At 37.0% G+C, this 209,534-nt stretch overlaps 9 protein-coding genes, 1 long non-coding RNA gene and 1 pseudogene across 23 annotated transcripts; 8 read left to right on the top strand and 3 right to left on the bottom strand.

The window, feature by feature from the left end:
• Positions 1–2,358: 2,358 nt before the first annotated feature.
• Positions 2,359–10,456, top strand: flot1a (flotillin 1a). Its single transcript, XM_028035265.1, has 13 exons — positions 2,359–2,542; positions 3,001–3,064; positions 3,329–3,404; positions 3,821–3,911; positions 4,810–4,953; positions 5,072–5,191; positions 5,280–5,375; positions 6,024–6,176; positions 6,262–6,443; positions 6,607–6,652; positions 7,052–7,189; positions 7,556–7,720; positions 7,812–10,456. The coding sequence occupies exons 2-13, from the start codon at positions 3,022–3,024 to the stop codon at positions 7,830–7,832; spliced, it is 1,275 nt and encodes a 424-aa protein (XP_027891066.1). The 5' UTR covers positions 2,359–2,542; positions 3,001–3,021; the 3' UTR covers positions 7,833–10,456.
• A 1,583-nt stretch (positions 10,457–12,039) lies between these two features.
• znf384a (zinc finger protein 384 a) lies at positions 12,040–25,363 on the top strand. Of its 7 annotated transcripts, XM_028035793.1 has the most exons (12): positions 12,040–12,193; positions 12,914–12,971; positions 13,753–13,820; positions 14,390–14,708; positions 16,901–17,023; positions 17,178–17,332; positions 17,413–17,489; positions 17,567–17,791; positions 19,984–20,151; positions 21,288–21,366; positions 21,467–21,625; positions 22,533–22,934. In XM_028035793.1, exons 2-12 carry the CDS (start codon positions 12,965–12,967, stop codon positions 22,932–22,934), a joined length of 1,782 nt encoding a protein of 593 aa, XP_027891594.1. In that variant the 5' UTR covers positions 12,040–12,193; positions 12,914–12,964. The 7 variants fall into 7 exon arrangements, with proteins under 7 accessions (XP_027891594.1, XP_027891595.1, XP_027891598.1 ...); XM_028035794.1 differs by lacking the exon at positions 12,914–12,971; XM_028035792.1 differs by lacking the exon at positions 12,040–12,193 and having other exon boundaries at positions 12,203–12,971; positions 22,533–25,363.
• Positions 25,364–25,900: 537 nt separating this feature from the next.
• kifc1 (kinesin family member C1) lies at positions 25,901–35,053 on the top strand. 2 transcript variants are annotated; one of them, XM_028035790.1, is made up of 17 exons: positions 25,901–26,032; positions 27,225–27,314; positions 27,484–27,583; positions 27,686–27,739; positions 27,841–27,915; positions 28,300–28,498; positions 28,592–28,757; positions 29,372–29,539; positions 29,678–29,791; positions 29,885–29,971; positions 30,071–30,268; positions 32,565–32,729; positions 32,820–32,958; positions 33,859–33,998; positions 34,076–34,149; positions 34,304–34,379; positions 34,641–35,053. In XM_028035790.1, the coding sequence occupies exons 2-17, from the start codon at positions 27,231–27,233 to the stop codon at positions 34,683–34,685; spliced, it is 1,884 nt and encodes a 627-aa protein (XP_027891591.1). In that variant the 5' UTR covers positions 25,901–26,032; positions 27,225–27,230; the 3' UTR covers positions 34,686–35,053. The 2 variants fall into 2 exon arrangements, with proteins under 2 accessions (XP_027891591.1, XP_027891592.1); XM_028035791.1 differs by lacking the exon at positions 25,901–26,032 and adding an exon at positions 26,082–26,233.
• LOC114155747 (uncharacterized) lies at positions 33,762–34,228 on the bottom strand. Its single transcript, XR_003597822.1, has 2 exons — positions 34,115–34,228; positions 33,762–34,009 (listed from the first exon to the last, which is right to left on the bottom strand). It is a non-coding gene; the product is annotated as an uncharacterized LOC114155747 (long non-coding RNA).
• An 836-nt stretch (positions 35,054–35,889) lies between the features above and the next one.
• zbtb22b (zinc finger and BTB domain containing 22b) lies at positions 35,890–42,333 on the top strand. Its single transcript, XM_028036755.1, has 5 exons — positions 35,890–36,176; positions 37,282–37,497; positions 38,639–39,340; positions 39,991–40,263; positions 41,187–42,333. Exons 2-5 carry the CDS (start codon positions 37,282–37,284, stop codon positions 42,195–42,197), a joined length of 2,202 nt encoding a protein of 733 aa, XP_027892556.1. The 5' UTR covers positions 35,890–36,176; the 3' UTR covers positions 42,198–42,333.
• A 5,215-nt stretch (positions 42,334–47,548) lies between these two features.
• Positions 47,549–59,423, bottom strand: daxx (death-domain associated protein). 2 transcript variants are annotated; one of them, XM_028036756.1, is made up of 11 exons: positions 59,113–59,423; positions 57,673–57,923; positions 55,679–56,122; positions 55,447–55,578; positions 54,628–54,744; positions 54,288–54,519; positions 53,337–53,485; positions 52,964–53,114; positions 51,189–51,693; positions 50,897–51,032; positions 47,549–48,321 (listed from the first exon to the last, which is right to left on the bottom strand). In XM_028036756.1, exons 2-11 carry the CDS (start codon positions 57,904–57,906, stop codon positions 48,262–48,264), a joined length of 2,160 nt encoding a protein of 719 aa, XP_027892557.1. In that variant the 5' UTR covers positions 57,907–57,923; positions 59,113–59,423; the 3' UTR covers positions 47,549–48,261. The 2 variants fall into 2 exon arrangements, with proteins under 2 accessions (XP_027892557.1, XP_027892558.1); XM_028036757.1 differs by having other exon boundaries at positions 57,763–57,923.
• Positions 59,424–60,139: 716 nt separating this feature from the next.
• Positions 60,140–67,049, bottom strand: tapbp.1 (TAP binding protein (tapasin), tandem duplicate 1). The gene is made up of 8 exons (XM_028036995.1): positions 66,839–67,049; positions 65,314–65,505; positions 64,370–64,618; positions 63,549–63,908; positions 62,592–62,915; positions 60,947–61,048; positions 60,797–60,825; positions 60,140–60,692 (listed from the first exon to the last, which is right to left on the bottom strand). Exons 1-8 carry the CDS (start codon positions 66,897–66,899, stop codon positions 60,681–60,683), a joined length of 1,329 nt encoding a protein of 442 aa, XP_027892796.1. The 5' UTR covers positions 66,900–67,049; the 3' UTR covers positions 60,140–60,680.
• Positions 67,050–69,119: 2,070 nt separating this feature from the next.
• On the top strand, positions 69,120–140,809 carry LOC114156476 (putative HLA class I histocompatibility antigen, alpha chain H). 5 transcript variants are annotated; one of them, XM_028036933.1, is made up of 11 exons: positions 69,120–69,255; positions 87,526–87,792; positions 96,406–96,684; positions 96,963–97,265; positions 122,315–122,578; positions 134,731–135,009; positions 135,347–135,649; positions 135,925–136,020; positions 137,061–137,078; positions 137,234–137,312; positions 140,612–140,809. In XM_028036933.1, exons 1-10 carry the CDS (start codon positions 69,195–69,197, stop codon positions 137,284–137,286), a joined length of 1,923 nt encoding a protein of 640 aa, XP_027892734.1. In that variant the 5' UTR covers positions 69,120–69,194; the 3' UTR covers positions 137,287–137,312; positions 140,612–140,809. The 5 variants fall into 5 exon arrangements, with proteins under 5 accessions (XP_027892734.1, XP_027892733.1, XP_027892735.1 ...); XM_028036932.1 differs by having other exon boundaries at positions 135,922–136,020; XM_028036934.1 differs by lacking the exons at positions 134,731–135,009; positions 135,347–135,649 and adding exons at positions 125,074–125,352; positions 125,601–125,903.
• A 2,178-nt stretch (positions 140,810–142,987) lies between these two features.
• LOC114156481 (class I histocompatibility antigen, F10 alpha chain-like) lies at positions 142,988–150,242 on the top strand. Its single transcript, XM_028036946.1, has 7 exons — positions 142,988–143,126; positions 144,633–144,893; positions 145,835–146,113; positions 146,425–146,724; positions 147,168–147,281; positions 149,936–150,032; positions 150,154–150,242. Exons 2-6 carry the CDS (start codon positions 144,776–144,778, stop codon positions 150,028–150,030), a joined length of 906 nt encoding a protein of 301 aa, XP_027892747.1. The 5' UTR covers positions 142,988–143,126; positions 144,633–144,775; the 3' UTR covers positions 150,031–150,032; positions 150,154–150,242.
• Positions 150,243–155,494: 5,252 nt separating this feature from the next.
• LOC114156279 (H-2 class I histocompatibility antigen, Q9 alpha chain-like) lies at positions 155,495–163,912 on the top strand (annotated as a pseudogene).
• Positions 163,913–176,376: 12,464 nt separating this feature from the next.
• Positions 176,377–194,951, top strand: LOC114156480 (class I histocompatibility antigen, F10 alpha chain). 2 transcript variants are annotated; one of them, XM_028036945.1, is made up of 8 exons: positions 176,377–176,519; positions 177,613–177,873; positions 190,145–190,423; positions 190,666–190,968; positions 191,469–191,564; positions 193,068–193,085; positions 193,246–193,324; positions 194,754–194,951. In XM_028036945.1, the coding sequence occupies exons 1-7, from the start codon at positions 176,459–176,461 to the stop codon at positions 193,296–193,298; spliced, it is 1,071 nt and encodes a 356-aa protein (XP_027892746.1). In that variant the 5' UTR covers positions 176,377–176,458; the 3' UTR covers positions 193,299–193,324; positions 194,754–194,951. The 2 variants fall into 2 exon arrangements, with proteins under 2 accessions (XP_027892746.1, XP_027892745.1); XM_028036944.1 differs by having other exon boundaries at positions 191,466–191,564.
• The last annotated feature ends 14,583 nt before the right edge of the window (positions 194,952–209,534 follow it).

Below are 209,534 nucleotides of genomic sequence, written 5' to 3'. Positions count from 1 at the left end.
TTCATACAGATTCTATTTTCAAACAGGCATCTGAAGGGCACTCATTCCAAATTTAACTCATTTTTAATCGCTAAGCTGAAATAATTAATATTTACTAATGTTTTCATTTAAACAGTAATAATCAAGTTTCCAGAGACTATTAATTAAATTTATTGACATAACAACTCACAACTCTTATCGCTATAAGAAAATTTTAAAATGAATACCAATCTCTACTTGACCATCCACTTTTTTAACTATGTAACCTGTGGATCAGGGGCGATTCTAGGATCTGACCTTTGGGGGGGCTGAGCCCCCAGCAGGTCTAAGACCCATGAGAAGATCTTCGTTGGTGCCGTTTTCTAAATCTGTTTATTTACATACATTCACAAACAAAATTAAGAGACATGTCAGTAATTCATAGAATAAAACAATGTTCATTTTACTCAAACATATACCTATAAAGAATAAAAAAACATTTTTAAAAATTCCAGAGGTGTATAAACTCAGTTTGAAACAGAATCTCAGGACTACATCATACCTGCCAACATCTGCTAACATTAATGAGAGACAAGCAGCTGTGGAGTGACACAGCGTGGTCTGTTCCCCCGGAAATTAAAATAAAATCTACTCAAAACGATGCATTTCTAGTCATTTGAACATTTTACTAAAACCAGTTTATTATCAAGGTAGAAGTTCTGGTAAATGACTCGTGAAAATGAATCTTTAACCTAACCTTTATTTGAAAATCATTTTTACCTGAACGTTATGCGGCTGTTGGCATTTTTCTTAAAATAAGAATGTTTGTCTATCTATGGAAAAGTGGACATTATCAGTCAGGGTTTTACTATTTCAGTTCACAGTTCATGAAGTGAGTCTATCATAGTTTCACCTTTCATTTCAGACACAGAAACAGCTTTCAGGTTGCAGATCTCTGATCTAGTAGGTGGAAATTGTGATCCTATCTCGATACAGCAGCTAGAAGTGCAGCACTATAACTTTTAATTCATTGTTAAAATAAAATTGTGAAGGTTTAAAAAAAATATCTACCACTGAATATTTAAAACAGACATTTATTTAGTATAATTTCTTTAGAATCGCCACTGATTTACACCCAGAGGTGGGTAAGGTACCAAAGAATTTTACTCCAGTAAAAAGTAAACATTGAAGAAATGACTCAAGTAAGAGTAAAATAGTATTTGGTTATAAGTCTACTCAATTACTGAATCAACAGTGGAAATTTTTTCAGTCATATTTTATAGATTTCAGCTCTCCTGTGCCACCTGGTGGTTAAACCAGTCACTGTAGGTTAACGTTTCTTCAAACATTAGCACAGCAGGACTCCCTTTATACATCTTTTATTTTAATTTTATTGTCTTAAACTTTCAAAATGTCTTCTTTGTTTTGAATGGTTGATATCTTGAGCCTTTTTTGTGCTTTTTCAAATATTGAATTTAACATATTTGAAATTCAATATTTCAAATTTTCAATTCAAATTTACCTAATTTTTAAGCTTCAAATTCAAGTTAAATTTGATGCTAAATTTCAAATTTAGTTTTGAATTTTCAAGCTAATCAAAATTCAAAATATTAAATTTGAAAGCTAAATAAAGATAGATAAATATTTATCTGGTGAATTAAATGTTTAGTTTGGAAATCTTACCTTTATAAATTTGTGATAGGTATGATGGGCCAAATTAAATCAAATTATTGCTATTTTTTGTACTGTGTAACTTTACAAATGGCACCTCCAGTATACGATAAAGACGGCTTTGATTTGATTGATAAAACAGTATTTGAACACAAAAGTTACTTTACAAGTTCTACTAATGTGGCCTTTTGTCTAGAAGGCGACAAAAATAGTTATGGTTAATAATGTATAAACACTTTTCCACTGAGGAACTTTAAAGGTATTTGCGGTTTTAAATTGACATTTGTAATCATTGTGACTGTATAAAATAGAAATTGCTCATTTATTGCAAGGGAAGGCAAAAGCAGAGAGAAAAATAACCTCTCTGTCCACTAGGGGGGTTTACAACAATTTTGTCTAATTTGAAGAAGGTGGGGGGGCCAACTTCACTCAGGTTTACTCGTTTGCTCAAACAGGCTGAGGAGGATCTTTGGTTTAAAATTGGGTTGCGGTTCCGCCTCCTTTTAATTACAGATATGTGCCAATTATACTAGAAAAACAATCATTATAGTTTATATCCGCTCCTACCGCACAATTAGGAAATTATCTGCTAAAAAAAGAAAGGCACACCTTAATTATTAGAAAAACAAACAAATAAATGTATGTGATGTAAAATTGTTTAAGAAAACTCCGTCTTGTATATGGCAGGTAGTTCCCCACCAGGCCACTAGATGGCGGACGCGCGCAGTCGGACAGCTGGGTGTGCTAAAGACGCTGAGCTGCAGTCATCACTGACTCGCTCCATCATCATCGGCTTTAACTGGAGTAAACATTTACTGCGATTAAAATACATCGATTCTTACCAGATTAAAGTAACATTTACTGACCGGTTTAACTCTTCTGCACCTGAATAACAGCGTTTTTTCACCAAGCGGTAGGTCTTTGCTCAGACTTGAATCATTTATTAGTTATAAACATACAAATGGAGGAAAAAATAGAAGGAGTTAGCGGATAAACAGCGTGTTACCTGCATGTTACGTTTAGAAATGGATCGAAATGGTAACATTTTTGCTCTTTATTAGTCTGCGGATGTAATGTTAGGAGCATCTTATTTTTCTTTTGCGCTTCTTTCTGCTTTTACTGCGCAACATTTGCGTAAATTAGATTTGCCCCCCGTTGGTCTGTTCTGCCTCCCGCCACAGCTCCTCCCTGCAGGATGCTTCTCAGACGGCGTGATCTAGAAATCATTTCTGAAGCCTTTATTGCATAAATATATAAGCACAAACTGACGTTATAATATTAATAATATTAGCTTTTGCTTTGACACATTTAAAGAAAGATGTTCATTTTGATGCTTTTTAATTCAGTTTGTTTTATTGCATTTGTTTTTAGTCAGAAAAAGGATCAACAAACATGTTCTACACCTGTGGTCCCAACGAAGCCATGGTGGTGTCAGGTAACAAGCCCATCTGTTTCTGCATGGATATGCTCTACATCTACTGGAAATTCAGTTGTTTATGGGTATTGTCAGGAAAATGTTTTATTGTTTATTTGATGTAATTGTATAAAAAGCTTTGTGAAGCCACTTCTTTGTTAAAGTACAAATATCAGAGAACCTGATAAGTGATCAAATGTGTGGAAGAAATAGACCTGTAGTTGAATTACATATATGTCCATATCTGATCTGTAATTATTCCTCTGTCTGGTCTTTTCCTCTCAGGTTTCTGTCGTTCTCCTCCGGTGATGATCGCTGGAGGCCGAGTGTTTGTCTTCCCTTGCATTCAGCAGATACAGAGGTAAAGAAACAGCTAAACATTATTACTGCAGCTTTAATTTTTGTAAAAAAAAAATCATTTATTTTTACTAAGCAAAATAAACAAAATCAAAAATACAAATTCTTTATTGTAAGTTGTACTTTATTTAGTTCATGGTTTATTTTTACCATTATAAATAGAATATTCTCTATTTTAACTGTTATTGTCAATGCTTTTTAAATTGGGATGTAAACAGACACCACTTGTATCTACCATTCGGCTCCTGTAATCATAAAAATCAATTTTAATTTTTAGGATAGCAGCTGGTTTTCACTTCCTGCTGCTCAGTGTAGCATCATCTGACAGAAACAAACCGGAAATAAACCCCATTAATGGGCTCCATTAGAACCACTTCCAGCCCAGCAGGGTTCTCCTCTACGTCTCTGTCTGCTCTGCAGGATTTCTCTGAACACTCTGACTCTGAATGTGAAGAGCGATAAGGTTTACACGCGCCATGGGGTTCCCGTCTCTGTTACTGGCATCGCTCAGGTCAGACTGCTTGATTCAAACAGCACCATGTTATTTTACTCTGGTTACCAAAAATCTTACTGTGTAATTTAGACACTTTAAATAGTTTCATGTATTTATATCTAGTAGAAGGGTTTGTATTATGACACCTATGTCAAAGTATTTTAATATATATTTGATGTTGTTTATTTATAACAGTGATAATGGTGTCTTAGTATGGATTGTTGCCATCTGAATGTTACAGCCAACAACTTTTTCTGAGGCCACTTGTGCCTAAAAAATCTTTAAAAATTAGATTGGAAATTGGAAGTAGTGTTTGACCTAACCCTGTTTTTCTTGAAATCTATTGTAATCTCCTTTATTTAGTTCACGTATAAGATTATTGTCCCCCCCATAACACAAAGTGGTCCACCAACTCAACTTAATCTGAAGTTTTAGGTGTTCAGAGTGAAAATGAATGGTGAGAGAAACGTCCCCTGTGGTGCTCCTTTACTGTTGACCACCTGGTCAGTCACAAGACCCTTCAGTTTCACAAACTGTGGTCTATTTGTCAGGCAGTCATTGATCCAGGTGATTGTTTAGGCCTCCACCAAGTAAAACTGACTGAATTGTGTTAAACATTCTGGAAACAACATCAATTCATCATCAACACTTAGTAAAGTTTATATTTATTCTGCAAATTATGATATAATGTCTACAACCAGTAATCAGTGAGTCAATCAGTCTGACAGGGAATTACTGTAGATGTCCATCATAGTGACACTTGGTTAATAAAAGACGAGGTAGTAGTATAATTACAGCATGTCTGCATCAAGGAGTGAAATCTGTGTCTTTAAGTTGATGAATCTCACTGTGATAATTCAGTTTATATTTAAAGATTCTCCTCCTGCAGTGATGAACATGCTTCTGTTTCCTGCAGATGAAGATCCAGGGCCAGAACAAGCAGATGCTGGCTGCAGCCTGTCAGATGTTCATGGGGAAGTCTGAGGCTGAAATCGCTCACATCGCCCTGGAGACGCTGGAGGGACACCAGCGGGCCATCATCGCCCACCTGACTGTAGAGGTACGGAAACCCACACCCCGTCTTAAGAGATTCTGTTTGGTTTTTTTGGCTTGTCTGCTATTGATATCATTCTGCAAAGAATGCTTCTATGATCTGCAGTAACATCTGTTGCTTTTAGGAGATCTACAAGGACAGGAAGAAGTTCTCAGAGCAGGTTTTTAAGGTGGCCTCCTCCGATCTGGTCAACATGGGGATCAGCGTGGTCAGCTACACTCTCAAGGATGTCCACGATGATCAGGTTTCTAACTTCAGTTCCATGCAGAAAAAGATGAATCAGAGGAAGTCCAGATGTAATCAGTGTTTTCTCCGCTGCTGTTGGTCCTCAGGATTATCTGCACTCGCTGGGAAAAGCTCGGACCGCCCAGGTCCAGAAGGACGCTCGCATTGGAGAGGCTCTGAACAAGAGAGACGCAGTGATCAGGGTCAGACGTGTCGTACATCTGCAATACCTCCTCCATCATCCTTGCTGCTTCATTTCCTTCTTCAAATAAGAAAATATATATTTTATTGCATCTAGTGCAATATCATCGTTCCTTTAGTGAACACTTGGTTATTTGTAGCAAAGAATGCATCTGCAGCTAAAAATACTTTTTAACATAAACATGTGAAAAGCTCAGCTCTTTCTGCTTCACTTATCATCAATACAGTGTAGAACTGATCTGGTGATTATTCTTTGGATTAACCAGTTAATAACTAGATGGTGAAAGGTGCTTAGTAGGAGAATTATTTAAATAGAATATCAGCCAGGTGAAGCTGACTTGAAGGGTTCTTGGTAGAACATATTTACAGGCAAAGTTTTCTACCTTTTATGCAAAATGTTTATATATTTTTTGTACAGTCTTGGCTTAATTGCTACTCTGAGTAGGTTTTCCTTCAGCTAATGGCCTTTTTTATGAGCCTTTATACTCCAGTTAACATTTAATCGATTACTAAACTAGCTGACAATTATCTCAATAATCGATTCATCATGCTTAATCCAATTAATCGCTTCAGCCCTAATTCTGACTCCATTTTTCATTGTGAACTCTCTGATCCTCCTCATTTCTGCGCCTCTCCTTGACTCGCTGCAGGAAGCCCACGCTATGCAGGAGAAAATCTCGGCTCAGTACAGGAACGAGATCGACATGGCGAAGGCCCAACGAGACTACGAGCTGAAGAAGGCGGCCTACGACATCGAAGTGAACACCAAAAAGGCGGAGTCAGAGATGGCTTTTCAGCTGCAGGTACGCAGCTGATCTGTGTCGCATTGAAACCGGTGGCACGGTTTACTGCGTACGGACGGACTGATGTCGTTTTTCTGGTTCCCAGGTTGCGAAGACGAAACAGCGCATTGAGGAGGAGAAGATGCAGGTCCAGGTGGTGGAGCGCACGCAGCAGATCATGCTGCAGGAGCAGGAGATCACCCGCAGGGAGAAGGAGCTGGAGGCCAAGGTGAAGAAACCTGCCGAGGCCGAGCGGTACCGCCTGGAGAAACTGGCTGAGGCGCAGCGGTAGGATGGAGTTTTACTCTGACACTCTAATTATTCATTATCACCATAAATCTAAATTCTTATCATTATATTAAATTTATCACAATAAATGATAAACCATATGGTAAATGTCCATCCCTAGTCTGAACTGGCCTCTCTGACCGTTTCTTCACTGTCTCTGCAGATTGAAGATGATCATGGAGGCAGAGGCTGAAGCTGAGTCTATTAGAGTAAGTAATCGATCACTAGACGGGAACAGTGGCACTGAACTGTGAAGGTGCAGATTCTCATCAGATAAATATCCACTGCCTTTTCCTGTTTTTTCCAACTAATCTTATAAAACCTGAGGCTCCACCTGAAAAACCAAATCCCAGTTTTAGAGCCTTTGTTTGATTTGTCTAATAAAAGATATTTCTGAAATCTGCAAAGTGTCTTTCAGCTTTCACAAATAGATTAAGATGCGTTGGTCTGCATTAGGAGAAGCACAGCAATGAAAATGTTTTCTACAAATCAATTGCTTGACAAGTGGACTGACTCGACTATCGACCGGTTCTCCTTCCTGATCTATAATTTAATCGTGATTTCTGTTAACTTCTGTACCAGTAAGCCTTTCATGTTGACCTGTCCAGGTTAAAGGTGAGGCTGAGGCGTTTGCGGTCGAGGCGAAAGGTCGTGCCGAGGCGGAGCAGATGGCGAAGAAGGCCGAAGCCTTCAGGGAGTATAAGGATGGAGCCATGGTGGACATGCTGCTGGAGAAACTGCCTCTGGTGAGAGACATGTTTACACTCCTTCTGTTATTTTTTATCTAAATATATGAGAGATGGCTGATGTGTTAATATGCAGATATTTTCTCTTTGTGTTTTTTTTTTTTTTTGAGCCAATGATTGCTAAATTTAATTGTAGTTCAGGCCACACGTGAATTAGTGTGGTACTTTTCAGATGCTCTTTTTATCATTTAAATAAGAAAATAACTATGGAAAATCATATTCAGAGAGATAAAAAAACTACTTCTAAACTGATATTCAGGGTCAATAATTTCTTCCCATTTTTATTTTGCATGTTGGAAGTTTGACAAGTTTAGAAACTGCTTGAGCGTTTTGTTTTAAGATGTCGTGACATCTATTCTCCACCAGATGGCAGAAGAGATCAGCAAGCCTCTGTGTGAAGCCAACAAAGTGACCATGGTGTCCAGTGGAGGAGGAGAAGTGGGGGCAGCCAAGCTGTCAGGGGAGGTTCTGGAAATCATGACCCGCCTCCCCAAAGCCGTGGAGAAGCTGACCGGAGTCAACATCTCTCAGGTAACTCACTCACCTGGGAGCTTCTTCTTCTTCTGTGTTACTGTAGCTCCATGGAGGTCTCACAGGCTTTTAACCGGTTATTTTCTTCCAGGTGTCTTCTCGAACAGGCTGAAGGGAATCAGATCAATGAGCTTCTTGGTAGATCTGTTCTCCGTCTGTCTTGATTCCCTCCATCGTAACGTCTGCTTCCTCACCTCTGACCTTCTGTGTTGCTGTTTCCCTCTGCTGGTTTGTTATTGATGTTGTTTGTTAACTGAGTTAAATATTTAAACTCCTGGTATCACAGTTTTAGCAAAAGTCTTAAAGTACCTTTCACTTCTTCATATCTTGCTTCCATATCTTGGAAGCAAGCACAAATTAAACAAAACTAATTTGTTTAATTTTCAAGCATGATTTGTTAGGAGAGATGTTTTTAAAGTGAACCAGTAATTGCACTAAAAACGTGTATCAATTAAACGGGTTGATTTTTTTACTTGACAATCTCATTTTTTGTGGTCTTTTAAGCTGTTTCTAGCAGCATAATTAGCTTTATTTTGTGGGTTTTTTTTTAATTTTCATAAGTTTAAAGCTGTCAAATTGTTTCACATATGCACTAAACAAAATTTAAAAAACGTTTTATGTGTTTTGCAAAATGGTGCAATGTTCAAAATGACTAAAACAAATTATTTGTTAGTTTATCCCATCAGCTTTAATCCCAGGATGATTTCTTGTTCAGAATTAAGTGATCTAGAAAAGGAAAAACTTTCATCTGAAAATGTTTAGATATTGGACTGAGAGTCTGTTTGCCTGAAAATAAAACCCACAGAAATGGAAGGTGACTCAAACTTTTGCGCAGAATAGTTTTACCTCTTTAATTTCACATGAATCATTTTATTGTTTCTTACTATATATATATTTCCCATCCAAATATTCTGGCTTTATTGTCTTCAGTCTCACTACTTACTGTAATAGTAATAGATTTAATGCATCTTATTAATTTTAGAAATGTCCTCCCTAATAGATTAAAACATACTCACTGTGTAGCTAATAATTTTTGCACATCTTCTGCCTGCTGTACGTGTTTTCATGCCAGGCCTCCCGCTGTGTTTACCTCCAACATGTCTGACACTGCCAGTGTCCTCTGCCTTACTGCCAAACCTCAAGTGCATCTTAGCATGGCCGTCTAAAACTAACAGGAAACATCATTACATTAATATTTTTCATAACCTGTTTCTGACAGTCTGACAATGATTTTTTTAAACACATTTTAGTTTTTTAAACAGCATAAACTATTTAAAAATGACAATTAAAACTATAAACTAAGATAAAGTTTGTTATGTTTATATGTGAAATTAGTTTTTTGTGTTTTCTGCACTTGATTTGTTTAATTTTCAAGCATGGTTTGTTAGGAGAGATGTTTTTAAAGTGAACCAGTAATTGCACTGAAAACGTGTATCAGTTAAACAGGTTGATTTTTTTGCTTGACAATCTCAAGCTTTCAGCAAGACAGAGTTAGCCTAAAAATGGTAAATCTAAGCCTAATGGTGTCCCAGGTTCCTACTGGGATTTTTTGGTAAAGTTCTAAAACAGCTTTCAAACAGATGGATGCTAGAGAAAAATATAACATTATAAAATGAACTGTATTTTAAATTGGCAGAGATCTGAATCCCAGACTCTGAACAACAGGAGGAAAAAACTGAAAAATCTGGTCCAGATGTGATGCAGTGTAATGAGAATTGGTAGTCCTGATTGGTTCCTTTAATGATTCTGTAACGTACACTATGTTTAATAGTTTTCTCAGGATGGTTGCATGCATATTTTTAAAAATACCTTCAAATTCAAAAATTCCCAAAGGGAGAATTAAATCTTATTATTTTAATGCATCTATATCTTGAAAACACAGATTTTCACTTTGAATAATCACATTAATCACAAAAAATATTCTAGCATGCCTTAAATCATAAACCTGTCACTCTGTCAGCCTCTACCTCAAATGTTGGACCGGTTGCATGAAACACTTTATTGGTTTATGATTTCAATGCTTCATAGGTGAGCGTAACCTGTTACGTTTCTTCTAGCACTACTTATTGTACAGTAATTATATGTATTTGTTTAATTTATGTATCATTTATGGAGCTGTAGGTAAAATGTATTCCAAGTGTTGCCGCCTCTTCTCTGTCCCCTCTGATCCTGCTGCTTCTTTAGTTGTGTATAAACTCTGCACTGCTGGTTACACTGCAGCCATGTGTCCTGAAATGGTTTTTAAGTGGTATAATTTATGTATCTGAAGACAACCACTGCTGTTTTTATGCATGCATCACCACCTATTACACTTGAATTGTATTGTATTGTTAGAGACAGTGTATGTTTGTCGCTGGGACACAGCCGGCGACCGTCACCGTGGAAATCTTCCTCTGCTGTGTTCACAATTGAGTCATATAGAAGAGACACTACATGTGGATTATATGTAATTTATGCAGAATATATTTGATAAAACAGTGTCCATGTAGAATTGTCTGTTTCACAGGTTAACTGTAGATTACTCTACTAACCTTAACAAAGATAAGCTCTATTATTATAAATGTATTAAATCTATAGTGAGTTTATTAAAGTTCTCTTGTATATGAAGCTCTGGCAATGTTGATATTAGCACCTTGGTGAATATTATCACTGTCAGGGCATTGTTTGTGTTTTGTGCTTTAATAAATTATACTGTTCTGTATCCAATATGCTTAATAAATTTCCAAAGGAAATCAATCAAGTCTCTGCAGTTTCTTCAAGCAGTTAAAGCTTTTGTTTTATTTTGAAGGTTTTATTTTCATTAACTTTTCTATATTTGAATATTCTACTTTCCACTTTTTTCAGCTCAGTTCCATAACTCTGTATTCAAATATTATTATTTATCATTAATGTTTTCATGGTTTATAATTTAATTAAAGGTTGCACAATCCATCCATCCATCCATCCATCTTCTTCCGCTTATCCGAGGTCGGGTCGCGGGGGTAGCAGCTTCAGAAGGGAGGCCCAGACTTCCCTCTCCCCGGCCACTTCTTCTAGCTCTTCCGGGGGAATCCCGAGGCGTTCCCAGGCCAGCCGAGAGACATAGTCTCTCCAGCGTGTCCTGGGTCTTCCCCGGGGCCTCCTCCCGGTGGGACGTGCCCGGAACACCTCACCAGGGAGGCGTCCAGGAGGCATCCTGACCAGATGCCCAAGCCACCTCAACTGGCTCCTCTCGATGTGAAGGAGCAGCGGCTCTACTCTGAGTCCCTCCCGGATGACTGAGCTTCTCACCCTATCTCTAAGGGAGAGCCCAGCCCGGTATCAAAGGGCCCGGTACCCCATACTCCCGGAGAACCCCCCACAGGGCTCCCCGAGGGACACGGTCGAACGCCTTCTCCAAGTCCACAAAACACATGTAGACTGGTTGGGCGAACTCCCATGCACCCTCCAGGATCCTGCCGAGGGTGTAGAGCTGGTCCAGTGTTCCACGACCAGGACGAAAACCACACTGCTCTTCCTGAATCCGAGGTTCGACTATCCGACGGACCCTCCTCTCCAGGACCCCTGAATAGACCTTGCCAGGGAGGCTTAAGAGTGTGACCCCTCTATAATTGGAGCACACCCTCCGGTCCCCCTTTTTGAACAGGGGGACCACCACCCCAGTCTGCCAGTCCAGGGGAACTGCCCCCGATGTCCATGCGAGGTTGCACAATAAAAACACAAATAATTTTTCTGATTCTGACATCACTGTTGGCTAATTAAATTAAAAGAACAAAAAATCTGATCAGAATTATATTCTATCTGATGCATACTAGATCAGTCTTTTGTGAGTTAAACAAGGATTACAGTGTATCAGCTTTGCATAGATAGATAGATAGATAAATAGATAGGAGTGGTGCAATATTTTTATAACACTGAACGCTAAACGATATATTAGGTTATATATTTCAACATTACTCTGGTTATATTACAATATTACACAAAGTCCTGCAAAAAAACGGAATAAAGACAGACCGGAAACACTGTGTAAACAGTTATCAGTTTTTGTCAAAATAACAAGCTAGAATCAGTTTAATACCGGAAGTGACAGTTTTGTTTTGAAACTGTCAAAACTGTTTTGAGCAAGTGACCTTGTTCAAAACAGTTTTGTATTGAACAAGGTCACTTGTTCAAATTGTTTGTTCATAAACACGAATGATTTAAGATGATAACAAATAAACCCTGACCATATGGGGTAAGGACCATTTAGATGGAATATATGAATCGTATGTAGATTATGGCTGTGGATTTTATTTTGAAAGCGGTGACCGGAAGCGACACCGTTGAATTGTGCGGCTTTGCGAATGAGAAAAGAACTGGAGGGAAAAAAAGAGAAAAAAACGAAGGAAAAAAAAGGCATATCTGGGAGCTTTGAGGGGCGGATTTGGACAAAGTTTCTCAACTGTCCCGTCCCGAGGAAGCTTCGGGGGGGTTGAAAGGGAGTCCAGTTCACCGGTAATTAACTCCGGGGTTATAATTCGGTTGTAAATGCTTTGTTATTTTCAGTGTGTCTGAGAGCACCGTCGTCCCCGTCGCCGGAAGTCTGCATGAAGCTGCGTCTCCAACAGAGGCTACGGCGTCGACGTTTTTTTTTTCTGTCTTGTTTTTTTTTTTTTTTTTTTTTTTATTCGACACTTTTTTTTTTCTTTTTTTATTTTCTGTGAGCGAGATGAGCAGGGAGTGAGGAATGGAGGCGTAGGGACCGAGGATGTTTGTGTTCGCAGTTTAAGCGTTTGAACACACGCAGGCCTCCAGTTGTAGCTTGAGTGAACAAGCCAACGAACAAAAGGAGAAAATTAATGGAGGCAAGTTAGCGTTAGCCATGTTTGTGTGGCGCTCAGACAACAGCCTCAGCAGCCCGCGTAGCTCGCAGCAAAACACACCCGAGCCTCCCGACATGCCATCCGATTTTATGACAGTTTATAACCGATTTTATTTCTGCAAGCTTTCCTCAGTCACTGCTAACGTTAGCCGCCGCTAGCTGCACCACAGTTTTAGAGCCAGCCTGTGCCCTGTCGTTAAAAATGGCTCTCAGAGCACTGAAACATTGACTTTAATGCACCGATGCGACCCATCTGTTTTTAAAGCGGAGGTGTGGGTTGAATAGAGCATGTGAGGGATGAATTAACTTGACTTTGTGGATTTTTTTTCCCCCTCATTATTCATTGGCTGCAGCAGAGATTGGAGGAGTCACATGAAAGACAAACATACCCTGAGCTGTGCTGCATGAAAGGTGCCAGGGTTTGTTTTGGTGGGGTCTGTTTTTCATGGGCTTCCGAAGTGTACTTCAAAGTTATTTATTTTATAATCAACAAGTTAAGCTTTACTACCATGTAACTGCTTGCATGCCTTTTTGTGAGGTGCGAATGGAGGCAATAAATTACTATGCATGGCATTCAATTCTAAAACTAACTTCTCTGCAGCAATTATGTGCAAAATAACATGCAAATGAATAGCGACTCTGGGCAGTGACGTGACATGTTGCAAAAAAAAAAATTATGGATGAGATGACATTGATTTTACCAATGAAAAAAAAAAAGTGCGCTTTTACAAACATGCAAATTTAATTTCCATCACAACTTGTTCAAGCTTGTATTTTTGGTCACAGCAACACATTTGGTGAAAGAGATGAAAGTGCATGGGCTGTGCTGGTAAACATGACAACAGGCTAATTTTCATGCTTGCTTTTCTGTCTCCATCCCTGCCTGGGATGAACATCTCTGCCTGATTCCTTTCACATCCTCAGTTTAAAACATAACGGTTTGATAAAAAAAAAAGAAGACGCGGATCGTTTTCATTTTCTTTCTTCAAGACACACGTTAAATTCAAGAGTTTCTGCAAACCTGGAGTGTTGCGTGTGTCAGGCTTTAGAGAAGAGGATGCATTGAAAGGAAACAAGCTGAGATGACAAAACACAGCCATGCATGGTCTCGTTTATGTAACACAGACAGAAAAGTCATCAGTGAAGAGGGGAAGGACAGGTGTTTTCTAAGTGTGTTGCTTTTTAATTACAGAAATAATGGACGATTCCCATTTCAACTCATCATACTTTTGGTCTCCCGTCCCCACTGTACAAGGACAGGTAGAGACAACCTTATTGTTGGAAATGTCTTGAAATGAACATGGCTTTAATGGGATTATCACTGACTGTTTATAGAGCTGCTTTAAGGATTCTGTTGATGAATTTAAGCGCACAGTGAAGTTTTTTTTGTAATGTCTGGTGATACATTCACTTGATCACATGATCACTCCTGTCCCTCTCCTCTTTTATCTCTTTGTTTCTGTTTTTCTTTAACTTTTTGCATCTCACCATACCTTCGTATTCTCTGTTCTCCCATCCTTTGGTTCTCTTCTTTCTCTTCACTAATCCCACCGGTCACTCATTCATTTCACTCCCTTCTTGTTCTCCTCATCCATTCTCTTTTTTTCTACTCAAACATTCTTCTCATCCTTATACTTAACATATTTTTCTTTTACTATAATTTTCTGCCTTTTTCAAATATTTTTTACCCCAATATTTTGTCATTGTTCATCCTTCTTTATTCTTCTTCTTCCTTCACTATTCTCCCACTCTGTCTCCCTCATGCACCATTTTACCTTCAACATCCCATCTTTTTTTCTCCACCCTTTACACTTTACACCGCTGTCTAGATTGAGAACGCCATGTTCCTCAACAAGGCAAAGGAGCAGCTGGGTCCAGACAAGGCCAACGCCTTCCCTCACTCTTCTGCGTCTTCCACCTCGTCCCCTCACTACCCCACAGCTGTGCTCGCCATCCCGGGTTCGGTGGATCCAGGGGCGGGGGTGCGGGTGGTCCCCAAACAGGAAGGAGGTGGGAATGGATCCGGCGGAGGAGGGGGAAACAGCGGGAACGCAACCTTGAGTGGAGTAGGGGGACATCTACACCAGTCGCACACCTCCCAGAACGTCACGGTCGTTCCTGTTCCCTCCACTGGGATCATGACTGCAGGTGAGAAAAATAATGAATGAAATTAATGATAATGAAAATTTATCGTGATCTTAAAAGGCGGAATAATATTAGAAAATTAGTTATATTACGCTATGTTATTATTAGGATTAGGTGATATGACCTTAAAGTTTTATCACGATATTTTGTGGTACTATTACCATAATAAAAGGGATAATAACTATTTATAAATACTTTTTCAGGTAATTGTATGTGTGTGTGTGACTGCATTTTATCACCAAACTGCACACATATTTTCATATTTATAGATATTTTCATTAAAAAACAGTAGAAAATGTAAAACTAAAAATTCTAACAATACAGATAATTTTGAGAGGTTTTAAATATCATTAATTGTAATTTATTGTAAAAACAATAAATCAGATTTTTTATCATATAAGACATTTATCACAGTAAATGTTAAATGATAAGATAAATGCCCATCCATAATTATTATTATTAAATAATCCAGTGATCCCAACTTGTTTTCTGACCTTTAGTATCTGGAGACGGTGTGGCTACATTCAGTCCAACAGGCTGAATATATACATGGCCTGATACGTGAATATTACAGGCAGCAAATTGAGTGAAACCTATCAATAGAAATTTAGTTAATTTGAACAGGCAGTTTGGCTCCTGGAAACTCAAATTTACAGTCATTCTGTGTATAATCATCATTAATTCTGGATTATAACATTGATAGGTTCCTTGTACAATGAAATAATGGTGAGACCATGAATGATAATGACATCAAGAACATTTTATCTGGGAAGTTACCTTTTTGACATGATGGAGATGAGTAAGAGCAAGGTTTTTATCTTTTATTGATTTAAGTTTTTGTAGTTTTTAAGATTATTTGTGAAATCACTTCCAGGATGAGTTGAGGGGAAATATAGTGGTGAGTTTTTATCCTAGTTGGGGCCACAACCACAAATTCCAACATTAGTAGCATCAGATAAAACTGCTTAGAAACTGAAGTGTTTCTACCTCCAAGCTTGCACTTAAAAAAATAAATGCAGAGTGAAACTAGAAGCAGAAATTTCTCTGATTCACCAGCAGCTCATGGAGCGAATGCTGTCCTGCTGTCTCCTTATTTGGAAAAGTTCATATTCAAAGTGCAAAATGGACCCACTGCATTCCAAACAGTTCTTTCTGCTATTAGTATTACACATATTGATCTTGCTGTGACTATATATTTTTAATATATTGTTTAGGCCCGATCAAAATTCACAACATCTAAATAACAAAGGACTGAAACAGTTTTAGGAGAATATTTCAGAGAAGGAGCAGCTTACAGTCACATTTATGTTCAGAGGCAAGGCAAGTTTATTTTTATAGCTTATTGTTTGGTGACTCAAAGTGCTTCATGTGATGAAATCAATAAACAAAATAACTATCATACTCACAGTAAGAAATTAATCAATTCATCTCAAAATAAAATGAGCTCAATTATTTCCATTTTGATGATTGATATTTTTTGAAGCACAGTTTTGTTTTTATAGAGACTCTAGAATCTATTTCATTTATGGTTTCGCTTTATGGTTTCCTTTGTGTGGGGTTTTTATTTCCATTCTATTGTTTTTAGATGTTATGTTTTATTTTGGATATTTAAATTATCTTCCACTTCCTGACTGTTATTAATATTTTTACTTGAAAATGATGTCAAAATAATGTTATTATCATTTACTGCATTTTTCTTCTGGGACAATTTATCGTCCAGTAAAATTTGATATTGATAGGCTTAAACATAAGTTATATATAAAAACTGAAAATTAACAACAAAAATAAAATGGCGGCTCATTTCTTTAAATTCTAGACTCACAGTTGCAATGTTTTGAAACATTCAAAGAAGGGTAATTTGACTTACAAGAATCATCCTTTTTGTGCTGCATTAAATGCCATGCACTGATGTAAATTAAATATTTACCAATCAGAAGGATCATCACTGTCTGAGAATTTCTTCACAATTTAATCTGAGATCTGGAACAGATTTATGTGAAGGAATCTTTAATCATCTTGTCACTTCAATAATCTGGTATCATGTATTGTTTTCCTTGGAGCGAACCGCCTGTCTCAGCTTTGGACACCTGCAGTGTAGAAAAAGACATTTTCTGTCTCTTCTCCACATGTGAGAAATGTTCAGCTGTGGTGAAACATGTTAGACTGCCGGTTTCACAGTTTGTTTCTCCTCTCAGCGGGGTTAGTGATCACCACCCCACAAGGCACACTGGTTCCAACTGCCTCCACACAGTCGTTTGTAACTGGACCCCCCACCACCACCACCATGATAGTGTCTGCAGTGCATCCCTCAAACACAGGTAAAACCCAGCAGTTCACCACATAATCAGTCATTTAGCAGTTTCTGTTTTTTATAGTTTAACTCATTTTTGTTCTTTCATTTTGTAATTAAACATTTAGATGATTTACATGCAAATATAGAGTGAATGAAACCTCCAGTTTCTTTTTTTTCAGATAAAAAGGAGGATGGTGCTATGGCTCCAGCCGTTGTCATGCCGACACCATCAAAGCGAGGCAGGAAGAGCAAACAGATGATGGGCAGAGTTGGTGGGATTCTCCCTCCAGGAAGTGATGCTTTAATTTTAGCCCATCTTGCTGCAGGTGGACAGGTGAGCTGTTTAGTTTGTCATGTAAATATTTTTTTATAATATGCCTTTAACCCTCATATTTTACTCTTTATGTGTCACAGCATCACTCTGCTGACCCATATGATCTGTCAAATGATGAGGATGATCATACCAGTAAAGATGGACCCAAGTCCTACAGGTACTGAGGTGTTTAGATTGGAGAAGCCTAATCAGTTTGCAGCTCATTTAAAATATTTTTAACCTTTTTTTCCACAGATGTCGGATGTGTGCAGTGACGTTCTTCAGCAAGTCAGACATGCAGATTCACGCTAAGTCCCACACTGAGGCCAAGCCCCACAAGTGCCCCCACTGCTCCAAGTCATTTGCCAATTCCAGCTACCTGTCCCAGCACATCCGCATCCACAGCGGGGCCAAGCCCTACTCCTGCACCTACTGCCAGAAAACATTCAGGCAGCTCAGTCACCTCCAGCAGCACACACGGTACTGGGCCGGCCGGCTGGCTCTGCAGCTTCTGACTGTTTGTGCTCATTATCTCTGCTTTTTCAGTTTGAACATGAACCTCTGTTCACAGAGTAATAGGGTAGTCAGTCAGCTGGGGGTCTTAGGGGGAGTGTTGACAGTGTTAAGCTCTTTATGCACAGTCAAATCATATTCAAAACATAATAAATCTAATTATGACTGGATTGATGCAACAGTTTATGTTATGGAGGTTAGAACTGTGCCGTCATGCAGCAGTCGTATGTTCCTGCTTTGCATGCCTTGGTCTGTCCCCGATCAGGTCTGTTTCCCAATAAGAAATCTCAGTCTGCTCCTTTCATTTCCTCACCAACAGCACCCTGTACATGCATCAAAGATATATATAAAATCAGACATTTTGTGATGCTGGACTGGAGGAAGTGTGTTTGAATTCTCATTTCATCCATGCATTCTGTCACATTTCTTGCATGATTGTCCAGAGAAAACAGCAGTGCTTCTTTTCCTCTGCATTTAGTGGAATGAACATTAACTCAGTGACTACCATACATGCTCTAATGTATCGGATCAGCTGAAATGACTTGCATGCAAAATTCAACAGCGTTTCCACCAAATAAATGACATTGTTGCTGGTCAGGGATTTTTTCAGCTCAGGTCATGTAGAGACCAACAAAAGACCATAATGGTCAGCAGAAACATCTCCTACCTTTGATAGTCGTCTCTAGTGCATATTGTTATAAGAAAATGTAATTTAGTTAATATATTGAAGCAAATAATACTCAGATCTTTGGGCGTCTTACTAAACATTTTATTAAATTGTGGAAGTAAAAGAAGCTCTTTTTCATTTCTCTCAAACCTGATTCTATAATTTTATCATTTTTTTCTTTAGCACAGTTACATTAGAGAGCAGAAACAAAACAACAAATATCAAAGCTGACACTGAACCCATTGGCCTTAATCCTGTCCTCTTAAAAATACCAAGAATATTTAAGACTTTAATCTTAAACCTGATTGGGTCGTCCCTTAAAATCCCTTTCTTTGCACAACTCCCTCAAACATCACCAATTTTTCACTAAGATTCACTCTCAGTTATGAGACATCAAATTGATGTTCATATGAGAAAAACATCTGCAAAAGTAAATATTTGACCTTGTTGGGAATATACTGGATAGCTATAAAGTTAGTTTCTTAAATTTTTTATTTCCATAAATCAGAGATAAACAGGACAACTGGATTTTTTTTTTACCAAACTTCATTTGATACTGATTGTTGTTGCCACCGCTTTAATATGAATAAAACTGAAACTTTATGTAATAACTTCTGCAGAAAGTGCTGCCTTCAACATTGCAAGATCAGAAACATCCGATTGTTCTTAATATTCATTAACGTAAAAACTAGAACAACAAGCAGACTTAAAATGATATTTATGGCTCAGAAAATGAAATTGTTCATTTCTTTACCCCAAAATATTCTTTATTCTACATGTTTAGTAGGTTTATTTCATTTTCATATAAAAAGAATATTAAATATTTTATTCTTGTGTGCTCTAAACAGTGACTGTGTATGAGATATAGTGCATGACTAATATAGCAAAACTAGAAGGTACTAATTACTAATCCCAACTAATTGTTATTTTACTAACCATACATGAGGTTACAAGTAATAAAATCACATTTCACTCATTCATGCTGCCATCATTCAACAGATGGTTTAATTTTCTGTTTGAGCTCGTCACCTTTCTTATTCATGTTTTAATTTCACTCACTGCTTTGCTCTGGGTTTCCCATATCATCTGTAGTCCGTTCGTTTTAATCAGAATGACGTTCTCCACCTGCCTGCCACCCGTCTTTACGTTCACAGAGACACACCCCACTCACTGCAGGACACACCAAATGGAGAGAGAGCGAGAGAGAGAGAGAGAGAAAGGAAAGTGTGACTGTGCTTGCTGTATGTTTGTTCTGTGTTTTCACAACTCAGACGCAGCACAAAGAGCACACTGTCAAACGTATCGATCTGCGATCAGAAGAATTGGTCGCAGATCCTTTTAAACTTTTAACGCATGATTTGATCTTCGGTTCGTCGGGACGTTTGGTCATGCTATAGCTTAAAAATCTCTCGCTGTTTCTCTCTCTCTCTCTGTGTTTCTCTCTCTCCATCCCTTCCCCTTCATCCCCTCCGATCCCGGCTTTCCGTGTTAGAAACCACACTGAGGCCAAGCCCCACAAGTGCCCCCACTGCTCCAAGTCGTTTGCCAACTCCAGCTACCTGTCCCAGCACATCCGCATCCACACGGGGGCCAAGCCCTACACCTGCTCCTACTGCCAGAAAACATTCAGGCAGCTCAGTCACCTACAGCAGCACACACGGTACTGGGCCGGCCGGGCGGGGCGGGGCGGGGCCGGGCGGGGTTTACTCCGGCTAAAATCCTTGAAAATGCTTGAATTTCATTGAGTGTTTTCAAGGTTTGGAAAGTGCTTGATTTCTGTGTAAAGTCCTTGAAAGTGTTAGATGTTCAAAGTGACAGTTTTGGTACTAAAGTGCAAACTAACGTTTGAGTAAAAGCCTAATTTTGAAAAACGTTAACAGTTGAAACCAGATATTCTCATACACCTAATAAAAAGATGTACTTTTTTTTCTCATTGTCTAAAGTTAAATCAAGATAAACTTCTCTTGTTTGTACCAAAATTATTCCTAATTGTGAAATGCCAGAAAACTTAACAGAAGCATTTTTTAGATGCTTTTTCTGTAACTTGGTTCATATATTGTTTTTAAGCATTAATTTGAGCAGGAAGGTCATTTAATTCACATGATTTGATTAGATTGTTCCAATATAATGAATATTTATTATTCCTAATGGTTCAATGACTTATTGATCAGTGTGATTGAAATAAAGGTCTGCGTATATTTTATATGTTAAACAAAGTTATTGAAATTGGGAGATTTTTTGTGTTAAATTAGTGTTTTGGGTGAAAGACATTTCAAAACATCAAATTTAGATATATTTTAGTCTGCCACGTCACAAGACATTATTAATAACCATAATAAATGTTATCATAGTGAGGTGAAACAATCTATTAGTTCACCTGTATTGTTTTTATCTATAAAGTGCGGTGAAAAGTTAGAAAACGTACATTGAAAATGCTTGAATTTTACTGTGGACCCTGTGTGCATGTTTGGAGCAGATCTGTGGAGATTTGTTGTTTATTTAATCATTATGAGAGTTAAATATTTACAGAAAATTTAGAAGGAATTCAGCTTCATGCTAATCCCAAGAGATTTAATTTGACTTTAAGTGATTAGAAATGATCTATTAGAAATAGTTTTGTGGAAGAGAAAGTAGAAAAAACAAGAGAAAGAAAGTGATATATTGCATGAGGAATGTTTTCATTTAGTCATCAGAGGTATGCAGGACTACTTCATGGAAACTGCTCTTAAATTTTACTTTTGTGCAAAATAAATATATTAAAGTTAAATGGATTAATTTGATGTTTTCTTTCCTCAGAATTCACACTGGTGACCGACCATACAAGTGTAACCATCCTGGCTGTGAAAAGGCTTTCACTCAGTTGTCCAACTTGCAGGTCTGGAATCATTTTCCTGACATCCTGTCACATTGATAAAATCCTTTCTTACAGAGTTTTTTTTTTATCTTTACCCCTTTTGTGTGTATTTTTTCCCCAGTCTCACCGTCGACAACACAACAAAGACAAGCCCTTCAAGTGTCACAACTGTAACCGTGGTTACACAGACGCTGCCAGTCTGGAGGTTCACCTGTCGACGCACACCGTCAAACACGCCAAGCTGTTCTCCTGCGGCCTCTGCAATAGATCTTACACATCGGTACGCTTTCAGATGGGAGGGTTATACAATGATTTAAAAATTAGATTAATCTGGCTTTATATTTCCAGATATTTTCTGGAAATCCTGTATGGAGATTTGTCAGTGTGAGCTATGAGCCAAGGAGGATTTTCTTCTTTTCTAGAGCTGCACAATATTTCAAATTGCAATCATAAAGGAGTATTTGGATCCAGTATACATTATTCCATGTCATTATGTAAAAGTTCATCTATTGATCTTTTATCATCTGTCATTTGTTCATCCATCATTTATCAACCCATTTCACCTGATGAATTCCTTCCATCTGTCTTCCAGTTTGTGGTTTTTTGGGTTTCCATATTTGAAACCTGATAACATTAGACAAATTTGCCATAAATTCACTGCAGAAACACAAAATCTTACCAAGCAGTTTTTTCAAGTTTCTAGTGCAAATAACTTGAAATAAGACAAAACTAACATACAGGTAACTTTTCTTTTTAATTCTTGAATATTGATAAAAAGTAATATCTCCATTGGCAGATTTTTTCACTTGTAATATGAAAAAAACTTGTTTTCTATATTTTTTAACATGTTTTGAGAAGGAAAAGGGTATTTTGCATTGTTTATGTAAAATACTGACTTTAAAAATGGACAATAAAGTACAGAAAAGTCTGTAAATGTAATTCTGGGAAAATTGACAATTTGAGATGAAAGATGTGCAGAAAATTCAAATCAAAGCAATATTCAGCAAACCTTTGTCTTTATCATGGAAAACTTATTTATAAGTAACTAAAAATAAATTGTAGTAATAATTAATAAATACTGTAATTCTGTTCTAAACCTTACCGTATCAGGTCAAAACTTAGCTAAACTAATGAACACATTTTGTCCAAATAACAACAAATGATGTTTCTTTTTTGTCTTTTTCTAGGAGACTTATTTAATGAAACACATGAGGAAGCACAACCCCGACCCGTTAACGGTGGCAGCGACGGTAGCCGCCCAGCAGGCCCAGGGCCTGACGCCAGGAGGAGGGGGCCGGGGCCGGGGCCGCGGGCGAGGCAGAGGCAGAGGAAGTCAACTCCAAAGCCAGAACAACCCAAACAACACCAACCAGAACCAGAACCCTGGGCAACCGGGCAGCTACCAGCCCACCCAGCAACCCTCTGAGGGCGTCATTCCGTGCCCCTTCGATCTGCACCAGTACAAGACAGTGTCGGCCAGTGAGATCCAGTATAAACCCGTCAGCGTTGGCGACCTGCCGGTGACCCATAAAGACCTCTGTCTAACCGTCTCCACGTCAGCCATCCAGGTGGAGCACATGAACTCGTAGGCGGCGTCCGGCGCTCTGGTTGGGACAGGACTAATAATCTGCAGTGTAAAAAGCTCCATTTGATTCACCGTCTTTCATCTTCACAGTCTTCTAAAAGCAAAACTAGAAACATGGCTAAGAAAGGAGAAACTGTTACCATCCTCATCAGCCATCCGCCTCCGACTCCAGCTGCGTTTTTATTTTCACCATCAAGTAGCTCTGAAGGACGAATCGAAAGGGATCGAGGTGATATTGGGTTACAATCAGGAGATGGACGTTCAGTTTGGTTCACCTGATTCTGAAGCGTTAAAGCTGGGAAGAACTTTAGGCTCCATGTTGGATCAGAGACAGTCTACAGTGTTGAGTTCAGGTACCTCCGAGACGAGTGGGAAAGCAGGTTCCAACTGGTGGAAATGGGTTTGCACATTTAATATCTGGAAAAATCCCTTTTAACTTTGAAGTTATAAATTTAGGTAAAAATAAATCTGCACCTGAAGTTTCACCTTTATTACTTTGGTTGAGCTGTAAAACACACACACCAGGAATTAAACCAACCGTTGAGATAATATTGGGAGATGAAGACTGTAAATTATCTGTGAAATTAAAAATAATAATATTCTCTTTAAATTTAGGAGTAACTTTGCAGATTTAATTCTTCTTGAAATACTCCAACAAGCCAAAAAAAAAGAAGAAGAGTAAAAACAAATAATAATTTATTAATGGTAAAAATTCCAGCACGGAAATGGAAGCACTTAATCATAACACTGAAGATGGAAGTTATGTATTTTCATCTAAATTCCAATAGATTCATTTTACAAATCACAATTTAACATCAGAAGATCAAAGAACGAAGGAGCCATTTTGTTTTCAGAGCCTAAAGTCAAAAACGAACCGAGTTCAACAAGAATGTACTAAACCTGAGGAATCTGAGCAGAGCGAACGGAGGAAAGCGGGACGGAGGAGTCCTACAGAAAGCACTTGATGAAGCTCGTACTTCACGCCTATGTTTGTCATTTTTTGTCTTTTTTTATATATATATATATATATATATATAAATCATGTTTGTATTTTTCTACCGACAGAGGAACATAGAGAGAAAACAGAGTGATTGCATGAACGTGATGGAAAGAAAACATTTAGTCGTTTGTTTTCTGATTCTAAGAGGAGCGGTTAATCTTCCTCCTGTGGGCGACGAGAGCCCGCCCCGCTCTTACCAGGGGGGTTGATGGGAAATAATGATTGTGTGATAAACACGGCTGACAGGTACTGTTATCAATCTTTTCTTTTTTTAAGAACTTTTCATACATATTATTATTACTTTCATTATAACTGTAGTGCAAATGTTATCCACAGTATATCCACTCTGAGGCATTATGGTATTGCAGTATGCTGTACATAAAATAGATAGAAAAGACTTTTTCATCTGTAAAAGGGAAGTATGTCTTGTGTACAGAATATATGAAAACGCACCCAAACCACAGACTGTCCCAGGTCCGGTACTGTACCCAACTGGTTCTGCTGAAAAATAATTAGGAGTTACAATGAGAGTTACGGCTTTTCTTTAAACACAACCATTTATGATTTAACTTTGAATAATTGAGTCTCTTTAGTTATTAAAAGTCTTTTGACTAATTATCACTAATGCTTTTCTAGGCTAATGTAGGTATAGTCGTTTTCAGTAATGTAGAAAATAAGTGAAAATTGTTTCACCAATCATAAAAAAAATACATGTTTTTATTTAAAGAAAAACAAAAACAATTAACGGTGCTGTGTAAAATAAAGCCACTGCATTCAGACTCCCGACTGACCTGCTAATATGTTTAAACAGCATTAGATTAAATGGTGACCTGGGACACTGGAAACCGTTAATCCAATCAAAATGTTCAAGCAGCCTGTTCAACAGGCCAACGGTCTTCATGTATACTCAACTTTGTTTGTCTCTGTGTCTTTTTATGAAAAAAATGACCTAGCAATGCTCCTGGTAAACAGTTATTAACTGTACTATGTTACATACTGTATGCACAGCTAAAGCTCCTACTCATCTGAACAGACTGTTTCTTCTTCCCTTATGGAGAATAAAATTCAAAAACTGTTTATGACTAAAGGCCAGGATTGATTTATTAAACTGAAATCCAATCTGCAGGGCTTATTACTGATGTAGATGAATTTCAGAGTTGGGTTGTGCTTGATTTTTGTTAGTTTCAGATGATAAATTGTCAAATGATGTATTTGCATAAGATGTGTCATACTGAATGCAATAATATGAAATATTTTCTTCAGGTTTTTGTGTGGAAGAGCATTGAAAGTATCTTGGGATATTTTCATTCATTCCATAACTAGCAATATGTATGGATGTCAGCAAAAGTCAAAATGCCACGTTTGTCAAAGAAGTGTCCAATTTAAGCTGAGAATTGTGTTTAGTGGATGAAAATTTAAATTATATTAAAACACATCAGACTTAGAATTTTATTTCAAAATATTTACAAATGTCAATATTTAACATTTATTGCCTAAATGTTCAACTTTATAATTAGCCAATATTTTATAATAAATGCAATGTTAAAAGTTGGTAATGAAGTTACCAACCTTTAACAAACAATGGATAACATGTTTGCTACATTTTTAGCATATTTTGCAAACACTTGTTAGGTTTTTGATTCTATGGTTTTAATGAAATACAACCAAATTGGTGCACAAGATTTTATTTACGTTTTTTTCTCTGCCCAAAAAAGGTACACAATCAATAAACATATTGGTCATGTTTAACAAAGGTGCTTTTAAAAACATTTTTAAAGTCATTTTATCTTTGTTTATTCAAGTAATCCACGTATTCGGACTAGGAAAACTATTTTCTAAAAAATAATTTTGAGGAATGTACCTGTGCCCGGGTTTTACCTTTTGCACGGAGTTTACCGTACAAACAGCGTGTATCCCGCCCCATCAGGACATGCGGTTAGACATAGCAAACGTACACATGAGAGGAGGCGGAGTTTACGCTGTGTCAGCCAATCACGGCAGAGAATCCGAAGCGCTCACCAAAACAGTTGCATTTCAAATTCAAACGGACGGAAACATCGGATCAAAAGGGACACTGGGTGAAGATACAGATTTGTTTTCAGGTACTTTGTTCTCAATAGATCATTTTTTGACTATCTTAACTGTTGGATAGTGGTTTAGAAGTACAGACGCTTAGACGAGAACTGCGTACTGTACTTTCATAAGTTAGAGTTAGTTCAGTGTTAAGATTAAGCTAAAAGAAGCCCACGTCAGTAACAACGCGGACGTTGGTTATTGGTGTCAGATGGATTAGTCGGGACGAGGTAATCCGTTTGCACTAAATTTAAATTATTTTTCTGCGAGTTGACCGATGTACCAGAACTTGTCCTGCCTCTGTTAGCAACACACCCTAAAAGCTCTCCTTGCACTGGACACATTTATCGCGATTAAACCTGATTTTCTCGTTTTGTTTATGCTAATTTAGCTTTCGAGACCTCTGTGTTAAGTTACACTGGATGAATTTACGCATGATACGTAAAGTCTCAAACTGTGTTTTGAGGAATTTAAGTGAGTTGAATATCTGTGTGAGATATAAACATCAATGCATTCATGTTGAATTCTGTATTATCACAAAATATTTATACTTCTGATGCTATAAATGGATCCAATATTTTATTATATATTTTAATTGTTAAAGATTTTATGCATAACTAATTGAGTTGGGGTTTTATGTCAGAAACTCTAGAAACTCAGCATGTTTGGATTGACAAGAACTTTGTGCTAATCTGTGCTAAATATATAATATTTAGATGATTAACGTTATGTTTTTGACTATTTATTTACTGATATTTGGATTTTAATGAATAGATTTGAGCAAAAATCTAAAAGCAGTATTTGTTTTGCAGATTTTCTTTTTGATACTGTACAATATTTCTTCAAACAATTCATTTTCATTCAAAACGTTAATTCATGTCAACATGTGTCATGTTTATTTTAAACTATAGATGAATGAAATAAACAAATATCAGAGAATAACAAAATTATAAGAAGTTAATATTGAAAAGTTGGATTATCTTCTCAGGTAGCCTGTGTGCTGAGTACTGCTTAGATTTCCTAACAGTTTTCACTCAGCTGATGTGTGGCTCTCCTTTAGCTTCTGCACCTTGACTACTTTTGTTTTTGTGTCTGTCTTGTAAGATTTTAGTCGCCTTTCTTCAGCCAGCTAACCAGCACTAGACTCCTGCTAGGTTGTGACCTTTCTTTTCTCTTTTGTGATTTTTCTATTTTGACCATTTCATTGTCCTCTGTCCTCAGCTGAGTATGTCCCGACTGCCAGTCATGTCATTGAAGAGAGTTCTCACCAGCAGCAGCTCTGAGAACTCCCAGGACATGGCTCCTCTGCAGGTTTGTGATAAAAATACTTCCTGCATCTCAGTTTGATTCTGTCAGAAGCTGTAGAGAAAATACTTTTGCAGTGTTTCCATTTTCATGCATAAGTTTGTGTGCAGTTTGTTTATAAACCAGGATATGTGTCAGTGATGGTTCTTTGTGTTGTCTTGTTGTGTTTTTGCAGAAGAGGATGCGTAAAGACCAGGAGCCCCGCAAACCTCAGGCAGCTGCAACCATCATAGGAGACAAGCGGCCTGCTGCTGCTGCAGCCAGAGCACCGCCCTGTACGTTACTGAAGAACTTCTCCATGTTCAGAACCTGATCACCACCAACAGCAGTGAACAGATCATATTGTCTTGCTTTAATCGTTTGGTATTTATCAACAGATAGACCAATTAGAGGTGCAGGAGCTGCCACTGTGGCTGCTGGCCCTTCCAGAGGTCAGATGTCCTGTTATTTTTGCACAATAACCCGGTGTTTGTAGCAGATGGTGGTTCTGATGGAGATGCCTGAGTATAATGTTGTGGTTCTGTTCTGTCAGGGTTCGTGAGGCCGGTTGCAGCTTCCACTGCTCCCAAAGCTGCCAACAGTAAACAACCTGCAGGAGCAAAACCTGGTGAGAAACTGTTGACTGTCGTCCACTTTACCGGGGAAAACGTCTTTTTGTTCAGTAGTACTGAACAAAATACTTCAATATATAAAATATTTGCTATTCTAGAACTTCGTTCTGTTTGGAGATGCTGATTCTGGATTATCAAAGTTATCTTTTTACTGTACATGCCATAGAAAAAAGCTGAAACATATTTTTATGGCTATACATATGTTTGAACAAGATGAGTATCATCTCATCTTGTTCAGATGACTTTAAGAATCAATACCATCTTTTTATGCTTCACTGATTGATGGATTTTATAAATGTAAAGCTGAAGCTGCTAAATTCAATCAATCAAATTTAATTTTGACTGAAAAAGTTTTAAAAACGTATGAAATTCTTGTGCAGGTGTGACTGGAGCCACTCGCCGCAAACCATGGGACCTGAAGGGTAAAGTCAATGACATGGAGGGTAAGATCCGCACCTACCAGACCAAGTACAGGTCTGTAAACGAGGAGAACGAGGCGCTGAAGGACTCCGTGACTCAAGGTCAAACCAAAGTGTCTGAGCTGGAGCAAGAAGTCAAGGGACAGAAGAGGAAAATCAGGTATGAGCAGATTATCTGGGAGAAAATGAGTTCAGTGTAGATTTTTTATTTTTATATGATGTGATGCTAACTTTGGATTCCTTGCTGGTTTAGTGAGTACGAGGCGGAGCTGCAGATGTTGTCTGGAGTTCAGAATCAGCTTGAAGAAGTGCAGAGAGAGAAGAACGTCCTCCAGAAGGAGATGTCCAATTTAGAGCAGAAATATAAGGTCATGGAGACGCTGCGGGACAGTCAGGAGACGGAGCTGCAGACTCTGAAGGTAAAGCAGAATCCTGCTCCAACCTGCTGGTTCTGGATCGGTCCAGACACCTGAAAAATATGTTACTATAACAACCACGCCTGGTTTAAAGGGTCTAACTTGTAGAGAACTGAGAAGATCTGATTTTTGTTTATGATGGGTGCTTTGAAAATATACAGAAATTAATTTTTCTTTGTTTAAGCCTGTCACAATCGCATAATAGATTAAAATAAGATTGATAATTTTCATGTGGACAACCGCTGTTGGACATGCTACCCTTTAATGTTTTTTAAATAAAAGTCCTAACTGGCACTTTTGCTTGTTTTCCCAGTCAAAACTGAATTATATTTTTTGAAAAACAAGTTTGGTTACAGACTTCATAACTTATTCATATCATTGTATTTTAATTAATTTTGGTTATATAAAATATTTTCTAGTGTTAAATGTTCTTTAGAAGTTAAAGCTTTTTTCAGTCTTGAAGAATGTAGCAGCTTCAATATGCCATTTTCACTACAACACTTGAAAAATGGTTTCAAACTGACAATATTATTGTTTACTGCAATAATTTTGAGACAATTAATCGTCCAGTGAAGTTTATTGTGACGTGCCTACTTTGTGTTTTGTTTCCTCTGCAGATGAAGCTGTCTGTGCAGGAATCAACGATGACCCGACTGCAGGCCACCCTGAGAGACAGAGAGGAAGAAGTCAGCTCCCTGAAGGAAACGGTGGCGGAGCAGAGAGACGAGCTTCACGCCGGGGAGATGGAGCGCCGGCGGCTCCACAACACCATCCAGGAGCTGAAGGTGGGTTGCTGCTCACCCTTAACGGCCCAAAAGATCCGGCTCAAATCTGTTTTATTTAACTAAGTTGAGCTGTTTGCACCAGTTAATTTAATATCTAATGTTGAATGAAGCTGAAAAGAAAATCGTTTTGTGTTTCAGGGCAACATCAGGGTGTTTTGTAGAATTCGTCCTCTAGAAGATGGAGGCCTGAGTAAACACATCCAGCTGGCAGCCAGCGACAACAAGTCCATCATGCTGGCCAAAACTGAGGAGGTGGGAATATTGTAGCAAAGATCTGCTGCTTATCGCCATGCCAACACAAAAATATCAGACTATTTAAATAGAACTTTTTTTTCTGCCCTTTAGTCTCATACGGGTAAAACGGCCGACACACAGAAGAATTATCACTTCAGTTTCGACCGGGTGTTCGGGCCTCTGGCTTCACAGCAGGAGGTGAGCAACATGCGGATGACATCAGCTCCTCGTTAACAACACCTGCTGTGATTCTGAGCGCTGCAGAAGAAAGGCCTCATGGGAAAGTTTTGTTTTCAGATCTTTGATGAGATCTCCCTGCTGGTGCAGTCGGCTCTGGATGGGTACAACGTCTGCTGCTTTGCCTACGGTCAGACAGGAAGTGGGAAAACCTACACCATGGAGGGAGAGGAAGTGGACGACACGAGGGGCGTCATTCCCAGAGCCGTGCAGCAGATCTTTAGAGCCGGAGACAAGCTGAGCTCTCAAGGCTGGGAGGTTAGCTTAGCTTCACCTGATTCAGTTGTTTTTAACGTTAACTAATGAAGTCTGCTTAGATCGTCTTTTAGTGTTGTAGTTTGGCCACCATCCTGCAGAGGGCGCCACTGGTCAACCTTGAGCAGAGCCAGTTGATACAGAAATAAAGATGGTGGGACCATAGCATAGCGGGAAAGAGAAACGGTTCAGAGTCTGGTTTGGGATGCAAAATGTACTTTATGCAGTTTTGTTTAGAAATATAAACACTCAAAAACCTCCTTAAGTTTCACGTTAATAGCGCTCAATAATGTGAATGCACTGCCTAATGATTTTTACTTTTGCAAAAGTAAAAATCAGATGTTTTGTGGCACTTGGTTACCAGAAAATACACTCATCTCTTAGCAACAGATTAACAACAAATATTGTTATTGTTCAAAAAATATAAGATTTCCTTGCAGAAAAGTGAAAATGTTTTTCTTTTTTTGTCATTGCTGGTAAATATATTATGAAACAAACATTCAATGCAAAAGTGAAAATCTAATTTATTCTTCGTGGCAATTCGTTACCAGAAAAGTTGCTCATCTCTTAACACCAAATTAATAACAAGTAATATTGTTTATAAAACATAAGCATTTTTGAAATACTGCTTATCTGCTTAGGCAAAACAAATTTACAGTTGGTGAATTTTGCAAAAGTAAAAATCAGATGTTTACTTTGTGGCACTTGGTTACCAGAAAATGCGCTCATCTCTTAGCAACCACTTAACAACAATTATTGTTTTTAAAAAAACAACATAAGATTTTCTCTGCTCATTTGAAATGCTACTTATCTTATACTACTTAAGAATTGTGCAGTTGGTGAATTTTACAGAAAAGTGAAAATGTTTGGTTTTTTTTGTCATTGGTTGTAAATATATTATAAAACAGACATTCAAAACAAAAGTAAAAATCTGATTTTTACTTCGTGGCAGTTCCTTATCAGAAAAAGTCTTTAATTTCTTAACACCAAATTAATAACAATGACTATTATTGTTTATAAAACATGAGCTCTTTTGAAAACTGCTTATCTTCTTAGACACAACAAAGGTGCAGTTGGTGAATTTTGCTAAAGTAAAAATCAAATGTTTACTTTGTGGCACTTGGTTGCCAGAAAATGCGCTCATCTCTTAGCAACAGATTAACAACAAATATTGTTATTGTTCAAAAAACGTAAGATGTGATGCTCTTATTTTGACAGCCCAAACTTATTGTCTGTTCAGGAGCATCAAGTTTCATGAGTCATATGGCACTTACTGTTTTTACTCTTATGTATATTAAGTTTTCCGTCAAGGTGGCGTCACTGCAGTTCTAAAATTCTGCTCAGCCCTTTTCTGTACTTACTGTTTTCCGCCATCTCTGTAGTTCTCTACATCTCTGTAGTTCTCTACATCTCTGCTCTCCTCAGTGTTTCTTATGGTAATTAATCTTCTCTGAAAACTGTCATGTGAGACACAAAGCGCCAGACAAAATTCTCTGTTTTTGAGTCTGACACAAAACAGTGACAGTTAGAATTTGTTTTGATTTGAATTTGGCCCGTTTTTCGCTACTTATGTCGCCATGGTTACTCGAAATGCCAACAAAAGTAATAGCGCCCCTCACGGGATCGAGCCGTACATTTTCAAATATACATTGTGAAGGACAGGCAGCGGAACGAGCCGCATGAACAGTGAAAGGAAGCGAGGGGTTCTGGTCCGATTCTTCTTACGTTACCAGAAAACACAATCAAGAGCAGAAGTCAGAACCAGGGTACATTATGCAGCACAACAGTATTTTCATATGATGGACATATTTACTCCTGGTTTTACATAGTTTGTCCATTTAGACCAGATCCTGAAAAATGATTTTCTTCAACCTTGAACAGAACAATAACTTATTGAGAAACCGCAATTTAAAATTTCTTTTTGCTCAGTATATAGTACAGCTGACAAAATAATGTTAAAATGTAAAGATTTTTTTTATTCAGCATATTATGAAAAAATTAACTCTTTATGTTATGGAAAGACTGTTGACCCTCTTGATACAAGGGAACCCTCAGGTTTTTGAGAAAGTTGCCACATGTGAGTCATTAGTCAATCAATCAGCTTGAGATTAACTCATTAATCAATAACTTGCATCCCTATCAGAAATGTCAAGTCACTTTTTTCTTTTTTTATAGTTTCTGATGTCTATTAATTCACTGAAACTGTTTTCAAACTCTAAATAAATGTTGAAACCTGTTTGTGTTTTCATGTCTAATGAAAACTTCCTGCTCTCTAACTTTTAATCCGTTTCGTTCTCAGTTCACCTTCACTGCGAGTTTTGTTGAAATCTACAACGAGACCCTGCGGGACCTCCTGTACACCGGCAAGGCCAGCAAGAGGCCCGAACACGAGATCCGAAAGACGGCCAGCAGCGACGTGACCGTCACCAACCTGACCTACCAGAAGGTCCACACCGAGGATCAGGCACGGCTCCGTCTGAGGATCCTGGTTCTGCAACACCGTCAGAGACCAAAATGTAAAGACTTACAGAAAATCTTCTGCTTTTTCCTTCAGGTTCTTGGTTTGATCGCTTTGGCCAAAGAGAACCGCTCCACGGCCCAGACGGCCGTGAACGATCGCTCCTCCCGCTCACACTCGGTGTTCCAGCTGCAGATTGAGGGAGCGAACGCTGGCAGGGACATCAAATGCAAGTGTGAGTGTTTTTATCTCCAAATGATGGAGTTGAGTTCACCTTTTATACTTAAAATATTACTTTTGATTGGTTGGAACAATCTGCTCTTTCTGATTATTTCAAGCAGAACTGTAGATTTTCAGACTCACCAAGAAAGCTGCTGGAGTGGGCTGACATTTCAGTTTGATTAGATATGAAACACTCAAATTTAATCTCTTTCCTGTCATTGAATGCATCATATATAAATGTTACCAGGTTGTAGCAACAACACTCTTTAGTGGGGAAGAGGATAAGTTTTTCATTGAGGATCTAAAATTAGGTCAGTGGAAGCAGAGATGTAAGAAGTTGTTTCAAATGAGAATATTTTCTACCACATCTCAGAACGTTTCTTCCATTCATTTAGACTGAAAAGAGCCAGAAGTTTTGTAGATGAAGGATCAATAAGGATATAAATAGTTCCTCTGTTTTATCATTTTACACCTTCAGTCTTTTTCATCAAACATCTTTCATTTAGAAAAGCTGGAATGCTTTTGGAGATGTTGGAGTTTAGACATTTTAAATGTTTTTGTTTTCTACTTGGACCAGAAAATGTATCCATACTCAATAAATCTAAGGAAAGATTGTTTTAGTAATACTAGTCATGCCAATTTCAATTATTGCTACTAAACGATTATTAAAGCTGGTTAACTTTCTATCTTTTCTTTCCTTTGTGATTTCTGCTCCTGATATAAATACCATAAAAAGAAAAATATAAAAAGTTGTACTGTAATGTTAACATAAGTGTCTGTGTTATTCCTAAAGACAAATCAAAACTTTACAAAAACTGAGGTTATAAATCGGCTCCAGAATTTAATTGCTGCACCTGTTCAGGTGTTATGAACTGAATGGTTTCCTGACTGATCCTGGTTTCCACGGTTACAGCCACTCTTTGCCTGGTGGACCTGGCCGGCAGCGAGCGAATGATGAAGAGTCAGTCTCAGGGAGAGCGCTTCAAGGAGATGACGTCCATCAACAGCTCCCTGTCCAACCTGGGCATCGTCATCATGTCTCTGGCCAACAAGGTGAGTCTGACCTGAAGTGATTTATTCACAAGATGAGCCACTTTTCATTCTGCTTCTAAAACAAAACAATGTTTCAGGAGAGCCACATCCCATACAGGAACTCCAAGCTGACCTACCTGCTGCAGAACTGCCTCGGAGGAAACAGCAAAACGTGAGTTCTTCATCGTCTACCCTGCAAAAGTCACTCGTCTGTTTAAAAGATGCTTTATTTGAAAGATATTAATCAAATTATCTGAAGAAGCATCAGCCGTGTTGCTGTGACTTTTAAAGCATGGTTTCTGATGGTTTTATTGTTTCGACTCCAGGTTGATGTTCGTGAACATTTCTCCAGAGTCGGACAGCTTTGGAGAAACACTCAACTCTCTGAGGTTTGCCAGCAAGGTCAGTCAATTTGGTCTGAATTATTTACCATGAAATAAAAAATGTTTTTCTAATCCGCAGAGACATGATTTCACTAAAACATTGTTTAGTCAGTTTGTGGAAACATGGCTGATATTGAGGCTTTTATTATCCAGTGATTCATAGTTGGATGAATCATTCATGTTTATCACCGTCCTGATGAGTTGCTGTATAAATACAGCTGAATGTTCAGTTCTACCATAAAAAGCTTTTAAAATTATTTTTGTTTTGCTGTTTCTCCAGGTGAACGATTGCGTCATCGGCACAGCGAGTTCCAACAAGAAGTAGATCCAAGTTTTTACATAAACGTCTTTTTTTTTCTACTTTATTGCTATAATCAGTCTGTAAGATGTTTGTACTCGATTTCTCTCTTTGCTGTTCGGAGTTTAATCTGGTGCCAGATTCATATGAAATGAAAGCTTTGGTAAATTCTCAGGGCCTCTTGGTAATCACTAACAGGTTTTAATGTTTGTTTCTCTCACCAGTCTGTGTAAATTGGGCCATATGTACATATTTGTCTGTTTTTAACCTCTTCAGTTTTAACTCAGACATTAAATATCCATCACTGGTGTTTTTAGGAAAAAAGGTCCTTTTTATTCAGTAATTTCTGATTTTTTTTAAAAAGTATGAATAAATGAAGAACATCTGCAAATAAATGTATTGATGTCTTTATTCTTGTAATTAAATTTCTATAACTAATAGTGTTTGGTTCAACCTGCAGCAGTGATAGATATTTACTACTAAACTAGATTTAAACTGTTACACTGTTCTAAGCTTTTACTATTATTTTGTGTTTTTCCTTTTACAATATGTTTAATTAGTATTATAAATGCATTTATTTTGTTTTCTTATGTGCATCCAAAGATCTGATCATATTAAAAATATTCCACTTTGACTGATTTTGAGTAATACTTTATTTATTTTTAAATTTAAACATATAATACCAATAACTGCTGTATAATAGCAGGATTTTGCTCCGTTGTGGTTTGAACTGGAGCCAATTTTGGATGAAATATAAGATTTACATCAACTCTAAAGAATTTTTAAATATAAATTTAATTTCCCTTTGAGATAAATAAACTATTTTTGAATTTCAATAATAAGTTGACTTTAATGGGTTTCAAAACAAAAGTAAATGGAGGACTTATGTCGGATGTAGAAAATATTTCACAACATAAAATTAACTCAGTGGTGCAGATAAATGGCTGCAATATTTGATTGTTTACATGTACAAAATGGAAAGAAACGTATTAATAAACCCAGAGCAGTTAAGATGCTTCTTGTGATGTCATCACAGCAGCATTAGGTGGTTTATTTCTTTTTCTTCAGTTCGCTTTTGAAAACGTATTTTTTGTTCAATTCTGCAGCGGAAATTCGTGCTTCTTTACTCAGCTGTAATTTTACTCCGGACATTTGTTAGTGGAGGATGAAAAACCGACTGGAAGCTTTAAAAATATGTGAAAATATATATATATATATTTTTGTGGTAGTTTCAAGATTTTATATATATTTATTAAATCTCCATATCCTTTCTGCCATTATCAGCGTCTTTATTAAAGCTTTGCTTTACATATGTGATTTTCTGTCGGCCAAAGTCTGGCCCGCCTGTCTGGAATGGCCTTAAAGGCGCAGAGTCGCTGTCTGCAGCCGCAGGGATCCGACGGGCAGCGGGTTCGGTGAAAATGCGCCAGGAAGTTCTGGTTCTGGGTGACCTGGCAGCGGTTCCTGCCCTCGGCTCCCCCACACACCGGACCTCTGAGGGCAGCAGGGACTGAAACGGTGAGCCGAACCTGCTGCTTTTACCTCAGCCTGGCGAGCTAACTGCGGCTAGCAGGCTAACCTCACAGCTGTAGTGATGGAGTCTGACGCTGTTCCAGATGTTTGACAGATGTTTCTGTCAGACTGGAGCTGGCAGTCTCACTCAGGACATGATAACAGATCAGTCTGGGATGTGCAGCTCTGTAAGTGTCACCTGACTCTGGTTTTAGGCTGGTTTTCTCCTTCACTCTGCAGTAAAGTGTTGTTATCAGTGAAGAACCTGCAGAGATGTGCAGCTTTCTGTGAAGTCAACCTGTTAAACTACAACAACAGTCAGTAAATATGATCTGCTGCTTTGTGTCTGATGGGGGATGCATGACATGCAATAGAAAGAAATGTAGAAACACCTGGTTATAAAGGAATGAGTCTGTTGCTGAGTGATCATCTGCAGAATATTTTAGTTAAATGTTGAAAATATTTAATATTAAAGAACATATTTGCATGTTTGCATGCAAATCTCAGCTTGATTCTGTATAGTTTGGTTAATTTATGTAAACTGAGAATGCATGCACTGGTTTGCATAATAAATTTTTCTTCTCTTCAGCTGAACTGAAGTAAACAATACTTTAGCTTCAAAGCAGTAATTATTTGTTTTTAAATTACATTTTCTAGTTAAAGAGACTGGTAGCTGAATATGGATGGGACTAACTGAACAAAATTCTGCATGAAAATTGCATGTTCTCCTAGTGCATGCATGGGTTCTCTCTGGGTACTCTAACTTCCTCTGACGTCCAAAAACACGTCTGTTTGGTTAACTGGTTTCTTAAAATTAGTCTGAAAGGTGAGTGTGTCTCTGTGATGGAGTGGTGACCACTGCAACGTGTAGCCTGTGTTTTGAATGATGACAGGATCTCTTCTGATGAGATTGAGATGCAAACACAGGGGAAAAAACAAAGTGGCACAAGGTAGGAAAAAAAGGGTATCAGAATTAAGCCTTGTGGTACGACCCCAGGAGAGGTTAGGAGAAGTGAAAATAAAGTCATTAATACTGGCATAAAAACTTCAACAAAGAGTCTGAAATTTGATGGTTTCAGACTCCAGGATCCTGACAGTTTTCCTCCTGCAGATGCAGTCGGTTCCCATGGAGGTGGGGAGCAGCAGCGGCTCAGGCGGGTCGGCGGTGGAGGTCAGCTTCCCCGGCGCTCAGACCTCGGTGCTGGACAGCCTCAACCGGCAGAGAGAGGACGGCAGTCTGTGCGATCTGTCCATCCACGTTCAGGGACACGTCTTCAAGGCGCACCGCTGCGTCCTGGCCGCGTCCTCGCCCTACTTCCATGACCAGGTGGGGGAGTTTGACCCAAATGGTTCTGAGGCAATCAAATAATTAATTAAAAGTCTTTATAGGAAGATTTGAATGCTAGAAAATAAGCTAAATGGTTGTTTTTCTATTAATTCTGAATAAATTATGTCATGTTTTCATTCTTCAGGTGATTATAAATCACCCACTGTCTTATTTTTCAATTATATTTACTTAAAATGAATATTCTTGAAGTTGGGGTGGAAGATATGGACTTAATTCTTTATCACAATATTTTATGGTAATATTGTGATAATAAAAATTTCAATAACTATTTATTACTTGTTTTATGTAACTATAGTTGTGACTGCATGGAATAGCGTTCATAGCCTCACAATTACAAAGTATTTAAGACACCAGACACATTAAGAAATCTGATTTGTTTCACTAAAATGCACAAATTTAATCATATTTTCATATTTATTGAAACAACATTATTCAACAAACACTGGAGAAAAATAGTAAACTTACAATCTGGATTTTAAACACCATGTATTGGAATTTATTGTGACAAAGATCAATCAAAATCTTAAATAAAATTTATTATGATAAACGATAAATGTCCATCCCTAACAGCCACTGTCACGTTTTAGCGCAGTGACGGCATATTAAGATTTTGTGAAAAGAATATTTAGCTAAATTTCTAACCTTTAAAATGGGGAATCATTTTTTTAAAATGTTTTTATTTACAATCTTTCACTTTAATATTAATGTTTCACACAATTGGCGCCCCCTGGTGGTGATAAAAATACATCATCTTTCACATCAAGTGATTTTGAGGGAATTTTAAACATCATTAATTGGAATTTATCATGACAACGATGTATCAAAATGTTATAATGATAAGAAATTTATCACAATAAATGATACAATAACCTTTAAAATGAGAAATCTATATTTGCTTTTTTTTAGAAAGTTTTCTTCTACAGTCTTTGTTTTATAAATGTTTTACAAATTTGGCGCCCTCTAGTGATGATAAAAACACAGAACCTTCCACGTAAAGTGGTTTTAAACATTAGTTGGAATTTATCGTGAATCAATGATGAATCAAAATCAAAATATTATCATAATAAATGCCCACTTCTGTCTGGAAGCAGCTTAACCCTGACCTTTTGACCTTTTCCAGGTGCTGCTGAAGAACATGTCGACGGTCTCCATCCCCGCGGTGATGGACCCGCTGGCGTTCGAGAGCGTCCTGAGCTGCGCCTACACCGGCCAGCTGCGGATGCTGCGTGACGACATCGTTAACTACCTCACGGTGGGCAGCGTGCTGCAGATGTGGCACATCGTGGACAAATGCACCGAGCTGCTGAAGGAGGGCCGCGCCGCAGCGGCAGGAGGAGGAGGAGGAGCAGCGCAGGACGCAGCAGGTGGAGGCGGAAGTTCGGCCAATCCCGGCTGCAGCAGCAGCAACAGTGAAGCTGGTGGAACTGGGACCACAGGTGGTGTCCTGGTTGTAGAGCCCAACGACCCCCAGAGGGTCCCCCAACCCTCCAGCCGTCCCTCGGTGAGCGAGAGCCAGTCGCCCAGCAGCACCAACTACTTCAGCCCCCGAGACGGGAGCAGCTTCCTGGGGGGAGGCGCAGCGGCAGGGGGGGCCTCTCTGGATGGAGGCAGGGCCAGTAACACCCCCAGCTACTGCACCCCATCAGGGGGAGAGGAGGCCCTGCTCATAGAGGAGGAGGAGGGGGAGGAAGAGGAGGAGGAGGTCATGTACCACCACAGGAAGAGAGGAAGAGGAGGAGGCAGCGGGAGGAGGAAGAAAGTCAGCTCGGTGTTGGAGCAGGAGGTCGGAGTCAGCGACAGCTTCGGCGTTTCCTCCTATCAGGTCAGATTTCAACTTTGAGGGAGATGCAGGAATTATGATTAATAAAATAATTGTTAACTAGTCAGGGCAATAATTAAGAAATATACAAAAAAATTAATTTAATCTTACATTTTTTTCTTTCTTTTAATCTTAAATTTTGCATTTAAGATGAAAAAAACACACCTGTCTGTAAATCTGTTCTACCCAGAATTACTATCAGTTTTAACTTCATCTGGTTCAAATTCTGTAACTGAAACAAAAAAATTTCTCCCATTAAGCATCTTTTCCTGTCCAGTTATTAATTGGTTAGTTAAAAAATAATCACCAGATCATTTCTACACTGTATTGATGTTAAGTCAAGCAGAAAACTTGAGCTTACATGTTTTTGTGCTGCAGTTGCAGCATCTACTGCAACAAATGATGAAGGTTACACTAAAATCCCGCGACTGCATTTATAACATGTTTATTTTTCTGATTTAAAAAGGGAATTATTTGTTTATTGGAATCTTTTAATGTACTTTTAATATTGCGTAAAAAGGCTTGAAAGATTTGTAGAATGTGGTAATTTATTTTGTCCCACTAATCATCAGAATAATCGATTACTAAAATAATCTTTAGTTTACTTTAGTAATAAATATCAGGCCGTATTTTACATCTGTGTCCCTCTGCAGGACGGCGAGGATTCTGAGGCGGCGCTGCAGAAACGTCCCACCTACAGCCAGCCCAGCATCATGCCGCGCAAGCAGTGGGTGGTGGTGAAGACGGAGCGGACGGAGGACGACGACCTGATCGTCGTGTCCGGAGAGGAGGGCGGTGAGGATGAGGAGGACGAAGACGAGAGGGAGATGGAGCTGGTTAGGGAGCGAGGGAACTTCAACATCTCCAACATCAGGAGCCTTTCAGCGGAGCTGGCGGGCCGAGCCGAGAGCGACATGGACTCACAGGTCAGCCGGTACCAGAGTCCGGTTCCTGCAGCTTTAATCCGAAACTATTCACAACAATTTACATTCAGGCAGATTACAAACAGGATTAGGATTTTATTGGACAGATCAACATAAAGTGGTGATAACTATATAATTTTGTTTTTACAATAAACTATCTGAAAAGTGTGGCTTTTTTTTAATTCAGCCCCCTTTATTATGATACCCCAAAAGTAAACTGAGACCTTCTTTCTTTCTACTTACAAATTGAACACGAGTTTTTTTATTTTAGTTTGTGTAAGATATTAAAAAACTGGGAATTTAGTTAAATATTCTGTGGAACCTAAAGTTGTAATATTTTACTTTTATAATAAAAAAAGATTTTTACATATTTGTTAAAATTGTCTCCATGTCGTTACAGTTTATTATGAGACAGATAATCTGTGGCAGATCGATCTCCTCCCTGAGCTACTATTGCTGTCTGAAGCAACGCACAGCTCCCGGCCAAAAACAACCAATCAGAGCCAAGCGGAGGATCTCATCGCTGTCAATCAACCTCATGTACTCTCTGCTCGAGGTTGATGGCCATGGTTGGTGGCCATGCTAACTAGTCTGAGCATTCACAGTAGGCTATGCTAGCAGTGCCAAAGGGAGGGTGATTGACAGCAGTAAGACCCACCTCCTGGCTCTGATTGGTTGGTTCTAGTCGGTGCTGGAAGAGTTAATCTGTTTTTACAGATTATCTGTCTCATGAAAAACTGTCACAGCAAGATGACAGTTTAAATAAATATGTAAAAAAAAAGTCTTTTATAAAAGTTACAGATCACAGCTTTAACATGCCATCACTATGGTGAAGCATGGTAGTGGCAGCATCATGCTGTGGGTTTTCTAGAATCAGTTCTATGATTTAGTCAATAACAGATCTGACCTCTGACCTTTTCCTGCAGGTGGATTACTGCCAGTCATCAGAGGACTACCTGAAGTTTGAGGGCAGCCTGATCGAGCAGACGTTAGCCCAGCACCTTCATGACGGCGCCGCGGGTCAGAACCAGAGCGCCAACCGGGCCGTGTCGGCCCTGCTGGGTCAGGTCCAGTCCGCCGCCTCGGCCCGGGCGCAGCTCTTCCCTCTGGACATGCAGGGGAACCAGATCCTGCTGTACAGCCAGGCGTCCGGCCTCGCCCTGGACCCGGCCGCACCGCCGCTGGGCGTGGCCGCCGGCATGATGGGCGGAGCCTCTTTCAAAACGCCCGGCCTGGAGCACGGCGCCGTCCAGCTGCAGACCGGATTGGGTCCGGACTGTTCTGACGGTGGCGGGGTCGGAGGCGGAGCCGGCGGCTCCGGAGGAACCGCCAAGGTGTTCATGTGTCACTGTGGGAAAACCTTCACCCACAAGAGCATGCGGGACCGGCACATCAACATGCACCTGGACCTGCGGCCGTTCCACTGCCCCGTCTGCGCCAAGAAGTTCAAGATGAAGCACCACCTGACGGAGCACATGAAGACCCACACCGGCCTCAAGCCCTACGACTGCCTGGGCTGCGGCAAGAAGTTCATGTGGCGCGACAGCTTCATGAGGCACCGCTCGCACTGCGAGAGGCGCGGCGCCGACGGCGACACGGCGGGGGGCGGCGAGGGAGGGAGGCGAGGAGGAGGAGGGGGAGAGGAAGGCCCGGACTTCAACGCCTCCACCCACCTGCTGCTGTCTGCCGCTGACGGAGGTCAGGGAGGAGCAGCCAGAGGAGGAGGAGCGTCTGCAGCTGCTGCTGGACAACATGGCGGAGGAAGCAGTCACCATGGCAACACCATGGCCGCTGCCACAGGGACGATGCTGGGGGCCGTCTCCCAGAGTCCAGGTCTGGATCACGGATCGGGAATGTTCGGAGGGCTGGGATTGGCTAGAGGTGTGTGTGAGGAAGACGTGTGTGAGGTCAGCGCAGACGGAAGCAGCGTGACTTAAACCGGAGCTGAGGGAACCAATGGGAGCCCGGGTCTGATGGTTCTGATGGTTCTAATGGTTCTGAAGGTTCTGAAGGTTCTAATGGTTCTGAAGGTTCTGAAGGTTCTAATGGTTCTGAAGGTTCTGGTGTTTCTGATGGTTCTGGTGTTTCTGATGGTTCTGGTGGTTCTGATGGTTCTGAAGGTTCTGGTGGTTCTGATGGTTCCTGCTGCTGTTTTATCCTGGAAAAAGAGAAGAAGAAGAAAATGCACTTTGTTGAAACTCCTGTTGGAGAAATAATCTGAAGAACCTGGAGATTCGGATCGGCCTTCCTGGTGGTTCGGTTTCAGTTACTTTTGACTTAAATGACCCGGTTCTTTTGCACAAACAGAATTGAAAAGTGGCCTCATCAGAACGGACCGTCGCCTCAGAATAAGCTGTTAGCTTCTAATATTCTAAGATGATCTGAAAGTTTATTTTTCTCTGGGTTTGTTGGGGGGAAACCAGAAGGCTGCTGGTTTCTGTGGGAAAACGTTCCAGTTTGCTGTGATTCCTCTGCAGCTTCGTATCGTGACCCTGTTGCTGTGCTCAGATAAAAACCTGCAAGACTAATTAGAAATAGAAACATTTATATTACATTCATGTAATATTTTTCCTCTGCTCTCTGCAGCAGATTAAACTGATACTCATAATTCATCCAGATTCATCTCAGTCAGGCATTTTAATGGATTATTCTAAGATATTTTCCACACAAGTTTGTGATTTTGTGAAGCTTAAATTTGGATGATAAAATTGGAACAAAAAATCAAACTTACATTAATATAAATTGCTGCAACTTTGACCTTTAGGGGGCGACAAAGCATCATTTTTAACTTTCTTACTTTGTTCTTTCTGCTTTAGCACTTTGAAAATTATAATAGTATTATTTCTATACATATTTAAATATATGTACTATAAGCAGCTCATAGTTCAGTTTTATTCTGGTGTTGCCTGTTTTGAACAAATGAAGCGATTCTTTAATGTCAGCTGGATGTTCAGGAATGTTCAATAAAGGAAAAAAAGAACTGGTCATTTAGAAGCATAATTTATTATTATTATTATTTTTTTACATCATGTTTCATAGTTTTTCTTAACATGTTCTAGTCCAGAGGTTTTTTACATCCCAGTTGATTTTCAGGTCCTGCTTTATGTGAGCATATTTTAAAATATGATATATATTCATTACAAGTATATGGAAAACATAAGATGAATAAATTTGGGGTTTTTTACACTCATAAACCTGCTTGTTTAAAAATAAATTTCATAAACTAGAACGATTACAATTACAAAGCAGCCTACAGTATTTATATTTTACAGGCTGTTTGTTTTGATATTTGGCCAATTAGAGAAAATCTAAGTAAATTCTTGTACCTTGTTTCAAGTACATATTATAGATATTTATAATATAAACTAGATTTTATACATTCTTTTGTGTTTTAGTGCTCTTGTTTTGAACATAATGAATATTTGTTGATCTAAGTGCATTTTGATGGAAAAAGCTGTGATTTGGTTCCTTTTTAGTTGAAGTACTGATTCTGTTATGAAGAGATAATCAGTTTAAACTTTAAAAGGTCTTTAAACTTAAATTTGAAAGATTTAATTAGAGAAAATAAATGTTTAAGCTCTTAGGAAAGGTTTCAAAGTAAGATATTATCTTTATATTTTGAGTTTAGACACAAAGATAAAAACAAATCTGTTGTTTTTTAACACGTATTGAAACTAATCTGATTAAAATGTGAGCTTATCGTGAGCTAATATGTTTGGTGACAGACATTATTATAGTTATTCTGAGTTTTTTGTACCTGTTTCTATTACAAAATCTGTTTTTCATTATCTTTATCTCATTAATTAATCAGACACCGTAACAGAATCATTAATTTTATTGATACATTTAATAAGACACATTCCAGTGAATACCTTAAGCACTGTCATATTTTAATAATTAGCATGCTAACCACGTCAACAGGAATGAATCTTTTCAACAGATTTATTTTGTACTTGTAGAGCCAAAATCGTCCACCAGCGGGCGCTGTATAGTTATATTCAGACCGATTCTCTCAGTCTGAGGAAGCCGCTACATATAAAGACACGCTAATATAGTAGAACATATCACACACATATTAACACTAATAGCATATTTAAAGTTTTTCCTTTTTGTGTTTTATATTTGTCTTTGCAGAAGTCTGCCCCTTGTGGCCGTCGCTGGTACTGTTACTACCTGGAAATAGAAATGTGAAGATCAACTTTTCAAAATGTGATTTTTATTTTTACTAACACTAAACAGAAACCTATTTCATGTGTGAATGAACTATTATTTTTATTTTATAAATGACTTCTGAAGCCTTTGAAGATGCTCTAAGTTTGCGTTTTACCTTCTGTGAAGGTTCGGTTTGGTTTCCACGGTTTGGTCTGAGTGTTGGTGGGATGTGCAGTGGTTCCTCCGTGGTGTTCATCAGAGAGGAAGATGAATGTCTGAAATGTTTCTCATGAGTGCAGTGAACCCGTCATGTTGCACCAACACTGTTAACATTTGCATAAAGAGATTAATGTGAGTCATGATGCAAGCACAACACAATTTGTATATCTGGGTGAGAAGTGGAGGAAATTTACTTTGTGTTTGATAAAAATGTCTGCAGCAAAGTCAGATTAAAGTAAAAACTGATATCTCTGCAACACATGGAGTGTTCTAAATGCAGTAACAAAAATATTTATTTAAGATCATAAAGATGATAAAACACCCTGAACCAAAGATAATTTGATCAGTTTAAGGTTAAACAAACAGTCTGAGAATATTTGTGCAGCTTGTTGTCTCTCAGATGTTCTCTTGCAGACAGAGCGCTCACTTCATAAAGCTGAAATCTGCCACTTAAAATCCTAATAAATCATTTCATGTTTTTGTAAATTAAATCCTCCTATTGACCAGCTGATTGTTGTACAGAAAATCACAGAGTAGAACTAATCATGTAAAATATTCCAGTGCATCAATATTAACCTCTTCCATGTACTGATATTATGGACTAATAAATTATTTAAAAAATAGATATATATCTTTGGTCTGGATTGATTTAATCTTTTTTTTCTATTAAACCTGGTCAAATCTACTTTCTACCAGAAAATCCTACAGGAACATTTCTAAAAATCATAAAGCCCAGTTGAGTTACGGTGCAAAATAATCATCAAAGTTTGTCTCTAAACGGCTCAAAATATCCAAAATAAAGGTTTTGGAGTCTAACTGAGTTCTGTTATGATATTAAACCTGTTGCTTTTGCTTGAAAACTGTAAAATATCACTGAATTAAAGCAATTCTTCAAAGCAGAGCAGGTCAATTTTCTTCAGACATATTTTGAATTAATATGAGTTATAACAATTAATTTCTCGTTTTGCATAAAGTATTTTTTCAATTTGAATAAAAAACTCATTGCCAGATATCACAACTGCATGACAGCAGCTGTTGCTGCAACTGCCACCACTTTTCACACAGAGCCGGATTGTTTTGGAAAAGATAAATCAATAAACTATTTTTTACTCAGACTATGTAGTCTGATATAATCTTTAGTTTTAAGAGTAGAAACATTGAAATGGGACAAAAAAAGGGGGAAAACAGCAGAAATCCACCAGAGGGGTGAAAACTTTCTCACATTACCATCTATTTAAGATTCTCTAGCACTATAATTTACCAATCAATTTTTACATTTTCTTCAAACAACTCCATTGATTAATAAAATATGCCACACATTATTTAAGAATGAAAGACACAAAAACTGTTTTATAGCTATTTTTATTATTTATCTTCATATCAAAGTAAAAAAAGAAAAATATTTCACAGTGAATGAAAGGAAATTTGTCTGGACAGAGGAGGAGAGTCTGTAGCAGAAACACAACGATTCACATCCTTAAACTCTGAAAAGAGTTTTTACCCCCAGAAAGAGAAATTCACCTGCAAGGTAAAATCTAATCAATAAGTTTTTAATCCTGGGATAGAAAACCTGAAGACATTCAAACCCACCAGCAGGCGCACAACAGCAGATTTAAAAATGACATTTTATTCATCGGGTTCTGAAAATGCAAAACTCTTTCAAAAATATTCCAGAGGTAAAAAAACCACACAAACCAGAAAGTTCAGTTCTTTCAGCAGGACAGAATAAAAACACTGAATTATAAACAATAAAGCGATTTCTGATGATAGGGGGAAAATGTTTAACGTTTGGTAAAAATAACAGGTACTGATGAATATTTTTATACCATCTGTGATCTTTAACTGAGTTTTAATAATGATTTAGGCTTCATTTAGATAAATAAACCATCATTTAGCTTAAGTTAATTAAGTCTAAAATGTGATTTCTGCTGCTTTCATTCAACTAGTGAATGTTTTCAGTTTCTCTGTTTTTACTGGACAAAAAAATCCTGCAATTTTTATTAATGAGGCTGAAGAAGGTTTTAATTTTAACTCCCCAAAAAAGAAACTAAATCTCTGGAGATTTAATGTCTAATTTGCATAGAGCTAAAGGATCATGTGGGATCAACAGGAAATGTAAATTGTTACTTTCCATCTGTTAACCAGATTTTTAGCAATATTTTATGCAAAGCATCCAGGAATAATTAATTTAATTAACTAAATTTTTTAAATTAATTAAAAATAAATTTTTTACATGTTGGTGTAAAAACATTCAGCTGCAAACTTCCGTCAGCAGGTGGCAGTGTTGGCTACTTTAATGCTCTGAGTGTTGGCTGCAGAAGGGAAAAGTACCACTGGGTATTTGGGTCATTGCTGACAGAAACAAAAGTGTACATTTCCAGGAAAAAAATTAAGGAATTTTGAGATTAAACCCAGAAATTTTCTTGAAAAAAAGTGGAAATTTCTGAGTTTGAAAGGTTGAAAATTTACAAGAAAAAAAAAGTCAGATTAATCTGAAATGTTCAAGTTTATTTCTAGAAAATTTCTGGGTTTCAAAAGTCAAAAATTTGCAAGAAAAATTCAGGAATTCTGAGATGAATCTCAGAAATGTTCTAGGAAAAAGACATGGGAAAATGTTCCTAGAAAAATTCCCAGGTCTAAAATTTGGACTTTCGAAACTCCAAAAGTCCATTTCCAAGATTTTTCTAGAATTTAGAGATTCGACTCAAGATTCCAGATTCTTTTCTAGAAAATTTTCACCTTTTCAAACTCAGAAGTGTCCTTGTTTTTCTTAGAAAATGTCTGAGATTAATCTAAAACTTTTTGAATATATTCCTTTTTCTCTACTGTAGAGAACCGTAGAGGCCCTAACAGGCCATCGTAGGCAAGACATAAAAACAAGCTGGAAAAAAATAATTTGAGAATATCCCTTCATCCCTTCATGTTAGTAAATATAATTTTTATTAAACAATCAGTTGCTTCCATAGATTGTGTTACATCTTTAAACTTGATTTTTTTTATGTGCTTTTACGCATTTTTAAAGGGAGAACCAATAGAGGGAGAACAGAGTCTGAAATCTACAGCAATTTAAAAATGTAATTGAAATATTTGATGGAAAAAAAGGAAATTTTATTGTTTTGGTCTTTTAGGGCGAGCTTTCAGGAAGCTGTTTGTAGACTGTGTGGTAAAATCTGCTTTTAAGGGCCGAGAGGAAAAGGAAAAATGAGACTGTTACGTATTTCTGCTGCTGCGTCAAACATCTGACCAATCAGTTTGTCGCCTCAGCAGCACAAACAGGAAATCAGGAAAATATCAGAAATCCTTTTTATACAAACCCAAACCCGCCTGTTGTCTGTGGAGATAACGTAGAAAATGTAAACAGACGAGCTGCTCCCTGAACTGAGCTCCTTCAAGGAGGAAAACTCAACATGTCCGACCGTTCAGCTCATCATCCTGAAACTCGCGTCATGAAAACGTCTTCACCACCACAGCGTCATCTGGAGGTCTGCGGTGAAAACCCACCAGAGAGCGCCCCCTGCAGGCAGAAAACAGAAACTGCACCCTGATCATCGTCTTGTTCCAGTTCTCCAGGGTCAGCAGAGGTCATCCCATTTTCAGGAAGGCTGTTGGAAAATCAACTTGTTCCTGTTTTCAGTCCGAGTCCGACAGGACGATGATCTCGTCTGGGTCGCACTGAGTCGCAACATTAACCTGAAAACAGAGACAGAAAAAAAGATTTATAATAAACAGATGAAAGATGAAAACATGCAAAGTTTTTAAATATAAAATCTGGAATTATTTCCATCTGTTAGACTTTCTGTTGAACATGAACATGAAGTTTCTCCACTCTGTAACGACTTGATGCAGAGTGAAGTTAATCTGGATTAATCCACAACTAAATTATTTCATTGAGGATTTTTACGTCCAGACTGAGAGAACAAGAGATTAATTCTTTAAATTGTGACTGTTTTTAATAACTATTCAATTCTGTAACTACTTGTAGTTGTTGTGTAACCCTTTCTCTTTTCAATCTCATGGGATTTTCCTGGTTAAATAGAAGGTAAAATAAAATAAATATAAATATAATGAGCTAGATGATACAGACTCAAAAAAGGTAATTTGCTGAAAAAACATGTCAGAGCAGATATTAAACCAAAACTGTCCAAAAATATCTACATTTTGCATTGAAATTAAAATAGCCTTTATCTAAACTTTTAGCTTCACCTGATTAAAATTCTGCTAAAAAAACCCGACTTTTCAGACACTCCAACAAATAGCCAACCGATCAGGGAAAAAAGGAACTGAATTGTATTTCTAATGTACAAAATAGTTTAAATAGATTTAGAAAAAAATCAGCAGAATGTGATTTCATGAATCAATTATAAAATAATAATTAGTTGGGTTTTTTTTTTTTTACCCCTCCAGGTTTTTTTTTTGTGGGCTCTAGTGTCCCTTATATGACAGCAGGCTGACAGGAAACGGGGAAGACATGCGGCAAATATAATCGGGTCCGGGAGTCGAACCCGCGACGGCGACTCCAGGCCTCCAAATATGGGTCGCGCTATCCACTACGCCACCACGGCACGCCCCAAATAATAATTAGTTGCTGCTTTGCTGAGTGTTGCTGTTAGAGCTGTGAGGTGTTCACTGACTTCGAAAAAATGTGTTTTTCCAGCTCCTTGCCATTTGATCCCAGACTGCATGTTTACAAACTGATTATTCTCTAATTTTGTCTCTTTTTGGTCACTTTAAATTGTAGAAACTGAAACACTAAGGAATGAATCTATAAAATCAAAGCTACAACCCACATTTCTATGAAAGAGGAATTTTAAATAAAAGCAGGAATCTATAAACCTTGTAGTAAAATACAGTCATCGGCTGCTTGTCTGCTGGTTTCTCTCTCATAACAGTGACAAGAACATTTGAGAATGGGAACAAATTTATCTGAATTGAGTCAAACGAAGAATTAGAGCAGAAATGGAGATAAACAAACAGATCTAAAGCTGTAAAAATGTGATAAAATATGATTTGATTGAATGTTTTAATCTGAGAAACTCCAGCATCTGTCAGTGAAATGTGACAAAGATGCAGCTCTGTCTGATCCCTGTCTAGAGATAGAGAAAACTATCAGCTGTAATTTAGGGGTAAATGGGTAATTTGGCAGCTATTGCCTCCTTCAATGACTCTGCAGAATCAGCAGCTGTTTATCAGCAGCAACACAAACTCAGTCTGGGTCGATAAGATGATTCTGGGAGGTTCTGGACTCAGAGATGGTAGTTTCTCTTTTATCAACAGAACCAAACATGAAGGCTGTGAAGCTGGCAGACCGACTGTGTGAAAAGAAGCAAAACCACTGGAGAAACTGTAGATGTGAAAACTGTCCAAGACTCAGAGAAAACTCCAAGTGAACCAGAACCGATCTAGTCTGTTTCCTGGTCCAGAAGAACCAGATTAAATATAAACACAGATGCTGTGATCTAAGCTAATAAAACACAGAGAATGTAATCCTGTTACTATTTCAGGCACTAAAAGTTGCATGGAAGGATCCATGCAACCGTCAAGATGTTTTAAAGGTTCCTGTAGCTTTAAAAAAAAGACGTGCAGCCTCTACCCACAATGCAACCCGGCTACAGGAAGGCGTTTGACTCGAGCTGGGAGGAAACACCTCTTAGCTGAGTCGAATCGAGGTTTGATCACATTCAAACGTAAACAAACCGCTCTAGAGTTCGACTGGTACCACAAAGAGACGACCTCCTCTAAACGGTCCAGACTAGAGCTGGACAATATGGCTGAAAAACGTATCACCATGTAATCATTTTATATCAGTCAATATCAATAATTACTGATCAGTTTTTTGTTTTAAATACTGTGAAACTGGCGGCGTGACCTTTCCTGGTTGGTCCACAGTTTTCAGGCTTTGTTGTTTATTTCTAAGGAGTTTTGAGGCGAAACATTAAACTGCTGCTGTCCAAGTTACTCAGCCTGTTACTCACTAAAAGATAGAAAAATGTACTGCAGTGCTGCTGTGTGATGGCGTCTGTCTGCTGCATATCAGCTCAAATCAATACCACTAATAATATGATTAATACAATTATTTTGACTGATTCTTCCTAACAAATATATTCTATTTTGTTATTAAAAGTAATAAATAAAACTGATCTCCTGACTCAGTGAGTTACTGTGTAAATTAATCATGATTTCTACATTGACCAGGCTGTATGTGAAGTTATGAGTCTTTGTTTTTTTATTTTCCTGCGTTTTTTCGTTACATCGTCTGTTTCTGCACCTTGTTCTTCTTGGGCGGCGGCGTCGACTGAACGCTGACGGTCGGGTTCTTAGTGAGAGTGTCGAGTACAGACGATTCCTCCTTCTGTGGAGAACCGCAGCAAATAACGCCCATGTCCAGAGGGATGTCTGCGTTGCTGAGGAGGAAGAGGAGGGATGAAGAACAAAACGTAGAGAATCAGAAGTGAGTAAAACAAAGTGTTGCTCAAGTTAAAAACATTTTCCTGACAGATTACTCTCAATGATTCCTAAGATTTAAATACTTCTGGTCCATCTTCATCCTGCGGTTCTACCTGTCATAACTTATCTTCTGCTTTGTGCTTCTGGAGTTTGATGACATCACTTCCTCCCTCTTCCTCTTCAGGCTCCTCGTGGTTCTCGGACTGGGAACCGGAGTCGTCTGCATGTTGCTTTGTTCCACTGAGACGGTTTTTTGTTCCGGCGAAGGATTCCCATTGGTTACTGCTGCTGCAGGGGATGATGGGAGATCTGTGGGCTCATCGGCTACAGCAACGCCTAACACCTGATTGGACGAGTCCTCGGATTGCCGCAGAGCCGCTGGGCTCCCATTGGACGACGGCAGCTGTTCGTCGGTCTGCATGGACTCTGATTGGCTGGGGCTGTCTCTGGGCGACCGGATGTCGGACATCGGGGAGATCTGAGTTTCATCGGACGCCGGATCGTCTTCATCCTTTGTGCTTCCTGTCTCCTCCAACATTTGATCCTCTTTGTTGTCAGCGTCGTCGCCGGCTTCGTCTGCCTCGTTATTGTTGTCTTCCTCATTATCATCATCGTCATCTACAGACAGAAATGTTTTAAAGTGACTGAAGGGAATCTCACCAAATCATTATAAAAGCGTATTTTGAACACCTTTCACAATTAATTGTTTTTCAATCCAACGGCTGCAAACAGATTCACAATTATACAGCAGTACCTCTTTGAAAAGCATTAGTAGAACCTCCTGTGCAACCAACAAAGAAGCAGCAAGTGGTTTCTGGATGGTAAGTCTTTTCCAGCAGCCATTGTACAACACATGCAGCCATAAAAACAAAGGGCCAAACCTGCTGGAGATCCACTGCAGTTGCTCGGTAACGGCACAGCATCCATCAAACATGAATTAACAATAGGGAGATTTTTGCTCGTTTTCCAGACACCAAAAACATTAACTAACTGCTAAAAACAGCCGGACTGATTTTAGAAGCAGTAGAAAAACAACTGGAAGTACAAAAATGTGCAAAATGTGAATTTTGCATAACAGGTCCCCTTTAATTAACATCTTTCTTCCACCAAACTTTAAATACATTAATTTTTGTGAATAAAATGTATGAAAACTTCACAGTTTTGATTACCTTTGTCAAACAATAAAATGCAATTATACTTCAGGAAAACAGTAATTTTCCTGTTCTTTACTCTTTCATACAGACCAAAAAAAACAAAAATATAATTTCAGAGTTCTGCTGATGTCCTGCAGGTAAAGCAGATTTACTGAGCAAATATTTGTCTTCTACATGGATCTATGATCTCATGTTTTAGAAACCACCTAAAATAGCAAAGATTCCCCTTTATATGTGTTACAGTAAAAAATGGGGAAGTGTAACAACAATGCTGCCTCTAACGGGTCGATTAGAGAAAAAGTTTAATCAGAAAAAAGGGAAGAAGTGGAAACTGAAAATGAAAACAAAGATAAAACCTCACTGTGAAAATACGAATCAATTTGCCTAAAGAAACAATTTGTTCCTAAAGTTGACAGAATTAATAACTGATCTAGAACCTTCATGCAGATTCCTGCAGGATGAAACTACAACCTTTATGGTTACAGAAGTTTAAATAATCATATCAATCTTTCAAGCTGCCAAAGTTTGATTCAGTGCAAAATGATTCATTTTAAGTTAAAATTATGCACTGAAAAGAATTAATTAAAAACTGCCCATGACATCATGCATTTACCGATACTGAATATGACTTATTGTCTCTTCATGCAGGAAAATGTGCATCAGATCATTTCTCTGATCAGTCCAGATCTAATCTAAAGCTCCAGTAGAAATCAGAATAAAGTCTCGACTCTGACCTGCGCCGTGCTGCTGAGTGCTGGCCTTGATCTCGTCCTCTATGTCCGGGTCTGACGATTCATCCTCATCCTCATCCTCTTCCTCATCCTCCTCATCCTGAGTCACTCCGTTTGTCTGCTTGGTCTTTGATTTCTCTCCTACTTTTTGATTCTGGAAATAGAGTAAATTCAATTATCTCCTGGATTTAAATTTAAATTAGTTTTTGAACTAGTTCATACTTTTCCATCTTTATGTATCTAATCAATTATCAGACAAAAACACACATTATGCTTGATCTTAGAGTTATTACAGCATCTTTGTCATAAATCCAAACGTTTTTTCTGATGAAAAAGTTCCAAACTAATTTGGAAATGTTCATGTTTCCTCCTTCACCTCCTTGTCTATCCGGAGCTTCTCCTTGTCCACCATGTCCTGCTCCACAGCGTATTTATCGATGACTTCCTCCAGACGGGACAAAGCAACTACCCTGTTGGAGCGCAGCTTCTTCAACAGAGCCGGGTCCATCAGAGCCGGGTCCGTCGCTGCGGAAGGAAAGAGAGGAAAGAAAAAGAGGATGAAAGGAAAAGGACACGCTTTAAAAAACCCCCAGCAACAATAATACAAATGCTTTTCAAATGCTTTCATTTGAAGTAGTGGTCATTTTTAATATTACACTTAGAGACACTGGATTTCATATATTGTGCAATCAGTTCAAGAGTATGGTGACATTAAAAAGTGTCAGCATGACCTTTACTGCTGTCACTCTGCTTCCTTGTTGCAACATAAGTCTGAGATAGAATCATTTGGGTTGATCAAGTCAGATAAAGATTCAATTTCCTCTGCAGAAATTGCATTTTACCAAAAATATTTATAAATAGAATGAGTAGAAAATCATCTGAAAATATAAGAAAAATTTAATCTTTGAGGGATTAACTTGCTTTGAATCAAAACTGTTCAATCAGAGAATAACTTTTCCTTTTATTGGGATTTTATTATTTGCTGGTGCAGATTATTTTCCAAATGATTTAGATGCATCTAGACATTCACTGAACTACTGCTGAAAGGGTTAACAATTATATCAGATCTTCTTATCAGGGATATAAATACTCAAAGTGATTCCTCAGACAAATAGTTTGCTCTGACAACACACTAATAACACAACCCTAATTCTTAAACACTTACTGTTGCTAATAAAGGCATTTCTGGCCATAACTATAACTAATTTCTTTATGGAAATCGTGATTTAAACTCAGTTTCTCTCCGTTGTGCTGATATAAAAAAGAAACACCCAATGTTGCTTCTTCTTCTGCTCTATCAGACATAAGGATTAACTCCGGGTCTCACAAGGTTTGTAAGTGTCTGTGAGGCGCGAGCCGAAGTTGTAGACCAGGTCCAGGTGGCGCCGCTCCTGCACGCGTTTTCCCGTCTCAGTGAACGCCTCCCGGGCGACCTCTTCCCGCTGCTCTGCGTTCAGACAAAGGCCGTGGCGCTTGTTTGCTCGCACCACCTGATGCAGGATGTCTGAGTAATTTGGAGGTTTGTTGTGCGTCCCTGGGCTGTTGATGAAGCGCTCAATCTGTGCAGCACAAACTGGACCGTTACTAATGGAACTGGGATTATAATCCAGGTTATCAGTGACGGTTTGTAGCATTTCTACTGGATGAAGTCATTTAAATCAGCTCACCCTCTTGTTGATTTCTGGGTAGCGGGTTCCGGCGTATCTGATCCTCTGTTCAATCACTCGGCCTGTTAGTGAGCCGCAGCCTTTCAGTTCACACAGCTTTTCATAAATCTTCATCATCTACAGTAAAAAAAAAGATGTTAGTTTATTTAAAACATCGGTTTAAGGTTCAGACTGCAGGCAAAGGCAAACCAAACCCTGTTTGGTTTGCAGATGCAACCAACATCCGACTTGTCATGGCAGTCTGACCCAATTATAAACTTTTCAACCCCCAAAGAAAATCCTGTTTCTGCCACTTCTGATTATTTTTATGTCACTGATGTGAGACAAACTTCTGCACCAGAAGGAGCCAGACAATCTGGACGTAAACAATGGCTGAAAATTATGATTATGAACTTATGAAAGAAGTTTGTTTTACTAACAATCAGACCACTCTTGGTTCTTCTGACTATACATTCAAACAGATTTCCCTGTAGAAGTTACAGTCGATGCTCCACAAAAAGCTGCTGCTATTAGTTGTGCTTCATGTTTATTAGATTCTTACGTCTTGTTATGATCTTGTGACGATACTGTTGGCTCCCATTGCTCAACAACTTTCGAATCAATCCATAAACAGCTCCATACATTATTGATTCCATAAACAATGCGCTGGTGTGTGATGTAAACAATTTTCTTCTGCTCATGCTGGTCACTTTGAACGTAAATCGTTCACACAGAAGCCAGATTATGGTTAGATTTAATTAGTAGTATGACCGACCATACAAAAAATCTGATTTTAGCAAAACAAAATCTGTGAGTGAATCTGTTGAAATGTCTGCAGACCTTCCGTTTGAGTTTGTGCTCCTGGATGTAGGTGGAGTTCTCCGTCTCCATGTCGTCTAAGCTGAGCTCCACCTGCTGCAGCCGGTAGATCTCATCGTTGTAGAGCTTCAACAGGTTCTCCAGGTACGCAATCTGAAATTCAGACATACACAAAAACAATCCATTTCTTTTTTGTTGTTTTTATTCACTGAAATAAAAAGGTACTTCATGCAGCCATGTTGACAGATCTGACCTGTTTCCTTAGCGCTCTCCTGGCTTTCCTGTCAGCTTCTGGATTTTCCTCTCTGGTTTCCCCTGGATCTCCTGAGGTGGTAGGCTGCTCCTTTTCCTCTGACTGAACACCATCTTCCTCCTCCCCTGTCCCACTTTTCCTCTTATCTTTGCTTTTGAGCGATGCGGAGGTAGACTGATGACTTCCTGATTCAGAAGCAGAGGGCTCCACCTTGCTGAGGGTCTGCCTCTTCTTCACGGAGTGCTGCTTCAACATGGTGCACAGTTCGTTAATGTAGACGAATGTTTTGCCGACGTTGCCCTGAGCTCGAGTCAGACATTGACCCAGAGAGTTCCTGAACTCCACGGAGCAGAGGTAGTCCGGACAGGCCTTGCTGTGTTTGGTTTGGAGGAAGGTCAGGACCTCTGGGCACTCGTTGGTGAGAGGAGTGCAGTGCTGCACAAACTGGAGCAAACAGGAAGGAAAGAACATGAGAACTTTAATTAAACAAAATAAAAAAATAAAAAACCCTCCAGGGGTTCCAGTGTCCCTTATATGAAAGTAGGCTGACAGGAAAGGGGGAAGGAGAGGGAGGAAGACATGCTGTAAATGTCGCCGGGTCCGGGAATCGAACCCGCAACGGCCGCGTAGAGGACTCAAGGCCTCCAAAAGTGGGTCACGCTAACCACTACGCCACCACAGCACGCCCAATTAAACAGATTTTTTAAATTCAATTATTCAAACTCATTTTCACTTTGGGCCACTTCAAGATCATGAATTTCCTTAAAGGGGACAGCGGTGGGAGAATATATTAATAAAACAATTAAAACAGTTAAAATATTTTAGTATTCTCTTTATTCAATGAGTATTTCTTAAACTGAATAATATTTAAAATCCTTTTACATTGATGCAATTTGACACTATGCAAATAAAAACTCATTTGATTTGACTGATAAAATAATACCTAAGAACCCAACTGTTATCTTAAATTTCTAGAAACAATGGCCACATAAATAGCTGCGGTGAGCCGGACTAAATGATGTAAAATGGAGCACAGCAGTTTAAAAAGTTTGGATTTCCTCCTGTGTTTAAGAACTCTGTCAACGTCCTGATCAGAACATGGATTTTCCTCAGAGAGCTGCATTTAAATATGTTAGAATGACAAATATATATTGAAATTATGCAAAAGGTTAGCTATGGAATAAAGCTGCATGATATTGGCCATGTTAATAAAAAACATAACTGAGAACTACCAAACTACAATAAAAGTTTTTAGATACCACATGTTCCTGTTCTCCAGTAATATTGTTGGTGATTCTTTTTGTTTAATGCAGCAGAAACTGTCGTCAAGACGTTCTGGTAAAATCATTAAAGAAACTACAAGTAATGTTTTTCTTTTCTAATATATCAGATGTAGCAGGAAGCAGCTTTTTCAATCAATCGTGTTGTTGAGATGGAAGTAATAAGTTTGTCTGCAATTAACCAAAAGCTGAATTCACAAAGAAATCGTCACCGCAACAATTTTTACATTGGATATTGTCCTAATATCCTGCAGGCCAAATATGGAAAACACTGTTTCATTTACAGGAAGTAAAAAAAGACAGATGAGGTGAGATGAAGGTGGTTTGTAGTTTGTATTCACAGTGAAAAGGATCTCTAAGTAGCATGCACATATCACTGTTAATAAAGCTCAAACAGCTTTACAAATAATGAAACTCTTTACACACACATTTATATATTAACATGTTACACAGTGATGTTTTATTAAAGAGCTGGCTGGAAAAACAAACAGCTTTTAGACTTTTGCTCTAAACTGCTGGCCCACCAGAACCTCTTATTAAAAACATAATCTCATAATATAAATTCTAATAAATTCTTTTATTCTTTTTTACTATTTACAAGGAGTGTTCAGTGGCAGCTGTTCTACTTTCGTTATGTCGGTATGATGACGATAAAGAAAAAAATTAAACCTCCATGGTGAACAAAAACGAAAGTATTTCTAACATTTTTCTCACCTCGTCAAACAGCTTCTGGTTCAGGACCTGCAGAGCTTTTGTATTCTTCTTCGCTGAGCTAAAAGGTGACTGTGTGATGTGGGTTTGTACCAGATGCTGATTTTTAGGTGGTGACACATTTTTGGCCCGAAGCTCAGATGATGAAGGTTGAGGTCGCTGCTCTATGTCGGTATCATCATCGTCATCGTCGAGGACTATGATCTTATCGGCCATCGAGGCGGGAGCCACCGCCATCTAAGTACTGAATGGTTCTGCATCCAGGAAAGGAAAGAGTCAGAAAATTATCAACACAACAGTAAATGCAAGATGCCAAATAAGCATCATATTATTGAATTCAATAACAGTAACTGAAAATAGGTTTATTTAGAAAAAGACAACAATGATGGCACACTTTGTCCATCCTACAGTGTATTTATTGTAATTACTAAACAAAACAGACTGCCAATAGAGTTCATATTGTCAATTTTTAGACAAAACCTTTAAGAACTAACATTACTAAATAACTCAATAAGAGGAAAAAAACCTAAAAGCTTAAAGTTTTTTAGTTTAAAGGCAGACTATTCTGTGCTGCTTTATTGTACAGTAGCTTTTAACTAACTTACATAGCTGTTATAGGTAATTTAAATCACATCTAAACTGACCATAAAAAAGGCAGAACATTCATGGAAGATAACTTGTTAAACATTATAAGGCAACATCTAAGAGCTTTATGAGACAAATCTAAATTTGTGCCATATTTTTTTAGTTTTCAGTGCAGACTGAGAGACATAATCCCGAGCATTTGAGCTCTTAAAACAAAAATAAAATGTGATTTTATTACTGAATTTCTTAATTTGGACATAAACAGACACAATAAATATGCATGCTTTGTAATTCCTTATTTCCAACTGGATTCAAACTACCAACTCTATGAAGGAACCTGCAACCTGATTGGTGCATCTTCTAAAATATGTATTCTATCAAGACAGCAGCAAAAATAATTTAAACTGAAATGTACACCTTATCTTAGCTCAAATAACTACAGGAAGTTAAAAAGAGTAAATATAATAGATTGATGTAAAACAAGATGCAACTTGTATGAATCTCTATGCAGTTAATTACTCAATTTCAACAATGTTCAAACTCGGTATGCTGCAGAAACATTTTCTTTGCTTTTATAGAGACATCAAAAGTTAATTTGGTTATGGAAATGTAAAATGGTTTATAAGCTGTTTACTCTGGAAGCTATAACTAATTAAATATTTCTGTCAGAACGACAGTGAAGTCAATAATAACACCAGAGACAGTTACAGTTATATTAAACAGTCCGATCCTGTTGAAGAACAATAAGAAACAGAAACTTTACTAAAAAGTGAAACTGGTAGAAGACTTAAAGAAAACCATTAACTAGATAAATGGCCGCTGATAAAGCTCGTTTAGGACATATTATAATACACTCACCTGCTATTTGGGAGCTGCTTGAGATGACAATAAACGCAGAAACCGCTTCCCAGCACAAAATAAGAAAGCTCCTAGTTAGCTCATATTAGCATTAGCAGCTAGTTAGTATTTTAACATACTCTGGCAGAGAGCCGGTACTAAACTACAAAAATCCTGTTGATATTTGTGTATTGTAGAGTTAACTAATAAAATAAATACACAATATAATATTTAAATCCCATCAGAATTGCTACACTTTCACACACTGCTTGTAAACTTGGCTATGTTGTCAAGTCGAGACCCGCTAAACTACGGCAAACATCCAAGGCTCTGATTGGTGGACAGATCAAACACGATGAGTAAAGTGGCCCGTTATTGGACGGATGAGTAGAAGGGGCTGTTATTCTGCGAGTTCTATTTGGGGTTTCATTTTGTTGTAAACGTGCTTTACTGACACCTGCTGGAGAATGCAAGGAACAGCACAACACCAGCTGGTAAATGTAAATATAATATATTTCGGCTAAATAAAGTTTTAATTCAGAACAAAAAATATCCAATTAACTTTTTAGCGTTGCATCTAAGCTGAAAATACGTTAAAAAAATTCACACATTATTCTTTACCTTAATATATCAGACAGAATGGCAGATAATTTTACTTTTTTGTAAAATCTTAAAGGATTTTTCTGTTCTGATTAGAAGTCAAATGAGTCACTTAAGCTTGTCACTTTAACACGCAAAGACCTGCAGCGTTTGAGTTAGAAGTTTTAGATTTTTATTTTCTCTGAACATTGCTGTCTTAAATGTCTCCCATTTTACCACTTTTTCTATGTAGAATGATGGACCTGTAATATACATCTATACCTCATTCTAATATATTATTCACAGTAGTATTTCACTTTATTTTTTAAAATGTTGTCTTTGTTTAAAACATGACTGTCATTGTGTCTTAAATGAAACTTTGCAAATTCATGACAGCAACATCACAATACACTTTATGCTGCATTTAATCTTTAAAGGCTCAAACATGAAAGACTGGAAATTAGACAAGTGGTTGTTTCAAAAAACTTTTATTTCAGAGAAAATGCAGAATTCAACAACAGCAAAAGTTTCCCTGAATTAAAATGATGGACTCTGTTTGTATTCTTCACATTTCTTCATGATGCTGCACTCAGCCGGTCGGAGCGTCAGACAGAACCAACAAAATCAACATCATGTTATAAACTGAAGACAACCTTCAGCTGGTGACTTTATTCACCAAATGAAGCTGAAAGCATCGATCTAAATTACATTTTCCTTTGTGGCCAATTTCCAGTGTTTGTAACAAACTCAAAAAATAAAGGAGATTTTTTGTCAAGTATATACATACAAATGTTCCAACCATGAAGAGGTTTTTTTCCCCCAAACAGGAAATTCATGCCACAAAACGTTAGAAATATACAAGCATTAAATTCTGCACAGATGTACCACCAGGCTGCAGGATGTGAAAAAGAGAAAGAGTAATCTGCATGAAGCTGCTGCTAAAATCTCATCGAAGGTTTTAAAAGTTTCATCGGTTCAACAAATTTCTAATCAGTCGATTTCTGTCATCTTTACTTTTCTTTCTGTAAGAAGCAGAAAAACTTGGTCACACCATGTAGCATAAAACAGCTGCTGAGGCATGTGGAAAAATATACATTTAATAAAAACATGTTCTAAATTTTATTACCTTGTCTTCTCCATCAGCTTTATTTGACCCTAAAAGCAGAAAATAAAAATATTAAAATCACCAAAGGATTCTGAAAATTTGAATTAGCTGCAAATAAAAAAGTAAAACTGCTTTTTATTTTATTCAAGTAGCAGAAAACCGTTTTTCTACCTGATCCAGTAAAACTCCAAGAGACAAACTTGATGAGTCCGTAGAGAACCAGCGCCACACCGACCATCGCCATGGAGTCCTCGATGGAGGGGCTGCTGAACCCTGAGGAGAAGAAAAAACACAAAATATATTTAAATCCAAACTGATTTTCTATCTGCAAGATGGCGCAGCTCTGCTGTGACAGGAAGAGGGAATCCTCATGCTTTTGTATTGATGTTACTTTTATGTATTTATGGTTTTTATCGTTTTTGAAGTATTGTTCTAATTGTTGTACTGCAACCTCGTTCCTGCTTCCTAGATAAGTTTCTGCTTTGGGAAACTAATAAATTATCTTATCATGTTAATTAAGTCTTTAAACAGTTTAATTTATCTTTAATTGCCTAAATGTTGGTGGATGTTAGTAATTAGCAGTAATAAATTGTTTTCTGTTCTGAAAACCAAACAACAGACCTCACACCTACGTATATTATGAAGCCAAACAGAGAAACTGTGTGTGAACCAGGAGATCATCAGCTTGTGGCCTTTAGCAACATTAACTCTGAATAGTTTGATTCTGTCAGTTTCTAAAGGGATTTTCAGACATTTTTCTTTAAAATATGTTTTTAGTTTATTGATATTTGCAGCCATATTTCTGAACAGCTCTCTTCAGTTCGCAACACAACATTTCAATAAAACTGAGATCTGGACTTTGACTAGGCACCTTCGTTCTTTTCATTGTCAGCTGTTCTTTGTTCCTGTTTTTTGGACCATTGTCCATCTGATGGCTCAGTTTGGCCCAATCTTCAGCTTCACCAGTCCTCTGGCTGAACAATAAGCACTAATCATTACCCCTCCACCACCGTGCTTCACAGCTGATATGAGATATTAGTGCTGATATTCTCTGTTCTTAGATCAAATCTTTCCATGTTGGTCTCATCTGTCTAAAGGACATTGATGTAAAAATGTTTTGGTTCAACCAGATGCAGCTTTGCTAACCTAATTGTGCGGCCAAATTGTTTTTAAAGAGGAACTTTCTCCTCCAATCCTTCCAAACCCTCCATACTTATTCAGCCTTTTTCTAATTGTTTTGTAATTACCTTTAAAATTGAACATTATAAATCTAGTTGATTGAAAATTGCAACTATGGCTGAATTCACAGGAATATCTACTTCATTTAGGAAAATGTTTTTTAATGGTCTTATTAACCTTCCCTGATTGATGAACAGCAACAGTTGCTTTTCTGATTCTCCTACAGAGGTAATAACGCTGCAGATGACCAGTCAATCAACGCATTTGATATTTTTCTTGTGTTAAGTGTTAATAAAGAGCAGAAGAATCATTTTTATTTGATCAAATAGCTCAGCACACTCAAAATCTTACCATGTACGTTTGGTCTAATTTCTAGTGGAAATATTTTAGCACAGTTGAAATGAGACAAACTAACTTACATGGAAAAATGTGTTGTTATAAGTGAAATAATCTGCTAATGAAGCTTTTATATCAATACTAAGAAATGATTGTCATAAAACAAGCTCATATATCTGGTTGAAAAGTTCCGTGTAAGTTAGTTTCATCTGAAGTGTGCTAAAATATTTGCACTAGAAGTTGGACAAAAATACTTAATAAGATGTTTTATTTTAATGTACGTGTTTCTCCAAGTTTTTACCGATAACGTTGAGGGTCACGCTGGCCCGTCGAGTTCCTCCTGCGTGAGCCGCCACACAGGTGACCTCTCCTCCTCGGCCCAGGTCCAGTTTGGACGTGTCCAGCTCCAGCCGGCTGCTCTGGCTGTAGGTGCCGTCCCAGGCCTGCCGGTGTCCCGACATCCTGCCTGATCCCAGAGATCTGGACTTCCCGTCGGCTCCTTTAAACTCCCAGCTCATCTCCAGAGGGAGCGGAGCGAAGCCCGACGCTTCACACTGGAGGTTCAGAGTCTGACCCGGAACAGCGAGGGGCAGCGGGGAAGGATGGATGGAGAGAGATGGAGGCTCTGGTGGAGAGGAGAGGAAGGAAGGGATTTTTATTTAAATGCTTTAAGAATATTTCCACTAGTGCTGTCAATCAATTAAACCATGTAATTACATCATACTCCAGCGCTGCGATTAATCATAGTCAACCACTTTGCTTAACTTTGAAAACTTAAAATATAAAAATAAAAGATTTAAAAAATGTTTAAAAGAATCTCACATTGTCTCAAACTAAACATCTCAGTTTTCCAGGTTTCCAAATTCAGGAACGTTTAAAAGAAGTCATTTTGCTATTAAAATTGTTCACTGCTGAAACTTTGAACATTTAAAGTTTCTGAGATTAATCTCAAAATTTCTGAGTATTTTGGCAGAAATTTACTCCATCTTTTTTTTTCTATCTACAATGACCGTAATACACTGTGGCATGTTTGTGACTCTGCATTGTTGAACACAGTATAAGACCATGTAACACTTTGCTTTTAACTAGGTGACCCTCTTAGGGACGATTAAAGCCCTAAAAGGGCATTAATCATATTAATGCAGATTAATATGATTAATCTGTAACATTAATGTAACATTAACACATTAAACCTTTCAGATTAATCACATGCGTTAACAGCATTAACGTCTGCAAACTGTCCAGGTGTTTCCCTCACCTACGATCTCCAGCTCCATCGCCACCTGAGCCAGCAGGTAGGGCAGGTAGATGGTGCAGATGTACGTCCCAGAGTGTCGGACCTTAGCCTCCTCCAGAACCAGGGAGGCGTTTCCTCTCTCATGCAGAGCCTCAAAGTCCAGAAACGCCCCGGTCTCATGAGTGTCAGCCAGGCGGTCCAACTTCCCGTCGTAAGCCAGAATCAGCCGGCCGTCCCCTCTGGTCTGGTACCGCCACTCCACCGCAAAGCCCGACGCGGACAGAGGAGTGGACGGGTCGACCCAGAAGTTGCAGTCCAGAGTGACCGGTTCCCCGAGTCTGGACTTGACTGACATGGTTCTGCTGGTGATGCTCAGGATTACTGGGGAACAAGAAGCTCAAATGAATCAGACAGAACTAAGAGGGGAACCATGAGACCACTCAGACCACTGCACAAAAAACTTCATATTGGAGAAAAAAGGATCATTAAAAAGTTGTTTGCAACTACAGTACTTGTAGTCTATAGTAATTCAATATGTTTTACTTTAAGTTGATAAATAAGTTTAACAGAGTTAGCATAAAGGTGCTAAAAACAGAATGGTATACAGCTAAGCAAAAAAAGCTAATTGTGTTGCTAGAAAAATCATCCCATTTCGTAGGTCACAGTTACAAACTATTGAACATTTTTCACATGCTACACGGATCAATGAGTTTTGTTTGGGTAAATAAATAGCTTCAAATGTCATTGAAGTTTTTACCCACTGTTCTTTATAATCTAAGTTTGCATATAGTCTGTTCTCCCTAAAAACGAAAATCTAGACTGGTGATGAGGAAACTGGTTACCGTGGTGTTCTTTAGTTCCTGTTGGAGCTCTGGAGATGGTGGAGACGCCCAGCTGCTGGTCCAGGCCCTGGAAGGAAGCCGAGAACCAGTCGGCCTGCAGGTAGACGGGGCTGAGGGCCGACTCTGTCAGGGAGGCGACCCATTTGAGGCTGGACGGCTGCGGCAGGAACGGGTTGATCTCACACTGCGGCTTCTGGATGGAGCCTCTGGGGGGGTTGAGAGAGGCGTGGCAGAGGTTGGCAGAAGGGTCTGAGAGCGGAGGAGAAAAAGACTCAAGGTTAACAAAAAGCAGCTGGAAATCTGCTCAGAACATTCTGGTTTGATCTCAGTGGGAAGATATTTTATTGTGTTTATAAATAAACCCCGAATATTTCATTAGGATCCTTTTTATTAGGATTGATTAGTGTAATATATAGTACAACATAATGGCAAAATGAAAGAAAATTGGAATGAAATTTGTAATCAGAACCTCAGAAACGTTTTTCTTTGCAAAACAACTCCATGATATAATCATTTGGATTTAGATCTTTACTTTGACTAGGCTATGCTAACACATTAATAAGTTTTAATCTAAACCATTTATGTTCGCTCTGGTTTCCTGCTAGAAGGTAAACCTAAAACCCTCAACTCAAGTCTTTTCCAGTAATTAGCAGGTTTTTTTCTTGGATTTAGCAGAACACACTTCTGATTTTTACAGAAATATGGAGAATAAATATTAAATTTATATTGCAGACAGATGGTTGGTAGCCATTTAATGACTCTCGGGAATAATTATAATCATGGAGAATAACAGCACATCTCAGAAATATATTCACTGTTTTCTAATGTTTATGCAATTTTGTAATTTCAGAACATTTGTTATTTATGCACACAAGACAATCAGGACAAAGATGGAACCAAACAGATATTTGTTCCCAATAACTTTGGATTCATGTTGAACTGACCTGTTACAGCATAAACTCTGCTGGGGTCGATGTCAGTCGCATCGCTCTGGCTTCCTGCTGCTTCACTCTGTTTGTCGGTCCTGATGTGAAGCAGAGATTTCTCCTGCGTTGTGGCTCCTGTCAGTCCTCCTCCTCTGCCTGGTTTCTCCTGAACGAACCAGCACTCCATCACTGGACAGGTGCAGCTGCAGCCTTCACACAACAGATTTAACAACATTAGTCTCCTTCAGTTAAGCAAGAACAAAAATAAAAACTTTATAAAGGATCTAGAAGTATGTTTTGTGTCCTTTTCATTTGAGCAAACCTGTTAAATATTAATCATCAAAAAATATTCAGGCGTCTGCAAAAAAGGGGGTTCATTTTATCGAAATGTTCATATTAAAATCAAGAAAAGAATGACTTTATACAAGAAAAAACACTTTTGGGTTGGCCTTTGGAGAGTTCCGAACTAGATCTGATGTTGGCTTAAAATGGCTGTGGACAATAGGTCAGCTCACAGTTCTGACGAAGTTCTGTCAGGTAGCTGAGGTAAATATTGACAAGTCATGATGCTAAAGGAGATTAAATGCTGAAAGTCATAAGACACATCAGTCTTATTGGTGCATGCAAACTTAAGCAACTAGGCTGTTGCAGCATTAAAAATATGTGCATATTTAATATCAAGGTCTTGAAATGCAAAGGTTTGTTTACATTTTATTAGTTGGTTGACAAATAAATAAATAAATATAAAATGTTATTGTAAACATTTTTGGTAGAATAAAATTGCTTTTAAATTTAGGAGGAAACGTTGTTTAAATTCCTCCTAATTGAAAACTCAATAGATGAACTGTAGATTAATAGCTGTTAGAGGCTGTCCCTGGGGGGGGGGGACTGTAATGACAGATATTATCAGCTATAAATTTATCCCCAGCAGTAAAAGCTGACCTTCAAAAAGAAAAGTAGAAGTGTAATTCTCTCCAGTTTGATTTATTCCTTTCTGTTTTCATATTTTCCAAGTCCAACGAGGTTATCTTACATTTTCTGTTCGAAATTAAATATTTAATGTTTATTCTATTGTTTATTGATAAATCTACAAAATAAGTTCTAGGGTTAAGTTATTTAGGGTAAGTTAAGGGCTTTTTTTTTGCAATAATTGACGGTGAACGCTGCAAACCAGACTTTATTCATAAGTACCCAATTTTATAAATTGGCTCAACATTAGAGCAAAAAGCAAACTCCAGTCATTCATTTTAGGTTTGCCGAAATTTTGGGAGAGTTGGGCTAAATTCGGCGAACATATGGATTTCTATTAAACATTAACGCGTTGGTCATTTTATTAATTTCCTGTTGCTTTGCACTTCATGCTAACTGAGATGCGGTTCTGCATTACAGTTCTTAGAATAAAGTGAAGCAGCCTAAGCTTGGTTTTAATAGAATCAATATTTGTACCATGACTGTCCAGCCAGTGCATACACAGAAATATTTTTCATGTTTCCTGAAATATATTAGGACAGTAAATCAGCAGAAATTACATTGTTTAGCTTACCTTGGATAAAGCCGATGAAGGCGATAATAGACAGTTTATAAATTGTAGAAAAGTCCGTCATGATTGACCTTTCTTTCTTTGCACTCTCGTCTCTTTCTTTACAACCAACACACGGAGAAAAGTAGATTAAATGGCTGGTTTTCCCCCTGAAAACCCAGCAGCATTTTTTACTTTCGCTTTCACTGCCAGCGCCAGCCAGCTTTATACAAATAAACACTCAGGTTATATTATTAAAATTAATTGCTTAAAATAAAATGTTAAACATGATTTATATATATATATAAAAAATAAGCAGACAACAGATGAAGAGAAAAATAAAATGTAGCAACATCGACTTTTAAATTGATAATTCCATAATGACATGAAGTAGTTTTTAAACGCCACCATTAGAGGGCGATGTTCCTCCACTATAAGTTAGTGGCAGCTTTGGTCGCGTTCCGTACCTTCTTCCATCATAACTCTTTTAATTCCATAGCTTGCTATTGTGCTAATTAGCCTGTGAAAAAGCAAACTTTATTTAAATTTATTTTAGTCTACATATGTACAAATGCTTTTTATACTGTTACGCATTTTATTTAGAACAGAGATATTAAGATGATAAGAAACGAGAGGGAACAAACATCCGGAGTGGATTCCGACCTGAAGGAACTGAGGTGAAATAAGGACAGGAGAAACAGAAACAATGGGAAATTCTTAATTATTTCTGAGAACCAGGATGAAAATACGATAATCACTTCGTTTAACTTTTAAATACAATACAACATTTTTCTACATGCAGATTTGTGTTTCTGCTATGGAATGTTTTTGTATATTTTCACATTTCATTGTATTTTACAAAGTTGCCGCAATCTCACTTTCAAGAAATGCCTGTAAAACGTAAAAGTACACATTAATCCAGAAAATGTACAATGATAAGGAAAGCATAACGTGGAATACTTTACACTGCAATAATTTTGGTAAATTTTAAGCAGGTTGGTGCTTTATTGATCAGTTTCCATTAAAGCTGGAGTTTTTATGATATTTTTCTGTGCTTTGTTTCTGTCATTACTGGGGAAATGTGGTTTAGCCAGGAAGACAACAAACTTCTCTGTCCTGACAAAGGTTAATCAGATAGTTACCAAGGTGATGAATACTTCCTCTTTTGTGTGCCAACATTTGCATGAATCATTTTGGCTTTATAAAAAAACAAAACCTAACAGAGATCATCTGGTTTTCCAGAATGAAGCGTAGAGGATATTCCTAGGCAGCCCTGATGGTGGCGCTCTAACACCAGTAACAATGATCAGTTGATGTGCCATGTATGTTTTTGTTACCGTAGGATTTGCTAGTGAGGTCAGGTCAGTTGTTCTGCTGCATACCAGAGAAGCTGCACCAATGTTTACAAAGAAGAAAGGTTTTAGTTTTGTTTCATTAGAACTGAAGCAGATTCTTCGTGGCTCACTGATCTGATAAATACATGCCTTGTGAACTATAAGATTAACATTTTTCCTTATACTATACATGGTGTTTGTCTTTCACAAGTACGGAAATGTCACATGAGTCAGAGTTGTTGTCTGAACGCCATTTTAAAACAGTGGGAGGCACAAAATGGCATCATGGCTGTTGTGGCACTTTGATCACCTGTTACATCATATTTCCTTGTCTGAATCATACCATGTTAAGCTGTGTTTAGGAGCTAAACGACATAAAACTTCATATGAACTATGTTTTTAAAAACAAACAAAAAACCCCACTTCATCTGATTAAGTTAAATTTAAGAAACATTCTTAAGAAACATAAATGTTTACAATAAACTGGAAAATGTGTCACCTGCTTTGTTTTGGAAACAAGACTTTATGCTAACTTAATAAATCTCTACTTTTGGCAGGGTGTAATTTGAACCTTTCCATAAGACAAATGAAATCCTGAATGTGTCTTTATGAATGAACACATGGTGCTAGAACCAGATAGACTGAATGAAATAAGAAATTAATAAAAATGTTATTGTTAGCATCTCTTACTTATGGTATGTGTACACTATGAATACAGTGTACACATAGCATAGCATAGTTCACAATGGGAGCTGCTTGGGATTGACTCTGATCTTTGTTCTGGTTTTAGTTTATAGTTAGTTAGAGAATAATTAGTGTCTAAGTTTGCTTATATCTTGTGCTGGCTTTAGTTAATGTTGCTTCAGACATGGTGGCAGAGAAGGAAATATGTTGAACCCAATTACAAGGGGACAGTGAGTCCCAAAGTCCTGGACTTTGGTTTTACCAAGGAAGGTACACACCTTGTTACCTTCCTCTTTATTTTCAGAGTCTCTTCGCTCAGAAAAAGAATCACGCAGCTTTAAAATGGATGTATAAAAATTGACATGGCCGATAAAAATACCTTAATTTTTCTGATTCTAGTAGGAATACAAGGATCTACAGCAGGTGAGTAAGAAAACTTAAAGATCTAAAGATCAGCATTATTTTAACAACTTTGTGTTATTTTGAGGTTTAATTAATGACAGATCCTGGTAATATGTCCTAAGTTTTAAACATTTTATTTATGCATTTAATAGAGAACTGTCTAAAATTAAACAAAGTGAGCCGGGTATTAAGTTGCTTTCTTTTTATTTAACCATGTTGTAATTGTAACCTTTATGATTTGACATTATCTAGCTGTTTGGCTTAGACTACAAACAAAATGGCAGCATGTTAAGTCACAATAGTGTTGTTACTTATGGGTCAGGCCACATGTAAAATGAACGCTAGTGAGTTTATCAGGTTTACTCCACAGTGCAAATGTAACTAGTGACTACTTAACTCTGAAATGTAATTTTCTAAGTGAAATCCTTTATAGAATAATGTAATATGTAAGAAAGTTAAAGAAGCACAAAGTAATGTACCTCCAACCCCTTTTATGTTGTTCCAGTAAAGAACCAGAGAATTTTATAATATAACTTAAGAACATTTGCCAAAAAAACACATAATGGTGGATTTTAAAAAATAGAAATTATTAAAGAGGTTTATTAAAAGACAGAATGAGATTAAATGTTCAGAATGATGATTTAGAAAGTAACAAAAGACATTTGGCACAGAGTTAATCCTAAACAAAAGCCCTGACTATGTTCAAGTGGTTAATTAATTATTAATGAATGAATAATTTATTAATTATTTTATGACTAAAGAAAATCAAACCAAATCTCCACTCAGTTCCATACCAGCCATTTAAATGACATCATGTTGTTTTAATCAGATTGTTGTTATTTTCAGTTGATGGTGTTTCTTTCTGCTGTGTTTCTTGGTGTTCATGATGCTGTTTGTTTACTGATGTTATTTAAAAATCTGATAAATAAAAAAGGCTGTATTCAAATACATCAATCAATCAATCTATCAATCAAATTTTATTTGTATAGCACATTTCAGTAGCAAGGCATTTCAAAGTGCTTTACATCATATCAAACACAGAAACACAAAGCAACATAGAATCAACAATCAAAACACAGCATTAAGTCAAGTTCCATCAATAAATTTGTAATTGATTACATTTCAAATACAATTCTAAACAGGTGGGTTTTTAGTTGAGATTTAAAAGAAGTCAGTGTTTCAGCTGTTTTACAGTTTTCTGGAAGTTTGTTCCAAATTTGTGGTGCATAGATGCTGAAAGCTGCTTCTCCTCATTTGGTTCTGGTTCTGGGGATGCAGAGCAGAACCAGAACCAGAAGACCTGAGAGGTCTGGAAGGTTGATACAACAACAGCAGATCTTTAATGTATTGTGGTGCTAAACCATTCAGTGATTTATAAACTAACAACAGTATTTTAAAGTCTATTCTTTGAGCTACAGGGAGCCAGTGGAGGGACTTTAAAACTGGTGTTATGTGCTCTATCTTCCTGGTTTTAGTGAGAACGCCAGCAGCAGCATTCTGGATCAGCTGCAGCTGTTTGATTGATTTGTTGGACAGACCTGTGAAGACGCTGCTGCAATAATCAATACGACTGAAGATGAACGCATGGATGAGTTTCTCTAGATCTGGCTGAGACATCAGTCCTTTAATCCTGGAAATGTTCTTCAGGTGATAGAAGGCCGACTTTGTGACTGTCTTTATGTGGCTCTGGAGGTTCAGGTCAGAGTTCATCACTACTCCCAGGTTTCGGGCTGATCGCTGGTTTTCAGTTGTAATAACTGAAGCTGTGCGTTGACTCTAGATCTATAACTCTAGATCTATAACTCTAGATCGTTCCTCTTTAGGTCCAAAAATAATAACTTCTGTTTTGTTTCTGTTCAGTTGGAGAAAGTTTTGGCACATCCACACATTTATCTGTTCTAAGCATCTGTTCAGTGATTGGATGGGTTCAAAGGTCACCTGGTGACATCATAATGTAGAGCTGGGTGTCATCTGCATAGTTATGGTAGCTAATATTATTTCCTGTTATAACCTGAGCTAGTGGGAGCATATAAATATTGAATAAAAGGGGCCCTAGGATTGAACCTTGGGGTACCCCACATGTGACCTTTGACCTCTTTGATGAGAAGTTTCCAATTGAAACAAAGAAATCCCTGTTCTTTATGTAGGATTCAAACCAGTTAAGCACTGGACCGGAGAGTCCGACCCAACTCTCCAGTCGATTCAGTAATATGTCATGGTCAACAGTGTCAAAAGCTGCACTGAGGTCCAACAGAACCAGCACTGTGGTTCTGCCACAGTCCGTATTTATATGGATATCATTGAACACTTTTACGAGGACAGTCTCTGTGCTGTGGTAACCATGGAAACCAGACTGGAAGGAGTCAAAGCGGTTGGTTATAGTTAGGAAGCTAGTTAATTGTTTACACACAGCTTTTTCAATAACTTTGCTGATGAATGGGAGGTCAGAGGTCAGAGGTCGGCCTGTAATTCTGCATTAGTGATTTGTCCAGATTGTTCTTTTTTATCAGTGGTTTGATTACTGCTGTTTTCAAAGCCTGGGGGGAAACGCCTGATGAGAGCGATGAGTTTACTATTTGGATCAGATCAGCAGCAATAACAGGCAGGACTTTCTTAAAGAAATGTTCTAGAGTTATAGATCTAGGACATCCAGACAGTAGGAACTGGAGCTTAGTTGACTTATAATTTCCTGTAGGGTTTTATAATTAAGTAGTTGGAATTGGGTCATTTTTCCTGTATTTGTTTTGTTTGGTCACAGCATTGGTACTGACTTTATAGTGGATGTACAGATTAATCCTCTGATTTTTTGAATTTTCTCTGAAAAGAAACTGGAAAACTGGTTGCAGGCGGCAATACATTGGAATTCAGGCGTAACGTCACAGGAGGGTTTGTGATTCTGTCAACTGTTGCAAATAAAGCTCGAGCATTGTTAATGTTTTTGTTTATGACATCTGCAAAGAAAGCCTCTCTTGCATGTTTTAGTGTTAAATGATAGCTACGTAGTCTTTCTTTATAGATGTCACAATGAACGTAGAGTTGAGTTTTACGCCACTTTCGTTCTGCCCTACAGTAGAGTTGTCTACAGAGTTGTCTAATACATGCCACACTTGGAGAGTTTTTTATTAGTTAAAAATGCTGCTTGCAGCATTTTATCTTATCAGTGCTGCTCCGTAACGTGATGATGAGCTGGAATCATTTGGTTGTCCTGCTGCTCAAAATTGGCATTGCTGGAGGATATTTGTCATCTATTTTACGATTATATGTTTTAATCTTCCACATATTTGACCAGTTTTGATGACAAAACCTGCATGTTTTGTAATGTGCCAGGCACACAGGAACAAGGTGTGTAACAGAGGTGATGAAACATTAGATTAGATTAGATAGCATTTATTGTCATTGAACAGAATTCAATGAAATTTCCATTGCAGCTCCCGTGCAAAAGGTCAAATATATACAGTAAAAATAAGCAAGCACACAATAATAATAATGACAATATATACAACTAAATTAACTAAAGGCACTCAACCACACCAAAGAAGTAGCAGCAGGTCCAATTATGGCAAAGTACAGATAATGTGACAGTGCAAAGTACAGAACAATATGGCTGTGTGGGGGTGGGGGATATGTATGTATGACTGCGAGGTTATGATATGTGTGGGAGGGGGGGGCGGCAGGGAGTAATGGCTCTGACGGCTGTGGGGAAGAAACTGTTTCTCAGTCTATTTGTTGTAGTCCATATATTCCTGTACCGCTTGCCTGATGGCAGCGGCACAAACAGTCTGTGGCCCGGGTGGCTGGGATCCATGGCTATGGATCCAGCTGAACATATTCATGTTCATGGACTCTGGTATTAACTTGTTTACATTTGGTTTTGTAAATCATTCTTAAACCTGTCATTATTTCTTTGAATGAATCTACACCAGTTTTTATTAAATAAGGTGAGCTGTTACCTTTCAGTTACATGACAGAAGTTCAGATTCAGACACCAGGACAGATTTTTGGGTCTGAAACTTTCCATTCAGAACCTGTAGCAGTTATATGGGATTTCAAAACCTGTATAAAGGTTTTGTCATCAAATAGTATTACATGTTATTGTAATATCATTGATGACTCTAGTATTCAGCTGTTCATGAGGTGGGTCATAAGCATTTATCCATCTTTTACATTTTTCCAGACTGCATAAATGTGCGGCAAACTAACGGTGTTGTAGAGGGCCGCACTGGGTTAACGCGGTGAATTTTTACTGTCCGGCGCGTGCTTCAATACACTCCAAGTCGCTTCAGGTTGTTGCAATCATCAATTTATTCCACTGCGACAGCCGTACTTCAGACTTTACAAGGACTGACACATACTGACCAGGCTAAACCTTACAATGTGGCTAACAATAAATTACATTACAGCACGGTCAACAGAAATTATGACCACCACCGGCGCACCCGCTTCCTCATACATACAAAATCAACGCATCAGTATGGCTCCCATTCATACCTTAGTGACAGTCACGCCCACCTTGACACACCCACCACCCAAGTGTCAAAGCCGTGTGCTCCTGCCACATCAGTAACTGCTCATTTCAATCATAAGGCTCTTACACTGCAGTTTTGAAAGTGTTATGAACTCTATCTAAATGCTCTGGGTAAACCGTGTCTTAAGGGCTTGTTTCCCACTGAGAACATGTAATCATTTTTTCAGATTATTGTCACATTTTACATTGAATTAACTAGCAAATCAAGAAATTAATAGCCAGACTGCAGCACATAGTAGACCTGATAACTTTGTCAGGTTCCTCCAGGTATGGAACGTTTACTTCAGGACAAATTGGGACAAACTGGACTGATTGACAGGGGCCGTCATGTCAACTGAACATGTGTGCCTGGCATTCAAAGTGTGTGACAGAGGTGACGATACACACAATTTTATTTGTATAACACCTTTCAGCAACAAGGCATTTCAAAGTGCTTTACAACATAGAAACATAAAATCACAAAGTCATATAACGCACAGTCAACAACATTAGATTTTTCCATCATTGTACATCAGATTATTGATGTTTCATGATTATGTTTCAAACTCAACTCTAAACATCTGGCTTTTAGTCTATATTTGAAGGAACTCAGTGTTTCAGCCTGACAGTACGACCCAACTCTCCAGTCGTTTCAGTAATTTGTCATGATCAACATGGTAAAAGCTGCACTGAGGTCCAACAGAACCAGCACTAAAAGTTAGGGATTGTAATTGCTAGTGGAAAAGTTCAGATCACTGTGGTGAGTCCGGTTAGAACTCCAAAGAAACACAGAGTCGCACTCCAGTGGGTTTAACTTGCACTTGTTGTTTATTTCTTAATTTGACATAATGGTGTGGTACTAGAATAGACAAACAACAATACAATGTCAGTATCCGAATAATCCCTAAATGAAATGACTGAAACAATATCACACATACTAAATAACTGCAATATTAATGGTTACAAGCATCCCGTTTCTAAATAAATACACAACACGAAAAAACCCACGTTGAGTAGCAAAACTGAAATACTCTGCTGAATAAACAATGTCATTAACTTCCAATATTACTTACTCGCATTCCCACGCACACACATCAAAAGAAGGTGACAATAAATTGCAAACAGCAAGTTTACCATTCGCATTACAAAATGCGAACGGTAAACTTTACAGTTCCTTTTTTATCTTCTCTCCCTTTCTTCATCTGCTCACCGGTGCTCCAAGCTCCGCCCCCTACAGGGCTCAGCATGGCAGTTTGTTAGGCAGCCTTTTTCACAAGCACTGTGGTTATTCTTCTTATTATTATTATTTTATGGCGGTTGGCAAACAACTTACAGGTGCATTACCGCCACCTTCCAGGTTGGAGTATGGATCACACGCTTATACCCTCCCCATAATACCCGTCCTTCTTAGAAATCTAAAAACACTCTCAAATATTATATCTCCTGATGATTTCTGAAATATTTCTTCTAAATCTAATTTACAATTATTCATCTTATTAACCAAGATCTCTCTCTCCCTTACATACTTATTGCATTCTAAGAATACATGCTGTATTGTTTCCATCTCTCCACAATACTCACAACAACCTGTACTGTGTTTATTAATTAACTTAAGAGTACTATTTAACCTTGTGTGCCCAAATCTGATTCTGGAAATAATATCTTCTTCCCTTCTAGTCCTATTATCTTTTCTATACCCCCCAACTCTTTTTTGAATTTTATAATAAAATCTCCCTTTTTCTCCTCTATCCCACTGTTCTTGCCATTTTTCCTTCATATACTCCTTAACAACACTTTTTATCTCATTCCTACTTATTTTAATATTTAACTCAACAATTTCCTTATTAGAGGCTCTCTTAGTAAAATTATCTGCCAATTCATTCCCTACCACACCGATGTGAGCAGGAATCCAAATTAATTTAATCTGAGATCCTTTCTTCTTAACCCTGAAAATTACCTGAACTATATCCTCTATAATATCTTGTCTAACTTCCGATTTCATTCCTTTTATACTAATTAATGCACTACTAGAATCTGAACAAATTACAAACTTTCCTTTTCCTATTCCCTCTATCCATTCTAAGGCTATTAAAATTGCCATTAATTCGCCTGTATACACTGTTAGTTTATCACTAATTCTTTTATTTTCCATAACATTTAAATCTGGAGCAATAAACGCTATCCCTACTTGATTATTTGACATTTTTGAAGCGTCTGTATATACTTGGATATATTTTGAATATTCTTTATTAATATAATTTTCCACTTCATTCTTTTCCATCTCTCTTCCCTTTTCCAATAGTTTTAAGTCAACTTCAGCCTGTTCTAAAACCCATGGTGGGATGGCAGGAGAGACAACTACTGAACTAACTTGAACTTTATCAATCCCAATTTCTTCTATTTTACTTAAAATTACCCATCCAAAACTATTTGTATTCTTCTTTTCTTTTTCCTGACATGGTTTTAGTGTTAAATATGGAGGATAATTTTTGCTATGACCTTTAATATTCGCCCAATATGTTACTGCTATTTGTTCTCTTCTAACCTTCATTGGCATCTCACCCATCTCAACCTGTAGAGCCGAGACTGGAGTTGTTTTCATCGCTCCGCAGCATAACCTTAACGCTTGATATTGTATTTTGTCTATCTTTTCCAATAACTTATTGGAAGCTGAATTATATAAAATACATCCATAATCAAAAATAGATCGAATTAGACCAATATAAAACGTTCTTAATGCTTTCCTATCAGCTCCCCATTCTCTGCCTACTAGACATCTTAAAATATTTAAAATTCTTTTACTTTTTACCACTATCTTATCTATGTGCGTTTTCCATGTGAGTTTTTTATCAAACCATATCCCCAAATATTTAATTTCATCTCTCCTTTCTATTATACTCCCATAAAATTTAAGTTCCACGTTACAACTCACTCTCTTATTTGAAAAAACAACAAATTTAGATTTAGATGTTGAGAACCTAAATCCCCATTCTAACGCCCATTCTTCTATATTATTTAATGCTTCCTGCACTTTCTGTGTTATATATTCAATGTTCCTTCCCCTTTTCCAAATGACACCATCATCTGCAAATAGCGAAACACCTAAGGATTTATTTATATTACTAAAAATATCATTAATCATTATATTAAATAACATAGGGCTTATAATACTCCCTTGGGGAGTTCCATTTTCCACTTGATACTCTGAACTAATTTCCCCTTCTATTTTCACTCTTATCTTTCTTTCAGTTAAGAAATTTTTAATCCATCTATACATTTTACCCTTTATACCTGTTAGTTTTAATTTAATCAGCAACCCTTCTTTCCACAACATATCATAAGCCTTTTCCACATCCAAGAACACTGCTATCACACTCTCTTTATTAACTTGAGCTCGTCTAATTTCATGTTCCAAACATATTGCTGGATCAATCGTACTTCTTCCTTTTCTAAATCCAAATTGGTATTCCTTTATTTTCCCCTTGGATTCTAAGAAATATACTAACCTATTATTTACCATTTTCTCCATAACTTTACCTAAACACGACGTTAGGGCTATTGGTCTATAACTTTCAGTTAAACATGGATCTTTCCCAGGTTTGCATATAGGAATAATAATAGCCTTCCAGTTATCAGGCAAAACTCCTTCTTCCCAACTTTTATTAAACAGTTTTAAAAATTTTTCTTTACTCACAGCACTAAGATTACTCATCATATTATAAGTGATTTGATCATTACCAGGTGTCGATTTTCTAGAATTCCTCAACACTTTATCTAATTCAGCTAAGGAAAATTCCTTGTTACTATAATCATCATAATCCTCATCATTTTGAATTAATACTATATTCCGCTGTTTGGTAGTTTCACATCCTAATTTTTCCCTATTATTTAGATTCTCTGTACTATGTATCTTAGCAAACATCTTCCCTAATACCTCAGCCTTACTTTTATTATCTATAATATTATTTCCATTCTCTTTTATTATTGAAAAAAAAATTTCTTTTGAATTCCCTGACATTTTTTTAATAGTATTCCAGACTTTATCTAATGCTGAAATCTTCCCCAAAGATTCATAATACTTTCTCCAATAATTTCTTTTAGCACTTTTAATAACTCTTCTAACTTCTGCCTGTTTTCTTTTATAATTTATCAAATTCGGAAGCTTATCATTTTTTTCAATATCTTAAACGCTTTGTTTCTCTGTTTAATAACTATTGAACATTCTATTGTCCACCAAGGAACTTTTTTTTTCTTTTTCCTATTCCCATTACTTTTGGGAATACTTAATTTGGCCGAATTTATTATACCCTTGCTAATTTCAGAATTAACCTCATTAATTGGATTATTTATATCTACCTTTTCCAAGCATTCTTCACTCATAACTCCAAACATACCCCAATTTGCTCTCCCAAACTTCCACCTTCCCTCAACCTTTGACTGATCCTGTTTCATAACTACCCCTATATTAATGGCTATTGGGTAATGATCACTCCCCATTGTATTTTCTTTGATTATTTCCCATCTGCATACATCAGCAATAGATTGAGACACCAATGTCAAGTCAATAGCAGACTCCTTGCCTCTAACAATATCCACCCGAGTGCCTTCTCCATTATTTAAAACAATCAAACCTTTTTCTTCTATGAACTCTTCTACAATCTCTCCATTATAATTATCTTGATCACCCCATAATGTGCTATAAGCATTAAAATCCCCACACCACACTATTTTCCCTCTCCAATTTTTTAGGACTGCTACAAGTCTTGATTTTTCTAATTGCTTACAAGGGACTTACACTCCCTTCATTTGTCCATACTTCAGCAACAGTAATTTCTAAGTCTGACACTATTTGTATTGGTATTTGTATAAATTTTATGTTAGTTTTGATAAAAATAGCCCACCCTCCTCCATTTTTACTTTCCCTGTCTACTTAGAACTGAATAACCGTTAATATTAAACTGTAATGAAGGCTTGAGCCAAGTTTCTTGAACACATACTATATCCGGTTTAGGATTTAAATTACTAATGAAACCTTTAAATTCTTGACCATTTGCTATTAAACTCCAAGCATTCCACTTGTCAAGAAAATCCGAGCTCATCCCACTTCCCCATGCTGGAGATTTTAGTTTAACAGTAATAATAAATAAAGTTATCTTTAAAATGAATCACTCAAGTGACATCAAGGCCCAGCAGTAGACTTAAGTGTCAATAAAGTTAGTTTAACAGTAATAATAAATAAAGTTATCTTTAAAATGAATCACTCAAGTGACATCAAGGCCCAACATTAGACTTAAGTGTCAATAAAATAAATCTAGTTGTGTGTGTTGTTTTTGTCTCATGCAAACTTTGCTTTAATTCTACTTTTTTCTATCTAATCATAAGAAATCATAGTCAGTCAGAGAGAGTCATTAAACAGGAAAAGCAGGTTTCCTGGAAAAAGAGGAAGTTTCCAGCCTGCAGATTTATAAAAATAGCTGAGACTATTTCTTAGTTTAAAGCATGAAAGTTTTAAAGAATGAAATCTAAACATTATTAGTAATTGGATAAGATTCAAAGTAAAATACTTATATTAATATTGGTTTAATTGTAATAATACTTACACTTACATTTGTGAGAACACTTACAAGAAAAACAAGTAACTGTAACTTTAGTAGTAAATAATTAGAATCATGTATTATTCTTGGTTTCTTTTCAGAAAAACATCTGTAATAACTCACATTAAGATTATAATAAATATAATTAATAAGTTATAGTTATAAAATTATAAATGAATGCTAAATCAGAGAAGCTAAAGAAAATAAATGTGATATAAATGTGATTTTGACATTAAACTTGAAATGGTGTAAAAGGTTGTAAAACTGCAATTAAACATCACTGATATGTTGGAGGTAGATGGTAGGTGAAAGGTGACAGGAAGGGAAAAAGGGGAACTAACAGGAGAGCAGAGATGATCAGCACCTTATATGGAAACAGGAGGTTGAGCAGCCCTGAGACATTGGCACAGACATCATGACATGATGTCTCTTAAGACAGTGACGGATATGAGATCATCTGTCTAAGCAGACAGATGAACCCTATATAAGGTGGGTGCAAAAGAGGAACCGTTCGTTGGATCCTCCGGGCAGCTTCGAGCCAAGATCGAGATGGACAAAGAACTCTGCAGCTGAAGAAGAGCCGGGGCCACGGAGCCGGAGACTGTCCTGCACATGGAGACCAACCCGTCTGGCCCACAATCTGTGGCTTCGAATCGCACTTCTCTCATCGGCTGGGTTCTGACCCCAAAGACAAAGATGAAGACAAAGACAAGGAAGAAGAACTGGTGCCTTTTTTCCTGCCAGCACCAAGTCCTGTGTGACCTCAGCATCCATGCGGAGAGGAGGCTCATCAGACCTGCGGAGATCCTGGCCTTCATCGATCAACATCTTCCTCCTGTTGCAACACCTTCTTCATCATCGTGCCAGGTCTGGGGTTCGAGGCGCCAAACTCCGTCCGTCTCTCTCTAAGGTTCCCTTTTTTAGTTCTCAGTATCAGCAGTAGGGAAAGATAGACTAGATGATTGATTTTACTTATTTGATTATTTTTGCTACTGAATGAAGCTGTACTGACCCTTGCAAAAATGCCTTACTAATAAAATATTTAGCATAAAGAAAATCTAAAGATGTTGTGGACATTCAGTTAATGAGTCACCTTAAAGTTCTTTGATGGTTGTAAAATAGCTGTGATGTTTGATTCTGGAGAGGAAGAGGTGGAAAATGTTTTTAGGTTGCTGGTAGCCCATATTTAAAACCTCATCCTTGGGACTCGCCCGAGTCACTAAAACCTACCTGGTTCAATAACAAATGCAAGTTGCAAAATAGAGAACGAGCGACCGTTAACAGGTGTGCTCTGTGAAACTAGTTGGCTGTAGGCTGCTCAGTCTGGCTAATTCACAGGGGGAAGAAGGGTGGGACACCTGGATGTAGGCCGTCAGATAACCAGGCGAATCGTTTCTCGAAACCAGCTTAAACAGAGTTTACTTCGGTTCTGGACAGGGTAAATCCCAGCAGATTTAGGAAACTCAACGGACCCGTTAGACGGAGAGCTGGTAGCACATCTCCCCTCTCAGAAGAGGAAGTACGAGAGTGAGAGAGTAGAGACAGAAAGGAGGGGGGGGGGTGTTGCGCAACAACAAGTGGCGCCCAACGTGGGGCCCAGTCCAACGGAGTAGGAGGGCCCTATGGCCAAGTTAGTAAAAACAGATGTGAGGATCTGAATAGCTCACTTGGCTTGTTAACTCTTAAGGAATAGAGTTAATGGTGACTGATAAGGCCGTCAGTCACAACCCTTGCAGTAACTGTATGGCATACAGGTGAGGGAAGGCTCCTACTGAGGATAAATGACCGGATCCAGACAGTGAAGCTAGTAGCCAACATAGTCTAGACCCATCCCTGCTCGAAGGCTAAAGAGAGGCTTTGGGGGATAGACAACTTGAACCGACAGAGAGACGGAGTGATGGATGATCACTTCGAGGAGGAAAATCTGGGGAAGAAACCGGAGGAAGCCGGCCGTCCAGATCGTTTGGAAAAGGAGGAGACCTCAACAGAACTGCATCAGCTTCTACACAGCTACTGTGACTCAGACCTGAAGCAAGTGGGGAAGTTGGTTCCAAGAATGAGGAACTGAAACATCAACCCCTGACAAAGGAAAGCTGGCTCACTCTTGCTGGAGTGGTTCGTGATGTAATGCTGACCAGACCAGCCAGCAACCATGCAGAGGAGACGGAGAAAGGTGTCATCAGCCGACGATGGATGAGGAAGCACACCGCGTCCTCCACTGCAGCCATCGAGAAGACATCCGGCAACAGAGGAACAAACACCAGCAGCTGACATCATCACACAGACGCAGACATGGTTAAAGACATCCTGCTGGACCCGGAGCTTGAAATTGGGCCAGCACAACCCACCAGTAAGAAACGACCGCAAGAGACATCTGAGAAGCCAGAACAACCGGAATGGACAATCTACACCGATGGATCCAGAAAGGGGTCCGACCAGTCGGCATACTGGGGATTTATTCTGAAGCAGGATGCCAGAGAGAAATGCCGTCAGAAAGGAAAAGCTCCCGGTAGTGCTCAAGCCGGAGAAGTAACGGCAGTACTGGAAGGATTGCTGGAGCTGGTGAAAAGGAAAATCAAGAGTGCCAGGTTAGTAACTGACAGTTACTACTGTGCTCAGGCCCTTAGAGAGGACTTGGCCATTTGGGAAGAAAATGGTTTCGAGACTGCAAAGGGCAAGCCCGTGGCACACAAAGATTTGTGGAAAAAGATTGCTGAGCTAAAAATGCAGTTGGAGATAGAAGTTGAGCATCAAAGAGCACACACGCATGAGGGAGCTCATTGGCGTGGGAATGATGAAGTGGACTGTTATGTCCAACAAAGGAAGATCGTCTTTGTCGGTACCGAGAAGTGGGACAGTACTCCCAGAGGACGGGAGGTCCCAGAAGAGTACGTGGTCGAGGTCGTGCGGAGCGTGCATGAGGCCCTTGGACATGCAGGCGTGCGACCTACCCGTAAGGAGCTGGAGGAGCAAGATCTTTGGATCCCAGTGAAACAAGTCCAACGCGTGCTGAGGGACTGTGAAGTGTGTGGTCAATACAACGCAGGTCGCCGAGGGCAGCGGATGGAAGCTTTGTTCATCAAGAGCACAGTCCCATGGGGTTCAGTCTGCATGGATGTAGCAGAGCCAATGGGGACAACAGGAAAGAGAGGTGAGAAGTACCTCTTGGTGCTGATGGACACAGTGACAACTGCTAGAAGAGCAGGTCTTCCCCTGCAGAGGAACTCCGTTCACGTCACAGAAAGCAGGGAGGCGAAGACACTTCTCCTTTTTGCTTAGGAAGGAAAAGGGAAGTTGCAGCTTGAAGTGTCACTGAAAACAGGGCAGAGAGTTTGGATTAAAGCTCAAGATCGGCCTGCAGCTACGGGGATCAAGCTGAGATTCAACGCCCAAGATTTTGTGAAGTAAGTACTGAACTTCAACACAGTACTACTGATGAAGAAAGGGGTCCATGAGGAAGCAGTGCTCAAGCCAGTTCTTAGCTACAGCGAACCAGAACATTACGGGAAGATGGCCAGAGAATCAAGCACCATGCCATCCTACATTAGACTGGCCACTATTACGGGAAGGTTGCCGTTCAAAGAACAACTTCAAGGCTTTGGACTGGGAGGGCCGTGAAGAAATTGGACTATGCTAAAGAAGAACTCCTGTCACAACCTGATGGATTAAACTGGAAAAGGGGCTGAAGTCGTGAGGAAGAAGCGGCGTCATAGAAAATCACCAAGATCAATTCTGTAACAAGGCATTGAAGTCAGACCCAACACCTGGAAGGTATGGATGGAAATCTGTTTTTTAAAGAAAAGAAGATGCCACTTGTACACTGTGAAACATTTGAAGGTGGTTTAATTTGAAAATGAGAGTCCACCTGCTGCCTTGAAAATGTAGTTCAAGTCCACAAAATTGTTTTGGTTTTATCTCAGAAGTTAGTTTATGAAGTTGATTTAACAACAAGAGACAAGTTATCTAGAATTTTTTTGTCTTGAATTCTGCGTTTTACTTAATGCCTTAAATTTAAACAAAATAGTTATTTCACAATAGGAGGGAGAAAACTATTGTCACCTAGTAAAGGAGCAGACATTTCTCTGTTAGTTTCATTCACAATATTGAGTTAAAGTAAATGCCTATTTTACTTTAGAATTATTTAGATTTTTGTTTCAAATTGCATTAATAAAATTTCTGATCTGAAAAAATTTTTTGTACATCACAATGAATTCTGCTCAGAAACATCTAGTATGAACAGGGTTTTTTTTTTTTTTTTTGATGACCTAGGAACTCTAGTTTATTCGACTCTTAGAGGATTGCAGAATGAATAAATGCTTAAAACAACTTACGATTAAATTTATCTTTAATGGACTCACACATTTAGATTTAAAATCTAAAACTTGCTGAATCTATTTGACTTAACAAATAGAAGATAGTAGAAACAATTGAAGACGGCTCAAATGTTTTACAGTCTATGTGTGTTATCAAACCAAACGCAAGCTGAATTCACCCCTCAATGCATGGCATCAGAAGCTTATTTTACAAGCCTACAAGCAACCGGAGGACTTAATTGTGTCCCACACGATGGATTGCATCCACAGAAGGAACTGTTTTGTTTTTGTGTTTTTTCCACCTTCATCACACTTCAACCTGGCTGTAAGTTTTGATGAACGGGTCCAAAGACTGCAGTTTTTTAATTGGACAATTCCTGATGCCTCTGACAACTCCAGTACCCCTTAACGACCCCAGCTATGGAATAGGATCATGATTACGGATAAAGCGTCATGATGCTTATGCTTTTTGCTTTGCTCTGCTGAACAGCCAGAAAAGTTTTTTTTTTGAGGCCTTCTGTCTCAGCCCATCTTCCCTAAAGAACCATTCCACATCCTGAAGAACCGACAGTTCATCCAGCGAAGGTTCCTGTAGAAGAATCAGAGCGATCCAAGTTTTCTTCGACATTCATCACCTCATGGGGGAAATCAAAACTCCAAAGAGGGGGTGTCAAGAGAAGTGGAGTTTTGATGACTACACCGAGCCCTCTGTGAAAACTGAGGATGAAGAATCTGCATCTTCACATCCCTGACGAACCTCTTCTCTTTCTAGTGGATGAGGACGGCGAACTGCAGGAGGGTGATGGACTCCCAGCATGTGAAAGGTCTGACCTCGTGGAGGGGGTGTCAAGAAAATCCGAGCTCATCCCACTTCCCCATGCTGGAGATTTTAGTTTAACAGTAATAATAAATAAAGTTATCTTTAAAATGAATCACTCAAGTGACATCAAGGCCCAGCAGTAGACTTAAGTGTCAATAAAGTTAGTTTAACAGTAATAATAAATAAAGTTATCTTTAAAATGAATCACTCAAGTGACATCAAGGCCCAACATTAGACTTAAGTGTCAATAAAATAAATCTAGTTGTGTGTGTTGTTTTTGTCTCATGCAAACTTTGCTTTAATTCTACTTTTTTCTATCTAATCATAAGAAATCATAGTCAGTCAGAGAGAGTCATTAAACAGGAAAAGCAGGTTTCCTGGAAAAAGAGGAAGTTTCCAGCCTGCAGATTTATAAAAATAGCTGAGACTATTTCTTAGTTTAAAGCATGAAAGTTTTAAAGAATGAAATCTAAACATTATTAGTAATTGGATAAGATTCAAAGTAAAATACTTATATTAATATTGGTTTAATTGTAATAATACTTACACTTACATTTGTGAGAACACTTATAAGAAAAACAAGCAAATGTAACTTTGGTATCAAATAATTAGAATAATAGATTATTCTTGGTTTCTTTTCAGAAAACATCTGTAATAACTCACATTAAGATTATAATAAGAATAATTAATAAGTTATGGTTATAAAATTATAAATGAATGCTAAATCAGAGAAGCTAAAGAAAATAAATGTGATATAAATGTGATTTTGACATTGAACTTGAAATGGTGTAAAAGGTTGTAAAACTGCAATTAAACATCACTGATATGTTGGAGGTAGATGGTAGGTGAAAGGTGACAGGAAGGGAAACAGGGGAACTAACAGGAGAGCAGAGATGATCAGCACCTTATATGGAAACAGGAGGTTGAGCAGCCCTGAGACATTGGCACAGACATCATGACATGATGTCTCTTAAGACAGTGACGGATATGAGATCATCTGTCTAAGCAGACAGATGATCCCTATATAAGGTGAGTGCAAAAGAGGAACCTTTTGTTGGATCCTCCGGGCAGCTTCGAGCCAAGATCGAGATGGACAAAGAACTCTGCAGCTGAAGAAGAGCCGGGGCCACGGAGCCGGAGACTGTCCTGCACATGGAGACCAACCCGTCTGGCCCACAATCTGTGGCTTCGAATCGCACTTCTCTCATCGGCTGGGTTCTGACCCCAAAGACAAAGATGAAGACAAAGACAAGGAAGAAGAACTGGTGCCTTTTTTCCTGCCAGCACCAAGTCCTGTGTGACCTCAGCATCCATGCGGAGAGGAGGCTCATCAGACCTGCGGAGATCCTGGCCTTCATCGATCAACATCTTCCTCCTGTTGCAACACCTTCTTCATCATCGTGCCAGGTCTGGGGTTCGAGGCGCCAAACTCCGTCCGTCTCTCTCTAAGGTTCCCTTTTTTAGTTCTCAGTATCAGCAGTAGGGAAAGATAGACTAGATGATTGATTTTACTTATTTGATTATTTTTGCTACTGAATGAAGCTGTACTGACCCTTGCAAAAATGCCTTACTAATAAAATATTTAGCATAAAGAAAATCTAAAAGATGTTGTGGACATTCAGTTAATGAGTCACCTTAAAGTTCTTTGATGGTTGTAAAATAGCTATGATGTTTGATTCTGGAGAGGAAGAGGTGGAAAATGTTTTTAGGTTGCTGGTAGCCCATATTTAAAACCTCATCCTTGGGACTCGCCCGAGTCACTAAAACCTACCTGGTTCAATAACAAATGCAAGTTGCAAAATAGAGAACGAGCGACCGTTAACAGGTGTGCTCTGTGAAACTAGTTGGCTGTAGGCTGCTCAGTCTGGCTAATTCACAGGGGGAAGAAGGGTGGGACACCTGGATGTAGGCCGTCAGATAACCAGGCGAATCGTTTCTCGAAACCAGCTTAAACAGAGTTTACTTCGGTTCTGGACAGGGTAAATCCCAGCAGATTTAGGAAACTCAACGGACCCGTTAGACGGAGAGCTGGTAGCACATCTCCCCTCTCAGAAGAGGAAGTACGAGAGTGAGAGAGTAGAGACAGAAAGGAGGGGGGGGGGTGTTGCGCAACAACACACTGTACTATTAAAATTATGAAATTGTTTGAGACGCTTCAAGATCAGCTGACCCTTCACCTTGTCTTAGCTCATCATATATTTTTTCCCAAGACAAATCTTTTACCTTAAAAGATTTAGTAGCTGCTTTCACTATAATTTTAATCTTCTCAGTTTTATTTCTTGCTTGTTCTGAACAGTTAATAATATACGCAAGAAATGGAATTAATTTATGTAACGTAATATTTCCCTGATCATTATTTGTCATTACTTAGCACTGTGGTTCTTCCACAGTCCATATTTATAAAAATATCATTGAACATTTTTACGAGGGCGGTCTCCGTACTGTGATGAGTAAACAATTATGAACTCAAGACAAATGTTAGCAGATGTTTTTATCTGCTAACAGTTTAAATAGTTTAAAGAATAAAACGGTTCCAGTGGTCCTACATCCAGCTTATATTTCCTTATAAATAAAGAAATGAAGTCCAATAAATGTTTATGGGAAACACAGGCTGTTTTGAAGGGTAAAACAATTTCTGATTCCCACATGGAGAAAAGTTTTACTATTGATATGAGAGAAGTTTTAGAATAATATTAAATATTGTGATGGTTAGTTTGGTCGATTTGGGGTTCTGCTCAGATAATATTATAATTGATATAAGGAATCTTAATTATTAATGTATGTTGAAAATGTAATGTATACTGATAATGAAATGATCACAATTTAGCAAAGATATTCAAAATTTCTAAAGGTTAGATCCATTATTTCAAAGTGAGCTTGTGTTGCTGCTAATCTGCTTTAATTTGAAGTTATGGACAGATAAGTAAGCAAAATATGAAAAACTAGATGTGTTTTATATTTTTTCATCTATCAGAACAGAACCTGATGAAGTGGGTTTATGTTAGGAATGAGTAATAATAGAGTAAAGTTAAAATATTCAGAAATGTCTTTTTCTTACAGTGACCCACTCTCTGAAGTATTTCTACACGGCATCTTCAGGAATAGAAAACTTCCCATCATACGTCTCTGTTGGGTTGGTGGATGATGTTCAGATAAGTTACTGTGACAGCAACATCAACAAAAATATTCCTAAACAGGATTGGATGGATGAACTGAGTTCAGAACATCCAAATTACTGGAAGGAGGAAACTCTTACATGTCGGGTTAAACAGCAAACCTTCAAATACAACCTAGAAATTGCAAAATTACGTTTCAACAAGACTGGAGGTTTGTTCATGATTCACTTTGTACATATCACATATTTTTTAAGTTTCCCACATTGTTTGTGTAAATTATCATGTCAGTGATTATTTTATACATGATTTTAGTTATTGTGCATCTAAAGGTTTTTACTTCTGTTTCTAATCCAGTAAATTTCCAACAAGTTTTTCTGCGTTCCTGTATTCTGAAACTTGATCAACTGTTTCTATAACAATTCCTGCCTTAAAACCATAACATTAAACTTTTGGAACATAAAGCTGTAACTGTTTAATTATTTGTGGCTATTGTCCCATTTGGAGTTATAAACACATGATGAACAAAATGAGGGAAGGTATAAATGCAAAGTTGGCATTTTGTTCATTTATTTAGTTAATTTGTCCAAAAGTTTAGGAGTTTATTTTTGATAGAAGAGTCTTACACTGAGATGGGACAAATTAATGGATTGTGTTTTAAACTCACTGATGTCTCTTTGTCTCAGGAGTTCACGTCTTTCAGCAGATGTATGGGTGTGAGTGGGATGATGAGACCGGAGAGGTCAAAGGTTATGATCAGTTTGGTTGTGATGGAGAAGATTTAATCACACTGGATCCACAGACACATCGATGGATCGCTCCAAACCCACAAGCTGTCATCACCGGAAACAGATGGAACAATGATAGAAAGATTAAAGAACTTGAGAAGTTTTACTTAACTAAAACATGTGTTGAGTGGCTGAAGAAATATGTGAATTATGGGAAGAGATCAGTGATGAGAACAGGTATTACAGAACATAATGTAGTTTAATGCACATAGTTACATTTATACGTTCCCCTTGTTTTATATAAACTTCATCAGTTTCCATGGCGATATAGGCCTTTTCAACCCGTTTTTAATGCATTGTTCATAAATCAAGTTTTCTCTGTAAGCTGAAATCTATATTGTTAATATGAATTAGTTCTTTATAAAATAACTAAAAATGTTTGCTCCATATGCTCTGCAGTTCGTCCATCAGTTTCTCTCCTCCAGAAATCTTCATCCTCTCCAGTCGGTTGCTTTGCTACAGGTTTCTACCCCGACAGAGCTTATATGTTCTGGAGGAAAGATGGAGAGGAGATTCATGATGGTGTGGAAAAAGGAGAGATTCTCCCTAACAATGATGGAACCTTCCAGATGAATGTTGACATCGATCTGTCATCTGTTGCAACTGGAGACTGGATCAAGTATGAATGTGTGTTTCAGCTCTCTGGAGTCAATGAAGACATGACCAGTAGACTGGAGAAAACAAGAATCTTGACTAATGAACGTAAGTAATTATATAAAATGACACGTTTGTTTGCTGTTAAATATCTGATTATTACAATGTTCTGACTGATTAATTGTGTTTTTAGATTTACATTCAGTTTTAGGTCAGAGACACAATCTTTTATCTCGGGATTATTATCTAAGCATGTACCATAAAATAAAAGTTAAAACAAGTGATGTGCTGCTAATACAATCTGCTCTAAGTGTTTGTGCTTCTTTTTGTTTTTACAAGTGTAAAATCAACACCAGCTTCATCTGAAACTGTTTACCTTATTGGTTTTAGGTTATATTTGACTTTGTGTAACTTTCTCTACATTCATTTATAAAACTTGAAAATCCATTTATATTCTAATGAAGTGAACAATTTTTAAAAATGACTGAAAAACGATACATTGAATATTTGAGGTGTTTGTGTTTAGTACAAGAAAAATCAAGAGAACAGAAATCAGAACAAGCAAAAGATGAGAAAAGCTAAAACATCATGATGTTTAGACAAAGTGGGATAAGAGACATGATGAAACCTGTTACTCTCTCTGAATGTGACCTGGTTTGTTTTCTCAACAGCAAATATCACCAATGTGATCATCCCTGTTGTTGTTGCTGTGGCTGTTCTTGGTCTCATTGCTGTGATTGGATTCATTATTTACAAGAAGATGAACGGTGAGAAATGGATATTTTGATTGTTGGTTTTTAGATACAAATAGACCTGATTTAAATGGTAAATCTAAATATAGACTTAATTTAGACATGAGTCAATGATGCGTCCATGTGTAGCTGTAGTTTAGAGCCATTTTATCTGTGCATAGACCAAGCAAGACTTCCTGCTTTAAAAGTGGTTGAAAATTAGGCTTAAGTCCATGAAAAAGCTGCAAATCATTGAAAAATACCAGAAAATTTGATTCATTTGATTCAGTATAAACCAGTTTTGTACTTTTGTGGCAATAATATCAGTGTGCAAGAAATTATTATTATTTTTTTAAATATTTGAACCTAAAATTTATTGAATGCTTGTAAGTTCATGATGAAATGTTATTTATACTGAACTGGAATTAAAAGTGTAGCTGTACATGCTGCTGTTGGATGTCACTGGAGATGACGTTTAGTTTGTTTTCATAAAAATATAAATGTCAGTTAATTGGCATGAATTGTAATTTCCAAACAGAAATGACTCTCATGCAGCAGCATCTCTTCTGTGACCAAGTTTGTTACAAACAGAAATTATTCAGCATTCAAAAAAATCTCTGAGAAATGGATCCTTTCTAATTGCAAAAAACTTCTCAATTTAGCCATAACATTAAGATAATAATCACACAACACACGTCATTGAATTAATATATTATAATATTCTGTAACTTATCTGGTAGGAGGACTTGGACAGTAACTTAGGAGCCTTGAGTTTGAGACTAATTTCTTTTTTTATGTTATTTAAATTTTAATGTTGGCTAAAACTGATTCTAGATGTTCAAAAATGTCTGACTTTTAGATCACATAACTACTAAATTTAGCCCAGTTAAATTAGTAGTGAATTATTTGCTTAGATGTATTTTCACCTAAAAATGGCCACTGTGTGATTTCTGTAAAAATAAAGCAGAAAAGAAAGTTTTTTTTAAAGGTAAGATCTAAAGTTGCTCTTTATCTCTTTTGTTTCAGCCAGGCGTCCACCTCATCGTAAGTAAACAAATAAAACCACTCACTATCTGTATTTTCTGAAAGTATTTCTATCTTATGTTGCTGGAGATCTTTCTGTATATTTTACATTTATTCACACTTTTTGACTTTATAGCTGTGGTGAACGGTCAGCCTCCAGAAGAAACCAAATTCCTTCCATATGCATGAAAAAACCAAAACAGGTCAACACCAAGAAGTGAGTTGATGAATGTTGAACAAAGCAAACATATAGAAAATAATTAAGTAAAAGTATGTGCAAGAACAAAGAATAAATAAATAAAGAATAAAGAATAAGGAAAAAACACTGAGTCTTATTATTTGGCTCTCTGATTTCCCTCTTCTCCCTTGGTCCTCTGCCTCGGCATTAACTCACCAGCAATGAAATGTCATCTAAAAACACAGAATATATTTTATTAAACTATTTGAATTAGTTTATATGTATTGCCAACTGTTGCTCCATTGATATCTGTTATGTAAGTAGATCTAGACATTGTGAGCTACTGATTTTTTCCTATGTTTCAGTTAATCTGTATTGTTTTCTTGGCGATAGTCAGGGTCACAAGCAGTGGAGTTTTGTCTGATGGAGTTCATGTTCAGTTCATCCAGATTACCAAGTAAACAGACAGAGGGGATTGTGGGATGTTGTGGCCAGAGATTTGAGACAGTTTGGTGATTGTTTCTTTCCAGAAGTTTAGTTTTGGTGGACAGAGCCAGAATGGTTGGAGCTGGTCATCAGCTGTATTTAGTGAACTGTGTGTGTAAACGTCTGAGTCTGTAAGGCTCTTGATGTGCATCCTGGGCTGTGTGATTTGTTTTCTATGGATTATTTTATATTGTATCAATGATATCTTGGAGTTGTTGGACATGCTGAAAATGTTATGGCAGACATTATTCCAAAATTGATTATCTGTGTGGATAGTATGATCTTTTCCAATTTAGTGATCAGAATTTGAGGTGCATTATTGGTAGAAGATTTTAGTTTGTTTAGGTTTGAGAGTGTTTTTGTAGACTTTGTGATTTTGTTGATGCTGTCAAATAGGGACGGTTTTCCTAGGTGAAAGTTATTGATGTCTATTTTTGATTTGATGGTTTGTTTTAATTGATTATATTGAAAAAACTGCTTCCTGTTTAAAAATGTTTAAAAGAAAATCACCCAGAAAGGAAAACAAAAACTCAAAGCAAGTTTCTTACAGCTGAAAAATTAAAACAAAAAGAAAATGAAAAGGAGACAAAAATCATTTAAATTTTGAGCCATTTCTGTGTTTGGATTTATCTTTGGGTCACTTGGAATTTAGTCTTAAACAGACAAGTTTTGATTTTATCTCAGCTTTCTGTAAATTTACCTGTTTAGTTAAATGTGTTTAATTCCAGCATTTCTGTGTAACTAAATCTTTGTTTTATTCTCTTTGCAGATTCATCAATATAGTCTAAACTGACACAAGAAATGTGTTGCTGACATGTTACTGATGTTCAACAGATGTCTAAGAAATCCAGTTTTAAAATTGAGGAACATTAACACTAACTGGTTCAAATGCCTGTGATGGACTGGTGACCAGTTGTGGCTCCGCCTCTCACCTGTTGGTGGTACCAGCACCTTCCCGACCTCACAAGGGATAAGCAGATAAGCTTGTTGGATAATGAAGGCTTTATCCAACTGTGTGTTACATTCTGATGGGTAATGATGCCACTTGACAAAATGCAGTGTTTTAATTGTTAATTGAGTCTTTTATGACTTTGTATTTTTGTGTATTTATAAAGCAAAGCCTTTTGAACTGCCTTGTTGCTGAAATGTAGAAATAAACTGGACTTGAATGGATATTTCAAATACTGTTAAATAAAGTAGTTTTGACATTTTTGTCTAGAAGTGTTGCCATTGTTTTGGGTTCTGTAAATAATAATAAACTTTTTATTCAAACAATAATTCTGACCAGTGGAGTTTATCTGCATTTTGTCTGGTTTCTAAGTTTACTTATGTGAAAGAATCAGTGATTAATATGCCAGCTGCAGACATATAAATAATAGTAAATAATTATTTTACTATTAAAATAATTAATTTCAAATGTTTCTTCAAACATTTTCATGTTTGAAGAAACACAATATCTTCAGTTCCCGAAAGACCCTTTTGCAAGACACAAGATTCTGGAAGACATTGGGCATCTTTTTGAGAGCCACTCGCTTTCCATTTCTGGGATCCGTCACCGACCAGACGACTCCAAACGCTCCGTAGCCAATGGGCCGATCAGGCTCTATGTCCAGCTGCTGCTGAAGGTGATGTGTGTTTTTTTAATATTCAACAGTTAGATATTAATATCTTGGTAGCTAATTGGATCAGAACAGTTTAACATATATAAATTTGTTATGTTACATTAACCACAAAAGTATCTACTATCTCCATTTAAGAGATAGATTTAAATGGAGATAGTAGATACTTTTGTGGTTAGTGTAACATAACAAATTTATATATGTCAAACTGTTCTGATCCAATTAGCTACCAAGATATTAATATCTAACTGTTGAATATTAAAAACTGGACTATGATTTGCATTACAGTGATGATGATGACACGTCCTAATTTAATTTCTAGACGTGTCAATATTTGCATAATTTTCTCTAATAAAGTTGTAACAGAGACTGTATTAGTAAAGATTTAAATGGAAAATATTAATACTGTATTAGTGCAGTCTCCCTGTACTAATAAAAGTACAGATTCAAAAGCAATTAAGCTCCTTTTTAAAAGCAAAACAATGTTACAATAACCATTTCTAAAAGAAAGGAAAGCTGTGCTGTGGATGCTCACACAGAAACAAGGCGTTGGGCCGTAACAGATCCTGTGAGCTGCTGCTTCATCTGCACCTTGGAACCTGGATTACAGCGAACAGGATGGATGAACTTCATGCCCTGACAAGGAGTCAGCAAAAGTTTAGGGAATGTAATCTGAATTAATGAGTTAAAGCTACATTTAATTTTCCTTTGGGATCAATAAAGTATTTTTGAATTTAAACTGAATAAAGACTTTCCAATGGTTTGAGTTTAGTTTGGTTAGTCTGTGACCAGACACTGACTAACCAAAATATTTTGTGACAATTTTCATTGTTGCGTAATATTTTTAGACATGTAACAAGCAAATTTAATTTTAAAACAACCTTAAATTATTATACATTTTTTTCTGTTATTTGAGCTTTTTTCCCCAAATAAATGACACTAGAAATATATAAACAGGAACTTAAGAGAAATAATAAAATATATATAGGAAACAAGGAAGAAGGGAATTTGTGAAATAAATTTTAATCTACATCTTATATTCAGTCTTTCTTATTTTAACAAAAAAAAACATCGTTCAAACTTGTTTTTACATTGAAAACTACATTTAGTGCATTTTGTCTGATATTTTAATTTCCCTCCCAAACTAAACTTTCACTTCCTTAACGCTATTTAACCCAGATTTAAGTGACTCTCAATCCTGCTGATCTTCAGATACACGCCTGACCTGCTTCTTCTTTCTTGTCTAACTTTTCCGTCTCTTCACACGAACGAGGAAATAAGCTGCTTGAAACTGGAGCTAAGCCTGTTCATCGGCCAAATGACGCCTTTAATCTTTGTGATTCTAGTGGGAATTCAAGGTTCTACCGCAGGTGAGTTAAGCATTTTAAATATTTAGAGATCAGTGTTATTTAAGAACTGTGTGTTTGTTTGATAATAGGTCCTGGTACTGGATGCTGAATGTTAAACATTTTACTCACTTATTTAAAATATAATTGTCTAAAATTTAACAAAGTGGACCGGCTGTTAAGTTTTTTTCTTACTTTTTTTAAACCCTATGTTATTATTTTTTTACATTGTCTAGAGATGATCGACTTGGGCTATAACCAAAATGGCTGCATGTTAAGTCATAACAATGTTGGGTTAGGCGACATGTAAAATGGCCGTTAGTGAGTTTATAACTCTTATTCCACAGTCTAATAAATAGTTTGGATAAAGTTTAAGACTTATTGAGGATTTTCAATTCACATTGTAAGGCCCAATTTTTTTCAGATTTTAATGCTTCTTCAGTTAGAGTTTAGCCTTGCTTCTACTAATATCAATCAATCAATCAATCAATCAATCAATCAATCAATCAATTTTTATTTGTATAGCACCTTTCAGCAGTAAGGGATTTCAAAATGCTTTACATCATAAAAACACAAAAATACAGTCATAGAGCACAAAGTCAACATTACATTTTGTTATCATTACAAATCAGATTATTGATTAATGTTTCATTATTCCTTTCAAAAGCAACTCTAACCATCTGGGTTTTTAGTCTAGATTTAAAGGAACTCTAGGATCTCTAGATCTGGCTGAGACATTAGTCCTTTAGCCCTGTAAATGTTCTTCAGGTGATAGAAGGCCGACTTTCTAACTGTCTTCATGTGACTCTGGAGGTTCAGGTCAGAGTTCATCACTACTCCCAGGTTTCAGGCCTGATTTCTGGTTTTAGTTGTAATAACTGAAGCTGTGCATTGACTCTAGATTGTTCCTCTTTAGGTCCAAAGATAATAACTTTAGTTTTGTTTCTATTCAACTGAAGAAAGTTTTGGCACATCCACACCTACCAGCCAAAATGAAACAAAGCACTGAATTTAATAAACAGTTTTTATTTTGCTAATTATAATCACTTACTTTACATGCAATAATTATCAGTGCAGCGATCTTCCTCCTGACATTTTCCTCTCTTGTGTTTCTGTTCTGCTTTTTGTGCAGAACCACATGATCTGACTGTTCAGTTTTCAGAAATAGACTTGTTGTCACTGGCTCATGTTGGCAAACTCTATAAAGCACATTAAACATTTTCTGTGTTTATTCTTTAACCAACTGTATAAAAAACTAGATGTGTTTTATATATTTTTTTTATCTATCAGCACAGAACCTGATGAAGTGGGTTTATGTTAGATATGAGTAATAACAGAGTAAAGTTAAAATATTCAGAAATGTCTTTTTCTTACAGTGACCCACTCTCTGAAGTATTTCTACACGGCATCTTCAGGAATAGAAAACTTCCCATCATACGTCTCTGTTGGGTTGGTGGATGATGTTCAGATAAGTTACTGTGACAGCAGAACAAATGAAAATATTCCTAAACAGGATTGGATGGATGAACTGAGTTCAGAACATCCAAATTACTGGAAGGAGGAAACTCTTACATGTCGGGTTAAACAGCGAACCTTCAAATACAACCTAGAAATTGCCAAACAACGTTTCAACAAGACTGGAGGTTTGTCCATGATTCACTTTGTACATATCACATATTTTTTAGGTTTCTCACATTGTTTGTGTACATTATCATGTCAGTGATTATTTTACACACGATTTTTAGTTATTGTGCATTTGAATGTATTTACATCTGGATTTGATCCAGTAAATTTTAATCAAATTAGTATTTTGCTGTGTTCCTCTATATTTTAAAAAATTATCATAAAAATAGTCTTAAATTCCATAACATTAAACTATTGGAACATAAAGCAGTAAATGTTTCATTATTTGTTGCTGTTGTCCCATAAAAAGTTATGAGCACATGATAAATTAAACCATTTTTGAGGGGGTCATGAATGGATAAAGCAGTATTAAACTGAAATACATTAGGAACAAATTAATTGAATGCATTTTAAATTCACTGATGTCTCTTTGTCTCAGGAGTTCACGTCTTTCAGCAGATGTATGGCTGTGAGTGGGATGATGAGACCGGAGAGGTCAAAGGTTATGATCAGTTTGGTTATGATGGAGAAGATTTAATCATGCTGGACCCACAAACACAAGTATGGATCGCTCCAAAACCAGAAGCTGTCATCACCAAACACAAGTGGGATAATAATAGATATGATTTAGAAGATGAGAAGTTCTATTTAACTCAGACATGTGTTGAGTGGCTGAAGAAATATGTGAATTATGGGAGGAGCTCACTGATGAAAACAGGTATTAAAAATGTAAAGTATTTCTGTGTTTTACCTTGTTATTTACCTTGTTTTGTATAAACATCTCCATCACAGTTTCCATGCAGTTATTGGCCTTTGCAACAAGTTTTTCCTGCTTTGTCATATCAGTCATCATTTGTTTCCTTCCACATCAGAAATCAACTTACCAACCTTTCACACTATATTGAAATGTACACTGTTTAAATAAAAATGAGTTACAAAGGAATTTTGTTTATCTTTATAAAGAAACTAAAAATATTTTCTTTATACATTTTGCAGTTCGTCCCTCAGTTTCTTTTCTCCAGAGGTTTCCATCCTCTCCAGTCAGTTGCTTCGCTACAGGTTTCTATCCCAACAGAGCAGAAATGTTCTGGAGGAAAGATGGAGAGGAGATTCATGATGATGTGGAGAAAGGAGAGATTCTCCCCAACAATGATGGGACCTTCCAGATGAGCATTTATCTTGATCTTTCATCTGTTCCACCTGAAGACTGGACGAGGTATGAATGTGTGTTTCAGCTCTCTGGTGTCAGAGAAGGCCTTGTCACCAGACTGGAGAAAAACAAAATCAACACCAATGAAGGTGAGAATAAAATGAGAAATTAAAAATTTAGATCATACACTTTGATGTAGAAATGCTTTAGTTCTTGAATTTATTAGTGTACATTTTATGTAGTAAAAAACTTTGAATTGTTTTTCCATTGCAGAATCACAATTAACCAATTTGCAATGGAAACTTCACATTACAATGAATATTCAGTCATATTTAATAAATGAGAATTTTATTGAAAGTTTCATTTATTTCAGTTACTCGGTTTACAAGGTGAAACAAAATCAAAAACTTTGGGTCGCTTAGAGACAAATTGTGGACAAACCGTAACTGGTATCGACGAGCCGTCTTCACTGTCGAAGAGATCACAGACGTATCTACAAAATGAAATTTGAATGGCATTTCTAGGTGAATTCGTGACGACACAGAAAATCCTCAAAAATAGGGTAATTGTTGGGGCCTGCCATGCAAAGCAATGGCAGGAACCTATTACTCTACACCCAACAAGGTGTCTCTTTAATATTTATTTTTCTTCCGTGACCGTTGATGCGGCTCGTACCGCTGCGTGCACACCCATAAATGTGGTATCAAAATGTGCGGAAAATTCACACCATAGGAGCTATTACTTTTGTTGGGATTCGGGGTTACCATGGCGAAATAATTCGCAAAAAACAATGCAAAAAACCCCATTATAAGTCAATGGAGCTAGGACAGAAAAATCCTAAAATTACCCTATTTTTGAGGATTTTCTGTGTCGTCATGAATTCACCTAGAAATGCCATTCAAATTTCATTTTGTAGATACGTCCGTGATCTCTTCGACAGTGAAGACGGCTCGTCGATACCAATTACGGTTTGTCCACAATTTGTCTCTAAGCGACCAAATGTTTTTGATTTTTCCAAAAATCAGAGTGTAACTCAGACCAATTGGAGCTCCGCTAGAGTGAGAAATGAAGAGAATTTCTGACCCCAAAATAATTTTGAAATCGCTGTCACGCCCACAAATATCGCCCAATTGGTATCAAACTCGGTCATGACATTGATAAGCATGCCTGCTCCGGTAAAATGTTTTCGAAATTTATCTAGGCCTTACGGTTTTCTGTCACGGTGCTTCAGAGCAAAGTCATGCGACAGGATTTTCTGAGGCTCTCTCAGCCTCTCTCCCATGTATTTCTCAAACATTTCAGATCTGGGCAAACCATTTCTTTCTCTCATCGCTGTTAATACTGTGAGTGAGGTAGAGATATGAATCTCGGGACTATCGCAGAAGACACATTGCCCTCGCATACGCTTCAAACGGTTTTCGAATATGTATTACGTTCCCGAACGGGAAGGATTTGTTTCGAATGCTTTTTTTGGGTGAAACTGGCTGGTTCAAACAGAAAATTGTCTCCCCCAGCATGTCTGACTCAGCTCAGCTCACAGTTGGCAGAGACAATTATTTACCATAGCAATGGAACTCAAGAGGCTATTGGCTGCTGGTTAGGACTACAAATACGCATCACTGTAGTTCTAACTATAGTGGAAGAATCAGTTGAAACAGATCAGGAATGAACTGGCCTTTAGAACTAATTGCTGCTATGGGCTGTAAATAAATGATTTATATAAACACAAATAAAACCTAATTAAAACCACAAGTAGTTCCTGCTCACATCAACACATTCAACTCAATACAGTTTTGATGTCACAGACATTAAAGTGAACCTTCTCCGAAAATAATGTTCACAGGACAGATTGAAGAAAAAGTTGCATAAAATTCTAATATTTTGTTAAAAATGTATTGCAAATTTTGAATAGCTCAACGATTCCCTAAATGCCAGAAAATGTAACTATGTCCAAGACAGACTGTCAGGCCTAATTCACTAAATACATTCCAAATTTAATTAACAACAGGAACAAATTGAAGGATGTCAGGAAGTTTGTGTACAAACTGGGCTACAGAGCAGCACTAAAGCCAGTCTGCTCTACAAATCTGCTGAGGCATTTTGAAGTTAAAAAATGATGTCCAATGGATTTTAAAGGACTTTAAAGTAAAAGTCCTTTTAAATTTTTAGATTTTAAAGTAAAGCTTCCATTATTTACAGGAATAACAAAATGCTATATGTGATATTTAAATAATGGTCCCTGTATTACTCTGTACAAAGTTATTAAAATGTGGCAGGTGTGTAAAGAATGACCAAAACTAAAACATGTACAAAACTGCAGCAATGCAATATAATAATAATAATGGTAATGATAATTTATTTCAGACAGACATATCACCAACAAACATAATAGAGAAGACTTTCATGTTTCTAAGTGTAAATACACTACCTATCAAATTTACATATTTACATACTCAATACATGTAAATACACCACTTATTCGGTGACTGTATGATGGGGTCAACGATCATACAGTGATCGGTGACCCCATGAAAGGGATCACCCTTCATCACACTCCATGAAAGGGAGTATGATGAAGTTTAACTTATATAATCATACCGCCTTTCCATTCATTAATTTATAGCATAAGTAGTCTTTCTATTTCGAGTATCCTTTCCAAAACAATAAAACAATAATAACTATAATACGTTTTCCTGAACCAAATGAAAGTAATACATACACCCATATATATACAGTATACATACGCATCTACCTGCATATATACATAAATAATATTTGCCTATTTACACACCCACATATATTTACACACACATACACACGCCTGCACCCCATTGCATCCACAGTGCTGTAATTCTCAGCCAAATTCATCACCCCTGTTCATCCTTATACTTTTGAATAGTAACCACTTTAAATCTTTTCTTAAAATATCTCATGCTTGGACTTTGCTTCAACTCTTTAGTAAGTTTATTCCAAATTTTCACTCCAGTGACAGAAATGCAGATTCTCTTCATTGTTGTTCGAACATATAAAGTTCTGAAGTTGAGGTTTTCTCTATAGTCATATCCCCCCACTCTACCAGTAAATCATTTTTGAATATTTCCTGGTAATAATTTGTTTCTTACTTTATACATAAACTGTGCAGTTTGAAACTCTACCAAATCTGGGAATTTCAGAAAATAAGAATCTATAAATAGATTGTTGGTATGACAATAAAAATCAACCTTGTGAACTATTGGAATGGCTCTTTTCTGTAATGTGCAAAATGGTTGAAGTGAAGTTTTGTAAGTGTTACCCCAAACTTCCACACAGTAACTTAAATATGGCAAAATAAGTGAACAATAAAGAATATGAAGGGCAGAGGAGTTTAGAAATTTTCTAGCATTAGAGAGAACTGCAATACTTCTAGCTATTTTAGATTGAACATATTTATTATGAGGTTTCCAACAGATCTTATTATTAATCAATACTCCCAAAAACCGAATTTCAGTCACTGTCTCCACAGTCACATTATCAATTATTATTTGTAAATCACTATGCCTTTTACAATTCCCAAATAACATAAACTTAGTTTTATCTAAATTTAGTGATAATTTATTAATATCAAACCACTTTTTCAATTTATATAACTCTAAATTCATTTCTATCAAAAGCTGCCGTAAATTTTCACCTGTACAAAAAATGTTTGTATCATCTGCAAATAAAACAAAATTAAGTATTTTGGAAACCTTACATATATCATTAATGTATAAGATAAACAACTTTGGTCCCAATACTGATCCTTGGGGAACACCACAAACAATGTCCAGGCATGAGGACTGGAAATCACCCAATTGCACAAATTGTTGCCTGTTGCTGAGATAACTTTTCATCCAATGCAAAACTAATCCTCTTAGATGCTTTATTATTAATAAATAATTTATTATTAATACATAACTTATTAATAATAAATTATTATTTATGATGAATAAATAATAATTTATGAATAATGATAACCAGCATCTCAGAAATGAACAAACCTTCTGATAGTTTATGGAAGACAGTGAAAGATGTTTTAGCAGGATATTTGTTGAATAAATGTAAAATAGGGGGAAAAAACTCCCAGGCCACAATAACTCAATTGTTTTAAACACTGAGTTTTCTCCTCACTATATAAAGTTTTATTTAACTTTATCTAGAGAGGAGAAACTACAGTAAAGCTGCTAAATGTTCTCTCAGATAATCAGATAATATAAAACTGCTGAGTTTTAGATTATAATATTCAGGGCTTGTCAAGTGTATTTAATCACTTAATTTATTTTATAATTTGCAAAAATATTTGATTCTGTTTGTTGTAGATTGTCAAGAAAATCCGAGCTCATCCCACTTCCCCATGCTGGAGATTTTAGTTTAACAGTAATAATAAATAAAGTTATCTTTAAAATTAATCACTCAAGTGACATCAGGGCCCAACAGTAGACTTAAGTGTCAATAAAGTTAGTTTAACAGTAATAATAAATAAAGTTATCTTTAAAATGAATCACTCAAGTGACATCAAGGCCCAGCAGTAGACTTAAGTGTCAATAAAGTTAGTTTAACAGTAATAATAAATAAAGTTATCTTTAAAATGAATCACTCAAGTGACATCAAGGCCCAACATTAGACTTAAGTGTCAATAAAATAAATCTGGTTGTGTGTGTTGTTTTTGTCTCATGCAAACTTTGCTTTAATTCTACTTTTTTCTATCTAATCATAAGAAATCATAGTCAGTCAGAGAGAGTCATTAAACAGGAAAAGCAGGTTTCCTGGAAAAAGAGGAAGTTTCCAGCCTGCAGATTTATAAAAATAGCTGAGACTATTTTAAAGCATGAAAGTTTTAAAGAATGAAATCTAAACATTATTAGTAATTGGATAAGATTCAAAGTAAAATACTTATATGAATATTGGTTTACTTGTAATAATACACTTATATTTGTGGGAACTACAAGAAAAACAAGTAACTGTAACTTTAGTAGTAAATAATTAGAATCATGTATTATTCTTGGTTTCTTTTCAGAAAAACATCTGTAATAACTCACATTAAGATTATAATAAGAATAATTAATAAGTTATGGTTATAAAATCATAAATGAATGATAGATCAGAGAAGCTGAAGAAAATAAATGTGATATAAGTTATGGTTATAAAATTATAAATGAATGCTAAATCAGAGAAGCTAAAGAAAATAAATGTGATATAAATGTGATTTTGACATTAAACTTGAAATGGTGTAAAAAGGTGTAACTGCAATTAAACATCACTGATATGTTGGAGGTAGAGAGTAGGTGAAAGGTTGTGCAGGCAAGGGACACAGGAGGTTGAGCAACCCTGAGACATTGGCACAGACATCAGGAAATGTCTGTAAGACAGTGATGGATATGAGATCATCTGTCTAAGCAGACAGATGAACCCTATATAAGGTGGGTGCAAAAGAGGAACCTTTCGTTGGATCCTCCGGGCAGCTTCGAGCCAAGATCGAGATGGACAAAGAACTCTGCAGCTGAAGAAGAGCCGGGGCCACGGAGCCGGAGACTGTCCTGCACATGGAGACCAACCCGTCTGGCCCACAATCTGTGGCTTCGAATCGCACTTCTCTCATCGGCTGGGTTCTGACCCCAAAGACAAAGATGAAGACAAAGACAAGGAAGAAGAACTGGTGCCTTTTTTCCTGCCAGCACCAAGTCCTGTGTGACCTCAGCATCCATGCGGAGAAGAAGCTCATCGGACCTGCGGAGATCCTGGCCTTCGCCGATCAACATCTTCCTCCTGCTGCCACACCTTCTTCATCATCAAGCCAGGTCTGGGGTTCGAAACGCCAAACTCCGTCCGTCTCTCTCAAAGGTTCCTTTTTTAGTTCTCAGTGTCAGCAGTAGGGAAAGATAGACTAGATGATTGATTTTACTTATTTGATTATTTCTGCTACTGAATTAAGCTGTACTGACCCTTGCAAAAATGCCTTACTAATAAAATATTTAGCATAAAGAAAATCTAAAAGATGTTGTGGACATTCAGTTAATGAGTCACCTTAAAGTTCTTTGATGGTTGTAAAATAGCTGTGATGTTTGATTCTGGAGAGGAAGAGGTGGAAAATGTTTTTAGGTTGCTGGTAGCCCATATTTAAAACCTCATCCTTGGGACTCGCCCGAGTCACTAAAACCTACCTGGTTCAATAACAAATGCAAGTTGTAAAATAGAGAACGAGCGACCGTTAACAGGTGTGCTCTGTGAAACTAGTTGGCTGTAGGCTGCTCAGTCTGGCTAATTCACAGGGGGAAGAAGGGTGGGACACCTGGATGTAGGCCGTCAGATAACCAGGCGAATCGTTTCTCGAAACCAGCTTAAACAGAGTTTACTTCAGTTCTGGACAGGGTAAATCCCAGCAGATTTAGGAAACTCAACGGACCCGTTAGACGGAGAGCTGGTAGCACATCTCCCCTCTCAGAAGAGGAAGTACGAGAGTGAGAGAGTAGAGACAGAAAGGAGGGGGGGGGGGGGTGTTGCGCAACAACAAGTGGCGCCCAACGTGGGGCCCAGTCCAACGGAGTAGGAGGGCCCTATGGCCAAGTTAGTAAAAACAGATGTGAGGATCTGAATAGCTCACTTGGCTTGTTAACTCTTAAGGAATAGAGTTAATGGTGACTGATAAGGCCGTCAGTCACAACCCTTGCAGTAACTGTATAGCATACAGGTGAGGGAAAGCTTCTACTGAGGATAAATGACCGGATCCAGACAGTGAAGCTAGTAGCCAACATAGTCTAGACCCATCCCTGCTCGAAGGCTAAAGAGAGGCTTTGGGGGATAGACAACTCGAACCGACAGAGAGACGGAGTGATGGATGATCACTTCGAGGAGGAAAATCTGGGGAAGAAACCGGAGGAAGCCGGCCGTCCAGATCGTTTGGAAAATGAGGAGACCTCAACAGAACTGCATCAGCTTTCTGCACAGCTACTGTGACTCAGACCTGAAGCAAGTGGGGAAGTTGGTTCCAAGAATGAGGAACTGAAACATCAACCCGAGACAAAGGAAAGTTGGCTCAGTCTTGCTGGAGAGAAAAGTATCATCAGCCGACGATGGATGAGGAAGCACACCGCGTCCTCCACTGCAGCCATCGAGAAGACATCCGGCAACAGAGGAACAAACACCAGCAGCTGACATCATCACACAGACGCAGACATGGTTAAAGACATCCTGCTGGACCCGGAGCTTGAAATTGGGCCAGCACAACCCACCAGTAAGAAACGACCGCAAGAGACATCTGAGAAGCCAGAACAACCGGAATGGACAATCTACACCGATGGATCCAGAAAGGGGTCCGACCAGTCGGCATACTGGGGATTTATTCTGAAGCAGGATGCCAGAGAGAAATGCCGTCAGAAAGGAAAAGCTCCCGGTAGTGCTCAAGCCGGAGAAGTAACGGCAGTACTGGAAGGATTGCTGGAGCTGGTGAAAAGGAAAATCAAGAGTGCCAGGTTAGTAACTGACAGTTACTACTGTGCTCAGGCCCTTAGAGAGGACTTGGCCATTTGGGAAGAAAATGGTTTCGAGACTGCAAAGGGCAAGCCCGTGGCACACAAAGATTTGTGGAAAAAGATTGCTGAGCTAAAAATGCAGTTGGAGATAGAAGTTGAGCATCAAAGAGCACACACGCATGAGGGAGCTCATTGGCGTGGGAATGATGAAGTGGACTGTTATGTCCAACAAAGGAAGATCGTCTTTGTCGGTACCGAGAAGTGGGACAGTACTCCCAGAGGACGGGAGGTCCCAGAAGAGTACGTGGTCGAGGTCGTGCGGAGCGTGCATGAGGCCCTTGGACATGCAGGCGTGCGACCTACCCGTAAGGAGCTGGAGGAGCAAGATCTTTGGATCCCAGTGAAACAAGTCCAACGCGTGCTGAGGGACTGTGAAGTGTGTGGTCAATACAACGCAGGTCGCCGAGGGCAGCGGATGGAAGCTTTGTTCATCAAGAGCACAGTCCCATGGGGTTCAGTCTGCATGGATGTAGCAGAGCCAATGGGGACAACAGGAAAGAGAGGTGAGAAGTACCTCTTGGTGCTGATGGACACAGTGACAACTGCTAGAAGAGCAGGTCTTCCCCTGCAGAGGAACTCCGTTCACGTCACAGAAAGCAGGGAGGCGAAGACACTTCTCCTTTTTGCTTAGGAAGGAAAAGGGAAGTTGCAGCTTGAAGTGTCACTGAAAACAGGGCAGAGAGTTTGGATTAAAGCTCAAGATCGGCCTGCAGCTACGGGGATCAAGCTGAGATTCAACGCCCAAGATTTTGTGAAGTAAGTACTGAACTTCAACACAGTACTACTGATGAAGAAAGGGGTCCATGAGGAAGCAGTGCTCAAGCCAGTTCTTAGCTACAGCGAACCAGAACATTACGGGAAGATGGCCAGAGAATCAAGCACCATGCCATCCTACATTAGACTGGCCACTATTACGGGAAGGTTGCCGTTCAAAGAACAACTTCAAGGCTTTGGACTGGGAGGGCCGTGAAGAAATTGGACTATGCTAAAGAAGAACTCCTGTCACAACCTGATGGATTAAACTGGAAAAGGGGCTGAAGTCGTGAGGAAGAAGCGGCGTCATAGAAAATCACCAAGATCAATTCTGTAACAAGGCATTGAAGTCAGACCCAACACCTGGAAGGTATGGATGGAAATCTGTTTTTTAAAGAAAAGAAGATGCCACTTGTACACTGTGAAACATTTGAAGGTGGTTTAATTTGAAAATGAGAGTCCACCTGCTGCCTTGAAAATGTAGTTCAAGTCCACAAAATTGTTTTGGTTTTATCTCAGAAGTTAGTTTATGAAGTTGATTTAACAACAAGAGACAAGTTATCTAGAATTTTTTTGTCTTGAATTCTGCGTTTTACTTAATGCCTTAAATTTAAACAAAATAGTTATTTCACAATAGGAGGGAGAAAACTATTGTCACCTAGTAAAGGAGCAGACATTTCTCTGTTAGTTTCATTCACAATATTGAGTTAAAGTAAATGCCTATTTTACTTTAGAATTATTTAGATTTTTGTTTCAAATTGCATTAATAAAATTTCTGATCTGATAAAATTTTTTGTACATCACAATGAATTCTGCTCAGAAACATCTAGTATGAACAGGGTTTTTTTTTTTTTTTTGATGACCTAGGAACTCTAGTTTATTCGACTCTTAGAGGATTGCAGAATGAATAAATGCTTAAAACAACTTACGATTAAATTTATCTTTAATGGACTCACACATTTAGATTTAAAATCTAAAACTTGCTGAATCTATTTGACTTAACAAATAGAAGATAGTAGAAACAATTGAAGACGGCTCAAATGTTTTACAGTCTATGTGTGTTATCAAACCAAACGCAAGCTGAATTCACCCCTCAATGCATGGCATCAGAAGCTTATTTTACAAGCCTACAAGCAACCGGAGGACTTAATTGTGTCCCACACGATGGATTGCATCCACAGAAGGAACTGTTTTGTTTTTGTGTTTTTTCCACCTTCATCACACTTCAACCTGGCTGTAAGTTTTGATGAACGGGTCCAAAGACTGCAGTTTTTTAATTGGACAATTCCTGATGCCTCTGACAACTCCAGTACCCCTTAACGACCCCAGCTATGGAATAGGATCATGATTACGGATAAAGCGTCATGATGCTTATGCTTTTTGCTTTGCTCTGCTGAACAGCCAGAAAAGTTTTTTTTTTGAGGCCTTCTGTCTCAGCCCATCTTCCCTAAAGAACCATTCCACATCCTGAAGAACCGACAGTTCATCCAGCGAAGGTTCCTGTAGAAGAATCAGAGCGATCCAAGTTTTCTTCGACATTCATCACCTCATGGGGGAAATCAAAACTCCAAAGAGGGGGTGTCAAGAGAAGTGGAGTTTTGATGACTACACTGAGCCCTCTGTGAAAACTGAGGATGAAGAATCTGCATCTTCACATCCCAGACGAACTTCTTCTCTTTCTAGGGGATGAGGACGGCGAACTGCAGGAGGGTGATGGACTCCCAGCATGTGAAAGGTCTGACCTCGTGGAGGGGGTGTCAAGAAAATCCGAGCTCATCCCACTTCCCCATGCTGGAGATTTTAGTTTAACAGTAATAATAAATAAAGTTATCTTTAAAATTAATCACTCAAGTGACATCAGGGCCCAACAGTAGACTTAAGTGTCAATAAAGTTAGTTTAACAGTAATAATAAATAAAGTTATCTTTAAAATGAATCACTCAAGTGACATCAAGGCCCAGCAGTAGACTTAAGTGTCAATAAAGTTAGTTTAACAGTAATAATAAATAAAGTTATCTTTAAAATGAATCACTCAAGTGACATCAAGGCCCAACATTAGACTTAAGTGTCAATAAAATAAATCTGGTTGTGTGTGTTGTTTTTGTCTCATGCAAACTTTGCTTTAATTCTACTTTTTTCTATCTAATCATAAGAAATCATAGTCAGTCAGAGAGAGTCATTAAACAGGAAAAGCAGGTTTCCTGGAAAAAGAGGAAGTTTCCAGCCTGCAGATTTATAAAAATAGCTGAGACTATTTTAAAGCATGAAAGTTTTAAAGAATGAAATCTAAACATTATTAGTAATTGGATAAGATTCAAAGTAAAATACTTATATGAATATTGGTTTACTTGTAATAATACACTTATATTTGTGGGAACTACAAGAAAAACAAGTAACTGTAACTTTAGTAGTAAATAATTAGAATCATGTATTATTCTTGGTTTCTTTTCAGAAAAACATCTGTAATAACTCACATTAAGATTATAATAAGAATAATTAATAAGTTATGGTTATAAAATCATAAATGAATGATAGATCAGAGAAGCTGAAGAAAATAAATGTGATATAAGTTATGGTTATAAAATTATAAATGAATGCTAAATCAGAGAAGCTAAAGAAAATAAATGTGATATAAATGTGATTTTGACATTAAACTTGAAATGGTGTAAAAAGGTGTAACTGCAATTAAACATCACTGATATGTTGGAGGTAGAGAGTAGGTGAAAGGTTGTGCAGGCAAGGGACACAGGAGGTTGAGCAACCCTGAGACATTGGCACAGACATCAGGAAATGTCTGTAAGACAGTGATGGATATGAGATCATCTGTCTAAGCAGACAGATGAACCCTATATAAGGTGGGTGCAAAAGAGGAACCTTTCGTTGGATCCTCCGGGCAGCTTCGAGCCAAGATCGAGATGGACAAAGAACTCTGCAGCTGAAGAAGAGCCGGGGCCACGGAGCCGGAGACTGTCCTGCACATGGAGACCAACCCGTCTGGCCCACAATCTGTGGCTTCGAATCGCACTTCTCTCATCGGCTGGGTTCTGACCCCAAAGACAAAGATGAAGACAAAGACAAGGAAGAAGAACTGGTGCCTTTTTTCCTGCCAGCACCAAGTCCTGTGTGACCTCAGCATCCATGCGGAGAAGAAGCTCATCGGACCTGCGGAGATCCTGGCCTTCGCCGATCAACATCTTCCTCCTGCTGCCACACCTTCTTCATCATCAAGCCAGGTCTGGGGTTCGAAACGCCAAACTCCGTCCGTCTCTCTCAAAGGTTCCTTTTTTAGTTCTCAGTGTCAGCAGTAGGGAAAGATAGACTAGATGATTGATTTTACTTATTTGATTATTTCTGCTACTGAATTAAGCTGTACTGACCCTTGCAAAAATGCCTTACTAATAAAATATTTAGCATAAAGAAAATCTAAAAGATGTTGTGGACATTCAGTTAATGAGTCACCTTAAAGTTCTTTGATGGTTGTAAAATAGCTGTGATGTTTGATTCTGGAGAGGAAGAGGTGGAAAATGTTTTTAGGTTGCTGGTAGCCCATATTTAAAACCTCATCCTTGGGACTCGCCCGAGTCACTAAAACCTACCTGGTTCAATAACAAATGCAAGTTGTAAAATAGAGAACGAGCGACCGTTAACAGGTGTGCTCTGTGAAACTAGTTGGCTGTAGGCTGCTCAGTCTGGCTAATTCACAGGGGGAAGAAGGGTGGGACACCTGGATGTAGGCCGTCAGATAACCAGGCGAATCGTTTCTCGAAACCAGCTTAAACAGAGTTTACTTCAGTTCTGGACAGGGTAAATCCCAGCAGATTTAGGAAACTCAACGGACCCGTTAGACGGAGAGCTGGTAGCACATCTCCCCTCTCAGAAGAGGAAGTACGAGAGTGAGAGAGTAGAGACAGAAAGGAGGGGGGGGGGGGGGGTGTTGCGCAACAACAAGATGTAAAATATTATAAACAAATAATTTATCAATCTCTTCTTTTTTTATTTCAGTGCGTATACCTGATGCCAGTAAGTATTTAAAATGTTTGATCATATTTTTGTCGTCTTTGTCTCAATTTGTAATGTTTTCTGTGATCCACAGTACATTTTTAAAACTCATGTGAGACTGGATGAAATGAAATCTCAATAATACCTCTTGTCAAATTGTATTGTAAGAATTGCAAGACTGAATTTTCTGTAGCTGAACTACATCAGAGAGACTGATTTCAGATCTTATTACTAGATAATAAAAATGGAGGAATGAGGGCAAATGAAAGGAGACAGTGTTGGAAGTACGCAATAGAGAACAAGAATCATGTAGAACCAGCAACCACTCTGCATGATTGTACAGAGAAAATCTCTGCACTGATATTTTAATGTGATTTGCTTTATGGCAGAATGCTAAATCCATGTTGTGTTCATTTGACTCCTTAAACAACAACAGATTATAAAACTCAGAGCCAGAGATTTAGTTTCATTAATAGAGGTTTTGTCTGAAAGGGCCAGTAAGAGACCTCACGGCTTCAGTTAGAAGAAACTGAAAAACAGTCAAATAAAATGTCACTATACACACAAAATGTTTTTATTTTCTATTTTCTAAGGTTAAGGATTGGTTCAAGTTCAAGTTCACGTAGCAGTTCCTCATCAGACAAACTGTTGCTAAAACGGTAAGATCCCATTTTTATAACTTGTTTCTTTTTCAGTGCCTTGTGTGTAGACATTGTGTTATTATAGTACAACATGTATTTACATGACATGGAAACAATGTATTGAACATTTCTGCTTATTGAATTGTTTCAACAGCAAACAAAACCCTGACAAATGAGAACCTTGGACACTAAAATCTGAGGAGACCAAAATAGTTTTCCTTGATTTCTGCATCTACATAAAACATCAGATGTACATTTTCAGTGATCTCCACATTATTTGGCTTTTCTATTCAAATAATGCCTGCAAGAATTTTTGAAAAGAAGACAATTTAATTTTTTTTTCCACAATAAAGACATGAAGGACTTGATTCTGTCCTGCTGTGCCAGCTGAGTTTTAGTATGAAAATATTGAGGTCATAAAAAATATGTAAAACATTTAGTCTGGAGCATTAAGTTCCTAACTTCATAACGTTGTTAAATCTGTATTCATTTTCCTAAAGTTAAATTTTCTAGCTGTACTTCAGACGTTAAATGTTTAATAATGTATAGTTGGTGAGGTGATTCTTTTTGGAGAGTTGTTAATTAATTTTTTTTTTTTAGCATGTGAAATCAAAAACATGTCTGAGTTGTACAAACATCTTAGATCCCACATTGACTCACGAAACGTTTATAGAAATGTTTGTTATAATATGAGCTTCTTTTATTTGTCTTTGGTTCTTTTTGTTCGAATAATACAAATACTGAATGTCTGTATTTGAAATAAATCAAATGGTTTTATATTTTGTTATATTAAAATGTTTTAATCTTTTTTATTAGTACTTAAAATTTATTCACCAGGAAAATCTCATTGAGTTTAAAAATCTATTTTTAAGTCTGGGATCAGCACACAGAGGTTACAGAACATTGACATCAAAAACAGAAAAAAATAACATGATAAATTAATTAAAAGATTCCTCAGTTAAAACATCTACAGACATGTGATTTATCTGATAATGTTTTATTGACATTGTTAACAAATAGAAGGTAATGGAAGGACGTGTTGGATAGACAAAAACACCTGTTGCAGAGTTTCCACCTTTAAATAACAAAATGTTTATAACTTTTACAGAGTAAACAACCAAATCTGTTTGTCTTATTTGCAATGATTTGTTTCTTTTTAAACATGTTTGCAGTTCTTTGGCATCCAGTCAGATCTAACACCAGCTTTAAAGTCCCTCCACTGGCTCCCTGTAGCTCAAAGAATAGACTTTAAAATACTGTTGTTAGTTTATAAATCACTGAACGGCTTAGCACCACAATACATTAAAGATCTGCTGCAGTTGTATCAACCTTCCAGACCTCTCAGGTCAAGGAGAAGCAGCTTTCAGCATCTATGCACCACAAATTTGCAACAAACTTCCAGAAAACTGTAAAACAGCTGAAACACTGACTTCTTTTAAATCTCAACTGAAAACCCACCTGTTTAGAATTGTATTTGAAATGTAATCAATTACAAATTTATTGATGGAACTTGACTTAATGCTTTGTTTTGATTATTGATTCTATATTGCATTGTGATTCTGTGTTTGTAATGATGTAAAGCACTTTGAAATGCCTTGCTGCTGCAATGTGCTATACAAATAAAATTTGATTGATTGATTGATTGATTGATCTTTGACTTTGGCATCCAAACTACATGGTGGATAATCTCCTAATGTTTGTCAGCTAATTGTAAAGTGTCTTTAATGAGATCATAGAGAAGTTCATGAAAATGCTTCCTCACAAAAACAGTCGATTTTCAGAGGAAAACTCCTTGACTTTGATGGGCAGGTTTGACGGATAAAATTAATGAAACATTTATTTATCTCATGTTATATTTAATTATCTATCGATTTATTTATTTAGTCCCTTCTTGGCCATCAACAGAAAGTAAACCTCTTAGACATTCTGCTCACAAAGAAACACAAATATACAATATTATCTGGTTACTAAGTTAGTCTGGTTTTCAGTTTACTTTGAAAGGAGTAACCAGTGGCGGTTCACTGTGGCTGTTTATCAAGACCAGACAGAAATATGTAGATTCCTTATCTATCCATCCTTTCATTTTCTATGCCAGAAGTCAAGAGCTGATTTAGCATATTTCAACTTTTAGATGCATCCCTGATCCAGAAAACCTGAATCAAATGAATAGATAGTTACCAAGTTATTCTCCTTCGTCGACCAACAGTAGTCCACTGATAGTCTGTAGGTCAGATTTAGTTTTCTCCCTGGTTCAACTCATCTGGATTACATGATGGTTCCTTAGTATGAATCTGCAGAACATTTGCTGTCTGAGGAAATAATAACTGCTACTACTATCCTGTATGTTTAGAGAGAAATAAAACATGCAGGATACTTACGCTTGAGGACAGGGTTTGAACACACCTGCTGTATAACAATACCAGTGATGGCCATTATCAACTCAGGCTTTGACCAATCAGGCATGGAGTCTGTTTGTGATTTGTATATTTGATTTAGCTCAGGTTTTAAGTTGGATTCCCTTCCTGACACAATCCTTCATATTTGTCCAGAATGAACTGGCACAAGGAATCACTGGCACAAGGCCTTTTATGTTTCCATGAAATGTCATGAACTGTGGGTGGTGGAAGCGGTGAGGGAAACGCAGCAGACCCAGATGAGATGAATCATGGAAGTTTAATGATAAATAAAGTCAAAACAGTCCAAAACTAGTCCAAAAAACACAGGCAGCACGACTGAGCGGAAGCCAGGGCTTAACGCCGGTAGCAACTGAATTACGAATGGACACACGAAGGACTGATCGCACATTAGACAAGGACCCGACAAAGACACAGACACACACAGGTGAGACTAAATACACAGGAGGGTAATCAGGGCATGAGAAACACCTGGGAGTAATCAAAGGGAGAAGTTGTGTCTTAAACCTTAGATTAGTTTTAGTTATTGTTATCTTAGAACTTGTGCCAGATAACCACATTGTTATTTCGGGTTTTATAACACAGTTTAGCATGTTAACTGTGAAAAATGTTAAACCTTCTACTTGTTGAACTCATTTCCTCCAATCAAACAAATTCAGAACGTCTCCCTTTTGATTAGACACAGATTTTAGAGGGTTCTTTGCAAATGGATGCATCCCATTTGCAAAGTAACCCAAAGTGGTTTAAGTAACTACTTTGGGTTACTGAAACTATTGGCTCAGATGAAAGCAGAAGTCCAGACACAGTTCTCCAGTATTCTTCGGAGGAAAAAGACTAAAGTAGATCAAAATTGAACATGTAAAGTGACATGGCTGAAACGACGCCTCTATTGATTCTGATTCTTGTGGGAATACGAGGGTCTATGGCAGGTGAGTTAGAAAACCTAAAGATCTAGAGACCTATGTTAGAACAAGCTTGTGATCTTTTGACATTTAATTGATGACAGTTTAAACATTTTGCTCACTCATTTAAAAGATAATAGTCTAAAATCAAAGGAAGTTGAGCATATTTTACATTGCTGTTTTAATTTTATTAATGGAGAAAATCAAAACAAATCTCTAGTCATTTCTCTACCAGCCACTCTTTTAAATGACACTGTCACAAGTTGTGGAGTGAGTGGTGAGGCAGACGCTGAGGACCCAGGCTGGTGTGAGAAAAATTATGATCTTTAATAAAGTCCAAAATACAAAGTCCAAAAAACCAGGCAGCACAGCTGAGCAGAAAGCTAAGGCTGGTAGCAAACTGGTCAAACGAATGGACTAAACGGCCTGACAGATGACAAACAGCCAGACAAGACAAGGACCCGACAAAGAGCCACAGGTGGAATTAAATACACAGAGGTTAATCAGTGAATGAGACACACCTGGGAACAATCGATGGGTAGACAGGACAACACGGAGACTCAAGACACAGAAACCCAAAATAAACACACAGAGAAACTCAAATCAACACAGAGAAAAACCCAATCCTGACAGACACCATCTTGGTTTTATCATAGTTGGGTAGGAACCAGTTACATTCAGCTACATTTAAAATTTTGAAGAAGAAAAATACTTTTGAAGAAGAAAAATACTTTTAGGAATATTTTCACTATGCTTTGCTTTTTACTTTTCCTTAAGTCATTTTATTATGAAGTATCAAAACCTTTACTTGAGTAAAATGTCTGGATTCTCTGCCCACTGTGAGTAACTTCACTACTTGTTTTAATAGTGCGTCTAACTTTTTTTTATAGGTGCACCAGCACTAACGTTAGATATGCCCAAATTTTCCACCAGCTCGTGTTATTTAACATTGTCGTTTTACACTTTATGTTTTAAAAATCACTGTCAAATTAAGAAAATATCGAACTGTAAATGGTTAATTAATAATCTAATGAAACATAAACATTTCCCCTGTGTAAACTTCGATCACTGGAGCTGATTCAGGGAAGGAGAAAGAGAAAGATAATGAGATGCTTGTGATCCAGGGGCAGATTGAGGAACTGTTGCCCCAGTAAGGAGGAACTGAAAATGTTCATGAAGAGGAAGCCTTCGTGCAGAAAATGAAAAATAGAACAGTTAGAAAACAGTTATAATTTGTACAATTGAAAAATTATTTTTTTAAAAAACTTTTAGAGACACATCTTCACTAAATACTATCAGGAGAAGCTGTAGCCAAAATATTAAAAATACTAAACAATTACTAAATGATTACTAGACTTGTTTTATTCAGTCAGACTTAAAACATGATAATACATTATGGCGTTATAATGGATTGGTGTGCAAAACTACAGTTTGGTGCATAAACTGTAGAGGCCTGCTTTTATAGCCTTTGTTTAATGCTATGCTAAGTAAATATGGTGACCAACTTAGTATAATTTTTATCATAAAGTTACAGTTTGCAGGTGTTAGTTATATATTATATGTCATGTTTTATCATATAATTTTAATGAAACATTGCTTTGCTGAAATATATTATTTATCAGAAAAACAACATTAGTGAAATTCTTTGTTTTTCATAAGTTAAGGTGCCAGTTTGATGAAGAACTCTTTATTTTACATGGATATATTGTCTCACTATGATTATTTAAGTTTTTGCATAAACAGCATATTTCATAATATCTCTTGCAGAGTTTCACTGATCTTTTCACTTTAAGATGAAACTGTAACAGTGGCTCTCTCCCGAGAAACAAAAGAGCAGTGAAAGAATTTTCTAACATGGTTACTGTCCTCCTCGTTGGTTGTTCTTTATTTTAACATTTGAAACAAAACAATGTCCATAAATATCCACTGGTATGTCATTTTCATAAATAATTATGGTGGGCTGCCGTGGCCAAAAGTGCCAGGTGTGTTTTTTGGTCCCAGTCCAGCCTGATCAGATCTGAGGTATTCTGTGCTGATCAACAGAGACTCTTCAACAGGTTGGTTTATAGTGTGAAATGTTTTCTGACTTCCACATGTACATAGAACAGTTTCACTTGTTGATACAATAGAAGTTTTAGAATAATAACAATAATAATAATAATTAGAATAATAATTATTATGTGATGCTTTGCGCTGCTAGTATAACTGTTCTGACTGTTATTGGGAGTCTGAACAATTATTAATATATGCTGAGAAAAGTAATGTATACTGATACTAAGCCGATCCCTTTTTAATGACTACTGATTATTCAACATTTTGAAAGGTTAGATAAAAGTAACCTAATGTGCCTGCTAGGTCAGTCTATTTAATATACATTTTTGGACAGATGAATAATCAAAACTCTAAAAAACAATTTATTTGTTTGATATTTTTTCAACAAACAGAACAGAACCTGATTCTTGGGTTTATGTTAAGTATAATGTTATCTTGGGTTATATAACAGCGTTCTGATGCTAATGTTTCAACACAAGGGTATGAAGCTGCTGCTCTGCCCTTCAAAGCAGGGTAACTAGAGGGTGTCACAGCGCCACCTTGGGAATTGCGCCCAAGGAAATAGTAAGGTACGCAAGGTTCGTAACCAATGAGAACGAGACTTCATTCCACCACAAAATAGTTCATTTTTTATTGTTCCATGTTTAAACCCCACCCCCAGTAAAATTCAAAGAACCTCAATAGGAAGGGAAGTGTACAGTACTGGGGCCTACCAGCAGGGAGAGGGCAGTCCAAATGTGGGAACTGGTTCCTAAAACAAATTAATAAATCAAAATAAATCACCCCAAGCACTTGTGAACAGACACTCGATCGTGAAGAAATCCCAACACCGGTCACACAGGTCCAGTTCCTCTGGACGCCCTCCCCCCCCCACAGCCTTCAGCTCTCAGCCTGGAGACAAAAGGGTGGGGTAAAACAAAGCAAATACAAAAAGAAAGAAAGAGACTACAATTTAGACATGGGGTGCTAAAATGAGGTTACCCCTAACCTCCAAGGTATCAATCATTAAAATCAATGTTTTAATTAAGTAATATAAAAAAATCACAGCCGTTAAACGCAGCAGAGCCGGAGGCCACACAGAATTGGATAATGCAAAAACAAAGCAAAAAACAAAGCAGTAGGGCTTCCAGCAAGCTGCAGCCGCTTTGTCTGAAATAAAGGCATAGATTAATAGGTGATTTGTAGAAAAATGGCAGAAGGCAGAGGAAGCCATTGTCACCTACCAGAGCTGGATGACTCCACCTCAACCAGAGAGCCCTTCCGGCCCAAATATAGGAGGATCCGCTTGCATGTACTGTACGTTCTATATATAAATAATTGTCATTTTGTGCTATTGAACTGCATGAGTGCAGTGCAATAAAAGAATTACATACCCGTTTTACGTTGCCAAGACATGCACTGGGGAGGGTAAATTACACCTGCATCCCAGTATCAACAGGAGACTTCAGGCAGCTTTTAAATTTAAACAATTTGAATTAACCAACTAAATTTGCAGTCTAGTACAGAAGGAGAAACATTACTTACTGATTTTAGAGTTTTGACCACTGCAAGTTAACCAAGTGACCTTCCCACTGAAGCGTGACCAAATGCAGGCATGAAGAAAGCATCTTCTTCTTCTTCTTTAGATTTTAACGGCAGCTTGCATCCATTTACGTTGCACTACTGCCCTCTATGGCCTCCTACCACCTACACCTCAAAGACTCTTAAAAATCCCAGTGTTTTTTAAAAAACAAAACATCTTCTCTTTCCCCTCAACACTATTCACCTGACCGATCACCTCAAATTTCAATTCCCTACTAACACCTAGTTCTGTTTTTAATAATCTTCTTTGACTTGCGTATTTCCTACATTTAATCAAAACATGTTCCACTGTTTCTACTTCATCACACCATCTACATAAACCAGTAAGGTGTTTCCCCATCTTAAAAAGAGTTCCGTTTAGGAAACTATGCCCAGTTCGTATTCTATTTATAATTATCTCTTCCCTCCTGTTTAATCCTCTGATCCTTTCTACATCGACTGTTTTTTGTATTCTAAATAAATGTCTTCCTTTAATTTCATTTACCCACCTATCTTCCCATATCTTCTTGCATTCTTTCCAAATTATACTTTTGCCTTCAGATTTAGATAACTTTATTTGCATAACAATATCATCTTGTTTAATTGTCTCCTTCGCCAGCTTGTCCGCTCTTTCATTCCCCATAATACCTACATGAGCAGGAGTCCAGAATAATACAACATTTTTATTTTGTTCACATATCCTATGATGAACCGCCATAATCTCATATAAAATATTTTGATGATTTTTTGTACGTCCCTTTCCGATACTCGTCAACGCAGATAGAGAGTCACTACAAACTATTATTTTATTCCTATTAGTTTCCTCCACCCATTCTAAAGCTACTAAAATAGCACCTCGTTCTGCCGCGAACACACTCAAATAATCAGATGTTCTTTTTGAAATACTAATCTTTAATTCAGGAATCACTACGGCTATACTGGTTGCTTCACTTTTAGGGTCTTTCGACCCATCCGTATAAATGTGCAAATATTCATTATATTTATTCTGCATTTGATTATAAAATTCTTGGCAAGTATCTAATGTTTTCCTTTTCCTAATATTTGTTAGTGTTCTGTCTACATTAATATATTTCCAAGTCCATGTCGGTCTCAAAGGCCACAATACAGTTGGACTAAATTCCTTATAATATACATTAAAAATTTTCGCTCTATTATCCCCAACCCACCCAAAACTATCAATTTGTTTCTTTCCTCTTTCCCAACACTCTCCTAATAATATCTTAACCAGGTGATCTGCATTATGTCCTTTTAAACTTATCCAATAATTGACCATTAGCTGCTGTCTTCTAATGCATAATGGCATTTCTCCCGACTCTACTTGTAATGCACATATAGGTGTTGATTTAACTGCCCCTAAACATATTCTCATTGCTCTGGCTTGAATAACATCCAACTTTTTTAACCTAGTTTTAGCTGCTGATCCATACACCACACTCCCATAATCTATTCTTGATCTAATTAGAGACACATATATATTTCTAAGGGAATCGAAATTTGCACCCCATGTCAACCCAGCTAAACACCTCATAATGTTTAGAACCTTTTTATTCTTCTCCATAATATGTTCTATGTGATTTCCCCAAGTTAGTTTCTTATCAAAAACTACTCCCAAAAAACGAAACCAATCAACCCTTTCCAACTCTTTCCCATATAAACACAACTTTTTATCAACCCCTATTTTTTTATTTGTGAAAAACATTACTTTTGTCTTTTCAATTGAAAATTTAAAGCCCCACTCTACTCCCCACTTTATCTATACCTTCCTGTATTTTAACAATAAGGTGGTCCACATTTCTTCCCCTTTTCCATAATGCTCCATCATCAGCAAAAAGTGACTTACCAAAACCGATGGATAATTCTTTAAAAATGTCGTTGATCATAACTGAAAATAATGTTGGACTTACCACACTTCCTTGAGGGGTTCCATTTTCTATTTTACATAATTTCGAAAACTGACATCCTATTTTAACTTGAATATTTCTATCCCATAAAAAATCTCATAACCAATTAAACATATTACCTCCTATACCTATCTGATGTAATTTAATCATTAACCCTTCCCTCCATAACATATCATATGCTTTCTCCACATCAAAAAACACAGCAACAACAGTTTCTTTATTAATCTGAGCTTTTCTAATATCATCCTCTAAACATAAAATAGGATCCATTGTTCCTCTCCCTCTACGAAAACCACTCTGATACGGAGCAATTAAATGTTTTGACTCCAAATATTGTGTCAATCTCTCATTCACCATCCTTTCCATCAGTTTACACAGATTAGATGTTAAAGCTATTGGTCTGTAATTTACAGGGTTACTCTGATCTTTCCCAGGTTTCTTCAACGGAATAATAATAGCTTCTTTCCACTTACAAGGCAGTCTCCCCTCCTTCCAAATCTTATTGAATAAAATTAATAATTTATTTAAAACTTCCTCACTTACATGTTTTAACATAATATAACACACCTCATCCTTACCTGGAGCACTATTCCTAGTTCTATCCAAAGCTCTTTTTAGCTCTCCAATAGAGAAAGGATAATTCATCAGATCATTATTATTCTTCTTTCTTCTTAAGATTCCATCGTATTCCTTTTTAGTTCTCTCCCTTCCCTCCATTTCATTACCTAATAAATTTTTACCACTATGTATCTCCACAAATGTTCTCACTAACATATCAGCCTTTTCCTTGTCAGTTACAGCTACTATATCATTTTTATTTAGTATAGGATAACTCCATTCCCTTCTATCTCCTCCCATTTTTTTGATCATCCCCCAAACATCCCCTAGTTTTGTACTACTGCCAATTGTGTCACAGAAACCTCTCCAGTATTCTCTTTTTGTGCTCCTTATTGTTCTCCTGACTTTGGCTTGTGACTTTTTATATTCAATTAAATGTTGAAAATTATGAGACCTTTTAACTAATTTAAATGCTTTATTTCTTTCTCTAACTGCTTTCCTACACTCTTCATTCCACCATGGAACCAACTTTCTCCTATTTTTCCCTGATGTTTTTGGAATAGCCTCCTCTGCAGCAACTAAAATACCCTGACTAATCACTCGGTTCATACTTTCAATACTCTGATCATTTTGAACATTTAAAATTTTCCTATCACATAGGTTATAAAATTCCTCCCAATTTGCTTTCTCAAATATCCACTTTCCTCCTATCATTTCAGGCCTATGCACCTGGCCCATCCTTATTTTGCTGATTATAATGTAGTGATCACTACCAAATGACTTATTTTTAACTTGCCAATCACATAGTGGAGCTAAACAGCTAGAAACAAATGTCAGATCTAGTACAGATTCCTTACCTGAATTTATATCAATTCTTGTCTTCTTTCCATTATTCAAGCAAACCAAATTATTACTATCTAGAAATTCTTCTAAAATGTTCCCATTATAATCTACTTTTCCACTACCCCATAATGAATGATGTGCATTAAAATCTCCACACCAAATAACATTTCCTTTCATATCCATCTCTTCAAGTTTACTTACCTCAAGCTTTTTACAAGGATTGTAAAAATTTAAAACCAACAGTACCTTCTCTTCCACCCATATTTCAGTTGCAACATACTCCAAATCTCCTTTTCTTCCAATAACTTTATACGGAATACCTTCTTTAATCAGAGAAAGACACCCTCCCCCATTTCCTTCTTCTCTATCATATCTAACTGCAATATATCCATCCAATTTGAAATCCAAAAAAGGCCTCAGCCAAGTTTCCTGTATACAAATTACATCAGGTTTTTCTTTTAATTCGTAAATAAACTGTTTAAAATCTTGCCCATTTGACAGAAGACTCCTCGCATTCCATTGCAATATTGAGACTATCCTTCTTGACTTGCCTGACTACACAGTTCTCCCCTTATGTCCTCCCACCGAATATTTTTTAAGTCTAAACTATGGCATGCTGCCTTTACAATAATCTGAATCCTTCCCGTTTTTGATTTCACATCCGATGTTGCATTTATAACTCCTGCAATAAAAGTCACCATTTTCTTTTTTTCCTCTTCAACTTTCTTTTCAACCATTTCCATAATTTTTGAAATTACTTGCTTTTCTACTGTTAGAGATTTCCCAGTTTGTTTCTCTTTCTCAATTACTTTACACGCCTCTGCATATGTTACTTTCTGCGTAACTTTTGTTTTCTGTATCATTGATTGTAGTTTCATTACCTCGCATCCCCAAAAAGCGACACTATGCTCTCCTCCACAACTACAGCACTTTGGTTTAACTCCAACTCCACATTTACCATATTCATGGTCTCCAGAACAACGGGCACATCTCCTTTTTCCTTTACACATTTTCCCAATATGGCCAAATTCCTGACAGTTGAAGCACCTCACTGGTTTGGGCACATTTTCCCTGACACTAAATCTTATGAAGCCAAAGAAAACCTCCCTTGGCATTTCTTTTGTTTCAAACTCCAGCAACACAGTTTCTGTTTCAATCTTCTCTGTACCCCTTTTCATTCTTCGTGCTCCTTTTACTTCCTTGTTTCTTTCTTTCAGATTTTCAACTAATTCCTTCATATCAACACTTAACGGCACTCCTGTTATAATTCCTTTGCTTTCATTATTTCTTTTTTCACCCACTTTAACAACTGCTCTAATTTTGACTTTACATACCCATCCAAGCTTTTTTGCCTTTTCAACCTGACCTTCAGAATTACAGCCAATCAAAAGATTTCCGTCTCTCAGTACTTTAGCATGTTTAATTTCCCCAACATGTGTCTTAAGTGCTTTTGTTAGTTTAAGTGGATCAATCTTCTTGACTCCTTCTCCTTCATCAAATCTTATTATAATGTTCAGATTTTGTCTTTTTGGTGCTTCTATTCCTTCCTCAATTCCTTCATCATCAGTGTCTTCAGTGCTTTCCTCATTTCCTTTTTTCCTCTTTCTTTCAGCAGCTCGCTGCTTCTTTCCACCCTTTCCCACCAATTCCCACTCTTTATCTTCATTCCGACCACTCCTTCCTTCCTCGTCACTACACTCCATACTATTACAGTCACTTCTTTCCAAATCCAACGTCGTCATGTTCCGAGTTAAGTCCCAGCTAACAAAAGTTAAAGTGCAACATTATTTCAAATTCTGCCAAAAGGAAAAACTTGCTTGCTAGGCTTCCTCCCCTTCCCGTAGCAGCCACCAGAACCCTTCCGCCGTCAGCCGGCTCATGAAGAAAGCAGGTGAGAGAGTCTGCCTTTATGCTCACACCCACTGAGCTAATTAGGTGCCAGGTGTTCTCAATCTTGGGGCAGGCTTCATCCTGCTACACTAAGATATTCAGAAATGTCTTTTTCTTACAGTGACCCACTCTCTGAAGTATTTCTACACGGCATCTTCAGGAATAGAAAATCCATCATACGTCTCTGTTGGGTTGGTGGATGATGTTCAGATAAGTTACTGTGACAGCAGAACCAAGGAAAATATTCCTAAACAGGATTGGATGAATAAAGTGAATTCAGAACATCCAAATTACTGGAAGGAGGAAACAGAGACATGTCTGGCTAAACAGCAAACCTTCAAAATCAGCCTAGAAATTGCAAAACAACGTTTCAACCAGACTGGAGGTTTGTTTATATTTCACTTTGTACACAAAGTGGTTTTTGTAAAGTTTTCCACATTGTTGTTTGCACATTTTCATGTTAATGACTATTTTACACTTGATTGTTAGTGATCTGAAGGTATTGTCAAGAAAATCCGAGCTCATCCCACTTCCCCATGCTGGAGATTTTAGTTTAACAGTAATAATAAATAAAGTTATCTTTAAAATGAATCACTTAAGTGACATCAAGGCCCAACAGTAGACTTAAGTGTCAATAAAATAAATCTAGTTGTGTGTGTTGTTTTTGTCTCATGCAAACTTTGCTTTAATTCTACTTTTTTCTATCTAATCATAAGAAATCATAGTCAGTCAGAGAGAGTCATTAAACAGGAAAAGCAGGTTTCCTGGAAAAAGAGGAAGTTTCCAGCCTGCAGATTTATAAAAATAGCTGAGACTATTTTAAAGCATGAAAGTTTTAAAAAATTAAATCTAAACATTATTAGTAATTGGATAAGATTCAAAGTAAAATACTTATATGAATATTGATTTACTTGTAATAATACTTACACTTATATTTGTGAGAACACTTATAAGAAAAACAAGCAAATGTAACTTTGGTATCAAATAATTAGAATAATAGATTATTCTTGGTTTCTTTTCAGAAAACATCTGTAATAACTCACATTAAGATTATAATAAGAATAATTAATAAGTTATGGTTATAAAATTATAAATGAATGCTAAATCAGAGAAGCTAAAGAAAATAAATGTGATATAAATGTGATTTTGACATTGAACTTGAAATGGTGTAAAAGGTTGTAAAACTGCAATTAAACATCACTGATATGTTGGAGGTAGATGGTAGGTGAAAGGTGACAGGAAGGGAAAAAGGGGAACTAACAGGAGAGCAGAGATGATCAGCACCTTATATGGAAACAGGAGGTTGAGCAGCCCTGAGACATTGGCACAGACATCATGACATGATGTCTCTTAAGATAGTGACGGATATGAGATCATCTGTCTAAGCAGACAGATGATCCCTATATAAGGTGAGTGCAAAAGAGGAACCTTTTGTTGGATCCTCCGGGCAGCTTCGAGCCAAGATCGAGATGGACAAAGAACTCTGCAGCTGAAGAAGAGCCGGGGCCACGGAGCCGGAGACTGTCCTGCACATGGAGACCAACCCGTCTGGCCCACAATCTGTGGCTTCGAATCGCACTTCTCTCATCGGCTGGGTTCTGACCCCAAAGACAAAGATGAAGACAAAGACAAGGAAGAAGAACTGGTGCCTTTTTTCCTGCCAGCACCAAGTCCTGTGTGACCTCAGCATCCATGCGGAGAGGAGGCTCATCAGACCTGCGGAGATCCTGGCCTTCATCGATCAACATCTTCCTCCTGCTGCAGCACCTTCTTCATCATCAAGCCAGGTCTGGGGTTCGAAACGCCAAACTCCGTCCGTCTCTCTCAAAGGTTCCCTTTTTTAGTTCTCAGTGTCAGCAGTAGGGAAAGATAGACTAGATGATTGATTTTACTTATTTGATTATTTTTGCTACTGAATTAAGCTGTACTGACCCTTGCAAAAATGCCTTACTAATAAAATATTTAGCATAAAGAAAATCTAAAAGATGTTGTGGACATTCAGTTAATGAGTCACCTTAAAGTTCTTTGATGGTTGTAAAATAGCTATGATGTTTGATTCTGGAGAGGAAGAGGTGGAAAATGTTTTTAGGTTGCTGGTAGCCCATATTTAAAACCTCATCCTTGGGACTCGCCCGAGTCACTAAAACCTACCTGGTTCAATAACAAATGCAAGTTGTAAAATAGAGAACGAGCGACCGTTAACAGGTGTGCTCTGTGAAACTAGTTGGCTGTAGGCTGCTCAGTCTGGCTAATTCACAGGGGGAAGAAGGGTGGGACACCTGGATGTAGGCCGTCAGATAACCAGGCGAATCGTTTCTCGAAACCAGCTTAAACAGAGTTTACTTCAGTTCTGGACAGGGTAAATCCCAGCAGATTTAGGAAACTCAACGGACCCGTTAGACGGAGAGCTGGTAGCACATCTCCCCTCTCAGAAGAGGAAGTACGAGAGTGAGAGAGTAGAGACAGAAAGGAGGGGGGGGTGTTGCGCAACAACAGTACTTACCTCTGTTTAATTTAAAACATAAGTCCAATAAATAGTGTTTTTGTGTGTATTCCCCTGTAATCTGAAATGTTATCACAGAAAACCGTTTCTGTTCCTATTCATGCCTTAGTTAAACATTGGAACTTAAAGCAGTGAATATTTGATTATTTGTTTCTATGGTCCCATTAAAAGTTATGAACAAATTGTAAACTAAACTTACTGTTCTTGGGAGGAGGGTATAAATGCAAAGTTAGCATTTTGTGAAAAGCTTTTATTTATTTTGTTAATTTTTCCAAAGGTTTAGGAGTTTATTTTTGATAGAAGAGTCTTACACTGAGATGCAGTTGGGACAAATTAATGGATTGTGTTTTAAACTCACTGATGTCTCTTTGTCTCAGGAGTTCACGTCTTTCAGCAGATGTATGGGTGTGAGTGGGATGATGAGACCGGAGAGGTCAAAGGTTATGATCAGTTTGGTTCTGATGGAGAAGATTTAATTATGCTGGATCCACAGACACATCAATGGATCTCTCCAAAACCACAAGCTGTCATCACCGCAAACAGATTTAATAATAATAGAATTATTAAAGAACTTGAGAACATCTACTTAACTCAGACATGTGTTGAGTGGCTGAAGAAATATGTGAATTATGGGAGGAGATCACTGATGAAAACAGGTATTACAGAACATAACATAGTTTAATGCACACAGTTACATTTATACGTTCCCCTTGTTTCATATAAACGTCATCAGTTTCCATGGCGATAAAGGCCTTTTCAACCTGTTTTTAATGCATTGTTCATAAATAAACTTGTCAAGTTTTCTCTGTAAACTGAAATCTATATTGTTAATATAAATTAGTTAGTAAAAATTATGTTTATATTTATAAAATAACTAAAAATGTTTGCTCCATATGCTCTGCAGATTGTCCCTCAGTTTCTCTCCTCCAGAGGTTTTCATCCTCTCCAGTCGGCTGCTTTGCTACAGGTTTCTATCCCAACAGAGCAAAAATGTTCTGGAGGAAAGATGGAGAGGAGATTCATGATGGTGTGGAGAAAGGAGAGATTCTCCCCAACAATGATGGAACCTTCCAGATGAATGTTGACATCGATCTGTCCTCTGTTGCAAATGAAGACTGGAACAAGTATGAATGTGTGTTTCAGCTCTCTGGAGTCAAGGAAGACATGACCACAAGACTGGAGAAAACAAGAATCTTGAGAAATAAATGTAAGTGTCAGGTTTATGCACCTGGAACATCAAATAGACACTGGAAAAGACGAGAGTTAGATTCATTTTACTCGCGAGGAGAACGGACAGAGACGTACTCCAGTTACAATCTCTTCCCGCTCTGAAAATACATCTTGCCGTGCCCTCTCTTTTTATTGAAACAGGGAATGCCCTACCCACAATGCACTTTGCATCTCTAAGGAAAATAGGTCACGCAGCTGCAACATGATTCAGAGTTACACAGCATATCTTCTGGAACACATGTCCATGTACAATTAAACAAAAACAGGTTATACAGCTTCACACAATCTTTTGTGTTAAGGGCTCAGGAACTTCTTGCTGAGTGATTATCTGCTGAATCCGGCTGCAACCGCTCCCTTACTCAAAACATTCATGTTGACCGCTCTCTTCAGTGATGCCTCCTTAAATATAATAATTAGTATTTATATAGGTTATTATTTTAATTCTATCAGTAAGTAATTATATAAAATGCCACGTTTGTTTGTTGTTAAATATTTGATTATTACAATGTTCTGACTGATTAATTGTGTTTTTAGATTTACATTCAGTTTTAGGTCAGAGACACAATCTTTTATCTCGGGATTATTATCTAAGCATGTACCATAAAATAAAAGTTAAAACAAGTGATGTGCTGCTAATACAATCTGCTCTAAGTGTTTGTGCTTCTTTTTGTTTTTACAAGTGTAAAATCAACACCAGTTTCATCTGAAACTGTTTACCTTATTGGTTTTAGGTTTTGTAAAGGTTTTATATAACCCATTGGTCATTTATAAAACTTGAAAATCCATTTGCATTCTAATTAAGTGAACAGTTTGTTTTCTCAACAGCAAACATCCCGACTGTGATCTTCACCCTTGTTGTTGTTCTGGCTGTCCTCGGTCTCACTGCTGTGATTGGATTCATTATTTACAAGAAGATGAACGGTGAGAAATGGATATTTTGGTTGTTGGCCCTTAGATACAAATAGACCTGATTTAAATGATAAATCTAAATATAGACTTAATTTAGACATGAGTCAATGATGCATCCATGTGTATCTGTAGTTTAGAGCCATTTTATCTGTGCATAGACCAAGCAAGACTTCCTGCTTTAAGTGGTTGAAAATTAGGTTTAAGTCCATGAAAAAGCTGCAATTAATTTAAAAATACCAGAAAATTTTAGCTCATTTGATTCAGTATGAACCAGTTTTGTGCTTTTGTGTCAATAATATCAGTGTGCAAGAAATTATTATTATTATTTTTTAACCAAAAATGTATTGAATTCTTGTAAGTTCATGATGAAATGTTATTTGTATTGAACTGGAAGATTAAAACATGCATTTTAATGTAAAGCATTATTAAAAGTGTAGCTGTACATGTTGCTGTACAACAGCAGCAGCTGTTATTATTTTTTTATTCACCATCAGGTGTATATATAACAAACATTATAGAGTGGCCAAAAATAAAAAGGGGAATTGATCTATAAAATTTTTTACCAGATAATAGAATGAATAACAGCAATAGAAATCAAATAACCAAACAAACAAAAACAAAGCAAAAAAACAAACAAACAAGGAAGTATAAATTAAAATGGATACATTCAAAGCAAAACAAAACACAGAATAAGATCAATTGGTGTCACAACAAAAATGAAATTGATTTATATGTGAATTAGGATATGTATTTTTTTCTTCTAATGTTGGCAGTTATTCTCTAATTTGAATTATTTTTCTGTTCTCTAATTGATTAATCTAGCATCACAGATATTTTGGGAAAAAGTGGAGAAAGGAGGGAAAAAAGAAAGCAAACAAATAGAAAATAATTAAGTAAAAGTATGTGCAAGAACAAAGAATAAATAAATAAAGGATAAAGGATAAGGAAAAAACACTGAGTCTTATTATTTGGCTCTCTGATTTCCCTCTTCTCCCTTGGTCCTCTGCCTCGGCATTAACTCACCGGCAATGAAATGTCATCTAAAAACACAGAATATATTTTATTAAACTATTTGAATTAGTTTATATGTATTGCCAACTGTTGCTCCATTGATATCTGTTATGTAAGTAGATCTAGACATTGTGAGCTACTGATTTTTTCCTATGTTTCAGTTAATCTGTATTGTTTTCTTGGCGATAGTCAGGGTCACAAGCAGTGGAGTTTTGTCTGATGGAGTTCATGTTCAGTTCATCCAGATTACCAAGTAAACAGACAGAGGGGATTGTGGGATGTTGTGGCCAGAGATTTGAGACAGTTTGGTGATTGTTTCTTTCCAGAAGTTTAGTTTTGGTGGACAGAGCCAGAATGGTTGGAGCTGGTCATCAGCTGTATTTAGTGAACTGTGTGTGTAAACGTCTGAGTCTGTAAGGCTCTTGATGTGCATCCTGGGCTGTGTGATTTGTTTTCTATGGATTATTTTATATTGTATCAATGATATCTTGGAGTTGTTGGATATGATGAAAATGTTATGGCAGACATTATTCCAAAATTGATTATCTGTGTGGATAGTATGATCTTTTCCAATTTAGTGATCAGAATTTGAGGTGCATTATTGGTAGAAGATTTTAGTTTGTTTAGGTTTGAGAGTGTTTTTGTAGACTTTGTGATTTTGTTGATGCTGTCAAATAGGGACGGTTGTCCTAGGTGAAAGTTATTGATGTCATGTTAAAAAGAAAAACACCCAGAAAGGAAAACAAAAACTCAAAGCAAGTGTCTTAAAGCTGAAAAATCAAAACAAAAAGAAAATGAAAAGGAGACAAAAATCATTTAAATTTTGAGCCATTTCTGTGTTTGGATTTATCTTTGGGTCACTTGGAATTTAGTCTTAAACAGACAAGTTTTGATTTTATCTCAGCTTTCTGTAAATTTACCTGTTTAGTTAAATGTGTTTAATTCCAGCATTTCTGTGTAACTAAATCTTTGTTTTATTCTCTTTGCAGATTCATCAATATAGTCTAAACTGACACAAGAAATGTGTTGCTGACATGTTACTGATGTTCAACAGATGTCTAAGAAATCCAGTTTTAAAATTGAGGAACATTAACAATAACTGGTTCAAATGCCTGTGATGGACTGGTGACCAGTTGTGGTTCCGCCTCTCACCTGTTGGTGGTACCAGCACCTTCCCGACCTCACAAGGGATAAGCAGATAAGCTTGTTGGATAATGAAGGCTTTATCCAACTGTGTGTTACATTCTGATGGGTAATGATGCCACTTGACAAAATGCAGTGTTTTAATTGTTAATTGAGTCTTTTATGACTTTGTATTTTTGTGTATTTATAAAGCAAAGCCTTTTGAACTGCCTTGTTGCTGAAATGTAGAAATAAACTGGACTTGAATGGATGTTTCAAATACTGTTAAATAAAGTAGTTTTGACATTTTTGTCTAGAAGTGTTGCCATTGTTTTGGGTTCTGTAAATAATAATAAACTTTTTATTCAAACAATAATTCTGACCAGTGGAGTTTATCTGCATTTTGTCTGGTTTCTAGGTTTACTTATGTGAGAGAATCAGTGATTAATATGCCAGCTGCAGACATATAAATAAGAGTAAATAAGATGTAACACATGAATCAGATTTAAATGGAGATAGTAGATACTTTTGTGGTTAGTGTAACATAACAAATTTTATAACATTTATAACATTTATATATGTTAAACTCTTCTGATCCAATTAGCTACCAAGATATTAATATCTAACTGTTGAATATTAAAAACTGGACTATGATTTGCATTACAGTGATGATGATGACACGTCCTAATTTAATTTCTAGACGTGTCAATATTTGCATAATGTTCTCTAATAAAGTTGTAACAGAGACTGTATTAGTAAAGATTTAAATGGAAAATATTAATACTGTATTAGTGCAGTCTCCCTGTACTAATAAAAGTACAGATTCAAAAGCAATTAAGCTCCTTTTTTAAGCAAAATAATGTCACAATAACCATTTCTAAAAGAAAGGAAAGCTGTGCTGTGGATGCTCACACAGAAACAAGGCGTTGGGCCGTAACAGATCCTGTGAGCTGCTGCTTCATCTGCACCTTGGAAAAGAAATTACAATTAATAAAATATTAAAGACAAATTCCTTCACTTGAAGGGATGAGCCGTCAGCAGTGAAGGACTCATTCGCCATTTTGGATCTCCAAGGTGAACTTTTGTAGGCCTTGATGTTCCAGCAGGCAGCAGTGAAGAAAGATTCTCTGCAATATTGTGAACCAATAAAATCTTTTTTGGAAAACCTTTAATTATTGTAGTGGAAAAATGTTAAAGTTTTACATCAACATCCAACACCACTGAGTACAAACTAATGAGAAACAGAGGTGGGCAGTATAATGTAATGTATTTATAAATTATCAGAGTTTCATAGCTTCATACAAAAATTATTTTAGTATCATATTTATATCTATCAGGCAAAGTTAGAGTATTGTAGAAAAGTCAGTGTTTGAGAGAGATGGTTCAGGTCCAAACATCAAGTCAGTTTTTACACCATGAAACGAGATGAACTCAATTTACCCCCATTATAAACATTAATATAATAATATTAATGTACTAGAACTCAATATCCCAGTGCAGTTGATGTGTAACCATGGTTACACTCATTGTTGTTCTTCAAAATTATCCTCTTCAATTAAGTTCAGATGTTGCTGGAAACAACATTTATCTGAAGCTGAACTTTTTCCCTGTGTGCAGGAGCAAAGAGGAGAGACAGAAGGAGAAAGTTCAAACCATCTCTTTCATTTATCATAACGGGTAACATGAGATTATTACCTGTGTAACCAGAATACTGGGTTTCTTAATCAAACTGAATAGTTTAATTTCATAGTCGAGGTTCAGGAGGTTCTCATCACAAGAAAACGATCCTATTGACCCCAAAGACGACGTTTAAAGGAGGAAATTAATTGTAATCAAATCAGGAGCAAAACAAATAAGCAGAGATCCTACAGGGAAATGAAGTCAGTCCAAAAAATAAAAATAAATCTGAGATGTAGGTAAAAAAAAAAAAAACGTCATTTGGTTGAACAACACTTTAACTTAAAATTACCAAAACAAATGATTGGTTACCTTTAGCTTTCATCTTGTTTTAACAGAAAACAATAAATATATTATTGCAATTACTTGTTTTCATCCTATTATATAAGACAAAATCATTAAATAGTACAAACCTTGTTTTTCAAAGTGTAAATGGGTCCAAAGTTTGTGTTCTGGTGGGCAGCTGCTGTGGTTGGTTAGAGCAGAGCTAACATATTTAGCTTTAACTGGCAGCAAAAAGAGAGTTTGGGAGATGATTTTATAAGATCAGTTAGATCAATAAGAGGCTTTACTGATTACTGAACACGAGGAACAGTTTCTACAAACTGCTGATTGTTTGTAAAAAGGTTTGAAACCCTTTCAGACAGGCTTCTCAGTCTGACACAGGAAGTGAGGAAACAGGAAGTGACATAACTTGGTCACCTTTTGTATGCAGTTCAGGAGAGCAACAACAATGTAATTTGGTAACCAGCTGTTGAACCTGGATTACAGCGAACAGGATGGATGAACTTCATGCCCTGACGAGGAGTCAGCAAAAGTTTAGGGAATGTAATCTGAGTTAATGAGTTAAAGCTACATTTAATTTTCCTTTGGGATCAATAAAGTATTTCTGAATTTAAATTGAATAGAGACTTTCCAATGGTTTGAGTTTAGTTTGGTTAGTCTGTGACCAGACACTGACTAACCAAAATATTTTGTGACAATTTTCATTGTTGTGTAATATTTTTAGACATGTAACAAGCAAATTTATTTTTAAAACAACCTAAAATTATTATCACATTTTTGGGCATTTTTTCCCCACAAATAAATGACACTATAAATATATAAACAAGAACTTAAGAGAAATTAAAAATAAAATAAAATAAAATAAAGGAAACAGGGAAAAAGGAAATTTGTGAATTAAATTTTAATCTACATCTTATATTCAGTCTTTCTTATTTTAACAAAAAAAAACATCGTTCAAACTTGTTTTTACATTGAAAACTACATTTAGTGCATTTTGTCTGATATTTTAATTTCCCTTCCAAACTGAACTGAATAGAAAAAATATCAGATTCCATCTTCCATTGAAGTTTTCCTAACAAATAACAGTTAACTTTCACTTCCGTGAACAAACCTTTATGACGCTATTTAACCCAGATTTAAGTGACGCTTGCACCCAGGACGTTCTGATTGGCTCAGCTGACAGGGGATCTTCAGACACACACCCTACCTGCTTCTTCTTCCTCGTTTAACTTTTCAGTCTGTTCTCATGGAAGAGGAAATAAGCTGCTTGAAACTGGAGCTAAACATGTAAAGCAACATCGACTAAATGACGCCTTTAATCTTTCTGATTCTAGTGGGATTTCAAGGTTCTACCGCAGGTGAGTTAAACATTTTAAATATTTAAAGATCAGTGTTATTTAAGAACTGTGTGTTTGTTTGATAATAGGTCCTGGTACTGGATGCTGAATGTTAAACATTTTACTCACTTATTTAAAATATAATTGTCTAAAATTTAACAAAGTGGACCGGATGTTAAGTTTTTTTCTTACTTTTTTTTAAACCCCATGTTATTATTATTTTTACATTGTCTAGATCGACTTGGGTTATATCCAAAATGGCAGCATGTTAAGTCATAACAATGTTGGGTTAGGCGACATGTAAAATGGCGGTTAGTGGCGGGATGACGAAAAACAACTAACAACAAAAAACATGTTCTGACATAAACAAGAGCAAAGTAGCACATTACTACTCACTTCAGCTCTAATGTATCAAAATCTGAACAACTTAAAGAGATGAGGAATACTTTTTAAATCACTGTCCAGCTGTCAGGTGCATAAAGATCTGAATGGTTGGACTTTAGTACTAACCTGTTTACATCTGGTTTTGTAAATTCCTCTTTAAACTTGTCGTTATGAATCTGCACCAGTTTGTATTAAATGCTGTCACCTTTGAGTTTCATGTCAGAAGCAGGAGTTCAGACACTAAAACAGATTTCTGGTTTGTTCCAGAAAGCAGGTCTGAAACTTTCCACTCAGACTCTGTAGTTACAGTAAATGTTCATCATCCAATCATGCTCTATATCAGGGCACATAAATGTGTTTTTTTTCTAGAAATATTTATTAACTATTGTTAAACATGTTGCTAGGCTTTTATCCTGGAAGGATTTTGACATTAGTTTAGCTTTAATTAAATAGAAATAAAAACAGACACACTTGAAAAACTGAGAGTCAGAACATAAACTTGATAAACTTAATCTTGGTTATTTAAGGATCTTTTATTGAAATTGTTTAACTGTTTAAATCAGAGCTAAAGTATTTTGTGCTGGTTGATACATTCAAATTCAAAAATACTTTGTTGATCCCAAAGAGACATAAAGTTTTGTTGTAACTCATTGATTAATATTCTTCAGAGTTACTGTAGACGGTGATGGTTGTTGGTAGGAAAGATCTCTTGTAGCAGTCTGTGTTGCAGTGAATTTGAAGAAGCCTCTGACTGAAGACAGTCTTGTTTTCCCAAGACAGTCTAACTGACAACCCAGACCATCCTCTTCATTAGACTGTCTTGGTAAAACAGAGTGTCATCAGTCAGAGACTTCTTCAGATTTGCCGTAATACAGACGGTTTTAAAGGGTGAAATAATTCCTGATTCCAGGTTTTGCTGTTGATATAAGAGACGTTTTAAAATAATAACATTAAATATTGTGATGGTTAGTTTGGTCAAGCTGGGGTTCTGGTGAGAATATTGTGATTGATATCTTAATTATTAATGTGTGATGAAAATGCAATGTATACTGATAACGAAGTTATCAAGGTTTAGCAAAGATATTCAACATTTCAAAAGGTTAGATTCATTATTTCAAAGTGAGCTTGTGTTGCTGCTAAATTACCTTGTTTAAAAAATGTTAAAAGTTATGGACAGATAAGTAAGCAACATATAAAAAACTAAATGTGTTTTATATTTTTTTGTTTATCAGAACAGAACCTGATGAAGTGGGTTTATGTTAGGAATGAGTAATAATAGAGTAAAGTTAAAATATTCAGAAATGTCTTTTTCTTACAGTGACCCACTCTCTGAAGTATTTCTACACGGCATCTTCAGGAATAGAAAACTTCCCATCATACGTCTCTGTTGGGTTGGTGGATGATGTTCAGATAAGTTACTGTGACAGCAGAACAAATGAAAATATTCCTAAACAGGATTGGATGAATAAAGTGAATTCAGAATATCCAGATTACTGGAAGGAGGAAACAGAGACATGTCTGGCTAAACAGCAACTCCTCAAAGACAACCTAGAAATTGCAAAATTACGTTTCAACAAGACTGGAGGTTTGTTCATGATTCACTTTGTACATATCACATATTTTTTAAGTTTCCCACATTGTTTGTGTAAATTATCATGTCAGTGATTATTTTATACATGATTTTAGTTATTGTGCATCTAAAGGTTTTTACTTCTGTTTCTAATCCAGTAAATTTCCAACAAGTTTTTCTGTGTTCCTGTATTCTGAAACTTGATCATTGGAAACTGTTTCTATAACAATTCCTGCCTTAAAACCATAACATTAAACTTTTGGAACATAAAACAGTAACTGTTTAATTATTTGTAGCTATTGTCCCATTTGGAGTTATGAACACATGATAAACAAAATGAACTATTTTTGAGGGGGGGCATAAATGCAAAGTTGGCATTTTGTTAAAAGCATTTATTTAGTTAATTTGTGCAAAGATTTAGGAGTTTATTTTTGATAGAACAGTCTAAAATACATTAGGAACAAATTAATTGAATGTATTTTAAACTCACTGATGTCTCTTTGTCTCAGGCGAACACATATATCAGCAGATGTATGGCTGTGAGTGGGATGATGAGACTGGAAAGGTCAAAGGTTATGATGAGTTTGGTTATGATGGAGAAGATTTAATCAGACTGGACCCAAAGACACAAGAATGGATCGCTCCAAAACCACAAGCTGTCAACACCAAACACAAGTGGGATCACGATAGAAATGCTGTAGATCATGAGAAGTTCTACTTAACTCAGACATGTGTTGAGTGGCTGCAGAAATATGTGAACTATGGGAGGAGATCACTGATGAGAACAGGTATTAAAAATGTTATGTAGTTTAAAATACATTTGTTTTGTTTGAACAAGTCTCCATCACAGTTTTCATGAATTATGAGCCTTTGCAACAAGTTCTTACTGCATTGTTATAGAGCCATCATCTTTTACTTCCACATTAAATGACCTTGTTCACCTTTTCAGAAATTAACTTACCAACCATCACTGTATATTGAGATGTACATTGCTTACATAAATTAGTTACAAACAATTTATTTAAGCAATAAATCAATTGCTTAAATAAATGTATTTATTTTTAGATCTTTATAAAGAATCTAAAAATGTTTTTGTATATGTAAATGTCTTTACATATTCTGCAGATCGTCCATCAGTGTCTCTCCTCCAGAAGAATCCATCCTCCCCAGTCAGTTGCTTTGCTACAGGTTTCTATCCTAGCAGAGCTGAAATGTTCTGGAGGAAAGATGGAGAGGAGATTCATGATGGTGTGGACAAAGGAGAGATTCTCCCTAACAATGATGGAACCTTCCAGATGAATGTTGACATCGATCTGTCATCTGTCCCAACTGAAGACCGGACCAAGTATGAATGTGTGTTTCAGCTCTCTGGAGTCAATGAAGACATGACCAGTAGACTGGAGAAAACAAGAATCTTGACCAATGAATGTAAGTAATTATATAAAATGACAGCAGCATGACAGTAGCAACAATGCTACCAGATGGGCCACTGTGCAGCTTTATAACAACTTTATATCACTTGAAAATTGCTGCAAATTATTAATGAAATACTTTACAATTATAATTTCTGAAAGAAAAAACATTGAAGTCCAGAAACCAGAACAAGCAAAAGATGAACAAAACAAAAACCTGGTCATGGTGTTTAGATGAAATGGCATAAAGAAACCTTGACATGATTGTGACCTGGTTTGTTTTCTCAACAGCAAATATCACCAATGTGATCATCCCTGTTGTTGTTGCTGTGGCTGTTCTTGGTCTCATTGCTGTGATTGGATTCATTATTTACAAGAAGAGGAACGGTGAGTCGGACATTTTTGTCTTCGTTTTTCTGTATTTTGATTGTTGAGCTTTACCAAGTGAGACACATTGAAGCTATATATCAACTTTAGACAGTGTCACTCTGATGGTTAGCCATGATTTAGACCTACATATTTATCCTAGGTTTAAACCAAGCAATGCTTTCTATTCTAGAAGTAATCTAACTTTAGATTTAGACATGCAAAACAAATATGGAAAAGTGACAGAAAACTTAATCAAAAACTCAAAGACGGCTTCGTTTGAGTTACTATGAAAGAATTAAATCCTTATTTCAGATGTGATATTATTGTAATTAGGTGAAGTGTGCTTAAAAAGGCTCAGCATTTTCTTTATTTGAGAACCAAAATTTAAAAAATAGTGGTAAACATGATTATATAGTATTTGTAGTGTACTTGAAGATTGGAACTGGATCTTAATCTAAATTGTCTTTAAACATTTCAACTTCACAGGCTGCTGTTTGCTGAATATGACCAGATCTGAAGTGCTGTTACTTTTCTTAAAAACAGAAATGTCAGTTAATCAGCATCGTAATTTCCAAACAGAGCTCCTCTGTGACTGAGTTTGTTTATATCACAGATTATTCAGAGCTCATATAATATTTCTGAGGCAGATGAGAAACTGATTATTTCTAATTGTAATAACTGATCTTAATTCATGCACAGCAACAATAAAATTAGACCTGCTAAATCTGCTGAACTAATAGATTATTAATCCAATTAATGATATTCTTTAGTATTAGTGGTAGGAGACAGCAGCTGAGGAATAGTGAGTTTCACAGGTTGATTTTTGTCTGTAATTATGATAAAATCTGATAATATCATCTAAAACCAATTATGGATGTCAAAAATGTATCACAATTAAATCAAATATCTACCAAATCCAGCCTGGAGGTCTATGAATTATTTGGATGCATATTCATCTAAAATGCTCACTGGGTTGTTGTTTCTGTTGAGAACAGCAGAAATGAAAGAACTTTTTTTTCAGGCAAAATCTAAAGTTGTTTTTTTTCTATTTGTTTCAGCCAAGCGTCCACCATCTCGTAAGTAAAGCCTCTCACTATTTAATCTGTTTTCATCTTTAGCTCTGTAATTTATAAAAGTTTTTCTATTTTATATTTCATCCTCAGAATATTTTCTGTACATTTTACATTGGTTTTTGGCAGAACATTTATTCACATGCTTTTTGACATTACAGCTGTGGTAGGAGGTCAGGCTCCAGAGGAAACCCAGTTTCTTCCACAAGCATGAAAATGCAGAAACAGACCAATAAGCAAGTGAGTTGCTGAAGGTTGAATGAAGCTTCTTTTATTAAACATAAGACCTGTATGTAAAAAAAACAAAAACGTTTTTTTATACCTGTAAAGGTTGGAGGAATGTTTTTAAAAAAAGAAGAAAAAAACCAACATGGTTTGACAGTTTTACTTTGGACACTTTTAAATGTAAAGCCCTCCAAATTCTCTGAAATCTCCACTTTTAGAGGATGTTTATTCAGTTTTACTGTTTGGAAAGGATCATGGAAATGACCAGGATTTCCACGCTGTAGGGAAAGGTAGTAAATTAATTATTTCATTAAGGCCAGTAAAAGGTAGTAAAGGGTAACAAATGGAATTTGACATGGTAGTAAATTTTAAAAAAATTAATGACCCCTTCAATATATTTAGAATTTTACATTGATGCTGACTTTTTGTTTTAAGTTTGTTTAACTATAAAATCTGTATTAAAAATTATATCTACTCCCAGGACCTGAGCTGACGTTGATGGACTCGATTGATTCCGCTGTCCGATCTGCGGTGCGCATGCGTAGTGTTGGGAACTAGCGAGTCATTTTGCGCCTCACCATGAGAAAATATAAGTTTTCACGACTTTGGCTCGATAACCAGGTGACAGAGAGGCGCTTTGTAAAGTATGCAGAAAAAAAATATAAATATGACCTGGAGCGGCGTGACTGTGATCAAATCAAACCGAGCGGAGCATCTATCGGTCATTAGCAGCGGATTCCTGCTGAGGTTTTTTGGTGCGACACAAAGCGATGCAGCTTCAAGCTCAGCTACGATTACAAGTATTACCGTCACACGTCAGCAGAAAGCAGTAGTAACAGCAACGCGACGGGTGGCGCAAACAGGCAGCAGACCTTACTGACACCGTTAACCTCAGAGCCTGAACGCCGCTGTTTCTAAGGTAAATTAAATAACATCACTTACTGCAACACAAACAGATGGCAGAGTGAACATGAGCCAAAATTAAAATTCTGCTGCAGTTTTAGGAAAAGCAGTAAAACTTTTACCGGTACAGCATTCATCAGCTGATACCACATGTTATTGTTTACAAGCGGAAATTTCGCGAATGTACTGGATGAGAAAAACCTATTATAGATAGATAGATAGATTTATTACAGACTCAGTGTCCAGATTACATACTCTTTTTACATATTACCTATTCATTTACTTGTCCTGCAGCCGCAGTAGAACGATCCCGTTAACAAAATAAAACCTGGAGATGTAGATGTTGTTAATTCAGTGCTATGCGCAACTGTATACAAAAAATAACGCAGAAAAACCATTAAATAAAAACTAAACCACTTTTTTCTCTCTCTGTGTGTCAGCTACGCTACACGTAGACTCGTTGCCATAGCAACTGACAACAGCGCCACTTTACCTGTCTGGATTCCACACCAACAAACATGCAAACGGTTCCCACTCCAAAACACAGAACATTCAGCCCGTTTGTGTTTTCAGACCTGGTGTTTATTTCGCGGTTATTAATAAATGATCGTCTGAACGCAGCGGTGGTTGATTAGCTAAACTTAGCTAGCTGCTCTACTGGTGATCTGTCAGAGTTGGTGTGTGGGTCATTTTTTTTGTTTTAACTTAACGGAAACACATCAACGTAGTACATTTATGAATGTAATGTATGAAGATGGTTATTCAGTTTTACTCTTTGGAAAAGATCATTGATATAAACCCAGTTATTCTACTTACTAACTGGACATTCTGACTTTGTAAACCGTACATGAAAAAGACGGTAACACTTTATTTGGTGAGATGTGCATAAGACTGACATGACACTGTCATAAACATGACGTAACACCTGTTATGAAGATGAAGGAGTCATTATGAATGTTTAGGATTGTTGTTGTCATGACGTGTCATTCAGTAAATAATGACATTTTTAATGCAAAGTTGACAATTTTAATGGAGTTTTAATGTATCTTTGTATTAATAGTGTTGTTAATTACTGAATGACACTTCAGTCATAAACATTCATAAAGACTCCTTCATATTTATGACATGTGTTATGTCATGAACATGACATGTGTTACGTCATGTTTATGACATGTGTTACGTCATGAACATGACATGTGTTACGTCATGTTTATGACATGTGTTATGTCATGAACATGACATGTGTTACGTCATGTTTATGACATGTGTTACGTCATGAACATGACATGTGTTACGTCATGAACATGACATGTGTTACGTCATGAACATGACATGTGTTACGTCATGTTTATGACATGTGTTACGTCATGTTTATGACATGTGTTATGTCATGAACATGACATGTGTTACGTCATGTTTATGACATGTGTTACGTCATGAACATGACATGTGTTACGTCATGAACATGACATGTGTTACGTCATGTTTATGACATGTGTTACGTCATGAACATGACATGTGTTACGTCATGTTTATGACATGTGTTACGTCATGTTTATGACATGTGTTATGTCATGAACATGACATGTGTTACGTCATGTTTATGACATGTGTTACGTCATGAACATGACATGTGTTACGTCATGAACATGACATGTGTTATGTCATGAACATGACATGTGTTACGTCATGTTTATGACGTGTTATGTCAGTCTTATGCACATCTCACCAAATAAATTGTTACCACAAAGACACTTCTTCTTGTTATTGGTAGAACATTTTTATGGATAATATGGAATAACTCAATATTAAAAAAAGAAATATTGGATTGATTTGTAATTTCTATTGCCAAAGCAAACTATTGAGTAGTGTAATTATGGAAATTATGCTGAAGTTAAAAGAGATATATTGCATTTCTTAGCAAACTGTTAGATCTGGTAAAATTATCCCAATTATAATCAGTTAAAATAATTGATCAGATTCTAAAACTCATCACTGTTGGGGAAATAAGGCAGAGCAGCGCAGTAAGAGCTAAACATGTATATTTATCCTACATGTAATAATGTTACTTAATTGTTTACCGTTATTCAGGTTTGAAATTGAGCCTGTTGCTGGTTTGAAAGTTTGTGATTCTGTTGGTCCTTTTTATTATGTGTTGTGTTTTTATCCTCTATGCAAAGCCAAAGGCAAATTTCCACATGTATTTGTAGACCATAAAGATTAGTACTATCATTATTATTACTTAATTCTGTCTTTGAATTTATTTTTGTCTCATTAGTAATTTACTGTTAAACAGAGAAGCTTAGACTTTATCACAGTTTTGGTTTCAAAGGATATAATTTAATTAATTAAACACGTAAAATTTCAGTGCCTTTTCTTTGACTAAATATTTTGTCTTTTTGTCTTTGTAGGTTCATCAATGAAATTTGCACTGATCAGGAAATGGCACCACTTTCTCTATTATTGTTAAATTGTATTTCTTGTCATGTTGGACAGCCGTACATTAACTGGTTCAAATGCTGTTAAATCAAATGGGATTATCATATTATTTTTATGGTCTGGAAAAATGTTGATATTGTTTTTTTAGCAATAAAACTGAGCTTTTCATCCAAACACAGTAACTGATAACTAAAGCTCATATCTATAAAATCAAACATTTTATCTCTGGAGATTTGGGTTCTGTGCCAGATAATTTAATATAGTATATTTTGTTTATGTGTGTTAAACCTTTTCTGATCCAATCAACTACCAGTACATTAAAACTTCTAGCTGTAATATAGTAACAGGGTTAAGTTTTGCATCACAGTGATGATTATACATATAGATTTGATTTCTAGATGTGGCAATATTCACCTGATTCTCATAAATATTTTGGGTAAATTGTATTTTTTTACTTTCACCACTTTTAGCTAAGTTTCTATTGTTTATTTTGACTGTTTTTCTTTGTCTTTTAATTAAAATAACTTTAAAAACTGCTTTTTCATTCATTTCTATTTAATGTAGACAATAAAATGTTGAGTAAGGAATATTTTTTCCATTTTTATAGACCTGATTTGAGTTTTTATTTCCTATGTTGAGTTTAGTAAATTGGTGTTCGGTTGAATCTATTCCTGTAAATTTGGTTTTGCTTTTAAATAAACTTCCACATAACTCAACTTTTCTTTGTCTTTTATTACTAAACATAATTGAGTTTCAGTGTGTACATCAGAGGCGAGAGTTTCAAATACTGTTTATCAATTGTATTTGTGACCCAGTGAACCAAACCTAAAGATACCTTTGTGATTTTCTTAAACAGTAATCTTCACAATCAGAGTACTTTTTCCTGTATATTTTTTGTTCACTTTAGTGGTGGATATTATGTTTTTTTCAGGAATAAAGCACCATTGTATTGCACAATTAAGTAACTACGTTACCTCCAGTTATTATAAAAATGCTGTACATGTATCATATAAATTAAATTTGACTTCGCAATTTGACGTCTTGAAATTGGGCCTCTGTCACTTTAAGAAGCTCCCACTCTTTCAGACTCTCCGCCTTCATCATGTCTTCAAGGCAGTGCTTCTCATTATGCCACTTACAACCATTCTTATGAGCCTTGGACTGAGAAGCAGTTTGCATGATAAATTCAGCAACTGTACAGTTCCACTAAGTGTTTCCTCATTGCGGCTGCTGCTGCTAGTCTGGTGGAGTTTTGTGTGTAAGCATAGGGGAGAGCTGCTCTGTTGGGATTCATATCATGGTAGAGTAAACCTTTCGTATGTGGACTTTTCACATGTTCATATGCTGAGTCCTTGAAGGCTTCTGGTAACCAGTAACGCTCTATCAAAGGTGCAGATGTTTTTCCACTCGACAGTCGAGACACTATAGTGTCACTATGAACAATTCAGTTCTGAAGCAACGAAGCTGAAACCCTATAAAGAAAACACTGACCAGAAGTTATTTTGCCATACATCCAGAGCACGTGTGCAGATGGCCGGTGTAAACAATAACAATACACTTGTCCACTTAGGGAGGGATAGTCTTTGTTTAGAAATATTCTAATGAAAATATTTCAACAAAAATGACCAATCTGTGAAGATTTTTAGAAATAGGGGATTTACTTTCCAGGAAAAATGTCAATGTCAAATTTATTTATATAGCACTTTAAAACAGGCATAAAACTGCACCAAAGTTCTGTACAAGAATGACAATAACACAAACGGTATCATAGACAAGAATACATGTCTCACAAAGGGTTTTAGCAGCTCTTATTTACATAAAAACACAGCTAGATGCAAAGCGTGGCTGGAAATTAAGCACCATGTCTGCAGTGTGAAATATTTTTCTGACCAGGTTCTGGGATGAATAAAATAACTGATAAACCATTTAAAAAATATTTTGTGTGGACGCGCAGACAGAACGTGTTTCAGTTCGCGGCTCTCTTGGACTCAGAGGTTGACCATCAAATCTAACTTTAGTCCACTTCCCTCATCCCTCCGCTGGTTCCTGCCACCCTCCACACCCCCAGCCCTGACAGTAACACCGGACTGCGACATTTCCCGTTTTCTTAAATCCAAGACTTGACATGAGAGGATCTTTGACAGACAAAACAAAAAGTTTTACAAGGAAATTAAAGCTAAAATCTAACAGAAAGGTAGAAATGGTAATAAAATCCACGGATATTAAGTCAGTCAAAACAATATTTTAGGTAATGACGTGATAAAAGAAGCAGGTTTTAGTTTCGTTTTGACAACCTGACAGGTTCATGTCGCCAGGATTTAGGTGACGTCGATGTTCGGATATTTTTTCCATTGGTTCACATTCATGTTTACAGCCGTTTCAACTGTTTCTGTGTGAATCAACGAAGCAGGACAGCTGATGTCCTGACGGACAAAATGCCAAATTTTGTCCTTTTGCTAATTCTGGGAATCCACAGCACTGCAGCTGGTAGGTTTGCAGAATATATTTGTTATTTTTTTTCTTGTTTTATGTGAATGTAATAAATGTATAGAGAAAATGTTCCGATTAACTTCCGGTTAACCAAACACTCAAATACAAACAGATCTTTAACACTTAAGCATGATGTGAAAAATGTAAGATTTAAATAACTATTTGTCTCTCTATGTTATTTTTTATTTTAGTCCTGGTGCGTTTCTGTGGTAACCCATGCTGGTGCGCTGGAATTTCTCTGTGTTTTATTAGGACGGAAGTGATTTTTAAAATTTATTATTATTTATTTTTTTGAGATTTTCCCTAACCTTAATTAAAGTACCTTGTGAAAACCATATTTAATTGAAGAGGTCTTGTGTGAAAATCTGTTCCCCCTGCTGGCTGTATGCGGGAGCGCGCATTGCAGCCAGAAAAACGGATCTGATCGTTTCTGATCGATTACTCGGTAAAAACAACTCAGATAATCATGTCAAGGTTGTAACATTCAGTTTAATCGGCAGCTGTTGTTTACAAATTGTAAAATAAATAAACAAAAGAGGTCTTTTTACGCTGTTTTGTGTTATTATTTTAAACGCAAAGAGAATCTGTCTTTCTCCAACTTTTGTCACTTAAGCCTGACAAATAAAAGTCAGTCACCAAACACAGTTTTCCAGCACATTGTGTGTATTTATAATTTTTCATTGCTGATTTAAGAGGATGGAAACTGGCTGATAGCAGGGCACAAAAATTAAGACTTCCTGAAAAGATGAGAGTATAGATCTTCTGGTAAATCCTGTTCTAATGACAGATTACTGGATTAAGGAAATTTCTAATATACTACATGCTGTCACACAACAGTTTTTGAGAATTTCAGTTGCCTGAAATAATCCCTTCCCCCTCCATAAAATAGGAACAAATTAATTCACCAACAAGTCTTTATCTGTGTTTATTCCTTTCATCGTCAACAATAAATCCTGTAAGTTTGAAAACATTTGGTCATTATTCGCCAAAATTATGAGGGGGAACCATAAATTTTAGCTGCCTGAAAAAATCTGTTCCCATCTATAACATGGGAACAAAATAATTTACCAACAAGTCTTAATCTATGAAAAAATAATAAGGTCCCATGTCATGGAGGGGGAACGGATTTTTCCAAGTGGCTAAAATATAATGTTTCCCCCAAGTAAGTTTGACAAATAAAGAGTAAATATTACCAAATTCACAGGATTTGTTGCTGATGAAGAGGGACTAAAAACAGTTACAGAGATTGTGAGAAAAATAATTAACTCCCTTGAGAAACTTAGTAAATAAACATTTTGTGTTTAAAGTACATTTTTATTGTTTTTCAAGTTCTTTGATAAAGTTCACATTGTTATTGCTTAGTTCACACACACAAAAATACTAGAGTGAAACTGAATCTCTAGTCCTGAGTTTAGTGGGCTGTGATTGGTCAGCAGGGACAATAACCTAATAATTTCCCATACATAACATGGGAGTTAATTAATTTTCTCTTTCTTTTTTCAGTGACCCACTCTCTGAAGTATTTCTACACTGCGTCCACTCAAGTCCCAGGCTTCCCATAGTTTGTGGTTGTTGCGTTGGTTGATGATGTTCAGATTGCTTATTATGACAGTGTGATTAAGAGAGCAGAACCCAAACAGGACTGGATGAGGGAGATCACTGATCAGCAGTACTGGGAGAGAGAGACTGGAAACTTTCTGGGTAACCAGCAGATCTTCAAAGCCAACATTGAAATCTTAAAGCAGCGCTTCAACCAAACTGGAGGTTTGTGCGGATTTCACCATTTATTAATCGTTTTTGTTGTTGCTAATGGGAAGAAAGACACGCTATCTCATAGATAGATAGATAGATAGATAGATAGATAGATAGATAGATAGATAGATAGATAGATAGATAGATAGATAGATAGATAGATAGATAGATAGATAGATAGATAGATAGATAGATAGATAGATAGATAGATAGATAGATAGATAGACAGACAGACAGGCGGTGCAGGTTGCTAAAATTGTTAGTAGCCACACAGGAACATGCACTAAAAGGAAACAAGCGCACCCAGTACAACACTTTCATTCTATTGGCTTAGAGGTTGCTAGGCAACAGTACTTCTTTTTTCCAGTGTGAGCAGCAAGGAGAGAGGTTTGTTTGCAAGCAGAGATTTGATTCAAGCAGAGACAAGTTTTGAGTGACAGGAGAAAGGTTTGAGAAAGCTCAGTGAATTTGGAAGAGAGCAGAACATTTGAGTACAAGCATTACAAGTTTATAGGAGAAACACATGAAGTTTTGCTTTCAAACTGAAAATGTAAGCACAAGTATTAAAAGTTTTGAGAACCAAAAACATGAAATCCTGCTTTCAGACTGAAAATGTGCTCCAGAATTCCTCCATACTTCTCCATGTTTGGTTCTGGGGATATAAATAAGAGAAAACGACTCGAAAGATAATCTTATCAAGTAAATTATTATTAATATTGTCACCTTTGTGACATATAGTGCTGTCCTAAAAACAACTACAGGTAGATGTAGCTGAACATACCCCACTTAAAAAACCTGTCAGTGTTCTGGAGATATAAACACAAACTCATGGTTTAAATTTAAAGTGTTTTTTGTTGCTTGAACTGTTTTATTGCACTAGAACTCTCTATTAGAAGCAAATGGTCGTGTTGTAAAGTCACTGATGTTTCTGACAGTCTGTCTCTTTGTCTCAGGAGTTCACGTTGTTCAGCACATGTATGGCTGTGAGTGGGATGATGAGACTGCAGAGGTCAAAGGTTATGATCAGTTTGGTTATGATGGAGAAGATTTCATTGCCCTGAGCCTGGAGACAAAATCCTGGATCGCTCCAACCCGACAAGCTGTCATCACCAAACAAAAATGGGATCGTAATGTAGCTTTTGTAAAGAATGAGGAGAACTACTTAACTGAGAATTGTCCTGAGTGGCTGAAGAAATATGTGAACTATGGGAGAAACTCCCTGATGAGAACAGGTATTGCAAAATGTTATGCAGTTTAAAATACACAACTATTTAAAATACATTACTACATTTATGTGTGAACTTTGTTTTGTTTGAACATGCCTCAATATTAACTTTTTCAAGCAGTTATTGGACTTTGCAACAAGTTTTTCTACGTTGTTGTATCATCATTTTCCTTCCACATTAGACAACTTTGTTCAGAAATCAACTTACCAACCTTTCACTGTATTTTGAAATGTATTTGATGTAAATAAATTAGTTACAAACAAATTATGTCTTTATTTATAAAGGATTTAAAAATGTTTGCTTTATTTACTCTGCAGAACTTCCATCAGTTTCTCTCCTCCAGAAATCTTCATCCTCTCCAGTCAGTTGCTTCGCTACAGGTTTCTATCCCAACAGAGCAGAAATGTTCTGGAGGAAAGATGGAGAGGAGATTCATGATGATGTGGAGAAAGGAGAGATTCTCCCCAACAATGATGGGACCTTCCAGATGAGTATCAACATTTATCTTTCATCTGTCCCACCTGAAGACTGGCCCAGGTACGAATGTGTGTTTCTGCTTTCTGGAGTTGAGAGAGACGTCATCAGACTGGAGAAAACAAGAATCAGGAACAATGAATGTGAGTAGTTTGTATAAATTGCCTTGTGTACGTATAGACAAATATATACTGATTCCAATGTTCTGTCTGTTTTACTTGTGTTTTTAGATTTATATTCAGTTTTAGTGATATTCCACTATTACAATCTACTTCTTTTTATTGTTAATCAAAACTTGTTTTTAACAAAAACTTTCTGTTTTATTAATTTTGTGGTTTTAGGTTTAGTTGGACTGTGTGTAACCATTCACTGTGGTAATTTTATTAACATCTTTACAAAATGTGCAAAATGTATGTGCATTATTATCAAATTAACATCTAACAGTTGTTTTAACTGAAAGTAAACCAGAACAAGCAAAAGATGAACAAAGTTAAAACCTGGCTATGGTGTTTAGACAAAATGGGATGAAAAGGATTAACAAAATTTTTACTCTGCATAAATGTGACCTGGTTTTTCTTCTCAACAGTGAAAAGTGTCTCAACAGTAAATAACAACACTATGACCATCCTTGTTGCTGTTGCCGTGGGTTTCCTTGGTCTTGTTGTCATTATTGGATTCATTCTTTACAAAAAGATTAAAGGTGAGAGATGAATATTGTGTCTTTCTTTCCTGTGTTTTGATTGTTGTTCTTTACCCAGTGAGAATTAGCCTTGATTAAATGTTAAAGTTTTATATAAACCTGATTTAGAGATGAGTCAATGCCATTTATATGTGTAACTTTGATTTAGACCCTTATACTTCACCTAGGTTTAGACCAAGCAAGACTTTATGATCTAAAAGTGATATAATTTTAGACTGGGGTCCATAAAAACTATAATTATCCAACAAAAAATGCCAGAAACCCTCGACTCAAAGACAGCTTAATTTGATTCAAAATGAATAAACCCAATAATTTTTTACTGTTGTGATATAGTGAAAAAAAATGAGAGAATATTGGTAATTATGATGACATATTAATTGTACTGAACTGGAAGGTGAAAACTTGCATTTCAAAATAAAATGTAACATTTGAGCAGAGAAAGTTCAGTTTGTTTTTGTGAAAGAACAAATATCAGGGGGTCAGCATGAATTTTAATTTCCAAACCAAACTTCTGTCTCATACACACATGCACATAATTAAAAACATATTCACATTTATTCTCACTGTTAGAAGTTAAATCAGACCAAACCTTTCCTGCTTAGGTCAGTTACAAATTACCAAAATTATTTCTATTTGCTAAATGCCAGAATAATGATAGACAGAATAAATATGTCAGATATTTATAGTTGTTGATCTCTGGGACACAGAACTCATCTCCTTACTCAGAGGTGTGATGGTTGGACATTCCCATCATGTCTTTACTTGCATAATTATTTGAACAGATTAATGATGCATTTTCAAGCATCCGAACCAGAACCACAGTTCTCTTCCTGATATCTTGGCTGATTTCTTTTGACCTTATTGTGTCAAACAAATCAGTGTGTTTCAGATGTGGCCTTGAAATATGTAAAAACATCCACAGATGTGACTCCAATTAACTCAAATGTATCAGTTAACCTATCAGAAGTTTCCAAAGCCATAATACGATCACATGACCTTTGCCTCATTGTTTAAAGAGACAGTACTCATTCTATATGTAAACTGTTTACTTTGAAGATGTTAATAGATTAATCTCTGACATAGTTTGTCTGTCAATATTGTGATATTTAGGAAATGGAAATAATTTTGGTAATTCTGACCTAAAACAAGATAAATTGGGTTTGCTGTAACTCCAGACAGTGAGGGGAAACGGACTGTGTCTTTTTACTTGCAGTCTGTAATCTCTGTAATTAAACAGGACATTTGATGAATATATGTGAAATAGAAGATAAATTCCAAGTCAGAATAAGTCATATTAGCTTTTAATTGTTTTCAGTATTAGTAAATAATTTATATTGAACTTTGTGTGGAGAGGAGCAACAACTACAGTGAAACTGATGAAGTTGTTCTCAAATATCAGATCATCTAAATGTACAGATGGACTAGTGGGTATTTATTCTGATATTGTGTGGTTGTCAAGCATAATTAATTACTTAATACCTTATTTGTATAGTTAGTGAACAGAATTGAGCTAATTATATTAAACAAATAATTATTTAATCTGTTGCTGTCAGTAAGTATTTAAAATGTTTGATCATATTTTCTTCCTCTTTGTCTAACGTTGTAGTTTCCTCTGGTCTTTGTCTGATGTTTGACAATTATTGTGTTCTTTCAAAAATTACATCAGACTAATTACATTGTCCAAACTGGACAAAATAAAATCCTGATAACTCCTGTAACTTTGTGCAATAAGAGTTACGGGACTGTATGAGTTGCTGCTGCAGCCAAACCACGACAGAAAAATTTAATCAAGCTTGTCTGTGATTAAAGATTTCATTATAAATGTTTGCAATTTCATTACTTGAGTCAGAAAATAAAAATGAGGAGAAGAGAGTGAGTGAAGGGACAGTGTTGGAAGTATGAATGTCTGGGCAAGAATTAGATGTGTGTGGAAACAGCAACCAAACTGTACAAAGTTTTCAAGGTTTCAATCAATCAATCAAATTTTATTTGTATAGCACATTTCAGCAGCAAGGCATTTCAAAGTGCTTTACATCATTACAAATAGAGAAACACAATGCAACATAGAATCAACAATCAAAACACGACATTAAGTCAAGTTCCAATAAATTTGTAATTGATTACGTTTCAAATACAAACAGGTGGGTTTTTAGTGGAGTTTGCATCCATAAAAGGTTTACCTGTTACACTCCTACTGTGTTATATGGAACAAAATACCTGTTGCTATTTTTATTCCCACTCACGCTCACAATCACACAGTTTAAAACGATGTAAACAGCATTTTAATGGGCTTCTGGCACCAGGCTCTGTTCACCTCTTTCACAGAGCAGGGACTCCGCCGTCCCTCACGGATTTTTGTGCAATTCTATGGTACCTGTTAGTGTCTAGAATTTACAGGGTTTCCATTACGTGCAATAAGGTTTGATATTTTTTACACTGATATTTTTTATGTGGTTTGTTTTTCGGGAGAGAAATAAATCTGTGTTGTGTCCATGTGTCCCTGCTGTACAATCACAGACCACTAAGCTCAGGATCAGAGATTCAGTTTCACTAAAGGTTTTTTAGTGAAAATAAGCAATAACAATGTGAACTTTGTCAAAGAACCTGAAAAACAATAAAAAATGTACTTTAAACACAAAATGTTTATTTCCTAGGTTCTGAAGACACCAAGACGTCACCATCAGGCCCAGAAGCTTCATCTTTAAATAGTAAATGTTCAGACGACAGCCAAGGCAAACCTCTGGTGTAACGGTAAGGTCCCATTGCTATAACTTTTTTCTCTTTCAGTGCATTGTGTGCCAACATTGTATGGACATAAGTGCATAGAAACATTGAATAAATAATATTTCTGCTTATGTATCTGTCTCAACAGCTAAAAGAAACAAATGAGGACTTTGGACACCAAGGCACCAAAATATGAGTTTTCTTGAGTCTCTGCATCCAAATAAAACATCAAATGTACATCTTCAGTGATATGTTTTATATTTGGCCTTTCTTTTCAAATATTCTTGCTATTTAGTTTCACATTGTTAAATCCAACTACAGTTTAGTATTTTAAAAAATATATTTTGCTCTAATTATGTCAGGAGGGACTCGATGCTATGTTCTGCTGTTTGACCAGGTTTTAGTTTAAAAAGGTTAAAGGTTACAAAAAAAGATAATTTACAACATGTGTTGTTGGCAAATGGTTCTTTATTTGATAAACATTGAAAAAGTTATTTGATTTATGACGTTATTAAATTTGTATTTTTACAATAGTCTACCTTCTGCTGTCATGTTTTTAAAATATTTTCATTCTGAAAATGAAAGGTTACAAGTTTATGATGAGGTGGTACTTTTATTTCAATTACAAAAGTTTTATGTAAAACTCATATGATTTGATTAGAAAACATTTTGTAGAAATGTTTATTGGAACCACTGAGCCTCTTTTGTTTGTTGTGGGTTTTTTATTTCATTTCAGTACTATAACTACTGAATACTTTCTGACTTGCAGATTCCGATTTTTGCTGATACTTTTATTTTTTTTAAAATGTTGGTAAATATAGTAAGAAAGTTTCTGAGTTGGCAACAATGGGTTGACTATCGATAACTGCAACATGCAGACATGACCTGGTGAATCTCTCAGCAGCAGAGGACAGTGGCTGACTTTTAAACCTTTGCTGAAGTAAATAATATCAGGGGATAAAATTGACTTCACATGTGAGCGTCGGCTGAGTTAAGGAAATCAGCACAAATAAATCGGATGGCTGATAAATCGGTGCATCCTTATTTTTTATTTGCAATCAATGAAATGCTTCTAAATGCTTTATTTAGCCTAAATTTATGATCAAGAAAACTTACTACCATTTTAGGAAATGGAGACTGTTCAGAGTCCTTAAAAAATTGAATATAGAATGTATAAGTATGTAAAATTACATGTGTTTAACAAGTGTTCAGCTCTGAGTTCTGTGTTTGGGTTATTATGGTATAAAAAATTATAACATAATTAACAAGTTAAAGATAATGGGGAAGATGTTGAATAAACAGAGTTTCTGCCTCTAAATAGCAGAATCTACACTAAATCTGCCTAATCTATGTACATTTAAGTGGAAAACATTATTTCATTGATTTTCTTTAAAATTGTAATTCAACAAATATTAGACTGTTTGCCTCCAAGCAATGTTTTTGTTCACTTTGTTCAGACTGATTGCATCTAGTTTTACCCTCTCTGTTTTTATCTGTTTTTGTATCTTATATTTTTACCTTAAGTGTTTTCATTATAAAATACTTTGTGTATAATAAAATGTAAACAGGTGATTTAATTTTCAATCAGCTCTTACTCTTATTGAATTTTTCTGTCCTGTGGAAATGGATCCATCTGCTGTAATTATCTGACAAAGTTTTTTTATTCAGAACCAACAAAGGAAGCAAAGGAATCTATTGGTTTTACTCAACATTGTCTCAGATCAGCAAAGATTCCAGGTCATTATGCTGTTGATGAGAGTTTTTCAGATCACTTATTGGCCATTATAATGGCGATCGTGGTTCTGTGTAAAGAAGGGAAATTTGAGGATTCGACTCCAGTAACATGTTGATGTGCCCCTGGGCAAGGCACATCCACAGTTGCCTACCAACCTACATATTTGTGTGTGAACTTTCACTTTTGTGTTAGTGATTGGGTGAATGCAGCAATAGTGAAATGCTCTATACGTTCAGACCATTCACATTATCTTCTGCCCTACTCTACATGTATGACTGAAACAGAGAAATTTAACTGAGCAGCTGATTTTAACCAATGTGAGCCACATTGGTTATGTATTTCAGTTTAATCCTAATTCTGTTACTCTTACTGTCATGGCTACTCTTGCATCATAATTAGGTCCAAAAAACATGAATGCTGGAGTAGTTTCTGAGCAGGAGGTTCTTGATACAATCAAAATAAAAAGCACTCATGGAGAGTTTACTGGTTTCATAAAAGAGCGTTTTCCTTACTTATAAATATAACAAAAAAATTCTCAGAGTTGTCTTGTAATGGCTAAGCTCTAAACGTTAACGAACCATTAAGGGGGAATTTCCAAGAGCACATATTTTCAGTCTGAAAGCAGGATTTCATGTCTTTTGTTCTCAAAACTTGTCCTTACGCTCAGATTTAGTCATCTTGGATTCTCTGCTCACTTAGGAAACATTTTCTGCACGCTTCTGTAACAAAAATGCACCATCGCCTGGCAACCTCTTAGCCAATAAAATGAAAGCATTGTACTGGGTGTGTTTGTTTCCTGCACTGATGGTCAAATGTTTTATTTAGCCTTTTTTTTCCCTCAGTTTTTTGTTTTGAATTACTTCAAACTGAAGATATTTTATTTCAAAGTTACAACAATGTATGAATTGTTAGTCATTATGGTTGGAGGTGTGGTACATATGCTGGTACTGGGATAATGAGACTGGAGAGGTCAAAGGTTATGATCAGGTAGGTTATGATGGAGAGGATTTTATAGCTTTGGACCTGAACACATCATCATGGATCACAGCAAAACCAGAAGCTGTTCTCACCAAACACAAGTGAATTAATAATAAATACTTTACAAAATGTGTAATGAGACGCTGAAGAAGTATTTGAGAAGTGAGAGGAGCTTTCTGATGAAAACCTATATTTCATCCAGTTTTATGTACACACTTACCTTTACATGTTCTTATAAAAACGGCATTACAGGATTGTTAGTTACCATGGCATCAACTTGTACAACTTTGTCTCTGTCTCTCTGTAATGTCATTCATCCTATAGGTCACCTACAGGTTAAGCTGAAACTTAAGGTAAGCTCTGTTTCTGTTTAAACATATACATATAAGAGAGCTGTTTGCAGGTCCAGTCTTTATTCTGTTAATTGTGATGATTGTTTTTGCTTACAGTTATGAAAACAAAACATTTAATATTAAAATATTACATTTGACCAATAAAACAAATTATACAGAATTGTGGGCTAAATGAAAAGTAGCAATTTATTCCTTCTTAAAGGTTTTTATTTTAAAAAGGTAATTTTAATCTAAAAAAAAATCATCACCAGAGCACATTAAAATGATTGAAAATGACTGTCTTTATATTGGAGTTTCTATAGTGGAAACCCAGAGTCTGCTGAATTAATAGTTATGATACTTAAAGTTTCCTTTTCACACCCCTGATTTAAAAAAACATTGTTTCATTTTTGTTTCATTGGTTTAAACCAACTTTAAGAAACTGGTGACCAATTTAGGGAACTTTACAGCTGACCTTCTTCCTCATTTTGTCAAAGTGCCTTTAAAGGAGAAGGAAGAAAAAATCACAGTCTGTTAAATATGTTTAAAATGTGGAGCCGCAGTGAGGACATTAATCTTTCTGATTTTACTGGAAATAAATGAGACAGAATCAGGCAAGTTATTAATCTATAGATCAAACCTCTAACAAACATTTACTGGTGTTTTGTCCTGAAAGGTGAATATTTAAGTCCCGTATTTAAGGAATCAATCAGGTAATTTTTTTCTATAGTATTGTTTTTAAATAGTAACCTATTTAGTGACAGTGGGGAAGTACAACTGAAGTTTAGATGGCTGTTTTGTAAATACTTTTCTTGCCTGAAGCTGGTGAAATTTTGTTTTACTCTGAATACAGAGTCTCCTCATAAATATGTACCCAGTAACCAGTCACTATGTTGTCCAGTAAGATTAAAAGATTTGTTACTGGTTTCCTCCAGAAGGTTTCAAATATTTTCAGATAAAGAGTGAAGCAGTCTCTCAAAGAAGACCAGACTTGTAGACATGATTAAAAGCCAAATCTAAATGGTTCTATTATAGTCCTTGTATCTTTCTATTATGCTATGTATGTTATGTATAATTTTTAAAATCTTGCTATGATGTTGTGTTGTCTTTTACTGTTTTATAGTTTTATAGTGTTAAAGACTCATATGGGGAGTCTGAATGTTAGAGTGTTCAGAATTTGCTTACATCTATCACTTACCCCATCCAAATAAATAATAAAGAAAGAAAGAAATAACATGTATTTAAATATCTTCATGACCATTTCATGTCTCACCATGAAACTATTTGCAGTGTGATGTTCCAAAAACAGCTGATGTACTTTTGGTTCCCCTCTGGTTGGCAAAACAGAAACATTTCTTTAAGGAAGCAGAAAACCTGCTTCCTTATATATTTAAGGAATATATTTTTTAGATTTTCAAAAACCTTGCAGTTTACATTCACTGCGAGGTGAATGTAAACACAAAAAAATGTTGATTATTTTTCACTCTTTAATCATTTAGATTAATTAACTAATTATATTTTAATAGATGACCCATGTAAATCCAACAGCAAGTTTTCAAAATGAGGATTTAAATTCTTAAGGGGAAAAATCTTTCCAAACCAACCTGGGTTTAATTTAAAAGCTCTTTGCCCCTAATAAACTTATTAGCATTTTATGCTTTTGTAATTAACTATAACCGCCACCAACCATTTGCAATGACTAAAAAACAGTTTTTTGTCACTGTGAAGGAGTTTTGAACTCATCTTTGCAGGATTGTTTTAACTCAGGCAGAATGGAGGATTTTCAGTCATAATTTATCTATTTTAGTTCATGCCACAGCATCTCAGTTGGATTTAAGTTGCTACTTTGAGCAGGAGAGTTCAAGACTTTAGTTTTTTAGCATTTTTAAAAGTGGACTTCCTAGTCTGGTTTGCATTGTTGTCCTTTTGGAAAAGGTCCAGTTCAGTTGATGGTGGATGTTCTTTATGAAGGAGAAAGCAGTTAATGGCTCTAATCAACTACTGACAGTCACACAGGTCCTGAAGCAGCCCAAGACCAACAATAACAACCATTATTAGCTTGTTCTTTTTCTGACGTGGTATTTCAGAAAAGTTAAATCACCGCTTATTTATGATTAAGCAAGTCAGGCAATTATCTTTTTACGATAGGCTTTTCTGTTTTGTATAGTTTTTTCCCTTAAAAAGAAGTGAAAGCAAAAGTAGGGAACAAATGCTTTTTCACAGCAACGTATGCTGAGAAACTATTTATCAGTTAGAAACCAAACTGCTTTTCCGCTTTGCAAAAATATTTAACATTTCTAAAGAAACTTAGATGCCTTTAATGCAGCTATAAGCTATTGTTTTTGTATGTTTGAAATTAATTTTTAAATACTGAATAGTTTTGAGACTATGAACAGTATGGGATACATTAAACACACATTAGCTGTTGGTTTTAATACTGTTTTAATGGTAACCCACTCAGTTATGTGATTTTTATCACAGTGATCCACACTCCTAGGTATTTCTACTCAGCATCTTCAGGAATACCAAACGTCCCATCGTACATGTCTGCTGGTTTTCTGGATGATGTTCAGATAAGTTACCGTGACAGCGTCACCAACAGAAACATTCCTAAACAGGATTGGATGAACAACGTTGGCTCAGATAATCCACATTACTGGGAGGAGGAAACACTAACATGTCTGGCTAAACAGGAAACTCTCAAGGAAAACATTGAAATTGCAAAACTGCGTTTCAACCAGACTGGAGGTTTGTTCATGTTTCACTTCTTACATGTCACATGATTTACTTCCTCTGCTTTTGGTAAAGTTTTAGTAATCTGATTTTTAAATAATATTTCCAAACACCTTTTATACTCTTCAGCAATGTTTCTGAATAGCAAGGAGAATTTTTATTGTCATTAATTTATTGACATTTTACCAGTAAACATTAAATTTAGACATGGGAAACTGACCGCTGCCTCTGTGTCTCAGGAGTGCACATCTATCAGCACATGTACGGCTGTGACTGGGATAATGAGACTGGAGAGGTCAAAGGTTATGATCAGACAGGTTATGATGGAGAGGATTTTATAGCTCTGGACCTGAACACATCATCATGGATCGCTGCAAAGCCAGAAGCTGTTCTCACCAAACACAAGTGGAATAATAATAAATATGCTTTACAATATGAGAAGTTTTACTTCACAAAAGTTTGTGTTGAATGATTGAAGAGGTATGTGAAAAGTGGGAGGAGATCTCTGATGAAAACAGGTATTACATCCAGTTTCACATCCGCAACAACATTTACATGTTCTCATGGATTTTATATAGTACATGAGTTTTTTAAGAGAGCTGTAGGAAGCATGTTGTTGTTTTGTTTTGTGTTTTTTTTCTGCTCCTCAGATCTTCCCAAAGTGTTTCTCCTTTAGAAAACTTCCTCCTCTCCGGTTAGCTGCCTTGCTACAGGTTTCTACCCCGACAAAGCTGAGATGTTCTGGAGGAAAGATGGAAAAGAGATTCATAAGGGTGTAGAAACAGAAGAGATCCTCCCCAACAACGACGGGACGTTCCAGATGAGCGCTCACATCGATCTGTCATCTGTTGCACCAGAAGACTGGACCCAGTATGAATGTGTGTTTCAGCTCTCTGGAGAAAAAGACCTCATTAAAAAAGCTGATAAAGTGAAGATCAGGACAAATGAAAGTAAGACTAAAAATGGAAGTGAAACTGTGTTTGCTTAGAGAAACAAGACTTTTCTTTTTGAACATTTAATTGAGCACTTTAGTTCTGTTCTTATTTATCTTTCTAGATTATTGTGTTGTTGTTTTGTCTCTATATTTTTATTCCTCCATCCAATTGCGCATTGATCATACATATCATACCAAAACACTAAGAGAGGAAAGACAGAAATTCATAATTTTATTAATAACTTTAAAGAAGTTCAGAAAGTACCAACTTATAACTTGCAACCAAGCAAACGGCTTTAATACATGTCTAAGGAAAGGCAATAAACAAGGGATAACATTACAATTTTGAAAAATATAATATTTAATATTTTCATTTAAAAAGTGGACAGGCAGTAACATGTTGTAGCATCAACTGTGGATCAGCAGATTCCATAGTTTCCTTTTTGTAATTTGAAAATGAAATAATATTGTTAGACTCCATACCAGACACATCATCTAATCATTAGACAATGTGTATTGGTATTTTATAGATCTTACATCATAAATCTGAAAATGAATTGGGTAAAGACAGGAAGCGTCCAGAGGGAGCCAAGATGGCGGCTAGCCTTTAGACGTTGTTCGGATCTTTCCTCCAACTTTATTCTTCTCCTGTCGGAACAGACGTATTTGTAATGTAATGTAATTACAACAAAACGCAAAACTTAAGGTCATCTAATACTTACTCCTACGAAGTCACCGTCTACCAAGAAAGGTAAAGTGGAGCAAGCTACAGCAGAGAAGTGATAGCGGTGCTAAAGCTAGCTATTCAGGAGCAAAGGACATCTATTGGGAAATCCATCGATGGCTTGAAGTCTTCTATTAATTTTATCTCTGCTGACATACAAGATATTAAAAGCAACCTGCACACCACGGTCAAGTCAGCAAAGCTGAGGAAAAGATTCAGGCATTGGAAAACAAAGTGCTGGAGCTAACATGCGATAAGAAGCGGTGGAATCTGCGGCTCCGAGGCCCGAAGAAAGGACTGAAGATGTAAAGGTGGTGGAGGTCTGTCAGAATATAATCCAAGAGAAGCTTCTGGAGGTGATTGATTCAGTCTATCGACTAGGAAGAAAACATCCAACCAAACCACAGCCAGGAGATTTCATCATCCAATTCTCTATGCAGCATTTCCACAACTTGATCTGGAAAATGGAAAATAATTCTGGCTGCTTGAAGCAAAGAAATCTCCTGTTCAGAGAAGATTTTTCTGTGGAAAACCAGGAGAAACAGAGCCGGCCAATAATCCAACAAGCCCACAAGGATAAGAAGATCACATACTTTATAGGAGGACGAGCTTTTGTGGACGGCAAGGAAATTTAATAACTGTTTTGTTTAACATAATCTGAAAATAATTATGGACGTTACTGGGAGCTTTTAAAATATGATTTTAAAAAGATCTTAAGTAAAGCTGGGGCAAGTAGAATTAAAATTAGCATAAAGGAGGAAAACTGCTTGGTCTCTGAGTTGATTTCATTATCATCTACTCTTCCTGAATATCTATCTGAACAACAGAGAGCCAAGTTACAAACCCTTCAGCTTAAACTTGATCAGATTTATATTAAAAAAGCAAAAGGAGCTTTTATACTTTAACTGGCCAAATGGTTAGAAGAGGGAGAACAAAACTGTAGCTACTTCTTCAAACTTTAAAAGCAAAGACAAACAAAGAATGGTATTACTAAACTTAATTCAAGTGTCAAAATTATTGATGACCTTAAATGATTGCCAATATATGTGAAACTTTTACAAATCATTGTGTGAGTCTAGACATTTTCCTGAGGAACATGAATATTTCTTTAACTCCTTAAGTGGCACAGAAACAATTGGTGACCAAAACAAAATATTATGTGACTCTCCAATCACATCTGATGAAATTAAAGAAGCTATTAATAGTCTTAATCAAATAAATCCCCTGGTACAGATGGGCTTACATCAGAACTTTATAAGATGTTCTCAGAAGAACTTACTCCATATTTATATTCTGTATTTATTGAAAGCATTAATAATGAAAGACTCCCCCATCACTTTCTCAAAGTTTAATTACTCTAACCCCAAAACCTCAGAAGGATGCATTAATTTTGGAATATTGGTTTCCTATTTCTTTACTTAACAGTGATTACAAAATTTTAGCCAGTTTGGCAAAAAAAATTAAAACGTTCTTAGTGATATTATAGAGGAATCTCAGAACGGCTTTATGGCTGGAAGGCATATTATTGATAATATAAGATTGGTTCTTGATATCTTAGACCAGGCATGTCCAAAGTCCGGCCCGAGGGCCAATCACGGCCCGCGGTCAGATTTCATACGGCCCGCAGCTTCGGTCTTATAATGTATTATTTATGGCCCGCCTGCACCGTGAAACAGAATAAATAAATCATAAAACTTGAAACTGTAATTCCTCCTTTCACCAAATGGTGGCAGCACCGTGCAGCGAACCGCTCTCCACTCATTTCTGCCATGGCCACTGCAAAGAAAACGAGTTTACAGTGAGGGCCGCCGCTTTCAAGAGAGATGGGAATTATAATACCTCTTCACTGAAAATCAAGCCACTTGTGCTCGTCTAATTTGTGAGACGGTTGCCTTGTTTAAGGATTTCAACGTAAAGAGACACTACCAGACTAAACATGCTAACACATACAACAAGCTAACAGGAAGTGACCATGCTGAAAAAGTGAAGCAGCTCCAAGCTGCACTGGCATCACAACAGCGATTCTTCACGCGGGCCTGTGAGTCAAAAGAAAATACCACCAAAGCAGCTACGAAGTTAATGTTAATAGCTAAACATGGCAAACCTTTTACTGAAGATACATTTATCAAAGACTGTGTTATGAAAATGGTGGAGAACATTTTGCCCTAAGAAGAAGCAAGAATTTGAGAAAAATGTTTGCCTGGCAGTAACAGTGTGGCACTGAGAGTTGAGGACATGAAACTGAGTGTTTTGAACGGTAACGTCTGTCACTATCAGCAGTGAAGAGCCAAAAGAACATTTATGCACCTGGATTTATGGCACTTAATTTTATTAAACTCTTGAGTAAGATTTGGTTATTACTGTTGATGTTATGAACCTGTAGATGTGACACAAACTATACTTTCTGAAAGATATTGTAAATGACGAGCAAAATTCACTTGTTTTAAGATTTAATAACAGACAACTTTGCATTACTTATAACTCCTGTTTAAAATGTTCTTGAGGCAAAGATATTTTTAAACTCATGTAAATTTAAGGTATTTCATACAGTTTGTTCAATGTTATCTGACTCTCCAGATATGAATCAAAGGCAGAATTTGGGTTTTTAGAGTTATTCTCATCTGCCTGAGTGGCTTATATTTGGTTATTTTGTCATTTGAAAAATAAAGATAACTGTGACTAGGCCTGTCGCGATAAACCGTAAATCGATTAATCGTACGATAAAAAAAACCTATCGACGTCATTTAATTTATCGTCCATATCGTCTCTGCTTGTATTTTTCTCTTTCTATTGATGACGCTGGATGTGTAGGCTCAACTCCGGCGCTATCCACTGACCCCTCCCTTCCTCATTTTTTAGGAAGGGAAAAATGAGAAGGGAGGAGGAGGGGACTATTACGTCAGGTAGTCAGCGCGCACATCATTTTGTACTGCTGCAGCTTTAGAGCCCCGTGAGGAGTTAGCAAGGTAAAGAAACACTATCTCATATTGGGGGAGGAGGGACTCGAAATGGAACTCGTTTCAAAGCCGAACGCAACTGCCGCAGTGTGGGAGTATTTTGGATTCAAACCAAATGACCGAGGCGAACCGCTGAACCTTTGCGAGCCGGTATGTCGCATTTGTCATAAAATAGTAGCAACTAAGGGTAGCAATACAACCAACTTGTACGTGCACCTAAAGCACAACCATCCAGTAAAGTTTTTCCAGCTGAGGAGGAAAAGTACAACCGGTGGCCCGTCTTCGTCTTCAAGTTCGCGACAGTCCACCGTCATTGAAACATTTCATCGACAGGAAGCATACAAAAAGGACGGCGCAAAGTGGTGCGCGCTCACAGACAGCGTAGTTCGCTTAATTGCTAAAGAGATGCTCCCATTTAATATTGTTGAAAAGCCGGCATTTCGAAAAATGTTGCAAACTTTTGATTGACGGTACGAAATCCCCGGAAAAACATACATATCACAAACGGCAATTCCACAACTTTACAGCAGTATTAAAGAGGACATACTGAAGGAGATAAAAGACATTTCATTTTACTCTGCTACGTCGGATATGTGGTCAAGTTCAAATATGACTCCTTATATGAGCTTGACCATTCACTATATAGCTGCTGACTGGACCCTGCACTCTAAATGTTTAGAGACCAGGTATGTCCCAGATAACCATACTGCTAACACCCTGGGAGAAAACCTGAAATCTGCTTTAGCAGACTGGGGACTGGATGAGGACAAGCTGGTCTGCATTACAACAGACAATGGCCCTAACATTGTCGCTGCAATAAGAAATCTTGGCTGGCCATGGCTCAACTGCTTTGGCCACAACCTCCACCTTGCTGTTTCCCATGGTCTTCTAGACAGTGACAAAGAACGTACAGCACGTGCCATAGGACTCTGTAAAAGTTTGGTCAACACTTTCAACCTGAGCTTCTTTAAAAAGAGAGATCTGAGGAAGGCACAGAATGAAGCTAATCTCCCTCAGCACAATCTCATTCTGGTGAGTTTTTAAATTCATTTATTCAAAATATTCAGAGCCATGTTTATTTATTTTTTATTTTTGTAGCATGTAGACCTGTAGAATCTAATTAAGACCATTTTTTGTTAGAGACCGAGAGTCCATTTAATTTTTATTTCTGCTTGTTTTATTTTATTAACCAGTTCCAGTGTTGAGTGTTCTTTTGAAAATAAAGGATATACATCTTTGGCAAGAAATCGTATGCATTATTTCGTCATTTCCATTAAATCAGTGTAAAAAGGTCTTCAGACAATACTATCGTCTATCGCAATAGTTTTTTGAGACAATTAATCGTTCAGCAAAATTTGATATCGTGACAGGCCTAACTGTGACAATGAAAATTGTTTTATAACAGTGTGTATTTGCATGAAACTTTTGTAGTTAAAAAATGTCTGAACAAACTATTGGCCCCTGGGCATCTTCACTTTATCAAATCTGGCCCTCTTTGCAAAAAGTTTGGACACCCCTGTCTTAGACTATCCAGAAATGGTTTCAGCTAACAGCTTTATTTTATTTTTAGATTTTCAAAAGGCATTTGACTGGATAGAACATGAGTTCATCTTCAAAACCCTCAGCTTATTTGGTTTTGGAGAGAATTTAAAGAAATCAATCCTCACTCTGTGCTTATGGAAATAGCTCAATAAAATTACCCCATGGAAACTACCAAAACATTTACAATAGAACGTGGGATTCATCAGGAATGCCCTGTATCACCTACAGTATTTGTTTCTTCTCCCTATGCAAATTCTAGCTACTTTTATTAAAAATAGTGACCTCAAAGGCATCCCAGTTGTAGGAAAAACTATACTTTTGAGTCAACTAGCTGATGATACAACTTTGTTCTTACAAGATAAGTTTCAATTTGATGTTGCACTTGAACTTTTAAATACATTTTCTGTTGCCTCTGGTCTTACACTTAACTTATCTAAATGTGAACTTCTCCCAATCAATAGTTGTAATGAATTATCTTTGTCAGGATTTCCTGTGAAGTCTGAAGTTAAATATCTAACTATAGTTAAAGAGCAAACACCAAGAATTAATAAAAACTTTGATCCAATTAAACCCTCCTGTCAACAAAAATGTAATCTGTGGTTACAGAGAAACCTGACTATCACTGGTCGAGTCCTGCTGGCCAAAACTGAAGGTCTTTCTCGTTTTGTCTAAAAGTGTTTGACAAGATACAAATACATGTCAGTTTAGGTTAAAGAATACCTAAAAAAGTTCAGTTCAAAACATAAATATTTATAGATTATTTGGATTTGGTGTCATAGCCAACAATAAAAATTATTTTTGATAAAATCTTCAAATCAAAAGATATAAAACATTTTTAGTTGACATCCTAAGTAACTAAGCTGTAATTCAGCCTGCAATAAATATTATTAACATGACTCCAGTTGGCTTTATTTCCTCACTTTATTGAGATTGAAAAGATATATGGTGATTAGAAATGACCATAGTTTCTACATCCTACTTAGCACAAGAAAACCAAAATGAAACATTAGCATCCAGTTATACTGAGGACTCAAAGCACTTTCCAGTAGAGCCACATTCACATTTACAATTGTAGACACAATACACCAATAAGCAGATCAGTAACTTATGATTAAATATCAACATGTGAGATAAGAAAGCTGCAGTCACCTTATTGCTCAGATACAACATTTCAGTCTAAACCATATTCCAGTTTTCAGATTTTTAAAGCTGGCAAGTTTAGATTTGAATGATGTTTGACTTTTTTCATGTTTCACACTCATGTTTCTACAGTGGATTTATACTCTGTGCTTTATTAGGTGGGATTTATTTTATTATTGAGTTGCTGGTTTGTTTTTGAAGAGAAACATGATGTTCTGATATCACTGCGGTTTTATATGTAAAATATTGCCTTTTCTGAAATAAAATCCTTAATTCAATTTGTGTCTATTTGTAAGTTTACATAAAATTTGTTTATATATTATACTCTGTAAATCTGGGCACTTATTTATAAAGATTCTCAGTCCTCAAAGCTTTTTCATCTTAGCCTAAAGAACAGTGAGAAGCCAAAATGTGTTACGGTTCGGTTCGTATCGGTTCCACAGGTCAAATATAAACCTAGAGCTTTTGTATGTGAATTTGGAGACTGCCAAAATAATGTCTTTTTTTAACAGAATGATCAGCAACCAATCAGATATCTTCCTTGTTTCAGCCAATCATATGAACGGACCCCACGTGGGGGTTATACCTGATAAGCCAATCATATGGCTACATCAGCGCCTTAGCCATGTTGAATACAGCCTCTTTAGCCCTCAGCCTGGCTTTGAGAGGAGCGGTAAGTAAAATATTTATCTTAACATATTTAGCTACTTTATCCCCTTGTTATGGTTATTAATGCTAATCGGTTTAATTGTGCAGCTGTCAACACAAACTAGCGAGCTAAGTGAGTGAGCTTTTCTCAGCTGGGATCGAACCTCTCAGCTCGCGCTGGAAACAAAAAAGTACCGTTGCCTGGCAACCTCTCGGCCAATAGAATGAAAGTGTGGTACGGGGCGCCTGTGGGTCCTTAGACATGAATTTATGTCTCTATGTGGATACTGTAGTAGAAAGCTTTCTGCTCCGTTACAACTTAGATTTAAGGACTTTGCCATCGATGGCTTTGCATTGACTTACATGACAGACAGCAAGTCTGTGTTCTCTTCCTCACTAAATATCTGCCAGCAGTGCTACTGATCATCAACAACCTACTGATCTTAGGCAGGTGTGTTCACCCAACTAAAGAAAATGGACCGTGTTACCACTTAGTCACGACGTGCTATCTATCTAGAGAAAAAGTATATATCTATAAACCTATCCATCATAGATTAGATAATACAGACAGACAGCTGGATGACTGGATGGATGCAGCGAGCAAGCAGGTTGCTACTACAGTAGCCACACAGAGACATAAATTCATGTCTAAGGTCCCACAGGCGTCCAGTACAACACTTTCATTCTATTGGCCGAGAGGTTGCCAGGCAACGGTACTTTTATGTTTCCAGCGCGAGCTGAGAGGTTCGATCCCAGCTGAGAAAAGCTCACTCACTTAGCTCGCTAGTTTGTGTTGACAGCTGCACAATTAAACCGATTAGCATTAATAACCATAACAAGGGGATAATGTAGCTAAATATGTTAAGATAGATATTTTACTTACCGCTCCTCTGTCGCTGCCAAAAGCGACAGAGGACATATGGCTCAGCGACATATGGCTGAGGGCTACATAGGCTGTAATTCAACATGGCTAAGGCGCTGATGTAGCCATTTGATTGGCTTATCAGGTATAACCCCCACGTGGGGTCCGTTCATATGATTGGCTGAAACAAGGAAGATATCTGATTGGTTGCTGATCATTCTGTTAAAAAAAGACATTATTTTGGCAGTCTCCAAATTCACATACAAAAGCGCTGAGTTTATATTTGACCTGTGGAACCGATACGAACCGAACCGTAACACATTTAGGCTTCTCACTGTTCTTTAGGCTAAGATGAAAAAGCTTTGAGGACTGAGAATCTTTATAAATAAGTGCCCAGATTTACAGAGTATAATATATAAACAAATTTTATGTAAACTTACAAATAGACACAAATTGAATTAAGGATTTTATTTCAGAAAAGGCAATATTTTACATATAAAACCGCAGTGATATCAGAACATCATGTTTCTCTTCAAAAACAAACCAGCAACTCAATAATAAAATAAATCCCACCTAATAAAGCACAGAGTATAAATCCACTGTAGAAACATGAGTGTGAAACATGAAAAAAGTCAAACATCATTCAAATCTAAACTTGCCAGCTTTAAAAATCTGAAAACTGGAATATGGTTTAGACTGAAATGTATCTGAGCAATAAGGTGACTGCAGCTTTCTTATCGCACAGGTTGATATTTAATCATAAGTTACTGATCTGCTTATTGGTGTATTGTGTCTACAATTGTAAATGTGAATGTGGCTCTACTGGAAAGTGCTTTGAGTCCTCAGTATAACTGGATGCTAATGTTTCATTTTGGTTTTCTTGTGCCAAGTAGGATGTAGAAACTATGGTCATTTCTAATCACCATATATCTTTTCAATCTCAATAAGGTGAGGAAATAAAGCCAACTGGAGTCATGTTAATAATATTTATTGCAGGCTGAATTACAGCTTAGTTACTTAGGATGTCAACTAAAAATGTTTTATATCTTTTGATTTGAAGATTTGATCAAAAATAATTTTTATTATTGGCTATGACACCAAATCCAAATAATCTATAAATATTTATGTTTTGAACTGAACTTTTTTAGGTATTCTTTAACCTAAACTGACATGTATTTGCATCTTGTCAAACATTTTTATATTCCAACATACAAACATAATCAGAATTTATGACGAAAAGTTCTCTTGATTTCACTTTACATCCATTAACCAAAAAACAAAATCTATGATTATAAAAGGAACTCTGTAAGAAAGTAATTTAGCGAAGTTAATTTTTGTAAAATTAAGAGATATAACATTCGTTATTCGTTAACAGTAGAGCAAGCAGCTCTGGTGTCGGAGTTCTAGTTCAGCTGACGGTTCAGGCTCAAAGTTGTTGCTTTTAGAAAAATATGGCCGTGTTCCTTAAGGTCTCCGTGTTATTTCATTTTATTAGTTTTGCATGTTTCTTGTGAAGCAGGACGGTGTTTACAGCAATGTGTTCAGGCGGATCAGTTGCTCAGCTGTCTGGCTCTGGTCCGCTCTCTCGTTCCCATAAACTCTCTTTCAGGCTGAATACAGAAGTGATTCCATGGAAATAACACAGGAGGCTCCTTTACCTTCTGCTTTAGGCTGAAGAAGTTGATCCGGAGTGACGTGACGGCTGCAAACTTTGCTGTGCAGCGTTAGCTTTAACTGGTAGCGACAAATATTTACAAGCCATCGTCTTCTTAATTCAGGATCGCTTGGAAATCCATGAAAACTTAAAAGCCCATTATATTAGGAAGGCAGCAATGTTCATAGTATTGTTTTATTTGCGTCTGAAATAAGACTTTGTCTTTTCTAGCTGTCATGGTAACTGTTAGGTAAATTGTATATATTGTTATCAAATATTTGTTGATTCATGTGCCTTTATAATGTTCTTGTCTTATATGCCTTTATTTGTTTCATCTTAGCATAAAGAAAGTTTCTGTGTTGTAGAATTACTTTGATTCCTTTCTCAGAAGGCCTCTCTGAGGAAGAGCAGAGAACAATTATCGCTCAGCAGAAACCTCTGCATCCTTGACCTGTTGGATAGCTATAAAACTGTTGCCATGAAGACGTACAACTTGCTCTGTGTTATCCTGTGTCTGGAACAGAATGATCTAGTGTGTAGATACCATGTGTTTTGTTAGTGACTAGCAGTTGCGTTGCAATTATGTGACTGAAGTCTTTTCTGAAGTGTTTTCCCCGCCCCTTTGAGACGCTCTCTGTAACAGGGATCCTAACAGCAATAAAAAGGGAGAACGGACACATATGTTTTCAGAACGGAAGAGATGTGTGACTGAAAACATATATATGTCCGTTCTCCTCACGAGTACAAAAGAATCTAACTCTTGTCTTTCTTGTGTTTGTTAAATCTGTCTCAATAGGTGTTTAAACCTGACAGTAACTGAAAGCGGAAAAAAGAGAGCCGCATTTGCGCATGCGGTTGTGACATCAGCGCGGCAGGTGCAAAGAGCCCATTACTCAAGAACGCATGTTGTTAAGTTCTGGGCAAGTACGTACCGGCAAGATCAGATGAAAGTCCGTTCTTACCGAGTTCACAAGGACTAAATAATAAGATTAAAAAATGCCTTTGGGAGGATTTGATCACAAAAATTATAACAAGTTATTTATTTGTATAATATGACGATGACAAGTTTAGTGTTTTTAAAAAATTTATTCTTTCCAGGACTTGATTTTGGACAAGTCTTGAAATACTTTGAATTCACTGAAATTCAGCTTCTGTGAATTTCAATAAATTGTCCAATTTAACACAGGAATTTCTTTAACATTTATAACTGGGAAAAATGTTAACAGATATCAAATATACTTAAAGAAATATAAGTTCTAAGTAGAAACACCTTCAGATTAATGGGATTAAGTTTTTATTACTGACTGTAAAAAGCTTAAGTTAATAGAAATTTATTGCCTCAAATGACTTTTTCAAGCTTCTGTTACCAGTGAAGCTTGAGTCACCTTCACCAGATTACTGGCTTATAAAATATTTATCTCAAATCAAACAATAACAGATGATGGCCAGCGTGAGTCATGCTGTTTACTGATTCCTTCCTTATTCCCTAGATTTGGAAGGGATTCATAAGTAGGGAAAGTTTTGTTTTTTTTCATATTTAATGTTTTACCAACCTGCATCTGGCCAGAGTTGCTGTCACACAACTGGATGATTATTTTACAATAACTGCTAAACACTGATTAATAAACTTGTTTCCGTTATTATCATAATCAGGTATATTCTTGTAAGATACCAGCATAGAAAGAAACCAAAAAAAATTTTTTTAGGAATGTCTTTATTAGAATAACAAAAAACAAGCAGATAATCAGCAAATAACTTTAGGAAATTGATACTGAGACTGTGTAATCGAAAGCAAATATTACCATTATTTAATTGGGTTTTGTTTTTTTAAGATGAGGAGACAGTGAAGAGGACAATGGCAGGACATGGGAATGAAGAGAACCGCCTGTTAAACCAGCAGCTCCCTCGGTCTGTTAGTGCAGTGGTTCTCAAACCTTTTTCAGTGATGTACCCCCTTAAAAATATAATTTTAGTCAAGTACCCCCTGACACGGGCAAAACATTTTTGGAATAAAAAAGAGGTACAGTGCTGTAAATACCCTGTAAATACTGAATATAAAATTCAGTGTATGAACACACATTTATATTTTATCGAACTTTTTACAAAATAATTTTTCCCAAGACTTATTATGAGGAGCCTACTGATTTTTTAAAGATATTTTGAAAAGCTTCACGTACCCCCTGCAGTACCTCCACGTACCCCCAGGGGTACGCGTACCCCCATTTGAGAACCACTGTGTTAGTAGAGCTATGCTGCTCCAAAAACTCCTTAGCAAGTTTTAAAGTATTAATATCCTGGATGAACTGAGTGGATAGATGAAGCTATAAGATCTACTTTCTCGCCTAAAAACAAATTAAAAGGAGTTTTTGTGACAAATTAATAGTGGTTAAAGTGTAATACATTTCTGTTCTCACTTTTACCGCTGCTGGTGGCTCATTGCATTGTGGGATATCTTGCTGACTCAAGTCTGCAGAAGGATGCATCGATGCATCCTGGATAAAATGGGCGGAGCAAGAACACATCCGGGTACTTTGAGCGTTCTTGCATAGAATTGGAACAGTAATTGGGCCGCTAGTCGATGACGTTTCATAAAGATCACAAGTACAGACAAAAACTCATGTTAATAAGCTACACATACAAATAAGAAATATGTGTGCATGAATCGCTGTGGACTGATCGGTCGATATGAGAGCATGGATCACCTTGTCTGTGCTTTTGACTTTTGAGACTTCCTAACTGCATCATCTCACTTTGGATTCAAGGGAGAACGATGCGTTCCAGGCTGGTGAAAAGCTGGGATATCTCAGCATTAGAATTGTAATGCTCTGTTCAAGGCAGAAGAAAAGCTTGGATATCTGAGCTTTGTGAATCTTTGAGACTAATTTAGCTCCATATTCCTGAGAGTGTCCTGCATGTGGGCAAAATGTTGACCCAAAATCATGACAAAAATGGGTTAATTTGTTAAAAAACACATTGGAATGATTATACATACAATGAATTCCAACTCTTTTGTGACATTTTTTACATACAGTGATTTATTTATGAAGCCCAGGTGAAAATTCAAGCTGGGTTTCTCTCCAACCTGCATCATCCAATCGCTTCATTTCCACCAAACAGCCACAGGTCCTGCTCCGCCTCAGCCAATCATTGCTCAGGAATCCCTTTATAAGGTTCCTCTTACCTGGACCTCCCAGGCTTCTTCAAGTCTCCCTCCTTTCCGTTCTCCACTCCACCACCAGTATCCGGGTTCAGGAGGAAGACGACCCTAATCCTAACCGTAAACTGTCCATCCAAACTGGGGCTGATTCTCAGATTCTGCTGGGTCCGAATGGCAAAAAATCTAACCTTCAAGTTAAATAAAACTATCTAAGTTTTATTTCAAGTTTTGCTTTCTTTCTGCATGAATTTTCATATTTATTTAGTTTTAGCTGGATACAATTATTTGTTTTATATTGTGTGTAGTGGCGATTGTTTGTCAAACCAAATATCCAATAAAACTTCCATCAGCCACTATGAGGCACTGGGGTCCAGATTCTTTACGCAGGCAAACGAAGTTTAATGTCCAAACTTGTTGATTGTCCTGGTTGCTTTTATTTTCCTTTTCAGCAAAAATTTACAACCTTCAAACTTTCCTTTGTTCTCCTGTCTACTTCTGTTGCTCTGGTAAAAACCATAGGCCCAAACCCAAATGCCTGCTTGTCTTTACCAGGCCCCTACACTTATAGAAAGTGGACTGACCCACCTCACTTCCTGTCTTAGAAAACAAATAAATAAGAACAAATAATAACACAAAAGATAAATAGAATCAACAATTATTAACCTGCAAATAAACTCTGCAAATAATACAAAAACTAGAAATTTAAGAATAAACTAACAAAATTCAAATGGATAAAGAAATAAAGAATAAATAGCTCCAACATTGTGTTTAAATAAAGTCATTAGTACATTACAATTCATCCGTCAGTGAAGTTACATTTTTAGCTCATTCTAGTTAAAACCTTCAGAAATAAAACATGTTTTATTTTGTGTAGTTACTTTCATTTTTCTTTCTGTCTGCAGGTAAAATTGTCTCTGTGTTGCTTCTACACAAAACGTATTTGATCAAATTTCTACCTGTGATGCTGTAATTATTGTGAAGTTCTTTGTTCAGCTGATCTTGTTGCAAATTTACTATATAAATAACTTTGGCTTGACTTGAAAACATCCTTCACAGTTTATTTTTCTTAATTTTTGCTTATCTTTTAAAACATGATTTTGCTCACAAAGTTTAAAAAATAGTTTAGCTATTAATTTTTTTAATTCAACAGTTTTTTAGTTGATTTTTCTAGTATTTTCTTAACAAGCAGATGTCATAGATTTTGTATTTGCATTCAAAATTCAGGATTGACTGTTTTTATGGACTGATTAATATTACAGTTAAGTGTGACTGATATTCTAAAACTATTATTAAAATATATATCAAATCTATATCAAAATGTTGTGTTTATTTATTATACAAAAACAGAAGAGGAAAAGGGGAGGAACCTGTTACACTGAAATCTGCCTAGCAACTAATGACAAACAGTTATTTTACTTTAAAGAACTCAATTGGTTGACAGCTATCAGGCCTCAGTTCTGTTAAACAAACATTGTTTTCTTCAAAAGTAGGAGAGAATTAATGTTGCACAATGATCCATCAAACTTTCACAACTGAAAGCTCTTATAAAATTACAACAAACCAAAACTAATTTAAACATTTTTTTTCTTTTATTTATTTATTTATTCTTTTTTACATTTCTTACATTTACATTTTTACTCTCTCTGCTGTATTTCTACATTGGATCTTCTGGAGTCCCAGACTTCCCAACATTTGTGTCTGTTGAGTTTGTTGACAATATTAAAATAAGTCATTGTGACGACAAAACCATCAGAAATGTATCCAAACAGAAATAGATGAACTTTACTTTGGAGGATCCACAGAACTGGGAGAGTCAGACTCGGGTCTGTTTGGTGAACCAGCAGCTAATTTAGGGCCAACATTAAAATAGCAAAGCAGCAACTGAAGGTTAGTTCATGTTTGTCTATTACTGGATGTCTAATCAGAAGTGGGCCACAAAGCAACCCTGGACAGAATTTTGTCCCAATTTCAATTAAGTAATTAGTTAATTAAAAGGCAGGAAATAAACTGGAGGCAAGATTATTTATCTGGATTTCTCCAGTAATATTTATTTGGTGATTTGTGGCTCTCTAACACATATAGCATGAATAACTTGTAACATAAATTTATGGTGATATCAATATAATTATTATTAATAGTTAATCATAAAATATAGTTTTTATAATTAACTATTTAATTTATCAGTTATTTAATCCGAAATAAATGTAGATTTAACTTTCTTTTTTCTTTTTTTGTCATTTTATGCTATTGCTTATGTGAATCTGGGACTCATTCTTGATAAACAACAAATTTGAAGTTTTGATATTCTGTGTGAAGTTGTGAAATTAACTGCTGAGCGCCCCCTGCTGGATACATTAAACAGCAGCACATAATAGGGCCATTATACTGTAGATAGAAAGTAAAATTACGAGAAAAAATACATTTTAACGTTATTCTTAGAAATTTTCTAGAAAAAATTAATCTGTTTCAAAAGTCAAAGAATGTTGGACATTTGGACATTTTCAGTTTGAATAATATTTCTGGTAGGAACAATTCTGTTGCTTTGTTGTTATTTATTGTCACTTATTGTTGTCTTTGTAATGCTTTAATACACATGTATATCTTCAACATTTTTAAATTAACCCACCCAAGTGCACATTCCTTTGTACCACATTACACTATTTTAAAATAAATGCACAGTATTTATATTGAATTTTTGCAAAGTTTATTACAATGACAGTATGTTCATTCTGTTTTTATATTCTATCTTTTTGTGAACCTATTTGCATTGATTGCCTGTCACTTTTCTGCTGTTGCACCAGATTTTCCCCACTGTGGGACAATAAAGGAATTTCTATTTCTAATATCTATAGAGCAAAAAACGAGAGAGAGATTTGTTGTTGGAGGTTTTTGTTATTTCTAATCAGCAATGGCTCTTCCAAGAAAATATGTCAGAAGGAGTCATACAAAAAATGTTCAATCATTAAGTTCAACAATTGGTCAATAATTTATATTGAGTTAAAAAGAAAAGAATCAAACTAAATGTTCAGTTTGATCTTCTGACGATTTGTGACCTTTGAGCCACAAATGTTCTCTGTTAATTTTAATCAAAACTTCATGTTATATAATATAAAAATGTTCTGTTTGTGTTTTACCAGTCAGTGTACAGCTGTGAGTGGGATGATGAAACTGAACAAATAAATGGATATAAATAATACGATTATGATGGAGAAGATTTTCTAGTGTTTGACCTGAAGATAGAGATGGAAAACTGTAAAACCTCAAGGCTTCATCAACAAACACAAGTGGGACCATGACACACATCTGATTGGACAAATTAAGGATTACCTCATCCAGATTTGGTCTCAATAGCAAAGAAGGATGGGAACTATCAGAGAAGTTTTCTGTGAACAGGAAGAAATCACACAAAAATGGTGATTCTCTAAATAAAGTTACAGATAAAACTGTTCCTTTTTTCTACACAGATCTTCCCTCAGTGTCTCTCCTCCAGAAAACTCCATCCTCTCCAGTCAGTCGCTACGCTGCAGGTTTCTGTCCTAACAGAAATGAGATATTCTGGAGGAAAGGAGAGGAGAGTCATGATCTCACATTCAAAGGAGAAAATCTCTCCAACAATGACGGGACCCTCAAAATGAGTGTTGACATTGATCTGTCATCTGTTGCACCTGAATGTGTGAATGTCTGAATAATAAAAAAAACTTTATTAAATAGAAACTAGCAATTTATGGACAAGGGGTGAACTGTTTATTTTCAGTTGAAGTCATATCAGTAAAAAATATTCCACCAGAATCTTCCAGAAACTGATGCTGTGATTTCCATGACTACAACGGACTGACGGCCCGTCCAAGTGACCCCGCTTCTCGCCCGATACCCGCTGGAGGTAGGCAGCAGGTAACGAGCTTTCTCTCTTTACCCGCTACCTCGCGGCCCCACTAGGGACAAGGGTGTAAGAAAATGGATGGATGGATGGATGGATGGATGGATGGATGGATGGATGGATGGAGGAGGTTCTGGTCTAGTTGACAATTTATATTTCTGTTCTTTTCTCTGTGAATCTTTCAGTTGATGAGGTGGTTTTAAAAAAAGTTTTATTGGACAAATCAAAAGACATTTTCTAAGTATAAAAGATTTTCTAAGAATAATTAGAAAATCTATTATGATAAATTTATACAACTGCATTTATATTCAGTTGTATGACTTTATACAACTGAATATAACTGAATATCTAATACAAAATGATATTCCAGCCACTATGGAGGAGGTTAACATCCCTTGTGCTCATTGTCCATATGAATGTAAGTTTTGGATTTTAAAACTTCTCATTTTCTCTCCATTTATAAATAGATGAAAGATTGATTTATTTTACTTTCACTTTTGTTATTAACTCCAAAGTGTCAGTTCTACTCGGTTACAGGTGATGTCACAGAGCAAAGTATAAGAATGATAAACTACAAAACTTTGTGTTAAGATAAATTTTATTTGTAAGTGCACTTAATATCAAGATATTTTCATTTTGAAATATATTCATTGGCCAGATGATTTGTAAGTAATTAAACTTTCATCAATTCATTTTCACAAATATCATTTTGAGAAGTAGTTACTTCCTCATCTTATTTGTTTTGTGGAAAATATCTTTAACAAAGAGTGAGGGAAAATGTTCAAAAACCAGAGAACTAGAGAAATAATAAATATTCTTAATCTGTATTTATTTGAAGGATTTACAGCCTTTTAAGACTCTGTTCACTGAAAAAGAGCCTAAAACAGAACAGCTCAGTTTTATAGGAAAAGTTTCATTCAGTTCACATAATGTGACAATCTGCTTAGTTACAAAACAGATTATAGGTGCATGCTTCTTATTTCAGAAGGGAAATTAAATATTCAAGGACGTCATGAGGGTGAAAACAAGAAACAATTGAATAACTTTATTGTAATACAGAGTTCTCTGAATATGAACATTACACAGGAATCTAACACTGTTGTGCATTGATTTACTCATAATCATAGTAACCTTAAAATTTTCCACCATATTTGGTATTCAATGGTAAATCTGTCTCCCAAAAATGATTCAAAAATCCTCTGGACACAGAAATTATAAAGCAGAAGCTTTAAATCAGCCAAAGTGAAGTTACAGCAGAGAAACATCACCAGGTTTGGCTAGAATGGATTTGAGGATCCTGTCCTTATATTCTGTCAGAGTGGTACCTCCTTCTTTTCTTCCTATCCTCACACCAACCCTCAGGGGTCACCAACAGGTCACCCAGTATTAAGCTGATTCTACACTGTAGAGCATCTGCTTGGATTTCATAATCATGATTAATGAAAAGATGAAATTATATCAGGCTTTTCAATCCTCAAATTGTTCTCAAAGATGTTTTACAATAAAATCAGTCATTCAAGCACAGTTTGAAAAAAGTTAACACATATTTACACACATAAATACATCCTCACAGGTTTCCATGGTAATAATCTCTACAAAGCAAAGAAAAAATGCATCTCAAAGTAATAATTCAATTTAAGAATAACACACATAGTGAGAAAAAATATGCAAGCTAAATGTTCTAAAGAATGACTGTAAATTATTAACCACTTTTTAAAAAAAAAAAGACTCGGACTCACGTTGATCGTTCTCACTCTGACAACTTGGATGTTTTCTATTGGGCCCCAAACGTCCCAAGATACAGAAAAAATGGTACCACTTTTATGTTTAGTTGTTCTCCAACATGTCCCTCTTGTGTTATGGAAAAACTGACGTAAATGTAAGCATTTCAACAATATAGAACATTATCTGTGTTTAGTATATTTTTAATAAAATGTCATCATATTTGAATAACTGTAACTCGATAAAAATCTCATGTTTTGCTTCTCCATTATTTTGCTAGTAAGGATTTTCCAGCATCTATCAGATTTAGTTTGATCTGCTCATGTTGTCATTTAGACACAATTTTATGTGAATCATTAATCAGAAAAACAATTTTATGTAAACCGATTATAAGAGTCAAAAACTTTATTACTTTGTAATAAAGTTGCATAATGCTTATTTCAAAGATTAAGCCATGCAAGTCTAAATACATGTAGCCAATACAAAGAAATTACAAATGGCTCATTAAATCAGTTTCAGCTTAATGAGACATAAATGATATGTTATGTATTTAATATGTACTTATAAAATACATATTTAGATTTTTGCTTTTTTGTTTTATTTGGTCATCTGGATGTATAAACTCACTGAAGTGAATGACTTTAATTCATATTTTATAATTTTACTGTGAAATGTAAGGTTTGTAAAAATTAAATGATAGAAAATTATAAAGTCAGTAACTGAAGCCAAATCATTTTTCATTGTGAAAAGTTTCCTTCATTCAGTTTTCAGAAACCAAATTAATATCCAAATATTTATGTTGTAACACCAAACCTCTGTTTTTATGAAACGCTTTTATTGATAAACTCGTGTATCTGTTTGTATTTTTGAGTTTAAACTCTAAAAACGAAGAAAAACAAAAACTTAGAACATGTTAGAAGAATCTCCCTGTGTGAAGCTCAAACCACTAGAGGGCGCACTTCACCACAGAAACTCTCTGTGCTCAGAAATGAAGGCGGTGAAAGTCATTCAGTATTTAATTGGGCCAAATATTAGAACTGGAGGTATGATAATTAAATTATTCTAATTTGGCAAATAAAACTAGAAATTAATTCTTTCTTGTTTTACCAGGAAATTGAGACTAAAATACAATAGAAAGTTTTATCAGTGTTAGAAATAAATGGCAGTAAAATCCTCAAATATGAGGAGAGAGACTGAAAATCTCTCTATGGTTCTGAAAACCATCAAAACGCGTCAGTGTCTGACGTCATCACCTGATATAAAACCAGAAATAGTTTCATTTTCGATGACAACCCCAACAGTGAAATTTTACCTGGATTTAGGTGACGTCACCAGACAGAAAATTGTTCATTGGTTCAGATTCATGTTGACGCCCCTTTAAGATCCTAGATGAGAGAAATGATCTGTGATATGAAGCTCAGTCTCTGATTGTGAGCAGCGGAGCTGGACCGCAGTACGATGGACAAAATGCTCGGTTTTGTGTTTTTGCTTCTCCTGGGAATCCACAGCACTGAAGCTGGTAAGTTAGAAGAATATTTATAAATTATTATGTTTGTGACAATTTACAAATCTAGTAAACTTCTGGTTTAATGTGTAGCTTAATAACCAAACAATTAGGTAAGTTTAAAAAATGTCCCAAACAAATCTTAAACATTTAGGCAGTTGATTTGGAAAAAAGGAAAAAAGTAGTTGATTTAAGAAACTATTTGTTTTCTCTTTACGTCACTATTTAGTAAACGGAACATTTTTGCAAAACGATGCAGGAAAGTCGGAAATATGTTAATGTGGAGCAAAAAATGTAAAACACTGAAACAAAGAAATATGAGATTTGATCACAGGTACATTATTTTGTTTAACTTAGGAACTTTGCACCTCATGCGATGTCGGACAATTTTTATTTATTTGCTTATTTATGTCAACAGTGACAAAGATTTTCTTTCTGTTTCAACATCAGCTCACTTTTCACCATAAAACATATTTAATAAAATCAAGTTGAATGTGACGTTAATTTGTAAAAGTATAAATATTATTCTAATTCGACAAATAAAACTAGAAATTAATTCTTTCTTGTTTTACCAGGAAATTGAGACTAAAATACAACTGAAAGTTTTTTCAGTGTTAGAAATAAATGTCAGTAAAATCCTCAAATATCAGGAGAGACTGAAATACCAGCTTCAAAAATAATAATGAAAAAACCTCTGAAATTTATGTGTTTTTAAAATTCAAACTATAATTAAACAGTAGAACAATTTAGTAGCAAATTTATATGCAACATATTGACATATTGTAAATTAAGTATCTTTTTATCATTTTATGTAGGTATATAATAAATAAATGCAAAGCAAAGCTAGCTATTTAAAATAGAATAGAAATAGTTTTATTACATAAAACTGAATGTAATAAATATATGAGCAATAAAATGTTTTGTGTTTAGTAAATACAGCCTGAAAAATCATCATAGTAATAAAAAACTTTTTGAATCTTTTTTATGTTAAAATTGAATTTTATTATTATAATTGATAAAGTTGCTGTTTGATTTGTTTAAGTTGTAGAAAATGTTTAATTATTTTATTGATTTGTTTAAATTCTTAAACCACATTGTCTTTTTTCAGTTTCCCACTCTCTGAAGTATTTCTACACTGGATCCTCTCAAGTCCCAAACTTCCCAGAGTTTGTGGTTGTTGGGTTGGTTGATGATGTTCAGATGGTTCACTATGACAGCAACACACAGAAAGCCGTGCCAAAACAGGACTGGATGAGGGACAACACGGATCAGCAGTACTGGGAGAGAGAGACTCAAATATTTCTGGGTGCCCAGCAGATCTTCAAAGCCAACATTGAAATTGCGAAGCAGCGCTTCAACCAAACTGGAGGTTTGTGTCGATTTCACTGTTTATTGATAATTTTTGTTGTTGCTTATGGGAAGTAGGACACACACACACACACACACACACACAAAAACAGATATTTAGAGACCTTTTGAGGATATGAATTAAAATTAAATTAACTTTGATTTATGTAACATTTCTTTTGCTAACTAATATAATCATTTATGTCATTTTACCAAGATATTAACTTACATTAATTAACAAAACAAGCGCAATAAATAATTTAGAAGATCCAAACTGAGAAAGTTTAAAACAACAACAATAGTTAATATAATTGTTACAGAAGTTATTGGCATTGAAAAGTTGCTGCCAATATTCTCAACATTATGTTCTATATTTTCACCAAAGCTGTTTAATTGTATTTATCATGGATAAAGTTCTTCTGTGTTAACCAGGTTTAAAATAGTGCAAAAACCCTGAAAAACTAAACCGGCTCTTTTCTCAGGGGCGATTCTAGGATTGATGGGTTCTGGGGGCTTTTGCCCCAATGCTGAGGGAAGCTGGTTACGCTGCATGATGAAACATTTTCAGACAAAATGTCTGGGAAGTTATTTAAAGTCATTTGTAAAACATTTCTAAGAACCTGATGTTTGACCCAGTTTAAATTCTCCCTCTTTCTCTGGAAAAGTTGTTGAGCCTTTTTTTCCTAAAGTTTTAAAATGTTTATGGTCAAAACAACTTCATGAGTTTTATACATAAAGGAAGTAACTAGAAAAAAGGGCTGAAACGATTCCTCCAGTGATTCGAGTAGCTCGATTATTAAAATTCCTGGAGGAAAATGTATCTGCCTCGAAGCTTCGTTAAGTTATATTTTATTATTTAATGCACCGTGTTCTGGCCGGGTCGTTACTTGAGCTGCGCAGCTCTCTCATTTCTGCCTGAGTTGTTGACGAAAGCTAAGTGTTAGCAGCATAACGTCCAGTTTTCAAGTTTGGCCTGCGAGGATTTTATTGATTAATGATCATGTCCGGGTCTTTGTCGTTTTTCGGGGACCAATAAACATCCTTAAAATGACTGGCGCGATGCCTGGAGTACGGCAGCTTTTCTCCTCCTGGAGCTGCTGCCTGGTGGCGGTTCAGAGCGCTGCAGGTGTTTTTATACAGGTGAGCTGATAGACTGAACACGGCGGGTGGCTGAGCATTAGATAATTAATGTAAGTGTAGCTTTACGGACGAACCAGAAAATTCATCATCCTGGTCTCAACAAATGTGGCGTCATCGTGGCGTTAAATAGCTGGTAGATGTTTCTGTGTGTGACGAACGAAGGAGTCAAATCCTGTCGCTGACATGAACAGAAAATCTATAAATGTCTGGGCAAGGTGAGAGTTCATCTATTAAACTGACTGGAGATGAAAACATAAACTAAAAGCTGAAGCATAGACATTTTTTTATAAGCGTATTTGTGAGCCTTTATTATTGAATTGAATATAATTTCAGATTCTTGTATAACTTTTCTTCAGGTCAACTTGGAAAGTGAGCTTTTATTGTTACGAGTTAATTTGAAGAAAACTACAGAAAAGTTAGTTTTCTGTAGCTCAAATGTGAAAAATTGGACTGATGTTGATCCGGTAGTAATAATGCTGTTATGTTAGATTTACCAATGTTTTATTTTATCTTTTTTTTTTATCTGATTACTCATAAGAATAATCGATAAATTACTCGATTACTAAAATATTCGTTTACAAAAAGCTGTACAAGAAAATAGTCATGATATAAAAGAATGTATCAAGTCTATTTTGTTCTATAGATTTTAGTTCTAGGAAAACAAATTGTTTCTCTAACATGAAATAATAAATATTCAGAATCTGGTGCTGTAGTTTGATCAAGTGCAGCAGAGAAAATCTGAGAAGGTTTGAAGTTTCCTTCAGTTTTTTTTTTTTATCACTGTCTTTTTATTGAGTTTTTTCCTTTAATACATACAGTTTGTGAATACAAAGAAATGTTTATCCAACACAGACATAAAATAATACACAAAAATAATAAAAAATCCCTACAAAGTAATCCTATTTAGCCCACCCAGGTCACGGCCCAGTAGGTCCACGCACTACATTCCTATCCCTGACAGAAATCAAACACATTTTAATAAAATTAATTAACTTAATTAATCTGGAGCATTATTGCATGTTTTGAAATGAGTCAAGAAAGGCCCCCATGTTTTTTCAAATGTACCAGTTGAGTGTAGAAGAGAGCATCTAATTCTTTCCAGTTTCAAACTGGAAATAAGGTCACAGAGCCACTGCTTGTGAGTTGGAGGAGCAGCACCTTCCACCTGGTCAGAACTGTTCGCCTCGCTATCGGTCAGCAAAATGCCACTGCCCGTCGTTTAGAGGCTGGTAAATTCAACCGCTCACCACTGAAACCAAAGAGAGCCAAGAGAGGACCAGGTGTTACCGCCACTCCGGCCAACCCGGACATCGTACGGAACACATCTGTCCAGAACTGACCAAGAGCGGGGCAGGACCAGTACATATGAACTAGTGTGGCTACGCTAGTTTTACATTTGTCGCAGTAATGGGGTGACTTCTGGATAGAAACCAGATAGTTTGCTTTTGGAGAGATGGGCTCTATGTACTACTTTGAACTGAATGAGACAATGGCGCGCACACAGAGATGTTGTATTCACCAGTTTAAGTATAGAGTCCCATGTCTCATCCACTATAATCATATTCAAGTCTTCTTCGCATGAAGTTTTAAGTTCAGGTGAGGAGGTCTCTTTCATAATCAACATTTTATTATAAAGCCATGAAACCAGCCCTTTACGAGTCGGGTTCAATAATAGGACGGTTTCCAACAGTGTATGCTCTGGCGGAGAGATAAATGAGACTGAATAAAGTTTCTGGTTTGCAAATATCTTAAAAAAAAGGATTTAGGTAAACCATATTTATTGCTAAGTTCCTCAAATTCTTCTCTATAAAAAGGTCCTTAAAATAAATAAGCCCCTCCGGTGCCTCTCTAGGAAGACCCCATCCTGAACAGATGGTTTGAAAAAATGGTTAAGTAAGAGAGAAAAATCGTGAAGTTTAAAGTATTTCCTAAACTGGCCCCATATTTTCAGCGAGTCTTTCACTACAGGGTTTAAAATAGCTTTAGATGAAGAGAGTGAAAGTGGGGAACAGAGCAAGATGGATGGATGGATTGTTACCACTGCGTAGCTCCATAGCCACCCAGTCAGGACAGTCACCCCGGTTATAGTAAAAATACCAAAACACTTCAGCATCTAAGGTTGGCGGCCCAATAATAAAACCAGAAACTGGGGGAGGCAAACGCCCCCTGCTGTTTAGGTTTTTGGAGTTGTAATTTATTAAGCCTTGGGCGTTTACCCTGCCAAATACAAGACAAAAGAGTCGAGTCCAGCTCATTAAAAAAGTATTAGGAATAAAAATAGGTAATGCCTGAAAGAGGTATAAAAATGTGGGCAGTATATTCATTTTAACTGAGATGATACCTGGAAAAGTTCGTCCACTTTGTGAGGATCCCTTCACTTGGTTCAACAGTTGAATCAGATTCTCTCTGAACGGGTTTTTATGTTTTTGTCACTGTGATACCAAGAAATGTAAATTTTTGTCTTTCAATTCCGAACGGCAGATTAGCTAAATCTGACATACAGTGATGGCATAGTTTGGAAAAATAACTTTAATCGGATTACTGATTACTCTTTGAAAAATAACGTAGTTAGATTACTGATTACTTGATTTGGAAAGTAACTAAGTTACATTAAAAGTAACTTTATTAGTTACTTTCAGCAGCTGCTAACAACAACGCTTCCCCTCCTGTGAAAATTACATTGATCTTTGCCAAAACTTAATTGCAAGTTATTTTATAATGGAAACATCAACAAAGTGTCTCCACTTATATGGTTGAACTGAAGGGGAGATTGTTTAATGGTTACAACAGTACAAAGAAACGTTAGTAATTTGTGTGTTTTTGTTTGGTCCACTATTGTCTGGAAAACTCATAGAAGGATTTTAAAGCCTCCAGCTCTCCCCCAGCCTCCAGGTTCTGGGTTTGGTGTCAGCGCGGCGCAGAGCTCCTCCTGCGGCTCCACAACTCATGTGGCTGCTGCACAGATTTGTGACACTTATCTTAATATTAATAATTATAATGGCGTTTAGTTGCACAACTTTACGGACTCGTTCATTCGTGGCTGTTTTCATGTTTATTGCGCTCTTCATATTAGTCTCGATGTTTGCAGTTTTGTGGATAGCTCGACGAAATTCACAAGTAATATATAAACTTGACATTAACAAAGACACAGCGGGACGGATCATCCGGGAAATGACGGACAGGGAGAGTCTGACTAAAACTCCCTTAATGACGGACAAATTCTGGGATTTCTTATGAGTCTCTGCTTATTTCCAAGCCCAAATGAGCAACTTCACGTTCAAAAACGAGCCCAAAAAGGCTCAACCTGCCACTCATTAATCTGGCAAGCGACTTTAAAAAAAACAAAAAAAATAAAGCCACTTATAATAATCAGATTTAGCAACAGAAACTCAAAATAGTTCCTGTTTTTCCACCAACAAAATGCGCATCTTCCTCCTCGTTTACATTTCTGTAGCTGCTGATCCTGTCGCAGCGAGACGTCGGTCACTCGACGAGACGCGTAGAGGAAATAAAATTAAATTCCAAAAGAAGATTGTAACGCAAAGTGATTTCGATAAGAAACTGTAGTCTGCCTACTGGATTTGAAATAGCAACGCGTTAGATTACTCCTTACTGAAAAAAGTGGTCAGTAACTATTACTATTACAAAGTAATGCGTTACTGATGTCACTGCTGACATATTAGCTTTATTGCCTCTGGGGGAAAAGCTCACTTTTGGTGAGGTTCAGCTTATATCCAGAAATCTGACCAAATTGACTAAATATATCGAGAGCAAAAGGCAGTGAGGCTGATGGTTTGGAAATAAAAAGTAAAAGGTCACCTGCATAAAGCGACACTTTATGTTCCATGTCATTCCTCCAAAAGCCAGATATCTCTTTACTGGTTTTAATGGCGAGGGGCTCTGTGGCCAGATCAAAAAGCAGGGACTCAGAGGACAGCCCTGACTGGTGTCTCTTTGTAATTTAAAACGTTTTGAGGTCTGAAAATTGGTACGAATCGTGACAGACGGTTGCTGGTATAATAGTTTAATCCATGAAATGAAGTTTCCTCCAAAGCCAAATCTACTAAGAACCGTAAAAAGATGGTCAAACTCAACCCGGTAAAAGGCTTTTTCAGGGTCCAAAGAGGCAACACACTCAAACACACTCAGCCGAATCTGTGGCGCTGGAATAAACGATATTAAGCAGCCTTCTAACATTAAAATATGAGTGCCGACCTTTAATGAAGCTTGTTTTCGAATTCTAGAAATAGTTCGCCTTGCCCTAGAGCCCTTGAGCATGGTTGCTAATAGTTTATCGGGTTTGTCGCCATGCACATAAAATCTGGATTTGTTGTGTAAAAGCAGGCGTTCAGCTGAGTGTGTTGTCAATAAGTCAAGCCTTGTTTTAAGTTCAACACGTCTTTTGAACAGTTCAGGACACTGATTCAGAGCATATTTTACATCAACCTCTTTGATTTGTTGAATTAGGTTGTTCTGTTCATAGGTGGACTGTTTTTTAATTTTGCTGAGTAGGCAATAATCTGGCCTCTAATGTAGGCCTTAAAAGCATCCCATACCACAAGGCTGGAGGTCTCGTGGAAGGAGTTAGTAGCAAACAAGAAACGTATCTCATCCTGAATAAACTTTAGAAAGTTTTTATCAGACAGCAGGGTTGAATTGAACCCATGGTCCAGTTCTTAGAGGGAGGTGAGGAAGGGACAGAGTGAGTGGGGCGTGGTCTGAGATAACGATGCTTCGATAGTCACAGGAACGTATCTGCTGCAGCCATTTAGAATCTGTAATAAAATAATCAATTCTTGAATAAGTTTTGTGTACATGTGAAAAGTATGAGTACTCCCTCTTGTCAGGATTTAAAGTACGCCACACATCACACAGCCCGTACTCAGATAGAAAGGTTTGGATGACTGATGCAGATTTGCTTATGGCATTACTTTTAAGGGATGAGCGGTCCAAAGTTGGGTCCAGCCAACAGTTAAAATCCCCCCCCAGGACCAGTGAGTATTTATTGAGGTCAGGTAGGAAAGAAAATAGTTGTTTAAAAAAATTCTCATCATCTGTATTAGGAGCGTAAACATTGACCAAGGCGACCAGAGTGCCGTGCAGTTTCCCACTTACTATAATAAATCTGCCGTGTTTATCAGCCACCACATTATCGGCCTCAGACGGAGTATTCTGGCTGATCAGTATAGAGACCCTCGTGCCTTAACCTGAAAATGGGAGTGAAAACATTGTCCATGCCAGGAGACGACTCCCGTCCAAGCTCCTGATGTGAGTCTCCTGCAGAAACGCCACATCTGTATTAAAACGTTTAATATGGGAAAAAACCTTCCTTCTCTTCACTGGGTGGTTTAAGCCTTTGACATTCCAACTTAAAAAATTTAAATGCTGACTCATGATTTCAGAGTTTGCGTGTTTCCCTACTTTGATAAGTACGATAGCAGTATAGCAGGCAGAGATTGAAACAAGAGGTGAAGAAAAGTTACAGAACCCTGCGAGACCCCAGGCTGTGACCTTAGCCTCACCTTTAACCCCCACAAACATAAACAGCTGCCAACCAAAAAAACAACAATGTGGCAGCAAGCTCTTCAAAATGAACATGCTCAGAGATCCAATCTTCCAGTAACCAACAACCTCAGAATAAGAAAAAACAGAACTGCCTATAGCAAACTAACCACTGCCCCTAGTGGGCATGCAGTAGGTGTAGACCCCCCACACTGATATAGATTTTGGAGACATAGTTTACTGGCTGTCATGAACATCGTAGGAAAATAGTAATGCAATAAAAATTAAAGCAACCTCAAGAAATAGCATGGAAAGAGGCTCCAGACACTGTTGGGACAGAACAAACATGTATTAATAGAGCTGCCCTTCCATTCATAAAGTCCAATACCAACCAAAAGGATGGACAGAATAAGTCCATTTTAAATAAGGTAATATGACAAAAGTCTATATTTACAGCACCTACTGCGCCCTGAGGAAAAGCAGCCTGTGTGTTTCTGCCCTCGGTAGAACGTTGCTGCTTTATTGGTCTTCCTGTGGTTCTGGAGCCTCTTGATGAAATGTTGATCCTCCTTCACCGAACCTAGAAATCTTTGGCACCGCTGGATTTAGTAATGCGAAGACGGGCTGGGAAGAGAAGAGCCGGCTTCAAGCCCCGCTTGTAGAGCTCCGCCATGGTGTCCTTATACTCTGCGCGCTGGGCCAGGACGTCTGGGCTGTAGTCCTCCACAATACGAAGAGACGCGCCTTTGTAGTCGAGCTTTCCTCTGTTCCTGGCTTCCCTATGATGAGGTCTGTGGTCAGGTATCGGTGCAGGCGAAGGATCACCGGGCGAGGTGGACGTCCTGCGGGCCGTTTAGCTGCCAGAGAGCGGTGCTCTCTATGGAGCTCTGGTGGAGACGGAGCTCCTCTTTCCCAAATAACTCGCAGAGAAAGTTGGAGAAAAAGTGAGTAGGGGGCAGTCGGCCCACTTTCAGTGTCTTCGGACAGACAGAGGATGTGGATGTTCTGCCGCCTGCTGCGGCTCTCCAGGTCGGTCACTTTATCTTTTAGCTTAGCGTTGTCTTCACGGAGAGCAGCATGAGTCTTCGAGGCTGGCGGCTCGCTGGCCCAGATCTTCTGTTGCGAGCTCTAAGGAGGAAACTCGCTCTGCCGGTTCCTCCAGGACCTGAAGAACCTGGTCCAGCTTGGAGCTCAGCTTGTTGGCAGAAGATTTGAACTCAGATTTCAGATCCTCACCGTGCTGCTGAAGAAGAGCGATGACAGCCTCTAGCGTTAAGCTAGTGTCCTCCTTCTTACTTCCTTTCGCGCTCTTACAGGCCGTCACTAGTGGATAAATAATCAAAAACACTAGCCAAGATGTTTTTGTATTGATAGGTGGAAGAATTAGTTTTCTGTGGGGTGAATTTAGTTAAAAGGCTGGATGTTTCCGGAGCAGTCCGTTGCTACGTCCGCATGGCAAACCGGAAATCTCCCCTTCAGTTTTAACTGTGATAAAAAACAGGAAACACTAACAATGTTCTCAGCATTTAGACACTGAAATCTTTTAAAAATGTTTTTTAAAAATCATGTTGTTACTTTTTTCTGAGAACTTTGCTGAGTCTCCATACAGAGACATGAATGAGAAACAGAGAAGGAACCTGAGAAAGGAGATGTGGATCCGACCAGAACAGAACAAATCAGCTGTTTGAAAAATAAAAATAAAATAAAGAAAAAAAGCAGAGAAACTTCAGAGAAAATTTGATGTTTCTTTCATTTAATTTAAACTGATGAAAACAGTAAAAATCTTCCAAGTTTTTCCACTTTTAGACAGTTTAAATATTTAGTGAATAAAAAATCTGAGGTAGTTTTCGCTGAAGGCGTCGCAGCGTCTTCATCCACAGCAATATGAATAGAAACAAGAAAGAAACTCTGAGGAAGGAAAATCTGGGTCCAAACAGAACCAGAACCGATCAGATCAGTGGTTTTATCCTATCAGCCTCTGAAACATCAGAGGAAGTTTGATGTTTCATTCATTTAATTTAAACTGATGAAATACTGTAAATAGTAAAATATTCTAAGTTTTCTAAGATTTTAGACGTTTTGGATTTTTAAATCTTTACTGAATAAAATTTCAGAGGAAGTTTTTTCTGAATGCCTCACATCGCCTCCATTTACAGTAACAGTAACGATACACAGGGAAGGAATCCTAAAAAACGAAGAACTGGGTCCAACCAGAACCAGAACCGATCAGATCAGTGGTTCTATCCTGTCAGCCTCTGTGGTTCCTCCAGGTAGATGTTCTGGGTCCAACCAGAACCAGAACCGATCAAATCAGTGGTTCTGTCCTGTCAGCCTCTCTGGTTCCTCCATTAGATGTTCTGGGTCCAAACAGAACCAGAACCGATCAGATCAGTGGTTCTGTCCTGTCAGCCTCTCTGGTTCCTCCAGTAGATGTTCTGGTTCCTCTCAGGTTCTCCTCAGTCCACAGACTGAAGTTCTGCTGCTGGACTCACCCTGATCCAGACTGGGAGAGGAACTGGACCAGCTGGTTCTCCTCTCCACACGGCCCAGATTGAGTTACTGGTGGAGTTAATGTTTGTTCCCAGTTTGGTTCTGGTTCTGCTGGTATCAGAGCTGCAGGATGTTTAACAGTGAAGGTTATTCTGGGATGTTTTGGACTTAAAGCAGCAGAGAGATCAGAGCTGAGAGACGATCAGAGCAGCAGCAGTGATGATCCTCCAGAACCAACCAGAGAGGAGATTCATCCCAGCTGGAGCGTTAGAGTGACCCCCACCTGTTTCTGAGCCGCCGTTCCTGCAGAGATCCAACCTGCAGCTGAACTCGGCTTCAGAGGAAACTTCTAGAAAACCTGCAGCTGAAAGTCTGCAGAGGTTCTGACCCGATGAAGGTTCTGAGGAGCTCCAGTTGTTGTGATGTTGGAGGAAGAACTGGGTCGATCCGGGTCAGCAGGTCCGGAGTCTTCCTCAGTGTTTCTGCTCCATCGTCTTCATCAGAGAGGAGACGGACGCTGTTAGGACAGCCGTCTCTGAGGTCTCCACATGTTGCCATGGAAACACATTCAGACCCTCTGATTGGCTGTGAGGGGAACATGTGACCTTCAGTCCGACCTGGTACCAGACAGAACCCGGTTCTGCTGTTAGCGGCTGGAGAACAGAACCTGAGATCAGAACCGCTGCAGAGTTCTGCCTCAGCGGTTCTGTTCGCCTCACATCAACCAGCAGAGATTAGGAACACTTTCTCACCAGAACTTTAACAGAACCGCCCCGCCCGCAGGAACCCGCTCCACCAGAACCGGGTTCTGGACCGAGCCGAGCCGGGCCCAGCAGGATGGAGACGCTGCACCGTCAGCTGTGTTCTCAGAGGAAACCAGTTTAAACCAGTTAACAGACAGAACATCAGTAAAACCGTCCCAATCGGACCGAGCAGAACTTTACTGAACAGAACCCAGTTTGTTTGGTCCATAAATAAAAAGTAAAACTACAGATTAGATTAAATCAGATTAAAATGACTGATGGCTGTCAGGAATATCAATTATCTGATTATTGGTGAATTATTGATCCTTAAATATCTATTTATAGTTAACATGACATCAGATAGAAATATAATCTTTACTCTAATTAATAAAACTTCCTGAATTGTTTAAATATTTGGTTAGAAGATTAAAACAATGATCAGATAAAATAAAACCTAAAATCTGAAATTTATTTGATTTCCTGAAAACCTTCAGACATCAGAAAGTTTCCCTTCAGGAAAAAGTTCTGCTGTTCTTAATGTGAGCAGCGCTAACGGACCTGCTGGCCCGCTTCCTGCTGCTGCCGCTCCGACCTGGAAATGCTGCCGACCCTCATGGGTTTCCATGGCAACCTTTAACCAAACTGGGGGGAAAAAAACCTCATTGGTGGAAAGAAAGGTCCAAATCTGTTCTGGTTCTGGTTCAGTTCAGAGATGTAGAAACTGCAGCTGAGAGGCAACATGACCCGGTTAAAGCCGGTTCAGTCTCTCATTCCAGCTGCTGGTTTATTGTGGATCAGAACCGACCAGTGAAGCAGCAGAACCAGAACATCCGTTAAAGACGCAGCTTTTCTCCTCCGTCTGTCCAGAGACGGACAGAAATGAGACGGGGACGGCTTGTCTCCTCCACGCTGGTAGAGAAGAGTTGGACCTTCTGGTGCCGCAGCAGAACCAGCAGGTCACATGACAGGAACCAGAGCGGAAGGTCAAACCCAGGCCCGGTTCTCCTCTCAGTCGCTGTGAAACCCAGGAAGACGGGAGGAACCGGGTCCAGCAGACAGAAGACGTCCTCCTCCATCCAGTGACAGCAGAACTTTGAGCCGCTGGAAGCAGCTTCTCCACCAGGTCCAGCAGGTCGGATGAAACTCTGGCAGAAACCAGTGAAACGGGTCAGACGGTTCTGAGGGTTTTTCCTGCAGCTGCTGGGATGAAGCTGCTTTTCCAGGAACGACGACCTTCATCTCCTTCAGGCTCATTTAACAAGCAGCAGCTCAGAGCAGAAACAGTTTGTCTGGTCAGCAGGAAGCTGCAGGAATCAGGTTCTGATCATTCAGGCGTCTGGCAGCAAAACAGAGAAATACTGACCCGAGATCAGCTGGACCGGGTCGGATTATTCAGACTGATGTCAGACTGATCACAAACAGGTTTTATTTGATCAGGTTTCCTCTGATCAGCAGGAAAACCTTCATGTTCATCAGCTGGTTCTGATTGAGCTGCTTTCTAGAGAAGGAGCTGCTGGGTCAGTGGTTCTGGTCGGAGTGAGGAGTTCTGTAGGCAGGTGTGTTTGTTTCCATGTGTGGAGTCTCTCCAGAACCTCAGAGCAGACAGAACCAAACTGAAGGAGGAGAAACACAGAGATGGAGAGAAGAGAAAATCAGCTGAAACTTTAGTGACTGAGAGGAGAAGAAGGAAAATCAGAGAACGTTGGATGTTTAGTGAATTAAATAATCTTACACTAGGTCAAAAAGTAGGAAACACAGAACAAATTTATTATGATTACTTTGAAAAATATTAAGTTATAGTCACCAAACTTTGACTGCATAAATTCAGTGGTATTACACAGGGAACAATTGCTGAACACCTCAAGAAATAAGCTACAGAAGGCTCAAAAAATGACAAAAGTTTTTAGTAATTTGAAAACAATTCTGCATGTGTGCAAGTTATTGTTAGGTGACTTAATCTTCAGAAGGTCTCTAAAAATGTTTCTCATTATAGATCTTATTCAAGACATGTGTCATGATGGATAACACCAAAGAACTCCCAGACCTACAGAACCATGTTGTTACAAAATATATGAAAGGCAAAACAATCTAAGCTTCTCAATTTTATAATGACAACCATTGAAGTTATAATCCAGAGGTTAAAATAAGCTCAACAATCCTGTTCTCAAAAGATTTCAAATTGCATATTAAAGCAAATTTAATGTTTGCTACAGTAAAATGGAAAAATATAAAATATAATGCTGACTCAGAAGTTTATTTTAGTTGTTTGTTCATGCAGTTCATGTGTTAAATTAGCTTCAAACCGTTGGAATAAAATGTTCTTTCCTTATCAAAGCATTTTGTCTCCATTTTAATAAGAGCAACTGACTTTCTTTGATATCAATGTTATTAACGTAGAACTTTTTCTGTTTGTCTCAGGAATTCACTTGGTGCAGAGCATGTATGGCTGTGAGTGGGATGATCAGACTGGAGAAATTAAAGGTTTCCACCAGGATGGTTATGATGGAGAAGACTTTATAACATTTGACCTGAAATCAGGATCCTGGATCGCACCAACACCAGAGGCTGTTATCACCAAAAACAAATGGGACCATGATAAAGGTTTTAATGCAAACCGTCTGAACTACTACAACCAGGAATGTCCTGACTGGATAAAGAAGTATTTGAACTATGGAAGAAGCTCTCTGATGAGAACAGGTACAGTCACATTACCTGATTTTTCTTCTTTCAATTTCTCAATGTTTTTTTGTTCTTTAAATCTTTTTTTTTTCATTTGTATTTTATATTGGTCACTCATGTTTGTTTGAATCTGTTTAGTTTGTATTTTTCCCAAATGTTCTTTGACTTTATTCTACCTTTTATTTATGTGGACAGCAGTCAAACTTTTCTGTCACAAAAGTTATAAACAGTGTGAATCTTATCCCTCTTTCCATCCCCAGTTAATCCCTCAGTGTCTCTCCTCCAAAAGTCTTCATCCTCCCCAGTCAGTTGCTACGCTACAGGTTTCTACCCTAGCAGAGCTGAAATGTTCTGGAGGAAAGATGGAGAGGAGATTCATGATGGTGTGGAGAAAGGAGAAATCAAGCCCAACAATGATGGAACCTTCCAGATGAATGTTGACATCGATCTGTCATCTGTTGCAACTGGAGACTGGACCAAGTATGAATGTGTGTTTCAGCTCTCTGGAGTCAATGAAGACATGACCAGTAGACTGGAGAAAACAAGAATCTTGACCAATGAATGTAAGTAATTATGTAAAATGCCACATTTTATTTATAGATACTTGCTAATTACAAAATTACATCTACCTTGTTTGTGTTTTTAGATTTACTTTCAGTTTTAGGTCGTAGAATCAGAAACAGTTTTTTTTTCTTAGGATTTTTCTATATAAATGTTTCATAAGATAAATGTAAAACAAGTAATTTCCTACTAATACAATATTCTCCAGTTGTTTGTGCATCTTTGTTTTATTAAACAATACCAAATTCAACTAAACCTTTCTAGTTAATATTCTGGTTTTGGGTTACATTAATTTTCATAACAACTTCATGACATTTGAAAATTGCTATAAGTTATTAATAAAATTACACTTTACAATTATAGTTACTAAAGGGAAACACATTGAAGTCCAGAAACCAGGACAAACAAAAGATGAACAAAACAAAAACCTGGTCATGGTGTTTAGATGAAATGGCATAAAGAAACCTTGACATGATTGTGACCTGGTTTGTTTTCTCAACAGCAAATATCACCAATGTGATCATCCCTGTTGTTGTTGCTGTGGCTGTTCTTGGTCTCATTGCTGTGATTGGATTCATTATTTACAAGAAGATGAACGGTGAGAAATGGATATTTTGATTGTTGAGCTTTACCAAGTGAGAAACAGACCTGCTTAAACATTAAAGCTATGCATCAACTTGAGACACTGACATGCTAATATGACGACATGCCATGATTTAGACCCATGTAGTTAGCCTAGGTTTAAACCAAGCAAGACTTTCTAGCCTACAAGTAATCTAAATTTAGATTTAGATTTTCTCACTACTCATGACCCTTAACAAGAGTCACAATTGGTCATTTTCTTCCTCTCTAGCCATTGAATAAAAATAATGACAGAATGCATTCTGTGTATTTCTTGATTCGGTTGTTAATTGAAACAGTGTCTCATATCAAAATAAGATTAATTCATTTTTTTCCTTAATAAAACAGATTATTTCCAATTATAAAAAAATATCCTCAATTCACACACAACAATAAAATCAAACCTGCTAAATCTGCTGAGCTAATAGATTACTAGTCCAATTAATGATATTTTTTGGCATTACTGGTAGGAGACAGCACACTGTAAAACATTTGAAGGTGGTTTAACTTGAAAATGAAAATGAAAGTCCACCTACTGCCTTGAAAATGCAATTAAAGTCAACAAAAAACTGTTTTGGGTTTAACTCAAAAATTAAAGTTCATGAAGTTGATTTAGCAACAAGAGACAAGTTGTCTCCTGTTCTGACATTAATCTTCAATTGTGAGTTTTAACTTAATACAGAATTTAAACCAAGTAATTATTCTACAATATGCAAGATAAAACTTCCCTCACCTAGTTGAAGGAACACAAATCTTTCTATTATTTTCACTCACATTATCAGGCTAAAATAACTACTTATTATTATACAGTTTAGTAGTTTAGATTTCTGATCAAAAACATTTAAGCTTTGGAAACTGAGAATTGCATTAAAATGAACATTTGTCCTAATAACACGACAGTCGGTAAACTTACATATCACTCATGGTGCCACACAGGATACAAAAATATGCTGCTAAGCAACCTGGGAAATATTTCCCACTCCTGTCTTTTTCTTTCAATTTTTTAAGTGCTAACATAAAAATCCAGTTTATTCAACTTTTGAAGGTATGACAAAATTAATAAAAAGTTGACACAACTTGCTACTTTAAGTTTATCTTTCACAAATTCACATTTAGGTTCGATCTCAAACTTACAAGATGTATTTGATTTAAAGAGTAGAAGATAGTTGACACAATTACATGTGGCTTCAATGTTTTACAGTGTTGCTGAGGAATAGTGAGTTTCACAGGTTGATTTTTTTGTCTTTAGTTGAGATAAAATCTGGTGATGTCAGCTAAAACCAATTATGGATTTGAAAAATGATCAAATTTCAACTAAATATTTATCAAATCTAGCTTATGTTTGGAAGAAATGTAAATTATTTGGAGGTTTGTTCATCTAAAATGCTCACTGGGTTGTTGTCTCTGTAGAGAACAGCAGAAGTGGAAGGACTTTTTTTTTCAGGCAAAATCTAAAGTTATTTTTTTCTATTTGTTTCAGCCAAGCGTCCACCATCTCGTAAGTAAAGCAACTCACTATCCAATCTGTTTTTATCTTTAGCTCTGTAATTTCCTAAAGTTTATATATTTTATATTGCTGGAGGTTTCCTCAGAATGTTTTTGTACTTTTACATCGGTTTATAAAAGAATATTTATTCACACATTTCTTGACATTACAGCTGTGGTAGGAGGTCAGGCTCCAGAGGAAACCCAGTTTCTTCCACAAGCATGAAAATGCAGAAACAGACCAATAAGCAAGTGAGTTGCTGAATTTTTTGAAATATAGAACATGTATGTAAAAATGTTTTGGTACCTGTAAAATTTGGAGGCATGTTTGAAAAAAAAATCATTTGATAGTTTTAAATGGGATATTTATTATCATGCAACATTTTTTTAAAAGTGATAATTTCATAAACTCTTCTCTAAAATCACTATTTTTGGAAGATGGTTATTCAGTTTTACTCTTTGGAAAAGACCATTGATATAAACCCAGTTATTCTACTTACTAACTGGACATTCTGACTTTGTAAACCGTACATGAAAAAGACGGTAACACTTTATTTGGTGAGATGTGCATAAGACTGACATGACACTGTCATAAACATGACGTAACACCTGTTATGAAGATGAAGGAGTCATTATGAATGTTTAGGATTGTTGTTGTCATGACGTGTTATTCGGTAAATAATGACATTTTTAATGCAAAGTTGACAATTTTAATGGAGTTTTAATGTATCTTTGTATTAATAGTGTTGTTAATTACTGAATGACACTTCAGTCATAAACATTCATAAAGACTCCTTCATATTTATGACATGTGTTATGTCATGAACATGACATGTGTTACGTCATGTTTATGACATGTGTTACGTCATGAACATGACATGTGTTACGTCATGAACATGACATGTGTTACGTCATGAACATGACATGTGTTATGTCATGAACATGACATGTGTTACGTCATGTTTATGACGTGTTATGTCAGTCTTATGCACATCTCACCAAATAAATTGTTACCACAAAGACACTTCTTCTTGTTATTGGTAGAACATTTTTATGGATAATATGGAATAACTCAATATTAAAAAAAGAAATATTGGATTGATTTGTAATTTCTATTGCCAAAGCAAACTATTGAGTAGTGTAATTATGGAAATTATGCTGAAGTTAAAAGAGATATATTGCATTTCTTAGCAAACTGTTAGATCTGGTAAAATTATCCCAATTATAATCAGTTAAAATAATTGATCAGATTCTAAAACTCATCACTGTTGGGGAAATAAGGCAGAGCAGCGCAGTAAGAGCTAAACATGTATATTTATCCTACATGTAATAATGTTACTTAATTGTTTACCGTTATTCAGGTTTGAAATTGAGCCTGTTGCTGGTTTGAAAGTTTGTGATTCTGTTGGTCCTTTTTATTATGTGTTGTGTTTTTATCCTCTATGCAAAGCCAAAGGCAAATTTCCACATGTATTTGTAGACCATAAAGATTAGTACTATCATTATTATTACTTAATTCTGTCTTTGAATTTATTTTTGTCTCATTAGTAATTTACTGTTAAACAGAGAAGCTTAGACTTTATCACAGTTTTGGTTTCAAAGGATATAATTTAATTAATTAAACACGTAAAATTTCAGTGCCTTTTCTTTGACTAAATATTTTGTCTTTTTGTCTTTGTAGGTTCATCAATGAAATTTGCACTGATCAGGAAATGGCACCACTTTCTCTATTATTGTTAAATTGTATTTCTTGTCATGTTGGACAGCCGTACATTAACTGGTTCAAATGCTGTTAAATCAAATGGGATTATCATATTATTTTTATGGTCTGGAAAAATGTTGATATTGTTTTTTTAGCAATAAAACTGAGCTTTTCATCCAAACACAGTAACTGATAACTAAAGCTCATATCTATAAAATCAAACATTTTATCTCTGGAGATTTGGGTTCTGTGCCAGATAATTTAATATAGTATATTTTGTTTATGTGTGTTAAACCTTTTCTGATCCAATCAACTACCAGTACATTAAAACTTCTAGCTGTAATATAGTAACAGGGTTAAGTTTTGCATCACAGTGATCATTACACATATAGATTTGATTTCTAGATGTGGCAATATTCACCTGATTCTCATAAATATTTTGGGTAAATTGTATTTTTTTTTCTTTCCTCACTTTTAGCTAAGTTTCTATTGTTTATTTTTGACTTTTAGTTTTTCTTTTAATTAAAGTAACTTTAAAAACTGCTTTTTCATTCATTTCTATTTAATGTAGACAATAAAACTTTGAGTAAGGAATATTTTTTCCTTTTTTATAGACCTGATCTGGGGTTTAATTTCTTATGTTGAGTTAAGTAAATTGGTGTTCGGTTGAATCTATTCCTGTAAGTTTGGTTTGCTTTTAAATAAATTTCCACCTAATCCAACTTTTCTTTGTCTTTTATATTATTAGACATAATTGAGTTTCAGTGTGTATAACAGAGGCAAGAGTTTCAAATACTGTTTATCAATTGTATTTATGACCCAGTGAACCAGACCTAAAGATACCTTTGTGATTTTCTTAAACAGTAATCTTCATAACCAGCATAGTATAATATGTTCTCCATCCATTCATTTTCCGTTCACCCTTGTCCCTAACAGGGTCAGGAGGGTTGCTGGTGCCTATCTCTAGCTGAGAGGCGGGGTTAACCCTGGACAGGTCGCCAATCTGTCGCAGGGCAATAATATGTTCTTATTTTACATTTTTCTGAATGTTTTTTGTTCACTTTAGTGACAGGTATTGCTTTCTTCAGACATATAGTACCATAGTACCATCGTTTTGCAGTTAAGAAAAAATAAAAATGTTTTATGTATATCACATCATTTACGCAGTACCAGAGAAAGGTCATTTAAAATTTCTACCTTTGGAGTCCAGAGACGGGTCGACTGACCTGAAGGATTTTAGCTAGCAGGCGCTTTTGTTCTGTAAATAGGGCCATTACCTTATAAGTACCCTGGTAATGGCCTCAATGCATCTCACAGTTGCACAATTGTTCTTTAGACTTAGACTGACTTTATTGTCATTTTGCATGCACAGGGTGTATACAGAACAAAATTTTATTGCATACGGCTCAGGACAATGTTTGAGGTTCCAATGTTGTGAGGTTACTCCAGAATAAAATAAAATACAGTATAAAATATGAATATAAATATAAAATATAAAGTGCAGGACTGACAGTAAAATAGAAGTTATTTAGCTCTGTACATGTGCAAGGTATAAAGTGGAGACCAGTTTTTGAGTGCAGTCCAGTTAAGAGTTCAGCAGTCTGATGGCAAGTGGGAAAAAGCTGTTTCGGAACCAGGTGGACCTGCACCGGATGCTGCAGAACCTCTTTCCAGAGGGCAGCAGGGAGAACAGTCCATGGTGGGGGTGTGAGGGGTCACTGATGATGTTTCGGCCTCGGGACACGCATCCTGCATCGATGGTTGACCTGACACTTCGCCCTTTTGCCTGAGCTGGGTGTGGAAGGTTGTTGCCGAAGCAGTTTCTCCTTGTGTGCCTTCTTCTCACTCACATGAGAGTTACCGAACTCTTTTGCAAGCTCAACCAGGAAGTCCACCCGTCTCTCCTGCACCCCAATGCATGCCTGATAAAGCACATGTGCATTCAGTGCTGCCCTGTCAATCATGTTTGCCAGGTTTGCTGACCAGCTGTCACATAGTGATGGAACCTTGGTCACCCCCCGCAAGATTATGACTGAAATAAATGCCATTAGTTCTTGTGAACTAAATAGGTGAAGCAGTCACCTATTTATCCTCCACAGCACAAAAGGCTGCATGCAAATTTGCATGTGCAAAGTCTCCCAGATTTCTTTTGCTTACACTTTTTGCATGATTTTTTTGAGGTGGATCAACACAATTAATTTGGTTAGTTTATTTCTAAACTGTCATTTTAAACCCACTTAGCTTTATTTAAAAGAAAAACATTACTAATTTCTTTTAGAAAAACCTTTGCATATTTTTTGAAACAGATTGTATGTTTTGCAAACTCTATGTACATTTGGCAAAATGACCTGGATAATGCAGCACAACATCATGGATCAGCTGCAAAAGGTCACATCTCTCCAAAAACACTTCATGTATGCTTCAAAACTAAACTGACGAGCATTACCTACAGGAGATCTGATCTCCTGCAGGTATCATAGATACCCACCCCCAACATGGACTATTCACACTCCTACCTTCTGGCCTGACGGTCAACGGCCACATTTACAATTGAAGAAGGGATGCTAATTTGAGCCATCAGAGTTGTCAGTTTGGACTCAGGGTCTTTTGACCCTCTTTCGGGACGTCAGGGGGGAGGTCGAAAACCCTGGTAATGCCAGTGTTAAAAGAAAATTGGCATAGCGCTGAATTTGGGCCCAGTGTCACATCACCCTATGCCTCGAACCATTCCCAGCAAATAATTCACACATATGTAAAGCTGAGTAACACTGTCGATCAATGCTCACAATGGCAACCCTTGCTACTTCAAATTCTGACTCACCATTGGGTGGGTGGGGGAGCAGAGGCGGGGAGGGGGGAAGCGCTGGCACACCTTCTTTTTTTTTCAAACAAATAACATGAACATACATACAGATGTGAACTCAAACACAAAAATTAAAATATTATAATAAAAACAAATAAAGATTAATTACCTACATTGTGAGGATATTGATGTTAAAGTCTAGAAAGACAAAAGTTAAATAAATATATATACATTGGTAAAATAAAATGTGTACTTTTTCAGTTAGGTTTTTGTCAGGTTTACACATCTAGAACCAGAGGTGTGACCAAGTCACTGTGTTGCAAGTCTCAAGTAAGTCTCAAGTCTCTGTCCTCAAGTCCGAGTCAAGTCTCAAGAAAAGACAGGCAAAAGTCGAGTCAAGTCTCAAGAAAAGAAGGCAAAAGTCGAGTCAAGTCTCAAGTAAAGAAGGCAAAAGTCGAGTCAAGTCTCAAGTCAGGAACCTTTAATTTCAAGTCATTTCAAGTCGTTTTTATTTTATTTTTCTTTTATAATTTGCAATTATACATAAAATTCAAATAATAGACCATTTGTTCTTTTAAAAATATGTATTTATCTCAAATGATAGAACATGTGTAGCTGAACACAAAGTATAAAAAACATTTTTAAATTGGACCACTTTATTGCGCAGTTCTGTTAAACTTGACATTCAATAAAAAAAGACGAAAATGCTGACATTTCCACAGCACAATACAAAGAACCATAACAGCAGTTTTTTCCTCTTTTCTCTGACCTGGTCACTGAGTGAACATGTATTTTTATGTGTCCATGTTTTGAGTGACATAAGAAACAAAACAAATATATCAACTGAACAATTAACAGAAATCTGCAATTGAGGATACTGTATTTCAGTTAACTATTCTGCATTGCATTTGCAAAAGACCAAACTGGCCAAAAGTCTGTCTGTCATTTGTGCACGATGAGGACGTAAAATGATGCCACCATAGCTGAAGACGCGCTCCACTGGAGCACTGCAAGCAGGCACTGCCAAAACTCTGGTGGCCACATTAAACAGTGAAGGAAGAGTGTGCATGTTCATTGCCCAGAACAAGAGGGCGTTCTGTCCATCAGCAACATGGAGGTAATGACTTAGCTGTAGTGCTGGACTTGTCTGGACATCCTTCTTCTGCCTCTTACAATAAGCAGCAAACAGTCCTCCATCTTCAGTCCTTTTGATCTTTATCACCAGGAGTCACGTGTTGCTCCAACTTTGCAGGATCTGCAGCATTTTCCAGGATCAGATCTGAGAAAACATCCAAGTAACAGCGGCAAACGAGCCTGTATTAGAATTTTAGACAATAAATAAATAATACAGAAAAAGAACACCAAATACAGTCTTTACCTTTAACTTTTTGTGTCACTTCTGTCTTCATGTCCTGACTGCCCAACACATGGTGTTCCACCCACAACAGAGAAAACGCTGGATCCAAAGCAGCTGCTTTGAGGTACACTGGATCTGAAAAGGGTGCAGTGATCCCTTCTTCTGCTCTCGCCATTTGTACACTGATAAAAATTCCAAGAAATCTTTTGTTCAAAGATGCCTGGAGACTGCTGACCAGACCATTCAGGAAACGGACTTGGATGGAACGGATGGAACAACAGCACTGATCGTGACTATTTTCTCACCTTGTGTCAAATCAGTTGCTTCTTCAAACGGTTTCAAGATGTCCACCATCTCCTTCAACAAGTTCCACTCTCGTATTGTGAATAACAACTTCTTGTGCCCGGCCTTTTCAAGAATAGCACAGAGTTTTAGATGTTCACATTGAAGAACCGCCTTCACTTGTCTCACTGTTGAATTCCATCTTGTGATTACAGAAGCAGGAATGCTTTTCCGTTCACCAAATTCAGCTTCAAACACATCTTTCAATGTTGTGCTTGTGTGCAGCAGTGAGCTGAGCTTAGATAGCTTTGAAAGGGCAGGAGATGCCACTTTGGTCTCTGTCAGGCCATCTCTCACCACCAGCTGAAGTGTGTGAGCAAAACATTGCAGGCGATGTTTCTTTCCCAAAGAAGCACCGACTGTTTCCTGATCTTCCAAGGGTAAGTCATGCCAGAGCTCTGGGTCGTCAAGACGATGATTATCATCAGGTTCCTCACCTTGGTCAGTGGGAAAGCATACAGTGAATGCTTTTCGCATATTGGCAGCATTGTCACTTATAATGTAATCTAGCTTATCTTTGATGTTGTATTCATCGCATACAGCTTCAAACTTTTCACAGATTCTTTCACCTGTGTGCGAGCCTTTGAGCGCTCAAAGGCCAACAGTTTTGATTTTACCTCGAGCCTCTCAATTCCTTTTTGTATCCAGTGCACAGTGATGCCAAGGAAACCCCTCATCTTTCGGTCTGACCAAATGTCCACTGTCACTGAAACATGATCAGTCTGGCTCAGCTGGGTTTTTAACATCAAATGTTTCTCAGCAGCAAGATCTTCTATTTTTGATGTCATTGTTCTGCGACATATTGGGCTGTATTTGCTGTCGACTACTGTCAGAAAGTGTCGAAAACTCTTGTTTTCCACAATAGACAGGGGCAGATTGCAACCAATAATTAAGTCACGTAGTAAGGCATTTGTAATGGCTTTCTGCTGTGGATGATTCATACTGTACTGCCCAGCACGAGTGTCCAGAAATTGTGATATGGAAGGCTGTTGAGGTTCATTTGTGATCCTCTTATTCATCTGGTATTCTTCAAATCTGTCAGAAGTAAACAGATGTCAGAAAATAAATTACAGCCATTCATGAATTACATTTGACTTCAGTTTACTCCTTCTATTCATAAATAAACATCAACACTACAACAATCATAGTTTTCAAAAAATGAAATAAGTATAAATGAAGTTATCACAAGTAAACTCAGGAAGGTCTGGTGCATTTATTTCTAAGTAAGTTAGTTTCAGTCCTCCGTAAATATGGGACAGATATTCTAAACACACAATTTATTTGGGACAGTCACTGTATTTGGTCTTTTTTTTTTTTTCCCAGCAAAGCTATACTACTTGGAAATGGGTTCTGTGCGACATGTGACAGTCACGCCGGTCAGTGCATTAAGTCAAAAGCAGTTGACTTAATGCACTGACTGCAGTAAACAATATATTGTCAATATAATTTCCCAACGTAGATGTCTTCAAATACACCAACCATCCTTAGATGATACTAGACCCGGCTCATCATCATGATGGGACAGAGAGACTCTGTTCCCTGTGTTCAGGTCCAGAATCTGCTTTCTGTTCCGGAGCCCCGCTCACTATCCACCGGCTTCCTGAGCTAACACGGTGCACATTATTTGTGGAGGCATTTGAAGGACCGGATTTATGGTAAATAATCACCAATTTAACCCGGAGTACACATGCTAACACGAAGTTAGCTAAAGTCAACTATCTTACAGCAAAAGAAAAGCGCCACCTACCGATCTTTGTGAAGCTTCAAATGCCGGACAAAGTTGGACGTCGTGGCATCTCCATCCGATATTCTCTTCTTGCATGTTTTACAAGTTGCAGTTCGTTTTTTAGTCGAAAGTTCATAACCTACGTAGCCAAAAGAAATTACTCGCGGAAGCATATTCGAGCGGTTATTTCGTATTTCGTTCCCTGAGCTCTGTAGCTTTGCCGCGTTTTTTTAAACATCCAAATCCTGTTAATTTGATTGGTTGTGCTGCAGCTATGTACACATACATACATAAGGAGAGAGGAAAACCATAGTGACGGTCTGCGCATATTGATACGGAATGAGTGAAATTAATTAATGACGCCACTTTATAAATAATGTGTTTTAAATTTTAAGACTTTGAGTAAAAAATATCAAGTCTTTTCAAGTAAACAGCTTCAAGTCGAGTCAAGTCCCAAGTCAATGGCATCAAAGTCAAAGTCAAGTCCGAGTCTTTGAGCATTTTTTCAAGTCAAGTCTCAAGTCGTGATTTTAACGACTCGAGTCCAAGTCATGTGACTCGAGTCCCCACCTCTGTCTAGAACATTGAAAATGCAAGAAACAGGAAAGACAAAGGAGTTAGATTCTTTTCACTCGTGAGGAGAACGGACAGAGATGTGCTTCCAGTTACAATCTCCTACCACTCTGAAAACATTTCGCCGCACCTCTTTTTATTGAAAATCATCCGTAGTTTCAATGCACGTTTCAGCTCTTATCAAAACATATGCAGCTGCAACGTGATTCGCAGTTTCATATGATAAACCAGAACATGTACTACGAACAGTATGACTGTATCAGCACCATTACAATATACACTATCTTATTATAAACATGAAGAATAGGCTGTCCTTCTGCTGAGCAGCCATCTGATTACAACAAACTGGTGCCGGCTGTCTCTGCATCCTTCCCCAGGGCCTCCTTCAACATACTCAGAAACATACTGATTAGTATTTATGTAGGTTATTATTTTAATTCCATCGGTTTTCATAACAAATAGTGTCAAAAATATATTCAAATACATATGAAGAAGGGTATATTACAGCGGAAAGAACAATAAAAGCACACTAGAAAATTCCTGAAGAAATTTAACCGAGGCCTGCCAAAGTGTGTCCATTGGTTTGGACCCAGCGTTTTGATGCTAAAAATTAGCATCCCCTATCAGTAATATCACTCCATAGTATCATTATTTCACCTCTGCTGGCCTTCACCTATCAGCGTCCACCTTCCCTTGCCCTGCCGTGTCCCCTGCTGGCCTTTTCTACCAGCAGCCCATGCCCCGCTGCGTCCCCGCTCACCCATAGCAATCACTCTTCTCCCAGTGTCACATCACCCTATGCCTCGAACCATTCCCAGCTGTCCTTCAGCCATCTGCCTCTCTCCTCCAATGCCCCACTGCGTTCCAGCTGGCTTCTTTTTCTAGCCAGCTGCCCCTCATCCCTTGTCCTGCTCCTTCCCCTGCTGTAGTCATGCTCATGACCCGCTCCCTCTATCCTATACCCTGCATTAGTTCATGCTGGCATTTTTTAACCAGCATCCCCTCATCTATGCCCCACTTGTATCCTTTTCACTTTCGCCATGCACATTCCCTGCTGGCTTTTCTATCAGCATCCCCCTGCCCTGCGTTCTGTGTGTTTCTGCTACCCCATGCCCTGCCATGTCCTCAGCCGGCTATCGCCCGCCCGCGTCCCTTCCACTAGCCCTGCAGCATGTCCAGCCGGCTTATCCTCCAGCATCCCTAAGCCCTGCGTTCTGCTACCCCATGCCCTGCTATCAGGGGCGCAACTCCATATTTTTGAGGTGGATGCGAACATATCTTCGGCGCCCCCCCACCACTCCGGAGTGGTTCGGGGGAAACCCGTTTCTCAGGTTTCCTCCCTTAGTCATGCACTTAGAACATACATTTTCACATATTATATTAGGTGAATTTTTCAATCATAAGCAAATAAGAAGTTTATTAGAGTACAAATATTTAACAGCAATTTAACAGCAAGGGCACTCAGTGCTCAACATTTTGTGTTTTGGAAACATGAAATCTTAACAGCCTGAACTCTATGTCAGAGTTTTAACATTTATGGAATTTAAATTGTTACATTCCGTGACTTTGCACTTGCCCATTTGTCAATTATAGCATCAAATGAAATAGACCGTGCCACATTGTTTTCGATAGAGATCACTGCTAACTGGGACAAGCGATCATTGCTCATATTTGAACGGAGGTATGTTTTGATGAGCTTCAGCTTGCTAAATGATCTCTCTGCAGATGCAACTGTGAGAGGCATGGTTAAAAATATTCTAAGGGCTACTGTCAAATTTGGGAATACCAAATCAAGGTTTTCTTGAATAAGGAAATGTAACTTTTCTAGAGCCTTGTAACCCTTCAGTAGACGGCTTGCTGGGTATATTTCTTGAATGATATCTCTGGAAACATCACAGGTGGTCAGGACATATGTGGTCACTGATTCCTCCAGGTCAGCTTTTGTCATGTGTTCCATTTTAGTGATGAATTTAAATTTCTCAGACACAAGTTGAAAATTGGAAAACCTCTCAGAAAGCTCTTGCAGGAGTGTGTCAACAATAACATTGAAAACCATGCACCTGAAGTGCCTTGTGGGTTCCTTTTCATGATGACCAGGGCATGAATTGTCATCTGGGAACTTCTTTTGCTTCCTAAGTCGTTTCTCTTTGAACTCAGGAGAAGCATCCATTTCAATGGCTATCTTGCCTGCAATGTCGAGTGACTTCTGAAAGCCCTCTTCTCTATTCTTGAGCAAAAACTCTTTTAGAGACTCAATTAGCCTAATGGCTGTGTCCATTGACACATCTGCTGCTTGTAGTGCCTTGCTTGCAAAGTTGATCTCACATAATAAGTCATACCAAACTATGAGGCACACAAGGAACTCCATACTAACAATCTCATTAGATAGTGACTTTGCCTCTGACACAATTTTGCTGTCTCCTACCACTTCTTCAAGCTTTTGAAGTGCATCTAAAATTCCCCCCATCTGGAAACGTATAGCTTTGACAGAGTCTATCTTTGCTTCCCACCGGGTGTCACTCAGAGGCTTCAATGTGATGTCGACAAACTCTGTGAGAATGTCCCACCTCTTCACAGAAGATGAAAATATTGTGTACAATCTTTGAACAGTGCCAAAGAAAGTTAGACACTCTCTGCTAGATGAGGCTGCGTCACATAACAAAAGGTTCAGGCTGTGGCTACAGCAGGGGATGAATAGGGCCTCTGGACATCTCTGTTGTATTAAAGCTTGAACACCCTTGTTTATTCCCCTCATATTGGAGCCATTGTCGTAACTTTGCCCTCTACAATTAGCCAAATCCAACCCCAGACTCTCCAGTACTTCTGTTAGTGTATGTGTGAGGCCTTTCCCAGTTGTGTCCTTCACAGCAGTGAACCCCACAAATGACTCTGCAATTTTTTTTTTCTTCTCATCTGTATCAATATATCGAATGATGACTGAGGCCTGCTCTTGCTTTGAAATATCAGGTGTGCAGTCCAGTTCCACTGCAAAGTACTTAGAGGACTTGATCTTGGCAGATATTTTACTCAAAACACACTCTGATATTGAATCTAAAAATTCATTCTGAGTGCACCATGTCAGATATCCAGTGGTTTGTTTGGAGGCAGCCTTTCTAAGATGCTCTGCCAGTGTTACATCATATCGCGCTATGAGCTCAAGGATTCCCAGAAAATTTCCATTTTTAGGATTTCCTAACTGAGAATTTTTCCCCCTTAGTGGCAAGTTTCTCTCTGCAAGGAAAAGTATGCAGTCGATAACTCTAGTCAACACACTTCTCCAGTGTGCTTTTTCAGCTGCCATGGTTTTCTGCAGTTCACTATCAATAGTTTTACCTAGGCGTAAGCGAGATGCCATTTCTTTCCACGTCAGATAAGCATTTATGTGAGAACTACTGGTTTCATGGTGCTTCAGTGTTTTTGAAAGACATCGCCAGTTATTATACCCCTCCACAAGGCATGTGTCAAGAACTTTAGCTTCACCAAAAAGCTTACATGCAAAACAATAGACTCTGTTAGTATTTTTAGAATACAGTAACCAATCTCGTTCAACTTTCTCTCCATTAGACAGTAAATGAAAACAGTATGCTTTGGAAAAACACCTCTTATTCTTCTCTGATCTTGGATATGGGCCATCAGAAACTTTCTGTGGGCCATTTACAACCATGTACTGCCTAAATGTGTCCCCCATTTTGTGTGGTAAAGGCCATTCAGATGGTTCTTCTGAATAAAGCCTTGTCTCGGCTCTCTCCTCCGCAGCTCTGTGCTTCTCTCTCTCTTCATCATCTAGTCCTCTCTGCTCTTCCTCTCCCTCATCTGCACCTTTCTGTTTCTCGTGGTTGACTCACCATGACTGCCTGCACTAATTTTCCCAAAAAAAGAACACAATCAAAGATGGTCATCAGAAACTCAAACCATCGTGGTATATAGGTTTTTGTTGCTTTCCTAATGCCTACCTGATCTCATCACTTGTCTCCTCTATCACTGACCTCATGTCTGTCTCCTTCATCCCTTGTCTGTGGTGTTCTCCACTAAGTCATGTGGTCAAAAAAGCATTATTAGTTGTAAAAATTACAGATCTTACCGTTTTTAAAAATAATGTTTAAAAATTTGTGCTTGAGATGGACTAGTTGCTCCCTCACTTCCACCTGCATTAGACCAACCTGTTGCCTTCCCCTGTCTGTCCTGATTCTTCCTCTTTCATCATCTTCTCTTCTTTCTCTCCACCATCACAGCTGAATGACATAAATTTTGTGTTAAATAGGCTTAAAAAATACAGCAGTCAAACTACAATAGAAATTAAACTTTAATTTAAATCATCTCCTTGTTGGATAACAGTTACTGATTGGACATTACATCTGATCTGACTTATCAGATACATCACAATACCACTGTAGTGGTACTGAATAAGACATTTAAACTCAAGTGTCCCCCTGACAAAAAGGTTGGTAAAATAGGTCACCAACCTTTTTGAGTTTAAGGGCTTTAGTGACTCTGATGACTAATTTGTCTGATACACACATGAACTTGAACAACTCATCTTTAATTAAAGAATCCATAATACATATGAGTGAAAAAAATGCACCCAGGAGGGCTAAGTGTTGGACCATAGCTGGGCACTGCCGCCACAGCAGCTTTAGCTTTCCTGTGTTAATATTTCCTGAGTTTTATTTCGGTCATTCTTACTTAGTGCGCGGTTATGTGTCTGTGACAGGTTTATGTATCAGATATTCATAGAAATACAAAACAAATCGCGTCCCTTAATGGTTTAATAGGGGAGGCAACTTTTAACAGCAAATATGGGACGATTCCGTATTAGGCTAGCTGCTAGCTTTAGCTAACTTGATTATTTACAGCCCTCCTGTCCTGCTAATACACTGACGGTACTTACCTAATATCTTTCAACCACATTGAAAGGCTTTTTTTCATCCCGCCAACATCTTTATCCTTCTCCCTTTTACTTTTTCTGTTTTGCGCCCCGGACAGCTTTTTTTTCTGCCGCTCCATTTTGTCAAGTGCACTACGAGTGGTAGTCTAAAATAAAAAATAAAAAACGCGCCTGCGTACTCTTAGGGGCGCGTGCACAGCCACCTGCATGGGAAGGGAGAGCGACAGGAAGGGAGGTGAAGGAGCAGAGGGGCGCCTAATCAGTGCTGTTCCCCTGTTATTGATCATTTCTTTCTGTTAATTATAGAAAATGCCAACAGAAAAAAACATTTTTCGAGATGGGGTTTTGGCGCCCCCTCTAGTGCAGCGCCCCTATGCGTTGCATACCCTGCATACCCACTTTTTGCGCCACTGCGCCCGGTCCTGAGGCCCGCACCCTTCTTCAACCTCCACCACCAGTGCCGGGCCCTGGGGGGATGACGTTCCTAACAGCATCGGGGATGCTCATCTGTAGCCTATCGCTAACGCTGCAATAACCGTTATCCCCAGCCGGGGCCCGAGCGCCAAAGACTTTAAATTCTGTTTGTCAATAAACTCTTCTAATTGTCTTCTTATCTCCGTCTGAGTCTCTCCAGATTGAAATGTAATTGGTCGCCAGTTATCTATAAGAAGCTTGTTTTTTTGTAGTTTAGGGATCAGTGTAATCAGACTTTGGGTCATTGTTGATGGAAATGATCCAGAATCCAAACTTTCAAGATAAACTTGATGTAAACATGGCGATAGCTGTTCTGAAAACTTTTTATAAAATTCTGCATTGAGGCCATCAGTACCTGGTGATTTATTTAGTTTTAATTTATTGATGGACTTTTGGATGTCTTCAAGTGTAATCAAGGAATCACATTCTTCTTTATTATTTTTACTAATTTGTTGCATTTTATTCAGAGAGTTAATAAATTGTGTGACAGTTTCATCAGAACATCTTGACTGATAAAGTTCTTGGAAAAAAGTTTCACAGTAAGAAGAGATTTGAACAGGGTCTTCACAGATATTATTATTGATTTGAAGTTTCATAATACTGTTAGATATTTGGTGGGTTTTTTTTCTAATCTAAAAAAATAAGAGTTTTTTTCTCCTTCTTCTAACCATTTCTGTCTCGATCTGATGTACGCTCCTTTAGCTTTGGAAATGTAAACATTGTCCAGGTTCAGTTGTAAATGGTTTAATCTAATCTTTTGTTGTTCAGATAAATTTTCTGGCAGAACATTGTTCAATAAGATAATTTCTTTTATTACTTCTGATTCTACTTTCCTTTTTCTGTTAGCAATCTCAGCTCCAGTTTTCATAAACATTTTTCGAAGTTCATATTTTAGGAGTTCCCAATTTTTACTAAATTCTTTGACTCCAAGCTGTATTCCAATACTTTATAATTATTTGTTTGATGTTTTCTTCTACTGTTTTATTTTCTAACAGTGTAGACTCTACACTATGCTATTTTTTCTATACTGGTTTAATTTAGTTTTTTCAATTAAAATAAGCTTGTGGTCTGATAAAGAAGCTGGAAGAATCTCCGACTTCATTTCATCAGCTATTAAATCAGACACCAGCCAGAAATCAATTCTTGATTAAAAGGAGCCTGTTTTGTTTTGCCATGTAAATTCAACTTTGGAGTTTTTTTGCCTCCATACATCAATCAGGCCAAAGGTTGATATAAAGTTTTGAAGAAATGTGTTTGAATTTGTATTAGCCTTTGGAGGAAATCTATCTAATGCTTCATTAAGAGTTGAATTGAAGTACCCACCAATAATAATATTCATATTATGATATTTTCTATACAAGTAATTCACCCCATTACTTAATCTATCATAAAGTTGCATATTTTCTGCTTTGGTATTGTGCCCATATATAGAACCCAACAAAAGATTTTTTTAATTTATTGATACAACTAATAAAGTAAAATGTCCATATGTATCTAAGAGTGAACATAATACATCTCCACTGAAGTTGTTTCGTAATATTTCCACTCCTGCTGATTGAGTGGAGCCATGTGCCAGCCATAGTTCGTCCCCCCACTGACTTTTCCAGAATTTGGTATCATTTGCAGTTGAATGAGTGTTAGAAAAATTATCCTCCTGTTCATTTACTTATGGGTTTATTTTACAAGTTATGTTTTCATATTATTCTTTTATATTATTACTCTCATTTTCATATTATATTATATTATTACTCTCATATTATTCTTTTATATTTACTTAAACTTCTCTTTCTTTTGTAGAACTTTATTAATCTTTTGTAGTATATTATTAACTTTTCTTAGGATGTTTGCTTGGAAGCTAAAAACGTTAAACATTCATGTGTTATTAGTTCCATCTGTAATTGATTAGTTGTGGTCAGTTACATGCCCTTGTAAGGGCATGTCCATAGGCGGTTCCAGAATGTAAAGACGGTTGGTCAATTCTCTGTGTGAAGAAGCCCAACCTCCTTTTTCTATACAATAAAGAGAAATGCAAAGATAGATCTAGCAGAATTGATTTCAGACAGTGTTTGACAGCGATTCGTCGCGTCTGTTCTCAATTCTCCTGTTCTGCAGAAGAGAAAAGAAAACTAATCTCTGTCTCTGGCTGATTCTTTGCAGGTTAGGATAAAAATAAACCTATCAATGAGTTTCTTGGATAAAACAGAAATCTGCTTTAAAATTTCTAAGATATAAAAACATTGCCTTTCTTTTAATGTTGTTCCTTAACCCTCGAGCATTGAGTGAAATAACTTTAAAAAAGAAATGCTACTAAGAGTTGTAGCTTCTAACCCTGAAAATTGAGTTACAGAAAAATCTAGCAAACTTTCCCAACAGAGAAATTACATAATAAACGGAGCTTTTTCAATATTTAATGTCATTAACTGTTAGTTCTGATTCTCAAGATGTCTTCTAGTCATTAGCAGGTTCAAGTTCTTTCCTCCTTCCTCCTTTGTCAGTAACAAAGGCTCTGGGACCGATTTAAAGGCTGTTTTCCTTCTTCGCCTGCTTTTTTCACCAGTGGCCACAGCAAGTTTCTTCTCTGACGGTCCTCTGGGCAGAAG

This window comes from Xiphophorus couchianus, chromosome 13 (genome assembly GCF_001444195.1).
Source record: "Xiphophorus couchianus chromosome 13, X_couchianus-1.0, whole genome shotgun sequence".
NCBI lineage: Eukaryota > Metazoa > Chordata > Actinopteri > Cyprinodontiformes > Poeciliidae > Xiphophorus > Xiphophorus couchianus.
This window is presented reverse-complemented; position numbering and strand designations above follow the sequence as displayed.

Coding starts and splice junctions, on each gene's coding strand:
- flot1a (XM_028035265.1), top strand. CDS start 3,022: ATGTTCTACACCTGTGGTCCCAACGAAGCCATGGTGGTGTCAG. Junction 5,192..5,279: donor AGGATGTCCACGATGATCAG/GTTTCTAACTTC, acceptor GTTGGTCCTCAG/GATTATCTGCACTCGCTGGG. Junction 6,653..7,051: donor CTGAAGCTGAGTCTATTAGA/GTAAGTAATCGA, acceptor TGACCTGTCCAG/GTTAAAGGTGAGGCTGAGGC.
- znf384a (XM_028035792.1), top strand. Junction 17,490..17,566: donor GATGGACCCAAGTCCTACAG/GTACTGAGGTGT, acceptor TTTTTTCCACAG/ATGTCGGATGTGTGCAGTGA. Junction 17,792..19,983: donor CACCTCCAGCAGCACACACG/GTACTGGGCCGG, acceptor TTTCCGTGTTAG/AAACCACACTGAGGCCAAGC.
- kifc1 (XM_028035790.1), top strand. CDS start 27,231: ATGTCCCGACTGCCAGTCATGTCATTGAAGAGAGTTCTCACCAGCAGC. Junction 30,269..32,564: donor TGAGCTCTCAAGGCTGGGAG/GTTAGCTTAGCT, acceptor TTTCGTTCTCAG/TTCACCTTCACTGCGAGTTT. Junction 33,999..34,075: donor TCATGTCTCTGGCCAACAAG/GTGAGTCTGACC, acceptor ACAATGTTTCAG/GAGAGCCACATCCCATACAG.
- zbtb22b (XM_028036755.1), top strand. CDS start 37,282: ATGCAGTCGGTTCCCATGGAGGTGGGGAGCAGCAGCGGCTCAGGCGGG. Junction 37,498..38,638: donor CGCCCTACTTCCATGACCAG/GTGGGGGAGTTT, acceptor GACCTTTTCCAG/GTGCTGCTGAAGAACATGTC. Junction 40,264..41,186: donor AGAGCGACATGGACTCACAG/GTCAGCCGGTAC, acceptor CTTTTCCTGCAG/GTGGATTACTGCCAGTCATC.
- daxx (XM_028036756.1), bottom strand. CDS start 57,906: ATGGCGGTGGCTCCCGCCTCGATGGCCGATAAGATCATAGTCCTCGAC. Junction 54,520..54,627: donor ACCCAGAAATCAACAAGAGG/GTGAGCTGATTT, acceptor TGTGCTGCACAG/ATTGAGCGCTTCATCAACAG. Junction 53,115..53,336: donor AGCTCCGGATAGACAAGGAG/GTGAAGGAGGAA, acceptor CTCTATTTCCAG/AATCAAAAAGTAGGAGAGAA.
- tapbp.1 (XM_028036995.1), bottom strand. CDS start 66,899: ATGACGGACTTTTCTACAATTTATAAACTGTCTATTATCGCCTTCATC. Junction 62,916..63,548: donor GATGGAGCTGGAGATCGTAG/GTGAGGGAAACA, acceptor CCTCTCCACCAG/AGCCTCCATCTCTCTCCATC. Junction 61,049..62,591: donor CGTGACCCTCAACGTTATCG/GTAAAAACTTGG, acceptor TCTTCTCCTCAG/GGTTCAGCAGCCCCTCCATC.
- LOC114156476 (XM_028036932.1), top strand. CDS start 69,195: ATGGCCGATAAAAATACCTTAATTTTTCTGATTCTAGTAGGAATACAA. Junction 69,256..87,525: donor AATACAAGGATCTACAGCAG/GTGAGTAAGAAA, acceptor TTTTTCTTACAG/TGACCCACTCTCTGAAGTAT. Junction 135,650..135,921: donor AAGAATCTTGACCAATGAAT/GTAAGTAATTAT, acceptor TTGTTTTCTCAA/CAGCAAATATCACCAATGTG.
- LOC114156481 (XM_028036946.1), top strand. CDS start 144,776: ATGAGGGAGATCACTGATCAGCAGTACTGGGAGAGAGAGACTGGAAAC. Junction 146,114..146,424: donor AAACTCCCTGATGAGAACAG/GTATTGCAAAAT, acceptor TTTACTCTGCAG/AACTTCCATCAGTTTCTCTC. Junction 147,282..149,935: donor TCTTTACAAAAAGATTAAAG/GTGAGAGATGAA, acceptor TTTATTTCCTAG/GTTCTGAAGACACCAAGACG.
- LOC114156480 (XM_028036944.1), top strand. CDS start 176,459: ATGGACAAAATGCTCGGTTTTGTGTTTTTGCTTCTCCTGGGAATCCAC. Junction 190,424..190,665: donor AAGCTCTCTGATGAGAACAG/GTACAGTCACAT, acceptor TTCCATCCCCAG/TTAATCCCTCAGTGTCTCTC. Junction 190,969..191,465: donor AAGAATCTTGACCAATGAAT/GTAAGTAATTAT, acceptor TTGTTTTCTCAA/CAGCAAATATCACCAATGTG.